General features: G+C 44.1%; 3 protein-coding genes across 7 annotated transcripts; 2 read left to right on the forward strand and 1 right to left on the reverse strand.

The window, feature by feature from the left end:
* The first annotated feature begins 38285 nt into the window (after positions 1 to 38285).
* LOC142208961 (protein-arginine deiminase type-1-like) lies at positions 38286 to 75239 on the forward strand. The gene is made up of 16 exons (XM_075277865.1): positions 38286 to 38440; positions 61904 to 62084; positions 63491 to 63560; positions 66128 to 66189; positions 66272 to 66389; positions 66463 to 66588; positions 66725 to 66888; positions 68275 to 68393; positions 70900 to 71011; positions 71694 to 71801; positions 72009 to 72163; positions 73819 to 73960; positions 74106 to 74199; positions 74352 to 74428; positions 74532 to 74663; positions 74919 to 75239. The coding sequence occupies exons 1-16, from the start codon at positions 38349 to 38351 to the stop codon at positions 75150 to 75152; spliced, it is 1986 nt and encodes a 661-aa protein (XP_075133966.1). The 5' UTR covers positions 38286 to 38348; the 3' UTR covers positions 75153 to 75239.
* Positions 75240 to 78097: 2858 nt separating this feature from the next.
* Positions 78098 to 87680, reverse strand: RCC2 (regulator of chromosome condensation 2). Of its 2 annotated transcripts, none has more exons than XM_075277819.1 (13): positions 87564 to 87680; positions 85607 to 85888; positions 83920 to 84013; positions 83643 to 83786; positions 81752 to 81883; positions 81571 to 81659; positions 81370 to 81484; positions 81109 to 81275; positions 80760 to 80940; positions 80572 to 80677; positions 80195 to 80267; positions 79494 to 79571; positions 78098 to 79310 (listed from the first exon to the last, which is right to left on the reverse strand). In XM_075277819.1, exons 2-13 carry the CDS (start codon positions 85862 to 85864, stop codon positions 79206 to 79208), a joined length of 1542 nt encoding a protein of 513 aa, XP_075133920.1. In that variant the 5' UTR covers positions 85865 to 85888; positions 87564 to 87680; the 3' UTR covers positions 78098 to 79205. The 2 variants fall into 2 exon arrangements, with proteins under 2 accessions (XP_075133920.1, XP_075133921.1); XM_075277820.1 differs by lacking the exon at positions 87564 to 87680 and adding an exon at positions 87346 to 87465.
* Positions 87681 to 97534: 9854 nt separating this feature from the next.
* Positions 97535 to 161880, forward strand: ARHGEF10L (Rho guanine nucleotide exchange factor 10 like). 4 transcript variants are annotated; one of them, XM_075277832.1, is made up of 28 exons: positions 97735 to 97821; positions 117664 to 117723; positions 118317 to 118496; positions 119997 to 120024; positions 129222 to 129313; positions 130303 to 130383; positions 130690 to 130862; positions 135549 to 135665; positions 137124 to 137232; positions 138002 to 138108; positions 138197 to 138274; positions 138707 to 138886; positions 139267 to 139383; positions 139786 to 139878; positions 139954 to 140127; positions 140923 to 141068; positions 141342 to 141520; positions 141591 to 141706; positions 146260 to 146393; positions 146969 to 147069; positions 149214 to 149335; positions 153266 to 153352; positions 154022 to 154236; positions 154674 to 154828; positions 156115 to 156257; positions 158132 to 158300; positions 159161 to 159283; positions 159844 to 161880. In XM_075277832.1, the coding sequence occupies exons 2-28, from the start codon at positions 117678 to 117680 to the stop codon at positions 160374 to 160376; spliced, it is 3798 nt and encodes a 1265-aa protein (XP_075133933.1). In that variant the 5' UTR covers positions 97735 to 97821; positions 117664 to 117677; the 3' UTR covers positions 160377 to 161880. The 4 variants fall into 4 exon arrangements, with proteins under 4 accessions (XP_075133930.1, XP_075133931.1, XP_075133933.1 ...); XM_075277829.1 differs by lacking the exon at positions 135549 to 135665 and having other exon boundaries at positions 97535 to 97821; XM_075277830.1 differs by lacking the exon at positions 135549 to 135665 and having other exon boundaries at positions 97535 to 97817.
* Positions 161881 to 288358: the final 126478 nt, after the last annotated feature.

Here is a 288358-nt window from a genome sequence, read left to right on the forward strand (position 1 = left end):
CTACGGCATGTGGTACAGTGTGCAGACGTGCGTTTCTAATCCTCCGGCGTATGGAACTGTGTGCAGATGTGCATATCCAATCCTCTGGCATGTGGTACTGTGTGCAGATGCGCACATCTAATCCTTCCCCGTGTGATACTGTGTGTAGAAACGTGTATCTAATCCTCTGGCAGTGGTACTATGTGAAGGCATGCGTATCTAATCCTCCAGCATTTTGAACTGTGTGCAGATGTGCGTATCTAATCCTCCCCCGTGTGATACTTAGAGCAGACACACGTATCTAATCCTTCAGCGTGTGTAACTGTGTGCAGACACGCACATCTAACCCTCGGTCATGTGGTACTGTGTGCAGATGCACGTATCTAATCCTCCCCTGTGTGGTATTGTGTGAAGAGGCGCGTATCTAATCCTATGGCATGTGGAACTGTGTGTAGACGTGGATATCTAATCCTACAACATGTGGTACTGTGTGCAGATGCGCGTATGTAATCCTACGGAATTTGGTACTGTGTGCAGACGCACTTATCTAATACTCTGGCGTGTGGAACTGTGTGTAGACGCACGTATCTAATCCTACGGCATGTGGTACTGTGTGCAGACACGTGTATCTAATCCTATGGAATGTAGTACTGTGTGTAGACACGCGTATCTAATCCTACATCATGTGGTACTGTGTGCAGATGTGTGTATCTAATCCTATGGCGTGTACAACTGTGTGAAGACACGTGTATCTAATCCTCCCCTGTGTGGTATTGTGAGTAGACGCGCATATCTAATCCTCCCCCGTGTGGTACTGTGTGCTGAGATGCGTATCTAATTCTCTGGCTTGTGGTACTGTGTGCAGAGGCATGTATCTAATCCTCCAAAGTGTGACACTGTGTGCACACACACGTATCTAATCCTCCCCTGTGTGGTATTGTGCGAAGAGGCGCGTATCTAATCCTTCGGCGTGTGGAACTATGTGTAGACGCGCGTATCTAATCCTACTGCATGTGGTACTGTATGCAGACACGTGTATCTAATCCTATGGCGTGTACAACTGTGTGCAGACACGCGTATCTAATCCTCTGGCTTGTGGTACTGTGTGCAGAGGCATGTATCTAATCCTCCAAAGTGTGACACTGTGTGCACACACACGTATCTAATCCTCCCCTGTGTGGTATTGTGTGAAGAGGCGCGTATCTAATCCTATGGCATGTGGAACTGTGTGTAGACGTGGATATCTAATCCTACAACATGTGGTACTGTGTGCAGATGCGCGTATGTAATCCTACGGAATTTGGTACTGTATGCAGACACGTGTATCTAATCCTATGGCGTGTACAACTGTGTGCAGACACGCGTATCTAATCCTCTGGAGTGTGGAACTCTGTGTAGACGCATGTATCTAATCCTAAGGCATGTGGAACCATGTGCAGACGCACGTATCAAATCCTTCAGTGTGTGGAACTGTGTGCAGAAGTGCGTATTTAATCCTCTGGTGTTTGGGACTGTGTGCAGTCCCGTGTATCTAATTCTACGGCATGTGGTACTGTGTGCAGACATGTGTATCTAATGCTATGGCGTGTACAACTATGTGAAGACACGTGTATCTAATCCTCCCCTGTGTGGTATTGTGTGAAGAGGCACGTATCTAATCCTACGGCGTGTGGAACTGTGTGTAGACGCGCGTATCCAATCCCCCGGCATGTGTTACTGTGTGCAGACGCACGTATCTAATCCTATGGCATGTGGTACTGTGTGTAGACGCGCGTATCTAATCCTACGGCATGTGGTACTCTGTGCAGACGCGTGTATCTAATCCTATGGCGTGTACAAATGTGTGCAGACGCGCGTATCTAATCCTCTGGAGTGTGGGCCTGTGTGTAGACGCCTGTATCTAATCCTTCGGCATGTGGAACCGTGTGCAGATGCACGTATCAAATCCTTCAGTGTGTGTAACTGTGTGCAGAAGCGCATATTTAATCCTCTGGTGTGTGGGACTGTGTGCAGACGCGTGTATCTAATCCTGTGGCGTGTGATACTGTGTGCTGATCTGTGTATCTAATCCTCTGATGCGTGTATCTCAGTTTGGATATCAGTGTTGTATTGTGCATGTGGAGGGACCGTGTGTATTGCAGTTGAAATGTGAGTGAAAGACTTGCAGGTTTGTATTGGCTAAGGGGGGGGCACTGTGTTTGGAATGCTGTATCTCAGCAACGGTATGTCCGAGCGAGTTGGAGTCTCGTCTTAAACCTTCCCGGATATCTAAAGTATCTCTGTACCAAATTTGGTGAAGATCGGTCCAGTCGTTTGGTTCGCATTAGAGCACAGACAGACAGACAGACAGACAGACAGACAGAAATTCATTTTTATAATATAGGGAGATATATATATATATCATACCTATTATTAGGCCATGTTCATACCTGTATTTAGGACTTTTCAGTCCAAAAAAAACTGATAGACACTATAACTGTAACTCAATGGGCCCTAATATTCAAATGGAACCACAATGGTCAAAGGGGTCTGATGGGATCCATAGGTGTCTGTCATTTTGAATCGGAGATGTGAACACGGCCATATTGATTTATTATTTTACTAAATAGTATTATTATAATAATCATTCTATCATCTACTTAGATTTCGGAGCAGAATGACCTCTACAGGGGTAATAGGCCCCATCCAGTGTGATCACTGCAGTGAGCCAGGTATTAGCCGATCGCCACATATGGGGTCAGGAAGGAATATTTTTGCCCTCCATTAGGGGTTTTGTTTTTCCTTCCTTTTTAAGCAGTAAGCTTAAGGCCTCACGTAACGAGCTGGAACCAAAAAGCGCTGCGGAAAACACGGCATCGGAAACACATTGCATTTTTTTACAGAGCACTACATAGTTTTCCTCTGTGACTTTCTCTCCCTATTATATGTATATGGAATACTCTAGCGTTCCGTAGGTATAATTGACATGCTACGATTTGCCAAAACGCTTGTGTTTTAGAAGTCACAGCATTACTGCTGCAGATCTTTGCAATCTGTCTTTAGGATTAGCCAGAATCCCATCTACTTTGCAGGTACTGTACAACATGTGGCCCCGGCCTAAGGGTATGTTCACACGATGGAAAATGGATTCCGCATGTGAACATACCACGCAGCTAGCCGTGACAGAATGCCAATGCAGTGCACTGGCATCCCATCGCGGCATTCCACTCTAGCTGAGTCAGCCACGGACTCCGCGGGAAGAAGGAGCACGTTACTTTTTTTTGTCTGTCATTTTGGATTGAACAAATATGAATAGAACCAGAAGGGCAATTCTTATAGTGTGGGGTCTCCAGATAACAGAGTATAATAGGGGAGGTGTAAAAAAATAACACACATATTCATCTTCCCTAGGGCGTCTAGCCTAGGGTGCAGGACTATAGAGAGATTCCGTATCAATCCTGCATACGATATACAGCAGCCTATAATTGATACGGACATAATACTCTAAATCAGGGGTAGGGAACCTTCGGCTCTCCAGCTGCTGTGAAACTACAACTCCCAACATTCTCCATTCACTTTCATGGGAATTCCAAGAACAGCAGAGCAAGTTTGCATGCTGGGAGTTGTAGTTTTGCAACAGCTGGAGAGCCGTACGTTCCCTACCCCTGCTCTAAATGAACTCTCTATTACATTTTGTATAATCAGGTTGCACCCTTGTAGTCCTGCATCCTAGGCTAGACACCCTTTAGTGCACAGAAGTGTGTATTTGAATATGGAAGGGCGTGGGTTTATTGGCATTCCCACTATCTGATCTCATGCAAACGTGAACTGACCTGGGATTCTTAATAGGAGCGTCTTTATCGGTTCATTCACCGTATGTATTGCGGTGGATGATAGTTTATATGCGTTTTGCCCATAATCCCTATAACACACACTAATATAGGGACGACATTATAATAGGGTGAATAGCTTACCATAATTCATCACTATATATCTGTGTTTTTTAGAGGTTTTCAATAAAGTTTGGAAGTTTTAATCACACATTTTTGCCATAAATAGGTTTTGAGTTTATTAACCCATGGAATACTATAATTAACCCATCTCAGAAGAATCTCTAATTGTAACATGGCTCCATATAATGTATGACATGTATGGTTAGGTAATTTGCCATGGGTATCAGTCCATGAGCCCTATTGTACCTCCAGTGTGTCACCTACAGCAATACATATTTGTTTCCTCTTTGATTTTGTTTAGATCGAGAAGAAACAAAGAACTTTCTATGGTCTGACACCCAACCATGATGTCCTTATTGTGTCCGGGTTATCTTCTCATACATGAAGTGTCCTCCTGATAACCAGCCATGATGTCCTTATTGTGGTCGGGTTATCTTCTCCTACATGTAGTGTCCCCTCCTGATAACCAGCCTTGATGTCCTTATTGTGGTCAGGTTATCTTCTCATACATAACCAGCCATGATGTCCTTATTGTGGTCGGGTTATCTTCTCCTACATGTAGTGTCCCCTCCTGATAACCAGCCTTGATGTCCTTATTGTGGTCAGGTTATCTTCTCATACATAACCAGCCATGATGTCCTTATTGTGGTCGAGTTATCTTCTCATACATGTAGTGTTCCTGCCTGATAACCAGCCATGATGTCCTTCCAGCCGCGCACCCTCCTCCGGATCAGGCTCAATGAATGGGCCTAATCCGGAGGAGGGATTTCTTCAAATGACAGTGACATAGAAAAGGAGAGTCAGGAAGTCAGGATGGGATGTCAGATCAATCCACAGGGACGGAGAGGGGAAACAAGGATCAATGGAATTGCTAGAATACAACCCCAGAGTCTGGGAAGTCTAAACTTAATATGGCGGAACAATCAATGAAATTATAGGAGTGGATTGAAGAATATTCCAGTAACCATGGGTGGAGAAGAGCAAATGTCATACAACAACCATATAAAATCTCTCCAGGGATGTCATATGTGAAGGAGCTTGTTCCCTGTGTTCCTACAATCTGAAGATTTGGTCTAGTCCACCTTCTCCATTCCTTGGAATCGCACATTTCACTGTAACAAATAAATGTTTTAGAGAGGAATTTGAACCCAAGAAAGGAGAGTAGAGGTAACTGGCAGTGCGGCTACCTCTGGGGTGAACAGGTTCACTGTTACGTGGTGAACACTTCAATCCTGCTTTTGCAGTGGAGTGACACACTGCCCCCTGCTGGAGTCATGGTCTGGGGAGCCGTAATATATAACAGTAGTGATACGAGAACACAGCTCAATGATATGTAGGATCTCCTGCGGCCACATGTGGTAAGGTAGACCTTGTTCAGCAGGATAATGCTCGCCCGCACACAAGGGTTTCTCAGTAATGTCTCCACCAGATAGCATTTCCTTGGCCTCCCCGGTCACCAAATTTATCACCAAGTGAGCATTTATAGGACCAGCTTTGGCAGCCTCCATGTGTGCAGGATCTACAAGCCCAGCGGGAACATCTGTGGGTAAATGTATTGCAGGATACCATTCACACCGAGAAAGCTTCAGGCCAGGACAACAACTCCAGAGAGGTGCAGAATAATTTTGTCAATGAGTGTATATATATATATATATATATATATATATATATATATATATATGCAGCAAGCTCCCTAGTGGCAGGTACCAGAAGCCTTTCCTGGTCTGCAGGGAGTCCTGGACTTCATCCCTATTTTTGAAGACTCCACTTACTATTCCTTTACAGAACTTATAGGGGTTGTCAAACTAATAGCAAACAACCTTCATTGTCTTGTAAAGTTACATTTCTCCTCACTCCTCTGATCTACCTGCTCTTCATATGTGTCAGTCCTCACTATAGTCCTGCTCTTCTGCTCAGGATGAACACGGCTTTAAGTCCTAGGTAAATAAAGGGGTTTGGTGACCCTCATGTCGCCTCCTCAGTAATGATAGAACCTCAGACCAATATTGGTTGATGCTGAAGAAAATTAAACGCGACCTGAATGTCCTTGGATGCCGCCCAAAGTTCCTGTGAGAATGAAGGAATTTGTATTTTAGACACGACCCGGACAAGCTGATCCCTGTAATGTAATGAAGGTCCGCGGTGATGCGTAGATCTCTAGATCGTGCTTAGGACGTGCCAAAGGGTTAATGTCAGGAATAGTTTCATAACATGGAGATGAGTGGTGCCCAGCAGCAGGATGCCTGCTCACACTTTTAACTTGTCCCTAAAGGTCTTTCCAGAAGGATAACAAGGTGCCAAGGCGTTCCTCCAAGCTTCCTTCATCGTCTCTGTTACACGGATAAGATTTCTGTTTACAAAACCCTGAACATTCACAATGTCAAGGAGAGCGGCGCAATGGGCGAGGGCCACAGACGGCGACATAAAAGGAGCAAGGACCAATATATCTGCTGTGGTTATCTCCCATTAACACCACCGTCCAAGCCAGTGTTTATGGTCCGGCCAAAAATCCAAGATTATCACCGCACTGAGAAGACTCACACAAGAGAGATGGGGCCCGGGCTGGGGCTGCTGACATTATGTATGGGTTGGCAACAAGGACTTTACAGAGGAAGAGGACCTGTCACCGGATTAGGAAAGCCCAATGACATCCATCATCAGCAACCCTTAGCATTTGGGGATTTTGTTTAAATCCGTTCAGCCATTCCAAAGATATAAGCCCTGTTAATGTTGGTGCAAAATAGGGTATTCTAAGTGGGCATAGCCAAGTGGACGGTAACATTGTGGTTTCTCTGGGGCCCGGGGTCTTACATTATTACCACTCATTTGGTTAGTATGCAGTTGGGCTTTTCTGACCTGGAGAGGGTCCTCTTTATAGGCAAAGGCAGGTTATAATATAGGTTGATAAAAAGGCCACCTAAAGGCTTCTAGGGGCCCATGGCTACCCAAAGTGCCATTGTTGTGTCTTGAAGGTTTTGCCACAATTTTTGCACAAGGTGCAAATGTGTGCAGGAACTTTAACTGTAGAAGGACCTGCACGTTTATGGTCACATGACAATATGCGTGCAGGTCCTGAAACCAGAGGGCAATGGAGGACTAAGTCTGTGAGCTGCTGTATACAAGTGTCTGGGGGGTATAATTGTATAGGAACTCTAGCCTTGGGGCCGAATTTATTTAGGCAGTCTGGTCTGGCATACCTCCCAACTTTTGAAGAACTGAAAGAGGGACAAAGTGTGCCGTGGCAAATTTAGCCACACCCACTTTTATGTTGACTCCGCCCATTCTCATTCATTTTTCATGTGTCCCACACAGTATAATCCTCCTACAGTCACCCGTAAATTATATGTCCTCCCTCCATCTCTCCCCCAGTTTCATGCCCACATCTCTGTCCCCAGTTTCATGCCCCCCTGCATCTCTGCCCCCAGATTCATGTCCCCCATCTCTGCCCCCGGATTCATGTCCCCCATCTCTGCCCACAGTTTCATGTCCCCCATCTCTGCCCACAGTTTCATGTCCCCCCATCTCTGCCCCCAGATTCATGTCCCCCCATCTCCACCCCCAGATTCATGTCCCCCCATCTCTGCCCCCAGATTCATGTCCCCCATCTCTGCCCCCAGATTCATGTCCCCCCATCTCCACCCCCAGATTCATGTCCCCCCATCTCTGCCCCCAGATTCATGTCCCCCATCTCTGCCCCCAGATTCATGTCCCCCATCTCTGCCCCCAGATTCATGTCCCCCATCTCTGCCCCCAGATTCATGTCCCCCCATCTCTGCCCCCAGATTCATGCCATTTCTCCCCCCCTTCATCTGCCCCCAGTTTCATGGACCCCCTTCATTATGTTCCACGTCAATGTTTAACACAAAAAAAACACTCTCGCTCTCCCGCCGCTCTCTCCACAGTGTCACTAACAGAGATGTAAGCGCGATGTGACATCATCACATCACGCTTACACAGCCACTAGACGGAGTGCAGCGGCAAAGCAAGGAGCTGAGCTGTGACAGGTCCTAGCTTTATTCGCTTATGTATTCAACTCACATCTGCGTCCTCCGGACGCAGATCTGAGTTAAAATCGGGACATACCTCCCGCTGACTGGGACCGCGGGACAGGACACCGAAATTGTGAATGTCCCGCGGAAATAGGGACGGTTGGGAGGTATGGTCTGGGGTCTGTCTTTATTTAGATGGTCTCTTCTGGAGTCTGCTCAAAGGTCTATATTTCTTTAGACTGGTATGGGGCTGTAGTAATTTACAGGGTTTGTATTTGTTTATGGGGTTTAGTCTGGAGGTTTTATTTTGTCTCAGGTCTCTATTGAATCTGAGACTTGATCTGGGGGTCTCCGTTATTTTAGGGGTCTGCATTGTTTGGGTGGTCTTGGTTTCCATTATTTTAGGGGTCTGGTCTGAATTTATCTATGTTGCTATAAAAGCTGGGATCTGAAGTAATGTAGGTATCTAGTCAGGGGTATCACTTTATTTTGGGGTCTGATTTATTTGGGCTGCTATAGAGGCTGAAATAATGAGACCCAAAGATGTCTTTACGGGAAGTGCTGCAGTGGACAGGAGAAGTCATCATGGCGGTCTGGGCTAGATGGAATATTTAAGGACAATGTTAACAAGAAGGAACCAGCCTGAGAGTTAAGCAGGAGATACCCACTGCAGCACAGAGTATTATAGAACAGGAGTGTGTAGTTCTTGTGGGAGGTCATTTTGCAAGGAGTGAGCTGTCTCAGCAGCACAGAGTATTACAGCAGAGAAGTAAGCGGATTTTGAATTGACCTCACATTAGCGATACCAGTGAAGATTATGCAGACTGGCCCTGTTGGCTTATATCATATATCAGCAGAATACAGCAGCTGTGCTTGTCCTGGTCCTGCTCACTGTGTGTATACATTGTAACGCACAACACAGCTGCACAGGAGCCCTGACAATCTACATTCACACATAATTAAGTGTTGTCATTAGTTAATCCTTGACTCTTTGTAAGTAAGTGAGACATGTCTGAGTGACGGGATGACGAGGGTTGTAAGTAATCGCTTCCACCCATAAGGGACTTTCTCTTTTATAAATATAAATCCTTCAGTCAAACACTGGTGAACCTTCTACTCATTCTGCTCCTGGAAAAGCTGGGTTACAAGAGTAGCATACCCACTATTCCAAGACTGTCAATCAGCTTTCCTAGAATCCTGAATAGTAAATCTGGTCCATTCCTTTGGGAGCTATGATGGCAGCCATCTTCCTTGTTCCTCAACTTTTCCTGACTCCTGAATGGTTACTCTCTCTAGTTATCCTGTGTGAATAGGAAGTGTATCATTATATCATTAGGCAGATCCGCCTCCAGGAAAGTTGGGTGACTACCTCTGTCACCCACGTTTCCCAGAAAATACCCTTTAGAAAGGCCTATGTGTAGTAAGCGCTTTCTCGTGGTTTCCCCCGCAGGATGCTCATATGGCCTGTTTATTTCTGTCCTAATCCTCGGTGTATTATCTGGATGGGTGTCCATGTTCAGGTGTCACTCTTCAGGCATGTTAATGGGATGTGGGATCTTAGGGCTTATCGCACCTCAGTCATGAGGTCATGGCTGTAAACAGGGGTCTGGGGCGCATTATATCTCACCATAAACAGCATTAGGGGGGATTAGAGAAGGGCTGGGGCTCAGCCTCCTCTTATGGCTAATGAACGGCTTCATCCCCCGATTACAGACTAATTTGATGAGTGACAGGAAAATCAGACAAAATCCAGAATCTAGAGCTCACAGTGCTGGACGGGGGCCCAGGACTCACACAAGGAGCCACGTGGATATCTGTCACTGAGGAACCTGACAATGGAACAATCTATATTACACGGTATACGCCTATCATAGTATACAGAAAGACAGTATTACAGATAAAAGCAAGCTATTGCTTTCTGGTATCTGCCATGTGTGGCTGGAGAGATTCTGAATGTAGTACAAGAGAGTACAATTCAGAATTCCCTATTATCAGCCATTACAGGCCATGGGAGACTGTCTGTAAGACAGGGCAATATAATCGTTGCTTATGATGTTAATCTGTTTTCCCTTAGTCCTAACAGCAGCACTATATGAGGTACTTCTGCCCCTGTGTGCTGGTAGGACCATAATTTAATTACCATAAGTTATGCATGACTATGGTACCCTATAAGAGGGCAAAAGAGACCTCCCCCACCTGGGTTAGTTATAAATTAAAATACAATCCTATCCTAGGGAGCTTGTGCTGCTGTTAGGACTAAGGGAAAACAGATTAACATCATAATCAATGATTCCCTTATGTCCTACCAGCAGCACAATATGGGGATGTAGCAAGTAATTTCCCTAGGGAGGGTTTCCTTGCTCTACAATACTTAGGACTGACTGTCCAAAGGCAGCTCCCTCCCAACTCCAGACATTTAGCCGGTAATATTTTAGTAAGAATCAGCGCTGAAAAACAGACTCCCATTGATTTCAATGAGTTCCGCACGGAAGACAGAACCCATTGAAGTCAATGGGAGTTTGTTTTTCAGTGCTAATTCTTACGTAAGTTATCATGCCAGAATCAGCGCCACTTTACTCCATCTGAATGCCCCCTTACAAAGGTCAGCTGATGTGACCAAGAAGCGGCTGCACAAATTTGATCCAAAGGTACTGCATGGCTCTGAGCCCAAGAGGTCAACACAGCCCTTGTAGAGTGGGCTGTAAATAGCTCAGGAGGAGATAACCCCTGAGCAAAAGAAGAAGCTTTCATTGCTTCCTTATATAAAGTTATCCCCCTCCTCCACAAGGCTCTCCATAATGCCGCATCTCCCTACATTTCCTCCCTCATCTCTGTCTACTGCCCAACCCGTGCTCTCCATTCACTCAATGACCCAACACTTACATCCTCTATTATCAGAACCTCCCACGCTCGTATACAAGACTTCTCCTGAGCTGCACCACTTCTCTGGAATGCTCTACCCCGGACAATCAGATTAACTCCCAATTTCTACAGTTTCAAGCTCAAACTAAAGACGCATCTTATCAGACAAGCCTATCACAATTCCTAATGTAAACCCTTCCGTACTATAATTAGAATCCCTAAAATGAACCCTTCTCTGTTCCTGCTCCCACATTACCCCACATGATATGATGCCGTTTCAGGCTAACTTTATATGTCCAGGCACCATCCACATGTTATAGGACACGACTGGTGATGGCTCATAAAGTTTTATGTTTGTGTAATGACAGTCACCTCTATTACAAAATTGTCTGACCCCTGTATAAGCAATACCGCCCCTGCTACCTCTTGTGTCACCCTCTCTACCTCACACATTGTAAGCTCTTGCGAGCAGGGCCCTCAGTCCCATTGTATGAAGTGACTATTTCATTGTAATGTATCTTTTTGACTGTATTTGAACCCTACAAATTGTACAGCGCTGCGGAATATGTTGGCGCTATATATAAATAAAATGTATTATTATTTCTTATTATTATTCCTTGATCCACCTAGATAAGTAAGGCTTGGAAGCTCTGAGACCCAAGTCCCCACCATACATGTTAAGAAGGAGATTCTCAGATCTCCTAAAGGGTCGAGTACATGAAAGGTAGAAATGAAGAAACCTTACAACATCCAAAGTCTGAAGCATTTCCTCCTCCTCAGAGGACGGTGATGGAAAGTAGACAGAGAGAGACCATGGAAAGAAGGCATGAAGACCATCTGGTTGATGTTGGTCCAAGAGGACACTTTAGGGTTAAACCCAGGGACAAACCTGATCTGGACCTTATCCACAAAGACACATATATGAGGTTCTTTGGAGGAAGAAGTCTGGGGCTCACCCGCCCTTTTTGCTGAGGTGATGGCCAACATAAGGTAGTTTTAGAGGCTGGATATTTACGATCTACATCCCCTAAAGGTTCAAAAGGAGGTCCACAAAGACCTGAAAGAACCGTCGCCAGATCCCACAGGGGAATCGAGGTTGAAACCATCGGCCTTAGTCTCATAGCTCCCCTAAGAAATCTAATAATTAGGGGGTCTTGAGACAATCACCTGCTTGCAATGTTCCTTAGTAAAGCGACGGGGAGCAAAAGAAGGAAACAAAGGGGTGAAAATTCCCCATAATAGCGCAAAACCACGCTACAGGAAGTAGGCCACGAAGGTACGGTCCTCGGAAACCGGCAATGCAAGAAGGGCTCCGGAGACTGAAAGAGGATGACGTCACTATGGCCAACTCCATAGAGAGCACGTGACCCAGGGAGCCGAAGAGATACAGCAATGGATGCTACAGGTAAGAAATACGTCTGCAGCTAAGGTAAGATGAAGCAAGGAACAAGCCCTAAAAATAAAAAGCCTCTCCCTTCCCCACAGGTGAACTAAAACAAAACCAAACTATAGGAGGACAAAAAAAGACCTCTCTCCACATGTCCCACTATACAGGACAGAAAAAAAACATGCGGGGGGAGGTCTCTTTTGCCCTCCTATAGGGGGTCATAGCCATGCATATCATCCTAGCGGAGCACCAGAAAGATGGCTTCTAAGGACTATGGTGAAGAACAGGTGTATATGACTTCAATTTTTACTGTAACCCATTCCCTGCCCATTACCAGTTTTTGAGCCCAGAATAATGAAGTATATGAAGATGTCCATGTGTGGTACAGGGACCTCTAGTATCTTCATGCTCCGTTTGGCTGTAGTTCATAGACAATGCCATGAGTTAAGCCTATGTTATAGCGGTAGCGTGACATTCCAGGCCGCTCCATACATCAGTGCGTGTATCAGATGCACATGAGTCACAAACTGTGTGATATTCAATATCCTACAACATTCCACCTATTGGAAGTATTTATATAGGAGGACAGGGCAGCGCAGCATGGAGGGGCCCCGCGCTTTGAAGTTGGAGCCTGAGTCAGTGGTCGTGAACATGTGATCTTTGCTGGTCTGCCACTACACTAGGAAAGAAATACCTGAAGATATGGAGACGCCGGGGATATTCTGGCTGGGAACATACAGTTCACGATTAGAATAGATACAGATGTCACCCCCAAGTCTATAATATACAGCGGGGCAGAGGACAGCAGTGACAAGCGCAAATTATATATCTGTCACCCTGAAATATAAAACCGTGAAACCTATATCAATCTCTCATTCTGTAACGCTGTTAAAAATTTCATTCAGCCATTACTCAGACAGACTGGTTTCTAGGAAAGTCCAGTGGCCTACCAATATGTCTGCTATGGCAACTTCTACACTTGTCACTAAGGATGAGATGGGATTATTGCAGATTTTCCAAAAATGACAGGTTTGGTCTACCCAAGATTTTTGCAGTTCACTGCCCACAAATTGTTTTAACAATAATAATAAATTTTATTTCTATAGCGCCAACATATTCCGCAGCGCTGTACAATTTGTAGGGTTCAAATACAGACAGAAAGATACATTACAAAGAAAGTCATTTCACACAATGGGACTGAGGGCCCTGCTCGCAAGAGCTTACAATCTATGAGGTAGAGGGGGTGACACAAGAGGTAGCAGGGGCGGTATTGCTTATGCAGAGGTCAGACACTTTTGTAATAGAGGTGACTGTCATTACACAAACATAAAACTGTATAACCAGTCACCAGTCGTGTCCTTTAACATGTAATTGGTGCTTGGACATATAAAGTTAGTCTGAAACGGCATCATATCATGTGGGGTAATGTGGGAGCGGGGAAAGAGGAGGGTTAAGGGTTTACGTTAGACATTGTGATAGGCCTGTCTGAAAAGATGCGTCTTTAGTTTGCGCTTGATTCTGTAGAAATTGGGAGTTAATCTGATTGTCCGGGGTAGAGCATTCCAGAGAAGTGGTGCAGCTCGGGAGAAGTCTTGTATACGAGCGTGGGAGGTTCTGATAATAGAGGATGTAAGTATTAGGTCATTGAGTGAATGGAGAACATGGGTTGGGCGGTAGACAGAGATGAGGGAGGAAATGTATGGAGGTGCGGCATTATGGAGAGCCTTGTGGAGGAGGGGGATAACTTTATATTTTATTCTGTAATGAATAGGCAGCCAGTGTAACGACTGGCACAGACCGGAGGCATCGCTGTAGCGTCTTGCTTCTCCAGACCTGATAATGGGCGTAATTACTTCAGGCCTGATATTTAATTTGGAACTCAGCAACATACTCTATCATGGGGACCCCTTAATGTCCCCAACACCTGATAGATGAGCCTGGCCGCTGCATTCAGAATAGATTGTAGAGGGGAGAGTTTAGTGAGGGGAAGACCGATTAGTAAGGAGTTACAGTAGTCAAGGCGAGAATGAATCAGAGAGACAATAAGTGTCTTTAGTGTATCTCTGGTAAGGAAAGGGCGTATTCTGGAGATGTTTTTGAGGTGGAGGTGACATGAACGTGCGAGTGATTCAATTTGAGGGGTGAAGGAAAGGTCTGCGTCAAACATGACCCCGAGGAGTTATAGCAAGGCCTGAGACTGCAATGGATATATCAGGGACAGATCTATTAGGGTGCATTCACACTGAGTAAACGCTAGCTTATTTTGTAGAGTAAAATTACACTTGTAAATTTTGCTATCCCATTGACTTCAATGACATTTTACAGGCGTATTTTTACAGGCGTATTTTTTACAGGCGTATTTTTACACTTGTAAAAAAATATCATTGAAGTCAATGGGATAGCAAAATTTACAAGTGTAATTTTACTCTACAAAATAAGCTAGCGTTTACTCAGTGTGAATGCACCCTTAGATGGTGGAAACAGTAGTAGTTCAGTCTTGGAGAGATTTAGTTTCAGATTTTAATAGTAAGGTTCGCTCGTTAATGGGTATCACCCAGCTTTCCCAGACTCCTGCCTTGTTATTCAGGTGTAGGGTTCTGGTTTATAACTAGGCAGATTTTCTATTTAGGGGTAGTTGCATGGCGGCCATACTAGTCACTAGGTACCCATTTAGATAAGATCCCATCCTCACAGTGCAAGAAAATCCACGTTTCAGATATGCTGCCATTACGGTTATGGAAATCGCAGCATATCAATTATCCCTATGGAAATGCTGGCGGTTTTCCTATAGGTATAATTGAAGCAGAAAATCTATAGAGGAAACCTCTGCAAACTTTCTGCATTAAGAACGGCGATGCATTGCCGCCGCAGTTTTGCAATTTTTTGCTGCGGGAAGCTACGTGGGACTTTAGCCTTAGGCTCAGGCCCCATGTTGCAGAAATGCAGCTTTTTTGTTGCAGATTTTGCTGCGGTTTTTTAAGTCAAAGCCAAGAATGGCTACAAAAGGAATGGGAAATCTATAGGACGTTCTGATACTTCTACCTTCTGCCAAATCCACTCCTGGGTTTGGCTCAAAAAACCGAAGCAAAATCTCCAACATAAAAGCTGCATTTCCGCAACGTGGGACCTCAGACAAAATCAGATGGGGAGCAAAAGTTTATTGCAGGGACTACTTCTCTTGTTCTTTAATCCACTCCTGGTTTTCACTTCAAGAACTACATCTGAAAGCCACAACGGAGGACGTTGTAAGTGATGATCTACATTACACCTGAGCATAAAAATCATTCTGTTCCACTTAAAGCATAGAGATGGCGAATTCGCTGCGCGCTGTCCTTTAGTAGTTGTCATTGGACGCCCCCAGAAGTTGCTGCGCTGTCTATAAATACATCCCGGCCCCTAATACCAGCGCTTATCACTTCATTATCAGGGCAAGCTTTGGGCTGTCAGCAGCGGCGGTGATGGACGCCCCAGCCCCAGCTGCTCTCTTTCTCCCTTCACTATTTGTTTGAGTAATTAAACCAACAAGTTTTGGCGCAGGACGAGTCGTTACATCAGCGGCTAATGACAAGCCTCGGATTTCTAGTAATCTCGCTCCTGGACCTGGAGTGCGGGCCGGCTGCCATGGGAGCTCTGGGCTTTGTGGTCACTTTTCTTTTTCGGGATCAGTAGATTACAGAGGTGTTTATAGACAGATATTAGGGATTCCTGCGTGCACACATGGTCTCCCCGTGCATACATGTCTTATTACGGCAGTGCTGGGAGCACAGATTGTGTGTCTCAGGGCAGGGAAGACATTCTATCCTCTCCGTTATTAAATACCTCATCACATTTCTGATGTCAGCTCTTTGTAATGTAAAGTCGGTATAGGAGAATCCAGCCCTAGTCTAGTCTATCATCACAGGATCAGAGCGGATCATGGAGAGGCTGCCACCTGCTGGTATAAAGCAGTACTGGGGAAACTTGTCCAACCTTCCTTACGCCAACCTCATCTGATATCTTATTGCACGCACAACAATGTGTAAAATGAAGACTTGAACCCCTGCACTCACCATACACCAGCTCCAGCCTATCTTGGGCTGTGGTCATGGCTTTGGCTTGACCTTGATCCACAGCCACAGACAGTGAAAACCCCTAGTGGCAGCAGTCAGCAGTTCAGGTAGAGAGTATATATAGGGATGCAGAGTATAAGGAAGTTGGGGGTAAATGTTCGGTCCCTTTCCCGGGTAGAGTAACTATACGTTCCATTTCAAAATACCCTGTTTTTTTGCCTTGTATGCAATGGACATACTATGCCCTGTATCTGCTACTGAGTGTATAAGTTATGTGAAGATTGTGCACCTTTGGGTGTGGGCTGGAGGGCCGTGGTACTTGATGGTATCGCCATGTCCTGTGATGGTAGCATGAGTTTTTTCAGCTGTATCACCCCATCGTATGGCTGGCACCCCGCTAGACACTTCAGAGTTACCTTGTCACATTGGATAGGTCATCGATGTGTAAGTCCTGGAAAACCCCTTTAAACATAGGACGAAATTGAGATGTGAACACAACCTTATACAACACATAGTTACAGGGTGTGACTTGGCTTAGTGTACTCAGTGGGGCCTGTAGTCTCTTGGCCTGACTACTCCAATTCCCCTGACACTGCATTTGGTTCCTTAGCACAGTCTGTCTGAGATCATCTATTAACCTATCATATAGCTAATGTCCTCTCTTCTTCTCCCTTGCAGTCGGCAGCTCGCTGCTGTCATGGCTGTGTCCTCGTGTACCATGTTCTCTATTCCCTTAGGTGTATGTCATGTCACATGGCTGCACTTACTGCAACCCACTGCAAGGAACAGGAGGGTGAGAGTAGTTGTAGTTGTTGGCCAATAATGGTGGCCAGTAACACTCAACCGACTCCTCCAGCCCACCTCCCGAGTTGGGGCAGAGCTGCGGGGGTCTGTGGTGTACCTGATGGCGGTGGTGCTACCATTGCTGCACTTCCAGTTGTAGGCAGCCACTACGAGCCCTTTGCCGGAATGACTCTAGATTTTTAGCTCCTGGATCTTGCCATCTTGGTAATGTTTTACATGTTCCCTACTGTTTGATATTGCTTAGTAATGTTTATGGAATACTGCCAGCTTTATTCTGGATTTCTAAGACCCCCTTTAAGGAAACTGCTGTGTCGACCTGTTCAAATGCTACTGTCTCATTCACACTCAACATCAAGTGCCAACAACCAGCAGACCCACAACAGAGTGGGACAACGCTACCATCAGCCACATAGGATCAGCCCTAGGGCCTGCAAGCCGCTGTGATAGGTGATGGTGACCCCAAACACAGATAGACCCTGAGCCGATATAGACTGAGCGCCCACAACCTAGAGATTGAAACGGGGTGACACAGCCAGACGTACAAGCCACGGGAGAACAGACTGTGCCAGCACTGTGACCAGGGGGCCCTCACGAGACCCACTTCCTGCTACACTGCACCAAATACTCAGCCATGAAGGCCGCCTACTACCAAAGACTCTGCCCACATCCCAGACTTCATATCTGCAGACGAGAAGAGGAAACTCTACATCCTACTGGGAGGAGAAGAGGCCACTGTGGAGATCGCTGCCCAATACGTGTCCAGCTGTCACCAAACCAGAGGAAGATGAGATCGCATGGACTATCAATCCCCCCCATGGACTATTAAACCCCCCACCAACCACCCAAAGACCGTAAAGACCCCCCATCACCCGCCTACCCCACACCCACCCTTGCCCACACTCGAACCCAACCCCAACCCACGCACCCCATATCCACCCCCTCCGCTTTCTATCTGGCGCCGCCTTGTGTATGGCTGCCTGATACAGAGCTCCAAGCTGGGAGCAACCTTTATCTTTCCTTTTTCACTCTTTTTCTCTGTATCTTCAAGAATCCTGTAACCAAGCAAACTAGCACTATGAATTAGCAACTATAAATCGAATGGAAGACCCTGTGGAGTATTTTGTTCCTTTTGTTTCTATTGTTAAGCATGGACAAGACTCAAGACCTGGAGTTTTTCCTGTGCACATGTGCCTGTTACCATCCCCCCAGGAGCTAAGGACAGCATGGACACCATGTGGCATGGAGGAGAAACCTGCATGGTAGTGCGGACTTCTTCTTTCAAGGAGATGATTTTTGGAGTCTATTGCTGATGCGTGAAGAAGCTACAGCTGACTGGTATTTCTTTCTATTACTGTGGACATGTGGGACTCTGTTACAGCCCGGGAACCTGCCATCACCCACCTACCCCAGGAGTTATGGAAGCTTGGCAAGAGAGCAGCACCATGTATACCTGGATGGCTTCAGACTTCTCTGGGCAGTAGAACACAGTGGTAAGAAGAAAGGAGGAGGAGGGCTTGTGATGAAGGATATTTGGGGCATTTTTTTTGTGGTTAATGGACAATAGCGCTGATGCAAGATACCGAACTATCAGCTGTGAGCAGGAGATCTCACCACCTACCAAAGGAACTGCCACATGTTATCATGATAGCTGCATATGTCCCCCACCTCTGCAAAAAAACCGTTTTTTTGCCTGTTATATCTACATGCTGTGTCCTCTCCTCATGTCCCCCAACCACATTCGGCTGTATTATCAACATCACTTCACACAGAGAACTAAATGATCCTGCTGTGTGTCTGTGTTTCTTTCTTTTTAGTTGCTATGATTCCTAGGATTTCTCTATCCGCCATGAGCTTGTATGTGTTTTCTCTCTTGTTATATACTACTGTACCAGCTATGAAACTGTATCACTGAAACTTCCCCATTGTGGGACTATTAAAGGATTATCTTATTTTATCTTATCTCCTCCCCCCACAACCAATTCTTTGCTTTGGCAACACCAAATGTTTTTTCTTCGGTAATGCTAATAAAGCACATCTGATTTGATTTGTGAGAGCAGCCGCCACCTTAGTCCTCCCCCATGGCGTCTCCATCCACACTGAGATGGTGCATATACTGTATGCTATTTGTGAGACAAACTCAAGATTGTGTCTTAGGTAGTACAGAGACATCTAGTGGCAGAAGATAATATTGCAGGCAAATATTCCACATGCAACAGTAATTTCTAAACTTACTAGCATTGGGCAACCCCTGGAAAAAAACACATTTCATCTTGGGGAACTACTACCAATTTATCCGGGTCCAGACAGAGCAGGAAATGTCCTAATCTAAACTAAATTGTACATACCCAGATGTGTTCCATGTAGATCTTGTTGCGGATCTTTGTATTACAAAAAGTGACTTTATCTGCATCTCCAGGGTTGTAGCTATAGGGGGCGCAACAGTAGCTACTGGGCCATGAAGGAGCCCTAAAAGTCCCTCTGCCACATAAAATATATCACTGGGTGGGGGCCAAAAAGGCAGAAGTATATGGTGTGAGGTCTAAAAAGCAGTGGGCAATATATTATGTGGGGGGCCTAATATACTGTGTGGGGGTCTACAGTATGAATTAGGTGCGACTCACCATGGAAACCAAGATCGCCAGCCTTAGTATTTATTTGGGGGTGGCAGCACCTTTCTCTAGGTCACCTGAGGTAGTGTTAAGTTTACTGGTCTCAAATCCAACATGGGCAACACATGCACGAAGTCTGTACACGCTTCCTATGTTCACAAACTAGATCTTTTATGTTCTTATATCTTATATATCTTAGCTCCCATCTTTGCTTATGTGTTGTGCTCCTCACAGATTTGCACTTGCAATTGCACTTGCACTTCACACTGTCACTAATACCAGGACAAAGCCAGGGCTCATGTGAAGTTTCACTAGGCATCTGTGTGCTACTTTGTCTCCATCTCCTGGTGACTTGTTGGAACTACAGTGTTCACTTTAGTATCTGATGTTAACTTGGCTGAATATTACTGTATAAAATACCGCTCTGACCTGTAATAATAGAAATGTAATTTAATGACGACTTTAGGCTAAATTTACATCTGCACCAGTGTCTCCACTGGAGATTCTGTCACAGAGACCGTCAGAGAAAAATCCTGCACAGACACATAAAATCAGCTGACACCAGACGGACAGTACCCTGAGGATCCCATTATAGTCTATGGTGTCCGCCGAAGTCCGCAGGTAACCACTGTTTAATAGTCGGGCTCTCCGTCATTCAGAACCCCTGGCAGACCAAAACAATGGAGAGCCGGATGCAGATGTGAATCTAACATCACCCAGAACATTTCATTGAAAGCTATTCAGTATTCAAGGAATAGGGATGGGATTAGCAATCTCACAGATTACTGGACCGTCTGGGATAAGAGGCAGCTTGTCTGTAATGTATTAAGTAAAATATATCAGAATTCTGTTTGAGCCTTTACCAAAAACTGCTGTGCCTGCTTTGTATTACACTTATTGTGGGGGGAATTTACTAACCCATTTACACCAGTTTTGTGGTGTAAATTACCAAAAGATGAACCGCATTTATGAATTGGATCTATTACTCTGTGCACTTTGGATTAAGACTGGCACATTAAATACCAATCTTAGTAAATGCCCCCCCCCCCCACCTACCCTTGTGTTTTAGACACTTTTTGGGTCTCACTAGACAGGGTCAAAGGTTAGTTGGAAGAGGCATGGGTTATTGTGAAAGGTGAACCAACCGACAGGAGGTGTTACGTTAGACAAAGTATCTAAAGATGGAGCACATATATAATACACCTTGAGTCACATGATACACGTGGTACATCTGTAGATGCCTGGTCTAAATATTTAGGATTAGTAAATCTGCCCCATTGTATTGTATCTCAGCTCACCTATCTGTAGTACATAGCAGAGGCAGACACCGATAGCAGAGGTATTACACATGGCAGAGGTCTCACACATGGCAGAGGTATCACACGTGGCAGAGGTATCACAGATGGTAGAGGTATCACACATGGTAGAGGTATCACGCATGGCAGAGGTGGACACACATGGCAGAGGTATTACACATGGCAGAGGTCTCACACATGGCAGAGGTATCACACGTGGCAGAGGTATCACACATGGTAGAGGTATCACACATGGTAGAGGTATCACGCATGGCAGAGGTGGACACACATGGCAGAGGTATTACACATGGCAGAGGTCTCACACATGGCAGAGGTATTACACATGGCAGAGGTATCACACATGGCAGAGGTATCACACGTGGCAGAGGTATCACACATGGTAGAGGTATCACACATGGTAGAGGTATCACGCATGGCAGAGGTGGACACACATGGCAGAGGTATTACACATGGCAGAGGTCTCACACATGGCAGAGGTATCACACGTGGCAGAGGTATCACACATGGTAGAGGTATTACACATGGTAGAGGTCTCACACATGGCAGAGGTATCACACGTGGCAGAGGTATCACACATGGTAGAGGTATCACACATGGTAGAGGTATCACACATGGCAGAGGTATCACACATGGTAGAGGTATCACACATGGCAGAGATGGACACACATGGCAGAGGTATTACACATGGCAGAGGTGTCACACGTGGCAGAGGTCTCACACGTGGCAGGGAGAGGTATCAGACGTGGCAGAGGTATCACACATGGTAGAGGTCTCACACGTGGCAGAGGTATCACACATAGCGGAGGGCCGTGCAGGAACAGTCCATTTCTCTCCAGTAGTTGATCATGGTGGAGCTTCTATATATCTCTGACGGCTTCCTTCACTCACACATATTTGATGGCCTTTCTCAGTGCACCCATTGGAAACAAATTGGCATTTTTCAGGTGCTTTTCAATAAAACAAGTAAAACAGTAAAAATGTACAATGATTGTACAACAAAAATCCACCCCTGATACATAACTTTCTATGAACCTACATCAAACATATATCTGCTGCTGCTGCTGCTTTTCAGGACATGGAAAACTATGCAAAAACTGTTTTCCTAAAAATGCTAAGCCTGAAACTACACTAAGAAGTATCGGCTGCCCTGCCTTTAACACCCTGTGGCTACCCTGCCTGTAACACCCTGTATCTCAGCACCCCGCAGACAATGACCGCAGTGTGGGAATATATGATGAATAACTGAAGCATGCACTTACTGATGGGTGGCAGCACTCTCTGCTACTTGTGGATTATACACCCCTCATAAGCATACACTGAGATCACTGACAGGTGTATATACCTCTGTTCACTCTACAGAGTATATAGGGATGTAACTGGGGAAGACGCAGCCCCATAACAAGATATTGACTGGGTCCCTCCAGCCCCCACCTGGTGTAATGTCTCCCCTAACTGGTCCCCACAGGATATAATGCCGCTTTACTGATCCCCACATGCTATATTACTTTATTGGCCCCCACTGTATTGTCTCCTTTATTGGTCCCTATACAGTAAGTGCCCCTTTTATAGGTACCCATACAGTAAGTCCCCAATTACAGGCCTCCATACAGTATATACCCATGTGTAAGTGCCCATGTTAAAGGTCCAGGTTACAGTCTCCCGTACAGTAAATGGCCATGTTACAGGCCTCCATACGATTTTCACTTACCTATCCCCACTCTTATCCAAGAACTCAAGGGGGCGCCACATATTACATCTTCATTCTAAAGAGCGTCAGGCAACATCCAGGATATAATATACAGCGGAGATGGCTGTGGCCAGGAGCAGGGTAAGGTAAGTGACTATTGTCTGTTTCCTGCTGGAGTAACCCAGTGGGTAATGGAATTAAAAAAAAAATCTAAGGGCGCTGGCCCCAAAGCTTCCCCTGTGACTGCCATGGCGGTAGTTATACCCTTGAGGCCACAGTTCTCAAACTTTACACTGATTTTTAATATGTTCACCAACCATCTCTTATTACATACAAGAGCCACCCCAGTGACCGCAGGTGGAAAGCTTACTATGTAATGATGAGGCGGAGCTGTGACAACTTCTTGTGCCCGAGGGAGGTTTTGCAGTTTCCTCCTGACAATGGACAATCAGGTTATTATTAAACCTCCCAAATATCTGGATAATCAGCAACGTCAAGAAAAACAAGACCCTGCTCCTCCGTATGGAGGTATGAGGTATTCATACCTCATGGGTGACGCTTCATCCGGTGTGTTACATTGTAACTAATTATGGAGAAAAGCTGATCATTAATTCATTAGGAATCTTGTCTCATGAATATTAATCAGCGTCTCTGATTGGCTGCAGACTTGTCCTGAGCCTAGAATGGCGCCAACGCTGCAACCTCGCTGCATTGTGTGTATGGAAATCTCAGCTGATCCCACTCATTGCAGCAGAGACATATTGCATAGGATGTGTGAAGGGTCAAAGAACCAGTATGTCTTACTCCTGGTTCACATCTGCGTTCAGTAATCCGTTCATAGAGTCCGCATGGGGACCCCCTGAACAGATTACCGAATGGATTGGTAAGCACACGGGGTCCATTTGATTTCCGCACGCTGTCCGCACGAGTCATGCGGACATGAAAGTAGATCATGAAGTGCTTTACTGTCTGCATATTTGGTGCGGACATCGCACAGAAAGCACACGGACCCCATTATAGTCTGTGGGCTCTGTGTGCTTTCACTGCTCACCGCTTGCCAATGCGTTCGGTTGTCCGTTCGGGAGGTTCCCATGCGGAATCTCCGAAGGGATTACCGAACACAGATGTGCTGATATGTTATTAGCAAGTGAAGAACAGATACTGAGAATTACACAAGTATACAGGACAAGAGAAGTGGTACTGTGCAGTGTCCATATATACAGAATAAGAGAAGTGGTACTGTGCAGTGTCCATATATACAGAATAAGAGAAGTGGTACTGTGCAGTGTCCATATATACAGAATAAGAGCAGATACTGAGAATTACACCAGTATACAGGACAAGAGAAGTGGTACTGTGCAGTGTCCATGTATACAGAATAAGAGCAGATACAGAGAATTACACCAGTATACAGGACAAGAGAAGTGGTACTGTGCAGTGTCCATATATACAGAATAAGAGCAGATACTGAGGATTACACCCAGTATACAGGACAAGAGAAGTGGTACTGTGCAGTGTCCATATATACAGAATAAGAGCAGATACTGAGAATTACACCAGTATACAGAATAAGAGAAGTGGTACTGTGCAGTGTCCATATATACAGAATAAGAGCAGATACTGAGAATTACACCCAGTATACAGTACTAAAGAAGTGGTACTGTGCAGTGTCCATATATACAGAATAAGAGCAGATACTGAGAATTACACCAGTATACAGGACAAGAGAAGTGGTACTGTGCAGTGTCCATATATACAGAATAAGAGCAGATACTGAGAATTACACCCAGTATACAGGACAAGAGAAGTGGTACTGTGCAGTGTCCATATATACAGAATAAGAGCAGATACTGAGAATTACACCCAGTATACAGGACAGGAGAAGTGGTACTGTGCAATGTCCATATATACAGGATAAGAGCAGATACTGAGAATTACACCAGTATACAGGACAAGAGAAGTGGTACTGTGCAGTGTCCATATATACAGAATAAGAGCAGATACTGAGAATTACACCAGTATACAGGACAAGAGAAGTGGTACTGTGCAGTGTCCATATATACAGAATAAGAGCAGATACTGAGAATTACACCCAGTATACAGGACAGGAGAAGTGGTACTGTGCAGTGTCCATATATACAGAATAAGAGCAGATACTGAGAATTACACCCAGTATACAGGACAAGAGAAGTGGTACTGTGCAGTGTCCATATATACAGAATAAGAGAAGTGGTACTGTGCAGTGTCCTTATATACAGAATAAGAGCAGATACTGAGAATTACACCAGTATACAGGACAGGAGAAGTGATACTGTGCAGTGTCCATATATACAGAATAAGAGCAGATACTGAGAATTACACCCAGTATACAGGACAGGAGAAGTGGTACTGTGCAGTGTCCATATATACAGAATAAGAGCAGATACTGAGAATTACACCAGTATACAGGACAAGAGAAGTGGTACTGTGCAGTGTCCATATATACAGAATAAGAGCAGATACTGAGAATTACACCCAGTATACAGGGCAAGAAAAGTGGTACTGTGCAGTGTCCATATATACAGAATAAGAGCAGATACTGAGAATTACACCCAGTATACAGTACTAAAGAAGTGGTACTGTGCAGTGTCCATATATACAGAATAAGAGCAGATACTGAGAATTACACAAGTATACAGGACAAGAGAAGTGGTACTGTGCAGTGTCCATATATACAGAATAAGAGCAGATACTGAGAATTACACCCAGTATACAGTACTAAAGAAGTGGTACTGTGCAATGTCCATATATACAGAATAAGAGCAGATACTGAGAATTTCACCAGTATACAGGACAGGAGAAGTGGTACTGTGCAGTGTCCATATATACAGAATAAGAGCAGATACTGAGAATTACACCAGTATACAGGACAAGAGAAGTGGTACTGTGCAGTGTCCATATATACAGAATAAGAGCAGATACTGAGAATTACACCCAGTATACAGTACTAAAGAAGTGGTACTGTGCAATGTCCATATATACAGAATAAGAGCAGATACTGAGAATTACACCAGTATACAGGACAGGAGAAGTGGTACTGTGCAGTGTCCATATATACAGAATAAGAGCAGATACTGAGAATTACACCCAGTACACAGGACAGAAGTGGTACTGTGCAGTGTCCATATATACAGAATAAGAGCAGATACTGAGAATTACACCCAGTGTACAGGACAGGAGAAGTGGTACTGTGCAGTGTCCATATATACAGAATAAGAGCAGATACTGAGAATTACACCCAGTATACAGTACTAAAGAAGTGGTACTGTGCAATGTCCATATATACAGAATAAGAGCAGATACTGAGAATTACACCCAGTACACAGGACAGAAGTGGTACTGTGCAGTGTCCATATATACAGAATAAGAGCAGATACTGAGAATTACACCCAGTATACAGGACAAGAGAAGTGGTACTGTGCAGTGTCCATATATACAGAATAAGAGCAGGTATTGAGAATTACACCAGTATACAGGACTAGAGAAGTGGTACTGTGCAGTGTCCATATATACAGAATAAGCCCAGATACTGAGAATTACACCAGTATACAGGACAAGAGAAGTGGTACTGTGCAGTGTCCATATATACAGAATAAGAGCAGATACTGAGAATTACACCAGTATACAGGACAAGAGAAGTGGTACTGTGCAGTGTCCATATATACAGAATAAGAGCAGATACTGAGAATTACACCAGTATATAGGACTAGAGAAGTGGTACTGTGCAGTGTCCTATATACAGAATAAGAGCAGATACTGAGAATTACACCCAGTATACAGGACAGGAGAAGTGGTACTGTGCAGTGTCCATATATACAGAATAAGAGCAGGTATTGAGAATTACACCAGTATACAGGACTAGAGAAGTGGTACTGTGCAGTGTCCATATATACAGGATAAGAGCAGATACTGAGAATTACACCAGTATATAGGACAAGAGAAGTGGTACTGTGCAGTGTCCTATATACAGAATTAGAGAATATTCTAAGAAAAAAGTTACTAACTCCAACTTCAAGATAAAATCATGAATTATTCTGAATTACAAGATGCAGTTATTAATATTGTATACTTAGATGTTTGGTTTGTTACATGTCTGTGATCTGTGATGTGACTCTGTGTATAGTCCATTCCTACAGGATAAAGGAAATGTTATCATGCAGGGCTGACATGAGATGTTGTCCTGTACAGGGTCTATACATAAAGGATTACATGGGTGACGGCTGTATCTGCAGGTTGGGTCTTGCAGCTCAGGTATTTCTGTCAGTAACAGGATGTGCGCTGGTTTTTTGGGAATGACACACCTCTGCTGTAGGAACATTTCCAGACCTGTGATAACATATGGAGTTATGTATAAGGCACCGTTATCACTGGAGACCCCACTGAGGACTTGTACGTGATCTTTTATAACACCATCCAATTTATTACACCGTGACCGTCCTCCGCAAAGCCATTTATTACATATCTGTCTCTGGGAAAGCTGGGTGACAATTTATATGAACACTGTTACAACTTCCACAGTGGACAGTACCCTTCTTTCCTGGAGTCCTGCATGTCACATACACACCTGCCTTATAAGTCATTAACATTTTTTGAGAGCATTGACCTTACTCCACTTGCTGTGAGACTACAACTCCCAACATATCCTGAGTGTTGTTTGTGTCATTACATTATATCATCATCTGTAATATTTGGCTGGAATGTCGCAGCAGGAAGGCGCAAATCATATGTAGATTATATATAGTGTGGCATTCGCTGACGTGTTGCATTGTGGGTAATTATGTGTCCATTAGCCATAAGTGCAGGTGATTGTCCAGTGATACATTCTGGCTGACTCAGCTACATGTCCAGCCATGATACAGCTGTAATAACCACTAAAGTACAGGGGAAAGGTCAAAGTTATGTCCAGGACAGTGGACTGAGGTTCTTCTGGTGCATGTACAGTGAAAGCTTTGCTGTGGTGCATTGTGGAAGATATAGTGTTCTCATCCGGATCATATCACAATGCAATGCAATGTATTGCAGTATATGAGCCATCCTGCTAGGAGTGGGTATGTAAGCAAGCAATGGCAACAAGCAGAATTGTGATTGCAGCTCTGGATGTGAATGAAGTAGAAAGTGATGTAATCCAGGATCAGTGTAATATATGTAATGTACTTATAAAGAGACCCAGGGCAGGGTAGGTGTAAGACAGAAATACAGTATATGTGCTGAGGATGGGGCAGGTTGTTCCTGCCATGACTTGTTGCTTCCTCTGTGTCAGGAGTCAAGAACGGGATTAGATGGAGGTTTGGGCAAGTGCCAATAATTCTGAAACAATGACAAGAATGATCCAGTTGACTCCAGTAAGATGATAACCATTATATTCAATTACAGGCTCCTTATGTCTCATTACTAAGGAATATAGGAGACAATCCAGGCTGCGGCCATGTGGAGGCAATGGATGATGCAGAGGATCTAGGGTGATGTGGAGGTTATAGGTCAATGAGGGTGAACCTAAAGCGAGTGCACAAACTGCAACCCAAAACCCACTAAATGTGGCAAAGTGGCAACATGGCAATTTAACCTTAATACTCTGCGGATCCACAATTGTAGACAGTTACAGACCCCCCAAAATACAGTGTAATTAGGTTATAGGGTGATGTGGGGAATTGGGTGTGATTTGGAAGATATGGGGTGATGCAGAGGATCTGGGGTGGTGAGGAGACTGCGGGTGATGTGGGGGCTCAGGGTTGATGTGGAGGTTATGGAGTCATGCAGAGGGTCTGGGGTGGTGAGGAGACTGCAGGTGATGTGGGGGCTCAGGGTTGATGTGGAGGTTATGGAGTCATGCAGAGGGTCTGGAGTGGTGAGGAGACTGCAGGTGATGTGAGGGCTCAGGGTTGATGTGGAGGTTATGGAGTCATGCAGAGGGTCTGGAGTGGTGAGGAGACTGCAGGTGATGTGAGGGCTCAGGGTTGATGTGGAGGTTATGGAGTCATGCAGAGGGTCTGGGGTGGTGAGGAGGCTGCAAGTGATGACAAGACTGTGACTGACAAGGTTATGGCGAGTGATGCGGAGGGTTTGAGGTGGTGAAGAGACTGCAGGTGATGTGAGGGCTCAGGGTTGAGGTGGAGGTTATGGGGTGATGCGGAGGGTTTGAGGTGGTGAAGAGACTGCAGGTGATGACAAGGCTGTGACTATCAAGGTTATGGCGAGTGATGCAGGGCTGTGGGGTGATGCAGGGCATCTGGGGTGATGAGGAGGCTGCATGTAATGAGAGGGCTGTGAGTGATCTGGGGGCTATAAGCTATATTATAATATCATCAGTTTTGGTGAGCGGCCATTAATGAGCATGGGACATGCACTCTTACACACATCTGTGGCGGCTCCCAGCACAGAGGTAAATACAATCAAGTACCAAGGATAGCTATTGGTTGATTTTCACTATGCAAAAGATGAGAAATATGAGGAAGATGAAAAATTGTAAAGTTGGAGATAACTGAGTGCTTACAACAATACTGTTGCTGAATGAAAATCTTTGTACAAAAACCAATATTGCCACGTTGAAGCAGATACCAGTTCTCCATAGGCACTCTGCACCATACGCAGTAAGTCACAGGTGGTATCTTCTCTATACTTATTCTCTCATCCAGTCTTTTCCATCTGGCCCAGACTGCCCTGATTACTTCTTCTAGCCACAACTAAGCTTGCTAAGACATTTTTGCTCCAAATACTGTGTTTCAGAAATTAATAATAATCTCCTTTCTGCCCCAAAACATTATCCTCTTTGTGCCACCACAAAAAAAACCTCTTACCTTTGTGCCTGCAAATAGGTAATAAGATAAGATGAGATAATCCTTTAATAGTCCCACCATGGGGAAATTCAGTGTGTTACAGCAGCATGGATAATAAAGTAATATATTACAAGAAAGAACACACACAAGCTCATAGCAGATAGAAAGATACTAGGAGTCATAGCAACTGGGAAGGAAAAAAGACAAACTCAGGATCATTTAGTTCTCTGTGCGGAGTGATCTTCGCTTGGCCTGATGTAGATTATACAGCCTGACCGCGGTTGGGAGGAAGGACCTCCGATAGCTCCTTCTCACACTTGGGTTGAAGCAGTCGGTCGCTGACAGTACTGTGCATTGCTGTCATGGTCTCATACATGGGGTGGGATTTGTTCTTCAGCATGGAGCTCACCATGGACAGTATCCTTCTGTCACCCACCACCTGTACTGGGTCCAGGGGGCTCCCCAGGACAGAGCTGGCCCTTCATCAGCCTGTCAAGTCTATTTCTATTCTTGGCTGTTATGCTACTCCCCCAGCAGGCCACACTGAAGAAGATGGCTGATGCTACCACAGAGTTGAAAAAGGCCCTAAGAAGTGGCCCCTGGACTGCAAAGGCCCTCAGCCTCCTGAGCAGGTAGAGTCTGCTGTGGCCCTTTCTGTGTAGCGTATCCTGTGATCGGCCCAGTCCAGCTTATTATTGAGGAGCACACCCAGATACTTATAGGTCAATGCCCGTCCACTGTATTCGGGGTACTTCTCCGCTTACTAAAGTCCACCACCATCTCCTCGGTCTTCCCAGCATTAATCCTTAGGTGGTTCCGCTGACACCAGTCCATAAAGTCTCGGTGTAACAGGCCAGAGTAACCCTGTCCCAGATTAACCCCGGGTATTATTTGGCTTAGACCGGTTTAAGTCTCTGTCCTCCCTGTCAGTACTGCATGAGAAGATAACATGTATAACTGATCACTACTTTGGGGGTACAAGGTTGGAGATTATTTTCACCAGGGGGAGCTCCGCTTGAGAAGGTTAATAAACCCTGCTCTAGTATGCAGATATGAAATACAACAGGTTTATTTATTATAACTTTAATTATTTTCTGTAATTAGTTCTCGCTGCCGCTAATAATATTGAAATGACAGGTGACATCTTGTCAATAATCCAGGGATTTACATACATTGGAATGTGGCTGAGGTATAACACAGAGTCACCGGGGCAATTATTCACATTCCTGCACCACGCCGCACCCCGTGACTGTAGTATCCGCCGTGTATACGGACGCTGCATGAACCAAAAGACACAACTCCAGCCATCCCCAGCTTAGATACACATGCAATGCTTGGCTGCAGTATGACACATTATAGGATTAGGAACAGTTGTCGCAGTATCACAGGTTATAAGATTAGATACAGCAGTATATGCAGACAGTATCACACATTATAGAATTAGATACAGCAGTATATACAGACAGTATCACACATTATAGAATTAGATACAGCAGTATATGCAGACAGTATCACACATTATAGAATTAGATACAGCAGTATATGCAGACAGTATCACACATTATAGAGTTAGATACAGCAGTATATGCAGACAGTATCACACATTATAGAATTAGATACAGCAATATATACAGACAGTATCACACATTATAGAATTAGATACAGCAGTATATGCAGACAGTATCACACATAATAGAATTAGATACAGCAGTATATGCAGACAGTATCACACATTATAGAATTAGATACAGCAGTATATGCAGACAGTATCACACAATATAGAATTAGATACAGCAGTATATGCAGACAGTATCACACATTATAGAAATAGATACAGCAGTATATGCAGACAGTATCACACATTATAGAATTAGATACAGCAGTATATACAAACAGTATCACACATTATAGAATTAGATACAGCAGTATATGCAGACAGTATCACACATTATAGAATTAGATACAGCAGTATATACAGACAGTATCACACATTATAGAATTAGATACAGCAGTATATGCAGACAGTATCACACATTATAGAATTAGATACAGCAGTATATGCAGACAGTATCACACATTATAGAATTTGATACAGCAGTATATGCAGACAGTATCACACATTATAGAATTAGATACAGCAGTATATGCAGACATTATCACACATTATAGAATTAGATACAGCAGTATATACAGACAGTATCACACATTATAGAATTAGATACAGCAGTATATGCAGACAGTATCACACATTATAGAATTAGATACAGCAGTATATGCAGACAGTATCACATATTATAGAATTAGATACAGCAGTACATGCAGACAGTATCACACATTATAGAATTAGATACAGCAGTATATGCAGACAGTATCACACATTATAGAATTAGATACAGCAGTATATGCAGACAGTATCACACATTATAGAATTAGATACAGCAGTATATACAGACAGTATCACACATTATAGAATTAGATACAGCAGTATATGCAGACAGTATCACACATTATAGAATTAGATACAGCAGTATATACAGACAGTATCACACATTATAGAATTAGATACAGCAGTATATGCAGACAGTATCACACATTATAGAATTTGATACAGCAGTGTATGCAGACATTATCACACATTATAGAATTAGATACAGCAGTATATACAGACAGTATCACACATTATAGAATTTGATACAGCAGTGTATGCAGACATTATCACACATTATAGAATTAGATACAGCAGTATATACAGACAGTATCACACATTATAGAATTAGATACAGCAGTATATGCAGACAGTATCACACATTATAGAATTAGATACAGCAGTGTATGCAGACAGTATCACACATTATAGAATTAGATACAGCAGTATATGCAGACATTATCACACATTATAGAATTAGATACAGCAGTATATACAGACAGTATCACACATTATAGAATTAGATACAGCAGTATATGCAGACAGTATCACACATTATAGAATTAGATACAGCAGTGTATGCAGACAGTATCACACATTATAGAATTTGATACAGCAGTATATGCAGACAGTATCACACATTATAGAATTAGATACAGCAGTATATGCAGACAGTATCACATATTATAGAATTAGATACAGCAGTACATGCAGACAGTATCACACATTATAGAATTAGATACAGCAGTATATGCAGACAGTATCACACATTATAGAATTAGATACAGCAGTATATACAGACAGTATCACACATTATAGAATTAGATACAGCAGTATATGCAGACAGTATCACACATTATAGAATTAGATACAGCAGTATATACAGACAGTATCACACATTATAGAATTAGATACAGCAGTATATGCAGACAGTATCACACATTATAGAATTAGATACAGCAGTGTATGCAGACAGTATCACACATTATAGAATTAGATACAGCAGTATATGCAGACGGTATCACACATTATAGAATTAGATACAGCAGTATATGCAGACAGTATCACACATTATAGAATTAGATACAGCAGTGTATGCAGACAGTATCACACATTATAGAATTAGATACAGCAGTACATGCAGACAGTATCACACATTATAGAATTAGATACAGCAGTGTATGCAGACGGTATCACACATTATAGAATTAGATACAGCAGTGTATGCAGACGGTATCACACATTATAGAATTAGATACAGCAGTATATGCAGACAGTATCACACATTATAGAATTAGATACAGCAGTATATGCAGACAGTATCACACATTATAGAATTAGATACAGCAGTGTATGCAGACAGTATCACACATTATAGAATTAGATACAGCAGTATATACAGACAGTATCACACATTATAGAATTAGATACAGCAGTATATACAGACAGTATCACACATTATAGAATTAGATACAGCAGTATATGCAGACAGTATCACACATTATAGAATTAGATACAGCAGTGTATGCAGACAGTATCACACATTATAGAATTAGATACAGCAGTATATACAGACAGTATCACACATTATAGAATTAGATACAGCAGTATATGCAGACAGTATCACACATTATAGAATTAGATACAGCAGTATATACAGACAGTATCACACATTATAGAATTAGATACAGCAGTATATACAGACAGTATCACACATTATAGAATTAGATACAGCAGTATATACAGACAATATAACATAGAATGGGGCAGATTTATGGAAACTTTCTCAAAGCAAAACTATCTTATTTGCCCATCACAACCAATCACAGCGCAGCTTTCATTCTGTATGCTGCTCTTGAAAACTGAAAGCTGTGCTGTGATTGGTTGCTATGTGCTGTGATTGGTTGTGATGGGCAAATAATATAGTTTTGTATTTAGAAAGTTTCAATAACTCTTCCAATAGGTTTAGATACAGCAGCGCAACAGACAGTCTCACATGACAGACTTAGGTAAAGAAGAGCTTCACACTTATGTATGCGTTAACCAGTCACCGTTTTATTCAGTAAAGAATGAGAAGAATTCTTTACTGAATAAAACGGTGATTGGTTAACGCATACATAAGTGTGAAGCTCTTCTTTACCTATACTGGAAGGAGCGGGACTCTAGCTTCATCTACCGGGGTCAGCACTTGTATCCCTACAAATACATGACAGGCTTAGATACACTAGTCTTATTACAACACTCTAACAGCAAAAGTGCCTTAGTTACCCATAGCAACCTATCACAGCACAGCTTTCATTTTATATTCTGCTCTAGAAGAATGAAAGCTGCACTGTGATTGGTTGCCATGGGCAGATGGTATCACACTGATAAGCTTAGATACAGCAGATCAGTAGAGATATCACACATGATATGATTATATTTCTATTAGGCTTCTTGTTTTTCCTTTGGCTTCTTCTTGTTATAAAAATACTATAATGGAATAAATAAAAAATATCAGAATTAATAATGTCTATACAAAATCCCAATGTCTATAAATATTTTCAGGAATCCGTCACAAAATCCCAAATAATAATAATAATAATAATAATAATATATATATATATATATATATATATATATATATATATATATATATATGTGATACAAATTATATTATATTATTTTTTCTCAAAGACGGGGATATGAATTAGATACAGCTCCTCAGCACGGTATCAAAATGAGAAGATGTTATGCAATGGCTGAGAAAAGGCAAATCACACACGATAGGGAGAGATACAATGACTCTTCAGTATCACAAATGATAGGTTTAGATATAATAACACTATCACATATAATAGGCTTTGTTGTATTGAAACAACAGAAAGTACCATACCTACTGGGCTCAGATAAAGTTACACATGATATGACATGACACATAGAGATGTATCTCAGCAAACAATATCACACATGATAGACTTATCTAAGTTAGATACAACAACTGATCAGACAGCCTATACCATAGGCTTAGATATAGGAGCTCAGCAAACAGTATCACATACAGGTACAAAACAGGCAGGATCATACATGATAGGATTAGATACAGCATCTCAACTGGCAGTATCATAGATAGTAGGATCAGATACAGCAGCTTAGCAGATGGTGTCCTAAATGATAGTATTAGATACAGCAACTCAGCGGGCAGTGTCATACATGATAGACTTAGATACAGCTCATTAGATAGTATTGCATTCAAGTGGGTTAGGTAGAGTGGCTCAGAAGACAGTATCATACATGACAAACTTAGATACAGCAGCTCATTAGATAACATTACATACTAGAGGGTTAGATATAGTGGCTCAGAAGACAGTATCATACATGATAGATACAGCAACTCAATAGACAGCATTAACTATGAGAGGATAGATGGAGTGGCTCCGCAGACAGTACCACACATGATAGGCTTAGATACATCCACGCTGATATATCATTAGATGAGCTGATGTCCCGGTTATTGATGCAGTAATTAGCAGACTATTAATTAGCGCAGGCTGCTTATAAATATCATTTTAGCAGATAATGATAATAACAAGGACGATCGCTTCGGCAGTCGGATCCAGTTTTTTCTCTGCTGAATCACTGAGGGTGGAGATATTTCAAGTTGTAAAATCTAATGAAGTTGCAGAAGTAATAACACCCACAAATCTGAGGACTCTGCTAGTATTAAGGGCAGGATCAATCCGATGATTATGTGGCAATCCTATGGCAGCATTACAGAGTAAATGAATGTATTGTGCAGATAATACTATATATACACTTTCATGAATAGTCTGCAAAGATCCTGTTGCTGCAGGCTGCGGTATATTGGCTTCCTTCCCTGTTTCATGGTGATTTTGTGTCTAGGTGGCGCTGTTGCTGATGTAACATAGAGCTCAATGTGCATTTGTGTTATTCTTTGTGTTCCCCAGTTTGTTCTTGCTTTTCCAACCATTCCAACCAAAGTAGCAAATAAAACAACTTTACAATTTATTGTGATTATAAATCTCTTCTTGTTTCGACAGCTTCTATGCAGAGCTATGTGTCTCCATGTTACAGACTACAAACTGTGTAGTCTGATCCTGCAATTGTGTGCTAAGGCTAGTTATCAGATTATTGTGATAAACCAACACCGCTAGTATGTCAGATTCTCACAACTTTTATGCAATGTAAATCTTTATTTGTTAGCAGCATAAAGCCCTGGGGTAAACAGGGAAGAGATAGACGGAGTAGATGGGTAAATACATAGTTACAGAGTTGCTAAGGTTGAAAACAGACATTAATCCTTTAAGTCCAATGTGTAATCCTAGAGTGTTTATCCAGAGGGAGGGAAAAGTATGTCTTTATTGTGAGTATGTACACCACTTTTGATGCACCCCGCCACTTGACATCTGGCAGCAGTTTATCTCACTCTTCCCTTTCTGGACATCGGTATATTCATTTATGACAAGCATGCATGTGTATGGAGGGTTTGGGAGGAATAGCTCATGGCTGACAGCTATCTGAATGTATTTAGGAAGCTGTGCAGATTGAGGAGCCACAGTTAGGCCAGGGCCCCAAGTGGTGTTACAGTCCCTACAAAGTGAGTAGGAGTCTAGCAAATCCCATCCATGCTGCGATTTCCAAAAAAGTTGCGTTTTTGGAAATCGCAATATGTCAATTATACCTAGGGAAACGTCGGCAGTTTCCCTATAGGTATAATTGAAGCAGAAAGGGGTTAACTTTTGTCAGACAGAAAGGACAGGGGATCATGTTTTGGCGCGTAAAACAGTAGGAGGGAGTGAAGTTTAGGATCAACAAGTAAAGGTGGGGAGGGGTTTGATAGGACCTTATATTTTCCAGCCCGCTGAGTGTTAAACACACTGTTGGGCTGGATTCAGCATGGCCTGCGATGATTTATCTCATTGGTAGTCTGGGGTCTCATCTTCCTCTTGTCAGGACAGCCAGCAGTAGGAAGGTCTGGCAAGGCATGCTTGAAGGAGGAACTTTCATGGAAAGGGACCATTGATGGTATGGTACCTCTGGGGTTTATGGTGTTGATGGAAGGTTAGGTATAAAAGGACATGGCATAAAGTTATGCAGCACCCGGGACGTATTTGTCTGCTCCAGAGTCGGCACAATGCGGCTGGGAGAATTGTTAGGCAGGGTTCACGCTAGCGTCGGTGTCTGACAGCTAGTGTCCGCGCAAGATTTTGCTACTTGCCGGAATGTCATAAATGGTATCCCGGTCAAGTGCTGTATGGGAAGACCAGTACTATAAAGGATACATTATAGTTGCACCTGGTCCAGATTTTGCATTGCATTCATGTTATACCTCTGGCTACAGCAGCTGATTGGTGCCCTCGCCCCATCTAGATGTCAAGAGGAATACCTGTCTGCTTACGCTATCGGAAGTCCACGGCCAGCTGCACATGACTGTTGGATCAGCATTTCTCAATCCATTAGACAATGGCATCTTCTCCGCAGGCGTAATTCCTGATAAATTATTATTATAATTAGGTATAATGGTCACTTCTACTGTGCACATGGTGGTGCATGATGGCGTGATAGTCATGATGGCGTAATAGTCATGGTGGGGTGGTGGTCATAGTGGGGTAGTGATCATGGTGGGTATAGTCATGGAGTTTTCATTATTCTTATATACAAGACTCTCAGAATTCATTCACCCAAAGAGGAAATAGTTAAAAATTACATAAGTTTCCGCCCTGAAGCGCTGCACTTACAAGAAGAAGAATTTTAACTCTGTCAAGTCGAGGCTTCTCAATAATTTCAATAATTGAGGCATCTATCCTGATAAAGCAGCAGAACAAGTACAGAAATGGCGCTGCCGCTATTAAGAGGTTATGTTGTGACCCGGGGTCACTAATGGTAGCTATTCCCACAGCCACAAACAGGGGAAGGCTCAGACCCTGAGGTCAGTCCAGTGCACAGAAAGCCAGCTATAGTTTCCTTATTCCTATTTACTCTACTTTTCAGTTGGCACCAGATTTTTCGTTAACGTCTCCACAGATCCTATTTACAATGTGAACAGTCACTATAGCTTTGTATCGCTCACGACTCGTCTCATCGCCAAATACAGCTCACAATGCACTCATTGATACACATATACATTTACATATGAATCAGATCTATTCAGTGACTTGGTTGTAGCTTATCTTGTTATTGATAAAATAATTGTCACCTTTGGCCGTCGTGACCTGACGTGAAATGACTGTTTCCAGGTGATTCTCTCGTACACGCCCCGTCTTTTATATACATATATATTAGCTTTGGAATGAAGCCACAAAACTCGCCGCCTCTTCTCAGGGAGATGAGATGAGGTGAATAATATCTGGAGGCTTCTACTTGGTGAACTATAAACCGCTGGCCCTGCTGATGACTAACGCCTAAAGATGACTACAGTAATGACCAATGAACACCCGGGTAAAGCTGTACCTAACTCCAGTGACAGTCAGCTACAGCCCAAGAAGATCGAGGAGACCATGAATAAAGCCAGGTGTATCCCTGTCACCTACCTGAATCCAACCTATGATGTCTGTGTGGTCGGGATAGAGACAACCATCGACATTTACAGGTAAACTCGTTGTATTGTATTGTAGTTTTTAATTACGTTCTTTTTTCGTGTGCCAAACCCTCAGAATTGTCATTTAAAGGGTTAACCTTCCCCTCCCCTTCTTCTTGGATAAGTCCCAAGATCTATACGGCAGACGATCACTTAGGTTATGTGATATTATATGGACTTAAATACATTTCTCCCCTACATTGACTGATCTCGTAAGGAAATATAAATGTATAGTGAATTCTATGGTCGGTCGGAAGAGATTAAAAATGATTAGAGATGAGCGAACAGTGTTCTATCGAACTCATGTTCGATCGGATATTAGGCTGTTCGGCATGTTCGAATCGAATCGAACACCGCGTGGTAAAGTGCGCCATTACTCGATTCCCCTCCCACCTTCCCTGGCGCCTTTTTTGCTCCAATAACAGCGCAGGGTAGGTGGGACAGGAACTACGACACCGGTGACGTTGAAAAAAGTAGGCAAAACCCATTGGCTGCCGAAAACATGTGACCTCTAATTTAAAAGAACAGCGCCGCCCAGCTTCGCGTCATTCTGAGCTTGCAATTCACCGAGGACGGAGGTTTCCGTCCAGTTAGCTAGGGGTTAGATTCTGGGTAGGCAGGGACAGGCTAGGATAGGAAGGAGAAGACAACCAACAGCTCTTATAAGAGCTAAATTCCAGGGAGAAGCTTGTCAGTGTAACGTGGCACTGACGGGCTCAATCGCCGCAACCCAGCTTTCCCAGGATCCTGAATGGAATACACTGTCAGTGTATTCCCGTATACCCGATATATACCCCCGATACCCGTTCCAACGGTGTGCCCCCCCACCTTCACCCCAGAAATACCCTGCAAGTCCCCTAGCAATAGAATTGGGGCTATATACACCCACTATTTTTGCTACTGCCATATAGTGCCATTGTCTCACTGGGAATTCAAAGAATATATTGGGCTTACATATAACTTCAATTCCAGGGAGAAGCTTGTCAGTGTAACGTGGCACTGACGGGCTCAATCGCCGCAACCCAGTTTTCCCAGGATCCTGAATGGAACACACTGACAGTGTATTCCCGTATACCCCATATATACACCCCAAATCCCCGTTCCAACGGTGTGCCCCCCCACCTTCACCTCAGAAATACCCTGCAAGTCCCCTAGCAATAGAATTGGGGCTATATACACCCACAATTTTTGCTACTGGTATACAGTGCCATTGTCTCACTGGGAATTCAAAGAATATATGGGGGTTATGTGCACCCACAATTTTTAATACTGCTATACAGTGCCATTGTCTGACTGGGAATTCAAAGAATATATGGGGGTTATGTGCACCCACAATTTTTAATACTGGTATATAGTGCCATTGTCTGACTGGGAATTCAAAGAATATATGGGGGTTACGTGCACCCACAATTTTTAATACTGGTATACAGTGCCATTGTCTGACTGGGAATTCAAAGAATATATGGGGGTTATGTGCACCCACAATTTTTAATACTGGTATACAGTGCCATTGTCTGACTGGGAATTCAAAGAATATATTGGGGTGACGTGCACCCACAATTTTTGCTACTGCTATACAGTTCCATTGTCTCACTGGGAATTCAAAGAATATATGGGGGTTATGTGCACCCACAATTTTTAATACTGGTATACAGTGCCATTGTCTGACTGGGAATTCAAAGAATATATGGGGGTTATGTGCACCCACAATTTTTAATACTGGTATACAGTGCCATTGTCTGACTGGGAATTCAAAGAATATATGGGGGTTATGTGCACCCACAATTTTTAATACTGGTATACAGTGCCATTGTCTGACTGGGAATTCAAAGAATATATGGGGGTTACGTGCACCCACAATTTTTAATACTGCTATACAGTTCCTTTGTCTCACTGGGAATTCAAAGAATATATGGGGGTTATGTGCACCCACAATTTTTAATACTGGTATACAGTGCCATTGTCTGACTGGGAATTCAAAGAATATATGGGGGTTACGTGCACCCACAATTTTTAATACTGCTATACAGTTCCTTTGTCTGACTGGGAATTCAAAGAATATGTGGGGGTTATGTGCACCCACAATTTTTAATACTGGTATACAGTGCCATTGTCTGACTGGGAATTCAAAGAATATATGGGGGTTATGTGCACCCACAATTTTTAATACTGGTATACAGTGCCATTGTCTGACTGGGAATTCAAAGAATATATGGGGGTTATGTGCACCCACAATTTTTACTACTGGTATACAGTGCCATTGTCTAACTGGGAATTCAAAGAATATATTGGGGTGACGTGCACCCACAATTTTTGCTACTGCTATACAGTTCCATTGTCTCACTGGGAATTCAAAGAATATATGGGGGTTATGTGCACCCACAATTTTTAATACTGGTATACAGTGCCATTGTTTGACTGGGAATTCAAAGAATATATGGGGGTTACGTGCACCCACAATTTTTAATACTGCTATACAGTTCCTTTGTCTGACTGGGAATTCAAAGAATATATGGGGGTTATGTGCACCCACAATTTGTAATACTGGTATACAGTGCCATTGTCTGACTGGGAATTCAAAGAATATATGGGGGTTATGTGCACCCACAATTTTTAATACTGGTATACAGTGCCATTGTCTGACTGGGAATTCAAAGAATATATGGGGGTTATGTGCACCCACAATTTTTAATACTGGTATACAGTGCCATTGTCTGACTGGGAATTCAAAGAATATATGGGGGTTACGTGCACCCACAATTTTTACTACTGGTATACAGTGCCATTGTCTAACTGGGAATTCAAAGAATATATTGGGGTGACGTGCACCCACAATTTTTGCTACTGCTATACAGTTCCATTGTCTCACTGGGAATTCAAAGAATATATGGGGGTTATGTGCACCCACAATTTTTAATACTGGTATACAGTGCCATTGTCTGACTGGGAATTCAAAGAATATATGGGGGTTATGTGCACCCACAATTTTTAATACTGGTATACAGTGCCATTGTCTGACTGGGAATTCAAAGAATATATGGGGGTTACGTGCACCCACAATTTTTAATACTGCTATACAGTTCCTTTGTCTCACTGGGAATTCAAAGAATATATGGGGGTTATGTGCACCCACAATTTTTAATACTGGTATACAGTGCCATTGTCTGACTGGGAATTCAAAGAATATATGGGGGTTACGTGCACCCACAATTTTTAATACTGCTATACAGTTCCTTTGTCTCACTGGGAATTCAAAGAATATATGGGGGTTATGTGCACCCACAATTTTTAATACTGGTATACAGTGCCATTGTCTGACTGGGAATTCAAAGAATATATGGGGGTTATGTGCACCCACAATTTTTAATACTGGTATACAGTGCCATTGTCTCACTGGGAATTCCACAAATAATTTGGGGATTCATTCACCCTACATCTCAGGCTCTTGCCATATTCACCCAGGTTGTCAGTGCTGCACCAGCTCGTTCCCAGACAGCTCGGCCCGAAAAACGCGTTACCTATATAGAGGATTTGGACAATGAAGACAACATGTTCTAAATCTAATGTCTGCACCTTCTCCAGAATTAAAATAAAGGCAGCGTTTAACTTTCAAATAGCACTGCACAAAGGAAGAGCTTATCAGCTTGTCTCATGACATGCTACTGAAAAGTTTCATTTGTGTATCTTAATGTAAATATAGTTGTATAAGCTTTTTGGGTTTTAGGCACTGCCAAGTTATTTATTACCACCCACTCCCTTATAATGATGATGACGCCAAAGTCACTGTGGGTGTTCAGAGCTCACAGCTTTGGGTGACATTTGTCTTGCTCTCTGTCGGTACCAGCTGTCTTTTTGGATACCGTAAAGTTATGTTGACTTTATTAACAGCTATAGAAGCTTTAGCCAGGTTGTGACGGTGTGTAACCCTAACAACACTAAGTGGGATACACATTAATAGTCAGTCTATGTACGCTAAACGTATCACTGAAGTAATTTTTTTTCCCTCTCCCCTAATATAAGAAAGGAACAGACATTAGACCTAGACCGGGGTTCGAGGCTTGAAAAAATCCAGTATTATTTGTTCTTCATGATGTGAAATATGTGTTGAAAAGCAACCCAAGATGAAGTCAGCCATGTGTGCCAGTGTGTTACTTGGCATGCCTTTGCTGGCCCCAACTGTAAGGGTCACTCTCCATTTCCTCCATTTTCCACTCCCCTTCACACCATTTGTGGTGAAGCAATGGGATGCACTGAAGTGCACCCTCTAGCCTCGTGTGGGATAGGGACATCAGATGCCACTCCAACCCCCTCGTCTTCCTCCGCCAGCCAACGGTGCGAAGATGAGAGGAGTGTGCTCTGAATGTTTTCTGCCTAGCAGAGGCTAGTTCTCACTTACGAAAATGGCCCCACTTTGACCTGTATATCAGGCACAATGGTGTAGGTTTCAAAGAAACATGGCACCAACAAGTTGGAAAACGTGGGCCATGCGTGGACCGTGTTTGAGTCTGGCAAGCTCCAGATCTGCTACCAGGTTCCAGCCATTATCACAGGCGCAAAAATGCCAGGCCCCAGGTGTAGCAGGGAAAAAAAAATGCCATCTCAGCCAGGATGGCATCCCTGACCTCGGAGGCACTGTGCTGTCTGTCCCCCAAGCTGATCAGTTTCAGCACGGCCTACTGACATCTCCCCATGCCAGTGTTACAGTGTTTTCCGCTAGTAGCTGGGGTGGAGGTTGCAGCTTCGTAGGGTTTCAGTCTACTCCTGCCATGAATTTTGGCCTGGGAGAGGAGATAGGCCACCCCAGTTTGCACCCGGGGAACAGACTCCACCACATTCACCCTGCCTGTCATTAAAGATAAGCACTGCAGCATCCCTGACCACAGGCGCTTGTCCATGTGTCGGTGGTCAAGTGGACCTTGCAGCAAAGCGCAGAGCTCTGGGCCCGACTGATGTTATGGGACACATGCAGGCGCAAGGCAGAGACAGCACACCAAGAGAAGTAGTAACGGCTAGGCCCAGCATAGGGAGGTGCCCCAGCTGCCATCTGCTGACGGAAGGCCTGGGTCTCCAGAAGCATAAACAAACACCAACATCTCCAGGGCCAGCAGTTTATCGATGAGGCTGTTACAGGCTTGGGCATGGGGGTGGGTTGTATTGTACTTCTGCCTGCAATGAAAAGCTTGGGAAATGTGGAGTGGCTGGGAAGAGGCGCATGATGGTGCAGGCCAAAAGGGCGCATGAGGGTGAACTCCCCAATGTGTCAGAGATAGGTGTGTAGGTGTCCTTGCATCATATACTTGCACCATATTTGGCTTTGGAAGTTAATTTTGTGCCAAAAAGTGGTTAAGACAGCGATCCCTCAGCTACTCCCGTTACACTGTCTATTGAAGTTACCATCTGTGGAAGTGGACCACCACTTGTAAGATCACAAAGGAAGCAGGCAAGAGATGTGCAGTGCAGAAAAAAAGATGAGAAAATAAGTTTAGGCTGTAGAGCACAGAGGGATCGGAGAGGACAGAGCTGGTGTCGGCCAGGTATTCCCACAACATGCGCCTATACTTGTCCCTCCTGGTGACACTAGGCCCCTGAGTGGCAGTAATTTGTCCAGGGGGGCCATTAACGTGTTCCAGACCTAGGAATAAGTCTTCCAACAGGGTAGAGTTTTGTATGCCTTTGCTTCTACCCACTGTTTTTGCTGCTTAGCTTCCCTCCACATCTACTCTGCTTTCACCCCTAAACATCACCCCAGTTTATGCCTTTGCTTCTACCCAGGTTTTTTGTTGATTTAGCTTCCCTCTACATCTACACTGCTTTAGCCCCTAGACATCACCCCTGTCCATGTGGGGTCGGTGGCCTCGTCATCCACCAACTCCTCTTCCAATTGCGCACTGCCCCCTTACTGCAAACCGCACATGACCACAGCTTGCCTTGATGGCAACTGTGTCTCATGATCCCCACTTAGGTCCAGACAAGTCGGTGGCGGGTCCAAAACCCCAAAATTGGAAGGAAATGGCAGATGCTGCAGTATTTCTAACACCTGTTCCTGGTGCTCGGGCCTGGTCTGTGTTGTACCCTGCACCCTGCTTAACGCATCTGCCATATCCGAAGTTGTGCTGAGCGCATGCTAATGTTTCGTGTCCAGTGCAATGGATGGGATGGGATTTCACATAAGTCTGCCACCCATGGCCACTCATGGTTGAGCAACTGAGGGAGTTGACTTTGACGAACCCGAGGGTTTTGGAGTTGGAACTACATCAAAGGTCTGTGCTGCTCACACACTCTGCTCAACACATGATATGTTTAGTGCCAGCAGTGTGGAGACGTCGCACAACAGCCGTTGTTCCAGCAGGTACAGGCGTTGTAGGAGTGCATAGAGGCTAGCAGCGGCAACTATACACTTTAAAAACTATCCGCACAAGCGCCACACTTTCACCAGTAGCTCAGGAACATTGGGGTACCTTTTTCAAAAGATTAGCAGCAATGAGTTAAAAACGTGGCCCAGGCATGGAATATGTTGCAGGCTGCCAAGCTACAGAGCCAATCCCAGGTTACGGCCATTATCACACATGACAACATGCCTGGGCCCAGGTGCAGTGGCAAAAACCACATTGCCGTCTCATCGAGGATGGCATGACTCACTTTGTAGGCAGTGTGCTGTCTGGCCCCCAAGCTGATGAGCTTCAGCACGGCCCGCTGACGTCTCCCCACACCAGTGTTGCAGCGTTTCCAGCTCGTAGCTGGGGTCAATTTAACAGCGGAGGAGGGTGGTGTTTCAGCCCTCCTCCCAGGAATGTTGTGTGGGGAGACAAGTCAGGCCACCACATTTTGCGACCCGGTCCACGCCTCAACTACATTCAACCACTGTGCCCAAATTGAAAGGTAGCGTCCCTGTCCGCATGCACTTGTCCATTCGTAACTGGTCACATGGAACTTTAGGGCTAAGCGCTGAATTTAGGGACCGCCTCATGTTTGGGGGAAAGTGCTGGTGTGGACGGCACAGTGCGGTGGCGCAGTAGACACTCTGCCCAAAAAGGGCAGAGTGTCCCCCAGCCGGGATTCCAACATCTCCTGGGCCAGATTTCTTGAGATGAGGCCGTTGAAGCCTTGGGCATGTGGGTGGGTTGCGCTGTACTTTAGCATGAAATGAAAGGCTTGGGAGATGGGGAGTTGCTGGGAAGAGGCGCATGATGGCGCGGGCAAAAGGAGAAATGGCAGGAAAAGGTGAGGATAAGGGTGAACTCCCCAAAGTGTCAGAGGCAGATGTGGAGGTGTCCTGGCTCCTGGTCTGGACTGCAGCGCCAGCCCTGTCAACAGTGGGAGAGGCAGTGGCCGCCAGGCCAAACGACGATTATCCTGCGCTTGCTCTCACCCACTGAGCCCAGGGCTTGCCTTCCAAATGATGGCACCCGCAAGAGGTGGTGAGATTCCTCTCCGCAGATCTCCAAACCATCTTGGACTTGCAAATTGCACTAAATTTGTCATGTAACTGACATGTATATGATGAGTCTATCCATTGTCTGTTCATTTTGGTGAAAGTCAGCCTGTCAGCTGACAGACAGCTGTGCTTGTCAGTGATGATGTCACCGGCTGCTTGTACCCCCAGTTTTTGCTGCTTAGCTTGCCTCCACATCCACACTGCTTTTGCCCCTACACATCACCCCTATCCATGCCTGTGCCTCTAGCCATAAGTCTGCCACCCATGGAAACTCATGGTGCAGAAAGTGAGGGAGCTGACTCTGAGGAACCCTTGGGTTTTGTAGCTGGTACTCCATCAAAGGTCTCTGCTGCTCACACACCCTGCTGAACATACGGTATCTAGGGTTAGATCGTGTGGTGACCTCGCACAACAGTAGGTGCTTCAGGCAGATGTAGGCCTTGCTGGAGTGTATTGCGGCTAGCTCCAGGTACTGTAGACTTGGGAAAGTGGGTGTCCAAGTGCCGCACTTTCACCCTTAGCTCAGCTAATTTGGGGTATGTTTTTAAAAATCATTGCACCACTACATTGAACATGTGGGCCAGGCATGGAACGTGTTGGAGGCTGGCAAGCTCCAGAGCCCTCCAACAAGCTAAAAAACCTGGCCCCAGGGGCAGCGGGGATAAACAAATTGCCATCTCATCCAGGATGGCATCCCTGACCTCAGAGGCAGTGTGCTGTCCGTCTCCCAAGCTGATGAGCTTCAGCCCAGCCTGCTGACGTCTCCCCACACCAGTGTTGCAGCGTTTTCAGCTCGTAGCTGGGGTAAATCTAACAGCGGAGGAGGAGGAGGGTGGTGTTTCAGCCCTCCTCCCAGGAATGTTTTGTGGGGAAACAAGTCAGGAAAATTCTTGAAACGGGAGAGTTTTGCATCTTTGCCCTTGCTGCCTATGGACATCCCTTTGCCTCTAGCCACCATTTTCCCTGCTTTGCTTGCCTCCAAATCCACACTGCTTTTGCCCCTAGACATCACCCCAGTCCATGCCTTAGCTTGTACCCCCAGTTTTTCCTGCTTAGCTTGCCTCCACATCCACACTGCTTTTGCCCCTAGACATCACCCCAGTCCATGCCTTAGCTTGTACCCCCAGTTTTTCCTGCTTAGCTTGCCTCCACATCCACACTGCTTTTGCCCCTAGACATCACCCCAGTCCATGCCTTAGCTTGTATCCCCAGTTTTTCCTGCTTAGCTTGCCTCCACATCCACACTGCTTTTGCCCCTAGACATCACCCCAGTCCATGCCTTAGCTTGTACCCCCAGTTTTTCCTGCTTAGCTTGCCTCCACATCCACACTGCTTTTGCCCCTAGACATCATCCCTATCCATGCCTCTTCCCCTAGCCATAACTCTGCCACCCCTGGAAACTCATGGTGCAGAAACTTTGGTTGCTGACTTTGAGGAACCCTTGGGTTTTGTAGATGGAACTCCATCAAAGGTCTGTGCAGCTCACACACCCTGCTCAAGATATGGTATTGTAGGGTTTCAGCGTGTGTGAATGACGGACAACAGCCTGTGTTTGGACAGATGTAGGCCTTGCTAGAGTGTTTTTAGGCTAGCAGCGACTCCTGTGCACTTGCAAAAGTGGGCGCACAAGCGCCGCATTTTCAACAGTAGCTTCGGTACATTTGGGTATGTTTTTAAAAAACTTTGCACCACTAGGTTAGACGTGGGCCAAACATGGAACGTGTTGGAGGCTGGCAAGCTCCAGAGCCGCTACCAGGTTCCAGCCATTATCACAGGCGTAAAAATGCCAGGCCCCAGGTGTAGCAGGGAAAAAAAAATGCCATCTCAGCCAGGATGGCATCCCTGACCTCGGAGGCACTGTGCTGTCTGTCCCCCAAGCTGATGAGCTTCAGCACCGCCTGCTGACGTCTCCCCACACCAGTGTTTTAGCGTTTGCCGCTAGTAGCTGTGGTGGAGGTTGCAGCGTCGTAGGGTTTCAGTCTACTCCTGCCATGAATTTTGGCCTGGGAGAGGAGATAGGCCACCCCAGTTTGCACCCGGGGAACAGACTCCACCACATTCACCCTGCCTGTCATTAAAGATAAGCACTGCAGCATCCCTGACCACAGGCGCTTGTCCAAGTGTCGGTGGTCAAGTGGACCTTGCAGCAAAGCGCGGAACTAAGGGCCCACCTGATGTTGAGTGACACGTGCTGGTGCAAGGCGGGGACGCCACACCGGGAGAAGTTGAGACGGCTAGGGACGGCATAGTGAGGTGCCACAGTTGCCATCAGGTCCGGGAAGGCGGGAGTTTCAACAAGCCGGAACGCCAACCTCTCCTGGGCCAGCAGTTTAGCGATGTTGGCGTTCTAGGCTTGCGTGGGTGGGTGGTTAGCGGTGTATTTCTGCCGGCGCTCCAATGTCTGAGAGATGGTGGGTTGTTGTAAAGAAGCGCCTGATGGTGCCTTTGATGGTGCAGGAGAAGGAGATAAGACAGAAACAGGGGAGGATGAGGGAGAAGTCAACAAAGTGGCGGAGGCAGATGAAGTGATGTCCTGGCTCGTCCTCTGGAGTGCATCGCCAGCACTGTGAGCAGAGGCAGTGGCATGAACGGCGGGCGACGTTTGTCCTGCCGTTGCTGCCTGCCACTGATTCCATTGCTTGGATTCCAAATGACGGTGCATTGAAGTGGTGGACAGGTTGCTCTTCTCAGGGCCCCTACTCGATTTCGAGAGGCAAATTGTGTAGACGACACTATATCTGTCCTCGGCGCATTCCTTGAAAAAACTCTACACCTTCAAGAAACGTGCCCTCGATGGGGGAGTTTTTCTGGGCTGGGTACAAAAGGGAACATCTTCGGACATTCCGGGTCTGGCCTGGCTTCGGCAAAGCAGCTGACCTCTGCCTCTGGACATGTCTCTGCCTCTAGCTACCCTTTTTGGTGCTGCACCTGCCTCAACATCCACACTACTTTCCCAGCTTGACATCTGCCTTGTCCAGGTGGGGTCGGTGTCCTCGTCGTCCACCACCTCCTCTTCCAACTCCTGTCTCGCCTCCTCCTCCTGCACAATGCGCATGTCAACTGGCTGCCCTGACAGCAACTGCGTCTCATCGTCGTCGATGAGGGTGGGTTGCTGGTCATCCGCCACCAAATCGACCGGAGATGGAATGGAGGAGACTCTAGTGTTTGAGCATCTGGACACAGATACTCGTCTGTTAGGTCCGTGGAATCGCGAAATGGAGGGGCAGGTTGCGGTACAGTCAAAGGAAGGGAGAACAGCTCTGGGGAGCAGGGACAGTTGGGGTTATTGTTCTGAGAAGATTGGGAATTTTGGGTGGAAGGAGGACAAGACTGTTGGGTAAGAGGAGGTAGAGGCTGACTGGCTGGTGGACAATGTGCTTTAAGCGTTATCCGACAGCCATTGCAAGACCTGTTCCTGGTTCTCGGGCCTACTAATCTTTGTACCATTCAGCCTAGTTAATGTGGAACTTTTGTGCAAAGCGCAGAACTTAGGGCCCGCCTGATGTTAAGGGACACACGCTGGTACAAGGCTCAACTCACCCTAAGTGCCAAAAACACTGCTGGTGCAAGGCTCTACTCATGCCAAGGGCCTCAATCTCTGCTGGTAGCTCAGCTTAAGGTCATGTAACTTTGTTTGGAAGGGCTCATGTTAAGGGCTAGAAAAGTGAATTTTGGAAGGTCTTACCACATCACACACACACACACACACACACACACACACACACACACACACACACACTCACTCACTCAAAATGACAGTTAAGGGTGAGGGCTTTTGGAATTCCCATTGCCTATTCCATTTGTGGTTGTCATGGGGAACGTGATTTAAAGGGGTGGTTGTTACTGTTTGTTGAGCTTAAATTGGGGTTTGTGTCCATCCATTTGGGGAGTAAAGAAGGTTTCCAGGTATTTTCCCACTTTGATAGAGGTTTTTTTGAATGTGGAAAGTGTGTAGTTGTTAGGCTGTGATGTTGGGGTAATAGAGGGTCTTTGGTGTGTTAGATGCCCCCAGACATGCTTCCCCTGCTGTCCCAGTGTCATTCCAGAGGTGTTGGCATCATTTCCTGGGGTGTCATAGTGGACTTGGTGACCCTCCAGACACGGATTTGGGTTTCCCCCTTAACGAGTATCTGTTCCCCATAGACTATAATGGGGTTCGAAACCCGTTCGAACACACGAACATTGAGCGGCTGTTCGAATCGAATTTCGAACCTCGAACATTTTAGTGTTCGCTCATCTCTAAAAATGATCATTGTTTGATTTGATACAAACTCCTAGTGAATATTATATAGACTGGATACATTTGTAACAAACCCTCAGCTGTGAGATTAGGCAAGGACAGGTCTTTACCTCCTTTATGTAAACAGGAATGATCCTATTCACTGACAGTAAGGCTAGGTTCACACTAGCGCTCGTTGCCCATTCGGGGTTCCGTTCTCAAACCTGTTTAAGGCCGGGGCCCCACGGGACGTAAACACCGCGATTTGCCCACAGACGCTGCGGGAAAAATCGCGGCGTTTTACAGTGCAAGAAAAGGGGATGGGATTCATGCGAATCCCATGTCCACTTTGCGGAAAAAAACGCAGTGTGGACACGCTGCGATTTGCAAAGCCGTTGCAGCTTTGCAAATCGCAGCATGTCAATTATATCTTCGGAAACCCCGGCGGCGTTCCCATAGATATAATTGTAACAGAAAGTCTGCGGAAGAAAACTCTGCAAACTTTCTGTTGAAAGCGATGCGGAAAGAACCGCAGTGCGTTCACGCCGCGGTTCTTTCCGCAACGCTTTAGCCTTAGGGGCCTTAGCCTAAAAAATGTGGAGAGAAAATTCCTGAAAGCAGCATTTTTCAAGTAAAACTGGGCGGAAACTTGGAAGACCCCATTATAGTCTATGGAGTTTGCGGATTTCTGTGGGTAACCGCTTTTTAGGCTGAAACCCCACGTTGCGGAAATGCAGCTTTTTTTGTTGCGGTTTTTTGAGACAAAGCCCCGAGTGGATTGAGCGGAAGGGAGAAGTATAAGAACTTCCTATATATTTTCCATTCCTTTTGTAGCCATTCTTGGCTTTGGCTTAAAAAATCGCAACAAAATCTGTGTTTCTGCACCATGGGGCTTTAGCCTTAAGCAGGTTATCGTTCCATTTTTCGGGTCTCCAAATGAACCCAAAGAACGGAAAGCCGAACACTAGAGTTAACCTAGAGTAAGGCTAGGTTCACCTGTTTCGGAGTCTTCACGGCATTGTCTGTCCGAAATCGCTGGACAAAAAAGTCAGTTTTATAGAATGGACACCCTACAGATCCCATTATACTGTAGATAATAGGGCCATCATCTATGTATATTAGTGCTGTTGTAGCGTTCTGCCTATCCCGAAGGACAAGGACGGAAAAGTCAACACTAGTGTGAACCTAACGTAAGGAGATATTGACAACGCTGAGAAAATGAACTACAAAACCTTAGAATAGAAATTTTATTGGACAAAGATGAAGTTTAATTTACACCAGACTGAAAAACCCCTTCCTTAAATACTCTGTGCTGATTGATCCAAAGCCTATGAACAAGGATGACGGGATTCCCCTACTGAGCGCATCACCTGTCACAAGAAACCAATCCGGTTGGTCTCTAAGGCACCACTTAGTGAGCCACAGCCAAATAACAGATAAACGAAGTGTAGGGGGAGGGGTGTGGAGAGAAGCCGGAGATCGGGCCGGGTAAGGTGTGGGTTTCATGTAGTAAAAATAACATATTTTCACACTGACAGCATCACGCATGACATATGACAGGATTTACACCTCACCCCTGAGTATGTGATCACCGGGGAAGGAAATAATGGCGGATGATAACCCAAACTGTAGTCAGAAGGGAGGGGGATAAGGGCAAGGGCCATAAAGTATCTCTTCCCTTTATGAGGACACAGAACTATATATACATTATAGTTGGGGACCTTGTACAGATTTTGCAGTGGGACCTAAGAGTATCATGTGGGACCCCTATCATGGTCCTCTAATGTCAATTTTAGGGGTTTCTTCTGCCAATTTGAGTCTCAAGTGGGGACCATCTCCTGTATGTGGGTCAGAATTGGGCCTTCAGTTACACCAGTCAGTATCCTCATGCCAGATCTTTTGTGGGAACTAGAAATGTACACATGAGCCTGAGCCAGAGAGCTGACAATCTATACGGCTCTGAGCACCCATGGCTGCATATATTGTGTGGTACATATAGGACAGAATATAGGACAGATCTGTCTCTGCTTCTGGGGTCAGTTAGTCTTTTCTATAGGGAAGGAATCCTAATGTACACATCATCCCCCTCCATAGCTGACGTCATTAGATACGTCTTAGGATTTCTCAAAATTGTTGCTATTGGATTTTGAGGGATGGACCCATCACACTGGCAGGGGCCGGGGACTCAGGCTGAGGGACAGGGGTGGGAGGAGAGGACACTAAATATTACCACAGGACTTGTCTACTGAGCTCACAACCTGCCCAAAGACAATGGTGGACATCAGGGGAAGTCACGGTCCACGAGCATCACCCCCTAGCATCATTACTATGAATAGAGTCTTAGGGTTCCCATAAATTTAAAGAGGATGCCCAGGATAATTTATTTTTTTAAGGCCAGGGAAGGTAAAAATTAAAAACAATAAAAACCCTGTTCTCGGTGCTACGGTGTCTCCCAGAACAGTCTGGTCCTGCTGCTCCTCTGGCATTTTCTTGTGCTGCAGTGTCACATCCCGGGTTCCTTTTTTTCGGGGACTCAGCGGCCTATAGGAAGGACCTGAGATGTCACTACCTGTCCTTTGCTGAGGCCACTATTGGTCTCAGTAGTCATGTGCTGAGAGATTCCCACCAGAAGCAAACACTGGAGCAACATGACCTATCTTCCTGCTGATACCGCGGTTGAGTCAGCCGTGTCGTCTTTGGCTCAAGACTCCCTCCTGCTTTAGCCCTTTCATTTGGGCCTAATCATGAGCGGAATTCTGCGACGGGATGCTGATACAGTGCTAGCCACGCAAAAAAGCCACACGCTGAAAAGGTTTCCGTCGTGTGGACTTACCCTAAGCAGTGCTGTACTTCTCATACCTCTCCTGCAGGAGAATTGCTACAATATGTCATTGCAGATGAAATGTATCAGTCTGGAAAACAAGCGGTTTAGCTTAATTAGGCCCGGTTCACATCTGCATTTGGTGTTCCATTCAAAGAGTCCATTTGGGGACCTCCTGAACCGAAATCTATATGCATTAAAAAGTGGTTAGCTAAGAAACCCCCCGGACCTCATAGACTATAATGGAGTCCATGTGGTTTCCACTTGGTGCCCACACGAATGATGCGGAGAGAAAAGTACTGCAAACAGCGCTTTTCTCTCCACATTTCATGCAGAAACCACATGGACCCCATTATAGTCATATATATATATATATATATATATATATATATATATATACATATATATATATATATATATATATATATATATATATATATATATAATATAGTGTGACACTATAGGGAGTTTCTTAGCTGACCACTTTTTAGTGGGTATGGGTTTCCGTTCAGGGGTCCCCAAGTGGACTTCCCGAACACAGATGAGAACCAGCCTCACAGAGGATTACCTAGACTGGATACAATGGTAACAATCCCTCAGCTATCTGAAGGCTCGGACTCTATGAGTCTTAAACTTCTTGGTGTAACAATGAATGTGTCCATTCACTGACAGCAAGCAGATTCTTCAAAAATAATAATGGAGGGAAACACAATTTGCAGAATATTTCTTCTATGATGAATGGGATCGTCCTGGGATAAACTTACAAACTGGAGGGCACATGGGTGGGCATCAAGAGTCACTGCAAGGATACACAATACTTGGGAAGGGTGTAGGTGGGTTTTTGGTGATGTTACTTTGTAGTGACTGTGGGGGCAGAGCAGGGACCTATAAACATGGTGCAGGTTCTCGCCTTGTACCCATCATTCACCATTCAGGAGTCTTTGAAGACTTGTCGTATATGATGAGTCAGAGATCGCAGAGATTATAAGATTAATGTAATAACTTCAGTCATTGACAATGTGACAACTTCTCTGATGAACAGCTCCTGAAAATGTCACCAGAGCGGATACACCCCGGGCGGATAGAGTAGCTGTCAGTCACGAAAACTTTCCCTTTCATCTTACTCTTGAAAGTCAATGCGACAAAGACGAGAAATGGACTGACAAGAGTCATGTCCTAAAATACTCTGTGCTGCTGCTCAGCTGGTTACGCCGTCAGCACAGATGTAATATAGGATAATGACTCTTTCCTTGTGATGTTCCCTTTGATGAAAGAACACAATGGCAGACCAAGTGAATTGCAACAGTTTAGCTTTTCTAACACAGCTGTAAATACCATGGCGGTCACGGCTGCTATCTCTTAAGAAGTAAGTGGTTACAGCGTACAAGATGCTCCATTCCGTTCAGTTAGCGCTACCAGGGTCTCCAGTTGGTTTTGTCCAGTCTTTGTCCGCTGTGTCTTACTCCTCTTCAATACATTGAGTATACAAACTCACCTCAGGACCAACCAGACCAAATCTCAGACTTGCACCGTCTCTCTGCTGCCTCCTGGCAGCGTGGTGGTACAAGGTATTACTCTCATCATGCTATGCCTCTAGTTAGGCCAGGCTCTTCTTGTGTATCCCCTTGTAGCTGTCCCTTAGAAGACATTGCATCCGATGAATATATATATACTGCATACGCAGTCTGAGATCTTTGCTCACACCTTTACCTTCACACACTCCATTCCTGAAATACTCTGTGCTTCATTTCAAAGAACTACCAATTATTTTCACATCATCAGTGATTACAGGTCAAGAAGAAACGCTGTGTGACATAGCGAGGTCAGAACAAGGTGATAATATGTAGTATAAGAAATAATTATAATATTCTGTGAGACATTGTATCTCTCTCTATGTATACTTAACTGTTAGTTCCTCCCTCAATGAACAAGTCATAACTAATATATTTACCATTTACTGCCTTCCTATAGTTCTTAAAGGGGTTGTCCAGCCACATAAAATGTTATGGGGATGTTTTGCTAAATATAATGAAGCGGATTTACTTATGGACATTTGTTATGGAATGTGAGTAATGCTCTGAATCAGTGGCCTAACTAGGAATGGCGGGGCCCCGTGGTGAACTTTTGACATGGGGCCCATGGCCCCGTGGCGAACTTTTGACATAGGGCCCACCCCCCCCACCGACACCGAAGCCAAAGACCTCGACAGAGCCCTCCTCCGCATTCCTGCGCGCTCTGTTATGTCCCTTAGTGACCCCTGCACACAGACCCCAAAGTATAATAATCGGAGACCCGGGGGAATAAAAACATAAAAAACTACTGTTTCTTACCTGTCTCCGGCTCCTACGCTGTCTTCTCCGCTGCAGTCCTTCTGAAATGACGTCAGACATCACATGACACGGACGCAGGCCGGGTTCATGTGACGTCAGAAACATCAGAAAGGACGTCAGGAAGGAGGCCTGGCAGGATCGTGGAGAGGTAAGTAACAGTGTTTGTTATGTTCCCTTACCTCTCCCGGGCCTCCGATCATTATACTCGGGGGTCTGCAAAGACCCCCGAGTATAATGATAGTATTTGTGGGGCCTGCGGTGTCACTTGCCGATCCCAGCCCAGCCCGTAACGGCCTATTAAAAAAAAACCCAAAAAAAACGCAGCGGTAGCGGCTGTCACCGGGCCCCCTAATGGCCCGGGCCCTGTGGCAGCTGCCTCCGCTGCCTCTACGGTAGTTACGCCCCTGTACACAGTACTACTTCTCTGGCTCAGCATGCTAGGTATGGGTTAATGAGCATTTCTTAGATAAATCATTGGTCTGATGACATATAATTACAGTAACTGGGCAGTAAATGTTCGGAGCTCCCCATAAACCTCAGATTCTGACAGTTTTATACAGGTGGGTGTGCAGATTGGTGAGACATGGCTGCCGCTGACACTTTGTTGTGGGCAGGTGATACATGTTATCTACAGTTTTACAACCTGTAAGAGAAAGTGTGTAAAGGGATGACAAGTGATAACTGCAAGAAATGGAGACCTCAGTGCTGCAATGTGTCAATGGTGCCCCTTAGGAATGAAAATGAGGAAACCCTGTGTATGTTTCGGCCTTATCTGCAGGTGTCAGCTCGCAGCATGCAAAACTGATGTGAGAAAGGCAAAAAGGGGGGTAAGGAAAATGTATCAACCCCCAGGACCAAACTACTGGTGTACGGGAGCAGATACACCAATGTTATCTCTGTAGTAGCTGCTGGTCCTCGCCTGTCTATGTGCACTATATGTGCAATAATAAGGTGCCATATAAGCAATGAGATGTCAAAAATCTATAAAATGAGCTAAAAAATAACTAGCGACTAGTAACCTATAGTGCGGATCTGAGTGAGATTCTGTAGTTTCTGGTAAATATATTCTCCATCATGTGTAGAATCTGCTAGCTCATGTATATACTATATATTCTGCTAGCTCATGTATAAACTATATGTTCTGCTAGCTCATGTATATACTATATATTCTGCTAGCTCATGTATATACTATATATTCTGCTAGCTCATGTATATACTATATATTCTGCTAGCTCATGTATATACTATACAGTATATTCTGCTAGCTCATGTATATACTATATATTCTGCTAGCTCATGTATATACTATATGTTCTGCTAGCTCCTGTATATACTATATGTTCTGCTAGCTCATGTATATACTATATATTCTGCTAGCTCATGTATATACTATATGTTCTGCTAGCTCATGTATATACTATATATTCTGCTAGCTCCTGTATATACTATATATTCTGCTAGCTCATGTATATACTATATATTCTGCTAGTTCATGTATATACTATATATTCTGCTAGCTCATGTATATACTATATAATCTGCTAGCTCATGTATATACTATATAATCTGCTAGCTCATGTATATACTATATATTCTGCTAGCTCATGTATATACTATATATTCTGCTAGCTCATGTATATACTATATATTCTGCTAGCTCATGTATATACTATATATTCTGCTAGCTCATGTATATACTATATGTTCTGCTAGCTCATGTATATACTATATATTCTGCTAGCTCATGTATATACTATATGTTCTGCTAGCTCATGTATATACTATATATTCTGCTAGCTCCTGTATATACTATATATTCTGCTAGCTCATGTATATACTATATATTCTGCTAGCTCATGTATATACTATACAGTATATTCTGCTAGCTCATGTATATACTATATATTCTGCTAGCTCATGTATATACTATATGTTCTGCTAGCTCATGTATATACTATACAGTATATTCTGCTAGCTCATGTATATACTATATATTCTGCTAGCTCATGTATATACTATATGTTCTGCTAGCTCATGTATATACTATACAGTATATTCTGCTAGCTCATGTATATACTATATATTCTGCTAGCTCATGTATATACTATATATTCTGCTAGCTCATGTATATACTATATGTTCTGCTAGCTCATGTATATACTATATATTCTGCTAGCTCATGTATATACTATATATTCTGCTAGCTCATGTATATACTATATGTTCTGCTAGCTCATGTATATACTATACAGTATATTCTGCTAGCTCATGTATATACTATATATTCTGCTAGCTTATGTATATACTATATATGCACTAGTGCGATTTGTTTAACTTTATTTTTATGTTAATTTATAGATTTTTTGCACCTTATTATTACACGTATATTGCACAAATTGTGCTTGGACCGTTTTGTCATAACTATAGCACTAGTTCTCAGACTATACTTAGATTTTCCTGTACCTATATTTTCTTTTTACTTACTTATTAGTATATAATTGCACCTGTCCCATGAGATTGACCCATCAATTATTTTGTGTCATGTTTTTAAAGTGATTTTAAATTTGCATTTTTCTTTTTGTTAATAAATGATATATATATATTGTCTACTCCCCCCCCCCCCTCATCAGTATGTTTAGAGTATGGGAGGAAACCCACGCAAAAATGGGGAGAACATACAAAACTCCTTTGAGATGTTGTTTGGGTTGGCGTCTCCTTCCATGTGTGCTTATTCTTTTTTTCTGTCTTTTTCTGTCTTATGATTCTGCATTCAGGAGATGACTCTTCCTTTGGTTTACATACTGTACAATATTGCATCCCATGCTAGCTTTTGTCTTACATCCAAGATTGGAGTTAAGCCTCCTCCTGGATAACACACTGACCCATTCATGGGCCCGTACACTTGATCATGAATGACACGGTTATGTGTGGGAGCCAACAGTATGGCCTACAAAAAATGGAACCGATACCATTCCTGTCCAATTTTGTGGCCCTGCTTCCGTGGCTCCTATTCAATTAATGAAAGAGGCTTTGGAAGCACGGCCAGTGCACAAGCAATACACGGGTGACATCCGAGTGTCCCCCATGCGCTGCCCATGCCTTTAATTCACTGCCGGTGGTAAGCGCACAATCATGTGCAACAGGCTTGAAAACATGACCATTTGCAGATCTTAGCCACACCGGCTACTACCTTGATTAGTTTTCTGGTGTGAGTTATATAGGGAATCTATTCCAGTTCCTGACTTGCATTGATTTCCATTCTGACACAAGGGTGAGAACCAGTTCCTTGCGCCTGTCGGATCCTTTATTAAAGGGGTTGTCAGAGCTGAAATGTTATCGTTGAATCGTAAAAAAATAAACCATACTCGCCTGTCCCCGGTGCGGCAATGTCATCCCACTGCGGTCCGGTCTTGTTGCTCGGCTGCCTTTTTTGCAGTAGACCTCGCCGGCGGTGACGTCCCTACAACTGAAGCCGCTGTTTGGCCATGCTGGGAGGCATCAGAGCACTCTCTGACAGTCCATAAAGTTGTGAAGTATGTTGTATCTAATCCTATAATGTGTGATACTGTTTACTGAGCTGCTATCGCTAATCTTACCATAACTGATCGTGCCTGCTGATCTCCTATATGTAATCCATTTACATAAGTATACATGCCTTACCCTCCATGGCTGTGACTCCCTTGCACACTCTTCTGTACAGTGACCTGTAATTCTTGTTCCTCTTTGCTGATAACAAATCATTATTTAGATGTCACTGAATATATCAAGATTTCGATGATACGGATCTCTGAATGTGCCTACAGATCCTGAGTGTATTACTGATACAGAGAACCTCTATTACTTGGGAACAATAGTGCTCTCTATACAGAGAAGGAGGTGCCGCTTATCTCCGCCAGCTCCTGGGACTGTACAGGAGCTGTGTAAGGTGCTCAGACTCTTCACCCTTCATGTCCTCTAAGATCGGGTTATATAGGGTCTGTTCACGCAGAGATTTTTGCAGGCTGGTTTTGAAGCAGAATCTGCCTCAAAATGCACCTAAAAAAACCGCCTACCATTCATTTTTTTTTTTTTGCAAAAACTGCATCAGAAACCATGAGCGTTTTGTAATTGAAATTTCCAGGTCTAAACAGTGTGCTGAGCAAAAAAACGCAACAAAAACCACAACGAAAACATGAGTCAAAAAATGTGTCAAAAAATGCATCATGTAAAAAAAAGTGTCAAAAAACTATTTCCTACTTCTCAAAGCAGAATTTTTCAGCCTGCAAAAAACTCTGTGTGAACCTAGCGTTACAGAGCTTACTGAGGGCTGAATTGCTAATACCTGAGATATTGGTGTCATCTGCTGTGAAGTCCGTCTTGGATTTTGTGAATTTCGCACCCTCTGGGCTGAATTTTTCTGCTTCCCATTCACTTCAATGGGAGTTCTGAAGCAGAATTTGGAGCTAACTTTGATATATGCCACGACTCATCATATACTCAAACATTTTTGTAGTAGGAGATTTTCTAGAATAAATGCCCAGGCTATTACATAATAATATGGTAGTTTAACAGTTAAAAAGGATCCGTGTATTGCATGTCACTGCTACTATTGTTACCATTGCTTTGCTAATGCTGCATTATGTTTGCAGACTGCGTTGCCACCTTCTGCCCGGGTGTTTTGGTAAGCAGAACCTTTGTGATGGCTTGGCATTGTACCCTGGTCTGGTGTGACTGAGCATGCTCAATAGTATGACCTTATGTAGGGTCTCATGCCAAGACGTGGTTACTCTATAAGTAAGAGTACTGCGCACTTCTTTAGTAGTTTGGATCCCAGTGACGTGACATTTATATGCCTTCACGCGCCATCCTCTGAAGTGCAGCTGATGTGTCACAACTAGAAGAGAGAACTATATACAAAAGACACTTGTATCCTGACACTTGTGCAACCATTGCTCCATCACTTGTGTGTGAGTACAGCTGGTTTCCTATACATAATTGGTGTGGGGTTCTGTGGGCTGTATTGAGAATTATTACACTATTACCTTAACCTACCATGTGACGTTCATAATACTGCTGTCTTCTTAAGTGTCAGAGGGGTTTGGGGACCATCACAGTCACCCCAGGGATGGATATGGAGAAGGCATGTGGGTCACTCACTAGGGAACTAGAACTAGCTTACTCAGCAAAGATGTCAGTTCTGCAGAACAAATGAAGCAGCTCTATAGGACTTGTCCAATCTGGTAAAGTGTTGCACAAGGTTACCCGCTTACAGGAATGTGCCTGAAGCCAGTGTGAATAAGAACATATTGTAGTTTTATAGGGCAATAAATAAAAGATGATGACAGATGGTAAGATGAATATCTCCTAGATATAAGAGACCGACCTCACATAGATGCCTGGAGGTTGGATACAGTGTACAGGTCTGCTATATGTCAGCTGCAATACACACCATGACTGACCACCTCCAACACTACACACCATGACTGACCACCTCCAACACTACACACCATGACTGACCACTTCCAACACTACACACCATGACTGACCACCTCCAACACTACACACCATGACTGACCACCTCTGAAACTACACACCATGTCTTACCCTGCACACCATGACTGACCACCTCCAACACTACACACTATGACTGACCACATCTGACACTACACACCATGTCTTATCCTGCACACCATGGCTGACCACCTCTTACCCTGCACACCAGGACTGACCCCTCTGGCACTGTACACCAGGACTGACCACCTCTTTCCCTGCGCACCATGACTGACCACCTCTTACCCTGCGCACCAGGACTGACCACCTCTTACCCTGCGCACCATGACTGACCACCTCTGGCACTGTACACCATGACTGACCACCTCTTACCCTGCACACCAGGACTGACCACCTCTGACACTGTACACCATGTCTTATCCTGCACACCATGGCTGACCACCTTTTACCCTGCGCAACAGGACTGACCACCTCTTACCCTGCACACCATGACTACCTCTTATCCTGCACACCAGGACTGACCACCTCTTACCCTGGGAGAAAAAAGGGGGGGAAGAAACACCGAGCCGACCCTAGTGTAGTATTTCCAGCTTTTGTAGCATAAATAGGTGAGCAGAGTTTTAGTCTCTCACCTGATGAGGTTGTGTGGGACACAACAACCTTTATGACAATTCAAACACACCGCCTGAGCAGCTGCTGGATGAAGCGTCCTGGAGACGTGGAGGCAAGGAGAAAAACTGGACCAGCCCACTGGGATAACCGGGCCAAAAAAGATCACCAGCGCTCACTCGATATGGTGTAAGAAAACCTTTATTGTGCAATAAAGGTTTTCTTACACCATATCGAGTGAGCGCTGGTGATCTTTTTTGGCCCGGTTATCCCAGTGGGCTGGTCCAGTTTTTCTCCTCACCTCTTACCCTGCACACCATGGCTGACCACCTCTTACCCTGCACACCATGGCTGACCACCTCTTACCCTGCGCACCAGGACTGACCACCTCTTACCCTGCGTACCAGGACTGACCACCTCTTACCCTGCCCACTGTGACTGACCACCTCTGACACTGCCCTTTATGACCAACCACCCCTAATACTTTAGATCATGACCAGCCAAACCATCCGCAATCCTGAATTGTCCTGTCAGCGTCTCAATGTCTCAATCATGATTATTTTGCTTTCAGGTCGTTCCCCAGTGGAGCAGATTCATTTGATGTCCGTGGAACAAGCTGTTTGGACGTCATCATTGTTTACAACCCCAGAAATGTGAACAAACCGCAGAGTGGAGGAAAGTGGCCATTAAATAAAGGGATCAAAGTTCTAGTCTCCCCAACAAAGGCCAGCAACATCCTCAATGACAGCAAGGTGAGCCCAAAATATATTATACTAGCTGGTACCCGCGACTTCGTCTGCGGTGATTGTAGAAGTGGGTATATACAGGCGGGGGTAAGGTTTTCGTACTGTGTATAAGGTATGGGATATGACATGTAACTTTGTATCTTGTTTTTGCTGTAATTCAGAGAATACGTGAGACTTTTGTGTTGAAGTTACTTTGTATTTGAGCTGCTATACGGTGTTGTGAGAAACTTTACATAGTGACTTTGGGACAGAAGTATTTGAAGTTAACCCTTTCCCGCCGATGGCATTTTTTGATTTTCGTTTTTGACTCCCCTCCTTCTAAACCCCATAACTTTTTTATTTCTCGGCTCCCAGAGCCATATGAGGTCTTAATTTTTCCTGGGACAAATTTTTCTTCATGATGCCGCCATTATTTATTCTATATAATGTACTGGGAAGCAGGGAAAAAATTCAAAATGGGGTGGATTTGAAGAAAAAATGCATTTCTGCAACTTTCTTACGGGCTTTGGTTTTACGGCGTTCACTGTGCAACCAAAATGACATGTCCCTTGTATTCTGTGTTTCGTTACGATGCCGGGGATACCAAATTTATATGGTTTTATTTACATTGTGACGAAAAGTAGCCTATTGCGCAATCGAGTGTAGGGACTATGTGGAAAATTTCAGCCAAATCGGTGGAGCGGTTTTTGCGTGATTGACCGCCAAACATCCGAACATCCAAAGGGTCCTGGGAAAAACGTATGTGCGCTATTGTGACGAAAAGTAGCCTATTGCGCAATCGAGTGTAGGGACTATGTTTGTGGAAAATTTCAGCCAAATCGGGGTCCAAAGTGTGTGAGATTGCAGAGATAGTGGTGTGAGTTTGGGTTTTGTGGGGGTCCTGGGAAAAACGTATGTGCGCTATTGTGACAAAAAGTAGCCTATTATTTAATCGGGTGTATTAACTATGTTTGTGGAAAATTTCAGCCAAATCGGTGGAGCGGTTTTTCCGTGATTGAGGAACAAACATCCGAACATGCAAACATCCAAACACACAAACCCACAAACCCACAAACTCACAAACTTTCACATTTATAATATTAATAGGATATTCTGCTCTAGAGAGGTGGTGTAATAATCTACTGGATATATCACTAGTAGAGATGAGCGAGTATTATTTGAAACTCCCGTTTCGAATAGCACGCACCCATAGAAATGAATGGATGCAGCCGGCACACAGGGGGTTAAGTGGCTGGCCGCCGGCAAAGTCTGCGTGACGGCCGCTTCCATACATTCTTATGAGTGCGTGCTATTCGAAACTATGTATCTGTGATAAGGTGGAGAAGACAGAGCAATGTTCTGCAGATCTCTAGAGAGGTCACTGGTGTAATAATCTGCATTAATGGACAGTAATTACTATCAATTATTCACAGGTCAAGGTTCGCTATTATGGATCCGAAGGCAAAGAATTGGGCAGCTCCATGTTGTACCTAACAAATGTTGGTAAGTGTGGGGTCCGGTCACTGTGATGATGTTGGGGGAGGGTTGTGAGACCTTCCCTGCTTGTACTCATTGCCCATGTCATCGTAGTCTCATGTAGTCATGGCCCATGTCATCGTAGTCTCATGTAGACATTGCCTATGTCATCGTAGTCTCATGTAGTCATGGCTCATGTCATTGTAGTCTCATGTAGACATTGCCTATGTCATCGTAGTCTCATGTAGTTATTGCCCATGTCATCGTAGTCTCATGTAGACATTGCCTATGTCATCGTAGTCTCATGTAGTCATGGCTCATGTCATTGTAGTCTCATGTAGACATTGCCTATGTCATCGTAGTCTCATGTAGACATTGCCCATGTCATCGTAGTCTCATGTAGACATTGCCCATGTCATCGTAGTCTCATGTAGTCATGGCCCATGTCATCGTAGTCTCATGTAGTTATTGTCCATGTCATCGTTTTCTCATGTAGTCATTGCCCATGTCATCGTAGGCTCATGTAGTCATGGCCCATGTCATCGTAGTCTCATGTAGTCATTGCCCATGTCATCGTAGTCTCATGTAGTCATGGCTCATGTCGTCGTAGTCTCACGTAGTTATTGTCCATGTCATCGTAGTCTCATGTAGTCATGGCTCAAGTCATCGTAGTGTCATGTAGTTATTGCCCATGTCATCGTAGTCTCATGTAGTCATGGCTCATGTCATCGTAGTCTCATGTAGTTATTGCCCATGTCATCGTAGTCTCATGTAGTCATGGCTCATGTCGTCGTAGTCTCACGTAGTTATTGTCCATGTCATCGTAGTCTCATGTAGTCATGGCTCATGTCATCGTAGTCTCATGTAGTTATTGCCCATGTCATCGTAGTCTCATGTAGTCATGGCTCAAGTCATCGTAGTGTCATGTAGTCATGTCCCATGTCATCGTAGTCTCATGTAGTCATGTCCCATGTCATCGTAGTCTCAAGTAGTCATTGCCCATGTCATCGTAGTCTCATGTAGTCACGGCCCATGAAGTTCTGCTTACTGTAGTCCACACTTTCACTCTTTACTGCAAACTGTTCTTTACTGACACAAGTATCAACAATACACGGCAATGGAGCAAGGTTTATACGCATAGTCTTCAAGCAATTGTCTTTAACCAAAGAATCTTAAGCAAAATCTTTAAGTATAGTCTCTTGAGCAGTTGTGAGTCCATATGGGTAGAAGTACTGGCAGAGGTCAGGAGGAAGCACTTTCAGAGACAGTTGTTGTCTCTCTTTATCTGTGACCCATTGGGGATACTTCAGAGGGCAGTACAGAGGATTGTGAAATATAACAACCCTAGACCTGAACCCCTTAGGAGGTGCACCAACACTCCTACTAATCGAGTGGCTAAGTCACTGCTTAAGACCCAGCATAAGGTTGTAGCTATTCAGGATATTCCTCTGTGTGGCCCCCAGGAGCCCTGCCCCACAGGACACTTCATGTATCAGACCAAGATCAGCACCATGCAAGATACCAGCCATGTACCAGAAGGTACTGTGGACCAGCTGTTGTCCAGGGCATTGTTTGTATAGCTGGACAGCTAACTTATTGTACTAATATTGGGACTTGGCCCCCTCTGAGCAACGTATTTACTCAGATCATCCCTCTTGTCACTCCCCTGGCCCTATAGCTTACTCTTGGGCTGTGTCAGGTAGGCACGTGATAAATACATATAGTATCAGCATACGGTACAGTATAAACAAGCATGTCACATTAGTACAACAAACACTGTTAAGCCATTATTTGGGCTTGGAATTACTCTATGGATTCCACCCTGACACTGGATGAACGCATCACAAACTGGAACCGCTCCGTACAGTGCACTCTATAACTGTGTTGTCAAGGGCTGCAATGTGAGCAAAGGGCACAGCACCCCCTCCTTACGTTGCAGCAAAATGGCGCCCTGTTTTTCCAGTATCCTACTGACTTAAGTCAAATTCTGAGACCTTCTCCCCTTGTAGTCATGTCCCAGGAGATAACATAGTGTAGTTGTCTATAATGTAAGGCAAAGGTATCACTCATTGCAGAGAACTCTTCCTTACAGACACATTTTAGCAATACAATGAACATCGGTCCTGATCAATTGCTGTTTCTTGAGACAGAAGTTATTACATGCAATGCAGAAAGCAAAGTATATACATAAGTGAGGTCTTCAGCTATTGGCCTTTAAGCATAGTCTCTTAAGCAATTGTCTTTTGACAAAGTTCTTCTGGGTAGCGGTGCAGAAGGAGGTCAGGAGGAAGCTTTGGGGGTAGCACTTTTACAAGTAAGTTACACCACAAGAACTGAGCTCCTTATAGAGTAACCCCACCATAACATGAGACCCAGCGTAACGCCGTAACTGCCCTAACAAGTCACTGTTCCTACCCACGTAAGGCAAAGCACAGGGGTTGGATCTACCATATTGCACGGTCTTGTCACTATGATAATGTTGGGGTTTGGTCTTGTTACTATGGGTTATGTCTTGGTGGTGGTGGTGGTGGGGGGGGTTGTTGGAGACCTTGTTACAGACTAACTTTGTTCCTTCATATAATTTATGTTCTCAGCTATTTCCTTGGATGTGGACATCTTCCGTACTGGAACGGTGACGCAAGGAGTCAGAGGAAAGGTGATTTGTTCTTCCAGCCCTCCTCATTTGACCATATATTATATTGTATAATGTCTCATCATCTTCTGTCATCATTCTGTAGGACACTTGGTCTTGGGGGCCTGGTGGAAAGGGTGCCATCTTGTTGGTAAACTGTGATAGTGACCGTAACAACTCCTTAGTGCCTGACAGTGAAGATGCTGGACCACCCACCTCTTCCGGTACCAACCTTCTCATGTGATGATAGTCGACTGGTCATGGTGGGGTGGGGTCTAATATGTGTCTTTCTCACAGATGTGAAGGACATGTCTCCCATGATCTTGACTGCTGAGGGACCTGATGACATCTTTGATGACTACAAAGTTTACCTGAGGATCTCATCCCTTGATTCCACCAGACTGCGAGTCTATCAAAAGAGAAGTATGGAAATACATGACTATAAATGCCCCACCCCCCTTCCTTCACCACCCCTTCATTCGGGTCTTTTTTTCTTGAGGAACTTTTGTCTCTCTGGTGGTGGTCATTGGGATCTTGATATTTTGGGTTTTCCTTGTAGGGTATCAGTATGCCAAGGTCCTGGGAAAGGACCAGACCCTCTATGAGGTGAAGAGAGACAACCTGGATGAGATCACTTTTTACGTGGAGGGTCTGGAATTCCCTGATGCTGACTTCTCTGGTCTGGTTTACATAGAACTCATTTTTCAGAAAGGCAATAGTAAGGTAAGTTATGGGATGACTGGACCATAACTGTAACCATGAATGTAGTTGTTCCTACTGGATATTTGGGATTATGGTAAATCTGGTGAGTGGTAAGCCCATGGAGAAGAATAAAACCCAAGTCCTGGGACTCCATCATCATCAAGAGGCTGATCAAAGGGTAGCACAACCCCCCTGATTCCTGTAATTGCTATGACTATGATAAGAAGGAGCCAATCTGAGCTGACCCGCTCCCTACAGGCACAACAGTACAAATTTCCCTGTTGGTGACACCTTCAGTCATTACTATTCAGTCCCATCCATCCATTCATCATGACATTGCTTGACCTTGTTTTCATTGACCCTTGCAGTAAAGCTAATGCAGCTAAAAAGCAATAGTGACAATAAGGTTGCTCACGCATATTGTTTACAGCTCCTGTATACTATTTACAGCTCCTCTATACTTTTGACTGTTCAGGCATATTGTTTAAAGCTCCTGTCTACTGTTTATAGCTCCTGTATGCTGTTTATATCTCATGCATATTGTTTAGAGCTCCTCTATACTGTTTATTTGTCTATAGCTCTTGTATACTTTCTATGCATGCAGCTCTCCTACACAGTTTCTAGCTCCTATGTACTGTCTATTGCTCCTGAAATACTGTTTAGTGTACACTGTCTATGGCACTTTTATACTGTCTGTAGTTCCTGTACACTGTGGTTATCTCTTGTACGCTATCTATCTCTGTATACTGTATATCTCTTGTACACTGTCTATAGTTTCTTTATACTGTCTGTAGTTCCTGTATAGCTCTTGTATACTTTCTATGCATGCAGCTCTCCTACACAGTTTCTAGCTCCTATGTACTGTCTATTGCTCCTGAAATACTGTTTAGTGTACACTGTCTATGGCACTTTTATACTGTCTGTAGTTCCTGTACACTGTGGTTATCTCTTGTACGCTATCTATCTCTGTATACTGTATATCTCTTGTACACTGTCTATAGTTTCTTTATACTGTCTGTAGTTCCTGTATCTGTGGTTTCCTGTATCTGTGGTTATCTCTGTCTATAGCTCTTGTACACTGTCTATAGTTCCTTTATACTGTCTATAGTTCCCTTATAGTGTGTGTAGTTCCTGTATACTGTGGTTATCTCTGTATATAGCTCTTGTACACTGCCTATAGTTCCTTTATACTGTCTGTAGCTCTTGTATACTGTCTAGAGCTCCCATATATTGGTTTTATCTTCTTTATACTGTTTACAACTTGTCTATACTGTCTATAGCTCTTGTACACTGTCTATAACTACTATATTACTTCAGTAACTGATGGACCATGACATGCAATATAAGACTGTAAAAGTGGAGAGAGTTCTGATGTTTTTCCTATTTACCGATATATATTATTTGCAGTCTGATAAGTTTGTACCCCGCCATGAGAGCAAGATCTTCACAGAGCAGGTGGTCTTCAGGGTGGCTCCATGGATCATGACACCAAATACACAGAAGCCTCTGGATGTTTATGTCTGCAAGTAAGTGCTCTGACCTCCCCCAATCCTGCAGTATGAGGAGTCGGGGTTACTGAGATGTACAAACCCATCACTGCGAAATACAGAGAAGATAGGATAGTCTCTACAGAATGGAGCACAAATCTCTCTTGTTACAATGTATCAGTGCACTTAGAAAGTATCAGTCTGATTCTAGGTTTACCTCTCTGTTCTTTGGGTCCATTGGGGCATCAAATGTTTACTGCCACCTTCCCTGGCGCTTTTTTACACCAAGAACTATGTGGCGGAGGTATTTGATCGAGTACTACTCACTCATCTCTAAATTCTACCATTAAAATCAAAAATTTTTCTCGTTGACACGTAGGAGTAGCCTTAAGAAAGACTATTCTTACCTTACCTTTAGATGTCTTCTCCGCACCGCCGTTCAGTATAAATCCCGTTTTAGTCGGTAAGCAAATGAGTTCTCTCGCAGCACTGGGGGCAGTTCCCAGCACTCAAACAGCACTGGGGGCGTCCCTAATGCTGCGAGAGCACTCTCCAGCGCCGCCTCCATCTTCATCAGGAACGTCCTCCTCACGCATCTTCTTCCGGCGCAGGCGGTCAAACTTCTAGGCCTCGGGCACAGCCGACTGTGCATGCCCACAGGCCACAAGAAAATGGCCGCTTACTTACTGTGTAAGCGGCCATTGTTCTTGTGGCTGTAGGCATGCGCAGTTGGCTCTGCCTGAGGCCTAGAAGTTTGACCGCCTGCGCCGGAAGAAGACGTGTGAGGAGGACGTTCCTGAAGAAGATGGAGGTGGCACTGGAGAGTTCTCTCACAGCATTGGGAACGCCCCCAGTACTGTTTCAGCAAATTGTGGCGTTTCTGGCCTGCGGTGCGCCGGTCTAAGGCTGGAGCCCCACGTTGCGGAAATGCAGCTTTTTTTGTTGCAGATTTTGTTGCGATTTTTTGAGCCAAAGCCAGAAATGGATTGAGCATATCAGATTCCTATAAATGTCAGAGTTTCCTCTGCAGACTTTCTGTTTCAATCATATCTATGGGGAAACTGGTATGTTTGCCGCAGGCAAATTGCGGCGTTTACACCATGTGGGGCCCTGGCCTAAAGTGGCCTTTGGCTCCAGGACCGGGTAGCGATCTGCACCCCCTACAGCTACACCCCTGCACACTGTGTATTAGAAGTTTACATGATACAATGATTATGAGTGTAGATAGTCAGCAGACATTGACGTGCTGCTATAGGTGGTTACTGGCACTAGTGATTTATAGTGCTGATACTGAAGACGCCTTCATGAACTCATTGACTTCTCCACAAACCTGATCTGAAGTTTACATAAATAATGAGAGGACAGAAGAAGGAAGAAAAGAGGCGCGGCAGCAGAACCTAGCCCAAAAGAGGGGAATCCTGCCCACATGTATGTAACGACCACCCAAAAATTGCCTTAAAAAATGGTCTTCTGAGGAGTCTTCTCAAAGAAGTCGTTTCATATGGAAAACTAAAAATCCATCACAGAAAATGTGGTCTGGGTAATGGGGAGAACTTTTGGAGATGTTTCACTGTATATAGGGTAGTGGAGGGGTCTATAGGATGGGGGACTACTACCAAGTAAAAAAGGATCCACACCCTTAGGCTTCGTTCTCACGGAGTAACGCGCCCCTCATTTAGACACGTATACACGTGTCAGAGTGAGCACTTCAAAACAGATCCCATTGATTTCAATGGGTGCCGGCTTACGCGCGCTACACATTGAAATCGATGGGTTATAAAGCCTCCTATTGATTTCAATGTGTAGCGCGCATATGCTGGCACCCATTGAAATCAATGGGATCTGTTTTGAAGTGCTCACTCTGACACATGTATACTAGAGATGAGCGAACACTGTTCGGATCAGCCGTTCCGAACAGCACGCTCCCATAGAAATGAATGGAAGCACCTGGTACGGCGACCGGCCGCCGGCAAAGTGTACGTGTCAGGTGTTTCCATTAATTTCTATGGGAGCGTGCTGTTCGGAACGGCTGATCCGAACAGTGTTCGCTCATCTCTAGTGTATACGTGTCCTTTCAGAGCCGATCTGAGATCTCCAGCAGAATCCCAAAGCCAACGCCCATGTATTGGTTGACACTAATAAAGGTAAGTTCACATAGGGTTTTTTGGACCGGAACCTGAGGCTACCTCAGGTTCCGGTCCAAAATATGGGTAGCTGCCACTGGACCGGCATCCAGTCGCGCACTCTGCTCCGGATTAGGCCCAAATGAATGGGCCTAGTCGGGGGGGGGAGTGTCTTCAGGCGGATGTCGCGAATCCACCTAAAAGAATGAGCATTCCACTTATTCGGTACAAACGGCTCCCGGAAAAAAGAACTGACATCTCAGCCTGGACTGTGTGCGGGGAGAGATTTGTGCTGCTACTGTGGTCAGTTAATACAGAATTGTCTATATACACTGTGACAACCCCTCAGCTCTGTGAGCAGGACTAGGTCAGGACGGGTTTGCTCACTTCATCTTTCTCCTCATTGTTTCCTTTTCTTCCAGTATAAAAACCAACACAGAGTTTCTAAAACTCATAAAAAACTTTACAGACAAGGCGCGCTGCCCCCTCAATATGGTGACGTATAGCGAGAATCGGGGAGACCAGTGGATACAGGCGAGTTATGCTGTGACATAAGATCATAGGGGAGAGGGGCTGAATACCCCACTAATACAGTCATAGGGGTGTAGAGCTGCATGACTATCATGTATCCCAAATGACTGTATCACACATGATAGGCTTAGGTACAGCAGCCCATAAAACAGTATCACACGTTATAGGCCTAGATACACCAGCTCAGCAGAAAATATCACACATATTAGGCTTAGATACAGCGTCTCAGTAGACAGTATCATATCTGATTAGATACAGTAGCTCAGCAGACAGTATCACACATGATGATATTAGATACAGCAGATTAGGAATCATGACACATGATAGGATTAGATACAGCAGTTCAGTAGACAGTATCACAAATAATAGGATTACATACTGTGGCTCAGCAGCAAACACATGATGGGCTTAGATACAGTGGCTTACCAGACATAATGACATGAAAGGCTTAGATACAGTGGCTTACCAGACCTTATAACACATGAAACGCTTAGATACACTGACTCAGTAGACAGTATCACACATGATAGGATACGATACTGCATCTCATCAGACAGTATTATATAAAATAGGTTTAGATACAACTGCTCAGAAGACAGTATCACACATGATAGGCTTAGATACATGTCTTAGCAGCACAGCCTCCAGGTAAAGTATGTATAATAATTTGGTTACTGTGTTTCAGGATGAGATGGAGTTCGGATACACTGAGGCTCCTCACAAGCGTTTTCCAGTGGTCTTGGACTCTCCAAGAAACCGCGGACTGAAGAATTTCCCGGCCTCAGAAGTTTTGGTTAGTTGTTGTTTTCGTTCCATTTTATAAAATGAATAGGTTGGTCCATATAATGCTACCCTAGGTTACTGCCCCTACAAGATCAGCACATCCCTATCCTGAAACACTCTGTGCTGCTGGGGACCCATGCCCTCCACCACGTATACAGTGTTTGAGGGTTTTACATCTATTAATTTGGAGGAATTTTTTTTTTGTATTTTTCCCCAGGGACCAGACTTTGGATACGTGACTCGGGAGCCGAAGAACAGCAACACAGTAAACACATTGGATTCTTTTGGAAACCTGGAAGTCAGTCCCCCTGTAGTCGTAGGTGGGAAGAGCTACCCGCTGGGGAGGATACTCATTGGAGACGGCATGTCCAAGTAAGCTGACAGCCTCCAGGATGTGTTGTCCTAAGCATGGCATATGGGATACTACCTGCTGAGCTGCTGTATCTAATCCTATCATGTGATTCCATCTTCTGAGCCACTGTATCTAATCCTGTCATGTGTGACATTGTCTGCTAAGCTGCTGTTTCTAAACCTATCGTACGTGATACTGTCAACTGAGCCACTGTATCTAATCCTATCATGTGTGATACTGTATTTTGATCTGCTTTATCTTATCCTATCATGCGCTGTATCTAATCCAGTCAGGTGATACTGTCTTCTGAGCCACTAAACCTAATCCTGTCATGTGTAATATTGTCTGTATCTAAACCTATCTCGTGTGATACCGTCTTCTGAAGTACTGTATCTAATCCTGTCAGGTGATACTGTCTTCTGAGCCACGGTATTTAATCCTGTCATGTGTAATATTGTCTGTTAAGCCGCTGTATCTAAACCTATTTCGTGTGATACCATCTTCTGAAGCGCTGTATCTAATCCTGTCATGTGATTCTGTCTTCTGAGCCACTAAACCTAATCCTGTCATGTGTGATATTGTCTGCTAAGCTGCTGTATCTAAACCTATCTCGTGTGATACCGTCTTCTGAAGCGCTGTATCTAATCCTGTCATGTGATACTGTCTTCTGAGCCACTAAACCTAATCCTGTCATGTGTGATATTGTCTGCTAAGCCGCTGTATCTAAACCTATCTTGTGTGATACCGTCTACTGAAGCGCTGTATCTAATCCTGTCATGTGATACTGTCTTCTGAGCCTCTGTACCAAATACTGTCATGTGATATTGTCTGTTAAGCCGCAGTATCTAATCCTATCATGTGCTACCATCAACTGAGGCGCTGTATCTAATCCTATAGTTTGATAGTGTCTGCTGAGATACAGTATCTAATCAGATTATGTATGATACTGTGTCCTGAGTCGCTATATCTAAGCCTGTCATTGCATTACACCCGCCATCATGTAATGTTTGCTCATCTCTGTCAGTGTGACACATATACATGTGTATGTTGTCAGGTGACATTACATGACACTCGTATGATTATAGGCCTATAAATCACATGTCTTGGCAGGTTGATGTTCCACTTTTCTATTCTTCTAGTCTATAAAGCTTTATGTTATCAGCGGCGCCTCCTTCTGGCAATAACACAATGTAAGGGGACAGATTTATTAAAGTGGTCTAAAACCAAAGCTGTCTCAGTTGCCCATAGGAACCAATCACAGCACAGCTGTTATTGCTCAGGACCACAATGCAAAATGAAAGCTGCGCTGTGATTGGTTGCTGTGGGCAACTAAGACAGTTTTGCTTTTAGTTTTGTCCAATTGGGGCTTATTTATGATTTATTTTACGCCGTAAGAGCCATCGCATTTACGGAGAGGTGCGCACCTTGTCATAGATGAGGCGACTCTTCCGTCAGCGCCGGGAATATGAAGAAATCATAAATGTGCCCCACTATGTCTAGTGCTAGTCCTGGGCTCAGATACCTAGAGGCGGTGGGATTCTTGCACCAGGGTCTCCACTACCACGTATAATACTGGTGTCTTGTTATGTGGCAGGGGGATACTGGGCCCTACAGACATCAGGGCCCGGGGTGAAATCCCTTTACAATATTTAGCCTCATTCTCTGTTACCTGCAGGGATAACATGCGCATGAACAAAGTCCTCAGAGACTTCCTCCAGGCTCAGCAGGTCCAGTCCCCCATCCTCCTCTACTCCACCTGGCTCTATGTCGGCCATATTGACGAGTTCATGAGTTTTGTGCCAGCTCCGAATAAGAAGGTAAATGGGAATTATACAAATACGTCATCACCACGATGCCCGGCTACCTGTAATAAGTCAATGGGTCATAGACATTCTTAAAGGGGAAGTTGTGCACGTGTGTATCCACATTGCTGATCTGATGTATTGTTCCCGCTCTCTGTAGGGATTTCGGCTGCTGCTGGCGAGTCCGCTGGCCTGTCTAGAGCTCTTTAGAAAGAAGCAGAAAGAAGGCCACGGGGGCGCAGTAATGTTCAAAGGTGGGTACAACTAACTGGGTTTGTCTTTACATAGAATGACGTTTCTTTAGGTGGAAACAGGTTGCTGTGTAGTAAATGGGGCGGCGCTGTGACAACGCCAAAGTATTACACAGGATTGTGCATTCTGATTGGACGATATTTGCATCTTTCAGGGTTAGGAAAAAAAGAATATACCATTGATGACATCTTGTCCAGCGAAACCTTGAAGAAGTCTTCAGAGGCCTGTCAGGTAACGGAGGATTATCTAGTGTTGACCCTCAGGGGCCTTCCTAACAACCAAGGGCCACTTACAGTTGTCACGTTTCTACCTACTATCTTGTATCCTCCTTCAGGAGAACATTGACATGAACAGGAAGATTATGAAGAAGCAGCTGGGTCTTTCTGAAGAAGACATCATAGACATCCCCATGCTCTACAAATGTGAACCTGATATGAAGGACGCAGAGTCTTTCTTCCCCAATATGGTAAGGTGTAAGGGAATATACAGAATATAGGCGCTCCAAAGCCCCCGTCAGGTTAATCTCTAATGTACATGTTCTCAAAGGTTGTAGTATCATTGACCAAGACAGACCCCTTTGAATAAAGGCACCTCTTCCCACAAAACTAATGCCCTGGGTATGGGAGAGGGGCAGTGCCTATGGGTGGGGGTATTACATACAATTCTTCTGCAGTTCCAGTATATTTTGTGGAGGTTTCTGATCGTCTCCTCTTCTCTCCAGGTGAACATGCTTGTCTTGGGAAACTATTTGGGGATTCCTAAACCATTTGGCCCCCTCATCGCCGGCACCTGTTGTCTGGAAGAGAAGGTGCGGTCCTTGTTGGAGCCTCTGGGACTGTCCTGTAACTTCATTGATGATTTTGCAACGTACCACGAACTCCTAGGAGAAGTGCACTGTGGCACCAACGTAGTCAGGAAGCCATTTTCCTTCAAGTGGTGGGAATGCGTCATTTAACACGGGATCTTCAGTGTGTTTGGTTTTATGCAAAAGTCTGAAGATCTGCAGAGCATCACACCCACAGCGACCTGAATCCATATTAGCCTATTCGGTTCCAGTACTCAGTAACAATATTAAGGCCTTGGCTACACATTGCACATTCAGAATTAAAGCTTAGCTTGAGCCAAAAAAAAAAAAAAAGTCAATGGCCTTAATATATTATGGGCCTCTTGTCTTCTCCTTCTCAGTCTATAAGTCTACCTCAGTATGTTCCCTGGTATCCCCAGGGTATAGTGAAATATATGCATAAATCTGCACCCCCCGCCTACAACAAAGAATGCTGGGAACATGAAGGCCCTTTATAACGCTCAGACCGAACTAGCTGAAACATGAGATATTAATCCACCCCATGAATATGAATTAGGCTGTTGTCTCCTAGGAAAGGGACGAGAGCTCCTGCTAATCCTACCAAGCTGTGATAAGTCCCCACAATGTGCAGATATCAGTGACATGCTGGACCCAGCGACCCATAATGGTCACAGTCACATGACCTTACTTCCTATATATATATATATATATATATATATATATATATATATATATATACACACACACACACACTCACCGGCCACTTTATTAGGTACACCTGTCCAACTGCTCGTTAACACTTAATTTCTAATCAGCCAATCACATGGCGGCAACTCAGTGCATTTAGGCATGTAGACATGGTCAAGAATCTCCTGCAGTTCAAACCGAGCATCAGTATGGGGAAGAAAGGTGATTTGAGTGCCTTTGAACGTGGCATGGTTGTTGGTGCCAGAAGGGCTGGTCTGAGTATTTCAGAAACTGCTGATCTACTGGGATTTTCACGCACAACCATCTCTAGGGTTTACAGAGAATGATCCGAAAAAGAAAAAACATCCAGTGAGCGGCAGTTCTGTGGGCGGAAATGCGTTGTTGATGCCAGAGGAGAATGGCCAGACTGGTTCGAGCTGATAGAAAGGCAACAGTGACTCAAATAGCCACCCGTTACAACCAAGGTAGCCAGAAGAGCATCTCTGAACGCACAGTACGTCCAACTTTGAGGCAGATGGGCTACAGCAGCAGAAGACCACACCGGGTGCCACTCCTTTCAGCTAAGAACAGGAAACTGAGGCTACAATTTGCACAAGCTCATCGAAATTGGACAATTGAAGACTGGAAAAACGTTGCCTGGTCTGATGAGTCTCGATTTCTGCTGCGACATTCGGATGGTAGGGTCAGAATTTGGCGTCAACAACATGAAAGCATGGATCCATCCTGCCTTGTATCAACGGTTCAGGCTGCTGGTGGTGGTGTCATGGTGTGGGGAATATTTTCTTGGCACTCTTTGGGCCCCTTGGTACCAATTGAGCATCGTTGCAACGCCAAAGCCTACCTGAGTATTGTTGCTGACCATGTCCATCCCTTTATGACCACAATGTACCCAACATCTGATGGCTACTTTCAGCAGGATAATGCAATGCCATGTCATAAAGCTGGAATCATCTCAGACTGGTTTCTTGAACATGACAATGAGTTCACTGTACTCCAATGGCCTCCACAGTCACCAGATCTCAATCCAATAGAGCATCTTTGGGATGTGGTGGAACGGGAGATTCGCATCATGGATGTGCAGCCGACAAATCTGCGGCAACTGTGTGATGCCATCATGTCAATATGGACCAAAATCTCTGAGGAATGCTTCCAGCACCTTGTTGAATCTATGCCACGAAGAATTGAGGCAGTTCTGAAGGCAAAAGGGGGTCCAACCCGTTACTAGCATGGTGTACCTAATAAAGTGGCCGGTGAGTGTATGTATATATATATATATATATATATATATATACACACATACACACACCAGTCTTAAGCTTCATTATTACCCACTCATACCCCCTCTGCTGGTCATTACATACACTACAGATATTCAGGCAGCTGTATTCTATCTTGATATATTTGCCACAAACAGGCAACATAAACCCAGAGCCCTATATACACGCTGTATAATGTATACTGTCCATACGCACACTGTATAAACTGTCTTCGCAAACTATTTAATCCACGATTGACATAATTAATAATAGATCAGCATAATATCTATACAAAAAACCTCACATGTATTTGACGACGACGCTCCTCCTGACAACTATACTTACATGTGACTGATTCTGCGTACTATTAAATAAATTATTGCCATTTTTCCGCTCATGACGCTTACGAATTCCTTTGTCCTGCTTCTGGTCTATAATCTACATCACAATGTGTTCTGCTCCTCGCGGGTAATGGAGGACAAAGAACACGTTCTGCAGGATGAGATAGCTTTAACCCTTTCCTGCACCAATGTAAACTTGCTGGACCCAGTGCTCTAAGCTGGAGTAAAAGGGAACAAGGTTCTCTGGCGCCATCTTGTGGATAAAACACATATTGCATAGTTTCATGGTAAAATGTTTGGCAATTTTGTAATTATAATTTAAAATTCTTCACGTTTAGGATCTCTGTGGATTAGATAATGTTCACATCTAGAAGCTTTGTAAACTTGCACAGACCTAGTTCTGCTCACACAGCTGGACTTGTTGCGAGGGATCAGACAATCTTTTGTCCTGCTGCCGTGTGTAGCTCACAAACCTCTCTGCTGTCCTGAGTCTAAGGGGTTTTTTGGACCCGAACCTGAGGCGGGGGCTGCCTAAGGTTCCGGCCCAAAAAAATGGGCAGCCGCGATTGAATGCTGGGCGCACTGCACCGTCATCCAGTCGCGCGCTCTGCTCCGGCCCAATGAGGAGGAGGGAGTGTCTTCAGGCCGAATCGCAAGGTGAAACGGCCTGAGGAATGAGCACCTTGCTTCTTTTTCGGGAGCCGGAACAAGCCTCAAAGATCACCTGCAAGATAACGACGGTAAATTGGTAAAGCTCCGCCTCTTACGACATCAGACGCAGACCCCGAGATACACAAAGACGTATTTTATTTAAACAATGACCTTGAGAAATATAAAACTCAAAACAGAAAGATACAACATCGACCCCTGGACCCTGTAACCTCACGAGAAAAGATTTCAGATCAAGGTGGGAAGACGAGACTGCAAAAGAAGCGGCTTCCGTCACCACGAGCGGCACAGCCACAGGGTGGGGGCGGGGTCAAATCAAAGACAAAACTGTACAGATATCGTTCAGACAGCGCCGGACGCAAATCATAACCTAAGAGCAGAACTTCCTGCTGTCTGCTAATAATGGAATGGTCACAAGTGTTCAGACTATCAACGTGGGGCGTTGGGGACAGAACTGAAAGGTCGCTTTATTGCCATTTGCAAGAACCCTTAAAAACTGTACGGACAAAATGGCGGATGAGCGCTGGTTGAAAAGTGGCCGCTCATCTTATTGACAATGCTATAAAGGGGAAAAGGATTTTTTTTTTTCAGTTTTTTTTTTAAACTTTATTTCTAACAAAAACCTATAATACTAAGGAGCTTTATAACGGTTTTATATGTAACAAGGCTGGTAACGCACGGGTGGAGTGTGAGCCGCGCCGTGCGCCAACCACACACGTGTAGGCGAAAAGGCACCAATAGTGCAGCACTGCTGGAACAGAGCCCGCTCACGCTGCCAGTAACACTCGTATCACAAGGCACCGATTCCCGGAAACTCACAAGGGGTTTGGATTGCAGTTTGGCGCTGGGCGCTCTCTGCTTTGCATCAGCATCAGGCGGCATCATAGGGTGAAGCAGATGAGGGAGTGGGGAAGTGGGATAGGCATGAGGCTGAAGAAGCAGCATATGGCAGAGTAAGGGAATAAAGTCAGGTCCCGGTGTTCTGTCCCTCGCATTTCCATGGACACATGGAAACATCACATTTTAAAAGTTCTTTCCTGGAAAAGTGGAGGTGGGAGAAATCTCGAGGAATGTGTTGGATGATTTCCGGTCCCCTTCAGCTGCCTCACCCCTGACAGTGCTGCAACCACCTGCCATAGTGGAGGGCACTGCAGGGGTCACTAGGGGTGGATGAGAGGAGTGGTTGTTATATTGTGTCTCCTCCCAAGCTAGGAGGGGACTGTACAGAATCACAGGGTGCGAGGGTTGTATTCTGGGAGCTTCTTCAGCTTCTCCTTATCTTGTTCGGTTTCATCTCGTGCCACAATCAGGGTATGTGAATAGCCCATGGCCACCTGGAAGAGAGCAAACCGAACACTCAGAGGGGGGGAAAGACACCAAACCATTAGGGGGAGGAAAGGGGGGCAAAACACCAAACTATCCGGAGTTATGAAGAAGAAATACGACCATCGGGGGAAGGAAAAAAATGAATGGGCCACAAGTATCACAACACAACCTGACAGTACAGGGAAACTCACCTGATCTGAGTAGATGCCGTCTAATGTCTTGACCTCCTGAGCAGTGGTGGAGGACTTGGCCTTGTTGTCTCCATAACCCTGTAGAAATTTGATATTTTAATATCTAACAACTTTAGAAAGGCATTAGGATATAGTGTGTCTTCCAGGAGATCTAGATGTGACTGAGGTGTAAGACATGATGTGAAAGAAGAATAGTAACTGCAGCTCTAGATGTGACTGAGGTATAAGACATGATGTGAAAGAAGAATAGTAAATGCAGCTCTAGATGTGACTGAGGTGTAAGACATGATGTGAAAGAAGAATAGTAAATGCAGCTCTAGATGTGACTGAGGTAGGGCTGGGCAATTAATCAAAGTATAAACTAAATCAAACGTCCGAGCCAATAATCGATGTGATTATTTCACAATCATGTCATCCCATCTCCCTGCCATTGGCTAACAGGTATGTCACTAATTGTACACTATCCAGTTAGGATCGCTGATATATGGATAACCCAAACCAAAACTCAGTAACATAGCGTTGCATGTAAAAAGGGGTAAAACATTCAATGAATTGCGATTTTGATCTGAGTCATAATCATCCAGCCCTAGACTGAGGTGTAAAAGCATAATGGTAAATGCAGCTTTAGATGCGAATGGAGTAATAGGCATGAAAATACGGAACACACTACAGAAGAAAACCACCAAACACAGGCGACTCACCAGCTCTCCGAAGGTAGGCGAAGGTCCCCAGCTGATTGTACTCTCGTCAGCTGCCACAATAATACTGCTTTTTCTAGAAAAGAACAAAATGAGGGGAGGATTGTAAAAAAATAACCGTATAATTGATGCAGACGAGGGGAGGCCAGGGACATGGGGGGTAAAGGGGGCAGGGAATATGGGGGGCCAGAGCCAAGCGGTAGGTAGGGAGCGGGAGGAAAGAGGGTGCGGGGAAGCGCGGCAGAGCCTACACACCCGCAAATTGCTGAATATAAGCGGCTCTGCGCCAACACGAACCCGCAGATGAAGTCGTGGGCAGAAGCTAGTATCTTATATAAGTGATCTCCAGCTGATGCAAAACTAACACTTATATAACTTACCCGCAGGCCAAACTCCGAACTTTCCAGCCACATAAATCCTGCACAGTTTTGGGGTACATGGTGGAATCTCGTGAGGTGTTTGTTGCTCCCCAGAAGAACAGCCCACCTGAAAACACACACAGGTCAGAGGTCACAGACCCTTTATAAGTATATGCCCATCCCTCCCGGCACATTTCTAAAGCCCTTACCCATCTCGCTGACTGCAAAAGAGCAGGTTGCCCCAGCGTAGATCTGAGAAGCGCCACGTCCAGGGAAATCAAACAGTTTCACAAGTCGTGGGACCATCTCGTCTTTTTGCTCGGCGTGTCCTAAACGACCGTATCCACCAAATCCCCAAGAGAAGACCCGTTTTTGAGAATCAAGTACCAGCTGTAGGCAGACAGAATAAGCCTATGAAGTTCTGATAAACTCACAAAAAACAATTTATGCCTGTAAGAAGATTGTGAAGTTATGGTGCAGTTCACTGCGCTCCTGCTAGGTGGCAGCACATCCCAGGAATTACAGGAAATATACAAAAGCTTTAGGGTAAAGCCTCACCGTATGGTTAATACCGCAGGCTATGTCTCTCACAACTACATTGGGAACCGGAAGAATTTGTCCATCCTTTGTCTTTTCAATAAAAATGGCGATACGGCGTGGTATAAGCTCACAGTCGTACTCAATCCGCTGTGCCCGTGCTATATACTTGCCATCGGAGTTGTGACCTGTTTTGGGGAGAATGGATAATACGTTAGAGGTGAGCAAACCCCTATAGGAAAGCATGGCCAGTAAAGCAGAATAATAGGTGAGAAGACTTACCCAGCTGTCCATACTCAGGGCAGCCAAAAGAGTACAAGTTCCCCTTGCAGTCCATGATCATACTGAACTCTGCTCCACATGCAACCTTAGTGATTGGCTGCCCATTATACAGAATCTGGGAAGGAAACACACGCAGCTCATTAGGTCACATAGTCCTAAGCATGGGGTAGTAACAGTAGCAGCCTGCTGATGGATACTAACCTGAGCCGGACTGGACACAGCATCTGTCTTATTGCCCAGGCCAAGCTGACCCATCTTATTCTCTCCAAAAGCATAGACCGATCCATTCTCTGCAGAGAGCAGAACAAGTGATTATTTATACCCACCCAGCACAGATACACAGAGGACATGTTGTCCCTGGCACAGCAGTCTATAGACATACCTGTCAGTGCCAGTGTGTGGTTCCTCCCGCAGGACGCATATACAAACACTTCATCCTTAAGACTTTCAATGGCCTTTGGAGCGTCCAGTCTCTTGATGTCCCCATGTCCTAGCTGGCCCTTTTCATTTCGTCCTGAAACGGAAAGAGTCTTTACCACGGCTGTCTGAAGGCGCTTGACTATATATGTGTCCAGACAGGACAATGCTGGAAATACAATGAATTATCCTCTAATATTGTAACCGAACCCCATCATGCCAGGTTGCTGCACCTCTTTAAAGTCAAAGAAACCCTCCACATAAACCTGGCCCACAGTGTTACACCAAGGACTGGAGGGTGTGGAGCAAAACCAGATTTTCTGGACTGTATTCACCTTAGTACAAGGCCTAAATAGTGCAAATCTTTTGAAGAAAACTTAAAGGGATCCTATCATTCAAACACTTTTTTTTCTCATTAACATGTTGGCATAGCTTTAAGAAAGGTTATTCTTCTCCTACCTTTCGTTGTCTTCTCTGCGCTGCCGTTCGCTTGCAATTCTGGTTTTCGCCGGTATGCAAATGAGTTCTCTCACAGCACTGGGGGTGTCCCCAATGCTGCGAGAGCACTGTCCAGCGCCGCCTCCATCTTCTTCACGCGTCTTCTTCTGGCGCAAGTTTCAGACTTCTAGGCCTCGGGCAAAGCCGACTGCGTATGCCTGCCACAAACAAATGGCCGCTTACACAGTATTGTAAGCGGCCATTTTCTCGTGGCCGGCGGGCATGCGCAGTCAGCTCTGCCCGAGGTCTAGAAGTCTGAAACTTGCGCCAGAAGAAGACGCGTGAAGAAGATGGAGGCGGCACTGGACAGTGCTCTCGCAGCATTGGGGACACCCCCAGTGCTGTGAGAGAACTCATTTGCATACTGACAAAAACAGGAATTTCAAGCGAACAGCGGCGTGGAGAAGAAAAACAAAAGGTTGGAGAAAAATAACCTTTCTTAAGGCTATTCCGACGTGTTAATGAGAAAAAAAAGTGTTTGAATGATAGGATCCCTTTAAATGGGTTGCCCAGGCTCAAGCAATTTATGGCCTGAGGATACCAGAGACGCGGCCCCTGAATCGATCGCTATATGGATCCGCCTCCGGTGCCCCTCCTGTAAACTATAAGTCCCTGTATATCGGCCAAGGCGCCGTCTCTTCAGCTCACTGATCACTAACTTTAAGCATCTCGATACAGCCCAGACAACTCCTTTAACATAGCACAGCGAGTAGGTTTGGGTGCCGAGACTCAACGACTAAAATAAAAGGGCCGGGTGCTCAGCTTAGAGCTCTGTCCCCCTTTTTTCCCTGACTGTTTGATAACGCAGCAATTAGTTGACAGAAATTCTATGGAGAACCCAGCGAGTAGTGTACGAATCCATCAGTACTGAAGGGGCACAGTTTGGCAGCGTGCTCTTCTCCATACTTTCCCGAGATTTTTAAGAAAAATTTTATTGCATGATTACACTTTTAAAGGATGGCATAAAAGAAATATTCAATAACTAAGGAATACACCTTAGCGAGACAAATTAGGGAATGTTCACACTAAGTTTCTGCCCCTCAGAAATAGCAGTAACAATTCTTGGAGCTGATTCTGCATCAAAAAAATGAACCTTCCCCCCCCCCCCCAAAAAAAAAAAAAAAAAAAAAGTGTCAAAATCACTGCACCCATCACCAATGCAGATTTTGGAGGCAGTTTTTACTGTCTACTGTGTCTGCACAGCTGCTGCAGAAACTCTTTGGGAAGAGAGGGTTTCTGGCATATAAGGAGTGATACATCTCCCCCATTGTGTTGCTTCTGCCTAAAATAGCTGATAACAGGTAGCAAAAGATTTCATTCTCCTACATTAGAGGTGTAATGTGGTTGTGGGTACTCACCCCAACTCCATATCTTCCCCTCTGTGGTGATGAGTATACTATGAGCTGAGCAGGGCCCGGAGGCCACAGTCCGGACCTGTACCCCTGTCAGGCTCCCATACCGGTGAGGTCCCCACAGGTTCTGGCCCAAGTTACGATAAGCAGCTGGAAAGAAAATTAAAATATGATAATGAGAAAAATCGGAATAGGAGCCGCTCCTGCCCCTTCTACAACTATATCAGTGGTCTTGGCCTATAGCAAGACCCCCGCTCCCAGCACAGTCATCCACGTTGCTCACCTTGCTGTTTAGGCACTTCTTTACGTCCAATCAGATCCCAGTTGGTTGCGCCAAAAATCAATAGTTGACCCTTTGTTTTAGAGCCCTCGAGTTTCTGGAGGGGAAAATTGTGAATAAATAAAAAATGACACCAAATAAAAACATTCCATCCCCATCAAAGAACCTGAAGGATTTATTAGTGAGAGCGTCTGCCTCAGAAACGAATGGACTCTCCCACAGAGACAGAAGCGGTCACTATAACCAGCCGTAAAAGGAAGACGTCTCATAATCATTATCCTCAGCGGAGAGGACAAGTCCCGGCACAGTCCACAGAAGCCGCTCAACTGGTTCTAAGCCATAAACTGATGATCAGAACTACAAAGACTTCAACAGGAAACAGCGACATGAACAAATATACACACATATACACACATATACACACGAAAAGAGAGATGGAAATCCCAGCAATATCTGGTGTGACCTTTGCCCTTTGGAGAAGAGTCCTGGGAGTGATGATCTGACCACCACAGATATAGCCCTGATCTCATCATCATCCAGTCTGTCTGGGATGACATGAAGGATTGGAGCAAGCGACATCCACAGATCTGTGCTTAGTTCTCCAAGATGGCGGGAACAACCTCCCTGCCAAGTTATGTCAAAAACTGCCTGCAAGTACCGAGAAGAACTGAGGCAAAGGGGTAAATCTCACACCAAATATTAATGGGATTTATATTACTCTTCATTCATTTTATTTCGTTAATTGACAAAAATCAACCATCAATCCTATTTTTTTAAGCATTCTTTCACCAGTACCATGTATATATATATATATATATATATATATATATATATATATATATATATATATATACACACACATATATACACACACACGCTTTACATTCATATAGTTTGAAGAGAAAGGACTAGTTTTCAGAACATTCAATATCTGAATTCAGAAGCTAACAATGTGGGATTGCTGTAGTTGTATCCAGCATAGGAAATCCTTTTAGAGCTCTACACCTTGGCAATACAACACTCTCATTGATCATTTGTTACAATGTATCACTGCTGGTAAAAGTAACATTCTGGAGATACATCCTAGAGGATTGTCTATAGACTGGATGCAATTGTTACAAACCCTCAGCAGTCCGAGCTGGACAAGGCCGTGACGGGTTTACAGTCTTTGGCAATAAATTATTCCATTCGCAGAAAGTGGAGATCTTGACAATGGCAAGGAGCCAAAATGCTTTATTTTGGGGATAACACCTTGTAAGGGATAGTCCCGGAATCTCAACAGGATATTGACCCCTTAATGATTCCCCCATTGGATATGAGCAATGGTCGTCCATGTACGATGCTGCTCCATTCCAAGTCTGTGGGGTTAGTGCAGATAGCAGCGCAGCGTCCACTAGAGATGGAATAAAGCAGCAGTCTGCATGTGCAGCCATTGTTCTAATCTAGCCAGGGACATGTGCACCCCCGTGCATTCTTGCCATCAGAGGGGACTCTATCCATTGCATAAGTGAAACGTTGTAAATCTGTGCTAGCCCCTTTCATGAGTCTGACGTGCCAGGAGTGATATAGCCCTGCTGCCATATGGCTGTAGGACTGAATAGCAGCGATATAACTAGTTTCTAGTATCTAGACAGTGCATGACAACTCCTGGCTCACCCAGTAACATCCCAATAATAATGGTAAGCCTTACGATCTTTTCCTTGGTGTGTTCCGGCTCGGTCACAACAACTGCTGCTGGTGCCGGAGATTTGCTGCCACCCTTTCCTCCAGCTCCACGTTTGCTGTTGGGCCCCTGAAACCCATCAGAGCCGGGGCTCCCATCCAGGTCATCGTCATCACTACTGAACTCATCCCGATCTCTCTTCCTCCCTGCAGGTTTCTTCCTGCCTCCAGGGCGGGCAGCACCATTCCCAGGTCCGGCTCCATCGGTCACCTTCTTCCTTGGCATGATGATCAAGTCTGATGGTGGTCACTGTGAGTAGCAGGAAAGTTAGGATAAGACATCTGAGGAAAGGCAGAAGGGCTGAGGACAGCGAGGAACCCACAGAACTGGCCCCATCCCATACACCCTGTGTCAAAGCACATCAAATATTATGTGACATAACTGAGCACCCCATGTCATCTATACTGCCACAGCTCCAATACCATTCATTATCAATATCATAGGGATATAGTGGGAAGAGTTAACACCCCAAATACTAACACTTCTTCTGAGGGCACCCTAAATACTAACGCTTCATCTGAGGGCACCCCAAATACTAACACTTCTTCTGAGGGCACCCCAAATACTAACGCTTCATCTGAGGGCACCCCAAATACTAACACTTCATCTGAGGGCACCCCAAATACTAACGCTTCATCTGAGAGCACCCCAAATACTAACGCTTCATCTGAGAGCACCCCAAACACTTCTTCTGAGGGCACCCCAAATACTAACACTTCATCTGAGGGCACCCCAAATACTAATGCTTCATCTGAGAGCACCCCAAATACTAACACTTCTTCTGAGGGTACCCCAAATACTAACGCTTCATCTGAGAGCACCCCAAATACTAACACTTCTTCTGAGGACACCCCAAATACTAATGCTTCTTCTGAGGACACCTCACATCCTCCCTATCCTAAGCAGAGCCCAGACACACAGGAATGACTTAAGGTGGTAACAATTATATGTAAATGATCCCTAATACTGTATAACAAATCAGAGACCCCATTATAACTGGAGGCTATTTACATGGGGTATCCCCTATATTCAGTCCTGACCCCCGGTGATCTTTTACCCCAAATTATATAAGTAAATGAGCCATAATATTGTACAGAAGCACAGACTCAGTACTAGGGTTACTCACATATTGTCGGACACAAGGAAAGGTGTACCCCAAATCATACACATGTATCTAAACCCCCCTCCCCTATACACGGTCCTGACCCCAAGAGACTGTTATATACATAAATGAACCCCAACATTGCAGGGATATTTCCATACAAGTAACCCCAACATCCGCTCCTGACCCCAGAAGACCACCTACTACATATTACATACATGAATTAACCCCAGCAGGACAGACACCCTGTTACAGCCGGGATCATTTCCATACAAGTCCCCCCATACCTGGTTCTGACCCCCAGTATATACATAGACAACCTCCAACATCATACAGCACAGGATATTTCCATACCAGTATCCCCTATATCTGCTCCTGACCCCACAAGACCTCGCACCCCCAAATTACCTTCACCCCAAAACTCCACTTTTCTCTCCACATTTCATTCATACAATTCCCGTCCCCCGAATTCTCACACCAGCCCATAACTTCTGCCCCGCGGTGTTCCCCGTCCCCACAGCCCCTGATGCCCCCCACAAGCCCCCGGTAATCCTCACTACTTTACACCCCCGGTCCTCTCCCCTCTTTGTACTGCGCCCCTTACAGGCAGTCGCTGTCCCCTCAGCCCGGACGGGTCACCAGCTGCAGTCGGGTGCGGGCTTGTCGGCGGGCAGAGCGCGGCCCTTTGTCCAGAGGCGCCGGGTGACTGATGCGAACAATGGGCTGTGTGTGTCTGGGCTCCGGCACCACGTGGTTCCGCCCCCACGTCCCCTCCCCCCACACAGTGCCCGGAGAAGAGAGCCCGGCCTAGGGGGCGCTCACCTGACTCAGGCCCGGCTACTTGTCACAGCGCGCGTCTGTCTGTCCCGATAGCAGAAACTCCTGTCACGACACAGCCTCCCGGCACAACACCAAACACAGGCACATGGGGGAACAACGAGATGAGCGCGGCCAGAGCGACGCCGATTCCCATAGCGACCTCTGCCGGTGGGACGAACAGGCTGCAGCGCTAGCAATAGGTGCCGGAGCCGTCTGCAGTGTCGTCTCCTCACAGCGACCCCTGGCGGCTGGAAGAGCAGAGTCACCTGTCCGCAGCTTCAGACGATTCATAGACTGCTCAAATAATTGGGTTCAGTGTCATCTTCCTAAACTCCAGCCCCCCTCATTCCTGTACTTACACCCTCCACCATATACTGGTGCAATCTACTAATCCACCCCATGCTAACTAACTCCCCATCATCCTCTGTACAGAGCTAGGACCCCTCCTCACCCTACACTGTTGGTACCCTTCCCCTCCCCCCTTAATATCCTTACATCTTTCAACAACATATATCAATACTACAAGTGATTAGATGAAACTTTATAAGAGAAAAATGCTTCTTTCTCCACTTCTCAGCCCCTTCTCCTTCCGAAACTCCCACTCACTCTGAATTTACGGCGAAATCCGTCTCTGAGAGACGAGACAGATTATCAGATCAGTGAGAGATCAGTAAGAGATCAGGTTACAGCTGCCTATAGGAGTCTATGAGGAGGAGGAGGCAGTCAAGATGCTGCTGAAGCTCTGGTAAGTTTTCTATCTCACTCCAGAACTGCTGTATAATGTCCTCCATGCTGCTGAGGCTGCGACTGTGCTGCAGAGAGACACAGGGGCAGTGTATGGGAGACATCATGGCAGCTAGTGTCCAGCCACCAGCTCAGGGATAACTGGGAATTAGGGTGCATTCACACGGAGTAATGTGCCGCGTGACCTGGCACGTATACGCCATGTGAGATTTTGAGCGCCGTATATGCTCCCATTGATTTCAATGGGAGCCTGGATCGTATATGGTGCATTATTTCGCGGCCGCAAAATAACGCGGCGTATACGATCCAGGCTCCCATTGAAATCAATGGTAGCGTATACAGCGCTCAAAATCTCACACGGCGTATACGTGCCAGGTCACGCGGCACATTACTCCGTGTGAATGCACCCTTACAGACAGGGGGGGGGGGGGGGCAAATGCCCCTCTTCCTATACACACAACACGTGTCTCACAAAAAGGTACACTACCCAAAAGTAGCCTCCTAGAGCCTTTTTATAGGACAGCGGGGAAGGGACTTTTACGCCCTCTTGTGGCAATGCCTGGTGTCTAATCAGATCACACTGATAATCATTTATCTGTCTGAGACATAACTGCACCTGAAATTTGCAGCAATCTATCATTTCTACTTGGGTGTCCCATATTTTTGGGAAAGTTGGGTGAAAAGCCTGATGGGAGCTATTTTTCCTGAAATAGATATAACTAAGAAACCACTGAAAAAAATGACTCCATGGCCTTCGCAGTAAAGGACAAGATAATGGAGCGCAGCGCCCCCTTTGCTGCCTCAGCTGCAATGTCCGCCGCTTTGCCACAGTTGCAGTTACACAACATGTCCAGCAGATGTCCTCAGTACACCTCCATTTTATTGCTGGACCCTACAAAGACTTGGCTTCGGTTTCAGGACCCTCATTGATGTGCTGCTATGAATAGAGTTGAGTTGGATAAAATTCTACAATTATCCCCTCCCCCCAACCCAAAACCAAAGATTCCTTCAAGGGCGGTTCCCCATAGCTGAGAAGCTCAGGCTTTTAAATATGCCAAGAAGGTAGAGCTATGAGTGTCTTGCTTGTCAATCGCCTCTGGCCATACAATGGTTATTTATATACTATGAAGTGCTGATGTCATTAGGTCTATCCAAAAAGAAAATAGATTAATTTTTTTAACCTAATTCTCTTGATCTTATTCCAGCACTGCCTGATGACAATGTACTGGGACAGAAACCTTGCTCCATAGCTCTGAGATTTACAGGTCGAGCAATTATCATTCTCTTACTTGCTCCTTAGTAACAGACTGAGAACATCTGCCGTAATAGTAGCAGTAAATGCCGACACTATGTGGTTATCTGCTAAGGAGCGAGTAAGACAAGAAAACAGTGGAACTGAAGCTGCTATTCACACAGTTAGTTTGGCAAGATGTCTGCTACTCAAATTAGGTGAGATCTTCTGATTCACCCTGGCAGGGCGCCGACTATTATCTTCATATGTTCTCACAACCACAGTACAAAGAAAAGACTTTACAGAATGCCTGGCGTACTGTTCTAGGAGGTGCGGTAAATTAACAATGCACAACTGAAAGCAACTGGATATTCTTATATACCAGCAGAAATAACAACAAATCTTACAAGTCTAATTCTTGTTTTAACTTGACTCAATTCTTAACATTGCTCCTATGTACAAGAATATACTATAATACTGCTCCTATGTACAAGAATATAACTACTATAATACTACTCCTATGTACAAGAATATAACTACTATAATACTACGCCTATGTACAAGAATATAACTACTATAATACTGCTCCTATGTACAAGAATAGAACTACTATAATACTGCTCCTATGTACAAGAATATAACTACTATAATACTACTCCTATGTACAAGAATATAACTACTATAATACTACGCCTATGTACAAGAATATAACTAATAATACTACCTCCTATGTACAAGAATATAACTACTATAATACTGCCCCTATGTACAAGAATATAACTACTATAATACTGCTCCTATGTACAAGAATATAACTACTATAATACTGCCCCTATGTACAAGAATATAACTACTATAATACTACCTCCTATGTACAAGAATATAACTACTATAATACTACTCCTATGTACAAGAATATAACTACTATAATACTACGCCTATGTACAAGAATATAACTACTATAATACTACGCCTATGTACAAGAATATAACTACTATAATACTACTCCTATGTACAAGAATATAACTACTATAATACTACCTCCTATGTACAAGAATATAACTACTATAATACTGCCCCTATGTACAAGAATATAACTACTATAATACTACCTCCTATGTACAAGAATATAACTACTATAATACTACCTCCTATGTACAAGAATATAACTACTATAATACTACTCCTATGTACAAGAATATAACTACTATAATACTGCTCCTATGTACAAGAATATAACTACTATAATACTGCTCCTATGTACAAGAATATAACTACTATAATACTACGCCTATGTACAAGAATATAACTACTATAATACTACCTCCTATGTACAAGAATATAACTACTATAATACTACGCCTATGTACAAGAATATAACTACTATAATACTACCTCCTATGTACAAGAATATAACTACTATAATACTGCTCCTATGTACAAGAATATAACTACTATAATACTGCTCCTATGTACAAGAATATAACTACTATAATACTGCTCCTATGTACAAGAATATAACTACTATAATACTACTCCTATATACAAGAATATAACTACTATAATACTACCTCCTATGTACAAGAATATAACTACTATAATACTGCTCCTATGTACAAGAATATAACTACTATAATACTGCTCCTATGTACAAGAATATAACTACTATAATACTGCTCCTATGTACAAGAATATAACTACTATAATACTGCCTCCTATGTACAAGAATATAACTACTATAATACTGCCTCCTATGTACAAGAATATAACTACTATAATACTGCTCCTATGTACAAGAATATAACTACTATAATACTACGCCTATGTACAAGAATATAACTACTATAATACTACTCCTATGTACAAGAATATAACTACTATAATACTGCTCCTATGTACAAGAATATAACTACTATAATACTGCTCCTATGTACAAGAATATAACTACTATAATACTGCTCCTATGTACAAGAATATAACTACTATAATACTGCTCCTATGTACAAGAATATAACTACTATAATACTGCTCCTATGTACAAGAATATAACTACTATAATACTACCTCCTATGTACAAGAAAATAACTACTATAATACTGCTCCTATGTAAAAGAATATAACTACTATAATACTACTCCTATGTACAAGAATATAACTACTATAATACTGCTCCTATGTACAAGAATATAACTACTATAATACTACCTCCTATGTACAAGAATATAACTACTATAATACTACGCCTATGTACAAGAATATAACTACTATAATACTGCTCCTATGTACAAGAATATAACTACTATAATACTGCTCCTATGTACAAGAATATAACTACTATAATACTGCTCCTATGTACAAGAATATAACTACTATAATACTACCTCCTATGTACAAGAAAATAACTACTATAATACTGCTCCTATGTAAAATAATATAACTACTATAATACTACTCCTATGTACAAGAATATAACTACTATAATACTGCTCCTATGTACAAGAATATAACTACTATTATACTGCCCTCTATATACAAGAATATAACTACTATAATACTGCTCCTATGTACAAGAATATAACTACTATAATACTACTCCTGTGTACAAGAATATAACTACTATAATACTGCCTCCTATGTACAAGAATATAACTACTATAATACTGCTCCTATGTACAAGAATATAACTACTATAATACTGCTCCTATGTACAAGAATATAACTACTATAATACTGCTCCTATGTACAAGAATATAACTACTATAATACTGCCCCTATGTACAAGAATATAACTACTATAATACTGCCTCCTATGTACAAAAATATAACTACTATAATACTGCTCCTATGTACAAGAATATAACTACTATAATACTGCCCCATACAGTAGGTACCTATATGTGATGATGCTTCACTATTTAATTGAGTTGTGTTCTTCCCTACATAGATTTTTTTTAACCAAATGCATAACATGTATATATGTAATGATAATAGCTACCACTAGAGGGCTCTGCAGCCCCATAGATTACTGTATAAATTGAGACTGGAGGCAGGAAGTGAATGTGTGTGTGGCTGAGCCCACATGGAGTGCCAGAGGAGAGTAAGGGGCTCCTACAGCGGACCATAAGGAGCTGGCACAAGTAATACTAGTCACTGGTGAGTGTGAGATTGGAGGCAGGTCTGAGTCTAGTCAGCTACTGAGGAGCTTGGTGATGGGCAGTAAGTCTGGATGGGAGTGGTGGCTGCTGAGTATAACAGGGAGAAGCCGGTACTGGAGAAAGAAGCCTCTCAGGTGTCATGGTAGGGGGTAGTGCGGCTCAGACCCATATCAGTATATAAGGCTAGGCAATGGCTGTAAACCATCCTGGGTATGACCTGACCATTAGGCCTCAGATGCTGTAACTGCACTCCCAGTAGGAGAATACTTCATATAGTGAGTATAGCCATTATACTTATATACCACTATAAGTGAGAGTAACCAATACGCGTAGTATGCCTCTATGCAAAGATGAAGTTCTTCAGTTTACACAAAAATGTGTGTGTGCTCTTCCATCGGTACAGTGCCCCCTCGTCATGTGGGATATGCTGGAAGGACATGTCCAGTCTCTGTAGGGGACCTTACATCTTACAGGACATAGACGTTCTGCTCTAATCGTGCCAAATACCACAGGACACCTTCAGGCGCTCAATGGGTCAGAGCTACCTTTAATGTTATGGCTGATCAGAGTATCTAATATTATTCCTCCTCCTCTGCTTGTGCTGATATTTATTTCCTATTTCCTTTTATTATTACACCTTCTGTTCTTTTCCAGGGTTTTGTAAGCGGTTCTTGTTGCCCAGATGAGTAGCTGTCTGCACCTTCTCACGGTTCCGCCTCTTGCAGCAGCTCAGGTGGTGACAGGAGCAGAGGCTGTGCGCTGACTGTCAGTTCCTGTCTGGTCTTGTCCTGTGTACAGTCAGGTAGTAGTTTTATCATCAACAATCATTGGTTCTCACAGTTTCGGGATCGTGTTGTGGATTCTGACCCAAGAGGAGATATATGCCCGGACTGTGAGTAGGGGGCTGCGGCATGGTGGGTGGCACAGGGATGTGCTTGGGTACTCACTGTTGGGTAACTTTGCTTCTACAGATAATAACAGGAAATGTGTCTGGAAAATTTTCCATAGTTTAGTATCTGGGTATGTAGCAGCACAGAGGAACCATTATCTGTGTCAGTGCTATATAAAGACCTGTTATTTTTGTCCTGTACGTATGGGCAATGCACAGTACCACTTCTCTTCTCCTGAGGGTATGAACATTCACTGTACCACTGCTCTTGTACTGTAGATATGGGCACTGCACAGTACCACTTCTCTATGAACACTCACTGTACCACTGCTATTGTACTGTATATATGGGCGAAGCACAGTACCACTTCTCTTCTCCTGTGGGTATGAACACTCACTGTACCACTGCTCTTGTACTGTATATATGGGCAATGCACAGTACCACTTCTCTTCTCTATGAACACTCACTGTACCACTGCTCTTGTACTGTATATATGGGCAATGCACAGTACCACTTCTCTTCTCCTGTGGGTATGAATTGTACCACTGCTCTTGTACTGTAGATATGGGCACTGCACAGTACCACTTCTGCGGTAGGTATAGACACTGCAGAGTTCCAATTCTCTTGTCTTGTAGGTGTGAACACTGCACAGTGTTACTTCTCATCCTGTAGGTATGGCTACTACACAGTATAACTTATGTAGTTTTGTAGGTATAAACACTGCACAGTACCACTTCTCTAGTCTTGTAGGTATAGACACTGCACAGTATTACTTTTGTAGGGATAGATACTGCTCAGTACCACTTCTCTAATCTTGTAGGTATAGACACTGTACAGTACCACTACTCTAGTCTTGTAGTTATGTAGGTATGAGCACTGCACAGTACCACTTCTCTAGTCTTGTAGTTATAGACACTGCACAGTACTACTTCTCTAGTCTTGTAGGTATGAGCACTGCGCAGTACCACTTCTCTAGTCTTGTAGGTATGAGCACTGCACAGTAATACTTCTCTAGTCTTGTAGGTATGAGCACTGCACAGTACTACTTCTCTAGTCTTGTAGGTATGAGCACTGCACAGTACCACTACTCTAGTCTTGTAGTTATAGACACTGCGCAGTACCACTTCTCTAATCTTGTAGGTATAGACACTGCACAGTACCACTTCTCTAGTCTTGTAGTTATAGACACTGCGCAGTACCACTTCTCTAGTCTTGTAGGTATAGACACTGCACAGTATTACTTTTGTAGGGATAGATACTGCGCAGTACCACTTCTCTAGTCTTGTTGGTATAGGCACTGCACAGTACCACTTCTCTAGTCTTGTAAGTATAGGCATTGCACAGTACCACTTCTCTAGTCTTGTAGGTATGAGCACTGCACAGTACTACTTCTCTAGTCTTGTAGGTATGAGCACTGCACAGTACCACTTCTCTAGTCTTGTTGGTATAGACACTGCACAGTACTACTTCTCTAGTCTTGTAGGTATGAGCACTGCACAGTACTACTTCTCTAGTCTTGTAGGTATGAGCACTGCACAGTACTACTTCTCTAGTCTTGTAGGTATGAGCACTGCACAGTACCACTACTCTAGTCTTGTAGTTATAGACACTGCACAGTATTACTTTTGTAGGGATAGATACTGCGCAGTACCACTTCTCTAGTCTTGTAGTTATAGACACTGCACAGTACCACTTCTCTAGTCTTGTAGTTATAGACACTGCGCAGTACCACTTCTCTAATCTTGTAGTTATAGACACTGCGCAGTACCACTTCTCTAATCTTGTAGTTATAGACACTGCACAGTACCACTTCTCTAGTCTTGTAGGTATAGACACTGCGCAGTACCACTTCTCTAATCTTGTAGTTATAGACACTGCACAGTACCACTACTCTAGTCTTGTAGTTATAGACACTGCACAGTACCACTACTCTAGTCTTGTAGTTATAGACACTGCACAGTACCACTTCTCTAATCTTGTAGGTATAGACACTGCGCAGTACCACTTCTCTAATCTTGTAGTTATAGACACTGCACAGTACCACTTCTCTAATCTTGTAGTTATAGACACTGCACAGTACCACTACTCTAGTCTTGTAGTTATAGACACTGCACAGTACCACTTCTCTAGTCTTGTAGGTATAGACACTGCGCAGTACCACTTCTCTAATCTTGTAGTTATAGACACTGCACAGTACCACTACTCTAGTCTTGTAGTTATAGACACTGCGCAGTACCACTTCTCTAATCTTGTAGTTATAGACACTGCGCAGTACCACTTCTCTAGTCTTGTTGGTATAGACACTGCACAGTACCACTTCTCTAGTCTTGTAAGTATAGGCATTGCACAGTACCCCTTCTCTAGTCTTGTAGGTATGAGCACTGCACAGTACCACTTCTCTAGTCTTGTAGGTATGAGCACTGCACAGTAATACTTCTCTAGTCTTGTAGGTATGAGCACTGCACAGTACCACTTCTCTAGTCTTGTAGGTATGAGCACTGCACAGTAATACTTCTCTAGTCTTGTAGGTATGAGCACTGCACAGTAATACTTCTCTAGTCTTGTAGGTATGAGCACTGCACAGTACCACTTCTCTAGTCTTGTAGGTATGAGCACTGCACAGTAATACTTCTCTAGTCTTGTAGGTATGAGCACTGCACAGTACTACTTTGCTCTGGTTTCTACACAGCCAGGAGTAATGACAATAAAGGTTTGCTTATTCACACCATAATGGTGGCCTGTTGTGTGATGCGGTTACCTCTATGCCTATCATGTGTTTGCTGAGCTCCTGTATCTAAGCCCATCATGTTAGAAACTTGTCTAATGTGCTGCTATATCTAAGCCTATCATGTGATACTGTCTACCGAGTTGCCGTATCTAATTCTGCATTGTAACTAACATTTTAGTTGGCAAAGTTGGGACACTTAAAGCCCTACCTCCAGGATTACTCCAAACTCAGTGGACTGACCACCGTTGGGTGGGTTTTGCTAAGCCCTGTCCTCTTTTGGGTCACCCAGGACAAGACTTGTTTCTGAAAATTTGTTTGTGACAGTCACAGCAAATTTGGGAAAGTATGAATCCTATGTGTGACACTGTCTGGTAAGTCATTGGGGGAATTAAGACTGGTGTTCTGTATGCCAGTCTTAATCAGTTCCCCAGGTGGAGCGAGATGCTCCAGAATGATGAAGAGGCTCCATCCTCTTAGTACAGGTGCAATTCTGTGCACCAGGACTGACCACTATGCCAGTGAGGGACTGCTGTAGATTTTGGGTCCCACAATGAGTGCAAATATAATAACAATGTCCATTAAAGAGGTGCCCATATTACACCCACTGGTGTAGTTGGCGGTGAAGTCGGAGCGTGGGCCAGTTTTGGGTGGAGTTGGAGTTGGGGAAAAGTTACTGACTTTGAATTCGGCTTCAAAATAAAATGATTATTTTTTTAATTCCCTTTTATATTAATTACTGATATTGTATAATTCATTACACGCATAGGATGTTTGTAGGAATTCAGTCTCTAGCTTTGTGCTTTGCAGCTTCCCACTGACCATGGCTGTCAGCCATTTGTGAAGCAGGAGTCGGATTTGGAAAGATAGAGGAATCAAAGACGGGGTTTGGCCTAGTGACTCTTCAGCCATGTTAGATGGGTTCCTAAATCCCCAAATCCCTCTCCACTATATGTAAGCATATCATGTAACATTTTCTGCGTAGCCACAGTATCTAAACCTGTCATGTGTGATACTGTCTGCTGTACTGCAACACCAAGGCTTTTATGTATGATGCTGTCTGCTAAGCCGCTGTATCTAAGGCTATCATTTGTGATGTCTGCTGCGCCGCTGTATCTAATCCTATTGTGTGATACACTCTGATAGAACCACGTGGCACTTTATTCCCCATCATGGACTGTCCCTTGAGACCTATAACAGCTGGTTGAATGAGCGGAGCTCAGGACAGTCACAGGAGGACTATAATGCTGACGTCTGGCTGGGCAACCTGAGCTGTGGATATTTGCAGGCAGACCCTAGACGTGTGGGGTGGGTGTCTGGGCGGTGTCATTGGTCACCCTGGATGCTGAGAATAGAAGAGGGACGTCTCGCTGTCATTGATCGTGCATAGTCAGGAGGGCGGCAGAGGGCGGGCGCACTGTGTGTCTGACACAGGCAGGTGCGGAGTCCACACGAGCAGGACGGAGCAGGATGGGTAGCAGGAGAGCCTGGACTGGATATAACAAAGGCTGAGGTGGGTAAGTGCCCACTTGGAGTGTCTGCTGCCATCAGGCTTGCCCTTCAATCAGCTTCTCCCCCCCCAACCCTATTAATCCCATCCCATGCCATAATAGAGGGGGCTCCGTCTCCTAGTAACGGGGGTCCTGCTACACAATAGTCAGTCCAAGGCGGGTGAGCATAATGGATAAAGCCCCTTCCTCACACGCTGTGCAGAGCTGCAGAGCATTGTTCTGCATACAGTCCCTTTGTTACGAGTTGTGTGCAGCTGCTGCTAGGTGAACTGCTCTGCACATAACCGGCTCTGCTACACTATACAGAGGCTTACACCGCGCTTGTGCCTCAAAATAGAAGGCGATGCCGCTACATGATGCAAGCAGTCGCAGCGCACATGTGGTGTGTCACCCAGACAGCGTTATATAGGGGTCATGTGACTTGTAGACCGTATTAGTGTCATAGACCGGTGTAAATAAACACTGCCCCCCCGCACGTTATTACATGTGGTGGTTTTGTCGCACTTGTGCGCCCCTTTTTCGGTTAATGTCATGGCAGTACTATCAATATACAAAACATAGGTGGAACCTCGAGGCGTTATCAGCCATGTCAGACATTTTCTACATTTTGTCTATCAGGTTTTACAGGTTTTATTCAAATAACCAAATCTCATTTATAAAGTTTTAGAATTTGTTCACCAGTTGTTTATAAATAAAGTTGATTGAAAGGAGCACAGGAAGTGCTCAGACACTAATCCTATGCTGGGTCCCATGGCAACCAATCAGCTATCAGCTTTCATTTACAGCAGAGCAGGTTAGAAAATGAAAGCCGTTCTCTGATTGGTTTCTGTTGGCAGCCTTCTTCTCTTTCTCGCTGAGGCCTTGCCCTTGATTCTGGTTCCGGGGCCACAGCTACAGGGACCACAAAGTTTGGTTTACAGGGGCAACCAATCAGATATCAGCTTTCATTTTTCCAGAGCAGTTTGAGACGTGAAAGCTGCACTGTGATTGGTTGCAATGGGCAACAGTTTTTCCTTTAGACAGTCCTGGTCACTGAGGCTTATAGACTGCCACATTCTGTATTTTTGCAGGTTGTCTAAAGAGCTTGCAGTCTAAATGTCCTGATTCTGGACCTGCGAGCGCTGCCATCCGTAATTCATAGAGTTTAATAGGAGGTTGTCGTCCCTCTCGCTATATTTAGGCCTAGGTTATTTTCATCTCGGACATCGAGATCTGCAGGAGATTTCTATTATTCATGCAAAATCTTATAATACGTGACTAGACAGTCAGAGTGCTGTCATCGGTGCACGGAAGGAGGGTCTGATGTTCATTTCAGGGTTGTACCAAGTATAAGATAGGGGGTAACTTTGTGATTGGTGGGGGTCCTGAGACAAGGCTCCATTTTCCCCATCCTAATGGAGCGGCAGACCTACGTTCATTCTCTGCGAGCAGCCGATATAGCCGAGCAATGTTCTTGGCTGTCTCCGGCTGTCACATAGGGAATGAATGGACTGGAAGGTGCATGGTTGGGCTGTTACTCCATTAGGTAAGACCACCATAAGTCATGAAGTTATCTCCTATAGCCTATCAATAATAGATAGCTACAAAACTTGGTACAACTGCTATAATACGTCTTGCGCACAACTGTAGACCTATACATCTCTATGGTCCTGTATACACAGCCATAGTTTATGTAGATGTGTGTCCGGGCCAGACAAAAGAGCCATAAAAAATGGAGCAGGTCCGTTTTTGCAGCTCAGTCAATGTCTGGGTCACTGAAAACCACGAATCATGGATGACACATACCAACCAATCCATGTTTTATCCGTTCCGTTTTTACTGACCCGTGCGCTGCAACTGTGCATGGAGCGCAAGACTTTTCCTTCGGGTTTTCAAGGATTGTGACCGATATTGATAAAGGGGTATTGTCATCCTTCACAGGATATACTAAAAATGTCTGACAGATCTGGGAACCGTACCTCTCTTCATAGTGGGGATCTCTGACCCCCTTCCCAATCCTGCCCGATGCTGCAGTTATTGTGAAAAGAGTCGTAGTCACTTCTTCAGCTTAGAACACTTCTTCCCATGTGTCAGTCTCTACTGTAGTCCTGACTAGAGATGAGCGAGTACTGTTGGGATCAGCCGATCCGAACAGCACACTCGCATAGAAATGAATGGACGTAGCCGGGACGCGGGGGGTTAAGCGGCCGGCCGCCGTCAAAGTGGAAGTACCAGGTGCTTCCATTCATTTCTATGGAGCGTCCTGTTCGGATCGGCTGATCCCAACAGTACTCGCTTATCTCTAGTCCTGACATTTTATCAATGAAGCAGGACACTCTGGATGAACAGAACCTTAGTTTCCTGTACGTTTTTCAGCTAAGGCTGTGATGTCCATGGAGTGACTTAGATACAACATTTGACCAATTTCTTCAACTCTGTATGAAAAGTGCAAAAAACATTTACTTTTAGGTAGTCAGCGCCTCAAAATAATGCCGGAGCTTTCTCTCTTAGAACTTTGTATTGTTCCTCTGTTTATTCTTCCTGGAAGTGGTTGTATAAATCGATGCTTGGGTGTTACCATTAGCATACAACCAGTCATTAGTATGGGTACTGATAATATGTAGATTACTGTTATTGGAGCCTTTAATTATGGACTATCAATGGTATTTAGGACTTGGCACAAAGCAATTCACTGGCTATATGATGTGGAGTTGTGCCTAGGCCAGTGCTGCTACATTCCCGGCCATTATGGGATTCTTGGGAGTGATTTACATGGAAACCATTTAGCCTCTAGGACGTTGTACATAAAAGAGCAGGTATATGAGACGCACACTACCTGACCGTACAAGATGCAAAGATGTCGGACGAGTCTGAGATACAATGGTAGGGGCAGGGTCTGATTTCTAGTAACAGTCTATATACAGTGACATAGGGAGACAGAGGGGTCCAAGATCATGAAGACTATTAGGTTTCTGAAATCATGGACATCTGGTGCTCACTGCGTAGGTAAGCATAAGGAATTTTTACACACACATATATATATATATATATATATATATTCACACACTGTATACTGGTGTTTGTTGCTTTGACCAAACAGTACTATGGAGATCGGTATAACTAATCCTCCCCTGTTTGTGTATACGGTATATAGATACATAGATATGTGTATACATAGACACTGTTGCCAGGTGTCCTCAGGAAGGGGTATACAGGTATGACCTACCTACGCTGGTCACTGACCGCTTAGATCCTTAGGTAACAGCCTGCTGAATGTTCATACCCTGCAATCACTGCACTACCTCTATATACTAAGGTAATACGGACAGATATCGAGGGGGCAGGACATGTAATAAATGTGTGTGTTGGGTTCTGTGTACATGTAGACCTATTTCACACTAGAATTGTGGTGTTTTGTCATAGTGTGAATTGCAGTATTATGGAGTTTGTGTTAGTCATTGTACATATAGAAGTGCAGTGCTATTATATTGTGTCTTATTAGATTAGATAACATTCTTGTGTATACTGACATGGTGTAGGGCAAGTCATAAAGCACGCAATATGGTAAAAGAGGCAGAGCAATAATAAGATAGAGGAAAGGGAAGAAGCTAGGAAAAAAGGAAAGCTCAGCAACTGTAGGATACAACGGTAAGGGCTCGGTCACATCTGTGCCCGTACTCCATTCTGCAGGTTTCCGTTTCCTGCACAAAACAGGGGCAAGAGACGAAAACCTGCAGACATGTTTCAAGCCCATTCATTTGAATGGGCTTGAAAAGTGTCCAGCCATGTGTGACGGTGAGCGTTTTATGCTCTCCGCGGCTAAACCAGTTTTTATAAACCTAACACAGAGTTGGACATGCAGTATTCTGTGTCCGGTTTAAAAAAAAAACGGTTTAGCCGCGGAGCACATAAAACGCTCACCGGCGCTCACGGTAGGACTCGGTATGACAGATTTCCGTCTTCTGTATTTAGAAGATGGAAACCTGAAAACGGAGTTCAAATTTCAAAGGACAGAAAGAGGGACACTACATGTGGCGCACCAAGCACGCCGCTGCAAATTTGGCTCCACTCAATTCTATGTTAACGTGACAACTCTGATCCATATTTTTATCTGCCCCCACACAGTATAACGCGCCTACAGTCACCCATTATATGCCACCACATTATAATGTTCATCTCCAATCAATTAATGAATCCCCTCTACTGGTGCCCCAGTTTAAACTGGGGGAAACTAGAGGGGGACATCAAACTGGGGCATCTGGAGGGTGACATTAAACTGTGGGGGTAGTTTTAATGGGGATAGGCTACTGGAAGGGGACATTAAACTGGGGGCAACTAGAGGGGGACATTAAACTCGGGGGCAATGACAGGGGGAAATTAAACCATGGACGCAGATGAGTTAAATCCGGGACCCTCCTTCCCACCGACTAGGCCCACGGGACAGGACCCACAATCCGAGACTGTCCCGCCAAATCTAGGACGGTTGGAAGGTATGAGTATGTGTCATGTGACATCACTACAGAGTCGTGTGATGTAATAGCTGTCCCTATATAACATCATGTGATGTCACAGCTCTCCTGATATAACTTATACTTAATTCATGTGATATCACAGCTCTCCTGATATATGTTTGTACTACCTATACACTGCATATACTCACAGCAGATCTTAAAGGGACTTTTTAGTTTATGGAAATAATTAATAGTCTTTGTATAAAATTCTGCATTTGACATTTCCAATATACTTTCTGTATCAGTTCCTCATGATTTTCAAGATCTCTATTTGCTGTCATTAAGTAGGATCACTTGTTCGGGTCATGTGACAGAAGCACAGTATAGGATTCTTTACAGTTACAGTACACTCTGTATAGTAACTACCCCTACACCTTTGAGTCCATCACATTACCAGGACAGCTTTTATCCAATCTCATTGAAATGAATGGAGCAGGGCGAACATTTCCAGCTGAGTTCAAAATAAACCTGTTTTTGTCATTGGTGAGGGTCCAAACCATCGGACCTCTACCAATCAACAACTTACCCCCTATCCTATGAATGGAGGGGACTTTTGTAACTAGACTCTGCACAGATCATCTGTTTTAGCAGCCTCCAGGTTCTGGGAGCTATCAGTAATAGGATTGGTGCTATAGTTTACCGGAACCACTGCTATGCAGTGGATGGGGCTGCCATATTACATCTATAGGAGCAGTGCTGCACGCAACAACCAACCACTAGGAACCCGGAAGTTGCTGCAAGAGATGATCTGTGTTGGCCCTGGCGTTGCACCCCAATAGATCTCATATTATCAGTATGAAAATTTGATTTGGGGCCAAAAAATCCTTTTAAAGGGGTTATCCAGTTTCTAAAATTGATGGCCTATCCTTGGGATAGGCCATCAATATTATATTTGCGGGGGTCTAAGAAGACAGCATGGTTTGCGGTATTATTTACTTTCGAAAGTTGTGCTGCTCACTCACCATACAAACTGTAGCAGCGAGTGTAGATACAGAAGCGGCGTCCCATTGAAATCTGTGCAGCAGCGATGCAATACCTGCAGTTTGTATGGTGAGTGAGCAATAACATTGTAAACAATACCACAAACCGCGCTTTTTCAGTAGTGATAACCTGCCTGGGTACCGAGTGTCGGACCCCTACAAATCTAATTCTGATGGCCTATCCTAAGAGTAACCCCTTTAAGTTCTCTCATCCAACAGAGGTAAATGATTAATTTACTATCCTCTGAGAAATTCCCTAAGCGGAGATCCGAGAAAAAAATCATTGTGTGATCCTGCCACAAGTCTATTGATTCCGAATTAGCGAGTTTATCGGACAGTCTGTTGGATCGTTCCATCCATAGTCAGCTGTGACGTGGTCGGGTCATGAAGGGAGAAACGCGGCCGGTTGAGGGTTATTCTCCTGCTCTGACATGAAGCCGGGTGATCTCCCAGGCAGTGGTCTGTATCATGGGATGTTTCCCAATTTAGAACATTAGTCAGTAACTGGCTGGACAAGTGGAGGGTTGGAGCAGTCTCTGTTACACCCTGAGAGGCTTACGTTACCCAGTGTAGCATTAACCCTGAGTCAGGAGGGGGCAGGGAGCGCCACACATGTTATATGTCATATCTGTGACTGGGTGATGTCCACGGTCATCTATGACAGAGCAGTGTCACCGAAAGGGCTGATGTCACTGTGCAAGGAATATTAATAGGTGTGAGAAGTAGGTGACAGAAACACTACTGACTCCCTGCCTAGGAGTGGTCATAACAGTCTTGTGCTGCACAGTACTACTTCTCATGTACACTCTGTATGTTATTATAACCTGCTCTTATTCTGTATATATGGACACTGCACAGTACCACTTCTCTTATTCTGTATATATGGACACTGCACAGTACCACTTCTCTTGTCCCGTATACTAATGTAATTCTCAGTATCTGCTCTTATTCTGTGTATATGGACACTGCACAGTACCACTTCTCTTATTCTGTATATATAGGACACTGCACAGTATCACTTCTCTTGTCCTGTATACTGGTGTAATTCTCAGTATCTGCTCTTATTCTGTATATATGGACACTGCACAGTACCACTTCTCCTGTCCTGTATATTGTATACTGGTGTAATTCTCAGTATCTGCTCTTATTCTGCATAAATGGTCAGTACACAGTACCACTTCTCTTTTCCTGCAATGCTCAGTTTCTGACATTATTTTGTGTATATAGACATTGCACAGTATCACTTCTCTAGTCCTGTATACTGGGTGTAATTCTCAGTATCTGCTCTTATTCTGTATATATGGACACTGCACAGTACCACTTCTCCTGTCCTGTATACTGGTGTAATTCTCAGTATCTGCTCTTATTCTGTATATAGGACACTGCACAGTACCACTTCTCTTGTCCTGTATACTGGGTGTAATTCTCAGTATCTGCTCTTATTCTGTATATATGGACACTGCACAGTACCACTTCTCTTGTCCTGTATACTGGTGTAATTCTCAGTATCTGCTCTTATTCTGTATATATGGACAGTGCACAGTACCACTTCTCTTGTCCTATATACTGGTGTAATTCTCAGTATCTGCTCTTATTCTGTATATATGGACACTGCACAGTACCACTTCTCCTGTCCTGTATATTGGTGTAATTCTCAGTATCTGCTCTTATTCTGTACAGTGTTGGCCACAAGTATTGGCATGCCTGCAATTCTGTCAGATAATACTCAGTTTCTTCCAGAAAATTATTGCAATCACAAATTCTTTGGTATTATTGTCTTCATTTAATTTGTTTTCAATGGAAAACCACAAAAAGAATTGTCAAAAAGCCAAATTGGATATAATTCCACAACAAACATAAAAAAGGGGGTGGACAAAAGTATTGGCACTGTTTGAAAAATCATGTGATGCTTCTTTAATTTGTGTAATTATCAGCACCTGTTACTTACCTGAGGCACCTAACAGGTGGTGGCAATAACTAAATCACACTTGCAGCCAGTTGAAATGGATTAAAGTTGACTCAACCTCTGTCCTGTGTCCTTGTGTGACCACATTGAGCATGGAGAAAAGAAAGAAGACCAAAGAACTGTCTGAGGACTTGAGAAGCAAAATTGTGAGGAAGCATGAGCAATCTCAAGGCTACAAGTCCATCTCCAAAGACCTGAATGTTCCTGTGTCTACCGTGCGCAGTGTCATCAAGACGTGTAAAGCCCATGGCACTGTGGCTAACCTCCCTAGATGTGGACGGAAAAGAAAAATTTTCGAGAGATTTCAACGCAAGATTGTGCGGATGGTGGATAAAGAACCTCGACTAACACCCAAACAAGTCCAAGCTGCCCTGCAGTCCGAGGGTACAACAGTGTCACCCCGTACTATCCGTCAGCGTCTGACTGAAAAGGGACTGTATGGTAGGAGACCCAGGAAGACCCCACTTCTTACCCAGAGACATAAAAAAGCCAGGCTGGAGTTTGCCAAAACTTACCTGAGAAAGCCAAACACGTTCTGGAAGAATGTTCTCTGGTCAGATGAGACAAAAGTAGGAAAAGGCCTCAACATAGAGATTACAGGAAAAAAGAGGCCTTCAAAGAAAAGAACACGGTCCCTACAGTCAGACATGGCGGAGGTGCCCTGATGTTTTGGGGTTGCTTTGCTGCCTCTGGCACTGGACTGCTTGATCGTGTGCATGGCATTATGAAGTCTGAAGACGACCAACACATTGTGCAGCATAATGTAGGGCCCAGTGTGAGAAAGCTGGGTCTCCCTCAGAGGTCATGGGTCTTCCAGCAGGACAATGACCCAAAACACACTTCAGGTCAGCACTAGAAAATGGTGGTGAGAGAAAGCCCTGGAGACTTGTAAAGTGGCAGCAATGAGTCCAGCCCTGAATCCCATAGAACACCTGTGGGGGAGGAGAGATCTCTTGATGGCAGTTTGGAGAAGGCCCCCTTCACATCTCAGGGGGGACCTGGAGCAGTTTGCCAAAGAAGAATGGTCTAAAATTCCAGCAGAGCCTTGTAAGAAACTCATTGATGGTTACTGGAAGCGGTTGTGCACAGTTATTGTGTCTAAAGGTTGTGCTACCAAGTATTAGGCTGAGGGCGCCAATACTTCTGTCCGGCCCATTTTTGGAGTTTTGTGTAAAATGATCAATAATTTGACTTTTTTTTCATTCTCTTTTGTGTTTTTTCATTGCAAGCAAAATAAATGAAGATATTACCAAAGAGTTTGTGCTTGTAATCATTATCTGGAAGAAACTGAGTATTATCTGACAGAATTGCAGGGGTGCCAATACTTTTGGCCAACACTGTATATATGGACACTGGACAGTACCACTTCTCTTGTCCTGTATACTGGGTGTAATTCTCAGTATCTGCTCTTATTCTGTATATATGGACACTGCACAGTACCACTTCTCTTGTCCTGTATACTGGGTGTAATTCTCAGTATCTGCTCTTATCCTGTATATATGGACACTGGACAGTACCACTTCTCTTGGCCCGTATGCTGGGTGTAATTCTCAGTATCTGCTCTTATTCTGTATATATGGACACTGCACAGTACCACTTCTCTTGTCCTGTATACTGGTGTAATTCTCAGTATCTGCTCTTATCCTGTATATATGGACACTGCACAGTACCACTTCTCCTGTCCTGTATACTGGTGTAATTCTCAGTATCTGCTCTTATTCTGTATATATGGACACTGCACAGTACCACTTCTCTTGTCCTGTATACTGGTGTAATTCTCAGTATCTGCTCTTATTCTGTATATATGGACACTGCACAGTACCACTTCTCCTGTCCTGTATACTGGTGTAATTCTCAGTATCTGCTCTTATTCTGTATATATGGACACTGCACAGTACCACTTCTCTTGTCCTGTATACTGGTGTAATTCTCAGTATCTGCCATTATTCTGTATATATGGACACTGCACAGTACCACTTCTCCTGTCCTGTATACTGGTGTAATTCTCAGTATCTGCTCTTATTCTGTATGTATGGACACTGCACAGTACCACTTCTCTTGTCCTGTATACTGGGTGTAATTCTCAGTATCTGCTCTTATTCTGTATATAGGACACTGCACAGTACCACTTCTCTTGTCCTGTATACTGGGTGTAATTCTCAGTATCTGCTCTTATTCTGTATATATGGACACTGCACAGTACCACTTCTCTTGTCCTGTATACTGGGTGTAATTCTCAGTATCTGCTCTTATTCTGTATATAGGACACTGCACAGTACCACTTCTCTAGTCCTGTATACTGGTGTAATTCTCAGTATCTGCTCTTATTCTGTATATAGGACACTGCACAGTACCACTTCTCTTGTCCTGTATACTGGGTGTAATTCTCAGTATCTGCTCTTATTCTGTATATAGGACACTGCACAGTACCACTTCTCTTGTCCTGTATACTGGGTGTAATTCTCAGTATCTGCTCTTATTCTGTATATATGGACACTGCACAGTACCACTTCTCTTGTCCTGTATACTGGGTGTAATTCTCAGTATCTGCTCTTATTCTGTATATAGGACACTGCACAGTACCACTTCTCTAGTCCTGTATACTGGTGTAATTCTCAGTATCTGCTCTTATTCTGTATATAGGACACTGCACAGTACCACTTCTCTTGTCCTGTATACTGGGTGTAATTCTCAGTATCTGCTCTTATTCTGTATATATGGACACTGCACAGTACTACTTCTCTTGGCCCGTATGCTGGGTGTAATTCTCAGTATCTGCTCTTATCCTGTATATATGGACACTGCACAGTACCACTTCTCTTGTCCTGTATACTGGGTGTAATTCTCAGTATCTGCTCTTATTCTGTATATATGGACACGGCACAGTACCACTTCTCTTGTCCTGTATACTGGTGTAATTCTCAGTATCTGCTCTTATCCTGTATATATGGACACTGCACAGTACTACTTCTCTTGGCCCGTATGCTGGGTGTAATTCTCAGTATCTGCTCTTATCCTGTATATATGGACACTGCACAGTACCACTTCTCTTGTCCTGTATACTGGTGTAATTCTCAGTATCTGCTCTTATTCTGTATATATGGACACTGCACAGTACCACTTCTCTTGTCCTGTATATATGGACACTGCACAGTACCACTTCTCTTGTCCTGTATATATGGACACTGCACAGTACTACTTCTCTTGTCCTGCTGTTAGTGATGCTGTCTCTATCTTTGTCGTGTACTTTTCATGTACATTTTCTGAGATTTTCACATGACATGATAGAGTGTTTGTCCATTTATAATCATCAGATAATATCCTGGAAATAACTTCTTAAAGACATTCTCTTAACTCAAGAACCTCTGTCCATGTTCTCTATTAGGGCAAACACTCATCATATGGGAGGAATTGGGGGACTAGAATGTGGACTCCATGCAGCCATGTTTTCTATGGTGGTATATTGACGCTCTTTCCAGCTGATCACTAAGGGTAAGTTCACACAGGTTTTTTGGAGCGGAACCTGAGGTGGAGGATGCCTCAGGTTCCGATCCAAAAACCGAGTTAGCTGCAACTGTAAGCCGGTACACTGCATCGCATCCAGCTGCGCTACGGATTAGGCCTAAAGAATGGTCCTTGTCCGGAGGAGGGAGATTCTTCAGGCCGAATTGTGAGGTGACTCGGCCTATAGAATGAGCACCTCGCTTCTTTCTTCCAGGAGCCAGAAGAAATGGCTCCTGGAAAAAGCTCCTGAGCGGCTCTTATTGATTTCAATGGAAGACATCTTTTTGGTCAGGGTTTTGAGGCGATTACGGCCTGACCAAGAAACCCTGACCAAAAAATTGCATGTGAACTTGCCCTAAGGCAGCTGCAGGGAGTTATTAGCTGATTCATCCCCTTTAAGTTGTTAAAAGATGCTGTAGCTGCTTCAGAATTATATCTGTTATTGGGAAAGCTGGGTAGCAATCATCCTGGTCACATTATCAGCTTTTACTGGTTGGTGGCTTCCAGATTTCTAAAATTTTGAATGGCAAATCTTCTGAATTTTACATCACTATGTGGAGGGTTACTTAATACACCTGAAATTATCATTCAGGAATCTGGAAAAGCTGGATGACCGAATTAGACTGCTGCACACTGGTCATGGATCTGACTAATAGGCTTGTTGTCTTGACCCAGATGGTTCTCCCAGAGGCAAATATTCATCACCCTGTACATGACTTCTAACTGTGTTTAATTATTAAAAGGTAACTCCACCCAAAACTCATAATCCCCTGCTGCTGGATTCACATGAGTTACCTGCACATTGAACGTCTCAGTCCATGAAATCCACACAGTCCTACAGTCTATTACCGCTGACAGCCAGCCTCTATATCATGTCTGAGAGGTTGTCACAGCCCCGCCCCCTGTTACTGACATCACTGAATACGATATAATGATATGATCAGACATGAGATCCGCATACCTTATACTACTGTAAGAGCTGTTCTATCTATTACTACTGACAACCAGCCTCTATATCATGTCTGAGAGGTTGTCACAGCCCCGCCACCTCTTACTGATAGAATAATAATATAATTCCATTGTGATCTGATATTAGATCCATACACATTATACTACAGTAACAGCTATTACTGCTGACACCAGACTCTATTATGTCTCAGTGGTTGTCACAGCCCCGCCCCTTGTTGGTAATATCACTTTTATTCGCCTGAGCTGCAATCTATATGTTACTATAACCTGATTTACAGGGGCGCTCCATCTTGCTCATTCTGTTGAGTAATAGTTTGGTGACACTGACTACATGTTACAGTGAATTCCTGCAGAACCCGATTGTTCCGCTGTCGGCCGCTCCGCAGGTATTTTCACTGTTTCACCTGCGGCTGCTCTGGACGGTGCAAAAACAAGTCTGAACACTGAGATAGTAATGTACATGGAATCCCATGATTCACCGGGTTATTTATAGCTAACATTCTCCAGCACCTTCCTGCGTAGGGGCCATTATTCTGGGCCACTCTGCCTATGCTGAGTTCTATCTTCTACTCCAGTCACATCCAGAGCTGCAGTTACCATTATTATAATTGCTGCTTGCAAGCTTTCTCCACAGATAATCTGATCTCAGGACTAAGGGCTAGTGACCACGTATTTTGGTCCTGATTGTGATGCAGGAAGCCGTGTCAGAATAGGACCAAAATGTACCTGCCGTGACTTTGCACTCCGGAGTAGGCCCAAATGTATGGGCCTAGACCAGAGGGTGCTGCCGCGAGGCGGACGCCGGTGCTGAATCAGCCGCGGAATCCACCTGAAGAAAGGGCAGCTCGCTTCTTTTTTCCGTGAGTCGGAACATACAGCTCACGGAAAAGGCTCATTCACACGGGGCAAGTGAGGACTGATTTTGAAGCCGAATCCTCCTCAGAATCCGCCCCCTCACAATGGAGGTCTATGTAGACCGCCAGCTTCCTTTTTTCCGTGAGCGGTATGTTCTGGGTCATGGAAAAAAGAAGCGAGCTGCCCTTTCTGCAGGCAGATTCCGCAGCTGATTCAGCCCCCGCGACAGCACGCTCCGGACTAGGCCTATTCATTTGGGCCTACTCCGGAGCGGGAAGACAGTCGTGGCAGGCGCCCTAAAGACGGTCAGCAGTGATGGATTGCTTCAGTCAGCCCTCACTTGTCTTCCAAATTCTTGGTTGTCCCTCACCCCTCATGAATAGGACCTGAATGTTGAGGGGGACCAAGGCTGGTACATGAGTTTGGCAGCCATTATGCAGTCACTGCTGTTTGTGCTCTTACAATGCCTTTCTCTCTAGTAACAAGAAGCTAGGCGATTTGTAGATACTGCTCTGGTTGTGACTAGAGTACAACATCTGATACCATCCAAAGTATTTGCTGAGTTACTCAGTAAACTATCACTGGCCCCTTCCAGGTGGTGGATTATTAAAAGTCTGGATCGTCGCCATGCTGGGATATCATAAATCACATAGCTTTTACGTAGCTGCGGTGTGTACTGACCTTGGCGCTGCCGCATCGGTCATTTTTTTTTTTGTGTGTGACACAAGAATGTGGCTCGGTCATGTGACCCGCGCTCCTGTTTGTGGTCAGCAGCTCAAGGGTTAAACCTCCATACATACTGAAAAAATGAAAACGGGCCATTTTTTACGGCGGTTTTGCATAGGGGCGCCCATTGTCACGGCTCCCTCATAGACTTGAGCCTATTGAGGGATTTTTGACAGACTATGGACAAAATACGGACACATTGGTTCCAATGGGATTATTCTCATGTCAGTTTTTATTTAGGGACACCGAATCTGTAAGAATAAACGGAGAGGTCAGCTATTTTGGTCTGTTTTGCGGATCCCGGATGCCTATGGGTCTGTGAAAATAACGCTCTGCAGACAGATCTCTACCGTGGTCGGTCCGATTTTCACGAATCAAACTCCATACAAAACCACGATTTTTACAATCGGAAAACACTGACCTATGAATAAGGAGTATATCAGCAGAATTGTGACTGCAGCTCTGGAGGTGACTGGAGTAGAGGATATAATCTGAGTAGATGTGCTGCAGTATGAGGCCACGTCCATCCGCTCTTCTTACCCACGCCTGCACCATTTTAGCCTTTTATTGACTTTTTACCATCTTGAACTTCTCTAAACTGATGTGGAATGTCAGCGCCTCGCCCTCACCTCTCTCGCCCCTTTAGGGTGTGCTGGGGAGCTGCTCTGCAACATGATCATGATGATCTTTATGGCTGTTAGGGATGTTTTTATTACTAAAAGAATCCTCTGTGCTGCTGTTAACAGCCGTGGACAGTGACAACATATTTCTTCTCATTGACTACACATAAATGACTATTCTGAAATCCTCTGCACTGCTTTAACTCAGAAGGTGGGAGTCACTCTCTTTTTCACTACTATGGGTGGCTCTTATTACTTGGCATGCACAGGGTGTAACTGGGGTACGCTTGCACCTTTGCACTGCCTGAGCTGGGGGGTCCCTGTATTTTGGGCAGCCACATGTTATGACTGGTGCTCATGGTGACAGTATACAGCCTCCGACCTTCCAGCAATGTTTTGGCATCAGATCTTGCCAATGACGCCATCTGTTGTCTGCCCGCCTGGCCCCTGCCCCAACCAGGCAATGTATATGCAAGGGTTAGAGGGCTTCTGGTGCCCCCTTCTGTGTGTCTGCTGTACTGCAGTGACTCCCTGCACTGCTCTATTCCTTTCTATCTCTCTGCATCTCCCCCATTGAAATTAAAACTTACCCTGAGGATGGAATACCTGTCATAGTGCACGCCAGCTGCAAGACTACCCCACGAGTAACCAATTACCCCTATAGTGTTACTGCCCCCCTGCAGGACGTCCACCTCCATTACATGTGACTGAACCTTTGTTGACACCTGAAACATCTATGACAGCTAACAGGATCTGTGTCAACTGTCATCAGGGGAGGAACCGGTAAATAGCACAGGGGTGAACATGGTCCTGTATACAGTCTCCCCCGCCATAGATATGTCAGCATCCAATATCCCAGTATCCTCGCAATCTGATACCCTCCAAAAGGAATGGGAAGTGTAAGTAACGGGTTATAGGTAGAGATGAGCGAGTACTCTTCGGATCAGCCGATCCGAACAGCACGCTCGCATAGAAATGAATGGACGTAGCTGGCACGCGGGGGGTTAAGCGGAAGTACCAGGTGCTTCCATTCATTTCTATGGAGCGTGCTGTTCGGATCGGCTGATCCGAACAGTACTCGCTCATCTCTAGTTTATAGATCTTCTTCCTTCTGGATCCACTTTTGGTCTTCGCTCAAAAAACTGCTGCAAGTGTGATTGCTGTCTAAGAAAGTCCCCATAGAGAGGCCTTATATAGTATAATAATCCTATAAGTGTGCACAATATAAATTAAGCGTAACATAAAGTGATGTGTACGATGTTTCATATCATAAGCTTAGGCCGCACAGACTTGGAAGGTCTGCAATATGTTCCCCTGCAAGACACTGACAAAAACTGCCCAAGTCAAGTGGCTATGACTATGTTTCCTCTACAGGTTTAAATCCATGGAAAAAAACTTGCAGCAGTGTACAGAGACGGGTCCCTGTCTGTATTGGGGCTCACGATCTGAATCTCAGCTTAATATGTTAGGGGGAGTTCACATGGAGTAACGTGCCACGTGATGTGGTATGTATATGGCGTGTGAGATTTTGAGCGCCGTATACGCTCCCATTGATATCAATGGGAGCCTGGATCGTATACATTTTGCGGCTGCAAAATAACGCAGTGTATATGATCCAGGCTCCCATTGAAATCAATGGGAGCGTATACGGCGCTCAAAATCTCACACGCCATATACACTCACCGGCCACTTTATTAGGTACACCTGTCCAACTGCTCGTTAACACTTAATTTCTAATCAGCCAATCACATGGCGGCAACTCAGTGCATTTAGGCATGTAGACATGGTCAAGACAATCTCCTGCAGTTCAAACCGAGCATCAGTATGGGGAAGAAAGGTGATTTGAGTGCCTTTGAACGTGGCATGGTTGTTGGTGCCAGAAGGGCTGGTCTGAGTATTTCAGAAACTGCTGATCTACTGGGATTTTCACGCACAACCATCTCTAGGGTTTACAGAGAATGGTCCGAAAAAGAAAAAACATCCAGTGAGCGGCAGTTCTGTGGGCGGAAATGCGTTGTTGATGCCAAAGGTCAGAGGAGAATGGCCAGACTGGTTCGAGCTGATAGAAAGGCAACAGTGACTCAAATAGCCACCCGTTACAACCAAGGTAGCCAGAAGAGCATCTCTGAACGCACAGTACGTCAAACGCAGATGGGCTACAGCAGCAGAAGACCACACCGGGTGCCACTCCTTTCAGCTAAGAACAGGAAACTGAGGCTACAATTTGCACAAGCTCATCGAAATTGGACAATTGAAGATTGGAAAAACGTTGCCTGGTCTGATGAGTCTCGATTTCTGCTGCGACATTCGGATGGTAGGGTCAGAATTTGGCGTCAACAACATGAAAGCATGGATCCATCCTGCCTTGTATCAACGGTTCAGGCTGGTGGTGGTGGTGTCATGGTGTGGGGAATATGAGCATCGTTGCAACGCCAAAGCCTACCTGAGTATTGTTGCTGACCATGTCCATCCCTTTATGACCACAATGTACCCAACATCTGATGGCTACTTTCAGCAGGATAATGCAATGCCATGTCATAAAGCTGGAATCATCTCAGACTGGTTTCTTGAACATGACAATGAGTTCACTGTACTCCAATGGCCTCCACAGTCACCAGATCTCAATCCAATAGAGCATCTTTGGGATGTGGTGGAACGGGAGATTCGCATCATGTCAATATGGACCAAAATCTCTGAGGAATGCTTCCAGCACCTTGTTCAATCTATGCCACGAAGAATTGAGGCAGTTCTGAAGGCAAAAGGGGGTCCAACCCGTTACTAGCATGGTGTACCTAATAAAGTGGCCGGTGAGTGTACGTACCACATCACGCGGCACGTTACTCCGTGTGAACTCCCCCTTAGTATGTTTTAGTGTGTTGGCGGACACAACATAACCCACAGGAAGCACAAACACATAGCATACAAACTTCATGCAGATGTCACCCTGGATCAGACCACAATCCCCAGCACTACAAGGAAATAATACTACCCACTGAGCCACCATACTGTCCTCTGTGAAATACCGTAAATTATGGTCTGTATTTCTTACACGGTTCAGTATACATATATACAGAATAAGAGCAGATACTGAGATTACACCAGTATACAGGACAGGAGAAGTGGTACTGTGCAGTGTCCATATATACAGAATAAGAGAAGTGGTACTGTGCAGTGTCCATATATACAGAATAAGAGCAGATACTAAGGATTACACCAGTATACAGGACAAGAGAAGTGGTACTGTGCAGTGTCCATATATACAGAATAAGAGCAGATACTGAGAATTACACCCAGTATACAGGAAAAGAGAAGTGGTACTGTGCAGTGTCCATATATACAGAATAAGAGCAGATACTAAGGATTACACCAGTATACAGGACAAGAGAAGTGGTACTGTGCAGTGTCCATATATACAGAATAAGAGCAGATACTGAGAATTACACCCAGTATACAGGACAAGAGAAGTGGTACTGTGCAGTGTCCATATATACAGAATAAGAGCAGATACTGAGAATTACACCCAGTATACAGGACAAGAGAAGTGGTACTGTGCAGTGTCCATATATACAGAATAAGAGCAGATACTAAGGATTACACCCAGTATACAGGACAGGAGAAGTGGTACTGTGCACTGTCCATATATACAGAATAAGAGAAGTGGTACTGTGCAGTGTCCATATATACAGAATGAGAGCAGATACTGAGAATTACACCAGTATACAGGACAAGAGAAGTGGTACTGTGCAGTGTCCATATATACAGGATAAGAGAAGTGGTACTGTGCAGTGTCCATATATACAGAATAAGAGAAGTGGTACTGTGCAGTGTCCATATATACAGAATAATGGCAGATACTGAGAATTACACCAGTATACAGGACAAGAGAAGTGGTACTGTGCAGTGTCCATATATACAGAATAAGAGCAGATACTGAGAATTACACCCAGTATACAGGACAAGAGAAGTGGTACTGTGCAGTGTCCATATATACAGAATAAGAGCAGATACTGAGAATTACACCAGTATATAGGACAAGAGAAGTGGTACTGTGCAGTGTCCATATATACAGAATAATGGCAGATACTGAGAATTACACCAGTATACAGGACAAGAGAAGTGGTACTGTGCAGTGTCCATATATACAGAATAAGAGCAGATACTGAGAATTACACCAATATACAGGACAAGAGAAGTGGTACTGTGCAGTGTCCGTATATACAGAATAAGAGCAGATACTGAGAATTACACCAGTATACAGGACAAGAGAAGTGGTACTGTGCAGTGTCCATATATACAGAATAATGGCAGATACTGAGAATTACACCAGTATACAGGACAAGAGAAGTGGTACTGTGCAGTGTCCATATATACAGGATAAGAGCAGATACTGAGAATTACACCAGTATACAGGACAGGAGAAGTGGTACTGTGCAGTGTCCATATATACAGAATAAGAGCAGATACTGAGAATTACACCCAGTATACAGGACAGGAGAAGTGGTACTGTGCAGTGTCCATATATACAGAATAAGAGCAGATACTGAGAATTACACCCAGTATACAGGACAGGAGAAGTGGTACTGTGCAGTGTCCATATATACAGAATAAGAGCAGATACTGAGAATTACACCAGTATACAGGACAGGAGAAGTGGTACTGTGCAGTGTCCTATATACAGAATAAGAGCAGATACTGAGAATTACACCAGTATACAGGACAGGAGAAGTGGTACTGTGCAGTGTCCATATATACAGAATAAGAGCAGATACTGAGAATTACACCCAGTATACAGGACAGGAGAAGTGGTACTGTGCAGTGTCCATATATACAGAATAAGAGCAGATACTGAGAATTACACCAGTATACAGGACTAGAGAAGTGGTACTGTGCAGTGTCCATGTATACAGAATAATGGCAGATACTGAGAATTACACCAGTATACAGGACAAGAGAAGTGGTACTGTGCAGTGTCCATATATACAGAATAATGGCAGATACTGAGAATTACACCAGTATACAGGACAAGAGAAGTGGTACTGTGCAGTGTCCATATATACAGAATAAGAGCAGATACTGAGAATTACACCCAGTATACAGGACAAGAGAAGTGGTACTGTGCAGTGTCCATATATACAGAATAAGAGCAGATACTGAGAATTACACCCAGTATACAGGACAAGAGAAGTGGTACTGTGCAGTGTCCATATATACAGAATAAGAGAAGTGGTACTGTGCAGTGTCCATATATACAGGACAAGAGAAGTGGTACTGTGCAGTGTCCATATATACAGAATAAGAGCAGATACTGAGAATTACACCCAGTATACAGGACAAGAGAAGTGGTACTGTGCAGTGTCCATATATACAGAATAAGAGAAGTGGTACTGTGCAGTGTCCTTACATACAGTATAATAACAGAGGAGTAGTACTGTGCATTGCATACAGAGGCTGAGAATGACAGGGTGGCTCCTTATATAAGGTGACAGACGGTTGGTGTACAGGGAGGGGCAGTTATTGGCGCTGTGTAGGGTGAGGTGTGTGTACATTAGATACTGTGCCGTGTTGTGGGTGTTCAGTCTCTTGTGTATGTAATACTCGGGGTAATTGTCGCTGTCTCAGGTGACACTTGTGTATTGTTATTTGCTTACCACAGGCACAGACCAGACAGCAGGTTTGGGTATATAGGCGGCCAGGTTGTGTGTGATAGGGCAAGTGCTTAGTCTGTCCCTGTATTTCAGGTCCAAGCACAGGAATGATGGATTCTACAGAGAGCTCCCGGTTTCACTTCCATTCACTAGGTACAGTACCCTGCACAACCCTCTCCCTCCCCTAATACCCTGAGTCTGCTTACTAACATCTAGCATACCCCACAACACCTGGCTGTGCGCCCTGAACCCTTATGTGTCACTTAGTAACTCAACCCCTGGAAGTGATGTGTAATAACCCTGAACCCTGCGTGTGTGATGTGTAATAACTCTGATCCTGTTGTATCTCATGTGTAATAAGACTGAAGTCTGTGTATGTGATGTGTAATAAGACTGAAGTCTGTGTATGTGATGTGTAATAAGACTGAAGTCTGTGTATGTGATGTGTAATAACTCTAAACCCCCTTTGTGTGATGTGTAATAGCTTTTACCCACTCAGTATAATATGTAATACCTCTGATCCTGTTGTATATAACGTGTAATACCTCTGATCCCCTTGTATATGGTGTTATAACTCTAACCCCCCTGTGATATTTAATAACTCTAAGCCCCTTTCATGTGATGTGTAATTCCTCTACATAGCTCACATATATGTTTTTGATCAGTAATGTTGTGTGTGTGTCATCGGTAGTGTGACATATATGTCATCGGCAATGCTACATGTATGTAATCTAATGTTTTGCCAGATAATATTCCCTTGGAGACTGGCAGCCCCCAGCAGGACGAGGCTGATGATGAGGGGGAATTCTTTGACTTTGACAGTGACGGGGAAGGCGAGAATCCTGACACCTGTAAAGGGTTAAATGCCCGGAAACCATCATCAAGTAGCCTCTCAGATATTGTTCCTGCACAGGAACGCAGCACAGGTATCTACCACTCTCATCCTCCCTCACTCCAGACATGTATGTTGTGCTACTAGACCCTCACCATGTGACCCAGCTCAGATACACAGAACAATGCTCCAGCGGCTGTAATTTACTATGTGTCATCTGAGCTGGCACAACCCAGCGGGCTCTAGACTGGCACAATACATCTCTAATTATAGATCAGCACCAAACTGTCATACACAGCTATTTTGGAAAAGTGAAGGCCTCCTCCTCCTCCAAGCCATGTGGGGGAAAGTAAAGGGCCTTCCAGAGCCACATGGAGAAAAGTAAAGGGCCCTCCAGAGCCACATGGAGGAAAGTAAAGGCCTCCCAAAGCCATGTGAAGGATCCTAAGCCATGTGGAGGAATGTAAAGGTCCACTAGAGCCAAGTGGAGGAAGGTAAAGGTCCACTAGAGCCATGTGAAAGAAGGTAAAGGTCACCTAGAGCCATGTGGAGGAAAGTAAAAGTCCACTAGAGCCATGTGGAGGAATGTAAAGGTCCACTAGAGCCAAGTGGAGGAAGGTAAAGGTCCACTAGAGCCATGTGGAGGAAGGTAAAGGTCCATTAGAGCCAAGTGGAGGAAAGTAAAGGGCCCACCAAAGCCATGTGGAGGAAAGTATAGGTCTATTAGAGCCATGTGGAGGAAGGTAAAGGACCTCCGGAGATATGTGGTGGAGGGTAAAAAAAACCATGCTCAGGAGGAGGAGGTCATGATCCAAGTAAAGTAAAGCTTCCCTCTGAGCCATTGGGAGGAACATACAGAACCTATTTTTACATTTATCGTGAATTTACACAATCGGAGCCCATCTGTGATGTTTTTGTGCCATACATTGTAACGTGAATAATTCCTAACCGACTGAAAATCTTCACTATCTGATAATCTGCCCCCTTGATGTTGGATTAAAGAGAATTTAGGGGAGTTGTACATAATGCGATTCTAATTATCGGATTACCTACTTATAATTGGATGTTCTACCTGTCAGTCTTTGGACACATTAAGGTTCGGTTTGTAGCAGACAGGACAGATAAATCCTCACATTTCTGCAGTGAAATCTTGGCGTGCTCCGATATTCAGCAAAACCATTCACTACGCAGTGATACAGGACCGGCCTTATGTTATGCTGGGAAATATTACTGTATATTACTACTGAGAAGCAATTCAATGAGCTCATAGTCATGTGACCCTCTGGGAGTGACCGCAGCAGTTTACGAGTCCTGTAGACAATGGTGGTATTGATACAAGTACTGAGATGAACTGAGCCCCTGCTATTCGGGATGACATAGTGACCTCCTCTGTGTGAGGGGTTCTCCTCCATGTCTTCCTATACCTCTATGTACTCTGCTGTAATCCTGAGCTGTGATGTCACCTGTGATGTCATGACACTGTAGCCTCATCTGTGTCTCTGCTCTTCATGCTGATGGGGCGTAGGTTATAGAGATTTCGTACTATACATATGTTGTAGGATTTTTTTTTCATTTTGCTTTTATTTTTTTACAGAACCGACTGCTCCAGCGCGACCATCAAAGTAAGTGGAGAGTTCTGAATGTAGATCTGTAAGTGGTGAAAATGAGCTGCGGTCTAGGCTGCTGTAGGCATGGGTCCTATCTAGAGATGAGCGAACACTGTTCGGATCAGCCGATCCGAACAGCACGCTCCCATAGAAATGAATGGAAGCACCTGTGACGCTGACTTTGCCGGCGGCCGGCGTCACAGGTGCTTCCATTCATTTCTATGGGAGCTTGCTGTTCGGATCGGCTGATCCGAACAGTATTCGCTCATCTCTAGTCCTATCAGTAATGCATAGGGTTGAGCAATCGGGATCGGAAAAAATCAGATTCCAATTGGTGATCGAGCAAATTTCACGATCGCGATTGATATTCCAATCGCGATCTTTTCCAGCAGGATCGAGGCTAGAGGATGTCTTAAGATCAGCTTAACCCTATTCATCTATATATCATGAATAGGGTTGAGGGATCGGGAAAGATCGGATCCCAATTGGCGATCGAGCAAATTTCACAATCGGGATCGACTGGAAAATGATCAGAAATCGGATTTTAAAATCAATCCTGAAATCTCGATTGGCTCAACCCTAGTAATGCATGTGGATAAAGTACCGTACAGGATTAATGAGAACATGACATTGACCCCATTGTAGTGTAGTCTAGTCCCCCCTTGTTCTGCCACATGGTATATAACCCATCGAGGCCTGGACCTGTAAGATCTCTGCAGCAGATCTCTTTAGTCTTGTCAGTTGCTTGGTGTGACCTCCATGATTTGGACTTGTCTTTCCAGTACATAACACAGATTAAGATCTGGGCAATTTTGTGCCAAGTCATGACCTTGATCTCTGTCATATTCCTCAAACCATTGCTACCACCACCATTAGGGGGCAGCAGTGTCACAAATGGGAATACTTGGTCTATACAATGTTTAGGTAGGTGGTATGCGTGACAGTAACCTCCAAATGATGCCAGGACACAAGGTTTTCAGCTGATCATTGCCCAGAGCCTCACACTGATGTAACACGTGACTCACCAGACCATGGTCATCTCCCGATGGTAGGCAATGGTCGGCATGTGCGCTCTGACCAGTCCCATAGACAGTGAGCTGCGACGCCCTTTGTGTACAGACTTTCTATCATAGCAAGCAGAAACTTTTTGTAGCTTGTGCTAGCCGGAGAGATTATCCTTTGTACCCACTCACATCAATGAACCTTGGATGTCCATGACACGTCTCTGGATCCCTGGTTGTCCTTCCTCGGTGCACTTTTGGTAGGTGCCATCCATTACATACTGGGAACACCCCAAGACCTCCCTTTTTGTAGAAGCTCTGACCAAGTCATCCAATCTCAATGTGTCCCTTGTCGGGGTTGCTCTGATTTTTGCTGTTGCCCATTTTTCCGCTTCCAAGAATCAACCTCAAGAACTGACTAATTTGGAAACAGCACCTCTCCTGGCTGTGTCAGGTATTGCAGTTCATTCATTCATTCAAGTGATTTCAGACACATTTTGTCATATGATATTTCCTGGAAAGAGAGCAGAACCTTCCTACCAATTCTATACTATGATATTGAACACCACTCCCTCTCCCCCATGGCATTGATGTCACATCCATCGGTCACATGACCATGCTTCGCCTCAGTCCTATTCAAATGAATGAGACCGAGCTGCAGTACCAAGCACAGCCACTATAAAATGTATGGCACTGTTCTTTATTAACGAAGAGGCTATAGCAATCCAATATCATCATAGTCCAGGATAACCCCTTTAAGTCTGCCATAGACCAATCCCACTATTTGCCTGTGGACAGATGGCTATGCTGTGCTTTGTCTGCAGGGGGCGCTGTAGCATAGGCTTGAGGCAGCTGTGATCTGCAGGATTTGTGTAGTGGGGGATATAATTGCATTTTCCGGATTCTGCGGGATGTACTTGTCCTATTGTAGTTCTCATACAGGACACGGTCAGTCCTTTAACCTTTCACTGCAGAGTAAAGTCAGGACTATGTCCTGGGAGCTGGACGCTGAAGATTAAGATAACAAAGATATTTCAGAATCAGATATTTGTGGACGGGTCTCGGGGGACTCTGTACAATCTGACTGTATAGGATTCCCAGAGCGCTGCATGTACTAATCCCTCAAACATCCCGCTGGTGCATTTTGGTCTTATAAGGAATTATCCGGAATGACGGAGATGGAGGAATTATCACTGGAGGGAACCTCAGGACTTATCAATGGTCTAATACAGCTGCAGCTGCATGTCTGATGGGAACAGCGAGGAACAGGACTACAGGGCACAAGGGGGCAAATACTATAGACCATCTAGGTCCTGTGGTGGTTATGAGAGGAGTCTGCTGGAGACATGCAGGTGTTCCTCAAACTCAGTCCAGACACTACAATAAGGAGATGCTCTGCAGAGGGAACTGTAACGGCACCTACAGAGAGGAGGTAGAGGGGATAGAACAATGGGGTAACAATCTGCAGAATATATCACTATAGATCTGTCAGGAGGTAGAGGGGATAGAACAATGGGGTAACAATCTGCAGAACATATCACTATGGATCTGTCAGGAGGTAGGGGGCATTGAACAATGGGGTAATAATCTGCAGAATATATCACTATGGATCTGTCAGAAGGTAGAGGGGATAGAACAATGGGGTAACAATCTGCAGAACATATCACTATGGATCTGTCAGGAGGTAGAGGGGATGGAACAATGGGGTAATAATCTGCAGATATATCACTATGTATCTGTCAGGAGGTAGAGGGGATGGAACAATGGGGTAACAATCTGCAGAATATATCACTATAGATCTGTCAGGAGGTAGAGGGGATAGAACAATGGGGTAACAATCTGCAGAACATATCACTATGGATCTGTCAGGAGGTAGAGGGGACAGAACAATGGGGTAATAATCTACAGAATATATCACTATGGATCTGTCAGGAGGTAGAGGGGATAGAACAATGGGGTAATAATCTGCAGAACATATCACTATGGACCTGTCAGGAGGTAGAGGGGACAGAACAATGGGGTAATAATCTGCAGAATATATCACTATATATCTGTCAGGAGGTAGGGGGCATTGAACAATGGGGTAATAATCTGCAGAATATATCACTATGGATCTGTCAGGAGGTAGAGGGGACAGAACAATGGGGTAATAATCTGCAGAATATATCACTATGGATCTGTCAGGAGGTAGAGGGGACAGAACAATGGGGTAATAATCTACAGAATATATCACTATGGATCTGTCAGGAGGTAGAGGGGATAGAACAATGGGGTAATAATCTGCAGAACATATCACTATGGACCTGTCAGGAGGTAGAGGGGATAGAACAATGGGGTAATAATCTGCAGAACATATCACTATGGACCTGTCAGGAGGTAGAGGGGATGGAACAATGGGGTAATAATCTGCAGAATATATCACTATGGATCTGTCAGGAGGTAGAGGGGATAGAACAATGGGGTAATAATCTGCAGAATATATCACTATAGATCTGTCAGGAGGTAGAGGGAATAGAACAATGGGGTAATAATCTGCAGAACATATCACTATGGACCTGTCAGGAGGTAGAGGGGATAGAACAATGGGGTAATAATCTGCAGAACATATCACTATGGACCTGTCAGGAGGTAGAGGGGATGGAACAATGGGGTAATAATCTGCAGAATATATCACTATGGATCTGTCAGGAGGTAGAGGGGATAGAACAATGGGGTAACAATCTGCAGAACATATCACTATGGATCTGTCAGGAGGTAGAGGGAATAGAATAATGGGGTAATAATCTACAGAATATATCACTATGGATCTGTCAGGAGGTAGAGGGGACAGAACAATGGGGTAATAATCTGCAGAACATATCACTATGGACCTGTCAGGAGGTAGAGGGGATAGAACAATGGGGTAATAATCTGCAGAACATATCACTATGGACCTGTCAGGAGGTAGAGGGGATGGAACAATGGGGTAATAATCTGCAGAACATATCACTATGGACCTGTCAGGAGGTAGAGGGGATGGAACAATGGGGTAATAATCTGCAGAATATATCACTATGGATCTGTCAGGAGGTAGAGGGAATAGAACAATGGGGTAATAATCTGCAGAATATATCACTATGGATCTGTGAGGAGGTAGAGGGGACAGAACAATGGGGTAATAATCTGCAGAATATATCACTATGGATCTGTCAGGAGGTAGAGGGGATGGAACAATGGGGTAATAATCTGCAGAATATATCACTATATATCTGTCAGGAGGTAGGGGGGATGGAACAATGGGGTAATAATCTGCAGAATATATCACTGTGTATCTGTCAGGAGGTAGAGGGGACAGAACAATGGGGTAATAATCTGCAGAATATATCACTATGGATCTGTCAGGAGGTAGAGGGAATAGAATAATGGGGTAATAATCTGCAGAATATATCACTATGGACCTGTCAGGAGGTAGAGGGGATAGAACAATGGGCTAATAATCTGCAGAATATATCACTATGGATCTGTCAGGAGGTAGAGGGGATGGAACAATGGGGTAATAATCTGCAGAATATATCACTATGGATCTGTCAGGAGGTAGAGGGAATAGAATAATGGGGTAATAATCTGCAGAATATATCACTATGGACCTGTCAGGAGGTAGAGGGGATAGAACAATGGGGTAATAATCTGCAGAATATATCACTATGGATCTGTCAGGAGGTAGAGGGGATGGAACAATGGGGTAATAATCTGCAGAATATATCACTATGGATCTGTCAGGAGGTAGAGGGAATAGAATAATGGGGTAATAATCTGCAGAATATATCACTATGGACCTGTCAGGAGGTAGAGGGGATAGAACAATGGGCTAATAATCTGCAGAATATATCACTGTGTATCTGTCAGGAGGTAGAGGGGACAGAACAATGGGGTAATAATCTGCAGAATATATCACTATATATCTGTCAGGAGGTAGGGGGGATGGAACAATGGGGTAATAATCTGCAGAATATATCACTATGTATCTGTCAGGAGGTAGGGGGGATGGAACAATGGGGTAATAATCTGCAGAATATATCACTATGTATCTGTCAGGAGCTAGAGGGGTCAGAGCAATGTTCTGCAGATCTCTAGAGAGGTCAGTGGTGTAATAAGAGCAATGGGTAAGAGCAATGTTCTGCAGGTTACAGTATTCATCTCAGCGTGTGCACTTTGCCTAAATATAGCAGCCTTCCCCCCTGCAGTTACTGTCAGGACGTTACAACCCCCATGGTCGTCTATGGGACCTTTATTATGTCACCAACCCAGAAATAAAACCACTGACACTTGTGTATGCGGAAATTGTGCGGATAGCCGCAACTTTATTAGTAACATTATAATATAAACAGTAACAAAGCCAGTATGAGGCTAAGGCCGCAATCATGTGACTAAATTTCACCCATGAAATCCACCGTCTATGTGTTCGCTGGCGTTACCAGCCTGAATATCACGCCGGGACTCCTCGCTGTATACTGATCTATGATACCAGGGTCCCGGCCTTTCTGCTCCATACTGTCCTGTACTATAATCACTATGGGACCGTATATAACAGGGGCGCAGCAGTTTTCGTATGCTGGCGTTTCTGCACGTATAATTGACATGCTGCGATTTACAAAACAGCATTTTTTAGATCCCAGCATCTCCGCTGTGTTTTTTCTGCAATGTGTGTCCAGGATTAGCTGGTTCTTTTCTGCTACAACATGGGGCTGGTTTTGTAATCCACACGCTTCAAAACCAGCAACAAAACCGTGCACGTGGAGAGTCAGCCTTATGGGAAGTCTCTATGGGGAAAGTTATTTAAGAAATCTTTGTTCTTGTGACATCTCCTGGGCCTGTCTGCGCTCACACTGGAATCTCCCTCCTTTACCGCTCTCCTCCGGAGGTTATTCTTTGTTCAGATCACTTTCCTAGAATAAGCCTCAGGTCCTTGTATTGCTGCCACTTCTACTTCTACATTACTCTGTATATCAGGCTTATGGCTGGAATGGTTTTCTGGGACTTGCCCCTGGGCCTCCTGATTTCTCATAACTGGTTATACAAGTTGACCTTGACCAGTTGGTTGACATAGCAAAGCTACACCTGATAGTCTGCAGCCATCTTTATAAGCTGCTGACAGGTCACACAGCTGAGGATTTGCTGCAGTTGCACCCAGTCTAATGCTCTGTAAGCTTTAGGCCGGTTGCAGATGACCGTGGCCGTGTTCACAGAGAGCACACTGACCCATGCTTTTCTATGGGCTTATATACACGACTGTGAATTTCAACACGACGGTCCAGGCTGCAAAATATAGAACAGGTTCTATTCCTGTCCTATTTTGCGACCCTTGCTTCCTATTCTTTTAATGAAAGGAGCTGCGGAAGTATGGCCCATGCACGGGAGGCATATAGGGGACAACCCCGGGTACAGCCCATGCTTTCAATTCATGCCTGGCTGGTTGCAGCACGCTTGTCTGCATCCGGCCTAAGGATATGGCTGCATATTGCAGAAGCACAGCGTAATAAACCTGCATTAGCAAAGTGAATAATAATTTAGTTAATCTCATCCAAATGTTGCGTGAGAAAAGAGCTGCAGAAAAGCTGGTTTCTCAGAAACACAGCAGGTTGATATTAGCTGCGGAGTCATGAATGCAATCCCTATAGATTTAAAGAGGTCGTTTCATGTCCTCAGACACCTGCAGTTCTATACACCGCTAGAAAGCCCACAGTGCGCTAAATTCAACACACTGTTGGCTTTCACATTATGTGCCCCAGTGCCCTTACCGATATCTCTTCACTGTCAGAAGGGCGTTCTTTACAGTCTAGCTGGGAACGCCCCTCCTAACAGTCTGTCCGTAGCGCTGTACTGTCAGAGGGGGCGTTACTTACCACCCACTGCTTAGCGTCATTCCTGGGAGGTAAGGAACACCCCCTCTGACAGTACAGCGCTATGGACAGACTATTAGGAGGGGCGTTCCTCACAGCCTGGCTAGACTGTCAGGAACACTCTTCTGACAGTGAAGAGATATCGGTAAGGGCTTCAATATCTCTTGTACCGAGGCACATAACGGGAAATCCTACATTGCGCTGCTTTCACTACATGGGGCCTTAACCTAAAGGTGTCCCAGCCTGATAAAATTCACCCAGGACAGGCTATCAGTATTATATGATTGCGGTGCCGATCAGGTGATTAAAGGGGCCAGGTAAGCCATTACTTTTATCTGGCTGAAAAACCCCTTCAGGGCGAGGCCTCAAGTTGCGGAAATGCAACATTTTTAGCGTTCGCAGCATTTCAGTGGAAAAAAAAACAAGGTTTTACTGTCCCAACAAAATCAATGTAATTTGATTTCATTTCATCCTCACGCTGCAGTAAAAAAAAAAAAAAATGCTGTGTTTGCAAAAACGTGCACGTATGTAAACCGCGGCGTGTCCATTTCACAGTGAAAAACATAAACTTATGTGGGGGAGGCAAAAATGTAACGAGATTTTACTTACCTCATCCTCACTGCAGAAAGAATGCATTATTTTTTTTGTGCTCCCCTGTAAAAAGCTGCGCTTTATCCATACAGTTATATGGGGGATATACGGTGTTCCGCACAGAAAACAGAACTCATTGAAGTCAATGGGAGTCTTTTTTTCAGCGCGGATTCTTACACGAGTTATTGTGCCAGAATCAGCACCACTTTACTCCATGTGAATGGACCCTTAAGCTCAGTTCAGATAGGGTTTTTTGGTCCGGAATTTGATGCAGAGGCCGACTCTGATTCCGGACCAATTCACCGGTAGCCGCGACTTGATGTCGATGCAGTGAACCGGCATCCAGTCGCGGCACTCCGCTCCGGATTTGGCCTAGTTGAGTGTCTTCAGGTGGACGTCCGTGGCTGAACTGGCCGCAGAATCTGCCTGAAGAAGGAGCATGTCACTTCTTTTTTCCACTCGCGGACCGGCACCCATTGATTTCAATGGGAGACATTTTTTTGGTCAAGATTTTGATGCGGATTCCAGTTTTTACCGCAAAGTAGGCATGGGATTCGTTGGAATGACTGTAAAGCGCTGCAATTTTTTCTGCTGCAGGCAGTTCGCAGCGGTTACGCCACATGCGTTGTTTCACTACGTATTGCGGCCTCCGATGGATCCCATTGACATGTAGTGATATCCATTGGATTCTGCCGTGTTCTGATGGGAATAATTGCGCTACACGCTTTGCTATTCTAACATCAGATATGACAGAATCTGCAATGGAAAATCCTGCGGAGCCTCAGATGCACAGTCTCAAAAAGTTGTATAAAACCAGAAAAACGTGCGTCGGAATACACTGACGCTGTATAAACAAGATGGATTTTCCATCAGACATCCACTTGGGTGCCGGCTCAGTGTGAGCACTCGGACGTTTCCAGGACCTTTGCTGCAGCCATATTGAATGCACATTTTGCCGGCTACTCCCATCAGACATGATATTATGTGGCCTCGGTCTCTCCCCTGCTGTTTTGAGGCGGCACAGACCATTCACATGCAGATTGTGGTGAGAATGTCACCCTGTAGCCCCAGTCCTGGGAGAGGCAGACATGAGGGGAGGGGGTGAGGAGGGAGGGGGCAATGAGAGCGAGGCCCGGGATGTCTGACTGGAGTCTGAATCTTTCATCCACTTCCTGCTGGACAGATTCATGGCAGCGGAGGGATTTGCTGGGCTGTGGTCTGTGAGGGGTTAAGCTCAGGTAATTGTGGGCAGGGCTGCGATTATACTATGGGATTATTATAGGGTCACCTCTTTGGATTAATTACCATACTGCTACATTGTAACAATGTCTACAGGACTGATAGAATGTAACTAGCTGCCCCATAACACAAGTGCCTGCAGGATGACAAGGATGTAGTATGTGCTGTGTATATAGACACGGGGTATACAGCTCTGCAGAGACGGCCCTGACATAATTAGAGACAGCTGAACCTCCGAGACCTCAGCGACAGGTCTGAGACAGAGCTCCCATTGTGTGGCCCCATGTATTTCCCCCAAACTCTTGCAGAAATGTCAGGGTAATTCTGAGAAGTGGAGAGTTCCTCCTGAGGATGCAGATGTGGGTATCGTGTATATACAGTATATGTACGTGACTGATACTTACTGTATCTGATGTGTGAGGACATATCAGGGCCCCGGGGCCAATGCTGCACAGGAAGTGACCCTGATATTCACCGCTCTTATATACTGTTCTCTTCCCAGGTCTCCATCCAGTATCAGCAATGAAGAGCGCGGAGGTCAGGGAAAGCTGGAGGTCCGTACATACAGTATCAAGAAGAAGCTGAGCAAGAAACGTAAGTACTGACAGTGATGGGGGTAGTAGGGATATCTCACTGGTAAGGAGCAAGTGCGGCATGTGACTGTATGTGGATATAAGGACCTATAGGTGTCTGGTAATACATCTCATAAGAGCGCCTGATGTGTATGTATGGTAGTAGTAGTAGTCGTATACTAGACAGACACATATAATAAGCAGGTCCTATATATATATATATATATATATATATATATATATATATATATATATATATATGATGTATGTGTCAGGACAAGTGCTCATTCAACTGTATATGGAGGATATATATGTCAGGACAGGTCCTCATCCACCTGTGTATAGGGGATATGTATCTTGAAACTGGGTCCTCATCCACCTGCATATTGCTCCTGTAATAGAGAACATGTATGTCAGGACAGATCCTTGTATGTAATGGAAGTGTATGTCCGAACAGGTCCTTCTTCTTGTATATGTGGTACGTCTATATCAGGAACAGTCGTTGTTCTATTGTATATAGGGGATGTGTATGCCAGGCTTGGTGCTCATCCTCCTGTATACTGTATAAGGGACATGGCCTATGTCACGACAGGATTTCTTAGTTTTGAATATGGAGGATTTGTATGTCAGGATGAGTTGTCTTCCTTCTAGATATAAGGATTGCATATGTCAGGACAGGTCCTCAGCCTCCTCTTTATAGGGAATATATATATATCAGGACTGGTCCTCTTCCTTCTGGGTAAAGGGGATGTGTATACCAGGACTGGTCCTCATCCTCCAGTATACAGGGGGCATATATGTATTATTAGATCCTTTCCATCCAGTAAACAGAGTGTAAGTCAGCGCAGGACCTTCTCCTCCAATATATAAGGGATATGTACTGTATGTCTGTATGTAGGTGACAGGTTCTTGTCCTCTTGTGTATATATGTGACCATGTATACCTTATTAGTGTCATACATATTGATGGAACATTATTTATATTGATTTTTTTCTTCATTGCTTATCGCAGGTTTTTCATTTGGCTCTCAGAGCACTGAAGACGGGGTTATTTACGACGACGTACCTTGCGAACACGATGACACCAAGGATGGTGAGAGCCTGCAGTACTATAATCCTAAATTCTGACACGTGATCCTAAGGAAATGGCATCTAGTCAAAGGGTTATGAGATTTACCGTAAAGGTTCATTAATCCGGGAGCCGGATGATCAAACATTCTGGATTAGAGGCGGGGCATACAGAAGGACCACCCCCGAGGACACCACAGTTCTGGATTAAAGAAAGGATTTGATACTGGGGGTTGTGATGACTTCTTTAGGGGGGTGATGGACCTCAATTCCTCCTGATTCAGTCGCAGTAGAACCCTCCATAGGCTTATATGGGTTCATTTTGTTGCAGGGCTGGGACAAAACCTGATCTATGAAAATATAGAGCGCGAGGGTTGTGTTGGCGACTTTGAGGACACCGGCTGGAGCTCCAGTGAATTTGAGAGTTACAGTGAAGACTCCGAGGCAGAGACAGCGGAGAGGAAGACGAAACCCGCAAAACCATTTGTAGCTTTTCAACCCAAGGTACCGTAACAGAACATCAGGCGTTACGAATAGCGCCACATTGACACAGTACAGTAATGTCCCATAATCATGCTAGGCCCGGTAAAGAGGGTCATCTACTTGGCATAGTCTCCATATTGTTGGATCTCTCTCCTGTTTCTGGATGTCTCCTCGGGACTCCAGTGTGACAGGGACGTGCCGGGACTCACAATGGTGACTGCGGGGCTACCTCAGCCTAATTAAGCCAGAGGCTCGTCAGTCTGCTAAGTATCTGGAATAATTAACTCTGTAAGCGTCACTTCACATGATCAGGTTTTATATTGCAGTTCTTGAAGCTAAAATCAGAAGTAGATTACAAAAAAAAAAAAAATGTAGCCCCTTTCCTCTATACTTTTGTTCTTTTGTCCTTTCATTACCCAAACCCGTTTTTGGCCTCAAAACCTGGAGCTGAAAACCTGAACGTGTGAACGCAGCTTTAGGGTCCATTCACACGGAGTAAAGTGGCGCTGATTCTGGCACGATAACTCGCGTAAGAATCAGCGCTGGAAAAAAAAGACTCCCATTGATTTCTATGAGTTCCACGTGGAAAATGGAACCCATTGAAGTCAATGGGAGTTTTTTAAAAATTTTTTTATCAGGAATGGACCCCTAGGGGACCCACGTTGTGGAGTTGTGATGCAGCCGGAACCCAAAGTGGAGTTAAACAAAAGAAGTACTGGGGCAACACGTTGGCTCAGGGGTTAGCACTGCAGCACCGGAGTCCTGGGTTCGAATCCCGCCAGGAACAACATCTGCAAGGAGTTTGTATGTTCTCCCCGTGTTTGTGTGGATTTCCTCCCATACTACAAAGACATACTGACAGGTAAAAATGTACATTGTGATCCCTATATGGAGCTTACAATCTACATTAAAAAAAAAAAAAAAAAGGTACTTTAGGTACTTTTTTTTTCTTTTTTTTTTTTTTTAACTCACACCTGGTTTACGCTTCTAAAATGCATCAAAAACCTTGAACATGTGTCCTTGCCCCTACAATCCGCTATTGCCTTATCTGTACAGGAATAGCCAAACTCAGCGGGGTGATTCGGCTCCTTTATTTCAGCAATCGGTGGGGGTCTTCCTGACCAAAACATTAGATAGATATTTTTTTTTTTTGTAGATTGTGAGCCCCATATAGGGATCACAATGTACATTTTTTTTCCTATCAGTATGTCTTTTGTAGAATGGGAGGAAATCCACGCAAACACGGGGAGAGCATACAAACTCCTTGCAGATATTGTTCCTGGCAGGACTTGAACCCAGGACTCCAGTACTGCAAAGCTGCAGTGCTAACCACCAACCATAGATATGTCAAAAATTTTCTGCAATGATAGGTAGACTCCAAGCGAAGGACATATATGCAGTTGTGGGAACCTGGAGCAATTCCCTAAAATATGCCTAATAGTGAATCAGTGGAAATTGGGTGCTAGTAATGGTGGAGGGCACACCATGACTACCCTACATCTCTCTCCATTCAGTGAACAGACGGCTGAAGCTGCTGCTTATTATACTATATATTATTATACTAGATATTTTAACATAAAGCGAAAGGCCAAAGCCAATCTACGGTAGTGAGACCATAGATGTGAAGACCCCAGACCCCCCCTATAATGTCTTTACATTCCATCCTGACTTCATATTGGATATGAGTCTGCAGTCATGCCATGTGGACACTAACCAGTCCCTCGCCTCTATATACGATTATTTCTATCCTCCTGTATAGGGTAATGTTGTGACAACCTCCATACACCAAACCTTTGTAGAAACCTTAAAGTCTGAGGCCCCACGTTGCAGAAAAGTAGGATTTATTTGCTGCCTTTTCTGAGCCAAAATCAGGAGCGGCTTGGAAAGGAATGGAAAATATAAAGGAAGCTCTTAGATGCTTCCCTTCTGTTAATCCACTCATGACTTTGGCTCAAAAAAACCGCAGCAAAATCTGTAATATCAAAAAAAATGCTACATTTTTGGAACGTGGGGCATCAGCCTTAAAGGGGTTTACCAGGAATTACATATCAATGATAGATCTTCAGGATCAGTCATCATTACGTAATTGGCGGAGGCTCCGCATTGATCAGGTGGTTGAAGAGGTGGCAGTGTCAGGATGAGTGTTGTCGTCTCTTCATCCAATACCAAGCACAGTGCCGTCGATTGTATAGAGGTCTGTGCTTGGTACTGCGGCTCTGCTCCTTTCACTTGAATGGGACTGAGCTGCTGCTGCACCTTATGATGTCATCAGCATAGAGAAGAAGCTTCAGCGCTGCCATGCCAGATCCCCATCAATCACAAATTGATGATTTACCCTAAGGATAGGTCATCAATATGTAAGTTAAAGGGGCTGTCCACTCTGTCATTGTATATCATGTAATGTAAAGGTCTGCAGTTTTATAACAGACGTTGATTTTTAAAGGGGCGTTCACACTACTGTCTGTGTCCGCTGCTAATGTCCGTTCAAAATCTCGTGCGGACGTTAGCATGGGACACTAGCTGTGTCCGTGACATTTTGCATTGATTTAAATGGACATGGGGTGCGTTCTTTTACTGTCCCTGGGTGTTCTTAAGTGTCCGTTCCCAAAGATGTCCGCATCAGGTTAGTGTTTGCTACACTTGTAGCCAGTCTAGACTGTTATGGTGTATACACCTCCTATACTGCGGTTGATACATTTTACCCACACCAATACATTGTAGCCAACGATCAGGAGAGTCGTGAGATTTGCGCTGCGGAAACGTTCCCCCTGCAGTCAGTGCCTCCTGCCATTCGCCGCCTGTTGCTTTTCCTATTATACGAAGCCTTAGCTTAGAACTTAGCTGCAGGTTTTGTCACAGGAGGGAGGCAAACAGACCCAGACAGATGGAGATATCATGTATATTTAATGCAGAGCTGTTCCAGTCGCCTGCATCCTCACCGCCAGCATTGCCCTTTTATTACAATATGTATCTGTCTCTTATAGTCGCCTTGTATAGGAATGGTATGTAATATTTAGGCTGCAGCTCAGGCAATGGCCAGCAGGGGTCAGGCTACCAATATCCACATGCTGATCAGACAGATCATGAATGAATCAGATTTTGATGACCTATCCTAAGGATCATCAACCTATAAGTCCCTGAAAACCACTTTAAGACTGAGGCCCCATGTTGTGGAATCGCAGCTTTTTTTGTTGCAGATTTTGTTGCAATTTTTGGAGCCAAAGCAAAAATGTCTAGAAAAGGAACGAGAACTGTATAGGAAGTAGATTTCTCCGTTCAGCTCAGGGCTCGTTCACATCTGCGTTCTCCTCTCCGTTCTGCAGGTTTCCGTTTCCTGCATAAAACAGAGCAGGAGACGGAAACCTGCAGGAGTCTTTCAAACCCATTGATTTGAATGGGTGAGAGAGATGTCCGGCCGTGAGCGGCGGTGAGCGTTTTATGCTCTCCGCCGCGAAACTGGGTTTTTTAATCCGGACACAGAGTCGGACATGCAGTACTCTGTGTCCGGATTAAAAAATCCGGTTTCGCGGTGGAGAGCATAAAACGCTCACCGCGGCTCACAGCCGGACCCGGTCTGTGCTTTCCGTCTTCTGGCATGCAGAAGATGGAAAGCACAGAACGGAGACCAGAACACAGGTGTGAACCTAGCGTCAGATGCATAACTAAGAGATGAGCGAGCAGATATTCGATCAAATACTACGGTATTCAAAATATTCGTACTTGATCCAATACTACTAGCTATTCGCAGTAAATATTCCATTCCATTCAGTGTTGGAGTACAGAACCTCGGTGCCCCCTAGTGGCAGTTTCTGGTACGTACTGTCTGCACACTATGTATCTTTCTATCCATTAGTGCTTTTTGGAGTTGACCATATTATTTTCTTGCCCCAAATCCCTAGGGCGCACAGGCATGTGTATAATTTAAGATGGCGCTCATTCACAAATCCTAGACGTTGTCCTTCCAGCACCTTCGGAAATGAAAGAGGAAGTCCCATGACAATGCACACAGGGCTCTATTATTAGATAGGATGCTGAAGTTATTCTGGATTCAGGCTGTGTCTTGAGGAGGATTTCCTTAGCAGACGTTTACGTACTTGGACTACATGATGGTTTTGACTATCTCGTCCCTGTCAAGTGACCAAAGATCACCTCTCACTCTGTAGTAATTCAAGTAAATGGGGTTGCATTGCCCCCCAGTGTTCCTGGAAGGTTGCAATGCATTGGTGCAGCTGTGGCAGGGTACCACTACTTTTCTGGGTGCTCTATTCTCTGTCATTATATAGCACCACCTATAGGCTGGTAGCGGGTACTACATGCCAGAGTTGCTCCCTTTTAGAGTATATTCACACACAGTGGTGAAGGTGTGGTTACACCACATCAGTAAAGGCACAAGCTTTTATTACCAGTACAGTTTTCCCACACCCTAAATGTGTGACTATAGCCTTATACCCCTGATAGCACCAGATCCTCCCGACACTACAGTGTCTTTGTTTTTCCTTTGACTTATATGTTCTGTGTTCTTGACATGTTTTTCCAGGTATGTACATGTTGTTTCTATGTAGCATGGGTGATGAGATTAACTCTTTACTAACTGTGGGGTGTTGAGGGTCTTGCCGCCGCTCCGTTGCTGTGTGCGCACCGCTTGGCTTATGCTGGGCTCTCTTCTTCTTTTCCTATCTTCCCGCTTGTCTTGCTTTCTGCTTGCAGCTTTCGCCAGATCTTAATAGACTAAAGGAGAGATACAGCAAAACTAAGCGAGACCTCCTGGCTCTTAGGGTCAGGAAAAGAGACGTCCGAGAGCTGAAACACAGATACGACAGTAAGGTACAAAGTCCTCCGTGTCTGTCCTCCCCCCACTAGTATAGGGCTATATACTATATCTAATGGCCAAAAATGGGCTCTCAGGGGAAAAAAGGTCATCAGGTCTATAGTATCTGCATGTGACCATAAAGATATAGGTGACGACTGAGTGTATACAGTGATATAGACCATGCTGGTATAACCTGGGTATACACTGTATATAATTATATATGTACAGCTGGTATAAGTTATACATCTCCTGTATATAGTGATATGGACCATGCTGGTATAACCTGGGTATATACTGTATATATTATATATGTACAGCCTGTATAAGTTATACATCTCCTGTATATAGTGATATGGACCATGCTGGTATAACCTGGGTATATACTGTATATATTATATATGTACAGCCTGTATAAGTTATACATCTCCTGTATATAGTGATATAGGCCATGCTGGTATAACCTGGGTATATACTGTATATAATTATATATGTACAGCCTGTATAAGTTATACATCTCCTGTATATAGTGATATAGGCCATGCTGGTATAACCTGGGTATATACTGTATATAATTATATATGTACAGCCTGTATAAGTTATACATCTCCTGTATATAGTGATATAGGCCATGCTGGTATAACCTGGGTATATACTGTATATAATTATATATGTACAGCTGGTATAAGTTATACATCTTCTGTATATAGTGATATGGACCATGCTGGTATAACCTGGGTATATATTGTATATATTATATATGTACAGCTGGTATAAGTTATACATCTCCTGTATATAGTGATATGGACCATGCTGGTATAACCTGGGTATATACTGTATATAATTATATATGTACAGCTGGTATAAGTTATACATCTCCTGTATATAGATTGATATGGACCATGCTGGTATAACCTGGGTATATACTGTATATAATTATATATGTACAGCCGGTATAAGTCATACATCTCCTGTATATAGATTGATATGGGCCATGCCGGTATAACTGTAGGATTTATATTCAGGTAAATTTGTCTACTTTCCCCCCGCTTGCTACTGACAATGATGAGGGGGAGGGGTGCTTGTATATTGGGGTGCACGGTGGTTTGCTGTGTGTTCTGTATCCTGTCAGTGTCTGTCTTGTTGACGCTGTGTTTGGTGTCGTGTTGGCTCAGCGCTGGACGGCCGCCGCTCTGCTCACAGCTCTTCATTATGGCTGACAGGTGAAACCTAATTTAATGATTTAATGATCCATTACTGATAGGCTATAAAGTTAATAGCGGACCAGGACAAGACCTGTCGCCCCCCTCGCAGCACATGTACCGCTCCTCCTGTGGTCACATATATTAATGTAGCGTGTCATGTTCCTGTGATCATGTGTGTGTCTTGTGTCCTGTTCTCGTACGTCCGCCACGTCTTGTCATGTCATTGTGCCAGTACCAGCATGTGATTCGGTTATTTTCTGTGTTCTGCAGATGACGCAGCTAATGAAAGCAGCCCGTAGCGGTACCAAGGACGGACTAGAGAAGACGCGGATCGCCGTCATGCGCAAAGTCACCTTCCTACAGCGCAAGGAAACCACTGGTACGAAATGTGAACTTCAATTTTACAGGTTAAAGGGGATTTTCAGGATTAGGACTGGTGGAGTCTAACCCCCAGCATCCTTACCAATTCATGGTTTGAGGAGGCCGAGCTGTTCCGACAAGTGCTGCAGCCTCTTCACTGTTTACCAAGCACAGCGCCATACATTACATAGTGGCAGTGCTTGGTATTGCAGCTGAATTCTATTCATTTTACAGGCCATGTGACCAACAAAGATGATGTTACTGTCCCGTAAAGAGGCAAGAGAGCTTACACAAGTGCTACAGCCATAGATCAAGCAAATGATCTATGTAAGCCTATGGCTGCCCTGTAGCATGATATGGTGCCATTGGACGGGCCCTCGTAGCGGTGGCATCACTGTGTGCACTGCATATTATGTGCTGCAACTTTCTATGAACAGGGAAGTGATATGTGAGTCACGTTGGAAATCTCTGCTGTCAGCACACAGGACGCCACCTCCCGCTCTTCCTCCTCAAACACCAAAATCCTGTGTCCCCAGTCAGTGCTGTCATTCCAGCCGGCCATGTACGCCGACTCTCACACTAGTAATATGGCCCTGAGGCTCGGACTTGGTCGGGGGATTGGCAGAGCCTCTACCTGGTTTCGGAGATCGCACTGTAAAAAGCGTTTGTCAGAGAGCGACTCCTTTGCAGATGAGAGTATCTCCTCGGGTAACTGTGATCCTTCACCTCCTCATCCTCCTTGGCTTCCTTCGGCTTCCTCCTGTTTCACGCAGTCTTTCTTCCTTCAGGAGACTCGGAGGAAGATGAGACGGGGTTCCTGGAATTAAGTGATCTGGACATGACCGCGCCACCGTCAGAGCTGGGGCCGATGCCGGAGGGGCTCAGTGCCCAGCAGGTAAGAGCTGTGCTATTGTAGACATAGCATGCTCTGTGTTGGGGTGAAGCCGGTAACAGGGCACTGTGTATCTTTGTGTATCTTCTAGGTTCTGCGGCGTCACATTCTGTCTTCGATCGTACAGAGTGAGCGGAGTTACGTGGAGTCTTTACAGCGAGTTTTGCAGGTAAGTCCATCTCATCTGTGGAATCAAATCACCATCTACAGGACAGGCAGCTCTGGATCTGGGAATAGAATGTCCATTTTACAGTAAAGACTGACACTTGGGTGAAAAAGTGTAAGAGTAGGAACAGAATTTTGTAATCATAAGTGCTATGGAAAGCTGGGTGATAATGCCTATGGATACTGTAATGCGTAGGTTTCGCTCAGCTTGTATAGGAGATAAAGACATTTTATGACAAGAAGATGAAACAAGACTGATACTGCGGTTAGAGGGAGGAATATGTGACGTGTAGTGTAAAAACAGAAGTGAAAATGTCAGTAGTCAGCAGATGGATTGCAGGAGGAGTGATACAGTGGAGTGGGGAGTTCTTCATTGTTGGCGCGTCTAACCTTTGCATGGATTGGTCTTATCCTCATCATCATCATCGTCTTCCAGGATTACCGCAACCCCCTGCTGGAAATGGAGCCCAAATTATTGAGCGCTCGGAAGTGCCAGCTAGTGTTCTCGCGGGTGAAGGAAATCCTGCACTGCCACTCCGTGTTCCAGATCGCACTGTCCTCACGTGTTGCAGAATGGGACTCCACGGAGAAGATTGGCGACCTATTTGTGGCCTCAGTAAGTGACCTTTTCTAGGGGACCGGTCGGTCTAGGCTCGGATACAGTCAGTGTCTCATATGATAAGTATTAGGTACATGGCTTAGCATACCCGTTCACATATGATAATATTGGGTTCTGCAGCTGAGGAGACAGTATCACACCTCATAGGATTAGATTCATCAGCTCAGCACACCGTGTCACTCTTGTTAGGATTACATACGTCAGCTTGATAGATTAGATACAGCAGCTTGATGGATAAGTCTGTTAGACTTTCCCTCAGTCCTGAGCTATATGGATGATTCTTCGTGCTAGAATTTGCCTCCCTTCTGCCATATCTCAGTCAGGTCCTTGTCCATTCACTTTCTTCTTCTTGACTCTTTGTCTCCTTCTTCTTCCAGTTCTCCAAGTCCATGGTGCTCGACGTCTACAGCGACTATGTCAACAACTTCACCAACGCCATGACATTGATCAAGAAGGCTTGTCTTACCAAGCCGGCCTTCCTGGAGTTCCTGAAGGTGAGCACAGCGCCACCATCTGGATTCTCTCGTTCATGTAAATTAATGCATGGTAGCCAGTGGATGATGGGAGTTGTAGTGTCTCAGCAGGGGGAGAAGCCTAAATCTTGCCATACACATCGGAGGACTGTCGGGCAGACCTACCGATTTCAACAGCATTGCCTGCTCATCTAATGTGTATGAGGACATGATGGTAGATGTCAGGAGTTAAGGGACAAGTATTCCTTTTCTTCTCCGGAATATAAGTCACTGCCAGAGCAGCTTTCTCATCACTTCCACTCGATATAAATACCAAGCCAAGCATGCATGTGAATGGGGAGATCAGTTTATAGCTGTCAGCCAAGCAGCTACCTTATGTGTATGGCCCGCTGTAGACTGACATCATCTCTCTATCTGTTACAGAAGAAGCAGGCGGCCAGTCCAGACAGGGTGACTCTCTACGGGCTGATGGTGAAACCAATCCAGCGCTTTCCCCAATTCATTCTTCTATTGCAGGTAAGTCCATTGTTCTCCTCCTCAGATCCCTTGTTATCCCCTCCTCCACCTGTCACTGATCGCTGTGTTCTGCAGGACATGTTAAAGAACACGCCGCGGGGACATCCGGACCGTTTGTCACTTCAACTGGCTCTTACAGAGTTGGAGACCCTGGCGGAGAAACTTAATGAGCAGAAACGAGTCGCAGACCAAGTGGCCGAGATCCAGCAGCTGTGCAAGAGTATAAATGACCGCAGCACCCTGTACAAGGTGAGATATAGGGCGGGTTTGCAAACCTATCAAGCTAGGACTGCACATGAACCTGTTGCATGACTAAGGATCGCTGTGTCATCTCTCAAGACCTTCACATGACTCCTTCCTTGGTTCTGTGACTGACTCCTGGGTTCCAAAAAAATAATCCAGCAGTGCCTTTTATAAGTAGTTGCAGTCGCAGCACTCTCTCAATCGTCAATGTGACTTTTTGGGCCAATGCACACGGAGTATTTGGGCGTGGATTCTGCAAGCGGAAAAAGGAACCTATTGAAGTCAATAGGAGGCTTTGATTCTGACGCAGATTCCATCTCAGAATCCGTGCCCAAATACTCCGTGTGCATTGACTCTTACACTTCCACAGGGTGGCATGGCGACCTTTGGCTGCACCATGAGAGTCTCCTTGTTGCCATAACTTAGGCTAGGGCTACACTGTGACATGGGCTACAACAAAGCGTCATATACAGCCTGCATCTAATGATTGTATATGGTGTTACGTTGTGACTTGCAACAAGACAGTCACAAAGAATCCAGCACTTGGATTTTGGTCGCAGGTTGGATGTTGACTTTTTCACCTTAGGCGTCAATGGACGTCACATACAAGTGAGACTTGATCCTGATCATGGTTTACTCCCTCATCCAATGCTTTGTAGCACAGGAGGACATCCTCCAGCACCCCTTCTGCACAGGGCCCAGATAACTGCTACATCTATAACATGGGGTTACATACTTTGCTGTGTCGTTTCCTCTGTGCTGCTGTGAGACAGTTTGTGGACTGTTTATCTGCTCTTCCAGAGTCTGAGCTCAGGTCTGCACCAACTCCTCCTCTGTGAGACCCTTACTGAGATGGTGTATGGTGAGAAGGGGCAGCTGCTAAAATCCAAGGAGCGGAAACTTTTCCTACTGAATGATGTGCTAGTGTGCGCCAACATCAACTTCAAGTGAGTATGCACTGTGGGGAATAATGTGCCCCCAAATTTTTGGGGCCTTTGAATCGTCCTAGACCTATAGGGAGGTTCCAGGTTATGTTTAGGACACGTATTGGGATGCTGCTGACACTCGGTTCTAGATGTCGGGATGTCACCAGGTAGAGCGCTCCATTGTGTCATGGGAGTAGTTTATGACTTATGGCAGTGTCACCGAGATCCGCCAAGCTGAGGTGCCATAGTAAAGTCCAAACCTTTCTAATACCACATGGGCCTTCCTTTTACCAGGGGACAGCCAGATATTGGGAACCTGGTTCCTCTTGGACCTCGCTATGTGCTAAAGTGGAACGCCGCATTACCCCAGCTCCAGGTGGCAGAGTTTGGACAGGAAGGGAATATGTGTGAAAAAGAAGCAGTCGGGGTACAACAGTCCATCAGCAAGAAGCAGTCGCCCTCTGCAGGACAAAGTAAGTTCTGTAAATCTGAGGGGTGTCCATGTATGAAGCTGCAAGGTTGTAATCACGTGTGTCCCTCTAGATAAAGTATCTCTGGGCTCCCCGCGTCTCTATCAGGAACTACAGGATATTAAGAAGGACCTGGACGTTGTGGAGCAGATCACACAGCTCATCAGCACCCTGCACGGCACCTATCAGGTGAGACCAGGTCTGCGGTCCTAGTGTCATTGGGGTCATAGTAAAAAGATCTTTGTCCAGTCTGTCTCTGCTTTTTTTTTTTTTTTTTTTTTAAATGTAGATTGTGAGCCCCATATAGGGATCACAATGTATATACTTGTTTCCTATCAGTATGTCTTTGTAGAATGGGAGGAAATCCACACAAACACGGGGGAAAATACAAACTCCTTGTAGATGTTCCTGCAGGATTCGAACCTAGGACTCCGGCGCTGCAAGGCTGCAGTGCTAACCACTGAGCCACCGTATTGCCCCCTGTCTCTGCTTTTTATGTGCCCTATAAAGAGGTTTCCCAATCTTATAAAAGGGTATAAAACTAGGATATGGCAAGACATTATGATTGGCGAGAGTCCGGGCTCAGGGACATAATTCTGTGTACCCAACATTATTATAGTGGTTATATTCTTGAAATAAAGAAAAAACAATAAGCATATAGCTTACCACGTTTGCTGTCAGGCTTCACTGGAATCCGGGTGCACAATCCGAGCTTTGGACTAAAGAAGCTCCACAATATTATTGTATAAGAAGAAAAGATGGGTCGGCTCTACCGGAGGTTTGTATAAGACTTAGCTTTTAATCCATTGTAGTTAAAAATCCACGAACATAGACACGCCGAAACGCGTCAGCGAGGATGCGGTTTTAACCTCACAGTGTTTTTTTTCTTTCTACCTTTACACCAGATGTTCATGTCTATGTTCGTGGATTTTTAACTACAATGGATTAAAGGCTAAGTCTTATACAAACCTCTGGTAGAGCCGACCCATCTTTTCTTCTTATACAATAGTTATATTCTTGTACATAGGGGCAGTATTATAGTAGTTATATTCTTGTACATAGGGGCAGTATTATAGTAGTTATATTCTTGTACATAGAGGGCAGTATTATAGTAGTTATATTCTTGTACATAGGAGCAGTATTATAGTAGTTATATTCTTGTACATAGGAGGTAGTATTATAGTAGTTATATTCTTGTACATAGGAGCAGTATTATAGTAGTTATATTCTTGTACATAGGAGTAGTATTATAGTAGTTATATTCTTGTACATAGGAGTAGTATTATAGTAGTTATATTCTTGTACGTAGGGGCAGTATTATAGTAGTTATATTCTTGTACGTAGGAGTAGTATTATAGTAGTTATATTCTTGTACGTAGGAGTAGTATTATAGTAGTTATATTCTTGTACATAGCAGCAGTATTATAGTAGTTATATTCTTGTACATAGGAGTAGTATTATAGTAGTTATATTCCTGTATATAGGAGCAGTATTATAGTAGTTATATTCTTGTACATAGGAGCAGTATTATAGTAGTTATATTCTTGTACATAGGAGCAGTATTATAGTAGTTATATTCTTGTACATAGGAGTAGTATTATAGTAGTTATATTCTTGTACATAGGGGCAGTATTATAGTAGTTATATTCTTGTACATAGGAGTAGTATTATAGTAGTTATATTCCTGTATATAGGAGCAGTATTATAGTAGTTATATTCTTGTACATAGGAGGTAGTTATATTCTTGTACATAGGAGGTAGTATTATAGTAGTTATATTCTTGTACATAGGAGGTAGTATTATAGTAGTTATATTCTTGTACATAGGAGTAGTATTATAGTAGTTATATGCCTGTATATAGGAGCAGTATTATAGTAGTTATATTCTTGTACATAGGAGGTAGTATTATAGTAGTTATATTCCTGTATATAGGAGCAGTATTATAGTAGTTATATTCTTGTACATAGGAGGTAGTTATATTCTTGTACATAGGAGGTAGTATTATAGTAGTTATATTCTTGTACATAGGAGGTAGTATTATAGTAGTTATATTCTTGTACATAGGAACAGTATTATAGTAGTTATATTCTTGTACATAGGAGCAGTATTATAGTAGTTATATTGTTGTACATAGGAGGCAGTATTATAGTAGTTATATTGTTGTACATAGGAGCAGTATTATAGTAGTTATATTCTTGTACATAGGAGTAGTATTACAGTAGTTATATTCTTGTACATAGGAGCAGTATTATAGTAGTTATATTCTTGTACATAGGAGGTCGTATTATAGTAGTTATATTCTTGTACATAGGAGGCAGTATTATAGTAGTTATATTCTTGTACATAGGAGCAGTATTATAGTAGTTATATTCTTGTACATAGGAGGTCGTATTATAGTAGTTATATTCTTGTACATAGGAGGCAGTATTATAGTAGTTATATTCTTGTACATAGGAGCAGTATTATAGTAGTTATATTCTTGTACATAGGAGGCAGTATTATAGTAGTTAGATTCTTGTACATAGGCGTAGTATTACTCTTGTACATAGGAGCAGTATTATAGTTGTTATATTCTTGTACATAGGAGCAGTATTATAGTAGTTATATTCTTGTACATAGGAGCAGTATTATAGTAGTTATATTCTTGTACATAGGAGGTAGTATTATAGTAGTTATATTCTTGTACATAGGAGCAGTATTATAGTAGATATATTCTTGTACATAGGAGTAGTATTATAGTAGTTATATTCTTGTACATAGGAGTAGTATTATAGTAGTTATATTCTTGTACATAGGAGCAGTATTATAGTAGATATATTCTTGTACATAGGAGCAGTATTATAGTAGTTATATTCTTGTACATAGGAGGCAGTATTATAGTAGTTATATTCTTGTACATAGGAGGTAGTATTATAGTAGTTATATTCTTGTACATAGGAGCAGTATTATAGTAGTTATATTGTTGTACATAGGAGGCAGTATTATAGTAGTTATATTCTTGTACATAGGAGCAGTATTATAGTAGTTATATTCTTGTACATAGGAGTAGTATTACAGTAGTTATATTCTTGTACATAGGAGCAGTATTATAGTAGTTATATTCTTGTACATAGGAGGTCGTATTATAGTAGTTATATTCTTGTACATAGGAGTAGTATTATAGTAGTTATATTCTTGTACATAGGGGCAGTATTATAGTAGTTATATTCTTGTACATAGGAGTAGTATTATAGTAGTTATATTCTTGTACATAGGAGCAGTATTATAGTAGTTATATTCTTGTACATAGGAGGTAGTATTATAGTAGTTATATTCTTGTACATAGGAGGTAGTATTATAGTAGTTATATTCTTGTACATAGGAGTAGTATTATAGTAGTTATATTCCTGTATATAGGAGCAGTATTATAGTAGTTATATTCTTGTACATAGGAGCAGTATTATAGTAGTTATATTCTTGTACATAGGAGTAGTATTACAGTAGTTATATTCTTGTACATAGGAGCAGTATTATAGTAGTTATATTCTTGTACATAGGAGGTCGTATTATAGTAGTTATATTCTTGTACATAGGAGTAGTATTATAGTAGTTATATTCTTGTACATAGGGGCAGTATTATAGTAGTTATATTCTTGTACATAGGAGTAGTATTATAGTAGTTATATTCTTGTACATAGGAGCAGTATTATAGTAGTTATATTCTTGTACATAGGAGGTAGTATTATAGTAGTTATATTCTTGTACATAGGAGGTAGTATTATAGTAGTTATATTCTTGTACATAGGAGTAGTATTATAGTAGTTATATTCCTGTATATAGGAGCAGTATTATAGTAGTTATATTCTTGTACATAGGAGGTAGTTATATTCTTGTACATAGGAGGTAGTATTATAGTAGTTATATTCTTGTACATAGGAGGTAGTATTATAGTAGTTATATTCTTGTACATAGGAACAGTATTATAGTAGTTATATTCTTGTACATAGGAGCAGTATTATAGTAGTTATATTGTTGTACATAGGAGGCAGTATTATAGTAGTTATATTGTTGTACATAGGAGCAGTATTATAGTAGTTATATTCTTGTACATAGGAGCAGTATTACAGTAGTTATATTCTTGTACATAGGAGCAGTATTATAGTAGTTATATTCTTGTACATAGGAGGTCGTATTATAGTAGTTATATTCTTGTACATAGGAGGCAGTATTATAGTAGTTATATTCTTGTACATAGGAGCAGTATTATAGTAGTTATATTCTTGTACATAGGAGGCAGTATTATAGTAGTTAGATTCTTGTACATAGGCGTAGTATTACTCTTGTACATAGGAGCAGTATTATAGTAGTTATATTCTTGTACATAGGAGCAGTATTATAGTAGTTATATTCTTGTACATAGGAGCAGTATTATAGTAGTTATATTCTTGTACATAGGAGGTAGTATTATAGTAGTTATATTCTTGTACATAGGAGGTAGTATTATAGTAGTTATATTCTTGTACATAGGAGGCAGTATTATAGTAGTTATATTCTTGTACATAGGAGCAGTATTATAGTAGATATATTCTTGTACATAGGAGTAGTATTATAGTAGTTATATTCTTGTACATAGGAGTAGTATTATAGTAGTTATATTCTTGTACATTGGAGCAGTTTTGTAATAGTTATAGACTCTTCTGCTGACAGACTTCCTATAAGTTTCTACTCTGCGTCTCATGATGCCGCCTTCTTCCCTCTTCTAGAATCTGAACATGACGGTGGCTCAGGACTGGTGTTTAGGATTACAGAGACTCATCCGGCTGAAAGAAGAGGAGATTCAGTCGGCCAATAAATGTCATCTCCGTCTCCAGCTCCAAATGCCGAGGAAATCAGATAAGTATGTCTGGGGCAAGTGGTGAAGGTTTTTGGGCCTGTTGATGAGGACGGAAGCGTGGTTAGTTTAGTAAGTTAAGGGTGAACCACACAGCTCCACCTATAGGACTGTTGGAGTACTGCAGCCATAATATACTGCAGCTAAGCACAAGGTAATAGACTTAATCTAAAAAAAATACAACTATGAAGGGTTATTGAGCACGGTTTGGGGTTGCTATTTGCTGCTCCATAGACAAAGAACCAAGTCAGCCAGTGTCTTCAGTGCAATTGATGTTGTCTACATTGATGCCAGGCTATTTAATAGTTGCGGTCTATTGTTCGCCATTACTATACGGCAGCCTATATAGGACTTGTCATTGTCTGAGGCACTAGGTGGCGCTGTCCACCTTTTTTCATTCTGTTTTCCTTGTCTGCATGGTGATTGCTAGCGTCTTCCATCCTATAGATCAGGGGTACTCAGATAGTTTTAGTAAACGTCCCCTGACCAGGACTTTCATCTCCTATTAACGTTTGTGTCCCAATGCTGCTTTCTAGCCAGCGCCATCTAATTCTTTCCTATTTTTCCTGTCCCCCTTTAAGGTCTGGACGTCCAATGAGTTTCATGGCGCTTTTCCTCACACCAAACCCATTGAGCAAGATTTCCTGGGTGAACCGATTTCACTTGGCCAAAATTGCCCTCAGTAAGTGGAGACGTCATGGGTTGTCTATTGCAGGAAATGGTTAAATGAGTGAACATTCAGGCCTTGGGGTTTGTCGAGGGGGTACACCATCGAGGCTTAGCTAAATTAATATAACCACTTCTGGCATTACCTGCAGGGTAATGGGGGAATTGTGTCTTTTACATTCTCCCCCTCTTGTTACAACCTGTGTAAGCGAATACAGATCAGGAGCAGCTTTAAGTAAAAGGGAAAGTCTCATTTTTAAGCCACGTTTTTGCATTAAATCCATTTTTTTTTTTTGTAATTTTTAATTTTCTGTATAACTATCTAGATTTAGAAAGTACGAAGTCTAACTATAGACTGACATTTGCCAATTTAGTAAGGGTTTTCTTTGCTGTAGTCACCTCATTTACATAACAGATAGTATAACAATAGAATATAACACCTCTATAGATAACACCACTCATCATTACATCCACTACTGAGGATAGCTGATAACAGAGACCGCAATCAGTCAATGCCAGTATCTTTCTGCCTAGGACCACGAGACTGCTGTAAAGCGTATCACTAAATGCTCTTAACAGAGCAGAGAAGAAGCTCAGGCAAGATGGCCGCTCCCATAATCATGGACAGAAAATAGAATAAAAATAAATGAATTAGAAACAAGTGATAGATTTCAATCTAAATAAATGAAATAGCGATATTTATCCTATGTGCTGCCCAGTAGAGGGCGCTCCCTGTCCTCCGAACCCATACAAACACCTGGCAGACCCCACCCAGCCTGCAAGGATATAACTGGATTATTTCCACCTGTACCTTTAAGACCCGGTCCATTCTATGTGTCCCGGTGTGCTGCGGGCAGTTAAAGGCCTCTGCAGTGAAGCTAGTGGTTATTTGCTCATTGCATTCCCAGCTGTATTCTGTGTCGCTGGGGGAGGGTCGGGACATCTTTCGAGCGAGATCTCCCCTTACTCCAAAGGCTCCTAGGAAAGTAATTATGTTTTTTTTCTCTTCTTTATTTTGCCGGCATAATCTCAAGTAGGTGGCTTGTTCTCTCTTTAAAAGACCCTTCAGAAAGGAGAGAGGAGTCGGAGGCTTCTCTTGAAAATTGCAGGGACAAAGAGGTTTTCAACTGTGAAAGCATTTTAGCGTTTAGCGAGCGCGCACATCTACAATAACGAGCGGCCTATAGAGAAAAGCGTCAGCGTTCTGAATGGGGCCTCTCCTGCGCTCCTCGCTCCCCTGCCTCATCAGGGCTTTTTAGAAGATTCCGGCCCCGTACGTCTCATCGTTATCTTCCTTTCGGCTCCTGCAGCCGCCGCTGAGAAGCTAAATGGCAGGAAATTTGTTTTAAATCATCCTGGAAACGCACTTCTTAATGCCCCGATGTCTCAGCGTCGGATGATTGCGCTTCGTGGTCTTAACTCGTTTTTTTTTTTTATCGGAGAAGCCAGAGGGAAGAGAAGTGTAACTCGTTAAAAAGACCATTCAGCTCTAATGGGAAGAAATTGCTTTTTTCTGCTTGATTGGTAACTCCGCACGTTAGAGGCTCCACTGTGACGCACCTATCCCGGTCCCGGACCACCATGGGTTAATGGGGCCTGCGTCGCTCCCTTCCCCGCTTCTTCTACCTGTCCCTATTATTTTACTTATCTCTGGAAGTTTCCTCAGTTCGGATTTGCACATTTTGGATTTAATTAGAATTTTTTTTTTTTTTTTTTTAAGAATAAATGACTCAACAAAGAAGCTAATTAAGGAACGTCTCAGACTTTGTCCCCCTGGAGAAGGAGGAATCGTGTGATCCTCCTGCCGAGCTTGATGTACGTGGTCAAGTCTCCTCGCCATAGGCGTCATAGTGCCACTGCGTAGACAGGTCAACCCCAGGGCAGGTCTAGGGGATGGGTAGTGACCAAAAAAGATGAACACTCATTACCCATAGTAATATATCAGGTGACAGCCAGCAGGTCCTGTAGGTAACTGTAGCTGAAAGCTGATTGGTCAATAAGTTCCTGTTTTTAAGTCTCCTCCCCTACCACCATCCAATAATATATGCAGATTAAAATGTCCTAGTTGTTATGTGACAATACCAGTGGTTCTGATTGGCTGGAGCAGGATATAATCTGCACACACTGCCCTTTCATTGACTGATTCTTACCTGTTCCCAGGAGAAGAGAACCAGCCGGGCTGGCTGTGCCCAGAGGAAGAGAAGAAAAACAAAATCCCATTCTGGTCTCCTACATTGGTTTGTCGCCTCCCTGCCTTCTCCACAAAAGCATCCGACTTACAGGTGAGTTAAGTACAGGTGTAAATCTCACATCTTCTCCTTCTTATGTTGGTTGGTCCCTTCTTTTTCCTATTGAAAATAGATTTTGCTGCACACACTGTTTTGTGATCAAAGGAATATAGAGATTTATTTTACAATATAGTTAACGCCTTTTGACACAATGCAAAATATTGGCATAGAAAGACAGGCTAGATCAATTGGATATGATGTTTCGGTCCTTAGACCTTCATCAGACGCGATCTAGTGTGGTAGCAGGATCAGTATAAGTGTTGCCTTGACACTTATACTGATCCTGCTACCACACTAGATCGCGTCTGATGAAGGTCTAAGGACCGAAACATCATATCCAATTGATCTAGCCTGTCTTTCTATGCCAATATTTTGCATTGTGTCAAAAGGCGTTAACTATATTGTAAAATAAATCTCTATATTCCTTTGATCACAAAACAGTGTGTGCAGCAAAATCTATTTTCACTAGTATATTTGGGTCGAAGGACCTTTATTCGCTAGCACCACATATAATTTTAGAGTGTGCGGTACCATTGACTTTTTTGCTACCTTCTTTTTCCTATGACTTTCAGCCTACATTCACAGGTAGCCTTCATCTTCCGTGTGTATAGGTGAGGGTCCCTTCCTTTTCCCTGTATATCGGCGGGGGTCCCTTCCTGTTCCCTGTGTATAGGCAGGTGTTCCTTTCTATTCCCTGTGTATCGCCTGGGGTCCTTTCTTCTTCCCTGTATCGACAGGGGTCCCTTTCTCTTCCTTATGTGTCATCGAGGGTCCCTTCCTCTTCCCTGTGTATTGGCGGGGTCCCTTCCTCTTCCCTCTGTATCGGCGGGGGTCCTTTTCTCTTCCTTATGTATTGGCGGGGGTCTCTTCCTCTTCCCTGTGTATTGGCGGGGGTCCCTTCCTCTTCCCTGTGTATTAGCGGGGGTCTTTTCTTCTTCCCTCTGTATCGGCGGGGGTCCCTTTCTCTACCTTATGTATTGGCGGGGGTCCCTTTCTCTTCCTTATGTATTGGCGGGGGTCCCTTCCTTTTCCCTCTGTATTGGCGGGGGTCACTTCCTCTTTCCTGTGTATTGGCTGGGGTCCCTTCCTCTTTCCTGTGTATCGGCGGGGGTCTCTTCCTCTTTCCTGTGTATTGGCGGGGGTCCCTTCCTCTTCCATGTGTATTGGCAGGGGTCTCTTCCTCTTCCCTGTGTATTGGCTGGGGTCCCTTCCTCTTCCCTGTGTATCGGCGGGGGTCTCTTCCTCTTTCCTGTGTATTGGCGGGGGTCCCTTCCTCTTCCCTGTGTATCGGCGGGGGTCTCTTCCTCTTCCCTGTGTATCGGCGGGGGTCTCTTCCTCTTTCCTGTGTATTGGCTGGGGTCCCTTCCTCTTCCCTGTGTATCGGCGGGGGTCTCTTCCTCTTTCCTGTGTATTGGCTGGGGTCCCTTCCTCTTCCCTGTGTATCGGCGGGGGTCTCTTCCTCTTTCCTGTGTATTGGCGGGGTCTCTTCCTCTTCCCTGTGTATTGGCGGGGGTCCCTTCCTCTTCCCTGTGTATTGGCTGGGGTCCCTTCCTCTTCCCTGTGTATCGGCGGGGGTCTCTTCCTCTTTCCTGTGTATTGGCGGGGGTCTCTTCCTCTTCCCTGTGTATTGGCTGGGGTCCCTTCCTCTTCCCTGTGTATCGGCGGGGGTCTCTTCCTCTTTCCTGTGTATTGGCGGGGGTCTCTTCCTCTTCCCTGTGTATTGGCGGGGGTCCCTTCCTCTTCCCTGTGTATTGGCGGGGTCTCTTCCTCTTTCCTGTGTATCGGTGGGGGTCGCTTCCTCTTCCCTGTGTATTGGCGGGGTCCCTTCCTCTTCCCTGTGTATCGGTGGGGGTCTCTTCCTCTTTCCTGTGTATCGGTGGGGTCTCTTCCTCTTCCCTGTGTATCGGTGGGGGTCTCTTCCTCTTTCCTGTGTATCGGTGGGGTCTCTTCCTCTTCCCTGTGTATCGGTGGGGGTCTTTTCTTCTTCCCTGTGACGGCGGGGTCTCCGTCTCTGCACTTACACATATGTTAGAATGTCCCAACAGGCCCCTGTCAGTTTTCCGATTTCTCTATAATAATCGGCTAGAGGGTTGACTATGACTAATTTGTATTGTGTTTGTCACTTCTATCACAAATTTTGGCTACACAAGGACGTGTCCTGCTCTGGTAGTGTCACACAGCAGTGACATTGCCTGAGCATTGATCTCGTCTTCCATCACGCTTCAGGATTTCTAGGTTCACATCCTGACAAGGTTAAATCCATCTCTCATCTTCTTAAGAGGGGTAAAATGAATGCAAATTGTAATTACTTGACAGCGGCCAATCTGATGTAATGTGCAGTAAATGAGATGGAAGGAGACGAGGCGATGTCTGGGGGCGGCCTGAGGATTCAGCCCAGTGGGGGCCGCATAGGGAGATTATAGATCCTCCCTCCACCACACTTTACAATGCAATGTATCTCATCCAAAAATATTCTGATAGGTAATTTGGCTTCCTGTCGTACATCTCACTCTTCTGGGTGTTGGGGATGAGCGCCTGTATAGCGGCCACTGACTCCCCCACAATTCTCCCTTTGTGTTATGTCCTTGTCCTCCTAAGGTCCACTCTGTCCCCTCCGCAGCGACCATCCCAGAACACAGAAACATCTCAGATTGCCATTGTTTATTTTATTTCCTTATATACCACCCTCCTATACGGCAGCGCTGTACACAGGTTGCACTTACCGTTCTGGTACCTAGGAGCTTACAATCTAATATCTCCATCCTTCACAGTGTATCACTCCCATCATCTCTGGAAGCTCGCAGTCTATTCTCCCTCACACTGGGGTCATCCTTGCCATTGCTGCCAGTTCCAGGCTCGGCTATTATGTCAGACCCTCGGCCCATGGTCCAGCCTTGCCGATTAACCCCATCTGCCCCTCCAGACGCTATAGTAACCCTTACTGCTGCATTGTTAGTATTTACCCCAGAGTATTTGGATTCTCTCCTGTTTTTTCCACCCATTCATCCTGTGAGTGCAGTAGCCTCCAGGCCACTTACATATAGGACGTATATAGAGCCCATGATGTAATTTCCCCTCCCCCTCCTCTGTTGTGCAGGTTTTCCCGCCACTGCTCTCTCTCCATAACAGCTGGGATGTGACAGGTCATTTGGAGACGTTCCGATGCTGGGCAGCACAGCGCCGGTCCTGTGGGAGCGCCACGCTCGCTGCCTCTGTCCGTACATCACACTTGTTTACGCTAATTAAAACAAATGTGATTTCTCATCCCGACCGCCGTTCCTTCAGTGTCCCCGGTGACAGACACAGACCTTTCATGCAATCCAATACGGATGTCTGGAAAGTTTACTTTTTTCTTTGTTTTTTTTTCCTCCCCTCCTTCTTGTCCCATAGCAAAGACTGAGACAGACTCCAGCAGCTGCATGGCGCAGCGACGGGCAAAAGCTGAAAACACAGCTTCTCCCATCGCCGCTTTGATCATTTATTTATAAGCTGGTAACATATTGCATAGCTCCGAAACCAGAGGAGACCCAGCTGCTCCACACCGCAATCCAAACCACTCCTGGCCAGCCACGTCCCTGCCCTGCACTCCTGGTAGTCATGCCCCCGTAACAGGACTGGCACGGTCAGCTGATTGCTATTGTGCTTTGGATTCCTGAGTTAAAGGGACACTGACCCTGTAGTCCGCCTCTTCTACATTCATGTGCAGGTGAATACAGGCTAGCCCTCGCTGTTATCAGCCATTCCTAGCTGACTGTAGTGTCTCTCAAACCTCCTTGTCCACTTATATCCATATGTGTCTGATATCGACCAATCCTCTTATAATGCTCCAGCACTATTATACGCTTAGAAATCCTTTAAGATTCATTGAACTTTGCCTTTTTTTCCAGGATCGTTTCCATTTCTATTTTTCCTTTGTTTTTGCAGCTAGGTGGCGCTATACACACCCCAGTACAGACGTCCCTGCTGGGCTTCTCTTCTGTCAGCACCTCGCTGCCTCAGGGATACTTATGGGTAAGTTTCCTTGTCCGTCACTCTTGTAAGAGTTGACATTATTATATGCAGATTTTGTTTCTGTGTCCTGCAGCCATCCAAGTGTCATGGGATTAGGAGAGGGGATAGCTTGCAGATTGAGGGGGGTCTGATCTGCTAGAGAATGGGGGAGTTATATCCCCTTTTCTGAGTGGGCTGCACCCCCACACTGATCTGCAAGTTATCTCCTATTCTATAAATTAAAGGGGTTGTCACATTAAGGACACTTCTCCCCTATCCCCTGTCATTACTGAGACCCCTTCCTCCGTGATGAGGAGAATGGGGGACTGAAAGTTCCCTAAGGCCGCCTCCTTGTGATCGTAGTGCCAGGGTACTTGTGTGACCTGTGTCCAATACACTACTGTGAGGCTACCATATACTACATGACGGTATACTGCATGATCACCTTCAACCTTCTGAGGGACGGGGGTCCTGCTCAGTAGAACCCCCCCATGTGAAGTGCCTATAACATAACACTATAGGACATTACTATTTGTATGTAGAAATTCTTTGTGTCAGTGCACAGATACAGAATACAGACTTACAACAATAGCACATAGACAGGCATTATTGTGATTGCAGCTCTGGTTGTGACTGGAGTATAAGATCAGTGTCAGATAGGAAGATAATAAATGTCGTCTCTCCTTCCAGGTTGGCGGGGGTCAGGAGGGAGGTGCCGGTCAGATCCAGATCTTTTCCTTGAACCACACCTCTCCACGGATGCTGAAGGCCTTCCCGCTGCCATCCCGCGTACTGTGTGTGGAGAACGTGTGCAGTAAAGCGAATGAGGAGGGCTGTGAAAATGAGGAGGACTACGTGTCCTCTACGGTGCAGCCAGCCGTGTGCGTGGGGCTTCAAGATGGCAGGTGAGAGGACACTGAGGTATCGGAGGACTTCAGGGCCTCATCCAGTAGACTATATGAAAACCTTTGAGATTTCACGAATGCTGATATTCTGCTCTGGTGTTCCTGGTGCCGTGGTGTGCTGTCCATGGGTATGACAAGTCACAGTACTGTAGCCACATGACATGCAGCAGCAGTGATTGGTTGATGTGGTCACATGACCTGACCTCTTCAGTCCAGGAAATAAACTTGTTCTGGTTCTCCTTGATGTATTGGAGCTTTACTTGCACCCTCCGGACACCATCATCCTCCGTGTATCATAGTATATAACTGTTGTCCATAACTTATAGATGAGCAGATCTTGTGCCGCCCTGCAGCATCTGACATTAGCGCGCACCCGGCAGCCATTACTTCATTTGTCACTATTCTGTGTTAAGCTTTCCTCCGCTTTTTCTTTTCAGTATAATGGTGTACAGCAGTGTAGACACCGGCTCCACCTGTCTGATGGCGCTAAGGAGTCCCGACCTGCAGCCAGTTCTCTGTCTTCGGCACAGCCCCAATTACCTGTGTGCTGGACTGCAAGATGGCACCTTAGCATTATACCCCCAAAACCAGGGTAAGATACCAGCCCCACCCCATGTACCATCTACCAATAGCAGAGAGATGGATGTGGAGTGGCTGTAAGAATAACAGACTGATTCTTTGAGTACAGACCAATGACGTAGTAACAATTAGGCGGCAGGACATTGGCATGTGGACACATGGGGGACAGGAAAATGACGCATTAACAACTAGGGGACGGGGCAATGACACACTGACACTTGGGGGGCTACAGGACAGTCACCCACTGACACTTGAGGTACAGGACAATGACACGTTGACAATTGGGCCACAACAGGTCAACGATATACTGACACTTAAGGGGCAGGATAATGACGCTGTCAATTGGGGGTTACAGGACAATGACACACTGACACTTAGGGTACAGGACAATGACACGCTGACAATAGGGGCATACAGGTCAACAATATACTGACACTTGGGGGGGGGGGGTACAGGATAATGACGCTATTAATTGAGTGGTGCAGCACAATGACATGCTGACACTTAGGGTACAAGACTATGAAAAACTAACACTTGGGGGTACAGGATAATGACACGCTGACACTTGGGGTACAGGACAATGACACGCTGACACTTGGGGTACAGGACAATGAAAAACTAACACTTGGGGTACAGAACAATGACACGCTGACACTTGGGGTACAGAACAATGACACACTGACACTTGCGGTACAGGACAATGACACACTGACACTTGGGGTACAGGACAATGACACGCTGACACTTGGGGTACAGGACAATGACACGCTGACACTTGGGGTACAGGACAATGACACACTGACACTTGGGGTACAGGACAATGACATACTGACACTTGGGGTACAGGACAATGACATACTGACACTTGGGGTACAGGACAATGACACACTGACACTTGGGGGTACAGGACAATGGCACACTGACACTTGGGGTTCAGGATAATGACATACTGACACTTGGGGTACAGGACAATGACATACTGACACTTGGGGGTACAGGACAATGGCACACTGACACTTGGGGTACAGGATACTGACACGCTGACACTTGGGGTACAGGACAATGACACACTGACACTTGGGGTACAGGATAATGACATGCTGACACTTGGGGTACAGGACAATGACACACTGACACTTGGGGTACAGGACAATGACACGCTGACACTTGGGGTACAGGACAATGACACACTGACACTTGGGGTACAGGACAATGACACGCTGACCATCAGGGGACACAATGACATTTCGAGTCTCAGAGTAAGTTCTTCTCGCTCTTCATGTCTTCCTCGCTCATTAGGTGGCCTTTGGGATCCAGAAAACCTCTCCACGGTGCGAGTGGGTACCAGTCCTGTGCGGGCTCTGTTGGCCTTGGATGATTGTTTGTGGGCGAGCTGTAGGAACCGAGTGACCGTGTTGGAAATGGATCCCCTAAAAGTCCAGGTAACCCCACTCCTCCATGTCTACACGTAATGCTCTTCACTGCAGGTGGTCATTGCGGTCCGGGAGAACAGGGAAGGAGTTAAGGTTGCGCTGACGTAGGTCTCCCTCCCCGGTGTGCGCTTCTCAGCTGCTGCTTGCTCTATTATTTACCTCAGTTCTACACTTGCATATTTTAACGTCCAAACTAAGTTTGCATCTATTAAAGCTCATAACTCAGCTGCTGGCGCTTGGTGATGAATAATACATCGCCAGCGCAGTGTTATCGAAGGCGCACATACACACACACTGACCGCCGCCGTAAAATATGCAGCAAGAGCGGAGCATGGCGGGTAAAAGTAGATATGTAAATGGTCGTCTGCTCGCCCTATCTGTAATAAATGGCGCTCAGGGTTGTGCAGATAGTGAGGCTGGCGAGGCTCTGCAGCAAGCCACGAATAGTAAGAAGCAGCTCCGAGCTGGCGGAGGCGACAACCTACAGCCAGACCCCATTCCCCTTCCCTGCTGTAATCTTCCAGCCTAAAATATAACACTGGTTGTCTTAAGTGGACAGCGCCTGAAAGCTGGGTGATCAGTCCAGGAGGGGGCGCCACTGGTTTAACAAGATGATGCACATGAAGGTAAATAGAGAGAGTATTGTCCAATAAGATCAAGCAGTGACTGCAAAATGTATCTGCTCTGCCTTTTCTTGGTTGTTTCCGCTCCTGGGAAAGCTGGGTAATAAATAACATGGCTGCATTCCACAGTGTTGTCATTCAGCTTTTCCTAACACGTGAACAGCAAATCTGCCTAGTTCTTCAGCACCACAGTCCCCCTCCTCCAGCCACGTTTCACTCTTGGAAAGCTGGGTGTCAAATAGGCTTCATTCCACAGAGTGGTTACCCAACATTCCCAAACACATGAATGGCAAATCTGAGAGAGCCAATAGCTTTGCTGTTCAGGACTCTGGGAAAGATGGATGATAATTCAGAAGCTATTAGCCCTCTCAAGGGGTTGACATGATGGTAGAACGAGGAGGGGACTTAACAACTAGACAAATTTGCCGTTCAGTCTTCTAAGAAAGCCATATCACTACTATTTGTCACCCAGCTTTCACAGACTCCTGAATGGCAATGGTCTTTTGATGCAGATCATTTCTCGCCATACCCCGCCTGAGACCTTACATCACATGATTACATACTTACATCGATTACATGAATGTTTCCCCTTTAAAACAGGCTGCTTGTGATTTTCCAGCATTTTATCTGCAGTTCACAGAATAGAGGCAGGCGGCTGTGCCCCCCCCCCCCACACACACATACTCTTTTGGGAAATTGGTTGTATCGCTAGCGTCATGCTTCGTAACCACACTAGGACTGGCGCTCTGCTCCATTGACTCTGGTCGTTGCATCTAGTGGTAATGACATGGTCACAGTTTACTGCAGGAACAATTGTAACCAGGATTTAATTATAAGTATTGATTATCCGGGAGATGTGGGGGGGGTAAATTAATTAGTCCTCGCTTGCAGACTCTTCCTTGCTTCTTGATTCAGCACCCCAGGGGTGGCTGCGTCAAGAACATGATCATGTCTCATGTGGAGCAGTGAGTAAGAGAACCCCCGGCTCTAGGGCAGGAGAGGGATGTGCTCTATTATTACGATAGACGATAGATAGATGGTTCAGATGACTCAGATAATGGGGATCATTCACTTAGAAGTTGGATTTTGGGGATGCTCATCTTGATACGTTGGTTCTATGTAAATGAAGTTCTGTAACTTTCTTCTAGATGTTCTGTTCTTCCCCTTAGGAATCTTCTGACCTTCCCATTGTAGGTTTTATGTCTTGGACCGGCCTGTTAAGTCTTTGGGTCACTTTTACCATGTTGTTTCCCTCTATAGAGTTTCGAGGCCATACAGGATGAGGGGGTGAGCATTACCCACATGATCCGAGCTGGGGGCGGGGTGTGGATGGCGTTTTCCGAAGGTTCATCTATTCGCCTCTTCCACACGGAGACTCTGGAACTGCTACAGGAAATTAATATCTCCACCCGGACTCTTCTGCTGCCAGGTAATGGTCTGCTGACACCCATAGTAATGGCGTATTAATGGCTCCTGGTCATTACTTGAGCAGGCTGAAGTGACTGTCGTGTTTTTTCTTCTCTGCTCATACCAGAGCTGCATCCATAATGCGGTGAGATCTAACTGTGCAGATGTCATATAACTGAACACAATGCAAAGCTACATGCTAACCGGCAACCAGAGGGATTGTTGTTGCAGCTCTGACTGTGACTAGGGTATAAAACATAATGTAGGATTGTGACTACAGCTCTGGATGTGACTGGAGTAGAGTATTCCAGTAATTACAGTAAATTATATCCTATCCACATATCTGTCTGATGCGACCACCGGAACCCCACGACTCAGGGCTCCTGTGTGCCCTGTATAAACGCAGTGACAGGTCGCACACTCTGTGGTAGAATACGGCTACCAAATCTGAGGGTTGTTCCTCGGCTGGTACGGAGTAGGTCAGCTGTCAGGATAATGATGCCGTATTACGTCACCTCCTCCTCTGATGGTCCGAGGCCCCCGCTATTATGTAACCTCCATGCAGGAAGCAGATGTTTTATGTCCGTGGAAGAGGAGAAATAATTAGAAGAGATGTCAGAGCTCGGATGAGCGGACTCCGTGATGTCTGTCCTGGGGTGGACTGCGGGCAGCATGGAGGGTTAGTGAGGGCTCCGCTAATGATATATGCTACAGATTGGGCACAGATCCTATTCCTGGTTCCCGCCTCAGCGAGCGGTGAGCTTAATGTGAGCTGATGCCCTCAACATGTTACTCTCTGGCGTAGAGCGAGCGTCTTTTTGTCTTGTTTGGTGTCTGTAAAAGCAGGAAAGTAACAAGAATTCTGTGAACCTCTCCCTACAGGACAGAAGAATCCACAGGTCACCAGCCTGCTGATATGCCAAGGGTTACTGTGGGTGGGCACCCACCTGGGCATTCTCATCACCTTACCTGTGCCAAAGCTGGAGGGGATTCCCAAAATCACAGGTAGGAATGAATGGCGGATGACCCCTGGGGTATTGTGCTGTATTGATCACCGATAATATACTGGCCTATGATGGACCGCTAATACACCGCTGTGTGGACCTCTTATATCCCACCATGACCTTCCACCCATAATGCACTGGTGTATACCCCAATACCCATATTGCACTACTGTGTGACCCACCACCCACAATGCACTGCTGCATGACCCACCACCCATAATGCACTGCTGTGTGGACCTCTTATATCCCACCATGACCTTCCACCCATAATGCGCTGGTGTATACCCCAATACCCACAATGCACTGCTGTATGACCCACCACCCACAATGCACTGCTGTATGACCCACCACCCATAATGCAATGTTGTATGGCCTGCATAATACACTCCTGCTCACTTACCATTGTGTGGACCACCTGTAATGTATTGCTGTATGAACCCCTCAATGAATTGATATATTATAGGTCTTACAGCTGTATAGACCCCAGTGATCCTCCCCTGTAGACTCCTCACTATCTGCTGTTCTTAATCTCACGTCTGCCTGTTCTGACTTTTCCACCAGGGAAAGGGATGGTCTCTCTGAATGGACATTGTGGGCCGGTGCAGTTCCTCACTGTGGCCTGCAGTACAATGGCTCCTGAAGCCCTTAGGACAGAGCAGGGATCATCAGAAGATGTACGGGATAGCGAAGGGGCAGCAGAAGCTAAAGACACTTCAGATGGTCATTCCCAGGAGCCCTCGTCTGATAACCTCCCCCCATCACGCCTGAAAGGGATCCTTCTCCAGTATCGGCTGCGTGGCACCGCTCACCTCCCAGGTCATCACCTCTCAGCCAAGGAAGGCTCCAGATTGGACAACACTTCTCTAGAAACCACTGAGGAAGATGGTTCTATCTACGAGATGACTGACGATCCTGACGTGTGGTTCAGGAGCCGGCCTTGTGCCAGGGACGCTCACCGTAAGGAGATCACCTCAGTGGTTATCATATCAGGAGGACCTGGGTATCGGAACTTCAATCCTTCCAACACCAATGTGCAGGGTGGGGGGGACACGGACAGCTCTCTGCTTATGTGGCAGCTGCCTCTCATCCTATAGCACCAATGGGTATGATTGTACCTGGTGGGGTCATCGGCGCTGAGCCTCCTCTATGCTGTTACAAGGGGTTAGGTACTCTGTAATGTTTACACTCTTCTCCAGCTACACTGCAGGGTCTCCCGCCGATGAGGATGAGCGGCAGGAACACTAACGCCTCCTGGAGGAGAGGAAGGGGACGTCTGGATCAATCCTGCATCTGTGGTGGGGACCTGTAGACAAGGGAAGATACAAGGGTTTGGTTAACACTGAACCTGATATTTATTGAATATATATATATAGTATAATGATGCGGCATTGTCATAACCCTTAAGCTGGGCTCGGATACACTCCCTAGCTGAATGTATCTAATGCTGGCCGCACCCATTGCCCAATGTTGCACAAAACTGAAGGTAAGCATTAACCCATGCGTGTCCCATCAGTCAGCACCTTGAGGTGAGTGGTGAGGACTGTCGGCAGCTATAGTTGTGAGGGCTAACACCTGTCTTTACCACCGGACAGAGGATAAGTATACACTGTGCCAATGGACGGTCTTTATTTTAGCATCACTGCCGAAAATAATGTTTATATATTGCTTTATAACCAGGCATATGTGCTGTTCAGGAGTCTGGGAAAGCTGGACCTGCCCATTGACAGGTCTACTCTACAGGATAGCATGATGAATAATGACCTCTCCCCCCCCACCCGCCATTGCCCTTATTTTCTATAGGCTGCCTAGGTTTATGGTTGGGACATTGATTCTCCTTCCATTTCTCCGTTGCAAAATAATGACCTTACTTAGACTATGAGGGTTGTGCGGGTTTTCTTTGTACGATTTTTGTTGCAGACAATTGACAGAGGAGTCCCTAAGGCTGCCGGAGCTTCTTACTGCCATCTCCTGCTGGTTCAGTGTCTATACGAAGCCCTGTCCATGATGGTGCACAGCAATGGTGTCTGCTAGTGAGCTAAAACAAACGAAACCGAGGCCAATGTAGCTATGCTCGCAGGAGGTGTGACCTCTAACAGAATCGTGAGTGCAGGTTTGGCTGTGACTAGAGTACAAGACCTGATCAGCGTTAGGTAGAGTAAAATATTTGCACTGTTTCAGATGTGCGGCCAGCAGAAGTGCCTTATAGTAGCGACGGTAGAGAGATGAGCATATAGAGGGTTAAATAAGTGTCTAGTCTGCTACGGTGTTGCTGCCTGTAAAGGTCCTCACGATTTGATCGCCGCCGGGGGTTAGCGTCCATTGCTTTACAACCACAGCTAGTGAGTATAGAGAATCCAAGGATGGCATGGCAGTGAAATGGTTAGCTGAGCGGCGACAATACCATGTGACCCAGCGGGAGGCTCGGCGAGGAACAGAGACGCAATTAGCAGCTTGTCTGCAGATGTGATTGTACAGAGCAGCTGTTCTCCAATAATGTACATATGTGCGTGTAAATATACAGATTTCTATGTGTACAAATGATGTATATATCATCAGCATGAATAAACCACCCAGATGTGCCGCCCACAAGGCTTACAACCCCGGCCTCCTGCTGCTTTTATTTTAGCATCACCCCCCAAAATAACGTTTTTCTATTGCTTTCTAACCAGGCAGATGTGCTGTTCAGGAGTCTGGGAAAGCTGGAGCTGTCAAGGCTGCTCCCTAACATAGTGGATGTTTGTCACCTCATCTACATCTCTCCTCTCAGGCCTTCAGAGATGGCGACACTTCCCCGAGCAGCAATCTCCTTCCATCCCTCTCGCCAGTCAGCGACGCTCAGGATGATGGGGGTGATGATTTACAGGAATAAAACCGTTAAATAAAATAAGCGCCGCTCTCCTTGGCCACACGGCCATTAACAATTTTCTACAGAGATGGTTTATTGATCGCAGCCGGTGCTTTCTGTGCTCGGTTGTTGTGATTTACCATCTGTGTCCGGTCCGACCTCCGTATATACTGCACCCTCTCATAGGTGTAACACACTGGCTGGTGACACGTATGACGGTTGCGGCAGACTCATCACCGTGTGTTACAAGCAATTCATAAATTTGTTCTATGGCTTCTGAATTCTTCCTTCTGTATTTTGCTGGAATGAAGGGGGGGGGGGGGAAGCAGACATTGTTAGATGCCATTGTTATGTGCGTCAGGTAGGTCCTCCTGTTGTTTTGTGTAATCTCTTTCTAAATTGCTCAGCGAGTTACCTGGAAGGTGTCCAAATTACTTTTTGCATCAATGTTTATGTTGCTTTGATTTAGCATAAGCTGTGTCTGCGCTGCTGCAGTGGTCTCCCTTAGCTTTGCACAGGGGGAATGTTCTGCTTTGTACTGTGAGTCCTGGATACAAGAAGGATCAAAATAACCAAGGACTGGTGGCGCTAGAAAACATGCCATGCAAACTGTGGGGGGTTTAGGAGACCAACCATACTAGGAAAGAATGGTGGAGCCATGCCAAGACCAAAGTCTGGTACTGGGAGTAAAGTGATGTACAGAACATACCGTCACTGTTGTGTGCAGAGATTACCTTGGCATCAGCTCCTTCACAGACCACTATCTACTACTAAGACGATCTGAGATCTAGAGGACATAGCTGGTGCCAAGATTTATCTACAGCTCAACATTTGGTACCACTAATATGATAGACATAGATGTAGGCAATACTGAGCTACAGCCTAAAATTTACTATCTGGTACCAACCCTGGGCCCAAGATTGTTACATTGCAGGAGTAATGAAGACCTCTTATACCAAAAATACACATAGCAGGTGCCAAGACTAGGTAGAAACGTCACCTTGCCAAACAATGTTATGTACAGAGATGAAGATGGTGCCAGGACTTATTTCATAGACCAGTATCTAATACCAAGACTAATCTGAAATAGAGAACATAGCTGGTGCCGAGATTAATCTGGTACCGTACCGAATAGAGATGGTGCCGAGACAAACTTGCATACCAACGTCTGATATCGGGGTAATGGGAAGTAGAGACGAAGCTGGGGCCAAGGCGTATTAAAAAAACCCCAAAAACTTGTGCCAAACCTAATGAGACATAGCAGGTGCCAAGATGAATTCAGAACAATCCCCTTTACAGGATCAATGTGATAAACAGCTGAACTTTGTGCCAGGACTATGTAGGCCAACATTTGGTGCCACTAATGTGACATGTATAGATGTAGATGGTGCCAGTACTAGTCTACAACCTAACATCTACTATCAAGGCTGATGGGATGTACAGAGAACATGGCTGCTGCTTCCAAACTTAATGTTATGTACTATCTACTACCGAGACTAATGTGAAATATAGTGAACATAGCTGGTGCCAAGATTAATTTCCAGACCAACGTCTGAGACCAAGCCAAAGACAAATGGTGCCAAGATTAATCTACAGACCAACATCCGAGACCAATCCTAAGACAAATGGTGCCAAGATTAATCTATAGCCCAACATCTGAGACCAAGCCTAAGGCAGATAGTGCCAACATTAATCTACAAACCAACATCCGAGACCAAACCTGACAAATGGTGCCAAGATTAATCTACAAACCAATATCCAAGACCAAGCCTAAGACAGAGGGTGCCAAGATTAATCTACAAACCAACATCCGAGACTAAGCCTAAGGCAGATAGTGCCAACATTAATCTATAGACCAACATCCAAGCCTAAGACAAATGGTGCCAAGAGTAATCTACAGGCCAACATCCGAGACCAATCCTAAGATAGAAGGTGCCAAGATTAAGCTACAGACCAACGTCCGAGACCAAGCCTAAGACAAATGGTGCCAAGATTAATTCAAATCCAGGAGTAATGAGAAGTAGAGATGTAGCTGTTGCCAAGATGTATTCATAAACCAACATACATGTAACAGGTGCCAAGGCGAGTTAGGAAAATCACCTTGTAAGGATTAATGTGGTAGATGAAGCTGGAGCTTGTGCCGGGACTATTCAGACAGCTAAAATGATATACTGTAGATATAGATGGTGCCAGAACTAACCCACAGCCCGATATCTACTACCAAATAGGATGTATAGAGAACACAGGGGATCTACAGAACGTCTGGTACCAAGAGTAATGTACAAAGGTGAATTATTACTATGTACACCAGATAGCAACATCATCTTGCCAGGACTCATCTGACTGGTAGAAAATGTATCTGGTGCCAACACTATTCTCCAGACTTGTTTATGGCAAATCAAGGAATGTGATATATAAAGGAAGAAACTGGCTCCAATACCAACCTGCAGACCAACATCTACTGCAGGCAGCCGTGGAAAGGACGTGGTGCTAAGACAACCGTATGGAAGAACCTCTGGTAGAAAAAACCTATTCATTTTAACCTTAGTACAGATGCCAACTTTACCTTACACAGACTAGTGATATACAGGGAAGTAGTTGGCACCAAGACCAAATCAAACTCCAGTCCTGGGATTTTAGCTGACGCCGAGGTCATGTTACCAAGACTAAGAATGTGCAGATATGGAGCAGGTGGCAGGTTCTGTGCCAATGGGCAGGTCTTGTGCCCACTTTATTATATATACATGTAAATGAGTGTATTGTATGTTGAGCTATCAGGAGCAACAAAGTCATGGCTAATTGGTGCCCGGACTGAGCATTGATTTGTCTTGGTCTATATCTGGAGTGTTCGGAGCTAATTTTAGAGGTGAGTGTTAACCTGCACTGTAGTCTATGGAACAAGTGAGAAGCGGCTGTGAACAGAACAATAACCAGGGGCCTGGGCTTGGTGACTTCACTCCGCACATTGACGTAGGACCTGCTGCAGCGGACACACAATACACAGAGCTGCTCCAGAATCCATATCGGGGTACATTCTGCTTCTCCGTCTGTGAAAACCAATTCTATAATGTGCCAGCGCGCCCCTCGTATAATTAGTGCTCCTCCACATGCACCTGCTCACAAATCAGCGACCTTTTCCAGCCTTTAATTACAGGGCGATGGGAACTATTAATTCCTCAGAAAGAATGTCAGCCTGAAAATACCTCACCCAGGTGCACCGAACGTCGTCTATATATCCGCTATATATGTGCTGCAGGCCAAGTCAGCTAAGTCACACATCACACTGCATTATGTGAGTCATACATAAGTCATGTGATATCACGCAACATACATGTATCATGTAAGCTGGTATGGCACCTTATACATAGGTCATATATTAGGTCTGTATAAATCTGGCAGAGCCCTAAACCATGGCCATCAATCAATAAGTGACGGGTAAGTGACCAGGATGCGAATCGCATTAATAACTGGCACCCGTAATGCAATTATTACCACCTCTCCCGGCAGCACTTCATGCAGTGACCAGGACTGTTCAGTAGGTGGCGCTAAAGACTGCTCCATTCACCAGGTTGTAGACTTCTATTACGTGCAAGCAATATGACAGTCTACAAGTCTGGTGATAATAATAATGACAATAACAAAGCGGCCGCCATGTTACTTTAGGTCAAGATTTCGTACAGGAGTTACCTACAGATTGCAAACAGAGGCATAACATGAAGCTTCCGGCCCCAATATCTGCAAGGTGCCCCCCCCCCCTCCCAAGCACCGGTGCCTTAGGCCCATCACAAACCAGGGCCCTGCAGTGACTGATTCCTCTGCACCCCTATAGCTGCATCACAGGTGCTATAATGTGACTGACAAGGAACACAGATTTTAATGTAATTTTATGTTTGTATTTTTTATTACATTACATTTTATTACACTATTCATCCTGAGCCTCCTGGTTCATCCTGTACACTCTTCGATAAAAAGTAATACGCGAGTCAGGCATTGTCCATGCCTGAACCTTTCTCAGTGTGACTATAATGGTGATCAATAGAAGTAATCACAATATCGCAGTCAAAGGAGAAGCTTATTGGGAAAACTGTACAATTGGGCCCTGTCGGACGCCTCTGGCTTGGATACAAGATGAGATACGGCAGGACATGGAGGTATATACAGGTTCTGTATGGTATCCTGGGCACATTTACCCACAGATGTTAAAGCTGGACCTGCATATAATGCTGGATTGGCAACAAATCCAGTGACCGGGCAGACTAAGGAAGTGTCATAATCTATTGGAGACATATTGGGGAGCCCTTATGTGTGGGCGAGTGTTACCCTGCTGAAAAATGCCGTTTGTTCGCCCTACCATGAGAGATATCACATGTGGCCACAGGCTGTCCTGGACATATCACTGAGCTGTCCTCTAATCAGTACTAGGGGTGACCGAATGTCATCACCCCAGCATGGGGCAGTGTGTCGCACCCCAGCAAAGGCAGGATTGAAGAGCTCACCACGAGGCCTCCATACTCCATCTGAACCATTGTTAGATCCCAAATAGAACCTCAATTTCTTGTTTGTGACATCAGGGCAAACAAAGCTGTCAATGGCAGGATATGTATTGGGCACCATGACACCAAATTTCCGTCCGTCAACGACCTGGAAATAGTACGGGCAAAGACGGGTGTGAACCGGCCAAAATATCATTGAATGTACCGCAGAGGCATGTCTAGAAGTAGACAATCTCTCACCAAGGTGCACTACCCAAAAGTAGCCTCTAAAAGGCTTTTTATAGGGCACCTTTCCGCCCTCTTGTGGTAAGACTGTAGATCACACCTATAATCATTAACATAATACGACATAACTACATGCCAACTGTTTATATCAGGGTGCTTTTTTTGTGCCATTGCCATAGCTCCAGACTGACCCCCCAGTACGGCACTAGGAGGCGCTCGCATTCTGGACAGAATCACAAGGAATCGATGGATAACCCCCAGCACAGACTATGCATCGAGCAGAGAAGCGGCAGCCGCAGCATCTCCTCATTGACTTGTTATAAATAATCCCTAATAACACATTGTCAGCAGCAACGCTGCAATATTTGCCTCTTCAGATGTTGCTGTCAGATTTTTAACCCCCTCCTCTCCTAGCTTCCTATACATAGATCCGTGCCTTACAGGAGGAGGGGGAGGCCGACCAGGTGTCTAATTGTCAGACTCCCTGCTCCGGTCTATTGTATAAGATTTGAGGAATATGAGTAATTGCAGGGTATTGGAGAACTGAAGACATCTCCACCACCCTGCAGGGATTCAACACCCACTCACCCACCACCACCTCTCCGAGGGCAATACCTACAATCCTGCAAGGGGAGGTGACTCCGAATATGTCAGCTCTGGAAGCAGGACACCAGCACTAAGCTCTGGGGACCACCAGGCCTCATTCACTCCAGCATCATCATGTCATGCCCCATTTTAGTTCAGCAGATTTGCATGTGATGTATCTGTTACGTAATCCATTCCCCATAGAATATAATGTAGGAAGTCACAAAGTGCAAATACGTGTGATCTGAGGAGATGCTCTACAAAGGAAGGATCTGCCAGAGAAGCGGAGAATCCTCAGTTTACTGAACGGAATCTTATGGAGAATTTGGTCTAGTCAGGTTGGAACAGCCTGCCAACCCAGCGACACCCAGGATCTAGAGATCTACTGGCCATTGTGCTACATTGTGTGAGGGTCTCAGGCCAAAATTCTGGATCTCTAGAGAGACATTCCCACTTGTCCTGACCTCTAGAGATGTCCCCATCACTACTGTTCTGTACCGACATTCTTATCTATTTTGGTCTCTAGAGATGTTCCCACCATTCCTGGTCTCTAGAGATGTTCCCATCATTCATGTTCTCTAGAGACATTCACATCAATCCCAGTCTCCAGGGAGGTTCCTGTCACTCTAGATTTCTGGAGAAGTTCTCCTCACTTCAGATTTTTTGAGACATTCCTGGTCCCTGGAGATGTTCCTATCAACCCTATTCTCTGTGGATGTTCCTATCATTCCTGGTGTCTGAGGACTTGCTGGTTACTCTGGGTAATAATGATATTGTTCCTTTTTGCCCTGGCCTTTGATGATATTTTCCATCGCTCCCCATTATTCTTGGTTTCAGCAGATATTCCCTGGACCTCCAGAGACATAAATGTCAATCCTAGTCTGAAATGTATTTATCAATCCCATCTCTGAACTTGTTCTTCTTGTTCCTTGTCTCTGAAAAAGTTTTAGTCGCTCCTGCTCTTTGAAAACATTCCCAATGCTGCAGGACTCTGGAAATATTCCTGTTGCACCTGGACTGTGGAGATAATCTGATGTTTCAGATGTCTAGAGACGTTCTTGGCCTCCTGAGAAGCTCCTATAATTCAAGATCTCTGAAGATGTCTGTCAATCCTGGTCTGTGGAGACACTTGTCAATCCAGATCATTGGAGAGGTTCTAGCCTATCTTGACCTCTGAAGACATCCTTGTCATTCACGCTCTCTACAGTCATTCCTAGAACCTCCGCGCTCTAGAGCCTTTCCTATTCATTCAAAGACATCTCCATCATATGTAGACATGGAGCATGTTTTCTTTGTTCCCAGGCTGTGAAGATGTTCAGGCTTCTGGACTCTCAGAAGGTTCTTATCATGTTCTTGCCATCATTTCTAGTCTGTGTGGATATTCCAGTCGTTCCTGATCTCTGGAGATGTTCTTATCACTCTAGATTGCTGTAGGTATTCCAGTCATTTCTTATATTCTTATAGTTTCTGATCCCTGTGGATATTCTAATTGCTCCTGATCTTTGGAGATATTTGTATCACTGTAGATCTCTGTAGGTATTCCAGTCGCACCTGATCTTTGGAGATGTTCTTATCATTTCTGATCTCTATGGATATTCCAGTCACTTCTGATCTCTGGAGATGTTCCTATCACTCTAGATCTCTATAGGTATTCCAGTTGATCCTTATCTCTGGAGATGTCCTTATCACTCTTGATCTCTATAGGTATTCCAGTCAATTCTGATCTTTGGAGATGTTCTTATCACTCTAGATCCCTGTAGGTATTCTAGTCACTTTCTTATATCTGAAGATGTTCTTATCACTTTATATCCCTGCAGTTGGTCCTTATCTCTGGAGATGTTCTTATTATTCTAGATCTCTGTAGGTATTCCAGTCAGTCCTGATCTCTGGAGATGTCCTTATCACTTTAGATCTCCGTAGGTATTCCAGTCAGTCCTGATCTTTGGAGATGTTCTTATCACTCTTGATCTCTGTAGGTATTCCAGTCAGTCCTGATCTTTGGAGATGTCCTTATCACTTTATATCCCTGCAGGAATTCCAGTTGGTCCTTATCTCTGGAGATGTTCTTATTATTCTAGATCTCTGTAGGTATTCCAGTCAGTCCTGATCTCTGGAGATGTCCTTATCACTTTAGATCTCCGTAGGTATTCCAGTCAGTCCTGATCTTTGGAGATGTTCTTATCACTCTAGATCCCTGTAGGTATTCTAGTCACTTCTTATATCTGAAGATGTTCTTATCACTTTATATCCCTGCAGTTGGTCCTTATCTCTGGAGATGTTCTTATTATTCTAGATCTCTGTAGGTATTCCAGTCAGTCCTGATCTTTGGAGATGTTCTTATCACTCTTGATCTCTGTAGGTATTCCAGTCAGTCCTGATCTTTGGAGATGTCCTTATCACTTTATATCCCTGCAGGAATTCCAGTTGGTCCTTATATCTGGAGATGTTCTTATCACTCTAGATCTCTGTAGGTATTCCAGTTTATCCTTATCTCTGGAGATGTTCTTATCACTCTAGATCTCTGTAGGTATTCCAGTTTATCCTTATCTCTGGAGATGTTCTTATCACTCTAGATCTCTGTAGGTATTCCAGTTGCTCTTTATTTCTGGAGATGCTTCCATGATTCCTTGTTTCCGGATATGATCTCTGGAGATGTTAGTCTCTTGTGGCTTTTGTTGCTGAAAATCACTCTACGGGATATTAATCTAGTTGACATTTGTTTTGTTTTCCTTGGGACGCCCATCGTCTGTGTGAACTACCTGCAGTTATTCCATATGGGCCCAATTCCCTTTCCTTTCCATGGGCCGGTTGTCTTCCCTCCTTGTCCCGGGCCATGGTCTTCTCCTCCTAAAGATATAGTCGGCAGCAGAGCAGCTGGATGTTCAGTGTGAGCAGAATAACCGTCCTCATAAATGACAATACATTCACTAATCAGTTGTGTATATAGCGAGGACTCTTCAGGGACTCGTTCGGAGCCACAATATTCCCAATAAATAACCTCTTAGATCCGGGCTCCTCGCGGCTTCCAGCATTCAGATACATCTCTTATGTATAATGTTCTACTTTCATCTTCCCTTCATTGTATTACATTATGCTCAGCAGCAAATAAATCCTCAGGTAGCGTTTTATGCGGCGTGTTTGATCTAAACAAGATATTGCCGCAATGATTAAACTCCCATTCCACGATTAAGGTGGCGGCGGCGGCGCTGAATGTTGGGCTGACCCCCGATGTAGCTTCTTATTCTCTCTGCCTGCAAGAAAGTAAAGGCTCAGAAACAATTACCATTTATTTCTGGGTATAAAGGGAAACATCCTAGGCCGTGACCGCACAGGGGCCGTCATACACCGGAGGATTGTACTAATATATACTAATATTAACCGCTCTATGTATACAGCCTCTAAACCGACCAATGGGAACAAAGGGCAGAGCATAGCCATTATACATACATATATATATTGCATACATTATACACCGCCATGGCTCCTTTATTATTGTCTAGGTGAGATCATCTGCAAAGTCAGCCCCATCCCTCGTAAGAAATATATGGACATCTCGTAAGATGTATCACCCCCCCCCCCCTCCTGCCTGATGAAGCTGATGGTGGAGGATGGGAGTTTTTACAGAAGCTTTTCACACCGTGAACATGTTAAATTGTGATCACACGCAGACACCTATGTTTATTTAATTATGCATCTCCATCGTCTTCGCTGCGTACGTCTGCGGCAACGACAGATCATCTATCTGCAACGTGCGTGCCGGCTGAGCCCTCAGCTGCCGCTCATTAATAATCATTTCTAGGCAAACTCGGCAAATTCCCGCACGGGAGACTCGGTATTCAGGTTCTTGTAGGAGGCCGGAGACCCTGCAGAGGGGGAATTGGAGGCTTATCTGTATTTGGGAACATTGAGAATGAAATGGGTCAGACCTTAAAGTTGGATTTGGTCCCCTTTACGGCAGGGAGAACTTATGGCAGTGGCGTAACATGAAGCTCCTGGTCCCCGGTGCAAAATCTGTACCAGGCCCCCAACTATAATGTATCATTTAGAGTATTGATCTTCTCGTATTGGGCCCCTCTTAGGTTCCCAGGCCTGGGGGCCACCATACTCTCAGCACCCCTTATATGTTATTCCCTTGTCCATGGCGAGTAGGCCACTGGAATACCAGTTGACTAGTTGAACTGTTAAAGGAATCTTCTAGGTTCTGCAATAATATTGAACAACCTGCCAGTAGAGGGCGACTCTAGGATGACTGAGCTGAGGCAGGTGGATGCTGCGTCTCCGTACTGTACCTCGCGCCTCCATCAGATCCTATTCCTGAGGCTGGACAGACGGAGAGTTCATCATGTAGTGATCCCTCTTGGACGTGGATCCGTCCTCCGCTTCCTGGGCCACGGGCCAACCATGGTCTCCTGTATGTAGGAAGCGCATGAAGTTAAACATTTATGATAAAACATTTGTCTTTGGCTGCTTCTTCCAAATGAACAGCTGCTACAGGGACGAGGAAAGGAAACAAACAGCAACAAGACGGGTCCAAACAACTACATTGGAGGAAGATCCGCCGTACAAAATCAGCAAACAAAAATTCATATATTATTTCCATGCATTTAGGAACTGGAAACAGTCAGCAAGCAGGGAAGTTGCTAAGTGAATCTGTGAACAAGATATGATTGGAAGACAAATCCTTCTCCTTGCACTCTTGATGAGTCAGGCGGCTGTGGGAATTAGGAAAGGGAACAGATTCTATCAGCCGCAGCTTACTGATGGTTTCCATTCTAGACTATTTTTGGGAAATAAATGAAAACAAGTAAATTAATAATGACGGTTATAAGATGATACATCTGATGACTACAGCGCCAGTAGTAACGAAAGGTGCAGAGCGACGCGGATGTTTGATTTGGGGCAGTGGTCCCATAGCAAGGGTCAAACTGGGTCCCCTGCTGGTCCTGGTTTACACCCCAACAAATAATAATCTGCCCATCATAGAGCCATCATCCTGTTGTCATGGGCCCCGCATCAGCCTCCTATTATTACCTGCGCCCTTGGCCGGTGATGTTTCGATCAGGGGGACGTATGTCACCTGCTCCGATATCTCCCAGCACAGAGACACATGCTGCTCTTGCTGGCGCGGCTCTGTACAGACAGCTGGCACGTCTCCCTCCAATGTTTTATTCCGCGCTCAGGATATCTTGGCAGATCTAGAGACGGATTCAGAATCCAGCATTAAAAAAAAACACAACAAAGCGGCTCCCGGCTGAGCGATGCAGTGCGGCGGAGAGAACGCGCCTTTCTGTCGTCCTTTGGAGGTTGAGCTCTTGGGATAAGTTCAGATGTAACAGCATCTTTAAACTACCTGCAGCGGGACGGACGAGGCATCAAAAAGCCGAGCGCTCTGCAACATGAAGCGAGGTGTAACACAAGGCAGTCACACAAACCGCTCTGCATGAAAGGCCAAGGGCAGCCGGGAATTGTCCGGGACAAAGTAGAGAGATCTAAGAGAACACGTATTGGGAGGGGGGGGGGGGGCAATCCCTGCACCCCTCCCTGGTCACTACAGAATCCCTCTCTGTAATACACCTCCAATGTGATTACCTGTAAATCCCTGCATCAGCGGCGCCTTGTCTGGAGCGTGTGATGGATGATCCCGGGCTCCGCGCGCCGTCATTAAATCTCAATTAAAATGATAAATGAATTGAGAGACTTTTCTCTCTGGTAATTATTCTGACTGGATGGACAGTGAGTGATCGGCGCGTTGTCACAGCCCCTCCCCGCTGCATGTCCTTACACCTGCTTTACTTCCTGGAGAACGCAAGCTGACAACCGATAAGACCAAGTGTGAGACATCAGCGCCGGATGAGGAACAGTCTGCGGCCCCAGAGCCTGTCAATCACAATTTGCTGCGCAGTTATCCAGTGTCACCGAAACGCGCTGCGTGGAAATAGCAATGTGACGGCTTAAAGGGGCTCTCTATCCCCACAAAAATATTTGGCTTTTACCCTTGTGTTGTTTTTAGCAGATCTTCTGTTCTGTCGTAGGGCTAAATATTAAAACTAATCCACCTAATCTTACATCTTCATCACGGGCCGGGGGCGAACCAAATATTCCACCTCCTCCTGGTGTCCGGCGCGCTCTAGGTGATGTCATGGGGTCAACACAGGTCTGTGATTGGGCCACAGCAGATGACCCATCCACAGGACCCTGCACGGATCATCTATTCTAGCAGGCTCTGGGTGCTGGAAGCTGCTAATGGACAGGTTGTATGTACAGGGCGCTCTGGTTCACAGGTACAGTGCTATGCAGGGGACACTCCTATTACTTATACAGGAGTGCTCCTACCTGTGCTGCCAATCCAAAAGCAGCTTTCTGCACCCGGAGACTGGTCGAGCAGATGATCTGTGCAGAGTCCAGGTGTCGAGCCCGAACACATCACATACTGATGGCCTATCCTGAGGATCCTATATGTGGATCCTATGACCATGGCCTGAACAACCCCTTCAAAAGTCACTTAGTCTCATTTCTAAATCTCCATCTGCAGCTCCTAGGCGGCTTCGTTCAGATTGCCTTTCTTGCGCTGGAGGACTGTGCATGTCTGTATACATTTCGCAGCTCATTGATTTCAATAAGAACTGTGTAATGCTTTTATTGCCCTGGGGTGGCGCCGCAGGGAAGAGAACACGTGTTTCTCCAATCACAACCAATCTTTTGGGGTGTCGGCAGTGGGACAATTCATGATCAGTTTATTATCCTGAATCTTTTCTATAGAGACAGAGATTGTCTTAATAAGCAGGTGGGGTGTTATAATGTTCTCCCTAAATCTTCATGGCCTCTGACTAAGGGAGGACAGAAGGAAGAGTCATGAGTGTAGCTATTAGGGGTGCAGAGGTTGCAGTCGCTGCAGGGCCCAAGATCCTGTGGTTTGTCTAGCACCACACTTGGTAAGTGGGGGCCCATTATATGTTTTGCATTGGGGCCCAGGATCTTCACATTACATCTTTGCTCTGAGTTCAGATCTTGAGGATCAGTGTCCTTTGATACTGGAGAATCCCAGGCCTATGTATATACCAGAGCTACAAACAACCCCTGAGTCCCGTGCAGGGCCGGTGCTGAGCTCCAAAGCCGCTCCATCTGTGTACTGAGATGTGAGAAGACACTGGCCGCACTATATATACATATTTATGACGCGGCATCAAACAGAGCGCGACTGCGGAGATGAAAGACACTGCCATGTGCCAGCAGGACGGCCGCTCGCTCACATAAGAGGGGATCACAATGTCTTCAGTTCTCTGTCCACAGAGAAGAAGCAAAGTCTGACCGCGTGCGGCTCCATGCCATTGTCAGGAGACGACATTGATCGACGCTTCTTCCTTGTTCTCCTCCAATGTAAATGAACCCGGTTTAATAATTTAGCTGTAAATATTATGTCTGAGCTCAGAGCGCTCCCGAAAACCAGGGTTAAATTCTGTGGAGGAGTACGGCGGTATTACGAGACGCGTCTTCAAAGCTCTTCCCCGGGAACAAAGTGCGTGCAGCAGGAGAGAGTTTATCCTTATGAAATATTCACACATAGACTTTCGTCTCAAACATGTTCAGTGCAATACCAGGCACGTGCCCAAAACTGTGAGCCGCCAGATGGAGACGTGCGCAGCACCTGGGGTCCAAAACGCGTTAACCGCTCACCTGCCGAGGGGCCCAGAACTCACCACGAGCCCTCTGGGCATATGCTCATCAAAAATACATCAGACACAGAAGTCTTTCATCTGTGCGCTCATACGTAACGTCCCCGATAGTGCCATGTGTGACGGTGGGTGGCATTGTGTGGTCGCCAATACCGGTGGGTCAACAGGCGCCGATCCTTATGGAGGTAACATGCTTAGAAGTATGACAAATACCTGATGATATATTCTGCAGATTATTGCTTCTCTAGAGCTCTGCCTCCTCACAGATACATAGTGATATATTCTGCAGATTATCGCACCATTGACCCCTCCAGAGATGAGCAGAACATTGCTCCGTCCCTTCTACCTCCTGACATATATGAGCAATATGGATATATCCTGCAGATCATTTCACCACTGACCTCTCCAGCACATAGATCTCAATTTAAAGTGACACATACATATTATTTGTGTGTCTTTGTTTCAGTGTCCGGGGTTAGACATCCATAATTAGTCAGCATTAGCCTTCTATTGACACCATTGCACCCTTTGACCTCTTGTTTATTCCGGTGTGCCTGCTGTGACAGGTCAGTACCTTGTACATCCTGCAGGTGTCGTTGTTGCCTCAACATCTCAGGCAGGTTTAGCTCTGACTGCAAGTAATATAGAAAATGGCACAGAACAGCCGCAACGCAGCAACGCAACAGAAACTATGAACTTACCATAAATATATCAAGGGTTCCCTTAGTCCTAACAGCAGCACAATGTGGGGTATTTCTGCCCCTGTGTGCTGGTAGGACAGGCGGATATCTAATTAGCCAATAAAATACATGGCTTGCCCTATAAGAGGGCCCAAGCACCTCCCCCTGCATGTTTATACAAAAGTAATCGTAAACGTTATATACATAAAATATGATTCCCAAGGGTGGGAAATCTTGTGCCGCTGTTAGGACTAAGGGAAACAAAATTATCTTCATAATCCCTTGTTCCCTGTCGTCCGTACCAGCGGCACAATGTGGGGAGATAGCAAGTAAGTCTCCCAATATGGGTGGGATCCCTCTACGACAGAGCTCAAGATAGTGTGAGCAAAGGCAGTAGAGTCAGCAACCCGGTACCTTAATCGATAATGTAGGATAAAGGTAGACTCGGATGCCCATGAGTCTGCTGCGCAAATCCGGTCCAGGGAAAAGCGCTCTGCTTTCTGCACATGAAGTGGATACTGCCCGGGTTGAATGAGTCTGAAGAAAGGCTGGCGGAGACAGTCCCTGGGAGGTATAAGCGACCTTACTGGTCTCAGTGACCCACTGGGATATTGTAGCTTTAGAGGCCCTAAAGCCCTTGTTTTTCCCCATATAATTGATCAATAGGTTTCTGATTTCCTAAAAGGAAAGGTGCGACCAGGGGCGTAACTACCGTAGAGGCAGCAGAGGTGGCTGCCACAGAGCCCGGGTCATTAGGGGGCCCGGTGACTGCCGCTACCGCTGCATTTTTTTTTTTTTAATAGGCCGTTACGGGCCCTATTCACTTGCCGATCCTGGCTGGGCCGAGATCAGCAAGTGACACAGCGGGCCCCACAAACACTATCATTATACTCGGGGGTCTTTCCAGGATCGCCCCAGTAGGGGGATCGGTGGAGTCCACTTTGTGTTGGAGACACCAGGCATTGAAGATGTTGCTGATTAGACGATAGTTTTTATAAGTCGATTCTGCCCTGGCGCTGGATCGGGTCTTCAAGACGGCTTGCGACAGTCCGCTATTCCTCAATAGGGACTGGTCAACCTCCAGGCTGTCAGGTTGAGGCTCCGCAGATCCTGGCATCTCAGCTCTCCTTGGGTTACCAGGTCTGGGAGAGGGGAAAGCCTCCAATATATGCCCTGACTCATTTGTATGAGCTGAGCAAACCAAGTCCTTTTTGGCCAGAACGGGATTATGGCTATTCCCGAGGCTTGGTCCTGTTTTATCTTTATCAATACCTTCGGTATGATTGGAATTGGAGGGAATATGTAAAACAGCCTGAACCTCCATGGGATGGACAGGGCATCCACCGCCAAGGGATTGTCCTCCTGGTACAGAGAGCAGAAGGTCCCCACCTTGGCATTGAGTCAGGTAGCCATAAGATCGACCTCCGGGAGACCCCATTTCTGGACGATCTGTTGGAATACGTCTGGATTGAGAGACCATTCTCCTGATATGGTAATACCCTGACTCAGCTGATCTGCTACTATGTTCAGGGAGCCCTTGATGTGAACCGCGGATAACTGGGATAGATTTTTTTCTGCCCAGGAGAAGATGAGATTCGCCTCTCTTAGTAGAGCTGGTGCCCCCCTGCTTGTTTATATTGTTTTATAGTAGTTCTATTCTTGTACATAGGATGTAGTATTATAGTAGTTATATTCTTGTACATAGGAGGTAGTATTATAGTAGTTATATTCTTGTACATAGAAGCAGTATTATAGTAGTTATATTCTTGTGCATAGGAGTAGTATTATAGGAGTTATATTCTTGTACATGGGAGCAGTATTATAGTAGTTATATTCTTGTACATAGGAGGTAGTATTATAGTAGTTATATTCTTGTACATAGGAGCAGTATTATAGTAGTTATATTCTTGTACATAGGAGTAGTATTATAGTAGTTATATTCTTGTACATAGGAGGTAGTATTATAGTAGTTATATTCTTGTACATAGGAGACAGTATTATAGTAGTTATATTCTTGTACATAGGAGCAGTATTATAGTAGTTATATTCTTGTACATAGGAGCAGTATTATAGTAGTTATACTCTTGTACATAGGAGTAGTATTATAGTAGTTATATTCTTGTACATAGGAGTAGTATTATAGTAGTTCTATTCTTGTACATAGGAGTAGTATTATAGTAGTTATATTCTTGTACATAGGATGTAGTATTATAGTAGTTATATTCTTGTACATAGGAGGTAGTATTATAGTAGTTATATTCTTGTACATAGGAGCAGTATTATAGTAGTTATATTCTTGTGCATAGGAGTAGTATTATAGGAGTTATATTCTTGTACATGGGAGGTAGTATTATAGTAGTTATATTCTTGTACATAGGAGGCAGTATTATAGTAGTTATATTCTTGTACATAGGAGCAGTATTATAGTAGTTATATTCTTGTACATAGGAGGTAGTATTATAGTAGTTATATTCTTGTACATAGGAGTAGTATTATAGTAGTTATATTCTTGTACATAGGAGCAGTATTATAGTAGTTATATTCTTGTACATAGGAGTAGTATTATAGTAGTTATATGCTTGTACATAGGAGGTAGTATTATAGTAGTTATATTCTTGTACATAGGAGTAGTATTATAGTAGTTATATTCTTGTACATAGGAGCAGTATTATAGTAGTTATATTCTTGTACATAGGAGTAGTATTATAGTAGTTATATTTTTGTACATAGGAGCAGTATTATAGTAGTTATATTCTTGTACATAGGAGCAGTATTATAGTAGTTATATTCTTGTACATAGGAGGAGTATTATACTAGTTATATTCTTGTACATAGGAGTGGTATTATAGTAGTTATATTCTTGTACATAGGAGCAGTATTATAGTAGTTATATTCTTGTACATAGGAGTAGTATTATAGTAGTTATATTCTTGTACATAGGAGCAGTATTATAGTAGTTATATTCTTGTACATAGGAGGTAGTATTATAGTAGTTATATTCTTGTACATAGGAGCAGTATTATAGTAGTTATATTCTTGTACATAGGAGTAGTATTATAGTAGTTATATTCATGTACATAGGAGTAGTATTATAGTAGTTATATTCTAGTATTAACGTAGTTATATTTTTAGATGTACTATATACAGTATAGTATTATTATATACTTTTTCTCACTATTTTCAGCATCTCTTCTTTTGGTCTTTCTTGTTTACATTCGGAGGCTTAGATCCTTCTCCTCTCTTGTCGTGCTCACACATCTTATTGACTTGTTACAGGGTATCCTGTGAGGGTCACAATTCTGGGTCCTGATATCAGTTACAGTAGACATGTCCATGGCTTGGCCCCTGTGTTGATGATGATTCTGTCCATGTACATGAACCTCGCAGTGTCATAGTCAATGTAATGCAGTGACGTTCCGCTCCTCCGCGTTCCTCCCCCCTCTGTCTACACAGTGAATAGCATCTTAATTATGAAAAAGCTTTTTCAGGCGACTATTGAGGAAGAAATATATTCTGACAGCTTTTTTTTCTAATGATTTCGATAGAACCATTTCATTAGCGGAGACTTGTTAACTAAGACTCCAATTGTGAATGTTTTTGCTTCATTTTCCATACTTTTTTTTGCAGGAATTATTGGCAAGTATTTAGTGCTCATCAAAATAAATACTCAGCGGCATCGAGGGTTTGGATGTCACCAGGCGAGAGGATGGAGAATTCTGTAACACTGCTCCCTCTGGTGGACACAATAGGATCTGCAGGTGCTTAGGATGCAACAGAATTTAGTTTCATATTTATTTATTTTTCCACCACATTCTCCATCTTGTTTCTGGGCAAAACAAGCCATGCCCACTTGTATAGCACGAATATTCATTTTCTATACAAGGGACCAGCAGTCCTGTACTGTGTCATCCTCTATAATTGTGACCGGCAGTGATATACTCCATACTCTGGTGATGTCCGGGTATACGGTGTGGATACAATGGATCCCACGAAAGTATTTAATAGCGAGTGAGTGCTGCAATTCTCTGATATTGGTGTGTTGTAAGGCTACTAAGAGTGAAGGACCTGTGAGCTTCTGTTGACTATTACGGGTCTTGTGAGGATTGTTGTCTGATATCGGAGAACAACATTACGTGCTGCAATCCTATGATAATGGTGTATGTCAGTAAGTCTAAGAATAACGGATCTGCAAGCTTCTCATGGCTAATATGGGTCTTGTGATATGATATGGAGAAAGTTCCTCAACATGAAAGCCAATGGTGCTATATTTACTTTTGAGAAAATGTCCCAAGAGATGAAACCCAGTCTAAAATCTTCAGAAGTGCCTAATATATCTATGTGCCAAAGGTGCAGACCAGTCCATTCTTTTGGTTTTGTATAATGAACAGATATCAGAAATTAATTTATATATATGGAGATAGAGATAAGGGAGTAAAGGACTGCCGGTCACTAGTATAGAGGAAGAGAGAGTACAGGACTGCAGGTTACTAGTATAGAGGAAGAGAGAGTACAGGACTGCAGGTTACTAGTATAGAGGATGAGAGAGTACAGGACTGCAGGTTACTAGTATAGACGATGAGAGAGTACAGGACTGCCGGTCACTAGTATAGAGGAAGAGAGAGTACAGGACTGCTGGTCACTAGTATAGAGGAAGAGAGAGTACAGGACTGCAGGTTACTAGTATAGAGGAAGAGAGAGTACAGGACTGCAGGTTACTAGTATAGAGGATGAGAGAGTACAGGACTGCAGGTTACTAGTATAGAGGAAGAGAGAGTACAGGACTGCAGGTTACTAGTATAGAGGATGAGAGAGTACAGGACTGCTGGTTACTAGTATAGAGGATGAGAGAGTACAGGACTGGTGGTTACTAGTATAGAGGATGAGAGAGTACAGGACTGCAGGTTACTAGTATAGAGGATGAGAGAGTACAGGACTGCAGGTTACTAGTATAGAGGAAGAGAGAGTACAGGACTGCAGGTCACTAGTATAGAGGAAGAGAGAGTACAGGACTGCTGGTTACTAGTATAGAGGAAGAGAGAGTACAGGACTGCTGGTCACTAGTATAGAGGAAGAGAGAGTACAGGACTGCTGGTTACTAGTATAGAGGATGAGAGAGTACAGGACTGCAGGTTACTAGTATAGAGGAAGAGAGAGTACAGGACTGCAGGTTACTAGTATAGAGGAAGAGAGAGTACAGGACTGCAGGTTACTAGTATAGAGGATGAGAGAGTACAGGACTGCAGGTTACTAGTATAGAGGATGAGAGAGTACAGGACTGCAGGTTACTAGTATAGAGGATGAGAGAGTACAGGACTGCTGGTTACTAGTATAGAGGATGAGAGAGTACAGGACTGGTGGTTACTAGTATAGAGGATGAGAGAGTACAGGACTGCAGGTTACTAGTATAGAGGATGAGAGAGTACAGGACTGCAGGTTACTAGTATATAGGAAGAGAGAGTACAGGACTGCAGGTCACTAGTATAGAGGAAGAGAGAGTACAGGACTGCAGGTTACTAGTATAGAGGAAGAGAGAGTACAGGACTGCAGGTTACTAGTATAGAGGAAGAGAGAGTACAGGACTGCTGGTCACTAGTATAGAGGATTAGAGAGTACAGGACTGCCGGTCACTAGTATAGAGAAAGAGAGAGTATAGGACTGCTGGTCACTAGTATAGAGGAAGAGAGAGTACAGGACTGCAGGTCACTAGTATAGAGGAAGAGAGAGTACAGGACTGCTGGTTACTAGTATAGAGGAAGAGAGAGTACAGGACTGCAGGTCACTAGTATAGAGGAAGAGAGAGTACAGGACTGCAGGTCACTAGTATAGAGGAAGAGAGAGTACAGGACTGTAGGTCACTAGTATAGAGGAAGAGAGAGTACAGGACTGCTGGTTACTAGTATAGAGGATGAGAGAGTACAGGACTGCAGGTCACTAGTATAGAGGAAGAGAGAGTACAGGACTGCTGGTTACTAGTATAGAGGAAGAGAGAGTACAGGACTGCTGGTTACTAGTATAGAGGAAGAGAGAGTACAGGACTGCTGGTTACTAGTATAGAGGAAGAGAGAGTACAGGACTGCAGGTCACTAGTATAGAGGATGAGAGAGTACAGGACTGCCGGTCACTAGTATAGAGGATGAGAGAGTACAGGACTGCTGGTTACTAGTATAGAGGAAGAGAGAGTACAGGACTGCAGGTCAATAGTATAGAGGATGAGAGAGTACAGGACTGCCGGTCACTAGTATAGAGGATGAGAGAGTACAGGACTGCTGGTTACTAGTATAGAGGATGAGAGAGTACAGGACTGCTGGTTACTAGTATAAAGGATGAGAGAGTACAGGACTGCTGGTTACTAGTATAGAGGATGAGAAAGTACAGGACTGCAGGTTACTAGTATAGAGGATGAGAGAGTACAGGACTGCTGGTTACTAGTATAGAGGATGAGAGAGTACAGGACTGCAGGTCACTAGTATAGAGGATGAGAGAGTACAGGACTGCTGGTTACTAGTATAGAGGATGAGAGAGTACAGGACTGCAGGTCACTAGTATAGAGGATGAGAGAGTACAGGACTGCCGGTCACTAGTATAGAGGATGAGAGAGTACAGGACTGCCGGTCACTAGTATAGAGGAAGAGAGAGTACAGGACTGCTGGTTACTAGTATAGAGGAAGAGAGAGTACAGGACTGCAGGTCACTAGTATAGAGGATGAGAGAGTACAGGACTGCTGGTTACTAGTATAGAGGATGAGAGAGTACAGGACTGCTGGTTACTAGTATAGAGGAAGAGAGAGTACAGGACTGCAGGTCACTAGTATAGAGGATGAGAGAGTACAGGACTGCCGGTCACTAGTATAGAGGATGAGAGAGTACAGGACTGCTGGTTACTAGTATAGAGGAAGAGAGAGTACAGGACTGCAGGTTACTAGTATAGAGGAAGAGAGAGTACAGGACTGCTGGTCACTAGTATAGAGGATTAGAGAGTACAGGACTGCCGGTCACTAGTATAGAGAAAGAGAGAGTATAGGACTGCTGGTCACTAGTATAGAGGAAGAGAGAGTACAGGACTGCAGGTCACTAGTATAGAGGAAGAGAGAGTACAGGACTGCTGGTTACTAGTATAGAGGAAGAGAGAGTACAGGACTGCAGGTCACTAGTATAGAGGAAGAGAGAGTACAGGACTGCAGGTCACTAGTATAGAGGAAGAGAGAGTACAGGACTGTAGGTCACTAGTATAGAGGAAGAGAGAGTACAGGACTGCTGGTTACTAGTATAGAGGATGAGAGAGTACAGGACTGCAGGTCACTAGTATAGAGGAAGAGAGAGTACAGGACTGCTGGTTACTAGTATAGAGGAAGAGAGAGTACAGGACTGCTGGTTACTAGTATAGAGGAAGAGAGAGTACAGGACTGCTGGTTACTAGTATAGAGGAAGAGAGAGTACAGGACTGCTGGTTACTAGTATAGAGGATGAGAGAGTACATGACTGCTGGTTACTAGTATAGAGGATGAGAGAGTACAGGACTGCTGGTTACTAGTATAAAGGATGAGAGAGTACAGGACTGCTGGTTACTAGTATAGAGGATGAGAAAGTACAGGACTGCAGGTTACTAGTATAGAGGATGAGAGAGTACAGGACTGCTGGTTACTAGTATAGAGGATGAGAGAGTACAGGACTGCAGGTCACTAGTATAGAGGATGAGAGAGTACAGGACTGCTGGTTACTAGTATAGAGGATGAGAGAGTACAGGACTGCAGGTCACTAGTATAGAGGATGAGAGAGTACAGGACTGCCGGTCACTAGTATAGAGGATGAGAGAGTACAGGACTGCCGGTCACTAGTATAGAGGAAGAGAGAGTACAGGACTGCTGGTTACTAGTATAGAGGAAGAGAGAGTACAGGACTGCAGGTCACTAGTATAGAGGATGAGAGAGTACAGGACTGCTGGTTACTAGTATAGAGGATGAGAGAGTACAGGACTGCTGGTTACTAGTATAGAGGAAGAGAGAGTACAGGACTGCAGGTCACTAGTATAGAGGATGAGAGAGTACAGGACTGCCGGTCACTAGTATAGAGGATGAGAGAGTACAGGACTGCTGGTTACTAGTATAGAGGAAGAGAGAGTACAGGACTGCAGGTTACTAGTATAGAGGAAGAGAGAGTACAGGACTGCTGGTCACTAGTATAGAGGATTAGAGAGTACAGGACTGCCGGTCACTAGTATAGAGAAAGAGAGAGTATAGGACTGCTGGTCACTAGTATAGAGGAAGAGAGAGTACAGGACTGCAGGTCACTAGTATAGAGGAAGAGAGAGTACAGGACTGCTGGTTACTAGTATAGAGGAAGAGAGAGTACAGGACTGCAGGTCACTAGTATAGAGGAAGAGAGAGTACAGGACTGCAGGTCACTAGTATAGAGGAAGAGAGAGTACAGGACTGTAGGTCACTAGTATAGAGGAAGAGAGAGTACAGGACTGCTGGTTACTAGTATAGAGGATGAGAGAGTACAGGACTGCAGGTCACTAGTATAGAGGAAGAGAGAGTACAGGACTGCTGGTTACTAGTATAGAGGAAAAGAGAGTACAGGACTGCTGGTTACTAGTATAGAGGAAGAGAGAGTACAGGACTGCTGGTTACTAGTATAGAGGATGAGAAAGTACAGGACTGCAGGTTACTAGTATAGAGGATGAGAGAGTACAGGACTGCTGGTTACTAGTATAGAGGATGAGAGAGTACATGACTGCAGGTCACTAGTATAGAGGATGAGAGAGTACAGGACTGCTGGTTACTAGTATAGAGGATGAGAGAGTACAGGACTGCAGGTTACTAGTATAGAAGATGAGAGAGTACAGGACTGCAGGTTACTAGTATAGAAGATGAGAGAGTACAGGACTGCAGGTCACTAGTATAGAGGATGAGAGAGTACAGGACTACCGGTCACTAGTATAGAGGATGAGAGAGTACAGGACTGCTGGTTACTAGTATAGAGGAAGAGAGAGTACAGGACTGCAGGTCACTAGTATAGAGGAAGAGAGAGTACAGGACTGCTGGTTACTAGTATAGAGGAAGAGAGAGTACAGGACTGCTGGTTACTAGTATAGAGGAAGAGAGAGTACAGGACTGCTGGTTACTAGTATAGAGGATGAGAGAGTACAGGACTGCAGGTCACTAGTATAGAGGAAGAGAGAGTACAGGACTGCCGGTCACTAGTATAGAGGATGAGAGAGTACAGGACTGCAGGTTACTAGTATAGACGATGAGAGAGTACAGGACTGCAGGTCACTAGTATAGAGGAAGAGAGAGTACAGGACTGCTGGTTACTAGTATAGAGGAAGAGAGAGTACAGGACTGCTGGTTACTAGTATAGAGGATGAGAGAGTACAGGACTGCAGGTTACTAGTATAGACGATGAGAGAGTACAGGACTGCCGGTCACTAGTATAGAGGAAGAGAGAGTACAGGAGACTGCAGGTCACTAGTATAGAGGAAGAGAGAGTTTAGGACTGCTGGTCACTAGTATAGAGGAAGAGAGAGTACAGGACTGCTGGTTACTAGTATAGAGGAAGAGAGAGTACAGGACTGCTGGTTACTAGTATAGAGGAAGAGAGAGTACAGGACTGCTGGTTACTAGTATAGAGGATGAGAGAGTACATGACTGCAGGTCACTAGTATAGAGGATGAGAGAGTACAGGACTGCTGGTTACTAGTATAGAGGATGAGAGAGTACAGGACTGCTGGTTACTAGTATAGAGGATGAGAGAGTACAGGACTGCAGGTTACTAGTATAGAAGATGAGAGAGTACAGGACTGCAGGTTACTAGTATAGAAGATGAGAGAGTACAGGACTGCAGGTCACTAGTATAGAGGATGAGAGAGTACAGGACTACCGGTCACTAGTATAGAGGATGAGAGAGTACAGGACTGCTGGTTACTAGTATAGAGGAAGAGAGAGTACAGGACTGCAGGTCACTAGTATAGAGGAAGAGAGAGTACAGGACTGCTGGTTACTAGTATAGAGGAAGAGAGAGTACAGGACTGCCGGCTACTAGTATAGAGGAAGAGAGAGTACAGGACTGCTGGTTACTAGTATAGAGGATGAGAGAGTACAGGACTGCAGGTCACTAGTATAGAGGAAGAGAGAGTACAGGACTGCCGGTCACTAGTATAGAGGATGAGAGAGTACAGGACTGCAGGTTACTAGTATAGACGATGAGAGAGTACAGGACTGCAGGTCACTAGTATAGAGGAAGAGAGAGTACAGGACTGCTGGTTACTAGTATAGAGGAAGAGAGAGTACAGGACTGCTGGTTACTAGTATAGAGGATGAGAGAGTACAGGACTGCAGGTTACTAGTATAGACGATGAGAGAGTACAGGACTGCCGGTCACTAGTATAGAGGAAGAGAGAGTACAGGAGACTGCAGGTCACTAGTATAGAGGAAGAGAGAGTTTAGGACTGCTGGTCACTAGTATAGAGGAAGAGAGAGTACAGGACTGCTGGTTACTAGTATAGAGGAAGAGAGAGTACAGGACTGCTGGTTACTAGTATAGAGGAAGAGAGAGTACAGGACTGCTGGTTACTAGTATAGAGGATGAGAGAGTACATGACTGCAGGTCACTAGTATAGAGGATGAGAGAGTACAGGACTGCTGGTTACTAGTATAGAGGATGAGAGAGTACAGGACTGCTGGTTACTAGTATAGAGGATGAGAGAGTACAGGACTGCAGGTTACTAGTATAGAAGATGAGAGAGTACAGGACTGCAGGTTACTAGTATAGAAGATGAGAGAGTACAGGACTGCAGGTCACTAGTATAGAGGATGAGAGAGTACAGGACTACCGGTCACTAGTATAGAGGATGAGAGAGTACAGGACTGCTGGTTACTAGTATAGAGGAAGAGAGAGTACAGGACTGCAGGTCACTAGTATAGAGGAAGAGAGAGTACAGGACTGCTGGTTACTAGTATAGAGGATTAGAGAGTACAGGACTGCAGGTCACTAGTATAGAGGATGAGAGAGTACAGGACTGCTGGTTACTAGTATAGAGGAAGAGAGAGTACAGGACTGCAGGTCACTAGTATAGAGGAAGAGAGAGTACAGGACTGCTGGTTACTAGTATAGAGGAAGAGAGAGTACAGGACTGCTGGTTACTAGTATAGAGGAAGAGAGAGTACAGGACTGCTGGTTACTAGTATAGAGGATGAGAGAGTACAGGACTGCAGGTCACTAGTATAGAGGAAGAGAGAGTACAGGACTGCTGGTTACTAGTATAGAGGAAGAGAGAGTACAGGACTGCTGGTTACTAGTATAGAGGATGAGAGAGTACAGGACTGCAGGTTACTAGTATAGACGATGAGAGAGTACAGGACTGCAGGTCACTAGTATAGAGGAAGAGAGAGTACAGGACTGCTGGTTACTAGTATAGAGGAAGAGAGAGTACAGGACTGCTGGTTACTAGTATAGAGGAAGAGAGAGTACAGGACTGCTGGTTACTAGTATAGAGGATGAGAGAGTACAGGACTGCAGGTCACTAGTATAGAGGAAGAGAGTGTACAGGACTGCTGGTTACTAGTATAGAGGAAGAGAGAGTACAGGACTGCTGGTTACTAGTATAGAGGATGAGAGAGTATAGGACTGCAGGTTACTAGTATAGACGATGAGAGAGTACAGGACTGCAGGTCACTAGTATAGAGGAAGAGAGAGTACAGGACTGCTGGTTACTAGTATAGAGGAAGAGAGAGTACAGGACTGCTGGTTACTAGTATAGAGGATGAGAGAGTACAGGACTGCAGGTTACTAGTATAGACGATGAGAGAGTACAGGACTGCCGGTCACTAGTATAGAGGAAGAGAGAGTACAGGAGACTGCAGGTCACTAGTATAGAGGAAGAGAGAGTTTAGGACTGCTGGTCACTAGTATAGAGGAAGAGAGAGTACAGGACTGCTGGTTACTAGTATAGAGGAAGAGAGAGTACAGGACTGCTGGTTACTAGTATAGAGGAAGAGAGAGTACAGGACTGCTGGTTACTAGTATAGAGGATGAGAGAGTACAGGACTGCTGGTTACTAGTATAGAGGATGAGAGAGTACAGGACTGCTGGTTACTAGTATAGAGGATGAGAGAGTACAGGACTGCTGGTTACTAGTATAGAGGATGAGAGAGTACAGGACTGCTGGTTACTAGTATAGAGGATGAGAGAGTACAGGACTGCAGGTCACTAGTATAGAGGAAGAGAGAGTACAGGACTGCTGGTTACTAGTATAGAGGATGAGAGAGTACAGGACTGCAGGTTACTAGTATAGACGATGAGAGAGTACAGGACTGCCGGTCACTAGTATAGAGGAAGAGAGAGTACAGGACTGCAGGTCACTAGTATAGAGGAAGAGAGAGTACAGGACTGCTGGTTACTAGTATAGAGGAAGAGAGAGTACAGGACTGCAGGTCACTAGTATAGAGGAAGAGAGAGTACAGGACTGCAGGTCACTAGTATAGAGGAAGAGAGAGTACAGGACTGCAGGTCACTAGTATAGAGGAAGAGAGAGTACAGGACTGCAGGTTACTAGTATAGACGATGAGAGAGTACAGGACTGCAGGTCACTAGTATAGAGGAAGAGAGAGTACAGGACTGCTGGTTACTAGTATAGAGGAAGAGAGAGTACAGGACTGCTGGTTACTAGTATAGAGGAAGAGAGAGTACAGGACTGCTGGTTACTAGTATAGAGGATGAGAGAGTACAGGACTGCAGGTCACTAGTATAGAGGAAGAGAGTGTACAGGACTGCTGGTTACTAGTATAGAGGAAGAGAGAGTACAGGACTGCTGGTTACTAGTATAGAGGATGAGAGAGTATAGGACTGCAGGTTACTAGTATAGACGATGAGAGAGTACAGGACTGCAGGTCACTAGTATAGAGGAAGAGAGAGTACAGGACTGCTGGTTACTAGTATAGAGGAAGAGAGAGTACAGGACTGCTGGTTACTAGTATAGAGGATGAGAGAGTACAGGACTGCAGGTTACTAGTATAGACGATGAGAGAGTACAGGACTGCCGGTCACTAGTATAGAGGAAGAGAGAGTACAGGAGACTGCAGGTCACTAGTATAGAGGAAGAGAGAGTTTAGGACTGCTGGTCACTAGTATAGAGGAAGAGAGAGTACAGGACTGCTGGTTACTAGTATAGAGGAAGAGAGAGTACAGGACTGCTGGTTACTAGTATAGAGGAAGAGAGAGTACAGGACTGCTGGTTACTAGTATAGAGGATGAGAGAGTACAGGACTGCTGGTTACTAGTATAGAGGATGAGAGAGTACAGGACTGCTGGTTACTAGTATAGAGGATGAGAGAGTACAGGACTGCTGGTTACTAGTATAGAGGATGAGAGAGTACAGGACTGCTGGTTACTAGTATAGAGGATGAGAGAGTACAGGACTGCAGGTCACTAGTATAGAGGAAGAGAGAGTACAGGACTGCTGGTTACTAGTATAGAGGATGAGAGAGTACAGGACTGCAGGTTACTAGTATAGACGATGAGAGAGTACAGGACTGCCGGTCACTAGTATAGAGGAAGAGAGAGTACAGGACTGCAGGTCACTAGTATAGAGGAAGAGAGAGTACAGGACTGCTGGTCACTAGTATAGAGGAAGAGAGAGTACAGGACTGCTGGTTACTAGTATAGAGGAAGAGAGAGTACAGGACTGCTGGTTACTAGTATAGAGGAAGAGAGAGTACAGGACTGCTGGTTACTAGTATAGAGGATGAGAGAGTACAGGACTGCTGGTTACTAGTATAGAGGAAGAGAGAGTACAGGACTGCCGGTTAGTAGTATAGAGGATGAGTGAGTACAGGACTGCCGGTTACTAGTATAGAGGAAGAGAGAGTACAGGACTGCTGGTCACTAGTATAGAGGATTAGAGAGTACAGGACTGCCGGTCACTAGTATAGAGGAAGAGAGAGTATAGGACTGCTGGTCACTAGTATAGAGGAAGAGAGAGTACAGGACTGCAGGTCACTAGTATAGAGGAAGAGAGAGTACAGGACTGCTGGTTACTAGTATAGAGGAAGAGAGAGTACAGTACTGCTGGTTACTAGTATAGAGGATGAGAGAGTACAGGACCGCAGGTTACTAGTATAGAGGATGAGAGAGTACAGGACTGCCGGTCACTAGTACAGAGGATGAGAGAGTACAGGACTGCTGGTCACTAGTACAGGGGATTAGACAGTACAAGACTGCTGGTCACTAGTATAGAGGAAGAGAGAGTACAGGACTGCTGGTTACTAGTATAGAGGAAGAGAGAGCACAGGACTGCTGGTCACTAGTATAGAGGAAGAGAGAGTACAGGACTGCTGGTTACTAGTATAGAGGAAGAGAGAGTACAGGACTGCTGGTTACTAGTATAGAGGAAGAGAGAGTACAGGACTGCTGGTTACTAGTATAGAGGATGAGAGAGTACAGGACTGCTGGTTACTAGTATAGAGGAAGAGAGAGTACAGGACTGCCGGTTAGTAGTATAGAGGATGAGTGAGTACAGGACTGCTGGTTACTAGTATAGAGGAAGAGAGAGTACAGGACTGCCGGTCACTAGTATAGAGGATGAGAGAGTACAGGACTGCTGGTTACTAGTATAGAGGATGAGAGAGTACAGGACTGCTGGTTACTAGTATAGAGGATGAGAGAGTACAGGACTGCTGGTTACTAGTATAGAGGATGAGAAAGTACAGGACTGCAGGTTACTAGTATAGAGGAAGAGAGAGTACAGGACTGCCGGTTAGTAGTATAGAGGATGAGTGAGTACAGGACTGCTGGTTACTAGTATAGAGGATGAGAGAGTACAGGACTGCCGGTCACTAGTATAGAGGATGAGAGAGTACAGGACTGCTGGTTACTAGTATAGAGGATGAGAGAGTACAGGACTGCTGGTTACTAGTATAGAGGATGAGAGAGTACAGGACTGCTGGTTACTAGTATAGAGGATGAGAAAGTACAGGACTGCAGGTTACTAGTATAGAGGAAGAGAGAGTACAGGACTGCTGGTTACTAGTATAGAGGATGAGAGAGTACATGACTGCAGGTCACTAGTATAGAGGATGAGAGAGTACAGGACTGCTGGTTACTAGTATAGAGGATGAGAGAGTACAGGACTGCTGGTTACTAGTATAGAGGATGAGAGAGTACAGGACTGCAGGTTACTAGTATAGAAGATGAGAGAGTACAGGACTGCAGGTTACTAGTATAGAAGATGAGAGAGTACAGGACTGCAGGTCACTAGTATAGAGGATGAGAGAGTACAGGACTACCGGTCACTAGTATAGAGGATGAGAGAGTACAGGACTGCTGGTTACTAGTATAGAGGAAGAGAGAGTACAGGACTGCAGGTCACTAGTATAGAGGAAGAGAGAGTACAGGACTGCTGGTTACTAGTATAGAGGAAGAGAGAGTACAGGACTGCTGGTTACTAGTATAGAGGAAGAGAGAGTACAGGACTGCTGGTTACTAGTATAGAGGATGAGAGAGTACAGGACTGCAGGTCACTAGTATAGAGGAAGAGAGAGTACAGGACTGCCGGTCACTAGTATAGAGGATGAGAGAGTACAGGACTGCAGGTTACTAGTATAGAGGAAGAGAGAGTACAGGACTGCTGGTTACTAGTATAGAGGATGAGAGAGTACAGGACTGCTGGTTACTAGTATAGAGGAAGAGAGAGTACAGGACTGCTGGTTACTAGTATAGAGGATGAGAGAGTACAGGACTGCAGGTTACTAGTATAGACGATGAGAGAGTACAGGACTGCCGGTCACTAGTATAGAGGAAGAGAGAGTACAGGAGACTGCAGGTCACTAGTATAGAGGAAGAGAGAGTTTAGGACTGCTGGTCACTAGTATAGAGGAAGAGAGAGTACAGGACTGCTGGTTACTAGTATAGAGGAAGAGAGAGTACAGGACTGCTGGTTACTAGTATAGAGGAAGAGAGAGTACAGGACTGCTGGTTACTAGTATAGAGGATGAGAGAGTACATGACTGCAGGTCACTAGTATAGAGGATGAGAGAGTACAGGACTGCTGGTTACTAGTATAGAGGATGAGAGAGTACAGGACTGCTGGTTACTAGTATAGAGGATGAGAGAGTACAGGACTGCAGGTTACTAGTATAGAAGATGAGAGAGTACAGGACTGCAGGTTACTAGTATAGAAGATGAGAGAGTACAGGACTGCAGGTCACTAGTATAGAGGATGAGAGAGTACAGGACTACCGGTCACTAGTATAGAGGATGAGAGAGTACAGGACTGCTGGTTACTAGTATAGAGGAAGAGAGAGTACAGGACTGCAGGTCACTAGTATAGAGGAAGAGAGAGTACAGGACTGCTGGTTACTAGTATAGAGGATTAGAGAGTACAGGACTGCAGGTCACTAGTATAGAGGATGAGAGAGTACAGGACTGCTGGTTACTAGTATAGAGGAAGAGAGAGTACAGGACTGCAGGTCACTAGTATAGAGGAAGAGAGAGTACAGGACTGCTGGTTACTAGTATAGAGGAAGAGAGAGTACAGGACTGCTGGTTACTAGTATAGAGGAAGAGAGAGTACAGGACTGCTGGTTACTAGTATAGAGGATGAGAGAGTACAGGACTGCAGGTCACTAGTATAGAGGAAGAGAGAGTACAGGACTGCTGGTTACTAGTATAGAGGAAGAGAGAGTACAGGACTGCTGGTTACTAGTATAGAGGATGAGAGAGTACAGGACTGCAGGTTACTAGTATAGACGATGAGAGAGTACAGGACTGCAGGTCACTAGTATAGAGGAAGAGAGAGTACAGGACTGCTGGTTACTAGTATAGAGGAAGAGAGAGTACAGGACTGCTGGTTACTAGTATAGAGGATGAGAGAGTACAGGACTGCAGGTTACTAGTATAGACGATGAGAGAGTACAGGACTGCCGGTCACTAGTATAGAGGAAGAGAGAGTACAGGAGACTGCAGGTCACTAGTATAGAGGAAGAGAGAGTTTAGGACTGCTGGTCACTAGTATAGAGGAAGAGAGAGTACAGGACTGCTGGTTACTAGTATAGAGGAAGAGAGAGTACAGGACTGCTGGTTACTAGTATAGAGGAAGAGAGAGTACAGGACTGCTGGTTACTAGTATAGAGGATGAGAGAGTACAGGACTGCTGGTTACTAGTATAGAGGATGAGAGAGTACAGGACTGCTGGTTACTAGTATAGAGGATGAGAGAGTACAGGACTGCTGGTTACTAGTATAGAGGATGAGAGAGTACAGGACTGCTGGTTACTAGTATAGAGGATGAGAGAGTACAGGACTGCAGGTCACTAGTATAGAGGAAGAGAGAGTACAGGACTGCTGGTTACTAGTATAGAGGATGAGAGAGTACAGGACTGCAGGTTACTAGTATAGACGATGAGAGAGTACAGGACTGCCGGTCACTAGTATAGAGGAAGAGAGAGTACAGGACTGCAGGTCACTAGTATAGAGGAAGAGAGAGTACAGGACTGCTGGTTACTAGTATAGAGGAAGAGAGAGCACAGGACTGCAGGTCACTAGTATAGAGGAAGAGAGAGTACAGGACTGCCGGTTAGTAGTATAGAGGATGAGTGAGTACAGGACTGCCGGTTACTAGTATAGAGGAAGAGAGAGTACAGGACTGCTGGTCACTAGTATAGAGGATTAGAGAGTACAGGACTGCCGGTCACTAGTATAGAGGAAGAGAGAGTATAGGACTGCTGGTCACTAGTATAGAGGAAGAGAGAGTACAGGACTGCAGGTCACTAGTATAGAGGAAGAGAGAGTACAGGACTGCTGGTTACTAGTATAGAGGAAGAGAGAGTACAGTACTGCTGGTTACTAGTATAGAGGATGAGAGAGTACAGGACCGCAGGTTACTAGTATAGAGGATGAGAGAGTACAGGACTGCCGGTCACTAGTACAGAGGATGAGAGAGTACAGGACTGCTGGTCACTAGTACAGGGGATTAGACAGTACAAGACTGCTGGTCACTAGTATAGAGGATGTGTTAGGGAAATGCTAGGACAGCAATTCCCCAGTAGCTGTTGAACCCTGGGACGGGACACAAGAGACAGTGAGCCCTAAGCTGAAGCCCCCAGCTGTCCCTTTCTATTGCCAGGCCCTATCCTATGTAATAAGCGGCAACCACGAAGACAGTTCCCTTCCTGCATAGGTGAGACACAAAACACAGGCAAGACGGACAACAACAAAGGGAGGTCAGCTAGCCAGGGTTCGGTAACAGTAGAGCAATGCAGTGTCAAATCGGAGTCCAAAGAATAGTCATTAGGGAAAGCCAGAGGTCAAGGATAAGAATGCAAGCAAAAATAGTGACAGCAAGGAGCAAGTACGCACAAGGCAATAGCAAACAGTGGTGTGAATGAGAGCCAAGACTAAATAGGGAGGAAGAACCCGCCCCTGGAGTTGACAGGAAGGCAGGATGTCAATCACACGAATTAACACTTAATGAACAGAGGCAACCAAGGGCAGAAGACGGGTGTGGTGCAAATAATATCACAGAACCAGACCCTTGTTCACACAGTGCGACCAAAACCTTTAAGCCAAGAACCAAACTGCACACGCCTCCTGCACCGCCGCATGCGAGCAAAAGGTGGCGCAGAGACCCGAACAGGCAGAGATGTTACAGGATGAGACAGTACAGGACTGCTGGTCACTAGTATAGAGGATCAAAGTGTGCAGGATTTTGAGTTGCTATTTGGTATTATGTTTTACTCTCACCACACATGTCCTAATGTTTTGTCTGATATCAGATAGTTTGTTACAGTGTATCCGTGTAGAAAACACTTTGTATGCTAAACACATCAGCAGTGTGAATCGCTCCTCTGTCTGAATGTTTGCTACAATGTGTCAATCTGTAGTCTAGACTGCTGGGCTCATAGACTGTCTGTTTTAGATAGTATTGTAGCAGACTCTCAGCTGTACAGGTTTTCAGCATCTTCAAGTACATGAGAATATCCTTGGAGATATTGAGGAAGTGAAACACAAAGTTTGTAATAAAGTTGCAGAACTTTTTCTTACTATACAATGATGAGGGTCATATAAGTGAAGGGTGGACATTAGTGTCTGGATGAAGAGACGGAGGGTATGTTGTATGATCTCCATATCGAATGCCCTTGTAAGCAGCGTCCTGTAAATACATGCTCCATACAGTATATATATATACTGCTCCCTTTTTTGCCTTCTGCATTCTCTGTCAACAAAATAAAAACAAAAAAAAACTAAATACAAGAAAAAGCCGAAAAAAGACCCAAAAATAACCCCGTCTGGAAATGAGGCTTTTATCCCGGCTGATGCTTCGAGCAGATGGAAATTTCATTGCGTGTCACTTTGTGATAAGATAATGGGGGACGTTTCAAGACGATTACAGTAAAATTGCTCGGTTTGATGATCCGCGGAGAAGTTGGCGGCGCAGGAGACGTTCGAGATGTTGCTGGTGGAATGTGTGCTAAAATTGAGGTGAAACAAGGCCAAAACCGAAGCCCCTTTCTGCTGCCTAAGAATCCAGGGCGGATGCTTCTGGTGGCGATGATGCTGATTGTCTGTTTATCTAATACCCGTTATCTCTACCGCCTCCATGACACGAATCCGCCATCTGCCAGTGATTTAAAGGGACGGCAGCAAAAGTGTATCTCACGTAAAAGGACATTTTCCAGATCATAAAATCCATAGAAAAGAATTATATGGTTTAATCGTATTAGTAAGTCAAATCATGTCTTACACTCCAGTCACATCTGGAGCTGCATCCATAATACTGCTGCCATATCCTGTCTTATACTCCAGTCACATACAAAGCTGGAGCTCCACCACCATAAGGGCTATGGCTACACAGAGAATTTGGTCATGTAGCACCAAGATTGGAAAGCCAGATTACAATAGCACTAGTAAAGATTGTAGTTGTGTTACAATGTGCGATGTGGAGCAGCCAAGATACAGCATCGCCCCTGTCCTCTGGTGCTGGAGCAGAAGTGCCCGGTGCTGTCAAGACGCTGGTCGTCTACACCAGATTGGAAATAATTCTCAGAGATTGCAGTTATTGCTTCTCATTGACTTACGGTGTAGTTGTGGGGGTCACGGCGTGCGGGGGACACTCGCTATCATCTACCGCTCCACCTGGGATTTTAATATGAGCCCTGAAATATTGCGGCTTCTTGCACAGACAAGAAATGTCAGCCGCTACACCTCCGGCCCATTTCCTCCATGCAGGTATTTATATAAGATGATAGATTCCAACGTCTGAATCCGCCACTTATCTCTCCATTAGCGCCGCCGTAATCGTCTCCTCAAGTTTTATTTTTTTATCCAATTTATTGAATCTGAAATGAAGGGAAATGTAGATTATAGAGAAAGCCCAATAGGGAGTGGGATTTACATCAGGTCCTAAAGCCGGGCAGGCACAGCGCCATTTATAGAGGCTGCAATGTGACCATAATGGCGGATAAGACAGACTAGTCTATGGTAGTATGGAGGAAACTCTACATCATCCACAATACAATATACTGTATATATAAGATGATGGAGGTGGGCACTTCTGATGTGTAAGATGGTGGTGGGCACTGCCGATGTATAAGATGGAGGTGGGCACTGCTGATGTGTAAGATGGTGGTGGGCACTGCCGATGTATAAGATGGAGTTGGGCACTGCCGATGTATAAGATGGAGGTGGGCACTACCGATGTATAAGATGGAGGTGGGCACTGCCGATGTATAAGATGGTGGTGGGCACTGCCGATGTATAAGAAGGTGGTGGGCACTGCCGATGTATAAGATGGAGGTGGGCACTGCCGATGTATAAGATGGTGGTGGGCACTGCCGATGTATAAGATGGAGGTGGGCACTGCCGATGTATAAGATGGAGGTGGGCACTGCCGATGTATAAGATGGTGGTGGGCACTGCCGATGTATAAGATGGTGGTGGGCACTGCCGATGTATAAGATGGAGGTGGGCACTGCCGATGTATAAGAAGGTGGTGGGCACTGCCGATGTATAAGATGGTGGTGGGCACTGCCGATGTATAAGATGGTGGTGGGCACTGCCGATGTATAAGATGGAGGTGGGCACTGCCGATGTATAAGATGGTGGTGGGCACTGCCGATGTATAAGATGGAGGTGGGCACTGCCGATGCATAAGATGGTGGTGGGCACTGCCGATGTATAAGATGGAAGTGGGCACTGCCGATGTATACGGTGGTGGTGGGCACTGCCAATGTATAAGATGGAGGTGGGCACTGCCAATGTATAAAATGGAGGTGGGCACTGCCAATGTATAAGATGGTGGTGGGCACTGCCGATGTATAAGATGGTGGTGGGCACTGCTGATGTATAAGATGGAGGTGGGCACTGCCGATGTATAAGATGGAGGTGGGCACTGCCGATGTATAAGATGGTGGTGGGCACTGCCGATGTATAAGATGGAGGTGGGCACTGCCAATGTATAAGATGGAGGTGGGCACTGCCGATGTATAAGATGGTGGTGGGCACTGCCGATGTATAAGATGGAGGTGGGCACTGCCAATGTATAAGATGGTGGTGGGCACTGCCGATGTATAAGATGGAGGTGGGCACTGCCGATGTATAAGATGGTGGTGGGCACTGCCGATGTATAAGATGGTGGTGGGCACTGCCGATGTATAAGATGGTGGTGGGCACTGCCGATGTATGAGATGGTGGTGGGCACTGCCGATGTGTAAGATGGTGGTGGGCACTGCCGTTGTATAAGATGGAGGTGGGCACTGCCGATGTATAAGATGGAGGTGGGCACTGCCGATGTATAAGATGGTGGTGGGCACTGCCGATGTATAAGATGGAGGTGGGCACTGCCGATGTATAAGATGGAGGTGGGCACTGCCGATGTATAAGAAGGTGGTGGGCACTGTCGATGTATAAGATGGAGGTGGGCACTGCCGATGTATAAGATGGAGGTGGGCACTGCCGATGTATAAGATGGAGGTGGGCACTGCCGATGTATAAGATGGAGGTGGGCACTGCCGATGTATAAGATGGAGGTGGGCACTGCCGATGTATAAGATGGAGGTGGGCACTGCCGATGTATAAGATGGAGGTGGGCACTGCCGATGTATAAGATGGAGGTGGGCACTGCCGATCAGGGCCGCCATCAGGAATTTTGGGGCCCCATACAGCCTAAGTGTCTGCCCCCCCCCCCCGCTGCCGCCATTTTAAAACTACTTTATTTTGCGACATACCAATTCTGTATTACATTTACCTTTATTTAGCAGCTTTACAAGGCTTAATCAGGCCCCAGTTCCCTCTCCGCAGTGCCGCACACCCGATGCCCCAACAATCCCCCTTCCCCCCCCCCCCGTCCACCTTCTAACATCTTTCCGCTGCCCCCTGTACCCATACCTCCCAACTTTTGAAGAACCAAAAGAGGGACAAAATTTGCGGCAAATTTAGCCCCACCCACCGTTATGTTGACTCCACCCATTCTCATTAGTTTTTTATGTGCCCGCACACAGTATAATCCTCCTACAGTCACCCGTACATTATATGTCCCCCCTCTATCTCTCCCCCAGCTTCATATACACCCTTCATCTGCACCCAGTTTCATGTCTCCCACCCAATCTCTGCCCCCAGTTTCATGTCCCCCCATCTCTACCCCCAGATTCATGCCCTCCATCTCTACCCCCAGATTCATGTCCCCTCCATCTCTGCCCCATATTCATGTCCCTCCATCTCTGCCCCCAGTGTCATGCCGTCCTCTCTCTGCCCCCAGTTTCACGTTCCACATTACACTGACTGACTTACCTTCTCCTTCGTTCCCTCGCAGCTCTCTGCGCGCCTCTCTCTCACTGGCGCACAGTTATAGACGCGATGTGACGTCATCACATCGCGTCTACAAGCCAGTAGCAGAGGCGGCGAAGCGAGGAGCTGACACAGGTCAGCTCCTCGCTTCAGCCGCATATGTGACAGCGAGAGAGGCGCGCAGCGGCGAAGCAAGGAGCTGACCTGTGTCAGCTTCTCGCTTCGCCGCCGGCTACTGGCTTGTAGACGCGATGGCTGAAGCGAGGAGCTGACCTGTGTCAGCTCCTCGCTTCGCTGCTGCCGCCGGCTACTGGCTTTTAGACGCGGTGTGATCACATCGCGTCTACAAGCCAGTAGCAGCGGCGGCGGCGAAGCGAGGAGCTGACATAGGTCAGCTCCTCGCTTCAGCTGCATATGTGTCAGGGAGAGAGGCGCGCAGCGGCGAAGCGAGAAGCTGACCTGTGTCAGCTCCTTCCTTCAGCCGCGTATGTCTTCAACTCAGATCTGCGTCCTCTGGATGCAGATCTGAGTTGAAATAGGACATACACAATGACTGCTACGGGCGCCAGGGGGCCGGCACACGGTAGCGGGCCAAAACCGGGCCCCCCCCCATTTTTCAATTTGGCCGGGCCCCTGACGCCAGTACCAGTAGTACTGCCCTATCGGCGGCCCTGCTGCCGATGTATAAGATGGAGGTGGGCACTGCCGATGTATAAGATGGAGGTGGGCACTGCCGATGTATAAGATGGAGGTGGGCACTGCTGGCATATAATCTAATGAAGTATCAGCAGCCCAGTAAAGTTAACCCTTTAATGGTAGAGGGCCGGACGCATATACTGTTTCCGTTCCTCAGAGGTGAATAGATCGCCGTCCCCTGATATCTGATCCGGACGTGTAATTTCGGGAGTCGCTGGTAATTTATTAGCTGCAGACAAGGAAATCTACGACGCCGGCATCACGCGGCCATTAGATGGAAATTGCTAATATTCCCATAATTAATGCCGGTACTAAGGGACCAATAATCGTTACCTGACGCTGACATCCACATTTACAGATGACATATATCGCACACGCACCTGTAATAAAGAGGGGGGAGGGCGGCGGTAAATCAGCGACACAACCTCCAAATATAAACGTCAGCGGGAGATAAACCTCCATAACTGCGGCGCCGCGCTCATCAACAGGCACAGAGAGACTCTCTCATTCCAGTCCTTACTGTTGTCAAGATCCCGCCTTGCTGTCAGTGAATTGGAACATCCCCATTGACTGAAGACCTCGTACTTGTCACAGCTGAGGGTTTGTTACAATTGTATCCAATCTTGACAATCCTATGTGGATAAACAGTCTGCAGTGTAGGTGGATACATGTATACCTGCACTGACACATTGTATACCTGCACTGACACATTGTATACCTGCACTGACACATTGTATACCTGCACTGATACATTATATACCTGCACTGACACATTGTATACCTGCACTGACACACTGTATACCTGCACTGATACATTGTATACCTGCACTGACACACTGTATACCTGCACTGACACACTGTATACCTGCACTGACACATTGTATACCTGCACTGACACATTGTATACCTGCACTGACACATTGTATACCTGCACTGACACATTGTATACCTGCACTGACACACTGTATACCTGCACTGATACATTGTATACCTGCACTGACACACTGTATACCTGCACTGACACATTGTATACCTGCACTGACACACTGTATACCTGCACTGACACATTGTATACCTGCACTGACCCATTGTATACCTGCACTGACACATTGTATACCTGCACTGACACATTGTATACCTGGACTGACACACTGTATACCTGCACTGACACACTGTATACCTGCACTGACACATTGTATACCTGCACTGATACATTATATACCTGCACTGACACATTGTATACCTGCACTGACACACTGTATACCTGCACTGATACATTGTATACCTGCACTGACACACTGTATACCTGCACTGACACATTGTATACCTGCACTGACACATTGTATACCTGCACTGACACATTGTATACCTGCACTGACACACTGTATACCTGCACTGATACATTGTATACCTGCACTGACACACTGTATACCTGCACTGACACATTGTATACCTGCACTGACACACTGTATACCTGCACTGACACACTGTATACCTGCACTGACACATTGTATACCTGCACTGACACACTGTATACCTGCACTGATACATTATATACCTGCACTGACCCATTGTATACCTGCACTGACACATTGTATACCTGCACTGACACACTGTATACCTGCACTGACACATTGTATACCTGCACTGACACATTGTATACCTGCACTGACACATTGTATACTTGTACTGACACATTGTATACCTGCCCTGATATATTGTATACCTGCACTGACACATTGCACTGTATACCTGCCCTGATATATTGTATACCTGCACTGACCCATTGTATACCTGCACTGACCCATTGTATACCTGCACTGACACATTGTATACCTGCACTGACCCATTGTATACTTGTACTGACACATTGTATACCTGCACTGACACATTGTATACCTGCACTGACACACTGTATACCTGCACTGACACATTGTATACCTGCACTGACACATTGTATACTTGTACTGACACATTGTATACTTGTACTGACACATTGTATACTTGTACTGACACATTGTATACTTGTACTGACACATTGTATACCTGCACTGACACATTGTATACCTGCACTGACACATTGTATACCTGCACTGACCCATTGTATACTTGTACTGACACATTGTATACCTGCACTGACACATTGTATACCTGCACTGACACACTGTATACCTGCACTGACACATTGTATACCTGCACTGACACATTGTATACTTGTACTGACACATTGTATACCTGCACTGATACATTGTATACCTGCACTGACACACTGTATACCTGCACTGACACACTGTATACCTGCACTGACACATTGTATACCTGCACTGACACATTGTATAACTGCCCTGATATATTGTATACCTGCACTGACACATTGTATACTTGTACTGACACATTGTATACCTGCACTGACACATTGTATACTTGTACTGACACATTGTATACCTGCACTGATACATTGTATAACTGCCCTGATATATTGTATACCTGCACTGACACATTGTATACTTGTACTGACACATTGTATACCTGCACTGACACATTGTATACTTGTACTGACACATTGTATACCTGCACTGATACATTGTATACTTGTACTGACACATTGTATACCTGCCCTGACATATTGTATACCTGCACTGACACATTGTATACTTGTACTGACACATTGTATACCTGCACTGACACATTGTATACTTGTACTGACACATTGTATACCTGCCCTGATATATTGTATACCTGCACTGACACATTGTATACTTGTACTGACACATTGTATACCTGCACTGACACATTGTATACTTGTACTGACACATTGTATACCTGCCCTGACATATTGTATACCTGCACTGACACATTGTACTGTATACCTGCCCTGATATATTGTATACCTGCACTGACCCATTGTATACCTGCACTGACACATTGTATACCTGCACTGACACACTGTATACCTGCACTGACACATTGTATACCTGCACTGACACATTGTATACTTGTACTGACACATTGTATACCTGCCCTGATATATTGTATACCTGCACTGACACATTGTACTGTATACCTGCCCTGATATATTGTATACCTGCACTGACCCATTGTATACCTGCACTGACACATTGTATACCTGCACTGACACAGTGTATACCTGCACTGACACATTGTATACTTGTACTGACACATTGTATACCTGCACTGACACATTGTATACCTGCACTGACACACTGTATACCTGCACTGACACATTGTATACCTGCACTGACACATTGTATACCTGCACTGACACATTGTATACTTGTACTGACACATTGTATACCTGCACTGATACATTATATACCTGCCCTGATATATTATATACCTGCACTGACACATTGTACTGTATACCTGCCCTGATATATTGTATACCTGCACTGATACATTGTATACCTGCACTGACCCATTGTATACCTGCACTGATACATTGTATACCTGCCCTGATATATTGTATACCTGCACTGACACATTGTACTGTATACCTGCCCTGATATATTGTATACCTGCACTGACACATTGTACTGTATACCTGTCCTGATATATTGTATACCTGCACTGACACATTGTATACTTGTACTGACATATTGTATACCTGCACTGACCCATTGTATACCTGCACTGACCCATTGTATACCTGCACTGATACACTGAATACCACTGGGGTTGCTACTCAGCTTTCTCAGATGCCTGAACAGTAAATCTGCCTATCTATTCAACACAGTATATTAGGAGTGGTACAATGGTGATCCAAGTTGCTAAAAGTATCACTGCAGGTGTGGTGTGAATAAGCACCAAAGCAGAAGTTAACAGGCAAGCTGAGAACTAATAGGAAACTTACAGGATTGTAAATGCAGCTCTGGATGTGACTGAGGTACAGGACGTAATGTAGCAGTGGACATGAGAATGCAGCTTTGGATATGACTGCAAAACGTGATATATATTAGTGATATCTGAGTGCAGATTTGAATGTGACTGGAGCAGACATGGCATGACTATAGAAATATGAGTGCATCTTTGGATGTGTTAGTAGTATAAGACAATATGTACCAAAAGAATTGTACATGTGGATAATTTATGTCTGTGACTAGAGGATAAAACATGATAGCAGAACTGCTTTGGAGGTGACTGGAGTACAAGTAACAAGACTTGATGGAGAACAAGATATGACGTCACAATAGAATTGGGAATGAAGCTTTGGATAAGACAGTAGTTTCAGTCTAGATGTAGATTTGTATGTGACCGGAGGATAACACATGATGTAACAGTTGAATTCTGCTTTGTGTGGGACAGGAGTACAGGACATGATCTAACGGCGGAAATGTGAATGAAGTTTTTATTGTGACTGAAGAATAAGACATGATGTCACAAGAGAATGGTGAATTCAGCTTTGGATATGACTAGAGTATAAGACCTAATACAACAGAGGAAATATGAACACAGTTTTGAATCATAGCAGAATTGTGGATGCAACTTTGGATGCGACTGGAGTACAATACATAATATGAAAGAGGATATACTGTATGATAGCAGTTCTGAGTGACTTCCCAATAGATTTGTAAATGCTGCTTTAGATGTAGCAACATCATTGTGAATGTAAATCGGACAAGCCAAATGCAACGGTGAAATTGCAAATGCAGCTTTGGCTGCAACAGGAGTATAAGAACCAATATAACCATGGAATGGTGAAGGTAAGTCTGACGTGACAAGCCAAATGCAATGGTGAAATTGCAAATGCAGCTTTGGCTGTGACTGGGGTACACGACATAAGTTACTGACCTCCTTTCGGTCTCCCACCACCTGAGCAGGCGTTCTCCTCCTCCTCAGCATTTTCCTCCTTCCTCCTCGTTGCATTTAATGTGATTTTTAAGTGAATGTAAAGCAGAGACATAAAGAACGCTACAGAAGGTAATTAAAGCGCGGAGCGTCGCTGTGTATCCGGGCAGCCCTGTAGCAAGGACATCTCAGCGGGGGGACAAGTCATTGTGCGCACCTCCAGCCTGGTGACACCGCCGCGCGGCTCCCAGAAAAGAAGGCGATATTTATGGCATTGTCTGCAAGCTAATAACACAGATACGATCTGCTGCCGGCTCCATCCTCACACAGGAGACGTTCCCGGGGAGCAGAGACGCTTCCCATTTTACGCTCTCTCGGGGGGACTGGAGCTTTTTTAGTGTTTGCAGCACAGTCTGTTCTCAGGGCTTCAAGAAAACTGCAACGGAAGCAAAAAAATTCTTATAGTATCAGGATGAGAGTGGATCTTACCCTGGGTGACCTCAGGGGTATCAGAAATGGGGGATCCCATAGCTAAAGAGTAGGGGTTCGCCACATTGTAATGAAATACTTGCATCGGTGTCATCCAATATGGCCACCCAGCTTTTCGATGCTCCAGAATGGCTCCTGATTGTAGCATTATACCTTCCCCATGAATTTTTCTTGACCTTGACCATTCCCGAAGCGAGGGCCCGTACGCTGCGGTAACCAGTGGCAGCCATTAAAATGTCACATCATTTATTGCATAAGGAGACTAAATTGTTTTCGTATTTGAGACCAGGCTGAGTATTAACGACTAATCCCGGCAATGAGCGCTAAGATGGAGACCGTCAGCGAGAACATGATTAGAAGTCTCTGCTTCGCCGCGTTTTCACGAGTGCGATAAAATCGTATATTTTCTCTACCTCCTCTGACCTGCAGGTAAAGAAGTGAAGGTAACAAAAAGTCCAGGAGACGATGATTGCGCCATAAAGGCCTCTCGGTGTCTCGCAGAAACGTTCTATTTTTATGTCGCTGCTGTGTTTTTAGCTGCGTCTGGAGCCACCGGTAACATCGCGCCGTTTATTGCCGACCATAAATTGTTAGAGACATTTTCTGCGAGTAATAACTCCCCGACCGCTCCATTACTCGCCGCATTCTTAATTTGATTAAGTGGGAAGATGGATTAATGACCGGTAGACGGTGTGTAACTGGTCCCGCCGTCCACCTCACCCACCAGGGAGAAGAAGACAAATAACAATTGATGAGACGCCGCGCCATTCATGATCCAGAACGCCACCAGTCAACCGTCTCCTCCCAACTTCTCTACATGGCACTCAGGGCGACTAATGACCCCCGGATACTTTCATCATGTCCGCAGAGATCGCAGAGAGATACAGTAACACTATGGTGACCGGGAATACTCCAGACCGATGCTGGATTGATGGAATTTTCCAGACATTTAGGTTTTTGCCCTGCCTCTATCATGGGACCAGGTCTCCAGCTGATGACAGAGGGTCCATACTCTGCTATAGGGGGGGGGGGGGGGGAATCAATCCTCCAAGATAGTTCACCTCTACAATGCCTAATGCAATGGGGATGTAAAAATGGCCTGATAAGGATGGCGGCGAGATTCTATCCACAGTCTATGGGATTGCTGAAGACAGTGCAGTGCTCAACCAGCGCTCCATTTGGGGGACATAGGCCCCCTATTGTCAGGATCGGTGGGATTCCAGTGGTCAGACTCTGACTGATCAGATACTTATCACCAGTCACTTTTATTCTTGGGACATCCCCTTTAAGAGCTTGAAGACACAGTCTACCATCCCTAACTCTCATCTACATTCCAATTGGGGTTCTCCAGGATGCCTTGTCTGTCCTGGGACTTCTGCTGCCTCGATGCTCCGAGGTTCTTGCTCCACTTATCCTTAGACTTGAGGAATGGCACAATTTTTGACTTTAAACTTCCAGGTCTCTTTATACAGCCATTTTCTCTAGCGCAAAATCCTGGTGCAATATACGCCAGTCAATAAGTAGTGTATAGGCTCTATTAAGTGGTATATAGGCTCTATTCACTGGCATATAGGCTCTATTCGGTGGTATATAGGCTCTATTCAGTGGCATATAGGCTCTATTTGGTGGTATATAGGCTCTATTCAGTGGCGTATAGGCTCTATTCAGTGATATATAGGCTCTATTCAGTGGTATATAGGCTCTATTCAGTTGTGTATAGGCTCTATTCAGTGGTATATAAGCTCTATTCAGTTGTGTATAGGCTCTATTTGGTGGCATATAGGCTCTATTCAGAGGCATATAGGCTCTATTCAGTGGTATATAGGCTCTATTTAATGGTGTATAGGCTCTATTCAGTGGTGTATAGGCTCTATTCAGTTGTGTATAGGCTCTATTCAGTGGTATATAGGCTCTATTCAGTTGTGTATAGGCTCTATTCAGTCGTATATAGGTTCTATTCAGTGGTATATAGGCTCTATTCAGTGGTATATAGGTTCTATCCATTTAACGGATGCAAAAAATGTGATGAGAATAGAGCCTAGAGTATCTAAAGCTGCACCATACTTATCATCCACCATGGGCTATATTGGTAAATCTCACTTTTAGGTTTTATGCTTAGATTACACGAGGTAAAAGATTAGTAGATCTGCCCCAGAAATACTATAGAAATGTAACCACTAATAACTGTAACTACTAGAGGAGTGGTAAGACGTCTTGTACCTCTCTCCTACCTCCCACAACCCCTCAGGTAAGAAGTAAACCCTGACCAGTGAAGCCGAGATGACGCACAAATATCACAATGGCTGAATGTTCATTCTTAAAAGTTGGCGGCTGAGGAAAATGAGTTCCTGGATTGTTTATTCATTATGAATGTAATAATGTTGTAGTGGCCCCTGATGTGGATGTGAATGCCGGAGACGGATATTAACCTACACCCGCACGATCATAAACACAGCTCCAGACTGGATATAGAGCGGCCATTAACCTCATTGTGAAGCTCAGACCCTACAAGGAATTCGTGGCCAACCACTTGGAGACATAAACATAATGAGATGCTTAATATTAGCAACTTATAAAGGGAGCCTCCGAGCAGCCATACATATCTCTTCATCTGCGGGGAACGTGTGCCGCCATCTTTGGACTTCTCCCCTCGCTGTGGCCATAATATAACCAACACCCATTATAATTAGTGCTTTATTACTGGCAGCCTGCTTGGGGACAATCCTATTATCTCCCGCTCTCATATACAGAGCTCTTCACAAAATATCAGCCCATCTGCTAGGAATCGGGAATGAGAAAGGAATTACCTTATTAATGGAAGACATTGAGGGGAAAGGTGAATTCTAGGGCATGAGCCCTATATGTCTTCATGTATCTTCTCTCCACATGTTTCGTGCGGAATCCACATGGACCCCATTATAGTCTAGGGGATCCCCAAGTGGACTCCCTGAATGGAAACCTGAGGACAGATGTGAACCGGGCCTCGCACAGCTGGGTGTTTGTTACAAATGTATCCAGTGTAGTAATGTCTGAGATTCTGAATTTCAAATCGATACATTTTAAACAACCTGATACATTGTAGTAAAGTATTAAGATCCAGGCTTGGCTTAACCAAAAATTGTCTAGACAAGTGTTTATCAACCTTTTCAAGCCAAGTACCCCCATTTTAATAAAAGGTCCAACCGAGCACCCCCAATGGACACTATGGTGTGGCAGATCCTGTCTCAAGCACTTCAAGTTTCCCACCATCTTTTTGGTCATCAGAATATAGAACTATTTGGCTTTTCAGACCCTCTCCATTACCCCTGACCTGACATCTTCTGATACCTGCTTCTGCTAGGCAGCCCCTGTGCCTCAGTATTTGAAGATGGTGGGTGGTTTGGGCAGCACAAGCCCCCGGCAGGCTGGGAACCTGAGTACTCACTTCCAGACCGGTGGTTCTCATCCTCTTGCACATACTGTTATGTCAGTCCAGGTAGCTGCAACGGGGCTAAGGGATAGCAGTAGGGAATCTCGCCCTGCACTACTCCCACTAGCTATCCCGGTCCCTGCCTCACGGGTGTGGGTCGGCTGTACTCAGGCTAAACCTGACCCCGACAGCTCCTCTCTCACTGATACCGTAGGCCTAGAGGGAAGTGGGAGAAGGAATGCCCTATAAGATCTCTAGGGACTGGAGACTAAAAGGGGGTCACCCCTAACGAACAAGTGAAGCTGCTACTGACAGGGACTGACAAGGGTGTGCGCTGACTAACAACACAAGCAGCACACAGGAAAAATGTGGGAAAGGATTCCCCCAAACCAATATGGGAAGGAACCATACACTAGGAAACAAACACAGGGAAACTGAGTAGAAATCAAAGGATAAGGCAATTCACTCACACAGTCAATTATACACAGAGGGAGGATTGGTGAACACAGAAGGGAAAACACACAAACCAACTCGTTCACCCAAAACCTCCCAAAAACCAACCACGGAACTTCCTCTATCCCAGAACACCACCTACTCCTCCTGCTAAGGCCTAGCTCTGTGAAAGCGACACTCAGCACAGAACCATGGGAGGCATGGGTTTAAATACAGAGTAGAGACCACTCCTCCCAGGTGCAAATGGGAGGACAGACTAATCAACCAGGAGATAAAGCTGCCTACCAGCAGTGCGCGCGTGCAAGTCAGAAGGTGTGCACCAATACTCACGACAGGACAACCCCGCAGCGCCAGGATGCCACCCCAGACACTGCGCAGCCAAAAACTCCGCAGGTAAGAAAAATAGAAAGTAATGAACCTAAATACTCCTAACAGGATCCTCCCCTCAAGGAGAAGACTCCGGATTCTCTAGGAGCATCCTTCTTCGGGAACTCCTTGTGGAATTTCTCCACGAGTCTGGGGGCTGACATATCCGACTCCAGGACCCAAGAATTATCCTCAGGACCGTATCCCTTCCATGCCACCAGATACCGTAGCTTCCCCCGAACATATTTGCTATCCAGAACTCGGGATATCTCATACTCCCCGGACTCAGAAACTGGTGGAACCTTAATTGGAGACGTTCCCTTCTTGGCCTTCTTTAACAAGGAGACATGGAAGACCCGGTTTATCTTCCACCTTTTAGGTAGTTGCAGCTGCGCCGCCACTTCATTTACCATCTTCATGATCTTAAAAGGACCCAGGTAAGAAAAATAGAAAGTAATGAACCTAAATACTCCTAACACATACCCTATGAGTGCACTCAGTATATCCCTTGGGGATACCATAAGCTGAGAACCACTGGTCTAAAGTATAACTCTGTTTATGAAGCTAGAAGGTGAAGGACCTGCAGTGGCTTCAGGGTCACATGCTGGTGAGTGCACAGGTCCTACAACAGGGCGGTGATTTATTAGCGGTCTGGAGACTACATATGTCCTGCAGAGGAGTAGGAGGGAGACCTAGAGAGCTCCCCTGGTACTCTCCTCCCCATCTCTAGTGTCTTCTGTGCTCCTCATAGTCTGGCAGAGGTGGAAATAAGGAAGGGGTTGTTGTTGGTGGGGAGGGGTTGTTTAGTTATGTGGAATCTCGCTCTCCTGAGGAGAATTGGTGATTTGGAAACAATAAGGGAGGATGGGAAAAGGCATAGGCATTGTGGCATTTATTTGGCACCTTTGGTATTTTGTGCTTATTTCACACTGCTTTGCAGGTACGGTATGTTGTGCTGACCTGTAGTATTTGGTTCTATAAGGGGTTATAAGGAGGCGGCATAGTGGAATTTGGTTGGGGCTTGTTGGGCTTAAATATGGACATTTCCCAATAGTGTATGATGTGGTAGTATTTTTTTTTATTGGAGAGGTCCTTGCATCCACATGAAGGTGCTGATAAGACCAGAGTAGAAGACGCTAGAGAAGCCTAGAAGCAATAGAAAATACGGACTTATACATCTTCCTTCTACTAAATCCACCCTTTGAATTTTGTGCTGTGCAATGTGTGGCCTGAGCCTAAAAGTAGTGTTACACTAGCTAGGTTACACTATCATTTGGGTTTCCATCCTTTGGGCCCACATGGGGAGAGACCCCGTCCGCTTATAAAGCTGTTACACACTGAAACCCGTGGCCCCCATAGACTATAGTGGGGTTTGCCGTGGTTTCTCCCAGTTTCCACCGGTTTTAAACTGAAACCACTGGAGGGAAAAATTCTCCTTGGAGGACTTTTTTCTCCACCGGTTTTAAGTGGAATCTGCAGTAGAGTCTTGTACGATAAGGACGCACTCAAGGTCTTCTATAGCATTTTTCATCCTGTCCTTCCTGATTCATGAACAGAATTCCGCCACTACACTAAAGACGGTAACCATGAAATACCGATAGAATATCAGGATCTTATGAAGAGAGAGATAATATCCACTTATTGATGATTCTGTTCTTTTCTGCAGTTGACAGAGTTGTAATTTCCCTGAAACGTGTTGTCAATACAATCCACTCACATCTACGTCTCCTCATCCCTTGCAGCAACATTGAGGTCCATTAAACCTTGTTCTAGGTGCTGCCACATCTGGCTTTGTCTTGGTATCTGTCTATATACACTCCATTGAGGAGCTGCACATTGCATTGTATGAATCCAGGACTCCTCAGTCATATTTATGATGGATCTGAGGTCTTGGCCTTCCATCCCATTGTTCTATCCCCTCATCTATAATTCTTGGCGGTATCCGCTGCTTTGCCGTCGTTCCTGCTGAGCACCTGAATGAATTCCATTATGTTGAGTGTTCCTCCAAACTGGCAGAAGTGGGGTTAATGGAGAGGTTAATGCTTGTGACTGCGCTCAGCGGCCGCTCCTTCTCTGCTTTCGCCGTCTTCTGCAGTTGGCTGTGTTGTCAAGATAAGCCATGGTTCTCTCCAGGTGGCCCTGGTGGGCTTCACAGGCTGTAATTGATTTGGAATGAAGCAGGCAAAGCCTCGATCCCAGGTGGGGCCCGAGGCGCAGAACATCTGAAGATTCAATCATGGGCTTGCCATCAATGCTTCCTTGGCGGCCATTGTTTGCTTCTATCACCTTGTCTTGTCCTTACTCCTTGGGCTTGTTAGCTGAGGTTGGGGACGGGTAATCACAAGGATGCAGTTAATGTGGGGCCCCACACCCTCAGAGAGACACCCAACCCCCACAACTACAGCAGTAAATAGGAACAGACTGGAAAATCACAAGAGCCCAGTATGGACACTAATGCAGGCGCATAAAACACACATCAGATCTCTATGTATTGGGAGAGAAGTCTAGACCCTCAGGGCAATAATGTATATGGGGTATATGGGGGTATACATGGTGGCCCAGCAGCAATTATCTCATTGTGACAGGTGAGATAGTGCTGCATGCTGTGCTATTCTCTCCCTCTGATGTTATTGATGACTCCAGGCCGGTCTCTGCATCCTGGTAGATCAGGATCCCGGCCCTATGTTTCTGGAATCATTACTGGATTCATCAATAAGGACTCATTGTACTTCTCCGCCGTCTTGATTAAACCTTCCTGTCTGTCTTGAGACTTGTGGTTCCAGCTTTCAATTAATAATACATTTTATGGTCGTCTGCAAACTTTGTATAGTATTAATAAAATATAAGTAATGGTTATACGGAGGTTTTACAAGCTGAGGAGTTTAATGGAGATGACGGGTGAAGAGTCCTGTGCTGAACTTCTCCGGTCCACTCGCACAGACCGCAGCTCCGAGGGATGAAGAGATCACCGGTGAGCTGACGCCTCACAATTATTGGAAGGAAACAGTCAGGTCTCATTACCGATGTCACACAACCTCCAGGACAGGCGCCCTAAACCACTGCACCATGTCACTTCCAATCCGTCACCACAACACTCATCCTCCGCTCCTGTGTCCGGTCCTACAGAGCATTCATAATTCTACAACATATGAGAGAGACACAACTTCCAGATGGTAAGAAGTCAACAAGGAATGGAATTATTCTTCTCCAGACACTACTGATGGTAACATCTACAATACAAGAACTAGTCTAGTGTCATATTATACACACCTCACAATGAGGCAGAGGATCCATGTTCAAGAGAGCGGTTCTATCCCGTGTTCAGTACTGCCCCCTGCTGGTTAATGCAATGAGTATAAGATGCTATAAGCGGCCTGGATAATTAAAGAGGAGCTTCCATGGATTTGGGCACATGCTCTGTTATATACTGCAAAATCACGGCCGCAAAATAACGCGGCGTATACGATCCTAACTCCCATTGAAATCAATGGGAACCTTTTACGGCGCGCAAACTCTCACATGCCGTATACGTGCCAGATCATGTTGCACGTTACATCGTGTGAACTTACCTAAGGGTGCATTCACACTGAGTAAACGCTAGCTTATTTTGTAGAGTAAAATTACACTTGTAAATTTTGCTATCCCATTGACTTCAATGACATTTTACAGGCGTATTTTTTACAGGCGTATTTTTTACAAGCGTATTTTTACACTTGTAAAAAAATATCATTGAAGTCAATGGGATAGCAAAATTTACAAGTGTAATTTTACTCTACAAAATAAGCTAGCGTTTACTCAGTGTGAATGCACCCTAATACTGCCCTTTGTGGAGAAGACTCTCAAGTAAAACAGATAGGATCCTTGTTTATACATAGAGCCGTCCATATCTATATTCATATGTATACATATAAGTAGTAGTAGCACCCGTCTTCTTGTTTCCATGCCTCTTCTCTGCCGGTTATACGGGTCATTCTGCTCTTGTGGTCACTGTGCGGCGGCTCGCTCCATCATTGGTCACATGACAGCAAACAGATGGCGACTGGATTAACCCAAAGCCAACACAGCATCAGATCTTCGTCCAGAACAGGACAGTGTTTAACTATGAATAATGTAATGCTCAGAGGTTTCCAGACCCGAATGCAGCAAAATGAAGACATTTCACAGCAGAAAACATCCCTCCCCCCGAGCCTGACAACGTTCTCACCATCATCACTTTTATAATAAGATATAATAATAGCTTACACTAAATATTTTGGAACTTTCTATGGTGTGTGATATAGCAGGGCCAGACTAAGCAACTGTTCAAGGCAGTGACAAGGTCCCATCATTCTAGTGGGGGGACCTCATGACATAAAATTGGTTTGATCTATTTTTTTGGCATGTTTATGTGAAGATATCAGTAAATGCAATCATGGTTTCAGGGGTAGACATCTGCCCCAAACTTATAGGGCTTATTCAGTTTGTACAGGGAACAAGAAAACCAAGCCCTAGTTTCACCCTTGATACATGTATACATCTCCATACAATTTACATAATGAAAAGTGATGGGATACCATGGGGTGCTAACACCCTCCAGATAAGGGCCACCTCCTGAATTTTATGTATGACCTCAAAACATTGCAAAAAGTAAGTGTATCACTCCAAAAAGACAAGGGTGCAAGAGGGATGTGTCCAGATTTAGGCTAAGGTCACACTTTGTAAAAACACAGGAGGTCATTTTTCATTTCCTCCTTTCCCTGCAACAAACATGCACCACACATTTTGTAATGGAATTGCCACTTAAGTAAAGGAACTGCAATTTAAGCAATTTCCAAATACACTCTAGGAAACTGGCAAGGGAGCTACCTATAATCCGACACAGTCTGGCTTCTAGAGTTTAAGGAACCCTGGGGTTTTGACCAGAGGTTGGGCTTTGCCAAGTAGGGCCCAGATGACTTCATCGAATCTGGTGTTAGAAAGTGGATGCAAGTGGAGACTAAAGACCAAACCAATAAACTGACAGCAGACAGAGTGTCACATACAAGTCGGGTCAAAACCAGGAAATCCAAATCAGTAGCAGAAGAATAAACAGGGTCCAAGCAGGGATCAAATGCAGAAGTTCCTGGATACAGCCAAATTAGTAAGAAATCAGAAAGCCAGGAAAGCAAATCAAATCAGTAACCAGAGATACAGCAGATAAACGGGTAAGTTCAGAGAACAGAAACCTAAGGGCCAGTTCACATGGAGGAATCTGGGGGTGGATTTCGCTGCTGAGTCCAGAGCAGATTCCTCCTGGATTCTGCCTTCCATTGTTTTCAATGGGAGGTGGAGATCAGTGCAGGATACGGAAAAGAAAGGCGTCCTGCTCTATCTTGCCATGGAGTCCACGGTTCGAGACAGACTGCATTGGAATCCCGTCATGGCTAGACCATGGCAAAAATGCCGGTGGCGGAAAATGAAGAAAAATTCTTCTTCATTTTCTGCAGTGTGAACAGACAATGGCATGCATCTGAGTAGTCTTAATGCAGAATATGAGTACCCCGCCTCAGGTCAGGATCGGACAGTGAGGGAACACTCTGGTTAATGCAGTGTCTCAAGAGACCTAGACAGTGTTCTAATGGAAATCTTCACCAGTTCCCTGCACAACGTGAGACCTCTATTAAGACGAAAGGCCCAGACTACATAAATATTCCCCATAGTGTTTTTCTTAGTAGCAAAGTGAATTAAGTTTTGTGTAACCTTGTAGAAAAAAATGGCTGCTTAATTTTCCCTGTATTTATCCCATAGATTTATACTGGGTGAAGAAGGTAAAAAATGCAGAAGAAAAAAAATGCATGCACTTCTCACTGCTTTTCTGCAACGTGTGGCCTTATGGCTGGAGGAACGTATTATAGCCCAATGGGTAAGATCTAATCTGCATCTAACACCACCCACCCCGCTGCCGCAAACCACCGCGTACCATAGATCATGCGAGACCTTCAAACAAAGGGTCGCACGCCTGATTCTCATTACCATCTCCACCATCATCTGGTAATTATTGGCGCCTCCTTAATGATGACTTATCGCTCACAATTACAATTAATGACTTTCTTTTCTGCTAATTAAACAGTCTTTTAGTGAGCCGGGATAATGGGCTCCCAGAATATGATGCTCCTACCTGGCACACATCAAGGGCAGGGCTGGACTGTTAACTGCTTATCTACTTGGCAAGGGAAGAGACAAAGCCCGGCGGAGTGAAGGTTTTACCTATATTGTCCCCTTCACCTGTTGTCTGCAGTGTCTGAGGTTATTTCTCCCTGAAGGGGGCAGTCATGAGAAGCACAAGTGGTTGGTCTTGGTAACAGGCAGTAAACAGCTGACTACTGATGTCAGGAGATCCTTATAGATAGCGTCAGACTCGTAGCTATGGGGTAAGTGGGGGCTACAGTCGTATCAGGTCTCTACTACATTGGGGTCCAGAAGCTTCAAGCAATATCTTCATGGACCAAGAATGGGAAGAGATGGGCAATGGGTAAAAAAATGGTTTATTTGGTTCCTAAATACAAAACTAAGCAACTTTGTGTATCGTTTTTACATTATAACTCCTTCACCTAGCGGATTGTCTTGTTGCTATTGACATACAGTAGGACTGGTAGCAAACTGTACCTGGCTGTGTTGACTTGTGTTGTGTTAGGCCCCATACACACAACTGTGTGCTACTTCAATGTGCTATCTGGGTTTGTCCCGGACGCCACACTGACCCATTTGATTCTATGGGCCCATGCACATGACCGTGTATTCCACATATCCATGTCCGGGCCGCAATACTCAGGACAAGTCCTATTCCTTTCTGGTTTTGCAACCCTACTCCCTGGTCCCAATGAATGAAGTACCACAAAGGTACCACAAAGATAACATCTGTGTACTGACTGTGACATTCAATCACAGATGTGTGCATGTCACCTTAGGAGATAGCAACATGGAGGGAGAGAAGGAAAGCATCCAAGACTTGGAGGACAGCAGATCATGACATTTGCAGATAGGCTATCAGTAGGACGAGGGGTAAATCACACATCTGTTTAAAGAGAGAATAGGGCAGAAGTTGCCTCTGTAGGGGTAGGTAGGGGTAAATCACATACTCTTTAGCATCCCTGCTGGGTCAGTCCAGTAGACAGGAGATCCCTCATGGGCATTACATGGATGTGTGGTGATATATGAGATCTAGTGAGTACACCGGCATGCTAGACACACCGACTTCACATATATTACTGGGAGACATGTCCATATGGGCCGTGCAATGGAACATATGGGGTAACAAATGTCTTTTCACTGGATAAAGTTACTAATATACTGTATTTGCACAGTGCACAGTTTGGGGTCTGAAGTCTTGTTATTCTCCCCCATTGATGCTCTGATTCTCCATCCCGTGACTGGTCCCATTCTTCTCTATGTATGAGCAGCAGCTTTCCAAACCATCGTCCATCCAGACTAGGGAGCACCAAGCCCCTGTTCTGGCCATTGTGGGGTCCTAGTAGTCAGACACCCACCAATCTGCCACTTTCTAATATAGATTGCTGTTTCTTACTGGAAGGACAGGATGATGATCCTTGTTGTGTCTGGAGATGTCGGCTGTCTCTTCTCCTTCACATAAATCTGGCTCCTGGTAATCGTCCATGGACAAGAGTCGGCCAACCTGTCCATTGTTCCTCTTTTCCATTCCACTCACGCTAGTTACTGGAAGCAAGATGGCAGCAACAGATGGCAACCAATCCAACACCGGGGGCCAGCAGTGAGAGGGTAAGTTGTGTGGAGCAAATCTAATACAGACAGGTGTGAATATATGTCTATCTGCTGCTCACACCACATTCCCATCCTATTGCTTGTCAGCCAATCCTTCTAGTTTTTGAGAGAAATTTTTGGAAGCCAGCAGTAGAATAACATGGAGGCAGCATTCTCTACCACCCATCACCTCTTTGGCCCCCAGTTTTTGGGAGTTGTCATTCGCCCACCATAGTGCAGACTCCAGTCTGGCCCGGGCACATAAGCCGCGCTCTATCCCAGACCTGGCACACGCACGTTGGCGGTCAGACCTCTTTATTTAAACATCACAGGAGCAGTGATGAGCCGCGACCGATGTCTGTTCATTGCAGTCGCGTTTGGAAGGTTCAGAAAGAAACAAAAAAAAATCCTCCCTTTCTGTTCATTCCCATTGACGTCCCTGCCAGGCTGTTCACATATATCAGTGCGTGTCTGCAACGTGCCAGAACAACCTGAGGGCTTCACACTGCCGCACTTATCCAAGGCAATCTAAATACGGCTCAGGCGCAGCCGTCCAAATGTCCCCACCAGGCATCATGGAAGTTGTTATTCGTATCCAGTCCACACGTAAGCGATGCCGCGAGTCACGGATAAAGGCAAGCGGTAAATATAGTCAGGCTGACACCGTGTCCGACACATGTAGCAGAGGTAACCCCAACGCCTGCAAATGGTTAAACTGCTGCAGCGGGATATCTGATCATAGGAGACAACACAAACAGTAAGAAGGTTTGACTTCTGTGATAAGATATCAGGCTGCAGCAGCTTAACCGATTGCAAAAATTAGGGTTAACTCTGTATAGGATAGGCTTAGATACAGAGAGTATCACATAGGCTTAGATACAGCAGCTTCCCAGACAGTTGCACACATGATAGGCTTAGATACAGCAGCTCGGCAGAACATATCACACATGATAGGCCTAGAACTAGCAGTTCAGCAAACAGTATCACATATCACAGGATTAGATACAGCGGTTTAGCAGACAGTCACATGATGGGTTTAGATACAGTGGTTAAGCAGATAGTATCACACGTAATAGGCTTAGATACAACGTCTCAGTAAACACTATCTCACAGAATAGACTTGGGTACAGCAGTTGAGCAGATGATATTAGGCTAGATTACGATCTGCATAGGACACCCCGTCTAAAATCAACGGAGAGAAAAGTCCTGTATTATAGTCTATGGAGTCCGCGGGTGTCTAGGGGTGTCTTTAGCTCATGAACTCTCCGTATTTGGGGTCCCCATGTAGAGATGAACACTAGTGTGAACCTAACGTCACACAGAATAAGCTTAGATACACTGGCTCCATAGAGACTATCACATATAATCCACATATATACAGCGGGTCAGAAGACAGCATCACACATGATGGGATTAGATACAGCTGCTTATCAGACAGTATTTCACCAAAAAGGCTTAGATACAGTTGCTCAGTGGATAGTATCACACATATACTGCATAGCATAGATGTAGCGGTTCAGCAAACAGTAACACACAGGACAGGCTTAGATACACACAGGACAGGATTAGATACACATTCTCAGGAGATAGTATCACATGTGCTACAATAGCTCGTCAGATACATAATAGGATTAGATATAATTGCTCAGAAGACAGTAATAGGCTTAGATACAGCAGTTTAGCAGACTGTATCACACGTGATTTGGTTTAGCTAGAGCCATCAGGCAGGCAACATCATACATGATAAGATTAGATACAGGGGCCACACGGTGGCTCAGTGGTTAGCACTGCAGCCTTGCAGCGCTGGAGTCCTGGTGTTCAAATCCCACCAAGGGCAAAAAACCATCTGCAAGGAGTTTGTATGTTCTCCCCGTGTTTGCATGGATTTCCATCCCATATTCCAAAAAAGACATACTGATAGGGAAAAATGTACATTGTGAGTCCTACGTGGGGCTCACAATCTACATTAAGAAAAAAAAAAAAAAGATTAGATACATGTTCTCAGGAGACAGTGCTACACATGATAGGATTAGATACATGTTCTAAGGAGAAAGTATTATGTGAGGGAATTAGATGCATGTTCTCAGGAGACAGTATCACACATGATAGGATTAGATACATGTCTCAGGAGACAGTACTACACATGATAGGATTAGATGCATGTTCTCAGGCGACAGTATCACACATGATAGGATTAGATACATGTTCTAAGGAGAAGTTATCACACATTATAGGATTAGATACATGTTCTAAGGAGAAGTTATCACACATTATAGGATTAGATACATGTTCTCAGGAGACTGTATCACACATGATAGGATTAGATACATGTCTCAGGAGACAGTACTACACATGATAGGATTAGATACATGTTCTCAGGCGACAGTATCACACATGATAGGATTAGATACATGTTCTAAGGAGAAGTTATCACACATTATAGGATTAGATACATGTTCTCAGGGGACAGTATCACACATTATAGGATTAGATACATGTTCTAAGGAGAAGTTATCACACATTATAGGATTAGATACATGTTCTCAGGAGACTGTATCACACATGATAGGATTAGATACATGTCTCAGGAGACAGTACTACACATGATATGATTAGATACATGTTCTAAGGAGAAAGTATCACACATTGTAGGATTAGATACATGTTCTCAGGAGACAGTATCACACATGGTAGGATTAGATACATGTTCTGAGGAGACAGTATCACACATTGTAGGATTAGATACATGTTCTAAGGAGACAGTATCACACATGGTAGGATTAGATACATGTTCTGAGGAGACAGTATCACACATTGTAGGATTAGATACATGTTCTAAGGAGACAGTATCACACATTATAGGATTAGATACATGTTCTAAGGAGAAGTTATCACACATTATAGGATTAGATACATGTTCTCAGGAGACTGTATCACACATGATAGGATTAGATACATGTCTCAGGAGACAGTACTACACATGATATGATTAGATACATGTTCTAAGGAGAAAGTATCACACATTGTAGGATTAGATACATGTTCTCAGGAGACAGTATCACACATGGTAGGATTAGATACATGTTCTGAGGAGACAGTATCACACATTGTAGGATTAGATACATGTTCTAAGGAGACAGTATCACACATGGTAGGATTAGATACATGTTCTGAGGAGACAGTATCACACGATAGGATTAGATACATGTTCTCAAGAGACAGTATCACACGATAGGATTAGATACATGTTCTCAGCAGACAGTATTACGTGAGGGAATTAGATACATGTTCTCAGGAGACAGTATTACACTTGGTAGGATTAGATACATGTTCTCAGGAGACAGTATTACACTTGGTAGGATTAGATACATGTTCTCAGGCGATACACATGATACAGCAGCTCTGCACTACTGTACACGTAATAGGCTTAGATACATTAGATTACCAAAGAGTATGACACATATGGTCGACTTAGATTCAGCAGCCCAACAAAGGTCATGATACATGATATAATTAGATATAGCAGTTTTGTAAAGAGTATCTCATATGACAGTCTTTGGTACCCCAGAAATGAATGTATAAGGGATGTTTTAATGAAACGTTGTCACAGCCTCATCTGCCCCATGTGGTAATGTTATTACAGACAGGCTTCATTGTATAAGATGAGCTCCGGCTCCTGATAAACACTCGCCTATCCTGGAGAATTATGGATCTGATGGTGTTTAATGTCATCTATCAGACAAGGCTGCGTCCCCAGACTGTCTCTTCTGCCAGTATTCTAAATGGACACCTGAGGCTTCTTATAAACCAGAAGCGCTTCTCAAGTGTTTACAAACCAGTGCGCGAACCTTGGAAGACACCAAAGTAAATCCAGACAATCTGAAGCTGCACTACACAGCGAAACAGAGGTACAGCAAGATGGAGGACGAATGTAAGTGTAAGGAGATGTACAAGGCATCTGATTTATATGTAATTCCATAACAATCATATATAAATCATGGAGGAGAATGTGAGTAGTAAGGAACAGGACTAATGCAGACGTAGTGATGGATCCTGGACTAGCTGCAGAACCACCCTGCCAGAATACTATAGATATCAGAATATTAGTAGGGGCAAACATCTGATGAAGACCACCATCTGGGGAACTGCTAATAATGTAATACCCCATAACAGTGTAATACCCCAACGGAGCAGTCTAGGGACATTATTGTTTAAAATGTATATTCACTGTGTACATACATTACATTACTTATCCGGTACTGACCCTGAGTTACATCCTGTATTATACTCCAGAGCTGCGCTCCCTATTCTGCTGGTACAGTCACTGTGTACATACATTACATTACTTATCCTGTACTGATCCTGAGTTACATACTGTATTATACTCCAGAGCTGCGCTCCCTATTCTGCTGGTACAGTCACTGTGTACATACATTACATTACTTATCCTGTACTGATCCTGAGTTACATCCTGTATTATACGCCAGAGCTGCGCTCCCTATTCTGCTGGTACAGTCACTGTGTACATACATTACATTACTTATCCTGTACTGATCCTGAGTTACATCCTGTATTATACTGCAGAGCTGCGCTCACTATTCTGATGGTGCAGTCACTGAGTACATACATTACATTACTTATCCTGTACTGATCCTGAGTTACATCCTGTATTATACTCCAGAGCTGTGCTCACTATTCTGCTGGTACAGTCACTGTGTACATACATTACATTACTTATCCGGTACTGATCCTGAGTTACATCCTGTATTATACTCCAGAGCTGCGCTCACTATTCTGCTGGTACAGTCACTGTGTACATACATTACATTACTTATCCTGTACTGATCCTGAGTTACATCCTGTATTATACTCCAGAGCTGCGCTCCCTATTCTGCTGGTGCAGTCACTGTGTACATACATTACATTACTTATCCTGTATTATACTCCAGAGCTGTGCTCACTATTCTGATGGTGCAGTCACTGAGTACATACATTACATTACTTATCCTGTACTGATCCTGAGTTACATCCTGTATTATACTCCAGAGCTGTGCTCACTATTCTGCTGGTACAGTCACTGTGTACATACATTACATTACTTATCCGGTACTGATCCTGAGTTACATCCTGTATTATACTCCAGAGCTGCGCTCACTATTCTGCTGGTACAGTCACTGTGTACATACATTACATTACTTATCCTGTATTGATCCTGAGTTACATCCTGTATTATACTCCAGAGCTGCACTCACTATTCTGCTGGTGCACTCACTGTGTACATACATTACATTACTTATCCTGTACTGATCCTGAGTTACATCCTGTATTATACTCCAGAGCTGCGCTCCCTATTCTGCTGGTACAGTCACTGTGTACATACATTACATTACTTATCCTGTACTGATCCTGAGTTACATCCTGTATTATACTCCAGAGCTGCGCTCCCTATTCTGCTGGTGCAGTCACTGTGTACATACATTACATTACTTATCCTGTATTATACTCCAGAGCTGTGCTCACTATTCTGATGGTGCAGTCACTGAGTACATACATTACATTACTTATCCTGTACTGATCCTGAGTTACATCCTGTATTATACTCCAGAGCTGTGCTCACTATTCTGCTGGTACAGTCACTGTGTACATACATTACATTACTTATCCGGTACTGATCCTGAGTTACATCCTGTATTATACTCCAGAGCTGCGCTCACTATTCTGCTGGTACAGTCACTGTGTACATACATTACATTACTTATCCTGTACTGATCCTGAGTTACATCCTGTATTATACTCCAGAGCTGTGCTCACTATTCTGCTGGTGCAGTCACTATGTATATACATTACATTACTTATCCGGTACTGACCCTGAGTTACATCCTGTATTATACGCCAGAGCTGCGCTCACTATTCTGCTGGTACAGTCACTGTGTACATACATTACATTACTTATCCTGTATTGATCCTGAGTTACATCCTGTATTATACTCCAGAGCTGCACTCACTATTCTGCTGGTGCACTCACTGTGTACATACATTACATTACTTATCCTGTACTGCTCCTGAGTTACCTCCTGTATTATACTCCAGAGCTGCGCTCCCTATTCTGCTGGTACAGTCACTGTGTACATACATTACATTACTTATCCTGTACTAATCCTGAGTTACATCCTGTATTATATTCCAGAGCTGTGCTCACTATTCTGCTGGTACAGTCACTGTGTACATACATTACATTACTTATCCTGTACTGATCCTGAGTTACATCCTGTATTATACTCCAGAGCTGCACTCACTATTCTGCTGGTACAGTCACTGTGTACATACATTACTTATCCTGTACTGATCCTGAGTTATATCCTGTATTATACTCCAGAGCTGTGCTCACTATTCTGCTGGTTCAGTCACTGTGTACATACATTACATTGCTTATCCTGAGTTACATCCTGTATTATACTCCAGAGCTGCACTCACTATTCTGCTGGTACAGTCACTGTGTACATACATTACTTATCCTGTACTGATCCTGAGTTACATCCTGCATTATACTCCAGAGCTGCGCTCTCTATTCTGCTGGTACAATCACTGTGTACATACATTACATTACTTATCCTGTACTGATCCTGAGTCACATCCTGTATTATACTCCAGAGCTGTGCTCACTATTCTGCTGGTACAGTCACTGTGTACATACATTACATTACTTATCCTGTACTGATCCTGAGTTACATCCTGTATTATACTCCAGAGCTGTGCTCACTATTCTGCTGGTACAGTCACTGTGTACATACATTACATTACTTATCCGGTACTGATCCTGAGTTACATCCTGTATTATACTCCAGAGCTGCGCTCACTATTCTGCTGGTACAGTCACTGTGTACATACATTACATTACTTATCCTGTACTGATCCTGAGTTACATCCTGTATTATACTCCAGAGCTGCGCTCCCTATTCTGCTGGTGCAGTCACTGTGTACATACATTACATTACTTATCCTGTATTATACTCCAGAGCTGTGCTCACTATTCTGATGGTGCAGTCACTGAGTACATACATTACATTACTTATCCTGTACTGATCCTGAGTTACATCCTGTATTATACTCCAGAGCTGTGCTCACTATTCTGCTGGTACAGTCACTGTGTACATACATTACATTACTTATCCGGTACTGATCCTGAGTTACATCCTGTATTATACTCCAGAGCTGCGCTCACTATTCTGCTGGTACAGTCACTGTGTACATACATTACATTACTTATCCTGTATTGATCCTGAGTTACATCCTGTATTATACTCCAGAGCTGCACTCACTATTCTGCTGGTACAGTCACTGTGTACATACATTACTTATCCTGTACTGATCCTGAGTTATATCCTGTATTATACTCCAGAGCTGTGCTCACTATTCTGCTGGTTCAGTCACTGTGTACATACATTACATTGCTTATCCTGAGTTACATCCTGTATTATACTCCAGAGCTGCACTCACTATTCTGCTGGTACAGTCACTGTGTACATACATTACTTATCCTGTACTGATCCTGAGTTACATCCTGTATTATACTCCAGAGCTGCGCTCTCTATTCTGCTGGTACAATCACTGTGTACATACATTACATTACTTATCCTGTACTGATCCTGAGTCACATCCTGTATTATACTCCAGAGCTGTGCTCACTATTCTGCTGGTACAGTCACTGTGTACATACATTACATTACTTATCCTGTACTGATCCTGAGTTACATCCTGTATTATACTCCAGAGCTGCGCTCACTATTCTGCTGGTACAGTCACTGTGTACATACATTACATTACTTATCCTGTACTGATCCTGAGTTACATCCTGTATTATACTCCAGAGCTGCGCTCCCTATTCTGCTGGTGCAGTCACTGTGTACATACATTACATTACTTATCCTGTATTATACTCCAGAGCTGTGCTCACTATTCTGATGGTGCAGTCACTGAGTACATACATTACATTACTTATCCTGTACTGATCCTGAGTTACATCCTGTATTATACTCCAGAGCTGTGCTCACTATTCTGCTGGTACAGTCACTGTGTACATACATTACATTACTTATCCGGTACTGATCCTGAGTTACATCCTGTATTATACTCCAGAGCTGCGCTCACTATTCTGCTGGTACAGTCACTGTGTACATACATTACATTACTTATCCTGTATTGATCCTGAGTTACATCCTGTATTATACTCCAGAGCTGCACTCACTATTCTGCTGGTGCACTCACTGTGTACATACATTACATTACTTATCCTGTACTGATCCTGAGTTACATCCTGTATTATACTCCAGAGCTGCGCTCCCTATTCTGCTGGTACAGTCACTGTGTACATACATTACATTACTTATCCTGTACTGATCCTGAGTTACATCCTGTATTATACTCCAGAGCTGCGCTCCCTATTCTGCTGGTGCAGTCACTGTGTACATACATTACATTACTTATCCTGTATTATACTCCAGAGCTGTGCTCACTATTCTGCTGGTGCAGTCACTATGTATATACATTACATTACTTATCCGGTACTGACCCTGAGTTACATCCTGTATTATACGCCAGAGCTGCGCTCACTATTCTGCTGGTACAGTCACTGTGTACATACATTACATTACTTATCCTGTATTGATCCTGAGTTACATCCTGTATTATACTCCAGAGCTGCACTCACTATTCTGCTGGTGCACTCACTGTGTACATACATTACATTACTTATCCTGTACTGCTCCTGAGTTACCTCCTGTATTATACTCCAGAGCTGCGCTCCCTATTCTGCTGGTACAGTCACTGTGTACATACATTACATTACTTATCCTGTACTAATCCTGAGTTACATCCTGTATTATACTCCAGAGCTGTGCTCACTATTCTGCTGGTACAGTCACTGTGTACATACATTACATTACTTATCCTGTACTGATCCTGAGTTACATCCTGTATTATACTCCAGAGCTGCACTCACTATTCTGCTGGTACAGTCACTGTGTACATACATTACTTATCCTGTACTGATCCTGAGTTATATCCTGTATTATACTCCAGAGCTGTGCTCACTATTCTGCTGGTTCGGTCACTGTGTACATACATTACATTGCTTATCCTGAGTTACATCCTGTATTATACTCCAGAGCTGCACTCACTATTCTGCTGGTACAGTCACTGTGTACATACATTACTTATCCTGTACTGATCCTGAGTTACATCCTGTATTATACTCCAGAGCTGCGCTCTCTATTCTGCTGGTACAATCACTGTGTACATACATTACATTACTTATCCTGTACTGATCCTGAGTCACATCCTGTATTATACTCCAGAGCTGTGCTCACTATTCTGCTGGTACAGTCACTGTGTACATACATTACATTACTTATCCTGTACTGATCCTGAGTTACATCCTGTATTATACTCCAGAGCTGCGCTCACTATTCTGCTGGTACAATCACTGTGTACATACATTACATTACTTATCATGTACTGATCCTGAGTCACATCCTGTATTATACTCCAGAGCTGCGCTCACTATTCTGCTGGTGCAGTCACTGTGTACATACATTACATTACTTATCCTGTACTGATCCTGAGTTACATCCTGTATTATACTCCAGAGCTGCGCTCACTATTCTGCTGGTTCAGTCACTGTGTACATACATTACATTGCTTATATTGAGTTACATCCTGTAGCTGTAACTTCAGAGCTGCACTCCTGACATCTTACAGAGTATTGGTACAGTCATCAGACACACGGTCACCTCTATGGATCCTGTGTTACATGGTAGATTTCGCCGCTCCTCTTAGGCCTCTCCTCCACTAGATATAAAACACAATATAACATATAGTCTAGTGACTTCCCCCTGAATGCAGTGAATAAATCTGATTTTAGAATTACTGTCAGACAGACGCCGTACAGTGTGTCAGCAGAGAGGGCATGGTGCCAGCTTCCCTGCCTCGCCCACCCCTATGGCACGCAGCTGCCATGCGCACAGCACTCACCATGGGCAGCAGGAAGTGCAGCAGCAGCCGGCGCCCTGTGTGACTTTGTCTCTTCCAAGTCCTCAGCTGGATTTCCACTTTGAGCTTTTTTTGGGCCCCTCCAGGAGTCCTGTTTTTAATGAATTTCTTCCTGGCTTTGATGCAGTTCTGGTTGGAGCCGTGGAGTTAATAGACTTTACTTGTGTCACTTAGTCGCCGCCATCCACATGATGGATACTGAGGTTTAGTGAAATGAGATGCAGCTCAATCTCCAACCTACAATAATTCTATAGCTTTCCCCATATGGCGGGAGGGGCCATGCCTGTGTTCATCCTAAGCCTCCTGGTGCCTTCTCCTGCCCACAATCTACTGGATTCCACTTAGGCCTGAAGCCCATTGGCAGATTATATGCTCTGTACATATCTGTAATGGCGGCACCCATAGCCTAAGAACCCCATATATTAGAGGTGATGAATGAGGGGTTACCTGCTCATATTTCATACCCGCTGTACGGTAACGGTTCTGCGGTATCTAGTCGTGTTCCCCGTGTTCATTGCTGTAGGTTGAGCCGTCGTGAAATGCCATCCAGCTTAATTGTACCTATTTAACATGAAGCTGCACAGGGGGCATCGCTGTCTCTGGATAAATGGCGCGTCAGGGGTAAGTCCTGTCAGAGAGAATAATACGCCTGTCACGTTACACGTGTGTTTAATTACTGAGGTGATTTATAGAAATTATGCAAATTAATATTAATACCAATTACAATGTGGCGGGGGCGGCAGCATGGAGCTGGAATAGACGTCGTTGGGGGCATTAGATGGGCACAGTGGGCTGTGTATGGGCATGTCACACTGACTGATGGTGGTGTATAATATACCCAACATGGCGGGGGGAGATGATGATCGGGGGTCTCCTGGTATTGCCCCTATTACAGAAACATCCTCCATTTAGCACAATAACATAACATGATCTATCTCTCTCCTCTCTGTCTCTCACCACTCTCCCTTTGTGTAGGTCTCTTCCTTCTCTTTCTCCCTTCGTCTCTCTCACACTCTCTGTCTCTCTCCCCTCTCCCTTTGTGTAGGTCTCTTCTTTCTCTCTCTTTTTCCTCCCTATTAGTTTTCCTATTTCTTTCACCCTCTTTGCGATAGAATGGATGACATCCGCAGTAATTCTATGGTGATTTCATGGAAAATCTGCATCAGAATCCACCTGTAAGACCTGCACATTTTGTGGTGGATTTGTCTGTGCTGAATAATAAGGCAACATGAGAATCCTCTTAATCTATTTCATCTCTCTGTGTGACTTATCCCTCTCTGCCGTTCCTCCTGTCACCCCCTCTGTCTCTCAGGCCTCTTCTTCTCTTCTTCTGCCTCTCCCATCCATCTTTCATCCTCTCATCCCCTTTTCCACTATGTTTCCCCCACATCTCTCCCCTTCTGTATCTATGTGCTCTCTCTGTCCTCCCCCTCTCACCCCCTGTGTCTCTGTCCCCCCTCTGTCTTTATGTTTCCCTCTGTCTCTCGGTTTTCGTCTCCCCCTCTCTCACCCCGTGTCTCTCTGTCACCCCCTCTGTCTTTATGTCTCCCTCTCTCACCCCCTCTGTCTCTCGGTTTTCGTCTCTCCCTCTCTCATCCCCTCTGTCCTCCCTCTCTCACCCCCTGTCTCTGTCCCCCCTCTCTCTTTATATCTCTCTCTCTCTCACCCCCTCTGTCTCTCAATTTTCATCTCTCCCTCTCTCACCCCCTGTCTCTCTGTCCCCCTCTGTCTTTATGTCTCCCTCTCTCACCCCCTCTGTCCTCCCTCTCTCACCCCCTGTCTCTCTGTCCCCCCTCTGTCTTTATGTCTCCCTCTCTCACCCCCTCTGTCTCTCGGATTTAGTCTCCCCATCTCTCACCCCCTCTGTCTCTCCCTCTCTCACCCCGTGTCTCTCTCTCACCCCCTCTGTCTCTCAGTTTTCGTCTCTCCCTCTATCACCCTCTGTCTCTCTGTCCCCCCTCTCTCTTTATCTCTCCCTCTCTCACCCCCTCTATCCTCCCTCTCTCACCCCGTGTCTCTCTGTCCCCCCTCTGTCTCTCTGTCTCTCCCTCTCTCACCCCCTCTGTCTCTCAGTTTTCGTCTCTCCCTCTCTCACCCCGTCTCTCTGTCCCCCCACTCTCTTTATGTCTCCCTCTCTTACCCCCTCTGTCTCTCGGTTTTCGTCTCTCCCTCTCTCTGTCTCTCTGTCCCCTGTCTCTCTTTATATCTCCCTCTCTCACCCCCTCTGTCTCTCTGTCCCCCCTCTGTCTTTATACCTCCCTCTCTCACCCTCTCTGTCTTTCCTCTCTCACCCCGTGTCTCCCTCTCTCACCCCCTGTCTCTCTATCCCCCCTCTCTCTTTATCTCTCCCTCTCTCACCCCCTCTGTCTCCCCCTCTCTCACCCCCTCTGTCTCTTGGTTTTCGTCTCTCCCTCTCTCTGTCTCTCTGTCCCCTGTCTCTCTTTATATTTCCCTCTCTCACCCCCTCTGTCTCTCTGTCCCCCCTCTGTCTTTATATCTCCCTCTCTCACCCCCTCTGTCTTTCCTCTCTCACCCCGTGTCTCCCTCTCTCACCCCCTGTCTCTCTGTCCCCCCTCTCTCTTTATCTCTCCCTCTCTCACCCCCTCTGTCTCCCCCTCTCTCACCCCCTCTGTCTCTCAGTTTTCATCTCTCCCTGTCTCACCCCCTCTATCCTCCCTCTCTCACCCTGTGTCTCTCTGTCCCCCCTTTCTCTTTATGTCTCCCCCTCTCACCCCCTCTGTCTCTCGGTTTTCGTCTCCCCCTCTCTCACCCCCTCTGTCCTCCCTCTCTCACCCCCTCTGTCTCTCGGTTTTCGTCTCCCCCTTTGATGCTTTCTCACTTTCCCTGGCGTAGGATACCAGTGGAGATCATTAAACGTTGGGGGTTCGGTCTCTTCTAATTTTAGTAACTTCCTCCCACGTCATCCACTTTTAATTGAAAGCTTAATTAAAAAATGAGTTATGAAAACACATCAGCTGTTCCTCTTATGACGGGCTGCCACCTTTCCAGCTCAGCAGGAGAAGCGAGGAGACCGCCAGCCATGAAGGGGGGAAGATGCCTCCAGAGCTGCTCCATCCATATGGTGTCAGCATGACTGGTAAATAACCTGACCCGGGGGTGCTGACCCCTAGTGACCCCCGCAGCCAAAATAGGAGAGAAATGACAGCTGTGTGTGCCTGACATAGCGTGCGGAGTGATGACATATGACAGATAATGTGCTGAAACCACAAAAAAGCGTCTCCATGCCTGTGATAACGGATAACATACAATCCAGGAGCGCTGCAGTAATGGTGATGTGAGCACTTTATAGTAATTGTGAAGAATTTGCTGCTCCTTGTAAGACTGCGCTGTCAGATATTGGCCGGGATAACTTCATAAAGCGATCACCTCTCTCCTCGACAAGCGGGTGACATCCCCAGAGACCACCATTGTGCTCTAAAAGGGTCTATGATTAGAAAACATGGCATAAGAGCGCCACACCTGTCCACAGGCTGCGGGTAGTATTGCAACTTACATTATATATCATATACATTTGTTAAGCAGTGCAATGCTCCTGATATGGATGCACAGAAGTGTAAGAATCATTGGAACAACACATAATAGAAAGGGCAGACCATCATCCATTAAAATCAGCGCTACTTGAGCATGAACGTACACAACCTTCTTAAAAGGTTACAGAGGTTCTCTGGGACTTACGCATCTGGCCCGACGCGATTTGTCATATTGCACTTGATAAAGGATGTCACAGCCCAAAACGTGTCGTACCTACCTCAATAAAAGGTTCTTCACCTGAACTTCTTGGCCTATGTTTCACATTCACAACCAGTGAACGCGGATCTTCTGATACGGACCTTTGGTCCTTGCTGTGTCCATTTTCTGGGACTTAGGATAAGTCATCATTTTGTGATTGGTGGGGGTCTGACACCCTGGGACCACCACCGATCTGCTGGCTCAAGAGGCTAGAGTAGTGGTAGGCAACCTTCGGCACTCCAGCTTTTGTAAAACTACAACTCCCAGCATGCATACTTGCTCTGCTGTTCTTGGAATTCCCATGGAAGTGAATGGAGCATGTTGGGAGTTGCAGTTTCACAGCAGCTGGAGAGCCGGAGGTTGCTGACCCCTTGGCTAGAGCATTCTGGTGAGTGCTGCAGCTTCATCATGAAATACCAAGTATAGCGCCATCCATACTGTAGTGGTTGTGCTTGGAACTGCAACTCAGAGCCATTCACTTCAATGGGATCAGGTTGCCGCAGAACCATGTATCCAGTGAGCGTGATGTCATCGGTACAGGCAAAAGGCTGCAAAGCTCGATCAGAGGGGGCCCAGGATACCAGACCCCACTATATAAAGGTCAGGTCATCCCCAGGAACCTAGAACTTCACATGATCTAGAACTTACTGAACATGACTGTAACCTATGTTTCTATGCGTTCCGTCCATTTATCCATTACACGTCATTACCGGCAGTACTTAATAATTGACAATCGAGATACCGATAATACGATCCTAATAATCCTCAATGTAAAGCGCTGACTTTATTTTACCATCAAGTTCTTGGAGACGAGATTCAGCTCCTTGAGAGCAGGTCTTAAATAATGTCATTTTCATGGGAAAATGACAGATGAAAAGGTCGCGGTTAATATTGCAGCGTCCCCCGGAAAGAATGTGGAAGGATTTACCGTATAATTAACTGTAAGACAATAGTGTCAGGATCCCTGTCTATAGCGCTCGGCTGTATGAGGAATAGCCGGCTCCTTATAATAAGATAAACAGGAGCGAGCCTCGTGGAAACGCAACGTCTGACAAGTATTTAGCTACAAGCTTATTCTGGAGCTCAAAGTGACAACCTGTGTTCATTACGATTGTATATACACCGCTCTAATGCTCGTAGCTGACAGCCTTGAATATCTTAAAGGGGACCTGTCACTATGTACCAAAATCTGGCAGGTTTGTTGTGTACTTTGGTGCTAAAAATCTGCACCATGTCTGTGAGATTAAGAAAATCTGCATGAAAATCCAAACCTTTGACATCCCATGTCCTTTAGATTGCCAATTGAGGACGGACCAGTGGCAACATGCTGGCTCAGTGGTTAGCCTTGCAGCGCTAGAGTCCTGGGTTCAAATCCTGCCAGGAGCAACATCTGCAAGGAGTTTGTATGTTCTTCCCATGTGTGTGTGGATTTCCTCCCATTCTACAAAGACATACTGATAGGGAAAAATATACATTGTGATCCATATATATATATATATATATATATATATATATGTATATATATATATATATACACTCACCGGCCACTTTATTAGGTACACCTGTCCAACTGCTCGTTAACACTTAATTTCTAATCAGCCAATCACATGGCGGCAACTCAGTGCATTGAGGCATGTAGACATGGTCAAGACAATCTCCAGCAGTTCAAACCGAGCATCAGTATGGGGAAGAAAGGTGATTTGAGTGCCTTTGAACGTGGCATGGTTGTTGGTGCCAGAAGGGCTGGTCTGAGTATTTCAGAAACTGCTGATCTACTGGGATTTTCACGCACAACCATCTCTAGGGTTTACAGAGAATGGTCCGAAAAAGAAAAAACATCCAGTGAGCGGCAGTTCTGTGGGCGGAAATGCGTTGTTGATGCCAGAGGTCAGAGGAGAATGGCCAGACTGGTTCGAGCTGATAGAAAGGCAACAGTGACTCAAATAGCCACCCGTTACAACCAAGGTAGCCAGAAGAGCATCTCTGAACGCACAGTACGTCGAACTTTGAGGCTACAGATGGGCTACAGCAGCAGAAGACCACACCGGGTGCCACTCCTTTCAGCTAAGAACAGGAAACTGAGGCTACAATTTGCACAAGCTCATCAAAATTGGACAATTGAAGATTGGAAAAACGTTGCCTGGTCTGATGAGTCTCGATTTCTGCTGCGACATTCGGATGGTAGGGTCAGAATTTGGCGTCAACAACATGAAAGCATGGATCCATCCTGCCTTGTATCGGTAACGGTTAAGGCTGGTGGTGGTGGTGTCATGGTGTGGGGAATATTTTCTTGGCACTCTTTGGGCCCCTTGGTACCAATTGAGCATCGTTGCAATGCCAAAGCCTACCTGAGTATTGTTGCTGACCATGTCCATCCCTTTATGACCACAATGTACCCAACATCTGATGGCTACTTTCAGCAGGATAATGCAATGCCATGTCATAAAGCTGGAATCATCTCAGACTGGTTTCTTGAACATGACAATGAGTTCACTGTACTCCAATGGCCTCCACAGTCACCAGATCTCAATCCAATAGAGCATCTTTGGGATGTGGTGGAACGGGAGATTCGCATCATGGATGTGCAGCCGACAAATCTGCGGCAACTGTGTGATGCCATCATGTCAATATGGACCAAAATCTCTGAGGAATGCTTCCAGCACCTTGTTGAATCTATGCCACGAAGAATTGAGGCAGTTCTGAAGGCAAAAGGGGGTCCAACCCGTTACTAGCATGGTGTACCTAATAAAGTGGCCGGTGAGTGTATATATATATATATATATATATATATCCCTATATGGAGCTCACAATCTACATGAAAAAAATAGAAAACCAGACGGACCCTGTAATAATATGTCAGTCCTGACAGCTCCACAGCAGAAGGAAAATTGTAGTGAAATGACTATTGATAAATCTGTCTATTAATAAAGTGGGCCTAGCAGAAGGTCTATTATCCTAGATTATATACTTTGTACGAAGGACATAATGCTCTGCAGGGTGTTGGCATGAAGCACGGCTGCAGATGATCGCACCATGTATAGAGGGACACAGGCTGTACCTATAGAGTGCAAAGCTGAGGCCAGACAAGGGCTGCGAGACGTGTGCGGATGAGAGATAGAATTCAGTTCACACGGCTGCAGCCTGAGCAGAGAAGGAGCCTTTATGTGTCATTGTGATAAGCAGGGAACAATCGACATCCGAGCAGAACATGCACGAGACCCCACACCCTGCCATAAGCACAATCCATAGGAATACACCTGCTGCGGTGACATCCCTGACTATCAGCGTGATGGGTTACAGCACCAGTCCCAGTGCATTGTCATGTGGTCGGCGTACCCTAAGGAACCTTCATGCAATGTCCATACAACAGTACAATGAACCAAAGGAGGCCGGGGGGGACAGAGCCGACAAATCCAACACATTTATGGAATCAGCACTGACAGCTTGTAGGCACGTGCAGGAAAAACAACCCCGACACAATGTAAAGCAAATATATTATTAGCCACGTATAAAACTGCTGCTGAGCTTGTCATTTTACACACAAATCAGAACAAGCTGCGCTGCAGTATAAAGCACAAAGGAATGAGAAAGCAGCAGGGTGATCTGCCCCCTAATAATGGGGTTGTCCAGGTTAAAAAAAATATGAACCAAATAATAGGATGTATCAATAGAAAACACTTCCTACTATGTATCCGTTTTAGATCCAGCACCGTTGAGCTGATTTGTTTTCAGGTCATTGACCTCAGCTTTGATATTTTGTTTGCTTGTTCAATATCCCTCCCTGTTAGCAGTTCAGCCAGGAAACGAAGAGTCACAGCATCATGTGACCTCAAGTGTGGGAGTGATTTATTACCTGTAATTTCATTGCAGGCGAGAGTGGAGGAGGTAGGGGTAGATAGAGAGTGAGAGCAGTCAGATGAATCATGGGAAATGTAGTTTGTCCTCAGAATCGCTGCATGTAAATAACAGAGATAAAAGGAGCAGCAAGTAAAATAAAGCCAAGAAGAGGCTGCACAAAGGAACAGGGAGTGAATAGCACTGCTGCGGAAGTATTTGCAGATCATTTTTTGAAGCTGGACAATCCTTTTATTGCCCTGGTAAAAAAACAACATATACTGAAATGTGGTAGGTTACCAGTAGGAAAAATAAATTTGGAGCTGAACATCCCCTTCTTGGTATTAAATCTGGCTTTTATGCCCCCCTCATGTCACAGATTGGAACTAGGTGCTTGAAAATATGATCATTTGCAGATTTTAGCGGCACCAACTACTTCCTCCATTTGTATAACCCCTATGATTTGTCCTTCTTGGTGTTGCAGTTTCAGTGTTGGGGAGTCTGTTATTATCACAGCTCTACTCGAAGAGTTCGGACATGTCCTGGTGAGTAGATTTGGTGAATCCTTGTTTCAGTGGTGTCACCATTCATGTGTTGGTTGATGCCAATAAAAGGAGGTGTTGGTTAGAAGGCGCCATTATTGTGTCCTGCATCTGACCTCATGAGAGATATAGGAAGTGTTAGAGGTGTCCATATACCTGTGTGTAGAATGCCCTTGCCAGAGTATGTAAGTGCAGTGTGTGCATGGTATACTGAGAGATCTGCTGTGATAGAGGGACTTCACTCTGCAAAAGTCTAGTTACTTTTTGAGATATGTGCTCACAGCTGGTCAAGGAGATTCTGGAAACTGGTACAGATCCTTGGAAAAAATTTAGCATCAAATACAAGTGACTGGTGTCACCCTGCAAATAATGCACAGTGGGTATAATATGGTAGGGGGTGTCTCCTTTTGAGATGGTTCAGGCAGTAGCCATCAGCCATCTTGATCACAACCTGACCATTAGACCTCACCAGAGACTGTAGAAGTGTTTTGCATCCAGTGGAACCAGTAAGAATAGTAACCAACACACTTGTGCTTGACAATTTCAGACTGAACAAGTTGCCAACAGAAATGTAGATAAACTGGAGCCATTGATCAGGATCGTGTTCATATAGAGCGGACATAATAAAAGCACTGGCGAGAGGGCAAGACCATAGCACCTAGAAGTAATAACATACATAGCAATGACTTGGGTTACACATGCACTGCTGCTTTAAGACCATTGTGTATAATGTATCTGAATAAAGTCCTATATGACATACCGCTCACTTATATTCAGGGCTTTTACCTGCTAATTAAATTACCCCATCAAGAAAATGACTGGTGTCCTTCATGGCAAGGTTGGCACAGCTGGCGGTTGCCACCAGCAGGGGGTGCTCTCTGCAGCGACAGCTCCCTTGCTGTCACCTATTATAAGACATTTAATGCAAAGTGTCTTCCTGTTAACTATTACAGAATAGTGGTTAATTTCTGTAATAACAAAACGGATTAGATTAATGAAACAATGTAACATTTCATTGAGAGTCCTTGTCTTTTCACATGTCCTCTATCTGTCTCCGCCACAATCACCTTGAGCACATCTGTGCGCTGTATCATTGACCTAAATTCTCCACTACTTGTTGTCTGACATTAGTCGATTCTAATTCTCTGTGAAGGTTGAGTGTTTTCATCATGTCCCTCCGTCCTGAAAGAGAGAGAGAGAGAGACGCGCGAGAGAGACTTCAGAAGACTGAGGTTATATACAGCAAATGTGTACAGCTACATACAGGAGATGCCCAGGTTATACCAGTATGGTGAAGATGTATAAGGTATACCAGCTGTAAATATCCTATTAATATTATAAATGTGAAATGTTTGTGAGTTTGTGGGTTTGTGACTTTGGATGTTCGGATGTTTGGCGGTCAATCACGCAAAAACCGCTCCACCGATTTGGCTGAAATTTTCCACAAACATAGTCACTACACTTGATTGCGCAATAGGCTACTTTTTGTCACAATAGCGCACATACATTTTTCCCAGGACCCCCACAAAATCCAAACTCACATCACTATCTCTGCAATCTCACACACTTTGGACCCCGATTTGGCTGAAATTTTCCACAAACATAGTCACTACACTTGATTGCGCAATAGGTACTTTTCGTCACAATAGCGCACATACGTTTTTCCCAGGACCCCCACAAAACCCAAACTCACATCACTATCTCTGCAATCTCACACACTTTGGACCATAGCAAGCCACAAAATTCATATTACCCTCTACAGCAGAGGTCAGCAACCCCTGGCACACATGCCAAGAGCATACCTCCCAACCGTCCCGATTTCCGCGGGACAGTCACGATTTGGGTGACATGTCCCGCGGTCCCGGTTGGAGGGAGGTATGTCCCGATTTCAACTCAGATCTGCGTCCAGAGGACGCAGATCTGAGTTGAACACATATGCGGCTGAAGGAAGGAGCTGACACAGGTCAGCTCCTCGCTTCGCCGCTGCCAGCCTCTCTCCCTGACACATGCGGCTGAAGGAAGGAGCTGACACAGGTCAGCTCCTCGCTTCGCCGCTGCCCGCCTCTCTCCCTGACACATGCGGCTGAAGCTGTTCGCGTGTTCGCTTCGCCGCTGCGTCTCTCTCTCGCTGACACATGCGGCTGAAGCGAGAAGCTGACCTGTGTCAGCTCCTCGCTTCGCTGCTGCCGCCGGCTCCTGACTTGTAGACGCGATGTACAAGCCAGGAGCCGGCAGCAGCAGCGAAGCGAGGAGCTGACACAGGTCAGCTCCTCGCTTCAGCCGCATGTGTCAGCGAGAGAGACGCAGCGGCGAAGCGAACACGCGAGCAGCTTCAGCCGCGTGTGTCAGGGAGAGAGGCGGGCAGCGGCGAAGCTAGGAGCTGACCTGTGTCAGCTCCTTCCTTCAGCCGCATGTGTCAGCGAGAGAGGCGGGCAGAGAGCGGCGAGGGAGCGGAGGAGAAGGTAAGTTTAATGTGGAGGTGGAACGTGAATCTGGGGGCAGATGAAGGAGAGGACGGCATGACTCTGGGGGCAGAGATGGAGAGGACATGACTCTGGGGGCAGAGATGGAGAGGACATGAATCTGGGGGCAGAGATGGGGGACATGAATCTGGGGGCAGAGATGGAGAGGACATGAATCTGAGGGCAGATATGGGGGACATGAAGCTGGGGGCAGAGATGGGGACATGAATCTGGGGGCAGAGATGGAGAGGACATGAATCTGGGGGCAGAGATGGAGGGACATTAATCGGGGCAGAGATGGGGGACATGAATCTGGGGGCAGAGATGGAGGGACAGGAATCTGGGGGCAGAGATGTGGGACATGAATCTGGGGGCAGAGATGTGGGGACATGAATCTGGGGGAAGATATGGAGGGACATGAATCTGGGGGCAGAGATGGAGTGGACATGAAACTGGGGGCAGAGATGTGGGGACATGAATCTGGGGGCAGAGATGGAGGGACATGAATCTGGGGGCAGAGATGGAGTGGACATGAAACTGGGGCAGAGATGGGGGACATGAATCTGGGGGCAAAGATGGAGAGGACATGAATCTGAGGGCAGAGATGGGGGACATGAATCTGGGGGCAGAGATGGGGACATGAATCTAGGGGCAGAGATGGAGAGGACATGAATCTAGGGGCAGAGATGGAGGGACATGAATCTGGGGGCAGAGATGGAGGGACATGAATCTGGGGGCAGAGATGTGGGACATGAATCTGGGGGAAGAGATGGAGGGACATGAATCTGGGGGCAGAGATGTGGGGACATGAATCTGGGGGCAGAGATGTGGGACATGAATCTGGGGGCAGAGATGTGGGGACATGAATCTGGGGGCAGAGATGGAGGGACATGAATCTGGGGGCAGAGATGGAAGAGGGACATGAAACTGGGGGAAGATGAAGGGTGTATATGAAACGGGGAGAGATAGAGGGGGGACATATAATGTACGGGTGACTGTAGGAGGATTATACTGTGTGCGGGCACATGAAAAATTAACGAGTGGGCGGAGTCAACACAAAAGTGGGCGGGGCTAAATTTGCCGCGACGCGCTACGCGCGCCACACATTTTGTCCCTCTTTCAGTTCTTCAAAAGTTGGGAGGTATGCAAGAGTGGCACTCCTGCCATATTTTACTGGCATGCCAGCAGCACAGGACCTGCAAGAGTTAAATGAAGTCTCTGCTAGAGCTCAAGCATAAGGACACTCCCCTTTGAGAGGGGTGCAGGAAACCCAGGGGGTGGAGCTTAGTCGCTCAGGTCTCTGCCTGCTATAGTGATAGCTCCTGCCGAAGCTCCTAGCAAACTGAAAGTAAGAAACACACAGCTACCTTCCTTTAGTTCCTATTCTCATTAATGTCAGGCATTTGGGGTTATTAGTTTAGTGTTAGTAACTCCATGTGCCTCACATTAATAGGAATAACCCCCATCATGTCCCTCATATTAACCCCTGTGTGCCCCATATAAAGGTTACTAATATGTGAGACATATGGAGGTACTAATAAAAGACCTCAGTAATGAAGATACTTAATTATTACCTCCAAGTCTCTCACATATCAGTAACTAGAGATGAGCGAGTACTGTGGGGATCAGCCGATCCGAACAGCACGCTCCATAGAAATGAATGGATGCACCTGGTACTTCCGCTTGGACGTAGCCAGCGCGCTTAACCCCCCGCGTGCCGGCTACGTCCATTCATTTCTATGCGAGCGTGCTGTTCGGATCGGCTGATCCCAACAGTACTCGCTCATCTCTATCAGTAACTCTTACACTGGGGTTAATGTGAGGGACATGATGGGGTTAATTGCTATTAATAAGAGGCGCATGGAGTTACTAAACTGTCATGCACAGGGCCAGACTTTATGTTGCTTGCTCAAGAGTATCCTGTGCCCAAAACTTACATGTACTGGCGCAAAATAACAACTCATACAATGTCGTATATCGAAGTATATTAACCTGAAATACCTCTGCCCCAAAGACACTATGTACAGTTTATACCAACACCGTATAGCGGCTGAAATACAAATTACATTCAACACAAAAATCTCATGTGCTCTCAGAATTACAACAAAAACAAGACACACAGTTACATTTTATATCCCATCCCTTATACACAGTACGAAAACCTTACCTGCGCCTGTATATACCCACTCCTACAATCACCGCAGACGAAGTCGCGGGTACCAGCTAGTATAATTATATACAGGAGATGCCCAGGTTATACCAGTATGGTGAAGATGTATAAGGTATACCAGCTGTACATATATAATTATATACAGTATATACCCAGGTTATACCAGCATGGTCTATATCACTATATACAGGAGATGTATAACTTATACCAGCTGTACATATATAATTATATACAGTATATACCCAGGTTATACCAGTATGGTGAAGATGTATAAGGTATACCAGCTACAGTTACATTGTGCTCGTCTATAACAGACTGAGATAACAATCTCCTTACTTAATGCAGAAATCCAGGAGATTCCAAAGGGTTCACTTACTTTTTCTTGCACTTGCAGGGATGTCTGTGAAGGATACAGGGTATGAGCTGATGATATACAGTACACAGTGTATGGCGCTGTAATTAATCTGTACATGCGGCATGCTCCTGGCCCTGTGATGCCCCCCGCTGAGCGTACGCCATGAACAGCTATTTAATTTGTACTTGTAGATTTTCCTCCATTATATTTACAGTTCATCTCATAGTCACCCATTGAGCCGTTTCGGCTGCAGATTAGAGGCGGCAGGTTCTCCTTCATATCCACAGAGTCAGCACCAGGCCCGGTTTGCGCTTCTTGAAGGTATTTCCGTAATGCTATGTATTTATGCTGCCCGATTCCATTATCATGGAGAGAGCTGCAGTTATCGTTGCGAGTCCTGAATATTCCCCAGAACAATTCTGAAATGAATATGGAAATGCAATGTACTGGATCCCACTACATGGGATGGAGACACCGCTGCAAATGTTCCGATGTACAGGTGTAATGTCGTACATACTGCAGCGTTATTACATCCCTCTAGCGCTCTTATTGTAGACATCCACATCTATAAGACGCTTTATCATGCCCCGTACTTATGACCAAGGGTTTAATATTACATCATAGGAAAACCAAGCACAATACACAAGAGCCAATGGAGGGAGAGACCGGTACAGAGGGAGAAGGGACTTACAGTCAATGTCAGACTGGCCCGCCACTGTACAAGAGGATCCTCCGCTGGGCCCACGTTCTATTACAATAATGGTCCAGCTGAAGACACCCATATGTGAAGGGTAGTAGGGTCTATTTCCTAGAGGATTTGGAGGGTGGACCCCCAGACCCCCATTTTATTTGGTGGGCCCAAGTACCATCAGTCTTACACTGCCTACAATTTACAAGGGATGGAGACATTAGATGCTCATTGGTAATAAAGATGGGCGAACCCCAGAAGATTTGCGTTGTCATGTGTTCGGACCTCCAGTTCCAATTCAGATACAATCGGAAGGGAAATTATTATACTCTGGGGTCTCTTCAGGAGGGCCATGGGAGGTGAAAAAATAGAAAAACATTTATACTTACCTACTGTTATATCTCACAGGATCCGGGGTTCTCTGTCTATCTAGCATTTTTTGACGTCATGAACGCAGGCTCACATGGACACACTAAGCAACATGACATCATACAGGCAATGGCCATTTTAGTTCACTTGAGACAAATTCCAAATTTTTAGGATTCGTCGCAAATCGATTTGCCCATCTCTCTATGGTGGTGTAGTGACAATAGGGGGTGCCATAGGTTTTAGGCATCTCTGAAGAAGAAGGTTTGCAGGTTGTGCTAAATGATACTGATTATATGGAACGGTCCGATGTGTCAGGATAGTGATTTCCAAAGTATGAGGGATACATGGGAAAAATATTACAGATGGTTGTGTTAAAATAAAATAAGAGGAGAGTCAGGGAGATGGTGTGAGAATCGGAGCTTACATGTAGGGAAGATTAAGGAGGTTAGGTCAAAGATGTACGGAGGGGACAGGGTGTGAACAGTCTTGTACAAGATGTCAGAGCTAATATTTTCTGCTGTTGTATCCTGCAGAACCAATGAAGGGATTGGAGGAGAGAATGAGTGTGTGTGTGGGGAGATTGAATAAATGGCAGTGGACTTGAGGATGGATTTGGGGGCCCAAGAGTGTTATACAGGGGGCCACAGAGAAGGATGCTATAGTAATCTTAGGCTTCATGCACATGACCAGATGTGCAGGGCAAGGAGGAGATGGATGATTTTTTGACAAAAGGCACTTGGATCACTCATCCAACTGTCATCTGAATGCCATATGTGCTTCATTCATTCCTATGGGGGGGTTCCATCCCATTCTGATATCACACAGCAGGATAGGATCTGTAGTATGTTTATCAGAGCGAAGCATCGGAGTCCTGCTCGGACTTGCACACTCAGTCGTGTGAGTGTAGCCTAGGTGCGACATGATGAGGGCTCTAGTGTTATGGTGACTTGAGGTTGAGGAAGATACACAATAGAAGATGCATCCTAAAGGAGTAGTCCATTAATGTGTATATAAAGCTTGAGCACCATACAGTAAAAATAGTCATATACAGTACTAGGTTTTTCATTCCTTGTCATTTGCAAGATCTCTGCTTGCTGTCTAAGAATGAAAACATTGAGTTACACGATTAATGAGTGTTTGCTACAACTGTATCCAGTCTAGACAATCCTCTGGAGACTGTAATATCAGACACCTCTCTATTATCCTGATAGTTTGTTACATTGTATCTGTGCTAGTAAGATACTCAGTCACCTATTACAAGTGATACATGTCATATCCATCCATCCATCCTATCTATCTATCTATCTATCTATCTATCTATCTATCTTCTATCTATCTATCTATCTATCTATCTATCTATCTATCTATCTCCTATCTATCTATCTATCTATCTATCTATCTCCTATCTATCTATCTATCTATCTATCTATCTATCTATCTATCTATCTATCTCCTATCTATCTATCTATCTATCTATCTATCTCCTATCTATCTATCTATCTATCTATCTATCTATCTATCTATCTCCTATCTATCTATCTATCTATCTATCTCCTATCTATTTATCTATCTATCTATCTATCTATCTATCTCCTATCTATTTATCTATCTATCTATCTATCTATCTATCTATCTATCTATCTACTGTATTTATCTATCTATCTATCCTTCCAGCTATCTATCTATCTATCTATCTATCTATCTATCTATCTATCTATCTATCTCCTATCTATCTATCTATCTATCTATCTATCTATCTATCTATCTATCCTTCCAGCTATCTATCTATCTATCTATCTATCTATCTATCTATCTATCTATCTATCTCCTATCTATCTATCTATCTATCTATCTATCTATCTATCCTTCCAGCTATCTATCTATCTATCTATCTATCTATCTATCTATCTCCTATCTATCTATCTATCTATCTATCTATCTATCTCCTATCTATCTATCTATCTATCTATCATCTATCTATCTCCTATCTATCTATCTATCTATCTATCTATCTCCTATCTATCTATCTATCTATCTATCTATCTATCTATCTATCTATCTATCTATCTATCCTTCCAGCTATCTATCTATCTATCTATCTATCTATCTATCTATCTATCTCCTATCTATCTATCTATCTATCTATCTATCTATCTATCTATCTCCTATCTATCTATCTATCTATCTATCTATCTATCTATCTATCATCTATCTATCTCCTATCTATCTATCTATCTATCTATCTATCTATCTATCTCCTATCTATCTATCTATCTATCTATCTATCTATCTATCTATCTCCTATCTATCTATCTATCTATCTATCTATCTCCTATCTATCTATCTATCTATCTATCTATCTATCTATCCATCCATCCATCCATCTAAAGGACAGAACTGAGATACAGGCTCCAGCAGACTGAGAGTTAACACCCAAGGCAGCAGCACTAAGATTGCCGCTCTGCATATAACCTACATTACATGTAGGTTACATCTAGATATTATGGTCTCAATGGCAATGAATGGTGGACTTGCAGATTCATTATTCATCCTCTATACATTACTAGAATGAATATTTATCTAGTCATGAAATGGTAATGTTATTGCAGCCTCTGACCAGGTTATCTCCTTCCCTCTAGCCCTCACCTCCTTGTGATCCTGTATGTGACCTCTCCTACTTGCAGGTCTGATCCTACACAAATTGTTCTCTGTAAACTCAATTCCCCCGATGGAGCGGGCTTTGTAGCCTGACCTGTAGATATGAAGTAGTTGTGTGATGTGGGGATGGATTTGCAGAGACACGAGGTGCTGATATGCTGCGTACAGTAGAGGGATGAGGATAATGTACAGACTCCTCTCCCCGCCACAGCCTATACAGTAAGTGCATGCTATGTCTCTGATACACACACACAATTGTCCTGTAATCACAGCTCTTATCTCCATCCATCAGCCAGGATATCATACGGTTCTCCTGGAAAGCACTCAGCTCTGTATCCTAATCCCCTTTGTGCTGCAGGTGAGGCCATCTTCCAAGAGAAGCAAACACAATAACATGACCCTGAAGACCCGCGCTGGGTTTGTTATATATGAAGCCCTTCATACAGGGGAAAACCTTCAAAACACAGCTCAGAAGTGCAATGCGGGCCTCTCTAGACAAAATCTCACCGCTTCTGCTCCACACTGATTTTATTAGATACCTGGGTCTTAACTTGTCTCCCTTTCCTGACCCACGGTATGACTGCAGCTAAGCCGCCATCTTGAAATCTAGACCCTCTTTGCCTTTTAGAAAATCCCATGCATCTCATGGATAGGTAGATCTAACCTCTTTAAGATGTTAATTCTTCCAAACCCTACCCATACCGCGTCACTCTTCATTCTTTGCACCCTGAAGAAGCTCTTCTCTATATCTGGTAAGGCTCTTGCCCCCATCTAGCCTATTGTACATTAACCTTTCCCCAAAACCCAGGTGGTATAGGGCTACCTGGCCCGTAGATTCTGTGAACACCCTCAGCCAACCACCAAATATATGAGATGGGAAACTTTACTTACCATTGTGACCAGTCCAATTTTATGGAAATATGGATGCTGTCGACCTGTCATGGCTAAGGTTGCATTGCATGTTTTGTTACGTTTGCAACATGACTTGTGCTTTGTGATGTGATGGTTGGTATGGTGGGGTTAATGCATTAGGAAGTTTCTCGAAGCTGGATCATTTTCTCTGTGAGGGACAACCATGTATATTGGCTGTGGGAGACTGCGGCACTAGTCATGGTCAGGTGGGCACCATATTGTGCACTTTAAATGGTGTTGGTGGCTCTAGTCATGACCAGGTGGGCACCATATTGTGCACTTCCAATAGTGTTGGTGGCACTAGTCATGACCAGGTGGGCACCATATTGTGCACTTCCAATGGTGTTGGTGGCACTAGTCATGACCAGGTGGGCACCATATTGTGCACTTTAAATGGTGTTGGTGGCACTAGTCATGGCCAGGTGGGCACCATATTGTGCACTTCCAATGGTGTTGTTGGCACTAGTCATGGCCAGGTGGGCACCATATTGTGCACTTCCAATGGTATTGTTGGCACTAGTCATGGCCAGGTGGGCACCATATTGTGCACTTCCATTGGTGGCAGACTGCTAAGTGCATTGGTAACACTGGACAGGGCCAGGGTTAGCACAAGCACTCTGACCGGTCTATAGCTATATGGTCCCATACATAGCAAGTGTGATGCCCTGTATGTACCCAGCATTAGTTAGTTGGGCACCAATGACACCATCCGTTATTCTTTCTTGGACTACTTTTGGAAAATACTAACCACTGCATACTCGCAACATCACACAAGACCTATCCTTTAAGAGACCCTCTCACCCAGCCATCTAGCCATGACAATTTGGTCTTTGTCATAGTCACCATATCCATAGAGTATATTGCGTGCAGTTTAGGCTTTGTTAAAAACCACATGTGCAATAATTGTCAGTGCAATTTTTACAGCTAAAACATGGTAAACTGTGACAACTGTGCGTCCGATTACCACAACGCCAAACTGGCAAATCGCAGTAAAACCGTATGTAATTCTCTTCACCTGGTTTTATTGTTATGTCTGATCGGAGTATAAATATCTAGGCTGTATCCCTTATTCAGCACTTGTATCCACTTTCGGATGGTGCAGTCTATACCTGCAGTAAATCTGGACACAGATGTATTCTTATTAACTCTACGAGGCGTCGCACCTTCTCCGTGTTTGCTCTGCTTGGCCCATTGTGTACGGAGGCTGCACACAGACTTCTCACCAATCTATATTCATCACAGAGAAGATTCTGTGTACAACCTAATGTAGACGTCTGCTCCTCAATCATCTCATCTGCCTGCTTTATTTACCCGCTATAGATAGACTTGCAGCAGCCATAGCAGGGTCTGGGGGGGGGCACATATATATTTATGTACATATTCAGTGATTCGTGATTGAGTTGGAGTCAGGGCGACTTATCTAGAAGGAACGTGCATGCGTCTCCAAATCTGAGGAGATGGAACAATGAAGGATCCAAAGAATATTGGTTACATTGTCGCTACTGACCTGAAATCTGCATTGATAATAGAATTCTAATGGATATTTGGCAAAGTTTAGGTACTCAAAGGGGTCAAAGCCAATGGGCCAACCATGGAAGGGGGTTTGGATCACCGAGCCCAAGTCTATAACCTCCATCATCCTATACTGATCAACCAAACTGGAGAAGCCCTTAAAGGGGGTGTCTGGCTTTACAGAGGTTCAGATTTGTACAGAGATCCATCCACAGAAGAAGCAGAGATGTGGAGGAGATATAGTCGCCCGAGCTCCTGCTTTTCCTTCCTGCTCTCATCCTATGAATAATAGTACATTTATTTGCATTGTTAGACATGCAAACAACAAATATCATCATGAAAAAAGCAACTGCGAGAGTGAACACCTCATACACATGAGAGCCTCCCACCTCGCTGCTCCAGCCGCCATCCCTGACACACAGCGACACCGAGCACATTCCTGCTGAGTCTATTGTTTAATATAGTGCTGACTATGTACACAACCGAGAATACGCTAAACTAACATGGCCGCTCCACAGACTGGGTCACAACCTCCTAGTGCGTGCAGAGAATGGGAGCACAATACACAGCATCATTATATTTCACCTGTGAGATAGACATGCTGAATAGAGAGCGCAGCTCTGGAGTATAATACAGGATGTAACTCAGGATCAGTACAGGATAAGTAATGTAATGTATGTACACAGTGACTGCGCCAGCAGAATAGTGAGTGCAGCTCTGGAGTATAATACAGGATGTAACTCAGGATCAGTACAGGATAAGTAATGTAATGTATGTACACAGTGACTGCACCAGCAGAATAGTGAGTGCAGCTCTGGAGTATAATACAGGATGTAACTCAGGATCAGTACAGGATAAGTAATGTAATGTATGTACACAGTGACTGCACCAGCAGAATAGTGAGTGCAGCTCTGGAGTATAATACAGGATGTAACTCAGGATCAGTACAGGATAAGTAATGTTATGTATGTACACAGTGACTGTACCAGCAGAATAGTGAGCGCAGCTCTGGAGTATAATACAGGATGTAACTCAGGATCAGTACAGGATAAGTAATGTAATGTATGTACACAGTGACTGTACCAGCAGAATAGTGAGCGCAGCTCTGGAGTATAATACAGGATGTAACTCAGGATCAGTACAGGATAAGTAATGTAATGTATGTACACAGTGACTGTACCAGCAGAATAGTGAGAGCAGCTCTGGCGTATAATACAGGATGTAACTCAGGATCAGTACAGGAGAAGTAATGTAATGTATGTACACAGTGACTGTACCAGCAGAATAGTGAGTGCAGCTCTGGAGTATAATACAGGATGTAACTCAGGATCAGTACAGGATAAGTAATGTTATGTATGTACACAGTGACTGTACCAGCAGAATAGTGAGTGCAGCTCTGGCGTATAATACAGGATGTAACTTAGGATCAGCACAGGATAAGTAATGTAATGTATGTACACAGTGACTGTACCAGCAGAATAGTGAGCGCAGTTCTGGAGTATAATACAGGATGTAACTCAGGATCAGTACAGGATAAGTAATGTTATGTATGTACACAGTGACTGTACCAGCAGAATAGTGAGTGCAGCTCTGGCGTATAATACAGGATGTAACTTAGGATCAGCACAGGATAAGTAATATAATGCATGTACACAGTGACTGTACCAGCAGAATAGTGAGCGCAGTTCTGGAGTATAATACAGGATGTAACTCAGGATCAGTACAGGATAAGTAATGTTATGTATGTACACAGTGACTGTACAAGAAGAATAGTGAGTGCAGCTCTGGAGTATAATACAGGATGGAACTCAGGATCAGTACAGGATAAGTAATGTAATGTATGTACACAGTGACTGCACCAGCAGAATAGTGAGTGCAGCTCTGGAGTATAATACAGGATATAACTCAGGATCAGTACAGGATAAGTAATGTAATGTATGTACACAGTGACTGTACCAGCAGAATAGTGAGTGCAGCTCTGGAGTATAATACAGGATGTAACTCAGGATCAGTACAGGATAAGTAATGTATGTGCACAGTGACTGTACCAGCAGAATAGTGAGCGCAGCTCTGGAGTATAATACAGGATGTAACTCAGGATCAGTACAGGATAAGTAATGTAATGTATGTACACAGTGACTGTACCAGCAGAATAGTGAGTGCAGCTCTGACTGCAACCCATAATCAGTATAGGATAAGTAATGTATGTATAGTATACAGTGACTAGTATCAGGTTAGGGTCAGTATAGAAATGTATGTATTCAGTGACTCCGCTGTTTACGGAGATTATATCAACATGTCACCCGTATAATGTTGTTTGCAGCTTTATATCTCGGGCTACGTGAATGGGTTTGGATAGAATCCGCTCCACAGTCTTTGAGCTCGGCGTCCCCGCAGCTGCCTGGTGACTCCTCTTGTAATCATGCTACATGTTGAACAGATAGTTCCCTGGGGCCACCGAGCGGGACCAGGTTCAGCATAAAAGAAGATTTTCTAGAATGAGATGTCTCACAAAATCCCAACAAAATGTCAGAACACGACGACTTGAGAGAGCAGCCTTAAGCCTCTGATAATGTGTTCCTAACCCCCATAATCTCCGCAGCTGCTGGAGAGATCCTGGCAAAACCGGCCAGAAAAACCCATCACACTCCAGCACAGTCCCAGTGTGTGCTCCATAGAAGACCCGGGGGACGGCAGGTTTATCAGGGGACTACAAATTAACACATTACATAGGAATAATGGAATACTTAGGTATCCTTTAATCCAGTATCAAACATACACAATACATTCTGGATTACTGGATGGACAGAGAGAAGTAAAATCGTAACTTGAACTAAAATACAATATAACTTGAAAGTCTTTGGTCATTTCTTGTATGAATTCCTATAATATTGTATTCAGCCATTCTTAGTTATCTGGGCTTTTTACCAATGGGGTGACCAATGATTAATGGCTGCCATTATTGTTTTCACCCAGCTTTCTAGAGACCCTGAATAGCATATGGATGTGCACTGATATTCAGACACTCCTGCCTGTGTGTCGGCTTTTATGATGAGTCTGATCTAGTATTCAGGATGAGCAGATCTACAGGATCCTTCTAGATATGGAAAGATGAACAAGTTCTTGTCTTGGGTTGTTCTTTCCACCCAGCCTCACTGTATTGGGCCCTTTCCTCATCTAAGAAGATGCTTCTTCCTGCATTGTTTCCTATGGTGGCTTCTATATTGCAGCATTTCTTCGCTAGAATGGAGGTTTCCATCTTAGACCTCAACACGTCAGGGGAAGATCCCTGATCAAAACCAAGCCATTGACCACTGGACATGAGCAGGATGAGATCCCTCCACCCAAAGCCACAAGCAGCAGAGCGCCCTGTTAGCCGGATCTTGTATGGGCTGATTCTCCTGATCCCACCAAGTCAATGAGATGATCTAAGTGTCAGTGGCAGAGTTCCCCCTCCGGCACATTATTTTATGTGAAGACTGCTGCTACTTTATGTCTGCATTATTTATCAGTGTATTACAGAGCAGAGGGAGAGGAGCAGCGTTGACTATTTTTACTTCATTCATGTTTAACCTTCTACTCTCTCGCTTGTTCGGTGCACAGGAGGATTCAGAGAACTACAAGGCTGCTCCCTTGGGGCCCATTACTTTATCTCTGGCACCAGCGAGACCCAGAGTCTAATTCTGGTGCCTAGAGCATGAATAAAACTAGGTGGATAGATGACAGCTGTAGCGCCTTCTGACTTATCTTTTAGAAAGTACAATCTTTTCTTGCCATACGGCATTCTGTCATTAAATGGGTGAAGAGAGAAATGCATATTGCACAAAGAATAAAGGAAAAATCTGATGGATAAGTGTGTTTGCAGCGAGGAGTCAATAACTGCAAGTGGAAGCAAAACTGTAATGATTATAGATGCTCAATTCAATCCAGACAAAAAGAAAAGCAACTGAGGAAAGGGGGAAGGGCGCGACCCAAACCAACCAGGGACATATATACTAGAACAGAGAGCATGCCAGGAAAACCCACCACAGTCAGTGCACCAGAAGGAAGGGACAACCCATAACTCACATGAGGGAGGAGTGCTCCAGGACAGCCCATCATAATGTGGGGCAAGTGCACCAGGACAACCCATCATTATCAGGGACAAAAGCACTAGAACAGACAAAACACCAGGATGACTCATCTTAGTGAAAAACAGGTGCACTAGGACAACTCACCATTATCAGGGACAAGTGCATTAGAGCAAACATCCAGTATAACCTCATCATAGTGAGAGACAAGTGCACCAGGACAAACCACCATGATCAGGGACAAGTGCACTAGAACAAACATCCAGTATAACCTCATCATAGTGAGAGACAAGTGCACAAGGACAAACCACCATGATCAGGGACAAGTGCACTGGAGCAAACATCCAGTATAACCTCATCATAGTGAGAGACAAGTGCACCAGGACAACCCACCATGATCAGGGACAAGTGCATTAGAGCAAACAACCAGTATAACCTCACCAAGCATCAGTGCCGTGTCAAGGAGCGGGAGGGTCTGCACCAGCAATTTCTTACTTTTGTGGGTAGACTGGATATTAGAAATGCCTCTGATGAGACCATGGGCTAATGAAAAATACTATGCCCATAGTTGAAAGCGTCAGGCAATACAAATGATTAATGAACTTAGGCTAGTCATCAGCCTTTAGGCAATACAAATTAACAACGAACTTAGGCTAGTTACCAGCCTTTAGCTCATAGGCAGGAAGGGTTTGGCTATACTATTGTGGGAGTAGGAGGGCTCGTATGAATATCCAGCTAGTGTTACTATAGGGCTGGTTCTGAGTGCCAATTCCCCTGCTATCCCTGTCCTGCTCTTTATCCTCCCTTTGTGTATTTTATACACTAGTGGTCTATAATAGGTGCAGAGAAGAGAGTCATTAGTTGGGACACTGCACTGCTCGGCCACTGAATGTGTTCTGAGTTAATAAACATAATATATTTACCCTCTTTTTATTGGTTGCTACAATACATTTTACAATTACCTTTCTTTTAATGCATATCAATAAAGGTTGTGTTTTTAATACGTCCATTATTGAGCAGCTCACTCACTTGTTTTGTGCAAACAACCAGTATAACCTCATCATAGTGAGAGACAAGTGCACCAGGACAACCCACCATGATCAGGAACAAGTGCATTAGAGCAAACAACCAGTATAACCTCATCATAGTGAGAGACAAGTGCACCAGGACAACCCACCATGATCAGGAACAAGTGCATTAGAGCAAACAACCAGTATAACCTCATCATAGTGAGAGACAAGTGCACCAGGACAACCCACCATGATCAGGAACAAGTGCACTAGGACTAGCAAAATACCAGGAAAACCCAACATAGTGAGGGATAAGTGCACCAGGACAACCCACCATGATCAGGGACAAGTGCATTAGAGCAAACAACCAGTATAACCTCATCAGAGTGAGAGTCAAGTGCACTAGGACAACCCACCATGATCAGCGACAAGTGCACTAGGACAACTCACCATGAGCAGCAATAAGTGCTCTAGGAATAGCTGAATAACAGGAAAACCCAACATAGTGAGGGATAAGTGCACCAGGACAACCCACCATTAGCAGGCAAAAAAACACCAGGACAAGCCAACACAGTGAGGGACAAGTGCTCCAGGACACACCACTATTATCAGGGACAACAGCACTAGAACAAACATAACACCAATATGACTCATCATAGTGTGGGACAAGTGAACAAGGACAACCCACCTACACTTAACTAGGAACATCTCCAGACACCATTACACAAACTTACAAACATACACTTACACTTACAAACAAAATTACAAACACTATTAGACCTGGTTCACATCTGCATTTGGGTTTCCATTCAGGATAGAGGAAAACCTATCCACATAAAAAGTCAGTTACCTAAGGAAACCCGCAGACCGCATAGACTATAATGGGGTCTGTGTAGTTTCCGCTTGGTTTACACATGAAAAATGTGGAGAGAAAAGTGCTGCTTGCTGGACCTTTCTCTCCGTATATTTTAAGTGGATAGGAGAAAGGAATGGCCCAAACGCAGATGTGAATCTCACTCATACCTCTATCTAATGTTAAACATTACAATGTGCATATATCTGTCTGCGATTATAGGGTAATATTATGTGCAGGTTTTGCTACAAGGGCTCACCCAGTGTCTACTATAGACTACCACGGCCACCTGTTATCATGGGGGCAGGCGCATAAATCCAACCTCTAACCAACTATCTCCCATCAAAGATGGATAGAAAGTATTGTTGTATGGATTGCTAGATCTGCGATCACGTAGTACGATGTCACCTACTGCTATCGTCACCTCTACCCAGGACTATCCATTACTATTGTGCCCATAACTAGTGGCCATAAACTACATGCAAAAATACTGCAGGCGTCAGGGTGACTATGCAAACACAAAGACTCTTGAAGGTGGATAGTTTAGGGGATCAATTATTCATTACTGACAGCTGAAAGAGGAAGATGGGGCCAAGAAATGTGGAATTGGGATTCTGGTCAAGTTGTCCCGAGCCCAGTCATTCATGATACTAATCTTGGTGAGGAAGTGATAGATATTCACATTATTACAGGTCATCCCGGGTAAATCAGAATGCAGATTCTCCTGCTCAGCAATGTGAAGCCCGAGACATCTGACAAGACAATAAAACATTGGTAATGCTAAAAAGAGCGCATGCAAGTGAACCGACGCTGATCATATACACATCAAAACGGTTACTTAAATCACAAAGTTTATGCCCTTGATCAGACCCGGACGTGTCTGTAAGCAATTTCCAACTCCCTCAACTACAAAATAAAATGCTGAATTTAATGTAAATATAAATCAGAGCTTATTGATGGTGGACGCGATCTGCATCAGAGCTATATAGGCGAATAGTCGGGCACTTACACTGGGAATGGAATGGAAAACGGAAATGTATTTATATTGCTATTCCTTACAGGACCACTAAACTGCAAAATAGTAATACTGAGTAAACACTATCTAGATGGATATATATGTATATGTAACCCCTTCCATAGCCGGAGAATAGAAATTCAGGATCTGTATTCCACACCTGTTGTTATCTAAAGCGAACAGAGACACTTACAATCTAATTTTTTTTGCAATTCTCTACTGCTCTTGGGCTATTGGTTCTCTTTGCTGGTTTAGGGGTTTTATGGCAATGCTCCCTGGGAAAAAAAATATACAATTAACTTATAACTGCGTATAGGTGACAATGGAGAGACAGGAGAGTTAATGTGCAAACCCTATAATACTGAGAGTGCCAATCTTATTTATAGGGTTTCTTCTGCCGTAGACGTTGCTTAGTTTTAATAAGGATTATATATTATATGTAACTCAGCGTTCAGCGCCCTGCAGAGAGAGAAATAGATAAATCAGTGTTCAGCACCACGGAGAGTGACATGTATGTAAGCCAGAATGTGGCATCACATCCAGGGGATGCCATTATGGAGAGACATGTGGTCTTAGGTAAGGACTGAGAGGGATGCGTATATAAGCTAGTATTCAGCAGCATGGAGCATGGCATTTATGAATCCTGGCCTTCAGCACCATGGACAGCACTATGGAGAGTGACGCGCATGTAAGTCAGCATTCAGCACCATGGATAGTGACATATATGTAAGTCAATGTTCAGCACTAAGAAGAGTGATGCGTATGTAAGTCAGCATCATTCAGCACCATGGACAGTGACATATATGTAACTCAGTGTTCAGCACCATGGACAGTGACATATAGGTAACACAGTATTCAGCACCATGGACAGTGACATATATGTAATACAGTGTTCAGCACCATGGACCGTGACATATATGTTACTCAGTGTTCAGAACCATGGACAGTGACATATATGTAACACAGTGTTCAGCACCATGGATAGTGACACATATGTCAGCATTCAGCACCATGGACAGTGACATTTTTGTAACCAAGCCTTCAGTTCCATGGAGAGTAACATGTACAGTATATAACCCAGTGACATAAATATAACCCATCCTTCATCACCATGGAGAGTGACATGTTTATAACCCAGGGTTCAGCACAATGGAGTGAAATGTATGTAAAACAGAATTCAGCACCATGGGGAGTGTCACGCTGTTAAGTCAGAATGTGACTTGTAAAGTGCTGTGGAATATATTGGCAGTATATAAATAAAAATAGCTCACTGCTCAGCGCTATGGAGCGATATATGCAAACCAGAATTCAGCACAATGGAGAGTGACATATATGTAAGTCATCATCCAACACGCATGGCATATATGTACCCCAGCCTGTAGTATCAGAGAGAGTCATATGTATGTAACCCAGTGATCAGCCTCATGGGGAATACATGTATGTAAGACCGCAACCAGCATCATCAAAATCAACTTGTATGTAATCTGAAATTCAGTGTTATAGAGAAAAATACATACTTAACCCAGTATATGTAACTGAGGGATCAGAACTATCGAATAACCTGTATGCAAGTCAGTTTTATCTAACTTCAGACAAATCAACATCAAATATATCAACATATATGTAATCCAACCTGGAGCATTGTGGAAAGTGAGATATATGTAACACAGAATTCAACACTATACAGTGATATATACAAGCCAGTATTCAACACTATGGAGTGATGTGTATAATCCAGCATTCAGCACTATGGACAGTGACATGTATGTAACCCAGGGTTGAGCACTATAAAGTGACCAGTATGTAAACCAGAATTCAGGAAGTTGGAGAGTGACATGTATGTAACCCAGGGTTCAGCACTATGGAGCGTCATATATGTAAGTCATAACTCAGGAATATAGAAAATTACATGTTGTTAATCCAGAATTGCAGAATATATTTGCCAATTATGTTTATTCATCCTTCATAATGAGCACCATGGAGGATATCATGTATGTAAGCTGGCATTCAGCACCATGTACAGGGACATATATGTAACCCAGGGCTCAGCATTATGGATGACATTATGTAATCCAGAATTCAGGAACATGTAGAGTGACATGTCAGCCATAATTTGATGTGTAAAGTGGTTTAGAATATGTTGGCATTAAATAAATAAAATCTTTATAATTAATTCATCACCATAGGGAGTGACAGTATATAAGCCAGCATTCAGCATGATGTACAAGTAAAGTGACATGTATGTAACCCAGAGCTTATCACTGTGGAGTGACAGCTACATAAACCAGTGCAGCACTGGGGAGAGTGACATGTATGTAACCCAGGGAACTTGATCTTATAGAGTGATACAAATGTAGCCCAGGGTTCATGCTCTTGGAGAGTGACATATATGTAGTCAAATTTTTAACGCTCTTGAGGAGTGACATGTATGTAGCCCCGAGTTAACAATCTTAGAGAGTGATACATATGTAACCCAAAGTTCACGCTCTTGGAGAATGACATGTATGTACCCTAGTTTTCACGCTCTTGGAGAGTGATATTATGTAGCCCAGGGTTCACGCTCCTGGAGAATTACATGTATGTAACCCAGGCTTCATGATCTTGGATATTGACATGTATGTAACATAGTTTTCACGGTCTTGGAGAGTGACATGTATGTAACTCAGGATTCACGCTCTTGGAGAGTGACATGTATGTAACTCAGGGTTCACGCTCCTAGATAGTGACATGTATGTAACCCAAGGTTCACACTCTTGGAGAGTGACATGTATGTAACCCAGGGTTCACGCTCCTGGACAGTGACATGTATGTAACCCAGGGTTCATGCTCCTGGATAGTGACATGTATGTAACCCAAGGTTCACGCTCCTGGATAGTGACATGTATGTAACCCAGGGTTCACACTCTTGGAGAATGATACATATGTAAAGCAATGTTCCGCACCATAGACAGTGACAGCTATGTGATCCAGTGCTCAGCACCATGGAGAGCTTCATGTATGTATCAAAGTGTCTGTTGTAGGCAGTAAATCTGCGGGTCTATAGACATCATTAGTCTCTGTAGAAAAGACGTCTGAATTCTGATGTTTCTGATTTGATGTTTTTTCCCCCCAACTAGAAGAAAAACTCTTTCAAATACTCTATAGACAGAGCGTTCCTGTACACAGCAAGCCATCATTTCTTGGTTGTGTGTGAACCTCGATATCATACTGTTATGAAAGTATCTCTATAATATTCACTGAAGACATTTCCTGGAAGCACAACACAGCCGATCTCCCTGCAAATCTAAGGAAAGCTTTAATAATATTGTGGGCCGCGCTCATATCCACATCTTTCAATCCCTATGCCTTCCAGCTAGGACTTATTATATAAGTAATGTGGACTATTCAGCCACTCTGTACAATGGTTTTATCCATGTGACTACCAGCACCGGAGAGATCCCTGCACTAGAGAGACTTGACCCTCTTCAATTAAGAGGAAGACTCCATTGTCAATCATTATAAGTATTGCGATTCTGACGCAGTCTGTCTATGCTCACCTCCATCATCTTAGGGTGACAGACTTTGTAGACATCTTCAGACCAGTAGAGGTCTACCTTCCCTGCCAATGCAAGGTTTTCTTCACTTGCTTAGTCTGTTCTGCTCTCATGTTCTGTATTTTAGTGCAGTTAATCTAAGGCTTGACTCCGGCATTTGCAGACATGGTTTTCTCTAGAGGAATTATTCAGACTTGTATGCAGTTATTGTTTAGCCTTATATACGACTGTACAACTCCCCTTTCCTTGCTTCATGTTTTTGGATTAATTTTTGACTTCGTGCCTCTTCTGGTCATGCATTGGATACTAGGCTCTCTAAGCTGAAGTCTATTTGCTAACTGGGGTGTGGAGACAAAGGAATCACTTAGTTTCGACTTATAACCTTTGCAAGGAAGTGTAGGTTGGCTGCTGGAGGATTCCTGGGTGATAGCAGTCCCTGGAATAGTCACGCATTGGCAATGTTGGCACTATCTGAATAAGACCAGTGTGTTGTCCACAGGAGAGCAGTATGGGTAATAAGAATAGTCTTCAGAGGTACAGGCAGGAACACACTGTACAGTGCAAAACTTTTAGGCATCGGAAAATGATGCAAAATCAGATTGCTTCTAGAATTAGAAGGGTTAGTAGTTCATTTTTGTCTGGGATGACATGAAGACACAGAAGGATTGGAGCAAGCCCCAGCAACATAAGATCTGGGCTTAGTTCTCCAAGATGGCAGGAACAACCTGCTGAGTTCCTTCAAAAACTGTCTACAAGTACCGAGAAGATCTGATAGAAGGGCAAAGATCACATCAAATATTAAAGGCATTTGGATTTCTCTTTTCTTCATTCACTTCATTTTGCTAATTGGCGTAAATAAAGAAGAAGAGCAAGAAGTGAGCAATAAAGGCAGTCCACTTGTTTTTACAAAATCTGACAAGTCATAGGGATGTGTTAGAAGTTTTGATGGATGGGGATCCAGGAGCTAAGACCCCTATGAATTGGTAAAACAAGGTGACAGAAGCGTTGCGAGCCTTTCCTTCTGTATGGCTCTCCTTGAAGATCTGAGCGCGTGGTGTAGAGATTCATAGAAAGCACATTTATGGGAAGTGAGCATGAAATAACAAAAAAACAAGGAACAAAGCACCCGGCCGAACGCTTCTGCACCTTGGCTTTAGTGATCACTGGATGTTCTGACATGTCTGATATGTCACTATGAAGTTTGCCAGGTATCGTTTAGTCATTTGGCGGCTTTATGCATATAGCATCATCCTAAGAGATCCTTGCTCCAAGGCCTAAGAAGAAGAGAGCCAAGGCTGGGACAGAATGAATGAAGACGCACATGTCTGCCCAGCACCTGACCCTGACCCATGGAATACCCTCTTACACTCCATGACCTCCCGATTCATCTTTCAATGTCATTTCCATTGTTTTTTCCAAGTAAATTCCACAATTCCTGAGCAATGAGAATCATGTGTTGCTTTTCACTTGCTACATATGTTCTCCGTGTCTGACACGAGTGAAGGAGAAGACACCAGACACTTGTAAGATATAATGAAGACAACACTTATCGACTTTCAGTCAACATTGTGCTCTACTGAAACCTCCGAATAGTTGATAACTTATGAGCAGTCGACACTTACAAGACATCTCAGGAATGTATTCACTGCGGGGAGAAAGCATGTTCTCTCTGTCTTTGCTCATTTCTCTCCCGACCAATTCACATTCCAAGATTCAGATGTAAGAATCCCATCCCGAACAAATGAGCAGAAACTTCAAATATTAACATCTAAAGCATCTGAATCATGAGAGTAATAATCCCAGGAAAACACAGGCCCTCGCCATCACTCTCACATAATGAGCTCCGCAGGAGGGAATTTATCCAGTCTCAGTAGCCTGTTTGAGACCCCGCCTGGCAGAATTATGGCAATGATAGCTTATACAAGCATTTCATTGCTGGCGTAGATCAAATGCAAGAATCATCCACATTAAAAATGGAATCCAGATTCCGTATCGATCCAGCACAACGCTTATGGTTTCAGATCTGTACTTATTCATCATCACAACAGCAACATTCAAAGAAGAGGCGGAATACGGGATGGCTATAAGTGGATATTTGATCCTGCGGGTCCGGGCTAAAGACAACGCTCCCCGAAGACATCCCAGATTAATGGAGTAAAGAGGAAATTGACATTGACCAGCCAGGAAACAACTTCTTAATGTTTTTTTTTGTTTAAATATACTATGTGTGTGTAATATATATATATATATATATATATATATATATATATATATATATATATATAGGGGCTGGCAGACTAGATTATTGTCAGTACAGCCAGCCCCAGGGGTGTAGATCCGGACAGGGCCCCAAACATCCCTCTGTCACATAAAATATACCACTATTCCAAATGGCACAAGGTAAGTAAATTAAATTTTCTGGAGTGGGGCCCAGGGGCATCGAGTTATGCCTCTGGCCAGTCCTCATGGAGAGGAGGGAGGTGGCAGGGCGACTGAGGTACCACGTGCTGGTTTTGATCAGGTGACCCTAAGCTGGAGCCCATAAAATCAAGAATTAGATGGAAAAGTAAGGCTCCTGCTGCAATGCACATAGACAGTAATAACTCTGTTTATTGCCGTTTAACCCTACAGATGCCACTTTCAACAGTGACTATGGCATTTAAGGGATTTGCATCCTAGTCATATGTGGCTTTAACCCTCATGTGACACGATTGTGGGGGCTAAAGAGGCAGCCTAGCAATGGCACCCATCTTGGTACATCTTGGTTTTCTTCATATGCACATGAATCTTCAGGGAGCACCGGGGGGCGCTATTCCTGTGTCCCGAGAACCGCTGCGTCATCAGCCGTCTCCATTTCTCACCGTCCCCTTCTTGAAAGACGACCCCTCCATCTACACCTCTTCATTACTTCCAGAACAGCTAGTCACGTACAGCGCATTTGCGAGATTTTAATCGTGCTACGGCTGCCATAGCGGTACTTATGCTACTGAACAAGCCTTCAATGAGCTATGACGACAGAAATATAAAAAAATTTCCAGTAAGGGCGGGTTCACACCAGCGCCCGATCTCCACTTTGTGGGTCTCCGTCTTCTGCATGGAGACGGAAACCCACCAGTCAGTGTCCGCCTGTGAGCGTTTTCTGGTCTCCGTTTTTTTTTAACCGGACACAAAGTCCTGCATGTCCACCGCGGAGAGGAACAAGACGCTCACGGGCGGACACTTTGTAAAACCATTCAAGTGAATGGGTTTGAAAACTGACTTCTGGTTTCCGTCTCCTCTCCAGTATCTTGGGCAGAAGACAGGAACCTGTAAAGTGGAGACTGGGTGCAGGTGTGAACCCGCCCTATGATGACAATAAATAAAGGTGCTTGGACGTTAAGGTCCAAATGAGCTTGGTCCATAATGGGTTAAGTATGAGCACCTTAGCGCCTTCTAATGGTGTTTGCAGTCATGGCCATATAGACCATTGGACTCATGCAGTGCCAGGTAGGGGGGTGAAGGACATCATCGAGTACTGTATACCATTATTGATGTGGACTGTGGTATAATCACAGTTTTATACAATAAGTAAATGCAAGTGTCCAGAGGGAGGTTTCCGTCATGGTAAGTCTCCTGTGCCTTATCCTATGTCTTAAAGGGGTTATGCCATTAAGGATACTTATTCCCTATCCACAGGATAGGACATAAGTGTCAGATCACTCAGCGTCCAGCTGCCCGGACCCCAGCGATGAGGACAATGGAGGACCAAAAGACCCCCATGCCTCCTCTTTGGAAACCATTGGGCTTGCATGGCCAGTGCTCCATTCACTGCTATAGAGTGGCCAGAATGGCAGTCTCCAACAGAAACAGCGTTCCCATAGCCGTGAACAGAGCATCGCTGGTGTAAGTGCACTGACTCTCCATTCACAGTCCCACATTACCCTCCCAGTGATCTGACACATATCCCCTATCCTTTGCATAGGGGCTACATGTCCTTAATGGCACCACCCACCCCCTATGCTGAAATCTAGTGTGCTGAATTTTCTTGCATGAGCCAAGTACATGCACAGTATGTCAGTGAAGCCAAAGTCTACAGGCTGGAGCATGCACAAAACTTCTGCAAGGGGACAGTGATGTCAGAGGGTATAGGAGCCGAAGAAGGGAAGGCCATGGCATGAATTATGGAAGCGAGCCTCAGCACTTACCACGATGGGGGGCGCCCACTGGGCACTTGTGGCCTCATTTCCATATTGATGAAAGGTTTATATGTTCTGTATAATTAGACCCCAATCTACATCATTAAAGGGATATTTGATAATGTATTCACACCTCTACCAAGCGCTGTAATTAGCTGAATGCTGTAAATGGCTGCGACCGAATCCCTGCACCTCTACGGTTATGAAGAGGATTGGGAAATGGAGCGTCATCCATAATACAAGATTTCGGATCTCTCTCTGTATACAGTCCTATGAAAAAGTTTGGGCACCCCTATTAATCTTAATCATTTTTAGTTCTAAATATTTTGGTGTTTGCAACAGCCATTTCAGTTTGATATATCTAATAACTGATGGACACAGTAATATTTCAGGATTGAAATGAGGTTTATTGTACTAACAGAAAATGCGCAATATGCATTAAACCAAAATTTGACCGGTGCAAAAATATGGGCACCTCAACAGAAAAGTGACATTAATATTTAGTAGACCCTCCTTTTGCAAAGATAACAGCCTCTAGTCGCTTCCTGTAGCTTTTAATCAGTTCCTGGATCCTGGATGAAGGTATTTTGGACCATTTCTTTCTACAAAACAATTCAAGTTCAGTTAAGTTTGATGGTCGCCGAACATGGACAGCCCGCTCTCAAATCATCTGAAAACAAAGATTGTTCAACATAGTTGTTCAGGGGAAGGATACAAAACATTGTCTCAGAGATTTAACCTGTCAGTTTCCACTGTGAGGAACATAGTAAGGAAATGGAAGACCACAGGGACAGTTCTTGTTAAGCCCAGAAGTGGCAGGCCAAGAAAAATATCAGAAAGGCAGAGAAGAAGAATGGCGAGAACAGTCAAGGACAATCCACAGACCACCTCCAAAGAGCTGCAGCATCATCTTGCTGCAGATGGTGTCACTGTGCATCGGTAACTATACAGCGCACTTTGCACAAGGAGAAGCTGTATGGGAGAGTGATGAGAAAGAAGCCGTTTCTGCACGTACGCCACAAATAGAGTTGCCTGAGGTATGCAAAAGCACATTTGGAGAAGCCAACTTCATTTTGGAAACAAAGATTGAGTTGTTTGGTTATAAAAAAAAGGTGTTATGCATGGCGTCCAAAAAGAAACAGCATTCCAAGAAAAACACATGCTACCCACTGTAAAATTTGGTGGAGGTTCCATCATGCTTTGGGGCTGTGTGGCCAATGCCGGCACTGGGAATCTTGTTAAAGTTGAGGGTCGCATGGATTCCACTCAGTATCAGCAGATTCTTGAGAATAATGTTCAAGAATCAGTGACGAAGTTGAAGTTACGCCGGGGATGGATATTTCAGCAAGACAATGATCCAAAACACCGCTCCAAATCCTCAGGCATTCATGCAGAGGAACAATTACAATGTTCTGGAATGGCCATCCCAGTCCCCAGACCTGAATATCATTGAACATCTGTGGGATGATTTGAAGCGGGCTGTCCATGCTCGGCGACCATCTAACTTAACTGAACTTGAATTGTTTGTCCAAAATACCTTTATCCAGGATCCAGGAACTGATTAAAAGCTACAGGAAGCGACTAGAGGCTGTTATCTTTGCAAAAGGAGGATCTACTAAATATTAATGTCACTTTTCTGTTGAGGTGCCCATACTTTTGCACCGGTCAAATTTTGGTTGAATGCATATTGCACATTTTCTGTTAGTACAATAAACCTCATTTCAATCCTGAAATATTACTGTGTCCATCAGTTATTAGATATATCAAACTGAAATGGCTGTTGCAAATACCAAAATATTTAGAACTAAAAATGATTAAGATTAATAGGGGTGCCCAAACTTTTTCATAGGACTGTATGCATTAATAGATGCTAATATTCCTTTCTCTACATTTTCGGCACATAAGAGTAGCAGATGTGATGAGTTGCAGCCAGACCAGCAACACCCTGTACTAAAACATGGGTGACAACAACATATCATTATCAGACCGCTCTTCCCTTCCGGGCTATTACCTTGTGGTTCAGAGTAAGATTGACCTAAACACATAGCTGATTGCTTTCCATGCAGAACCATAGGAGTTGCAATGCAATTTATAAGCAGTCCATTACTGCAGAAATCATACCTGGCAGGAGGAGAGGAAGAAGAAAGACGCCGAGAGGGACTGACTCCAGAGAGATAAAACCAGGAATTTATACATGAAAGAGATGGAAATGTCACAAGTCACGCTTGATGAACCCTCTATACTAACATGTTTGTAGTGGGATTTACCGGGATCCACATCTTGTTGCAAAACCCTCTGGCTATTAATTCAATTAATGAATGTATTTAACATCTCTGGGGTAAGACGAGGCTCCCAGTTTAATTACAGTCTGTGCATGTTCCCTGCAGGACAACAGAGCGCTCATTAAACTTCTCCCCGAGCGGATATATGACACCTTATTGTATAATAGACCAAGATCTTATGACCCCTCCATCATCTCACTTCTTAATCTTTCCTATTCAGGTAGGTCTCCATCATTAACTGTCCTCTTCAAGTAGATCTCTATCGTCTTCATAGGTCCTCCATTATCCTCCTCTTCAAGAGGGTGTTCATCATCGCCTACCCTTTATCTCTCTTCTTCAAGTGAATCTATATCATCTGTACTCTTCAGGACTCTTTATATTGGCCTCATTATTCTTCCTCTTTATTTGGCCTCCATTTTCCTGCATCAATAGGTTAACAACATAAAGTAATATTGCAAGACGTGACTGTGAATCCATCCTGGCTAGACTTGGATGCAGAGATTAAGAGAGAGCCTGGTTTTCATGATTTAAGATCCTTAAAGAGTCGTTGACTTGGGGGCACATGGACAGAATAGTCGCCCCTGGCGGCCAGATGCAACAGAATTTAGAGTAGAATATGGGAAGATTTATGAAGACTGGCCAGTCTTCATATCCTGCACCCCAAATGCGGGTTGCGCCTCATTTATACCGCGGTGTGTGTCACTTCATACACCAGTCACACCCTCCACAGCAAAATCTAAGCCAACTTGCACCTGGTGAAGATTTCAGGCAAAATTTATACCAGTAACCTGGTAGAAATGATAATAAATCGAGCACACTGCCCATGCCCTGTCCATAAACAAAGACATGGTTGAGGCAAAACAGAAAAAGTCACAGTTTTTGGTGCAAAGATGGATTTGCAAGTCAAAATTGCAACTTTTTTTTATTACAGATTCCAGCGTGTCCATGGTGGCCCAATCACAGGCCTCAGCGGTAACCCCGGCCGATGACATCACAGAAGAGTGACAGAGCGCCCTGTGAGGAGGCCAAAAATAGGCAAAGGCCTCCACCTATTTTACCCTGGTGTCTGAAGAGATGGCACAGAATAATGTGCCGTCCATTTTGGTTCAACAAATCTCCCCCCAAAAAACCCTAAAAAATTGGAATCAGTGGTGTAACTACTGCCATAGCAGCGGAGGCAGCTGCCACAGGGCTACCGCTGCTATCATTATCCTCGGGGGTCTTTTCGGACCCCCGAGTATAATGATTGGCAGATCGGGAGAGGTAAGAAACATAAAAAACATGTTAACTCTCCACGATCCTGCCAGGCCTCCTTCCTGACGTCCTTTCTGACGTCTCTGACGTCACATGAACCCGGCCTGCGTCCCAGGTCATGTGACGTCCGACGTCATTGAACAAGGACAGCAGTGGAGAAGATTGCGTAGGAGCCGGGGGACAGGTAAGTAACAGTAGTTTTTTATGTTTTGATTCCCCCGGGTCTCCGATTATTATACTCTGGGGTCTGAAAACACCCCAGAGTATAATAATTGTTTATGGGTGTCCACAGTGGGACATAATAGTGTGTGCATGGGCCACTATGGGGGATAATACTGTGTGCAGGGGCCACTATGGGGGATAATACTGTGTGCAGGGGCCACTATGGGGGATAATACTGTGTGCAGGGGCCACTATGGGGACATAATACTGTGTGCAGGGGCCACTATGGGACATAATACTCTGTGCAGGGGCCACTATGAGGGATAATACTGTGTGCAGGGGCCACTATGGGGGATAATACTGTGTGCAGGGGCCACTATGGGGAGTAATACTGTGTGCAGGGGGCACTATGGGGGATAATATTGTGTGCAGGGGCCACTATGGGGGATAATACTGTGTGCAGGGGCCACTATGGGGGATAATACTGTGTGCAGGGGCCACTATGGGGTATAATACTGTGTGCAGGGGCCACTATGGGAGATAATACTGTGTGCAGGGGCCACTATGGGGGATAATACTGTGTGCAGGGGCCACTATGGGGGATAATACTGTGTGCAGGGGCCACTATGGGGGATAATACTGTGTGCAGGGGCCACTATGGGGGATAATACTGTGTGCAGGGGCCACTATGGGGGATAATACTGTGTGCAGGGGCCACTATGGGGGATAATACTGTGTGCAGGGGCCACTATGGGGGATAATACTGTGTGCAGGGGCCACTATGGGGGATAATACTGTGTGCAGGGGCCACTATGGGGGATAATACTGTGTGCAGGGGCCACTATGGGGGATAATACTGTGTGCAGGGGCCACTATGGGGGATAATACTGTGTTCAGGGGCCACTATGGGGGATAATACTGTGTTAAGGGGCCACTATGGGGCATAATAGAACGTGCAGAAATGCATAGGAGGGGGTCGGTCGAGGTCTTCGGCGTCAGTGTCGGTCGGGGGGGCCATGTCAAAAGTTCGCCGTGGGGCCCCGCCATTCCTAATTGCGCCACTGATTGGAATATTTGGGTGGAACCCATCTTGGTACAAATCAATTTGCCTATCTCTAGTCTCCATTACCTCCATTACCTAAGGCTAGGTTCACATCCGGGCTCGGTGGCTACTCCATTACATTCCACATTCCAATGCCGAACTCCATTATAGCCTATGGGATCTGCGGGTTTTCCTTGGGTAACCTCTTTTTAGTGGATTGGATTTCCACTTGGGGACCCGAAAAACAGAAACCTGAACGCAGGTGTGAACCTATGGTAACAGGTTTCCTCTTTGTGTACATCTTTATAAACTTTTTAGAGTAAGTTGAGTAACACTTCGCCCCCTTCCTCTTCACAGCTGCATTTCCAGTCTCCCTATAAGTGTGTGTCCCTTGTTATTATCCAGCAATTTTACTCTTCAGAGACCTTTTATCCGCTGACCCGCAGAGTCGTCATTATGCAGAGTGGCGTCACCTATGTAGGACCTGTCATGTCCTGTTGTGCGGGGGATAGGACATTCACTTATTGCTCCTATTAATATGAAACACCTATGAATTTCTCACTTGTACATGTCCTATCATTTAGCTGCCAGGATGGATCTTCTCATTACAGGCAGCGGAGACATCTTATACCGAATGGATTATCTGTTTCTGTACAGCGTGCAATCATCTCAGTGGTGGAGCTGACTCTCTCGTCCCCCGGACTCCTGAATCATTACACAATGTCAGGGTTGCTGTAAATGTGACAGTACAATCTTCCAGGCTTTTCTCAGATTCTTCCTATAATCAATGACTGTCCGTATTACGTTCCCGTCCCACCAATCTGTGCCCATAATCCTACAAATGTCAGTCACGGCAGGCTGCTTACAAGCTAGCAGAGAAGTATTACATCAATATATATATATTTTACTTGTGCACCAGCTGTTATTGAGGATCTACCATAGGGGAGCAAAGGATACACGTGTTATTGTGTTTATTGTGTACAATATTAATTGCTTCAAGGGTGAAAGGTTTTTGGGCCTTTGACATGGAATTTAGACTCTAAATTTCTTTATAATGAGCGGATTGCTGCTTGCAGAAATTTATTTGCCATTGACTTCTGCTAGTGTCACGTTAAAAGACTTTTGTGCTTCCTTAATATACAACCCTTCCCTTCTTACCTCCTTTTTATACACATTATGATGTAACATGGGAGAAGGTCTGCAGTCATTATCGGGACCGAGAAATCGGGTATTGATTCTAGCGTTATATGTATGTAGCAAGCTTGGTTCTGGTATTATATCTATGTAGCAAGCCTGGTTCTGGTATGATATAAACCTAGTAAGCTTGGTTTATATAATACCAGACGGCATCCCGTTGTGGCATTCCACTTCGGATTACGCCCGAATGAATGGGCCTTAACAGGAGCGTGTCTCGAGCTATGGATGCCGCAGATAACTCAGCCGCAGAATCCGCAGCAAGATACATCATCTCGCTTCTTTTTCTGCTGGTGGAAAAAAAAGCGAGCGGCTCCCACTGAAGTCAATGGAATCCATTTTTTCAGGCGGATTTTGAAGCAGATTCCGCATCAAAATCCGCCTGTAAAAAACTCTGTGTGGCCAAAACCCAAAAGGTTATGTTTGGTCATTTTTTGCATGTTTTTTGTCTATTCCTCTGCTCTTCTCCTGCTTGGTATGGGAATAGCACTATCACTCTTGTCTCGCGGAAATGGGCACAGCACTAGTACTTTTAAGCTACATGTACATGAATGTGTGCATGAGCTGTGTCTGTGGTAAAATGGCACAGACAGCACATGGATGATATCTGTGTGCCTCCCGTGCCTCCATAGACCCATTGATTTGCTTCAGGATCCGTCCTGAGTTTTGTCCTGGGTTTATGGCCCCATACACGGGCCAGTAATAATTAATACACGGGCATGGGTATGTGGCCATAGAAAATAATAGGTCAGTGTGAAGCCATAAAATAAGCATGACAAGAACACTGACCAAGCACACCTTTGTGCACATGTAGCCTTATATTCTTATATATATCTATGCAAGGATCTGGGATTACCAGTAATTCATACAAGACCAGAAAGGGGTATCCCCACAGCAACAAAAATAAAGATTAAAACCTAACTTTTATAAAAGTCATTTAAAATAAGTCTATGAAGTTCATGTGTACCTCCTACTACCACCTAGTGCAATAAAATCACTATTCCTCACTGAGTGGCAAATCTTTTTATGCAGGCGTGTGTTCTGTGATACCTAATCCGTTTGTCGGGTGTTCACCCTGAATCTAGGTACTTGTTCACACCACTCTCTATAGCTCACCTAAGCCGACAGGTGCTCGTTCTGACCGCTTCCTCTCCCCTCCTCAAACAATTGGGTTTCACATTGACTGTGCTGGGAGTCTCTGCCTGAGCCTGGACACTTATGAGAACCTGCAGCTCTGGACCCTGCTAGTTATTCTGCCTGTGTCTGTGAGGACAGATTGATATTCTAGGACATCAGATATGTTCATCCCTTATATTATAGCGTCTCTACGCGTTTCATCAAGATCATCAGGAGACAATTAAAATTTTTGCAGGCTGCCCTAATAACTATAGCCTGCCATCTAGCCTATTGCAATACCAGCGATATGGCATGTGGTAAAAACCACAATTGAGACCGGGACCCTGATGGTGGATCCCGGTTGTAGTAAAGAGGCTGACACTGCGCTCTGTCGTCTCGCTCTTAAATAACCCCCGAGCGAGTGTAGGGCTCCACCTCTTTTAGGTCACGCCCCCTCAACAGGTACCCACGTGGGGGAGTGATGTCTCAGCGACATCACGGGGGGGCGTGTCCCAGCTGGAGCCGTTCATTTCATTGGCCCAAGATTCCTCCATGTCTCTCCTCAGAAACAAAATCACAATATCACAGATAGTGATAATGTTGCACTCATACCACTGTCAGTACTTCAGACCAGCAACACAATGTGAACACGGTTCAATAAGCATCCAGGGTATATTGTATTGATGTTTAGACGGTAAGTATTCTCACCCCCCCCCCCCCCCCCCCCGAGTATATGGATTCAGTATCACAATGTGAAGACCAAGGTTCTATACTCATAAATCAGGCCTCTCACAGTAGACATACTGTTTCATAAGTGCCCAAGTCATATGGTAAATACCCTAGCATGTGGTCCCTCTGGTTATACCTAATACAGAACTGGCACCATGTACCTATTCCTGTCAGTCCACACATGCACAAATAAACCATTCTGTGTATGGGCAATTCGATAGTTTAGGGGTGAAAGTCTATATTTAGGGGTGATTATCACTTGTATGTGACCTCTATGTTGATAAATTTAACTAGGTCACACACAAAGCTATATGTCTTAAATAAATGAAAGAAACGAAATCCCGTCATTCAGACCCTCGGGTTTCACTGATGAAAATCGGAAGATCCATTGCGCCTCACGGCGAAGAATCATCTTATCCCAATTCCCACCTCTCATGGGTCTTGGGACCTTTTCAATAACCTGGAAACTGAGACATAAGGGGTCACCATTGTGTTTGTCCCAGAGGTGTTTGGACACGGGAGTCTCTGTACGTCTGAGCACATCGCCCACATGTTCGAGGATTCGCACCCGCAGTTGGCGGCGGGTTTTGCCCACATAGTTCAACTCACAAGGGCATGTGATCACATATATCACCCCTTCCGTCCTGCAGTTAGCAAACTCTCTGATTTGGAAGATGTGTCCCGTGGCAGCCGCACGTATCTCCTTGCCCCGTTTTATGTAGCAGCAGGCTTTACAAGAGCCACATCTGTGGGTGCCCACCACTCCCGTCCGCCCCAGCCAAGTTCCCGGTGTTTGTAAGGGTGAGAGGTGACTGTGGGTGACCCTGTCCGCCAAGTTGCGACCCCTCCTGAACGTAATCGAGGGGTGTGGGGGAATTACCCCACAAATGACAGGGTCTTGTTTTAAGATATCCCAATAGGTTTTAAAGATATTAGTGACCTCCCTTGACTGGCTATCATAAGAGCTGATCATACGGATCAGTTGTTTCCCCTCCGTTTTTGATTTGGGTATATTCTTATATATATACAGTATACTCTTATGTTGCATGTATGGGCATTGCAAAGCACTTACTACTCTTATTGTGCATATATGATCAATGCACTGCAGCATTACTTAACTATATGTACAGAATATCTACCTTTATCCTGCATGTATTGGCACAGCCCATCACTACTACTCTTATCCTGCACATATGGACACAGCCCATCACTACTACTCTTATCCTGCACATATTGGCACAGCCCATCACTACTACTCTTATCCTGCACATATTGGCACAGCCCATCACTACTACTCTTATCCTGCACATATGGACACAGCCCATCACTACTACTCTTATCATGCACATATGGACACAGCACCACTATTATCCTGCATACATATTGTTTTTGTTTGATTTTGAAATTTGTAAATTTTGCTAATAAATCTAATTTGCTATGGGGGGGGGGGTGGTTGTATTATGTTGATTACAATTGTACATAAACATCCTACTCCATTCTTCCCTAACTAGCAGAGCTTGCATGGCTGCCCCCTATAGAGTGGCGGTGTCAGTGGTGCAGACCTGGCACCTGTACAGTGCATTGTACTGATTATATGGAGCTGCACGACTCCTGGGCTAATGCTGTAACTACAATGACTTAATCAGTCCTTGCACTGAGATACAGCCATTGCTGGGAGACAGCTGAGGTTTTCGGCACCTTGCTTGTGTTTGATGTGATATAAGCCTCTGCCAATCTAGATATCTGTAATCTTGTATCTGACATTCCTTTATTCCGTTATTAGGATTATTAAGGTTGTAATAACTGAATTTGTGTTAATCTGCTTAGAGAGAACCTGTGCTAATGAATGTACAGTGCAGAGCGCTCAATCCTGTACCTGGAGACAAGGCTCTGCAATTCTTAGCTAGTCATTGCAGGAACTGTGTGAATCAGCAATGTCTCTGGGATATATATATATATACACTCACCGGCCACTTTATTAGGTACACCATGCTAGTAACGGGTTGGACCCCCTTTTGCCTTCAGAACTGCCTCAATTCTTCGTGGCATAGATTCAACAAGGTGCTGGAAGCATTCCTCAGAGATTTTGGTCCATATTGACATGATGGCATCACACAGTTGCCGCAGATTTGTCGGCTGCACATCCATGATGCGAATCTCCCGTTCCACCACATCCCAAAGATACTCTATTGGATTGAGATCTGGTGACTGTGGAGGCCATTGGAGTACAGTGAACTCATTGTCATGTTCAAGAAACCAGTCTGAGATGATTCCAGCTTTATGACATGGCATTGCATTATCCTGCTGAAAGTAGCCATCAGATGTTGGGTACATTGTGGTCATAAAGGGATGGACATGGTCAGCAACAATACTCAGGTAGGCTTTGGCGTTGCAACGATGCTCAATTGGTACCAAGGGGCCCAAAGAGTGCCAAGAAAATATTCCCCACACCATGACACCACCACCACCAGCCTGAACCGTTGAGACAAGGCAGGATGGATCCATGCTTTCATGTTGTTGACGCCAAATTCTGACCCTACCATCCGAATGTCGCAGCAGAAATCGAGACTCATCAGACCAGGCAACGTTTTTCCAATCTTCAATTGTCCAATTTCGATGAGCTTGTGCAAATTGTAGCCTCAGTTTCCTGTTCTTAGCTGAAAGGAGTGGCACCCGGTGTGGTCTTCTGCTGCTGTAGCCCATCTGTAGCCTCAAAGTTCGACGTACTGTGCATTCAGAGATGCTCTTCTGGCTACCTTGGTTGTAACGGGTGGCTATTTGAGTCACTGTTGCCTTTCTATCAGCTCGAACCAGTCTGGCCATTCTCCTCTGACCTCTGGCATCAACAACGCATTTCCGCCCACAGAACTGCCGCTCACTGGATGTTTTTTCTTTTTCGGACCATTCTCTGTAAACCCTAGAGATGGTTGTGCGTGAAAATCCCAGTAGATCAGCAGTTTCTGAAATACTCAGACCAGCCCTTCTGGCACCAACAACCATGCCACGTTCAAAGGCACTCAAATCACCTTTCTTCCCCATACTGATGCTCGGTTTGAACTGCAGGAGATTGTCTTGACCATGTCTACATGCCTAAATGCACTGAGTTGCCGCCATGTGATTGGCTGATTAGAAATTAAGTGTTAACGAGCAGTTGGACAGGTGTACCTAATAAAGTGGCCGGTGAGTGTATATATATATATATATATATATATATATATATATATATATATATATATACACATATGGCAGGAGGCAGGGGTAAAACACATAGCCGGGGCATCACTTTCCTTAAATATGAATTTAAGACATTGTCTAATTTTATGTCTATACAACAAAGAAGAGGAGTGAACCAGATGATCTTGCAGACAAAACAACAGAATCAGACTACAAGTGGTTTGTTTGTGGTCTGTTATCATGGAGACAAACAGCTCTGCATAAGAACTGTGTACACAGGGGAGGATTTTTTGTAAACTTGCTTTGGAGCAATCAATAATTGTTTGCACTTGCACTGTATACATACGGATACCCATATACATGTATAACTCAAGGCATTTCTATGGGTGTCATTCAGAGCACATCCTGCAGCCCAGGGCACACATAGACCTCTTGCTCCAGCCTTAGTAATAAGTTACTGATGAATGCATTGGAACTAAATTGGGCCCTAAAATGAAAACTCTTTCCAGGGCCCCATTTACTTCCAATCTGGCTCCGTGATGTGACACTTAACATGTTAATTCAGGCCTCACATTCATTCAGTCATTTAGTAAAAGTCAGAATCGGCGCTGTTCTCCTCTCATTATCGCCCTCATTATCTGCCACTGCAAACGGATCCAGAACATTTACATAAATTTACATGAAAGAGCTGCATCTAGCAGGGAGGATTGAGACCTGGAGCAGCTCAGGACTTCAGTGTGACCTGCACCCTGGCACCTGTGCAGAATACTGGAGGCATCGGACCTGACCCCACAAGTGCAAGGAACAGCACTGATAAGCAATGGGGACCTGCAGATACTAACATGTATGTCAATGTATTACAAAGGCTGCTGCTATGTGTAGTTCTACCTTGCACTGGACACTACAAGCATCGTGGCTGAAAAAAAATCTACAATTATAAAACAACAAAGTAGAAACTTAGTAATAGATCTGTTAGAGTTGTCATGGTTGTCAGGTATCTTACCCCAGGACCGACCAGGTAGATTGCACAGTCAGACATTACAGACAGATACACAAGTCATACTTCTGTGTGTCCGGACAGAGCTCTGCAAAGTTCCGCCCAGAGACCGTTTATTTTATAGCATTCAAATACAAAAACCAATTCATCATAATAATGACATAATCCTGGCTCATGATATACTTATGGATATGATTTCATACAAATTCTAAGTAAAAGGGATGCGGAATGAGGGTATTTCCGGAACTGACCTCTTCCACAATTGTGTTTGACCACATGCTATACTCCCTCTTCCTAGATCCATTACCACACATCCTTTAACTCTGTATAAATGTGATAAATGTCTAAGAATAAAATATGTGTATTAGGTTATGGAACAACAACTTGTTTTGCTCATCTACTAAGGGTACAAAAGTTCATATAAAGGTAACATATGATCCAAAATGGAGTCACTACTGTTGAGCTCAAGCAAGCTAACTATAAGATTACTCTAACAACTCCCCTCTTTTTATCATTTTTATACAGAGCCCATGAACGAACCCTAACTCCCTTTTCCTTTTGGATAGCGAAACAGAACCATCCTACCTACTCAAAGTGTGTGAATACTAATTCCACAGATTGAGGGATGCAAGCATCCATCCAGATGGCCCCGCCACCTCTATCCTTCTACCTTAGATCAAATTTGATCTGTGTGTGTGTCTCAGGACCTCATGTAGAATAAGGACAAAAAGATTCAAACAAGAGGGAGTACAGTATATATCCATTCTATTCTCCTTTTCTGCTGCCTTAACTGTAATAATGAGTATGCTACAAGATGAACAAAATATATATCAATATGGCGGAAAGGCTTCTTCTTAGCAGGCTGTGGCTGTTTTGGACTTTGTCCCACAACAGATGCAGTTAGACAGGCCTTCTAGAGTCTCTTTTCCGTAACGAATACATGTGCATTTTCGGGCTGTCAATATCATCATAGAATGGACGTTGGAGCCTTGTACAAAAGTTGGTCCAATCTTAACATTATCTGAAAAACAATTAGACTTTAGTGCTATTTCAAATCATCAAGACAAGGTTAAGCACAATCTACAGTATAAATATCAGAAGACATGTCTTAAGAATGAAGTGGACAATTCCAAAAATCTATTCTCCTGGTCCCCTGAACCAATTAACTGGATATAACCAGAATAGCCATCCTGGCCAGGGGCATCTTTTTCTGAATGACTGTCTCTGAACTTTTCCTTCAATCTCCTTGTTTTTAGTAAATTATGGGCAACCCTAAGCATACCTTGGACATCAATGTAACGACAACAAGCTGGGCCCACAATCTGACATAAGCCTTCTTGAGCTGTAGTCAAATAATCTAATGTCATAACATGCTGACTAGTGTCTAGAACTAACAGCTTATATACCAAATACTAGTATTAATAATTCACTTTATCTGCCTGCCATCATACGCATCATATGTTCTGACTTAAAACATGAACAAAATATTGAATAAGAAATCAGATAATCTCTGAGACTCATGATTGAGGAATCGGCTGCAATGTGAGGCTTGAATCCAGGCCGGCTTTCCTCCAGTTTAACTGAGGTGGATATGCTCAGCTGGACCCGGAATGGACCATTGAACTGCGGATCCACCAAGGATCTCCTGATGTGTCGCCTCACAGTAACCCAATCTCCAGGCTGTAGAGAATGAGTCTCCTCCAATGAGTCAGGATCTGGAATAGAGCTGAGACCATGGTTAGGAATCTATGGGAGATTCTTATGCATATCCCTACATATTCTGCCATATCAGAATGTCTGATTTTGAAGCTATCGTGGAAAATTAAAATCAATCTTTGGGTTTTTTGTTTTAAGTTCCTTCCACTGACTTAGAATCTGGAGGGAAGGGAAACTGAAAATATACATTAATCATATGCTATTAATGATTCATCACAGTCAGAACATCAGACTACATCTAGGACAATTATGAACAATACAATCCAAATCTAGGGCTAAGGCTAATTTCTCCTGTCATGAATGTAGGATATATATAGCTACAGAGAATACAAATGCATCAACCAATAAATACTTCCCAATACTCTGGGAACAGTATGGGGGTAAGATACACTTGTTATATCCCCATAGTATACATTTTCTTATTACCCGTATGGTAAGTTCCATTATCACTTTGATGGTCTCAGGGATCTTACTTACACTACATCAGTCCCGTTTGTGGTGGTTTTCTTCACCAGATATGCCCCAAGCCATCCTGAAGGGAAACAACTACACACAAGCACATACCCATACCATATCACCTTTAGTAACTGTATATACTCAACCTGCAATCCCTGGAACAGGTACAAGGGCTTCAGGCCTGACTCTTGGACCTAACACATGCCATGCGGCTTACATATATATCTGACCGTAGTGATGCTAGATCCTGCAGCTGCCCATCCTCCGCTCACCAGGTCACACATGGCTACGACTAAACAGTGCACTTAATGCTGCTTATACCATCAATGGGGACAATGCTGTCAGTAAAGATACTCTCTTACCACCGGACACCAGGACTTGTACATCCTCTTTCCAACTCTCCTTTCCTCCTGGACCGTTCTCGGTGCATCAGTGTCGTAAAACCTGAAAAGAGAGCTTAAAACGTTTTGGGTCTAGCATGATGACCTCTTATCAGTAAAACATGTCCCCTAGGCTTGTGCAACTGGGCTAATGGCAATGTCTGCCCACGTGCTACCTCTACTTTCTTTCCTATCAGCCTTGGTGTGTGCCATGACTTCCAACTATACCCACCTGTGTGGGGGCAGCAGCAGAGTCTCCATCACTACCTGAACAGCCTAGAAATCCTTTTAGGCTTAACATTAAGCATACTGAAAGTTCTCGCTCTCCAGATCGGACCATAGTCCCACTATATCAAACACCTACCCTCAGGCATTGTACCATGTTCAAGCGATGGCTTCAAGTTCAGCTAAGACCCTTGGAGTCTCATAATAGGTCTCCGGTCTCCTTACGCTTGGTTTACCTCATATACGGTGACTGTGGCATATCTGATACAGGATCCACCATCTTTCCCAAATCCAAGACCATCTATAATAGAACTCAATAAAAAAAAATTATCAATAGACTCAATAGATTCATTTAGATTAAATTTTCTTAAGTTGTCTTAGTCTTCCTCACTCCCCCCTTGAAGCTGTTGATAACCAAACGCAGTTATGAACTTTATTACACTTCAATTTACGTGGACTGGACCTGAGAAAAATAACCTTTAATTACAATTCAATATTCATTAGCAATGGCTCTTATGATTTCCTATCTTTTTTTCCTTAAATCACTTCATGTTCTGTGAGAGAGGCATATAGATTCTCTACAAGGTCAAAGCTAGACATCACAAGAAGAGCCAGTTGTGATCTTATCATGCTGCAGCTCACATAGCTTCCTATCCCACTCATAGCTGAGGCTGGGTTTCCCCCCCTGTATCTCATAGCTGTGTCTTGTGTAGGACTACAGACCTCAGCAATCTCTCTTAAAGAAACAGAAACACATTTATACAATCTCATAATATCAATGCAGCAAGGTTAGGTAAATATTCACAATATACATATATCAGCAAAGTAAGCAGAAACATCAACTGAAAGGTCAGATCAATCTCCTGATCACACAACAAAATCATACACAAAACATTACACAGCAGATATGGGAGTGACTTCTAATTCACTGACATGCACACACATATTCAATTCAGATACCTTACTGAGTTTCTAAGTTTCAATAACGGTTTTCCTACAATGGGGACAATCCTATTATGTGCATATTATCACATCACTTTATGTTTCAACATTCTGAGTTCCATCTTTTTGACATTCTAAACTTAGGCAAAATACTTAAACCTCCTGTTCATGATTGGGTATTTCTAAGGCTGTTGCTAACACAAATTGCCTCCTTTCAGCTAAGAAATCCTTCTAAGGATCGGAAAAAGACTTGGAAACTTTACATACCTCCTGATGTAGAGACTGCAGAAGTGATGAAGTTCCCTTTAAATAAAGCTCCTTACTTGTAGTGCATAGAAACAAATCATCTACATATTGGAGCAAACAAGTATATTCACTCTTAGGATGCCAGGACTGTAATATCAAATAAATATCAAATAAATATGCTAACTAATCGAACAATCAAGCATAATACTTATCCCCTGCGTCCTCTATCCCTTGGACAGCATCAGTCAACCCAGTGATTAACACTAACTGGTTGTTCAAACTCTGTATTACTATCTGCAACCTCATAAACAACAATTCCCTTCTCTCCTTCCATTCTAGTACTGGTTCTATTCAAGTAGTCACATCAGTTAGAACTTTCTTAATTCTGCCTATAAATGGAGCACCTACTCCCCAGTACACAAAAATGATAAATCAAGAAATGTCACAATCACGAGTCACATATACCCTTCCTAAAAGTTTCTGGAAACCTGATGGATTTTCATATAACCATATAGGAAAATACACTTACTGGACTAGTCACTGTAAGCTGTTCATTCTGCAGGATTTGTACCCTTATATGCGGAGTACACATCTTCCTTCATGTTCACCTGGTGTACTAGACACTTGTACTATAACTGGATATATACTGTCAATCACGGGTTGCTGCTGCAGAGTCTGTGAACCTTTATAACCCTCCTAGGTGCTCTAGGAAATTTAACATAATCCTTCATCTTTCAGTATCCAAGCGTCCGTTCAGCATTCTAGGGAGAAATTTGCACCATGCTCTCACCTTCAAATCATACTTGTCTAGGAGCAGTGGGGAACCTAATGTTCTCCTCATCTGAATCAGATTGGGGTTCGTGTTTTGAAACCCTTTAGCCTCAATCCAGTCTTTCTGCTCCATTTGAAACCTCCTCCACCTACTGACATCAAGACACCCCGTCCTGGGCATACCGGCTTTCTTTAAGATTGCACTTGCATTCTTAACCGCATGCTTTCCATTTTCTGCTTCCACTAAATCCTTCATTGTTATCTTGGGACCAAAAGTTTCATACTTGGGTCCTCTTCCTGATTTTGTGAAAGCAGTTCCCATAGCAAACAGTCTGGGGTAGCGAGCCCCTCCCTGTTTTCTCCGCTATGGTCAATTCGTAGCAGCCCCTACGTCTGCAACTATTCTCAACGAGGTGAGGGCAACGTCCTGTGAGGGAGGAGGTGTCAATGCCTGATGACAAATTCTCACCCACAAGTGTGATCTGAAATTGTACTTTGAGATTCTGGACACCTGGAAATGTATCATCCACAGCAGCTAATCAAATGATCATTGCAATACACTCAACAAATGACCTTCATTGCGGTTAAACGTTCAGAACAAGTTACAGTAAAACTTGCAATCCTGCACTTCTCTGCCTCAGTATGATTTTCTAGTTGATCAAGATTCTGAGGACATCGAAAATCTATCTCCACCAGATGACACAAATTTATTTTCAATCACAGATTAGCAGTCTCAATCCAGTATTTTCCAACTTCAACCTTGCTCTATTATTTTAACAAATCTTTCATATTCTTCTAATCGGCAAGCATTAATCCCAATCTGCAATGTGGACAAAATATTTACAACAATATCCCACATTGGTGTCTGCATTTTCTTGCTACGCAAATGCTTAAAAATGTACTGAATAATAACAGTCCAACAATTGTTAAAGCAAAACCTTCTAGACCGGGAACAAATAATGCATATTAGTGTGTTAGTGACAGGCATTAATGTTGCTTTGACTTTAAACAGCAAAAACATGAAACACAGACACAGACATGTTGCACTGAGAGGAAACCCTCCCCCGTTCTCCCCCTCTGCAGAAGTTAACTCTTCAACAAAGAGGCGAAGGATATCCAGACAAACAGGTCAAAAAAAGATGAAAACTGAATTTAATCAAAAAAACAAATATTGGAGAGTGTTCTTAATGTCTTGGTGGCAAGTTTACCCATAAAATATTCTTTTGGCCAGATGCCAAGAGACCACACCTAAATTCAGGCACCCACATACGCTCACATAGTCTCATTCAAGGAGTCTTAATGTCCATGAAACAAACAACATACGATCATACAACAAATAGAACAAGAAGTCAAGAAGATACCTTATCTTATACAATAGCAACAACTATTTTTTTCCCTAATTGGCAGCAGCACAAACGAACACACACTACTCAACTCAAGTCTGTAAGTAGAATCTTTCCAACAAAAATCAAAACAGCAATAGCCAAATCAAACAGTTAACTCCTTCCTGCTGTCAAGACACGTTAATCAATCTACATAACATAACTTCTAAACCACTTCCCACAATAACATACAATGGTACCAAAACATGTTACAGACAAACAGAAGACATAAAAGAATAAAAGAGACAGACAGGAAAGAAGATATACATCTGAGTATACAATCCACCTGGGGTGCATGCCTTGTGGTCCCTCCAATGAACTGATAGGAGCATTACTCTCTACCAAAGGAAAGCACAGTGGGGCATTGCCCTCACTTACCTAGGATATATGCGTTCCTCTGACAGAGAAGCAACCCCCCCACACCTAGTCCACCAAAGGGTTAATTGGCATTATGCCCGCATTCTCCACCAAGCTGTTAGAGTTGTCATGGTTGTCAGGTATCTTACCCCAGGACCGACCAGGTAGATTGCACAGTCAGACATTACAGACAGATACACAAGTCATACTTCTGTGTGTCCGGACAGAGCTCTGCAAAGTTCCGCCCAGAGACCGTTTATTTTATAGCATTCAAATACAAAAACCAATTCATCATAATAATGACATAATCCTGGCTCATGATATACTTATGGATATGATTTCATACAAATTCTAAGTAAAAGGGATGCGGAATGAGGGTATTTCCGGAACTGACCTCTTCCACAATTGTGTTTGACCACATGCTATACTCCCTCTTCCTAGATCCATTACCACACATCCTTTAACTCTGTATAAATGTGATAAATGTCTAAGAATAAAATATGTGTATTAGGTTATGGAACAACAACTTGTTTTGCTCATCTACTAAGGGTACAAAAGTTCATATAAAGGTAACATATGATCCAAAATGGAGTCACTACTGTTGAGCTCAAGCAAGCTAACTATAAGATTACTCTAACAGATCTTATTCAATAATCTGTTTCCTTCTCCACTTATTAGGCTGCTCTTCTCCTTATCTTCACCCACACTGAGTCACACACAGAGGTCTATGGAGAGGGGAGGCTGTTTATTTATTGACCCACTCTGTGAAGTGGTCTTATCTTCACACATAGCAGTGTTAAAAAGCTTTCCTTCGATCACAGAGAGTTAACAATTTAGCAGCTACAGTATGTATGTGTCTTTTCCAGTAGCCTCCTCCTCCCTTCTCCATAGACTTCTAAGTTAAAGGGATACTATCATTGGATACCCTTTTTTCTGACTAACATGTAGGAATAGCCTTAAGAAAGACTATTCTTCTCCTACCTTTAGATGTCTTCTCCGCGTTGCCGTTCGGTAGAAATCCCAGTTTTCTTTGGTATGAAAATGAGTTCTCTCGCAGCACTTGGGGGCGGGCCACAGCACTTAAACAGAACTAGGAGCATCCCCAATGCTGCGAGAGAACTCTTAAGCGACACCTGTATCTTCTTCTTTAACACCCTCTCCCTGCGCCTTCTTCCGTCCTGGGTTTCAATCTTCTAGGCCTCCGGCAGAGCCAACTGTGCATGCCCTGGCCACAAGAAAATGGCCACTTACACAGTAAGCTAGTGTAAGCAGCCATTTTCTTGTGGCTCGGGCATGCGCAATCAGCTCTGCCAGAGGCCTAGAAGGTTGAAACCCACAACGGAAGAAGACGCAGGGAGAGGCCGTTCCAGAAGAGGATGGAGGCAGTGCTGGAGAATTCTCTCGCAGCTTTGCGGACGCCCCCAGTGCTGCGAGAGAACTCATTTGCATACCAAAGAAAACTCCGATTTTTACCAAACGGCGGCCTGGAGAAGACATCTAAAGGTAGGAGAAGAATAGCCTTTCTTAAGGCTATTCCTACGTGTTAGTCAGAAAAAAACTGTATCCAATGATAGGATCCCTTTAAAGGTAAATCAGACTGATAGTGGAGAAGGAAACAGATTTCTTTAATAAGATCCACTACAAGGTTTCTTACATTCAGTTATGAAAAGATGTCATATAGTGGCGGTACGCTTTAATCCAATGAATCAACTGTCTCCAGTCAAAAGTTAGCAATAAACAGAATGCAATCTGGGTCCATTCTGGTGCATGGTAGGTGAGTGGTCGGGGGAGCAGCCCAATAGCATCATAGGTCAGTCCCAACACGTTGTACTAGACATGCAAAAAACATAACATTTAAGATGTAGCCCTAATGTTTATTCCTCTTCCTGCCCCTCCCTTATATTTCTGGCTATGGAATACCTTGTCTAGCTTTCACGTGTGACTAGCATTTCAGTACAGGTGACTAGAGATACTGAGGGGGTCCCTAAAGAACTTCTCTTTGCTATACAATGCACTGCCTTTCCATGTTGCACAGACTTGTTTTAGTTCCCTCCTCCAACACAGCAGGAATCTTGAGAAGACTACACACGACATCTTGTAGCTTCAGAATTAGAAACAACACATAGATATGGCAGAAGAGACGCTGACATACGAGACACAGGCTCAGGAACATGAATAGATAATGGAAGTGTCTTTGAATGACACACGAATGGATGATACATTAGGGCCGATATCATCAGAACATAAACCTCTAAATGATAAGTGAATGGATGATAGGACAGATTGATCAGAGGTCACAGACTGATGAGTGAATACATATTACATTCCACTTTCTGCTATTTCATATATTTTCCAGGAGACATTTTTTTCAGATCAATTCTAGCCATTAAGCCCCATGATATGGAGATGACAGCCCTGCTGTATACAGGATACGGCGCAGAGCAAAGGCCAATCTGACTTTAAACGAGGAACAAAATTCAAGTAAATTACATCAATGGGAGCAAAATCGATACATATTATACATTATATCAACTGCCTTTATTGAATACAAGCACATTACCTAATGGGATCTGTACATGAAATCCTGCAGGACAATTAGGTCCATGGGTAGGGGGTGGCGACGTCTTATTACCCTCCCCCCCAGAAAATCATGATATTTATAGCAATGGATCTATAGGTAACATGGAGCCAGCGCTACACAGAAGCACGGGTTTTAAGGGGACATTGTAACCATTCCGATACAGTGTAACTGTCGTGTTCATTAGATGAGAGGTCAGGTTACCAGGCACGGTCTCATAGAGGAAAAGTCAGAGGTCAACGGCAAGGAAGAGGCGTAAGATCACATTACTGCTGATCAATAACAAGTGGTAACTATACCCTACAATATCCGACAACATTGTCTCCCTTATCAAATCATATCTTATCATCTGTAAACTACATGAATTGTTTCAACGCTTACAAATGAAGCAAAAGTAAAAATCCCACAGAGAGCATCGCCTAGTAGCCAGACACAGGAGAAGGTGAAAATGAAAGATGTCATAAACTGCAGCAGAAAATCAATTCCAAACCCTGAAATGGCATCTGAGGGCAAACACAGGTAAGTCAAAGTGTAAGTTATATATCAAAAGGAAAAAATCAGAAAATAAATAATGACCACTCTACTGCCCCGTATGGAGAGGAATACATCGATAATACGGCCCCTTATGGAGAGGAATACATCGATAATACGGCCCCTTATGGAGAGGAATACATCCAGAATACGGCCCCGTATGGAGAGGAATACATCGATAATACGGCCCCTTATGGAGAGGAATACATCGATAATACGGCCCCTTATGGAGAGGAATACATCTAGAATACTGCCCCTTACCAGCGTGAATCTAACTACAGCAAGGGGAAGGAACCTTGTTTTGTGTGGCGTGCCAGTTTAACCCACTTATGTCTAGAGTTCCATTATTGGAACTGAAACATATATAACCTCTGGCATAAATGGGTTAAACTAAAAAATCAAAGAAGAGGTCCTCAGAGGGCCGGGGAATAATTGTCAGGCTATCAAACCCTACACTGAAATGATATAACACAACCCACAACATAGAGGTGGTCCGAGCCACATGGGAATACTGCTATATGCCAGGGTGCACAGGATCTTTTCTATTAGAAGTAATATAAGTATACCTGCAACCCACAATAAGTGGTGAGACACTATGTACCAGGGGCGGCTATTGCTGAGTGCAGTCCCTGGCCATTAGTGAAACGTTGGCTACTTACAACAACATTTAATTACTGGCCATGCGGTAGCCACAGATAGTGATGAATTGACTTACAGCAAAGTGAATGTATCTGCGGCCAGCTGTAGCCACATCCATGTACATAACATGACACCACTCTAGCAACTCTATGTGTCTTAAATTAAATGTAATTAACCCCATTGTGTCCTTACATTAACCTGTGTGTGACTAATATCTGAGAGACATGGAAGTAATAATTAAGAATCTTCATCATTGAGGTCCTAATTATTACCTGCATATGCCTCACACATTAGTAACTCTATGAGAAACACACAGGGGATAATGTGAGGGACATGAGGGGGTTAATTGCTATTCATTGAGCCACATGGAGTTAAGTAATAACCCCAAATGCCTGACATTAATAGGAATAGTAACGCCAGCAGGTACCTGCATTTTTTGTTTTGTTTTTTTTATGCTCACTCATGGGTTTGCTGGATGAAGTTCTCTAGGCACCTCTGCAGGGATTCTCACAGCGAGAACATATCACTGTACACACCACCTGTACATCCTTCTCCCTTCACATTGGTGGGTGGAGAAGGCAACAAATACTTAATACTTACTGGCCCCTACATACATGAATATAACTACTATATTACTGATCCTATGTACAAGAATATAACTACTATATTACTGCTCCTATGTACAAGAATATAACTACTATATTACTGCTCCTATGTACAAGAATATAACTACTATAATACTACTCCTATGTACAAGAATATAACTACTATTATACTACCTCCTATGTACAAGAATATAACTACTATAATACTACTCCTATGTACAAGAATATAACTATTATAATACTGCTCCTATGTACAAGAATATAAATACTATAATACTACTCCTATGTACAAGAATATAACTATTATAATACTACTCCTATGTACAAGAATATAACTACTATAATACTGCTCCTATGTACAAGAATATAACTACTATAATACTGCTCCTATGTACAAGAATATAACTACTATAATACTACTCCTATGTACAAGAATATAACTACTATAATACTACTCCTATGTACAAGAATATAACTACTATAATACTGCCCCTATGTACAAGAATATAACTACTATAATACTGCTCCTATGTACAAGAATATAACTACTATAATACTGCTCCTATGTACAAGAATATAACTACTATAATGCTGCTCCTATGTGCAAGAATATAACTACTATAATACTGCTCCTATGTACAAGAATATAACTACTATAATACTGCTCCTATGTACAAGAATATAACTACTATAATACTGCTCCTATGTACAAGAATATAACTACTATAATACTGCTCCTATGTACAAGAATATAACTGCTATAAGACTGCTCCTATGTACAAGAATATAACTACTGTAATACTACCTCCTATGTACAAAAATAGAACTGCTATAATACTGCTCCTATGTACAAGAATATAACTACTATAATACTACCTCCTATGTACAAGAATATAACTACTATAATACTGCTCCTATGTACAAGAATATAACTACTATAATACTGCTCCAATGTACAAGAATATAACTACTATAATACTACTCCTATGTACAAGAATATAACTACTATAATACTACCTCCTATGTAGAAGAATATAACTACTATAATACTGCTCCTATGTACAAGAATATAACTACTATAATACTACCTCCTATGTACAAGAATATAACTACTGTAATACTACCTCCTATGTACAAGAATATAACTACTATAATACTACTCCTATGTACAAGAATATAACTACTATAATACTACCTCCTATGTACAAGAATATAACTACTATAAGACTGCTCCTATGTACAAGAATATAACTACTGTAATACTACCTCCTATGTACAAGAATAGAACTGCTATAATACTGCTCCTATGTACAAGAATATAACTACTATAATACTACTCCTATGTACAAGAATATAACTACTATAATACTACCTTCTATGTAGAAGAATATAACTACTATAATACTGCTCCTATGTACAAGAATATAACTACTATAATACTGCCCCTATGTACAAGAATATAACTACTATATTACTGCTCCTATGTACAAGAATATAACTACTACAATACTACCTCCTATGTACAAGAATATAACTACTATAATACTGCCCCATGTACAAGAATATAACTACTATAATACTGCTCCTATGTACAAGAATATAACTACTATAATAGTAATCCTATGTACAAGAATATAACTACTATAATACTATCCCCTATGTACAAGAATATAACTACTATAATGCTACCTCCTGTGTACAAGAATATAACTACTATAATACTACTCCTATGCACAAGAATATAACTACTATAATACTGCTCCTATGTACAAGAATATAACTGCTATAAGACTGCTCCTATGTACAAGAATATAACTACTGTAATACTACCTCCTATGTACAAAAATAGAACTGCTATAATACTGCTCCTATGTACAAGAATATAACTACTATAATACTACCTCCTATGTACAAGAATATAACTACTGTAATACTACCTCCTATGTACAAGAATATAACTACTATAATACTACTCCTATGTACAAGAATATAAATACTATAATACTGCTCCTATGTACAAGAATATAACTACTATAATACTACCTCCTATGTACAAGAATATAACTACTATAATACTGCTCCTATGTACAAGAATATAACTACTATAATACTGCTCCAATGTACAAGAATATAACTACTATAATACTACTCCTATGTACAAGAATATAACTACTATAATACTACCTCCTATGTAGAAGAATATAACTACTATAATACTGCTCCTATGTACAAGAATATAACTACTATAATACTACTCCTATGTACAAGAATATAAATACTATAATACTACTCCTATGTACAAGAATATAACTATTATAATACTGCTCCTATGTACAAGAATATAACTACTATAATACTACTCCTATGTACAAGAATATAACTATTATAATACTGCTCCTATGTACAAGAATATAACTACTATAATACTACTCCTATGTACAAGAATATAACTATTATAATACTACTCCTATGTACAAGAATATAACTACTATAATACTACTCCTATGTACAAGAATATAACTACTATAATGCTACCTCCTGTGTACAAGAATATAACTACTATAATACTACTCCTATGCACAAGAATATAACTACTATAATACTGCTCCTATGTACAAGAATATAACTGCTATAAGACTGCTCCTATGTACAAGAATATAACTACTGTAATACTACCTCCTATGTACAAAAATAGAACTGCTATAATACTGCTCCTATGTACAAGAATATAACTACTATAATACTACCTCCTATGTACAAGAATATAACTACTATTATACTACCTCCTATGTACAAGAATATAACTACTATAATACTACTCCTATGTACAAGAATATAACTATTATAATACTGCTCCTATGTACAAGAATATAACTACTATAATACTACTCCTATGTACAAGACTATAACTATTATAATACTACTCCTATGTACAAGAATATAACTACTATAATACTACTCCTATGTACAAGAATATAACTACTATTATACTACCTCCTATGTACAAGAATATAACTACTATAATACTACTCCTATGTACAAGAATATAACTATTATAATACTGCTCCTATGTACAAGAATATAACTACTATAATACTACTCCTATGTACAAGAATATAACTATTATAATACTACTCCTATGTACAAGAATATAACTACTATAATACTGCTCCTATGTACAAGAATATAACTACTATAATACTGCTCCTATGTACAAGAATATAACTACTATAATACTACTCCTATGTACAAGAATATAACTACTATAATACTACTCCTATGTACAAGAATATAACTACTATAATACTGCCCCTATGTACAAGAATATAACTACTATAATACTGCTCCTATGTACAAGAATATAACTACTATAATACTGCTCCTATGTACAAGAATATAACTACTATAATGCTGCTCCTATGTGCAAGAATATAACTACTATAATACTGCTCCTATGTACAAGAATATAACTACTATAATACTGCTCCTATGTACAAGAATATAACTACTATAATACTGCTCCTATGTACAAGAATATAACTACTATAATACTGCTCCTATGTACAAGAATATAACTGCTATAAGACTGCTCCTATGTACAAGAATATAACTACTGTAATACTACCTCCTATGTACAAAAATAGAACTGCTATAATACTGCTCCTATGTACAAGAATATAACTACTATAATACTACCTCCTATGTACAAGAATATAACTACTGTAATACTACCTCCTATGTACAAGAATATAACTACTATAATACTACTCCTATGTACAAGAATATAAATACTATAATACTGCTCCTATGTACAAGAATATAACTACTATAATACTACCTCCTATGTACAAGAATATAACTACTATAATACTGCTCCTATGTACAAGAATATAACTACTATAATACTGCTCCAATGTACAAGAATATAACTACTATAATACTACTCCTATGTACAAGAATATAACTACTATAATACTACCTCCTATGTAGAAGAATATAACTACTATAATACTGCTCCTATGTACAAGAATATAACTACTATAATACTACCTCCTATGTACAAGAATATAACTACTGTAATACTACCTCCTATGTACAAGAATATAACTACTATAATACTACTCCTATGTACAAGAATATAACTACTATAATACTACCTCCTATGTACAAGAATATAACTACTATAAGACTGCTCCTATGTACAAGAATATAACTACTGTAATACTACCTCCTATGTACAAGAATAGAACTGCTATAATACTGCTCCTATGTACAAGAATATAACTACTATAATACTACTCCTATGTACAAGAATATAACTACTATAATACTACCTTCTATGTAGAAGAATATAACTACTATAATACTGCTCCTATGTACAAGAATATAACTACTATAATACTGCCCCTATGTACAAGAATATAACTACTATATTACTGCTCCTATGTACAAGAATATAACTACTACAATACTACCTCCTATGTACAAGAATATAACTACTATAATACTGCCCCATGCACAAGAATATAACTACTATAATACTGCTCCTATGTACAAGAATATAACTACTATAATAGTAATCCTATGTACAAGAATATAACTACTATAATACTATCCCCTATGTACAAGAATATAACTACTATAATGCTACCTCCTGTGTACAAGAATATAACTACTATAATACTACTCCTATGCACAAGAATATAACTACTATAATACTGCTCCTATGTACAAGAATATAACTGCTATAAGACTGCTCCTATGTACAAGAATATAACTACTGTAATACTACCTCCTATGTACAAAAATAGAACTGCTATAATACTGCTCCTATGTACAAGAATATAACTACTATAATACTACCTCCTATGTACAAGAATATAACTACTGTAATACTACCTCCTATGTACAAGAATATAACTACTATAATACTACTCCTATGTACAAGAATATAAATACTATAATACTGCTCCTATGTACAAGAATATAACTACTATAATACTACCTCCTATGTACAAGAATATAACTACTATAATACTGCTCCTATGTACAAGAATATAACTACTATAATACTGCTCCAATGTACAAGAATATAACTACTATAATACTAC

This window comes from Leptodactylus fuscus, chromosome 6 (genome assembly GCF_031893055.1).
Source record: "Leptodactylus fuscus isolate aLepFus1 chromosome 6, aLepFus1.hap2, whole genome shotgun sequence".
Taxonomy (NCBI): Eukaryota; Metazoa; Chordata; class Amphibia; order Anura; family Leptodactylidae; genus Leptodactylus; species Leptodactylus fuscus.

Coding starts and splice junctions, on each gene's coding strand:
- LOC142208961 (XM_075277865.1), top strand. CDS start 38,349: ATGAATAAAGCCAGGTGTATCCCTGTCACCTACCTGAATCCAACCTAT. Junction 38,441..61,903: donor ACAACCATCGACATTTACAG/GTAAACTCGTTG, acceptor TTTTGCTTTCAG/GTCGTTCCCCAGTGGAGCAG. Junction 62,085..63,490: donor ACATCCTCAATGACAGCAAG/GTGAGCCCAAAA, acceptor AATTATTCACAG/GTCAAGGTTCGCTATTATGG.
- RCC2 (XM_075277819.1), bottom strand. CDS start 85,864: ATGCCAAGGAAGAAGGTGACCGATGGAGCCGGACCTGGGAATGGTGCT. Junction 83,787..83,919: donor AGAAGTGCCTAAACAGCAAG/GTGAGCAACGTG, acceptor TTTTCTTTCCAG/CTGCTTATCGTAACTTGGGC. Junction 80,941..81,108: donor CCTGCGGTATTAACCATACG/GTGAGGCTTTAC, acceptor GTCTGCCTACAG/CTGGTACTTGATTCTCAAAA.
- ARHGEF10L (XM_075277832.1), top strand. CDS start 117,678: ATGATGGATTCTACAGAGAGCTCCCGGTTTCACTTCCATTCACTAG. Junction 138,887..139,266: donor GCGACCTATTTGTGGCCTCA/GTAAGTGACCTT, acceptor TTCTTCTTCCAG/TTCTCCAAGTCCATGGTGCT. Junction 149,336..153,265: donor CAAAAGCATCCGACTTACAG/GTGAGTTAAGTA, acceptor TTGTTTTTGCAG/CTAGGTGGCGCTATACACAC.